Source organism: Geotrypetes seraphini, chromosome 3 (assembly GCF_902459505.1).
Source record: "Geotrypetes seraphini chromosome 3, aGeoSer1.1, whole genome shotgun sequence".
In the NCBI taxonomy this organism is placed as follows: domain Eukaryota; kingdom Metazoa; phylum Chordata; class Amphibia; order Gymnophiona; family Dermophiidae; genus Geotrypetes; species Geotrypetes seraphini.
The window spans coordinates 290,954,650-291,243,007 of NC_047086.1; the positions used below are offsets into that span (position 1 = coordinate 290,954,650).

Sequence of the window (288,358 nt, forward strand, 5' to 3'; positions counted from 1 at the left end):
GCCACCCAGGGATCAATATGATCATATCCCTTGGCTTTACACACCCTATCGTCATCGGGTCAATTGACCCGATGACGATAGGGTGTGTAAAGCCAAGGGATATGATCATATTGATCCCTGGGTGGCATCTCTGAGGGCCAAAAAGATTAATTGATACACCTTAGTTACAAGGTATAAAGGGTGATCTACAACATCACCTTGGGTGAATAATTAATAGCACCTTGTAAGAGTACATTGTTCAAGCCTATTGTCCTAATCACCTCTATTGTTGACAGTTTTTCTTCTTGGTCTCCATGGAAGATCACATTGGGTTCTGGTACACCGGATGTGTCCTCGCTTGTGAAGACTGACGAGAAAAATTTGTTTAACCTGTCGGCTACCTCTTTTTCCTCCTTTATCACTCCCTTTCTGTCTCCATCATCCAAAGGTCCTACTTCCTCCCTCGCTGGTTGCTTCCCTTTAACATATCTGAAGAACGATTTGAAGTTTTTTGCCTCCCTGGCCAGCCTCTCTTCGTATTCTCTTTTCGCTTTCCTAACCACTTGATGACACTCTTTTTGGCTTTTCCTGTGTTCTTTCCAGTTCTCCCCAGTTTGGTCCTTTTTCCATTTCCGGAATGATTTTTTTCTTGTCTCCTATCGCTTTCTTCACCTCATTGTTTATCCATGCGGGATTTTTTGCTCGGTTTTTTTGCACCCTTTTCTAAATCTGGGGATGTACATATGTTGTGCTTCTTGCACTGTGCACTTGAATAGAGACCAGGCTTGCTCTACGGTTTCTGTTTTTCTTGAGCTTTTTCTGAGTTTTTTCCTTACCATTGCTCTCATATCATCATAGTTCCCTTTCTTGAAGTTCAACGTTGTCGCTGTGGTTCTTTTCCCTTTTGCTGTACCTACTTCTAATTTGTACTGGATCATGTTGTGATCGCTGTTTCCTAGTGGTCCTACTATTTCCACTTCCTTTGCTGGTCCCCCTAGTCCGTTGAGGATTAGGTCAAGAGTGGCATTCCCTCTTATTTCTAAAGCGCTGGAGGGGAAAGGGATTTGTATACCATCTTTTTGTAGTTATACAACCACACTCGAAATGGTTTACATACAGGTAATTCAAGCATTTTCCCTATCTGTCCCGATGGGCTCACAATCTATCTAATGTACCTGGGGCAATGGGTCCCACGAGTGAATGATGCCTGATGCCTCCACCTGGGAAAAAAAGCATTAATGAGTAGATTTACCCTCTTCCCCCATCCCAATGATGAGGCTCTTTTGAACCTGGGAGTGGCAGCCTATTAAAAATGGACAGCTAAGTGGTGGAATGGGCAAGCATGAAAAATAAAATAGCCATTATTTTCCTTCCATTGCTCTGGATTTACTAGTCAGGGTTTGTTTATAAGATAAGGACCTATCCAAAGGCAAAGGAAGAGGGTTTAAATGGCTAGATAAAATTATAATTGGAGAAGCCAGAACACAAACCGGATAAAACAAACAGGGGATAATATATTGACCTAAATATGTGTTTTTGTGCTGAGGTCATTGGAAACAGGGAGAGAGCAGCATTCTCTTAGGACCCTAGAAATGAATTTGATAGCTCTGTTGGAAGACCAGAGAAGATACACACAGGCTGTAGCTTAGTTTTATGAAGTCCCATTGTTTCAATATATGTCCAGTCTCCAGAGACCTGCAGGAGAGATAAGGGTTGGCTTTTGACCTGGTTGCTATAGAGATGGACTTTTCTTCTTACTACAGAGATTACATTCCAGGGGAGGGGGTTTCCCTCTCCTTTTTTGCAGGGTAAAGTTAGAAATGCTAATTGGATATGCAAAATGATGAATTAAATTTTAGTAAACTAATAACGTAGGGACTTTCATATTTAAGGGTTCAGATTGAAATATAATTACCTCTAACTGGAGGAGTCATATAGGAAAAAGTAGGGTCTGTGGGGGTGGATTGGCCATTCCCCTTTTCTTTCACTGAGACACAGGATTTTCAGTGCATGCTCTTAAATAACTCAGTAATATGGGAGCAATAGTTTAACTCTTTTATAAGAAATGATTTAAAGCTGTATGAATGGATAATTTTTCCTCTGTAAGTATATTGTAATACTTTTTCCTGATTTCTTCTGTACTTTTCTCCTTTATTAGATAAGCTAGTATTAAAATGTAACTTTTAAGAATCTTTGTGTGAGGGGACGGACACTCCCCCAATATGCATACAAGCGCCTTATATGGTATCAAGTATTCATGACCAATTAGATGCAGGCAGTAAAATGTCATCATGTATTAGGTATATTTAAGTGAACCTAGCAGAACAGAATTTTGAGGGCGTTATGTCAGGGAAGTTGCATTTACACTCTCTGACTTGTAATGTTCCTCCATTGTACAAATACGACCACATTACCAATGCATACCTAGAATCCCACTGGCTACCAATAAAAGCAAGAACACAATTCAAACTCTACTGTCTCATTTTCAAAGTAACCCATGGCACGGCACCCAGTTACCTAAATAACCGTTTTCATTACTACCACCCACCAAGAAAAAGGAGAACACAGAACCTCTTCACCTATCCACCACTCAACGGTACCTGTCGTAAGAAACTCTATGACAACCTCCTGGGGACACAGGCAGCCAAAATAGACTCTGACATCTCTAAATTACTGACCAAAACAACAGACATAAAAGAGTTCCGCAAAGAAATAAAAACACTACTGTTCAAAAAATATCTCCCATCACTCTAACCACCGCCCAATGAGTTCCCATTCAACGACTTCGGAAACACTCATCCATATTATCTCTTTGTCTGTGATCAAGAATGTACTGTACCTCTCCTACACTACACCCGACTTAACTGATCGAGTTAACATATATTACCTCTGCAAAATGCATTATCTTCTGCTATATGTACTATCTTCTGTAATAAGTAATATCCTCTGCGAAATTGTAATATCATAACTCTTCACTGTTCCTGTAACTTACTCCTATCCTGAAATGTAATTCTACTGGAATGTCCCAGATACTTTCTATATTGTAATCCGCCTAGAACCGCAAGGCACAGGCGGAATAGAAATCCGTAATGTAATGTAATGTAAATGAATGCCTTGAAATAGGACTGTCTGTTGAATTTTAATAAAAACAAGATTTTATCTGGAATATTTGTACAATTATCATCATTTCAGTGCACCTATGGGCAGGGTAGAACCAAAACTCTGCTCACCAGGAAAACTTCAAAGAGACTGCTGTCAACAAGGCTGTCAAAAGATCAACAGATGTATATAAGGGGGTGCTGAAAAGTTTTCAGCCCAACCAACATCTTAAATTCTGAGTGTTATTTTGCCACTGTATCTGAAAAGAGTGTCATTTTGCAAAATGCTAATTTGCAGAATCATAATGCTATGTTTTGACATTGTTTCAGATCATTGATTGAACCATGTCAACGAAAAGTGTGGAATTTTCAAGTGTGGAACTCCGAGCCATCATGAAGTTCCTATTCCTGCAGAAGAAAACTCCAAAGGAAATCCATGAATATATGATGCAAACTTTGACTTAAGATGCAGCAAGGTCTGGGAGGCCTCAAACAGTGTCCTGAAATTGTTGACCATGACTTGATTTTGGCAGATCTGCGAATATTGGCTAAAACAATTGCTGAAACACTACAGATATCTAGGGAACTTCTTGGGTGTAAATTCCACGAGCAGCTGTATAAGCAGAAGCTGTCAGCCAAGTGGGTGCCCAAATGTTTGAATGACAAGAAACGATGTCAGGTGGACACTTCCAAGTTGATTTTGCAGCAGTTTCAGCAAGCTGGTGCCTACTTTTTGGAATGACTAGTTACTGTTGATGAAACATGGTTACATCACTATGATCCTGAGACAAAACAATAGTCCATGCAATGGTGGCACTCAGGTTCTCCAAGGCCAAGGTTTCAAGACCCAAAAGTCAGCAGGAAAGGTCATGGCCACAGTGTTTTGGGATCAGGAAGGTGTTATGACTATCTTCCAAGAGTGAAACAGTTAATGCAGAATACTACTGTAACTTGCCGTACCAATTAATGGAGACATTGAAAGAAAAAAGGATAGGGAAGGTGTAGAAATGAGTTCTCTTTTTGCAAGACAATGCACCTGCTCATAAGGCTGGCAAAATGATGGATGTTTTGACATAGCTAGGGTTTCAGTGCATAGACCATCCACCCTGCTCACCAGATCTTACTCCATCTGACTATGTTATTTTTCCAAACCTTAAAAAGAGTTTGAAAGGGCAACAATTTTTGAGTGATTCGGAGATAATTGCAGCAACGGAGTAGTATTTCAGTGACCAGATAGCAGAGTAGTTTTTGGAAGGGTTACAGAAACTTCAGATACAATGTGCCAACTGTGTTGAACTTAGGGGTGAATATGTGAAATAACTTCTAAGTTTCATGGTTCCGTGTCATTCCCTTCTTGGTTAGGCTTTTGACCCTAGCCAGATTTCTAGGCAGATTAGATGGACCATACTAGTCTCTATCTGCCATCTATTACAATGTTATAAGTCTGACCTGTATTTGCTCAGGGATCCACAAACTGCTGCTCATCATATTATTTTGTGCCAGAGCTTGAGGCTCTGCACTAGAAAAACAGATGTCCACAAGTTGGTCTTCTTCCCTGCTCCCAGTGGAAAAGCTATCATGACTAGTTTCCAGGAGCAAGGCAAGAGATCTGTTTAGACCTCTCCACAGATCTGACTTTTTACTGCTATCAAAGTTCAGTTAGGTGTAGGTATTATGGGAAGTGCATGGCTGAGATATAGCCATAGCATACAATATTCTAACTTTGCTGTAACAGGATTTAGAGACCCGTAGCCTGTGGCCCATGGTTGAGGACTGCAATTAACTACTGCTTTATTTGGAAAGATGTTAGGAATTTGTATTTTGTAACTTGTATTATAAATTGTGTTTAAATTGCTCTAAGCTTATTTGGGCAATCCAAAATGGAAAGGTGGATTATTAAGTACAAACAGAAACACCAAACAAAATAGATCACTTACTTATATAGTAGGATTCTCATTGCACCAGATACTCAACAGAGATAATGTTTACATTGTTGTCTTGGAAGACTACACAGTACATAATCTAGACTCTTCAAAGATTTGGTCTGTCTCTAAAGATTCTCAAAGAGGCCCCTTCTTATTGAGCATCTTTCCCATACAATCAAAATGGGAGAAAGCTTTTAGTAATAAACCCCAAAGTATTAAGCGCTAGCACTGGCCTTTCTGCATTCCAAATGAGTCATAGCTTAGAAAACAAAGTGCACTTTTTGCTACAGCTCTTTTTCCTTAGATATCAATTCCAAGTCTGATTCACTGGAGGATAATATGTCTTCAGGGTATCATTACACACACAGAAATCCTCCTGCTTTAAACTGCAGTCGACTGGTGTATCCTTCAGGAAGTGGTGGGATTTGCTCTCCCCCTCGGTGCAATTTCTTAGCTCAAATTCTTTGGTGAAACAGATTTCAATCTGTCCAAGAATTTGTGGGCTCTGCCCCTGAAAATGGAAAAAAAGATGAGCTTTTAATTAGGCTTCTAAGTTCTTTCACATGCATACCAGACCTAAAATATTATGGTAGATCCGAAATATATTTTCTATCTTAATAACTACAAGAAAGCTAGTGCAAAGCTCGGAAAGTACAAAGGAGTCAGAGATCTCCTATAGGTCAGCTGTAATACCTCTTTATAAAAAGACATTGCATTTCAATGGAGGAAAACTACCTATGATCTCCAAGAACATTAAGGACTAAATTCTATATATATGCTCAGCGCTTTTCTATAAATGTTGCTTAAAGTTAGGTAGTTTATAGAATTTTATTTCTTTCTTTTTAAAATTTCTATTCCGCTTAGAATAGAGCTTATGCCCAGGACTCATGCCTAAATTTAGGTTCAGCCACTTGCACCAACTGAAACATGGTGCAGATCCTCATGTCTCTCTAGTATGATGGCCATGCTGTGCAGGCTGTGGGTTCCCGGCAGGTGAGGGGGCGGCATGGGAGACCCTCATTCTTTCTTTTTTTTTAAGGATTTGTCTATAACTGTGTCTCATGACTAATGACTCATGACTTCAAGAAATCCCTGAAAAAGTCTTAACACCACGAATACCTTCCTCTTCCCATCTTCTTCCCAACTTACAGATACTACATGATCTATTCTTTACCGTTACTAGAAATGACCAATGCTCTTCTTTTGTAACCCACCTTCTTTAACTCTTTTGTAATCCGCCTTGAACCGTAAGGTAATGGCGGAATAAAAATCTCTAATGTAATGTAATGTAAATTAGACAGGGATCCTGCTTATTTTATAATTACACACATAAATTCAAGAAATGCCCCCGATCCACCCATGGTCCTGCTATTTCTGCACCCCCTTTTTGACTCGCATGTAAAATTTAGGCAAAGATCCTGTGCCTAAATTTATGTAAATTTTAACTAATTTGGTGCCAATAATTACTCGTTACTAGTGCTAATTGGTTTGCTATTCAATTAAATTGTGCACGCAAATTGGGTGCATACCCAAATTTGCACAAGCAATGTTTAGCGTTTGTTATAGAATTCAGGATTAAATAACAAATACAGAAATCATATGTACTATGTCTGGGAAAAGGTGACTAAATTAGTGGATCCAAATTATTGAGAATGGGTCCATAAGAAGTCTGAAAAAGTTTCCATGTTTCTAAGTTTACTAGAGATTTACTATCCCACCCATTGCATTGTTATCTGAGTGGTTTACAATCTAGCTAGAGGGGTTGAAATAGAGACTTGACATGACAGATTAGGGAGGATAGGAGAATTCAAACTAAAAAGAGAATAGGTTCTTGACTTGATAATATATTTTCCAGTAGATAGGGATGTTATACTGAGCCATAGGGTTGTCCATGCCTGCTCGCGAGCATTCTGCAGAAGATGGCAAGCATGACTTTTCAACTCCTCCTCCTTCTCCCCAGTCTCTGTTGCTCCTTCAGTTCATACCAAAGCCAGCAACAGCCCTACAGAAGAAGACATCAGAAGGAGAGGTATAGGGAATTCCCCGACACCAAGTGTCTGATCTGCTCAGATTAATTTTAAAACAATCACTGAGCAAACAGTAATGTAGTTAAAAAAATTAACAAGCCTCTGAGAGGAACAATGAATGGAAGAAAAATACAAGTTAAGTAAGAATATAACAGCTTGAATATTTATGGAGCTCAATCATTCCTCCCTTTTAAGTATATACACAGACTCTTCATAATCCAATAGTGTGACTGATGGGAAAAAATCTTAGCTGTGGAGCTGAAATCTTAGCTGCTTGAGACAGAAAGCAGCCACATCATATAACTGATGGGTGGGGGATTCAGCACACCATCCCTATCTACTAGAAAATATATTATCAAGGTAAGAACCTAATCTCTTTTTCCATTGCAATAGGGATGGTAAGCTGAACCATAGGGACATACGTATATAGTTGGGAAGTACACATTTATTGTTGGAAATTAATGATATAGACATGCCTAAGCAGTCTCACACTTTCTTGAATTCAGACAGTCTTTGTCTCTACCAAACATAAGAATTGCCGCTGCTGGGTTAGACCAGTGGTCCATTGTGCGCTCACGTGGTGGCCCCCAGGTCAAAGACCAGTGCTCTAAATGAGTCCAACCTCACTTGCGTACGTTCCAGTTTAGCAGGAACTTGTCCAACTTTGTCTTGAATCCCTGGAGGGAGTTTTCCCAGCGGAGGCAACTTCTTATGTTCTTAACAGACTCCGGAAGAGCGTTCCGGTTTTCTACCACTCTCGGAGAAGAACTTTATGTTTGTACGGAATCTATCCCCTTTCAACTTTAGAGAGTGCCCTCTCGTTCTCCCTACCAGGAAACTATTCCATGCATTACCACCCTTTCTGTTTAAAAGTATTTCCTTCGATTACACTTGAGCCTATCACCTCTTACTTTTATCCTATGCCTTCTCATTCCAGAGCTTCTTCTCAAATGAAAGACTCTCCTCAAGCACATTTCCGCCATATAGGTACTTACATCTCTATCATATCTCCCCTCTCCTGCCTTTCCTCCAAAGTATATATATTAAAATCTTTAAGTCTGTCTCCATATGCCTTATGATGAAGACCACCGACCATTTTAGTAGACTTCCTCTGGACCGACTCCATCCTGTTTATATCTTTTTAAAGGTGCAATCTCCAGAATTGTATATAATATTCTAAATGAGGTTTCACTAGAGTCTTATACAGTGGCATCAATACCTCCTTTTTCCTTCTTGCAATACCTCTCCCTATGCACCATAGCATCCTTCTAACTTTTGCTGTCACTTTTTCAACCTGTTTGGCCACCTTAAGGTCATCATTTGCTATCACTCCCAAGTCTCTCTCCTCTTTTGTGCATAAAAGTTCTTCACCCCCTAAACTGTACCATTCCCTCATTTTTTTTGAAGCCCAAATGCATGACCTTGCATTTCTTAGCATTGAATCTTAGCTGCCAAATTTCAGATCATTCTTCAAGTTTTGCTAGATCCTTCCTCATGTTATTCACACTATCAGAGGTGTCTACTCTATTGCAGATGCTGGTATCATCCGCAAAGAGACAAATCTTACCCGACAATCCTTTAACAACATCACTTACAAAAATGTTAAAAAGAACTGACACAAGAACTGTCAAATCTAAGCTGGCCAAAAACTCTCCTGGCTCCACCTCTGCAAAGATGGACTCAACGGCCTCCATTCGAAACAGAGGAACTCCCAGGGTGGCATTGACATGTTTGAGATCCTGGATGGGCCTCCACTCCTCTGAGCCTTTCTTTGGCATGACAAAGTATATCTTAGCTGTTGATCTTGTACACTATATTGTAAATACACAAAACAGTGCTGCTGCCAAAAATAATTACATAATATGTACATTTACTTGGCAAGCAAGCATTTGCCAGGACTACATTGGGAACAGAACCATCACTTGTTACAAAAATGAGCCTCAGTAACATCAAGCAGAGACACGTCCTGCTTAGTCAATAAGCCATAACTGGTTCCAAAATAGTTAAATCACAGGCTCCTCTAACTGGTGGCGAAAGCGCAATAAAAAAACTCAAGAAGCACAAAAGGCCCACTGAGAAAAACCTGTGCTTCCACCCTCCGGTAGAGAAATATTCTGTTCAAAAGACCCCAGTTTTTAGTCATGGCAAACACAGTGCAGTAGCAAAAAACTGGGTCACATAAAAATTAAAATTGTAGAAAGCAATCGTGTAGTCCGAAAGGATCCAAATGTGACTGAAAAAAACACTGTCTCACACACGTATTTGTAATCCACCTAATGCCAGGGAGCTGGTCACAATCTTCCCCCTTCAGCAAGAACCTTTTTTCACTAGATTCCACTGCTTCAGGAAAGAAGAAAGCAAAGAGCGACATGCAAACTGCTATTGTGAGAAAAAAAGTTTCAAACTGCTACACTAGCCATAAAATCATCCAGGCTCTTTCCAAACAGCATCTATCCCTTGAAAGGGAGCCTGCTCAGCGTCACTTTAAAGGTCGAATTACTCGCCCATTGCCTATTCCAAAGCATATGACTGCGGCAATCAAAAATACTGAGAATTTCCCCACGACTCTAATGTCATAGAACAGTGTTTATCAACTCAGTCCTGGAGTACTCCATTGCCAGTCAGGTTTTCAGGATATCCACAATGAATATGCATGAAAGAAATTTGAATACACTGCCTCCATTATAAGTAAATTTCTTTCATGCATATTCATTGTGGATATCCTGACTGGCAAGGGGGTACTCCAGGACTGAGTTCAGAACACTGTCAGAGTGCATCTGCTACATAGTCTATTTCTATCAACACAAACTGAAGCAGGGGCTCAGATTTCTTAGCCTAGAATGACAGGGGTTCAAAGTCTAGAAAGACAGGGACTCAGAGTCAGGCTCTAATTTCTTATTCTAGAATGACAGGTGTGTGCCACAAAAGAGGCCGTGGCTGCAGCCTTAACCCCTAGGGCTAAAGCCTCAAACTGCCTCCGGAGGACCAATCCACTCTGTGGTCCTGCAGATCTCTTAAAACCATTCTATCTTCATTTGGAAGGGAAGTGAATTTAGACAACTCTAATTCAGAACCCCCTGAACTGCCCTGTGGGCTGCGACAGCCCTACTCAGAGACCAGATGCTGGAAAGATGTGCTGCAGCCTGACACAGCTCCTCTCAGGCTAGCTGGAAATCTGAGAAGACCTCTATCACCAGGAAAGCTGCCTCCTCCGATTCTTCAGCTGCCAGTCTGGCTACAGCTGGACTGAGCCTCAACCTCCAGGACCAGAATCCAAACGCCATGAGGAAGGGAAAGGAAAGTGCAGCTGACACTGTGTGAGCTCCGAAGAAATGGAATTGATGCCCATACAGCCTGCCCTAACACTCCTGATCAAGTCAAGGAGTGAGCAAACAGAAGGGAAAACCCCCGAGTTCCACAGTTCAAGGCTGGCTGAGCAGGTCCCTGCAGGATCCACCTGCCAGCTGCAGACTAAAGTCTGCTCCTCTCACACAGGCTAGGCAGTCACTGGAATTGAACAAAAGCACAGAGTCCACAAAAATTACTTGAAAAACAAAAAAGAAGACTGAGCAGATCAAAGTTGCTCCTGCAGGCTCACTTGCAAAAGAAATAACTGACTGGGAACATCAGAGAGCAGGAGGTTCTGAAAACATAGATCAGTATTTCATGCAACAGACTTACAGAACGAATAGAAGACCCTTGGGCCTAGATTCACTAAACCTTCCGATCCTGTAAAGACGATCATAAAACCAATAAAACCTCCGTGCAAATCACTGGCATGCAAAAAAGATAGTGAATCAATCGCTATTTCAAAATTGGCCAGGAATTGGCCAACAGCGATTGAATCACTATCTTTAGTGAATCTGGCCCTTGGTTCAGCATACCATCCCTACTGCACTGGATAGAAGAATTATGACAAAAAATGAGAAAAATGATGGGAAGGCGCCACAAAACTGAAAAATTTGATGCACTGAAGAGAACACTGAAGACACAGCTTCTCAGCTCCACAGAAAACAAAGAACTGCAGGTCCCACAAGCCAACGTCAGAAGGAAGGCACATGTGTGGTACAGGTATTGCCTTAAAAAATTTAAAGTGACAGTGCACAGGTACAAGCGGAATAAAAATCACTAATGTAATGTAATGTAATGTAATGTATGTGTTCGTACTGGGTCCTGTGGATTATGTCATCCACATGTAAGAATATAAAGATAACTTGTCCTCAGAGAACTATTTGTGTTGTATTTGTTTTGAATTTATTTATAATTGTAGGTCCACAGATGAGAGATAACTGTTCTGTGATATGCATAGAATCCCTATCAAAATCTGCAGGCTATAAGAAACAGTACAGAATCACAGAATAGAATATTATTATGTTCTCTTAGGCTTCCGCGGCTGGTATCATGATTGTAGCAGGTTTCCAGGTCATGCTGCGCCTGTGTAGAAAGAACAGACATTTCAGCCATCATGCTATGGCTTTCTTCAGGGTATGCTATGAGGTCTGCAGTGTATCTTTATATATAGTGGGCTCATGGATCTGAGAACAGAGCAGTCTGAGGGTCAAGAAATTTGAATTTTTGGTGGGAAAGTTTATTGGGCTGACCTGATTGAGAACAGGGAAGGCTGTTGGTCATGAATTTGAATTTTGGCGGGAAAGTTCATTGGAGGTCCAAGTTTGAATTTTGGCGGGAAAGTTTGTTGGACATCCAAGTTTGAATGTTGAGTATTGGCTTGAGCATTTGGAACCCAATTTTTAATGTCTGGAGAGAGAGTCTGAGGTCCTACCTTTAAATTCTGTCAGAAAAGAGGCTAGGACTTTTGAGACGGAGGAAGAAGGCGTTTGTCCTCAGCCCCAGACCTTTTTGCACTAAGTTTCTTTTGGATGAGAGGTTGCCATGCTTTGTTTATGGAGAGCTCTTTATCTGCATTGAAGTTATTGGGGTGTCTTGCGATTTCTATTGCCGCTTTGATTCTTCTTTCTCCAGGACTTTTGTGTTTTCAAATCTAATTGTATGACCAGTTTTCCTGCCATGGAGGGCTACCGCTGATTTTTCTGTGTTGCATAGCTTGTGGTATCTCTTGTGCTCTTTCAGCCTTTCCTTTATAGTCTGTCCAGTCTCACCAATGTAAGATTGGCCACAACTGAATGGGATTTCATATACACCAGGGGTTTGGAGCAGAGGCAGCTGGTCTATCACATGTGTAAGTATGGATGCAAGTTTCTGTGGTGCATTGTAGTAGAGAGTTGCGCGGGGACAGAAATCCCACCCGTCCCCACCCGTCCCCGCCAAAGTCCTACCCGTCCCCACCCGTCCCCGTGAGGAATCCCACCCGTCCCCACCCGTCCCCGTGAGGAATCCCTCCGTCCCCACCCGTCCCCGCGAGGAATCCCCTCCGTCCCCACCCGTCCCCGCGAGGAATCCCCTCCGTCCCCGCCCGTCCCTATAAACTTCAGAAATAGTTATTTCATTTAATTATGCTACTGAATTAAAGGCTCTGGTAGAAACCCATTTACAAATAAGCAAAAAGACTTTATTAATTTGAAAATATTAATTGGGAAGAATACATACTTTGCAAACGGGTTTCTACCAGAGCCTCTAATGTTTATAAATTTTTATCAACACAGCTAATATACTATTTTATCCTGAAGCAAAATAAAAAAAAAGAAATATAATTCTTTTCCTACCTTTGTTGCCTGGTTTCTGCTTTCCTCATGTTCTCATTCAATTCCTTCCATCCACTGTCTCTCTTCCTTCTGCATCTTCCATTTGCTCTGTTACTGTGCCTCTCCCTTTCTTCCCCCTTCCAAATTGGTCTGGCACCCATCTTCTTCTCTCCGCTCCCCCCATAGTCTGGCATCTGTCTTCTTCCCTGCCAGCGTCTTCTCCCTACTCTCTCTTCCCCAATTCCTTTCAGCGTCCTTCTCCCCCTATCTTCCCCATGTCCTGTCAGCGTCCTTCTCCCCCCTCTGTCTTCCCCATGTCCTTTCAGCGTCCTTCTCCCTCTCTGTCTTCCCCATGGCCTTTCAGCGTCCTTCTCCACCCCCCCCCCGTCTTCCCCATGTCCTTTCAGCGTCCTTCTCCACCCCTTTGTCTTCCCCATGTGCTTTCTGCATCCTTCTCCCCCCTCTGTCTTCCACAAGTGCTTTCAGAGTCCTTCCCCCCCCCGCCCTTCCCATGGCCTTTCAGCGTCCTTCTCCACCCCTTTGTATTCCCCATGTGCTTTCAGCGTCCTTCTCCCTCCTCTGTCTTCAAGTGCTTTCAGAGTCCTTCCCCCCCTCCGTCTTCCTCATGGCCTTTCAGCGTCCTTCTCCCCCCTCCTTCTCTACCGCCCCGGGTGCAGCACAGCCGGCCAGGTCCCCTTACTTTTGTGGCACTTCCCCGACCGACCGACAACAGCCCCGGTCCGACAAACCTCCCTGCCCTTAACCGCGAATCTAAATTACCTTATTACAGCTGCTGTAAGAAGATAATTTAGATTCGCAGCTACAGGGCAGGGAGGATTGTCGGACCGGGGCTGTTGTCGGTCGGTCGGGGAAGTGCCACAAAAGTAAGGGGACCTAGCCGGCTGTGCTGCAACCGGGGCGGGGTGTGGTGTGGCGGGGCGGGGCGAGGCGGACCACCCCCTCCCTTGGTAGCCACTCGAACCGCGAGGCTACTCTCCTCCTTACCTGCACTGCCTGCAGCACAGAGCCAAACGAAAGTCTTCCCGACGTCAGCGCTGACGTCGGAGGGAGGGAGGGCTTTGTTTAAGCCCTCCCTTCCCTCGACGTCAGCGCTGACGTCGGGAAGACTTCCGTTCGGCTCTGTGCTGCAAGCAGAGAAGGTAGGGAGAAGAAGAGCCGCGCGACTGAGTACATCCAGCCCCGCAGGAACCCCGCGACCCTCGGAGGCGTCCCCACGGGATCCCCGCGACCCTAGGGGGCGTCCCCACGGGATCCCCGCGACCCTAGGGGCGTCTCCACGGGATCCCCGTGACCCGAAGGGGGAACCCGTCGTCCCCGTTCCCGTGCAGCTCTCTACATTGTAGGCTGTTTTGATGTTATTTTTCTTTAGCAGTCTCCCTAAGCGATCTGTTACTCCTTGGACATAAGGGAACACTACCATTTTTTGTTCTGATGCAGTATTGTTTAGTTTTTTTTAAAATCTCAGTAGGACAGGGGTGTCCAATGTCGGTCTTCGAGGGCCGCAGCCCAGTCGGGTTTTCTGGATTTCCCCAATGAATATGCATGAGATCTATTTGCATGCACTGCTTTCAATGCATATTCATTGAGGAAATCCTGAAAACCCGACTGGATTGCGGCCCTCAAGGACCGACATTGGACACCCCTGCAGTAGGAGATAAAAACAGGATCTGTGTTTTTTAATGAAGGGAAATTACTTAGAAATGGTGAATCCATCTTTTACCCACTCTCTCTAATCATTAAACTAAATATAAAATTCTCTTTCCTATATTTGTAGTCTGGAAATTTTATTTTTCTAAATTATGTTGGCCCTAGTCTCTGGTTTCTGTTTTCCTCTGTTTTAACTCTATTTCTATGATCTCTGTCAATTTACCTTTTTTTCTTCTTCTTCCCTACATCCATCTAACATTAGTCTTTCACTTTCAGCTTCATTTTTCTGCCGCTCTACCCATTCAGATTTCACCCATCCTTCAAGCTTCTTCTTTTTACTACATTATCTATACTTTTCCATCTCTAACTTTTCCTCTCTTTTTCTCTGTCCCATCCTGGCCCAGCACCTTCTCTTTCTCTCTTCCCCAACCTGTGCCCAGCAACTTTCTCTCTTAAGGTGCATAGGAAGCCGCCGCCCATGTTCCTATCATTGGAAGTGATGCAGCCTCTTCCTGCTGCCCTACCAAAATTTGCCACTTCATTGTGCCTAAATGTAGAGCTGCCCTTTTCAGGCAGCTTGAATAGTTTCCAAAGTTCTTCTACACTTGACCCGCCTAAAAGAGGGTACCATTTGCATGCCCACATTTATAAAATATTGTCATTTATGTAGATAAGCATGTTCAGGACTATTCTATGAAGTAGGGGTGCAATTTGCTTAGCACACAAATGCACACATTGAAAAATTTATGGGGTCGATGATGGAAAAAGGATGTCCTTGCAATTGGATCGTCCTAAGAGAGAGATTTTGCACTTTGTGCCTCTCTTTTCTTTTCTGCATGGGGAGCCTGCTATGTTGAGTGAGCCCACACTCTTTTGCTTCTGCACACAAATGCAAGGGGGTGTTTAGAGGGGAGCAGCATAGACAGGCCATTTATGCCTGTCATAGACCCGTCATAAGCGGGCTCACCTGAATTTAGGTAAGCTGATGCTAATTTATGCTACTATCCTATATTGGTATCTTGGTACACAGTGTGTAGCATCGTCTTGCCTAAATTGTGACTCCCAGTTCTAGAATTACCCCCTAACGCAGAGTATTGCAAACCGTGTGCTGTGGCACACTCGTGTGCCCTGACAGATCCCAGGCTTATGCAGTGCTGTACACCAAACATGGAAGAGACGGTGCCTGCTCCAAAGAGCTTACAATCTAGTTATGACAGACAAACTGGACAAAAAAAGATATATCTATACAAATTGCTCAGGTGAGGAATTACAGAGGGAATGATAAGACAGACAAGTGCTTAGCAGATGAGTTAGAGTTAGGAACTGAAAGCAGCTTCAAGGAAGTGGGCTTTGAGTATGGATATGTTAAATATGGCTTTAAACATTACTTATGCCTAAAATATGTTAAATATGAATTAAGTTTATCGCTAAAAATTATAACAGCGTTTTGAAACAAAGAAGCCGATGAGGATTCATCACCCAATAACTCCCAGCTAAAACAGTAATGTAGCGGAGGAGGGGGTGTAACTGAGGCTTCGTTCCAATAAAAAAACATATACATTAAGCTAATATATGATATAGTATCACTCATAGCAGTTATATATAACTAGTATTTTAGCCCATTACATTAACGGGTGCTAGAATATATGTCTGTTTGTCTTTATTTCTGTCTCTCTCTTTCTTGGAGCATGATATACCATAATAGGCAGTGTGTTCCAGGCATATGGTGCCGTAAAGTAGAAGGTACAGAGTCTGGAGTTGGCCGTAGAGGAGAAGGGTACAGATAAGAGAGACTTAATCAATGAGTGGAGTTCCCGGGAAGGAGTATAGGGAGAGAGGATTGACACTGAGAAGCTGTGGCATGAATACACTTGAAGGTCAGTAAAAAGAGTTTGAATTGTATGCAGAAATGGATAAGGAGCCAATGAAGTGACTTGAGGAGAGGGGTAGTGTGGGCATAGCAACACTGGCAGAATATGAGGCATGCAGCAGAGCTTTGAATAGATTGAAGGGGCGAGGGATGGTTTAGCAGAAGGCCACTGAGAAGCAGATTGCAGTAATCTAGGCAAGAAGTGATGAGGGTATGGATGAGGATCTTAGCAGTGCACTTAGAAAGGCAGGGCCGGATTTTAGTGATGTTGTAGAGAACGAAATGACAGGTTTTGGCTGTCTTTTGGATTTGTGAAGAGGAAGAGAGAGATGAGTCAAAGATTACCCTGCATTTCCATCTCCAGGTGTTTCTCCTTTGCTTTCTCTCTCTTCTTACTTTCAGGTCTCTCCTTTCCCAACCTTTTTGATCCCTTCTTCAGCCAATCCATCTTAATGTTCTTTTGACCTGGTGGCTGGAAGGAGGTAGCAGCAGGCCAGATCTTTAAAAGCAATGGCTTTGAGATATATCTATGGCAGTGGCCAACAGGTGGTAAGAATCAGCAGCAAGCCAGTAGCCCAGAACAGTAACAATGGCAGAAGGAATAAGTTTGACAGCTAATGCCAGTGGCACAGCACAAAACAAAGATAGTTGCTTTAATTCCTTGGCAAGATGCAAATTCTCCAATATCTGCACCACATTCAACTAAGCCCTGGCTATAATACAGACGATCCTAATTTCCAGAAACAAATTCAAACAAAAATAAAATCTCACACAGTCTGGTGGAAGGCACTGAATCTTGGGCATCACACCATATGTCTTCATAATAGCAGCCTTGATATCTTTCATCTGAAATTGGACAGAATACAAAAATTTTTTTTTTTTAAATGATCTAGTAAAAATTAATCTAAAAGTAAATTACTTTGTAGGCAAAAAGATTGTGTAATTTACATTCAATAAATTTTCTCAAAGGTTATAACTAGGATTGTACATTGATTACTTCAGTCATGTGATTAATCGCATAAAGGACCCCTCACATTTCTTCCTGTATAGTACAATATATACATAGACAAATTCTCAAAACTGACACATTTCAATTCAATTGTCCTATAAAAAGGCAATGTATCAAATCCCATTACCCTCTTTCTAATCATCTCATTCCGCATCTTTGGATCTGTTCCCTGTGCTCTGGTCTATTCCCTCTTTTGTTCTCCTCTTAATGTCCTATATCCATCTTTCATGATCAACTTTTCTTCCTCCCTTTCAAATCTGTCTAGTTTCCATCTTTTTCCTGCCATTCATGGGCACCATCATCTCCCTCTCCTCTTCCTGTCCTTTCCTTCCGTGAGTACCCTCTCTTCCCTCCCCTCCCTCTGCCTACCACTCTGTGCTCATCATTTCTCTCCTTCCCTCCTCTGTCACCATTCCCTTGTTTTTTCCATCCCTATTTCCAGAATCTAGCCTTCTCAAACATCACCCAGAATCTAGCCTTCTCAAACATCACCCTATCTCCCCTGTCTACACCTCTTTCTCCCAGCAAACCTTCCTGTGAGCCTACTCTCTCTCTCCTTCCTCCCTGGTTGGGTCTTCCTCTCTGTCTCACCTCCCTCCTTCTATGGTTGAGTCTCCCTCTCTCTCTCTCTCCCCTTCCTCCCTCCCTGATTGGGTCTCCCTCCCTTCCTGGTTGGATTTTCCTTTATCTCTCTCTCTTCTCGCCTTCCTCCCTCCCTTCATGGTTGGGTGTGTCTCTCTCCTTCCTCCCTCCCTCCATGGTTGGGTCTCCTTCTCTGTCTTTCTCCTTCTTCTATCCATGGTTGTGTCTTCCTTTCTCTCTCTATCTCTCTCCTTCCTCCCTCCATGGTTGTGTCTTTCTCTCTGTCTTTCCTCCCTTCTCTCTCCCTCCATGGTTGGGTATGTCTCTCTCCTTCCTCTCTCCTCCCTCCCTGTGGTCGGGTCTCTATCTCTCTTTCCTCCCTTCCAACTCTCAAGGGTCAGGCCAGTTGCTCTCCTTCCCTCCCTCTATCTATCTTTTTATAGCTTGCCAGCAGTGCTAGCAATTAAAGCAGAGCACTACCAGCAAGATCACCAGCTCCATAGCGGTCTCTTCAGTTCCTACTTACACTGGAACAGATGATGTAAGTTCCTGTTCCAGTGTAGTAGGGACTGAAGAAATTGAGAGAGACTGGAGCAGGCCAATTTATCCTGGTTTATAGTTGCATGCCCGCAAGCTGCACCCCCTGTCCTGGCTGTGTAAGAAAGGCTCCTCCCTATGAGATTTACAAATTCCGGGGAGAAGCCAGGTGCAGGGGAAATAAATAAAGCCTGCAAGTCCTCTGGCTGGACTCTTACGGGGTCTCTAGATGCCATGTGCCTCTACTTTGTAACATCATGAGAAAAAGGTCCCGGGTGATATTTTCTAACCATATCACGGACCCAAAAAGGTTCACCAGCCCTGGAGGACAAGGATGAGCCTAAGCCTGAGACTCCCGCACCTCCCTCACGTGCATTATGGTACACGGTAAAAGGATGCTCTTCCGCCGACAACTCGGCACAATTTCAACATGAATTTGCATCCGCACCCTCTGAGGAGTCCATCCCAGATGAATGGGAACAAAAATAGGGGGTTTTAGTCAGATAGAGGGGCTTTTGAGAAAAAGATTGGTTAAAATCCAAGGTGGCTGGAGGTGGGTGACCTGAATCCTAACCCCAGAAACTCTCAAAATTGGTATTTTCAGACCCACCCTAATTTTCCTAAAATTAAATAAACAAACAAAACAATATCAATAAACTGTCTCCCACCTGGTAATACGAGGTAGATGGCACTATCCCAAATTTCACCAAAGCACTGTAAAAGAAAAATGCTTCAAGTAAGATAACTGGTACAATCCAGATAAAGGCATCAATGGCCACCTCGTAACACTAACCACCTAAAAGTTATAATTAGAGAAGTATCTAAATAGTCTTAAGCAAGTTTAAGGATACATTATGAATTCTATCCACAAAATGAAAATTGTTTGGTTTTTTTTTTAATCTCATAAAGTACATTTATTCAAGCTTCCATACAAATTTCAGGCCCTCAGTAAAATCAGTGTGGTGGTGTGTCATTTTATTACACAAAAACGTACCACAGAATTCAGTAATCTACTGTACTTCAGTACCACAGGCCAGTAAATTCTTATGTTACTGCTGCAGATGGGAATATTGTAAATTTCCAGCTGCAGCTATGCAAGATAGTAGATCTAACTTGGAAATCCCACCCCTCAATCCCTTGTCAAGAACCTTCCAAGCCCCCGTTCCCCAAATTTGCTTTTAAAATACCCCTTGGACTCTCAAACCTCTGATCCCTCACTCATGATCCTTTTTCAAGTATCTCCTTGAACTCCCTACCTCTAATCCCTCTTTCAAAATAAACTTGCACTTCAAACTTCAAATCCTTTTTCAAAATAATCCCCAGACCCCCTATCCCCACACTCTACCAGCACCTACAGCAGTGGTCTCCAGCCTTTTTCAAGTAAAAAGCCAAAGTGAGCAGAGAGCTCCGGGGGCCTCCAAATGATTTTAGGCTTACATTTGTAATTTTAAATATTCATTTTGAATCTACAAGGATATATATATTTTAAACCCTCACTTTTATTGATTTTTGCAATTGTTAATAAGCCAAAATAATCTGACTTCTGAGTAACACAACAATTAAAGAGATTTCTTCCTACAGATAGGATACTGAATCATTTCATCATGGCGCTGGCCACACCCCCCCTCACTAATCCTCCCTTTTACAAAACCGTACAAGAGTTTTTTAGTGCCAGCCATTGCGCTGAATTCTCTGTGCTGCTCTGACGCTCATAGGAATCTCTTGTGCGGTTTTGTAAAAGGGAGGGGGGTAAGTTTTTTCAACAAATCAAGGGCACCACCAATCTCTTTGTGGATAATTTCAATCTACCTGTTCACATTAGGACTCAATTACTTAAGGTTTCTTAAAAATTTGAAAAATTTTTACATGACTTGTAATAATCATGGTAAGATGATATTTTAATTATTGATTGCTTTTGTATTCTCCCATAGATTTTATGGTTTCTTTGGATATAAATCGCCTTAAACATTTTTGGTATAATGAAAGCAATAAATTGTGTATTAGATTAGATTAGATTACATTTTTTTTAAATTATGTGACGGCAATGCTGTGCAGCTGGATCAGTTCCTACTGTGGCTGAACACGTGACACCAATCTGCAGTTTAAGATGCAATATAATGTATGTATTTCTTTCCTTGATATTCTCATTTGTAAGACTACATATGGTTTCAAGATCACTATTATCTTGAAAACTGACAGATACTTTCACTATACTAGTTTCCATCAGAAGGCACTTAAGCGCAATGTGCATTTCTCACAATTTTTACAACTGAAGAAACTGCACAGACATTGATTTCCAAATATACCAGGGTGTGTAACGAGGGCCACAATCCAGTCGGATTTTCAGGATTTCCCCAATGAATATGCATGAGATCTATTTGCATGTACTGCCTCCCATTGTATGCAAATGGATCTCATGCTATCACCTACGCTATTTAATATCTATGTTTCGTCACTAGGACAGTTACTGCAAAATTAAAATTTTATATATATGCGGATGACATTTCCATTTTAATTCCTTTAAATGATTTAACTAATGATATTTTAAAACAAATTTCTCATATCATGACTGAGATAGAGCAATGGACAATCGGTGGAAGGGACTATTTTTTTGGCGGAGGGCTATTTAGGCGGCCTTTCTGCAGGGGATAGCCAGCTCATTCGTAAGGGCTATATTGTGGGAATGAAATGTATTCTTACTCATTGGCTTCAGGACTCCCCGCCCACCATCTGGTATTGGCGCAATAAATTGCATCTTTTAATGGACTGGGAGTCCATGTCCGCTCGGTTCTCTGGATCTCGGAGCAAGCTTTTTCTGTCTGTTTGGGCTTCTTATTTGGATACTTTGCCCCCTGTGATAAAGAGCCAGGTGGTCAATCGCTTGCGGAAGCCAGTTGCCCCTGTCTTGCCAGTGGGTTGAGGGTGGGGTTTTGGGGGTGGGGGGTGTTGGGAGGGAGCGGTTGGGGGGTTGTGTCTAGTATGGATTTGGAGGGCTCCAGGCTATCAGAGTACAGGCCTGGACTCTCGCTGATATCTGGGATTTCTAGTTGGGTGTTACCATGTTAATCTGTATTGTGGCATTGTACTGAGAAAATGATTGTGTTCTCTCTGTTCTGTGTATATCTTTCATGTTGGTGAATAAAAAGTTTATACTAAAAAAAAAAAAAAAAAATTGAAACTTAATACAGAGAAAACTAAATTTTTCCTGGCTAGCCCTAAAGATAAAATAATCAGACCATCACTTTGTTTGAATGGTCATGACTACCTGATTTCAAAATCTATAAAAATATTGGGAGTCACACTTGATTCTCAGTTAACCATGGTAGAGCATACAAATTTAGTGGTAAAGAAGTGCTTTTTCACACTATGGAAATTAAAGACCATAAAAAAATACTTTGATCCACTATCCTTTAGACTATTGGTACAGGCATTGGTCTCGTCTATACTGGATTACTGTAATATTGTTTATTTGGGGGCACCAAAGAAAATCCTGAGAAAACTGAGAATAGTACAGAACACAGCTGTCCAATTGATATTTGGATTGAGGAAAAAAAGATCATATCAATCCCTTCTATCGTCTGTTACATTGGCTCCCGATAGAGGCACGAGTACTATTCAAATTTTCTTGTATCTGTTTTAAGTTGATTTGGGGAATTGCCCCAACTTACCTTTTAACTAATTTTGCGTTATATAGCCCAATGAGGACAACTAGAAGTTCTAATTTATTTGTCTATCCAAAAATTACTGGCTGCAGATACAAGACTTTTTTGGAAAGGACCCTTACATTCCAAGCAAGTAAGCAGCAATCTTGGTGGGGTAATTACATCAGTGGAGTCCTGATGTTTTATAGTGCATTTCGAAAAGTAATTAAATCAGCGTTGTTTGACAAATTCATTTCCTAAAAGTGGATATCAGGGTTAACAAAAATTTTATACTGAATATTGTTAAGTAACGTGTTGTATTTGTAACTATGTATATTTCGCTGATTGTCCAGCCTTCTTCTGTGTAAACCGCCTAGAAATTGTTTGATTATGGCGGTATAGAATAATAAAGTTATGTTATGTTATACTATGCTATTGGGAAAATTCTCAAAACCCGACTGGATTGCGGCCCTCGTTGCCCATCCCTGGGCTATACAAATGAGCAATCGGTTTGAAAACGGACAATATCCACAAAATGTGATTAAGGAATGTTACAAGAAAACGCTTGGCATGAATCGTCAAACTTAGCTTTTTAGTTTCAGTCGGTAAGGGGGCTGACTCCACCAAAATGTCACATGTTTCGCTTTCGCTGTCTAAAGGTAAATCAACCCCTAGAACATAAAATCAGAACCTTGAGACAACGAAAGATGTGACATTTCAGTGGAGTGAGCCCCCTTACCGACTGAAACTAAAAAGCTAAGTTTTGTACTTTAATTATTTATAGAATCCATAATGGAGATGTTTTTGATACTAGAAATTTATTGATAAAAAAAATCAAATAGAATAAAGAAAATGAGCACTTGAAATAAAGTTAATGGATCGGTGAAGATTTGATGTATTCATCTCTTAGCGGAATTGAAGTATTGATTGTAGCGGAGGTACATTGCCGAGATCCAAAGGCTACATATATAACAGAAGCTACTGAGGACAGTTTTTGTTTTCAGCATCAGTTTGTAGGTCTGATCACATCGTTTTGCAATTTCTTTTTTTCACTTCATCTTGTCATTTTATTTTATTTCATTTTTTGGGTTATTAGCCCCTTTTTCCATAAATATATCAAACATTTAGAAATACATGTTGAAATTGATTTTTCTTTTTTGAGCACATATCTTGCCAATAAAGTTAATTTTTTTTGAAGTCATTGAAAGGACATATTTGAAAGGATAAGTTTTCTGTCTCTGTCTATGCTGGAAGTAATCAAATGCAGAATGTTCGTGTTTACTCTCTTGATGGTTTGGGAAGAGGTCATTTAATCATGTTAACGAAGTTAGTTGTCTGAGACAATGAAGGCTCAACCCCCCACTGCCATGTACCGGTTGAGAGTGATAAGGGAAGCTCTTAACACCTTTAAGATTTAAACAATTAAGTACATATCCTGCTCATTCACTCACCCCTCCCCTTCTCTAGTGTTGATTACTTCTTTGAAGCCTATGTATCCTGTCACCAGATATGGTTTGTACTTACGTCATCTGCTAATACCACTGACCCATGTTAAAAAAGTATAAAAGCTGGATGTACTAATAAAAGATTAGGCAAACCTCTTTAGAACACTGTCTACGTATCTTTTCTTTCTAAGGAGAATGCCTCCGGATATCCGTACACAGATGACAGGGTGTTTTGCAGGGCAGTTTCGGGACCAAGAAATGGATCTTGTTCGTTTCAATTTGGGGGCTACGTCCGGGAAGGACTTGACATTACCAATATTTTGTGAGTATTTCTGAATTTTGAATTCTGTTCTTTAATACTCACTGGTATTGGTGTCCTGTTCCAACCCTTTATTTATATTGTAGGGTTTTTGGTAAACCTGCCGCGGTTACTGTTCTTTTGGCAAGGACAAATATTAATGTGGAGTTTTCGGTAAGCTCCCGCCGCGAAAATAAGCAGCTGCCATTCTTTCGGGAAGAATGAAATTAAGTGAAGACTTTTGGAAAGTCTCTATTGTGGATTTATACAAACGTCTGCTCATTCTGTCATCTGTACCATTCTTTGCATGTGCTTTTTTCTTCTATCGCTTAGATAAGATTTTATAGAGTATAAGATTATATTGTATACTAGTCTTTAAGCCCGTTACATTAACGGGTGCTAGAAAGCAGCCCCCTTTCCCTCTCCCCCTCCAGTTCCTCCCTAACTGTCTCTCCGTAGCCCCCCCTTCTGTCTTCCCCCCCTAAGCAAAATGATCTGCCTCCCAGCACACCCCTCCCCCCGAAGCAGCCCCCTTTCCCTCTACCCCTCCAATTCCTCCCTGACAGTGTCTCCGTGGTCCCCCTTCTGTCTCCCCTCCCAAGCAAAGCTGTCTGCCTCCCAGCACACCCCTCCCCCCCAAAGCAGCCCCCTTTCCCTCTACCCCTCCAATTCCTCCCTGACTGTCTCTCCGTGGCCCCCCATTTTGTCTTCCCCCCAAGGAAAGCTATCTACCTCCCAGCACACCCCTCCCCCAAAGCAGACCCCTTTCCCTCTGGCCCTCCAGTTCCTCCCTGATTGTGTCTCCGTGGCCCCCCCTTCTGTCTCCCCCCCAAGCAAAGCTGTCTGCCTCCAAGCACACCCCTCCCCCAAAGCAGGCCCCTTTCCCTCTCCCGCTCCAGTTCCTCCCTGTCTCTCTGTGGTCCCCCTTCTGTCTCCCCCCCAAGCAAAGCTGTCTGCCTCCAAGCACAGCCCTTCCCCAAAGCAGGCCCCTTTCCCTCTCCAGCTCCAGTTCCTCCCTGTCTCTCTGTGGCCCCCTCCTTCTGTCTCCCCCCCAAGCAAAGCTGTGTGCCTCCAAGCACACCCTTACCCCAAAGTAGGCCCCTTTCCCTCTCCAGATCCAGTTCCTCCCTGTCTCTCCGTGGCCCCCCTTCTGTCTCCCCCCCAAACAAAGTTGTGTGCCTCCAAGCACACCCTTACCCCAAAGCAGGCCCCTTTCCCTCTTCCTCTTCCTTCTTCCCAGTTCCTCCCTGTCTCTTCGTGGCTCACGCGATTTTCTCTTCTCGCGGTCTGGCAAGCTCCCCTAGTCCCTTGCCGCCGCCGCCACCCCCTTCCCTTCCCGCGGTCGACAAAACTCTTGCCTCCAGCAGCCTCTGCAGCACTGTAAACACGCTGCTTCGCGGCCTCTACTGCCCCGATTTGCTCTTCCGTGTCCTTGATGACGTCATCAGAGAAACGGAAGAGCAAATGAAGGCAGTAGAGGCCGCGAAACAGCGTGTTTACAGTGCTGCGGTGGCTGCTGGAGGCAAGAGTTTTGTCGACCGCGGGAAGGGAAGGGGTGGCGGCGGCGGCAAAGGACTAAGGTAGCCATCCAGACCGCGAGAAGGGTGGGCTGAGAGGGACCCGGGACCATTGCAGAGGCTCGTTGCACAGTGTAAATACAGTTGCTCAGTGTGAGGCTTCCTTCGCTCTTCCGGGTCTGCATTATGACTCCTCAACGCGCCATCTAGCGCATGCGCAGTCGTGCGGCCACATCCCGACAGAAAAGGGATCAGGGAACACGTTTCGCTACTGCGCATGCGCGGGCTAGCATTTTATTATTTAAGATTATTAATGTACCTCGTTTATAAGGTAAGGTAAGCAAAAATTTCTGCATTGTTATATTGTTTTTGTTATTGAAAAAATTCCTGCATTGTGATATTGTTTTTGTTATGGATCATAAAGGCACTTAGGATTCTTCCCCTCCTAGACAGATGAGACTTTGTTCGCTTCAGTAATAATAATGATAATGGTAGTAACTTTGTTCTTCTATACCGCCACAATCTTGCGACTTCTGGGCGGTTTGCATTCAAGAGAGCTGGACATTCAGCGATTTACAAAATATGGAGGGAGTACAGAGTACAGAGACTATTAGGAATCAAAATTACAAAATATAATGTTTGCTAAGAATTTCGGAGCGGACCTGTAAAGAAAAATCGCAGCTTTCCTGAAAAAAGGGAAAAAATTACAATGTAGTTTGTTTAGAGATTCAGAAACAGCAAGAATTAGGATTTCAGAGAGCATTGTAAAAAGAAACAGAGTACTTGGTGAGGTTCTGTTTAGGTGATGTATCTGTCGAATAGGGTAGTTTTTATGAGTTTTCTAAAGGCATTGTAGGTCAGTTCGGCTTTATTAATGTGACTGTCTAGCCAATGTTGTTGTTTATTTGCTTGGAGCATGAAGGTTCTGTCCAGAAAGGTTTTGTATTTACAATTGGTTATGCTTGGGTATGCAAAAAGATAGCTGTTTCTGGTTTGTCTTATTGGGTTGTAGAATACAAAGTGTGTTTGTAGATACGTAGGAGCTAGTCTCCAAACTAGCTTGAAACATATGCAGGAGAACTTGAATAATATTCTTGCCTCGACTGACAGCCAGTGCAGTGGTTTGTGGTGGGGGATGACATGGTCATTCTTTTTTAATCCATATATCAAGCAGACAGCTGAGTTCTGAATGATACCCAAATAAACGATATTACAATAGTCCAGGGTAGAAAGCACTAGTGATTGCACTAGTAATCTAAACGATAGTGGGTCGAAGTATTTTTTGATGGTCTTTAATCTCCATAACATCGTGAAACATTTTTTTGCCACTATATTCATGTGTTCAATCGTAGTGAGGTGTGTGTGTCCAATGTGACTCCCAATATTTTTATTGTGTTGGTAATTGGGTAATCATGATCTTTTATACGTAGCGTTGAATTGGTAATTTTATCCGTTGGGCTTGCAAGGAAGATTTTTGGTTTTTTCTGTGTTAAGTTTCAGTTTGAAGTTGCTTGTCCAGTGTTCTATTTTGGTCATTATATGAGTAATGTATTTTGAGGTTTCATTTGTTATGCTGTTCACTGGGATTAGGATGGAGATGTCATCTGCATATATGTACTAGATCAGGTTTGGTTTTTGTAGTAAGTGTCCTAGAGAGGATATGTAAATGTTGAATAGGGTAGGTGAAAGTGGTGCACCCTGTAAGGTTTAATATGAATTGAATGTGAGTGAACCGGGTTGTGGATGTGTGGTATGGGTGAATTTGTGGTGCTTGAGGTGAAGTGGTTGAGTTGGAGTCGGAGATCTGATTCTGTGGCAGTCTTTGGTGGGGAGAGGGGGAGGGCAGCCCCTCCTTCTCCTTTGTTGTAGTGACAGGCAGGCTGACTAGTTTTCAGCACTGTTTGTGGGTAGCATGGAGCAGATGGCAGGTAGGCTGAGAACCTTTCAGCAGCTTGTTTGATACATAGACAAATTGTCTGAAATAAGTTTTAAGAATGATAAAAGAATATTGGAAATGTTATAAAATGTTAATGTATATTCAGAAATAAATGTGGACAGAACGAATATGGTTTCTGAAACTTTCAAACGTAGAGAAACTTCTTTGTCTAACTTTTAAACACCTCCTTTGTTAAGTTTTATTGGCTGTCAGGCTGATGATGTCACGCTGAGCCAAAAGTATATGATAGGAGTGTTTCGAAATATTGAACTGAGCACGTTATCAGAAGGCCAGCTTTTTGGCAACGTTCTCCTGCTAATGCAACTATGCTTTATTCTTTTGGTATCATGATTAACAAAACCTTTGCATTTAGCGTCATTTAGCATGTTTTTTGTTATTTTTCACACCTTGAGTTTAAGAGTGCGCAGGCATCCAATTTCCGTGCTCAAGGGATGTCCTGACTTTCTGTATCTAAATACCAAGGTCACTCAAACCTTCACAGCCCTGCTGGACTCCTATCACTTTCCTGTGGACTCAATTTTGGAGACGCAGGATAAGGGAAAGAAGTCAGACTCTGAATTCAGCTTGAGGTATGTGGCACCTTTGATTTTGGGCACTTGCAGCTGCCCCAATGTTAATACTACCAAAGAGAGTCAGGATAAATTAACTTTAATTAATACAGGGGCCAGAATCAGTTTTACAGATAGAGCAAGAAAAAATATGGAAATTTGTGAGATTCAAGTTTCAAGTTTATTTTTAACTTATTGAATAGCTTAATTTAATTTGCTAAGCGATTTACAAATAAAAACAAAAGGTGTACACATAAGCTTATTTATAGTAAATTACATGAGTTTGACATATTGACATACAAACTAACAGATACATAAGGAAAAAAGGGCAGAACTACAATTGTATTAATAAAGCACAAAAGAAGACATGAATGGTGAAAACAATAGGAATGGGGAATAAATAAATTAAAGGCGTCTTTAAAAAGGAAGCTCTTCAGATTGCCTTTAAAATGGTTTAGGTCATTTTCCTCTCTTACATGCTGAGGTAAGGTGTTCCATAATTGTGGGGCCATTGCAGAGAAGATATCATGACAACGAGTTCCGATAACTTTCAGTGATGGAATTGTTAAGAGTTTTTGATTACCTTCATTCGCCTGTGCGCAGTTTTACTCGCACTACAGCACTGACACCGATATGATTGCCAATACGTTGTTACTTTTCATTTCAGAGAGTACTTTCATTTATTTTTGCTTCATAAATTCCCTTTATTTGGAAAGACTGCCAGTGATAATTTTAATTTCTATCCAATATAGATGAACTTTGTTTTTTTATTTGGTCTTTTGTTTATGAAATCTCATTTAAGAGCTCATGCTATTTCTTTGCCACAGTACTCATGTCTTTACTTTTCTTTATATATTAAGCACAATTCTCTCAGTAGCATGGTGCTTATAGTTTTTCCCACAATTATCATTTCTTTCTACTTCCTTTGATTGTTTGCCAACTGTTGGTTAGCATTCAATCTGATATAACCCAATGTTCATGATGTACTCTTTTGTGCCAGTTACCATATACATTTCTTGAGATCAACAGGAACTGATATAGACCATTTAGCTTGTGCTTAGATGTCATAGAGCAATGTCGTTTTGGTTGCTAATTGTGAGCATGATTAAATTTTCGGTGTTTTGCATTTTATTCGTATTCGTTATATTTTTATGTGATTTCTTGTAACCACTTTACAAATGTCAGTTATACAACTGCATTCATATTTTACAGCATCATACAGGTTTTGTGTAGCATCTTTATCAATCTGCTGTATTGCTTTTATTGTGTATTGATTTCTTAATGTGTATTTGCTGTTTTCCCAGTTTCAGTGAGCTCATGTGATTTTTCATAAGAACATAAGCAGTGCCTCCGCCGGGTCAGATCACAGGCCATCCTGCCCAGCAGTCCGCTCCCGCGGCGGCCCAAACAGGTCACAACCTGTCTGTATCACCAGAAGGGGCTCCCTTGCCACCTTGGTTTCTCATTTAAGTCCTGTCTTCCTATCGAAGTCCTAACCCTCCGGTCTTGCACATGCACGACCTGGTTTGGTTTCTATACTCATTACCTGGTTAGCTTTCTATACTTGTGTTACATCCCAGCTCCTTCCTCAGTATCCCATGATCCCTTTATCCTTCAGGAATCCGTCCAATCCCTGTTTGAATCCCTGAACCGTACTCTGCCTGATCACTTCCTCCGGTAGCGCATTCCAAGTATCCACGACCCTTTGGGTGAAAAAAAACTTCCTTGCGTTTGTTTTGAACCTATCTCCCTTCAGTTTCTCCGAATGCCCCCTCGTATTTGCTGTCCCCTTCAGTCTGAAGAATCTGTCCCTATCCACCCTCTCTATGCCCCTCATGATCTTGAAGGTCTCTATCATATCTCCCCTGAGCCTCCTTTTCTCCAGAGAGAAGAGCCCCAGCCTATCCAACCTCTCGTCGTATGGGCAGTGTTCCAGCCCTTTTACCATTTTCGTTGCTCTCCTTTGGACTCTCTCAAGTACCGCCATGTCCTTCTTGAGGTGCGGCGACCAATACTGAACGCAGTATTCCAGATGTGGACGCACCATCGCTCGATACAATGGCATGATGACTTCCCGTATTCTGGTTGTTATGCCCTTCTTTATGATGCCAAGCATCCTGTTGGCTTTTTTCGAGGCTGCTGCGCACTGTGCAGATGGCTTCAGTGAAGCATCCACCAGCACACCCAAGTCTCTCTCAAGTCTGCTGTCTCCCAACAATACCCCCCCCAATTTGTAGTTGAACAACGGGTTCTTTTTCCCTATATGCATGACCTTGCATTTGTCCACGTTAAAGCGCATTTGCCATTTGTTTGCCCAGTCTTCCAGCTTGTCCAGGTCTCTTTGTAGGTCCTCACACTCCTCCCTGGTCCTAACTCTGCCGCACAGTTTGGTATCGTCCGCAAATTTTATAACCTCGCACTTTGCCTCCTTTTCCAGGTCATTGATAAATATGTTAAAGAGTAACGGCCCCAGCACCGACCCCTGTGGCACACCGCTCGTGACTCCCCGCCAGTCAGAATATTGACCCTTTACTCCGACCCTCTGCAGTCTGCCCGACAACCAGTGCTTGACCCATCTGTGCACATCCCCTCCCACCCCGTGGTTCCACAGCTTCTTAAGCAGCCTTTCATGTGGCACCTTGTCGAAAGCCTTTTGAAAATCGAGGTAAATGATGTCTATGGGTTCCCCATTGTCCACCCGACTGCTTATTCCCTCAAAGAAGTACAAAGACTTCACTGACAACTGTTCAAAGTTGTATTCTGTACTGAAGGTATGTTATTTATTTATTTTTATATGGGGCTATTTTTTTAATTATTTATTCATATGATTTTTAAATTATTTATTGCATGATACATTTTTGTATAGATACATATGTATGTTTATGTAAGATATGTTTTGAATCTATGGATTCCTTTATATATATATATATATATATATATATGATTATTTGTTTCTATTTGTGTTTTTATAAGGTTTTATTGACTCCTGATGCAGGCTGACCAGCTGAAACATGGCTGCGTCAAGTGCCCCATTAATACCTTTGTTGCTTGACTGTACTATAAAGTCTATAGATTTGATTTTGCTGAATCCTGATTTTCTGCGTGTCCTGCATCTTGTTCACCAGCATACAGAAATGTGGTTCATAATTTGTCTTGCACAATTTTAACAGACTTAGGAGACTTTGCAATTAGCCTGTTCCTCATTTATTATTTCAAAATGTTCATGAAAAAGTCTGTTTGCACAGATAAGTGGAGCCAAAAATGAAGAAAAATTTCCCTGTAATCATCATATACACCACACAATTAGGGAACAGTCTTCCAACATCACAGAAGTTTCACAGATTCTAAGGCACTGCTTGAGGTTGATGCTTTCTACCAGCTACATGTAAATGTGACCATGCACGGCATGTGGGTACACACGATCCTGTGGAGCTTCGTGGGGCTTTTTCTCTACCTGCCTCCTGACAGTGCCGTATTTCTGGTGAGCAATTTTTCAGCTATCAGTTATGGGACCACTAAAATGGACTACTGGGGTCGGCATGCAGCCTGCGTGCTGGAGGCCACTGACCCTCCCTAGCAGCACTGGGTCACATATTTGCAACCCACTGCTCTCAGAGTAACAGCACCGCCTCCTGAGGTGTTATTTTTCCATGAATAAAGTAACTTTCAAGGTTTAAAGCACGCCGAGTTATTCATTTTGCATAATGATGAAATGCTAAGGTTAAGGACACTTCTGCATCATCTGCTGATCCCACCAACTATCATCCTAATGCAAATCTCTCATTCATGGCTAAGACTGTAGAGTCAGTGGTTCACAACTTAGATTTCACCACCAAGACTCAAGTACTCCTTCATCCAAATCAGACCATTTTCCGTCACCATCACAGCACAGAAATTTACTAGGAATCACATATTTCATCTATTATTCTAGAGAGTAAAGCAGTTCTTCTACTGTCCCTTGACCCTTGAGCGATGAATAAGTATAGTGTGATCTACTAGGTCAGGGGTAGGCAATTCCGGTCCTCGAGAGCCAGAGCCAGAGCCAGAGCCAGGTCAGGTTTTCAGGATATCCACAATGAATATGTACGAGATGGATTTGCATGCACTGCCTCCTTGAGATGCAAATCTATCTCATGCATATTTATTGTGGATATCCTAAAAACCTGACCTGGCTCCAGCTCTCGAGGACCGGATTTGCCTACCCCTGACCTAGTAGATCACACTATACTTATTCATCGCTTTCACGACATTGGATTATCCAATACTGTACTAGGCTGGTTTTCATCCTATCTGGAAAATCGCCATTACACAGTTCTCTTAATTGAATCTACTTCTTGTTCTTACTGTCCTAGATCTAGACTGCCACAGGGTTTTTATACTTTCTCCTTTGTTATTCAATATCTTTTTGGCACCTCTCCTCATGCCAGCACAATCTCTTGAGCTCAGCATGTATGTCTATGCTGCCGATATCCAGATTCTCTGCTGTTTAGACAATGACTTCTCTCGTGTGACTCTCTATAAATAAATTGAAAACTGGCTTCATAATAGCTTCCTTCTTGTGAATCCTAGCAAATCAAAATTTATGCTCTTTATTGAACAGAATGAAGAAACCTTGCTGCTACCCATCCTTCCTTGTAACATCCCAGTCCCCCTATCTGAGACTATTTGCATACTCGGACCTTACTAGAGAATGACACAGTGGCTGTTACCCGCGGGTAACCCGCTGAAACTGTGGAAGAAAAAAAGTGATCGCTGCAGGTACAGGGACAAGGCCATTCATTGCCCTGTGTAGTGGTGAATGGCCTTGTCTCCGTAGTTAAGGGAGGGAACGCGCGCGGTCACTGATCGCGTAGTCCAGCAGCCCCCTTCCTTCTTCGTAACGATCGCTGCTGTCTGGGCATCTCCCTCCCTTACCCTTACCTTCGCTGGCGATTTCTGACGATTTTTTATTTTCTCTGAACAAGGAGCTGGAGCCTTGAAGTCACGTGCAGCTGCCGGAAAGTTATTCTCTGATGCAACCAGAAACAGGAAGTTGTGTCAGAGAACTTTCTGGCAGCCGCATGCGACTTCAAGGCTCCAGCTGCTTTTTCAGAGAAAAAAAAAAAATAAAAAATAATCACCATCGAAGGTAAGGGGAAGGGAGGGAGATGCTCGGACTGCAGCGAGTGAGAGGGGGCTGCTGGACTGCGCAAAGGGGAGTGGAGATAGAGGATGGAGAGGACAGACACTGAAGGGAAATGGGGAAGAGAGAGGGGATAAGATGCTGAAGGGAAATGGGGAAGAGCGAGGAACAGATACTGAAGGAAATTGGATGGAAGGAGGAGATAAAAAAAAAAAAGGCACTTGCTGGATTGGGGAGACAGATACCAGATCTGAGAGGAGGAAAGGATGAGAGAAATGCTAAAAACCACCTGGGGGAGGGAAGGAAAGATGGAAGGGAAGAAGACAGACTGCCCACAAACGATCCTACAGCCACTTCATCCCACACCTCTGGAACCAACTCCCCCCCCAACTTAGACAACAGAACACATTATTAACATTCCGTAAATCGGTAAAGACCCTCCTCTTCAATTAAAGATCTCCTCTGTCTCTCCCCCCCTTAGGCCCCACCCTCCACTCTCCTATCACCTTCCCGAAATTCCAGTACGACCCTCTCTTACTCTATCCACTAACAAATTGCACCTATACGCTTATAACTTTCCTTAAACTAAACTACTGTATTTCCCCCTTCTCTCTCTCTGCTTAATCTCCCTGTATTTAATTCTCTCCAAAAACTATAAATCCAATCACTAAACCTGTTGTACCACTTATATGTCTAGCTACTCCGCACTGTGTATGTTCATTTGTAAACCGTTCTGAGCTATTGGGAGGACGGGATAAAAATCTAAATAAATAAATAAATAAATAAATAAAGATGCCAGACTATGGGGGGGAGTGGAGGGAAAAAGATGGGTGGAGGGAGAGATGGAAGGGAGAGGCACAGTAACAGAGCATATGGAAGAGGCAGAGAGAAGGCAGACAGTGGTTGGAAGGAACTGAATGAGAAGATGAGGAAAGCAGAAACCAGACAACAAAGCCCTGCCAGCTGAATCTCTCTTTTCTCTAGTTTGGCAGCCAGAATTCTGATTTATAAAATGACAAATGTACCGAATATTGTTTCTTTTTATACTTTAATAAAATAAGTTCAGTCTAAAACTATTTGAGGCTTGTGTGGATGGGATCAGATGGTTGTGGGGACCGAGCTCACGGGGACGGGAAGAGGACCGAGCTTGCGGGGATATGGCCAGCGGGGAGTCGGTCCAGCGAATGGCCACTAGGAAGGTCTCTGGACTCAAGGGTCTCTCATACGAGGAAAGACTGGGCAAATTGCAGCTCTACTCTCTAGAGGAGCGCAGGGAAAGGGGTGACATGATTGAGACTTTTAAGTACATCACAGGTCGTGTCGAGGTGGAAAACGATATATTCCTTCCCAAGGGACCCTCAGTCACAAGGGGGCACCCGCTCAAACTCAGAGGAGGGAAATTTAGTGGTGACATCAGGAAGTATTTCTTCACAGAAAGAGTGGTAGATCACTGGAACAAACTTCCGGTGCAGGTAATCAAGGCCACAAGCGTGCTCGACTTTAAGAATAAATGGGACATCCACGTAGGATCCCTACGTGGGTCGAGCAGCACTCAGACTTAATGGGGTGGGCAGGAGAGTGGGCAGACTTGATGGGCTGTAGCCCTTTTCTGCCGTCACCTTTCTATGTTTCTATGTTTCTATGGCAGAGATGGGGACATGGCAGAGATAGGGACAAATTTTTTCCCATGTCATTCTCTAAACCTTACTTTTCATGTTCAAATGTCCCAAGTCATTCAACATTCTTTATTCAATTTTCTATACCGCTCTCCCAGGGCAGCTCAGAATGGTTTACATGAATTCATTCAGGTACTCAAGCATTTTTCCCTGTCTGTTCCGGTGTTCCGGTGGGCTCACGATCTATCTAATGTACTTGTGGTAATGAGGGTATTAAATGACTTGCCCAGGGACAGAAGGAGCAGCATGGGTTTGAACCCACAACCTCAGGCTGATGAGGCTGTAGCTTTAACCATTGCACCATATTCTCTCCTATATATGGATAAAGGCAGCCAATTTTAGAAAGCAATAAATTCCCTGATGAGAGATGAAAAAATTAGAATCAAAGGATAGGAGGAAAAATAAAACAGTAGAATTAAATGGTAAGTTTTCCTAATAGGGAAAAGTAAATAGTGGAGTGTTGCATGGATTTATACCAGGAAGAGTGCTTTAACATATTTATAAATGATCTGGAAAAGGAATTGATAAACAAGGTGGCAGATGACAGTACACTAAAAACATGCCTACCCCAGAGATTCATCTTAATCTCTGTTGAAGCCTCTGGGTTTCCCTGAAGCAGAAGCAATCCCCAGGTACCCCATGCTTCCACCCCCCACCACCATCATTAAAAAGAATTTTGCTCAGGCAGATCCAGAGGACAATCTTTGGGTAGATAGGGGGCAGGTTTCCTGTGAAGTTAAATATCAGACATATTTTGGAGGAGTCTACTGGGAATAGAGATCTTTTGATTGCAAGTTTGGATCTTCTCAGTAAGAAGGAGGACATCTTATATTTCAGGGCTTCCTTCCCATTTAAGGATCATGTTTGTAATGGCAGAAATGCATGGTCTTTTTCAAGTACAGTGGATTGGGTTTCCAGATCCACTGTAGAATTTACTAGTGTCCAGTACTATCATCATCGTTTAGCAAATCCAATGGGATTAATATGGTGCAAAAACATGCCATTTTATAGCTAAGTGAAGAGATTAAAAGTAAAGCAAGACCTGAGGTTATTGTGGAGGTAGGGTTAAAGTTAACCAGACAGCACTGACATTCAGTGCCAGTCAGTTAACTAGTTAAGGCTACCCAGAAAAATAATTTAGCTTGGTACTTTCAAAAGTCAAAACTTCTCAAATTACCCTTCTGGATATCTGGATAACCAGTGACAATATTGATCTTATGCAGACTGAAATGATATACTGATAATTACCCATTGAGGTCATATTTCTTGTACAATTCAAGAGCTTTGCTGAAGTATTTGTGCTCAGAATTCATACAATCCAGCTTAGCTGCACAGGTACCATGTTTCAGCCATTCGTGTTTCCTGTGTGGAGAAAACAATGAAATATTTGACAAGAATTCAACATAGTTTAATGCAATGCATCTATAAAATGGGGGGCAAATATTCAGTCAGCAACAACTCAGTGATTTTTTCACTGCTCAAGTTTCAAGTTTATTTTTAATTTGATATACTGCCTATAATTACGTCTAAGCGGTTTACAATAGATTTAAAATAAATCTGTAAGAATTAAAAAGGGATAAAAACAATTACAAAATGAACCACGTAAAAACACAGACTTGATACAGAAAGGAAGGAGGAGGAGATAATTACAATTTTATTAAAAAAAAAAAATGGAAGACAGATGGGAAGGAGAATAATAAATGCTTCTTGTTTATCATCGTTGACTGAGTCTTCTTAAATATTATAAGCATCTTGAAACAAGAATGTTAAGATTTGATTTGAATTTTATTAAAGAGGTTTACCTTTCATCATTAGGTTCTTGTTTGAGCAATCTGGATATAAGATTGTTCAGTTACGCTGACGATATCACAATTGTTATACCTTGTAACTCAGTTCTGTCTCAGATCACTACCAAAATTGAATCTGAATTGAATCAGATGAATCTTTGGATGCAGCAATTTAAACTCAAACTCAATTCTTATAAAACAAAGTTCTTCATGGCGTCACCTTGTAAAATTTCTCATGAAACCTCTATCAGTATAAATTCAAAATCTAACACCTCCCGCTCTTTGGTACCCTGACCTTCTTTATCTTCCTAGCTCCTTTCCTATAACCCTTCATTGTAGCTCCTTTTCAACCTAACCCTGTAAAACCATGCCGAGCTCTACGCTTGTGGAGATGGTGCAGTATACAAACCTAAGGTTTAGTTTAGTTTAGTACGTAACCCATCCAACAATTAAAATACTAGGAGTCGTTCTGGATCAGCATCTCACCATGAAAAATTAGATAGATGCAGTGGTACACAAAAATTATTATACCCTATGGAAACTACGAACAATCAGACCATATTTTGAATTTTCTGCTTTTAGACTTTTGGCTCAATCATTACTACTGAGTCTTCTTGATTATTTCAATATTGTCTATTTGACAATCACTAAGAAAGAGTTGGCGAGATTACTGTTGATACAGAACATGGCGGTCAGACTGATCTACAGTCTGAAGAAGTATGACCATGTAACGCCGTTTTATTGTGAACTGCATTGGCTGCCAATAGAGGCCTGGGTAATGCTTAAGATGGGTTGCTTCTGTTATAAGGCTTTAGAAGGCACTGCTTCTCTCTATTTGGTTAATAGACTTTCCATAGCTTCATACAAACACAGCAGGAAATCTCATGCTCTGTTTACTTTCCCCCTCTACAGGGCTGCAAAAGTAAGAAATTTTTCAATCATACTTTAGCATTTCAGGTAGCTTTCCACGACAGAGAATCCCGACCATTGCTGCTTACAGCTTACTCTTATAAACATTTCAGTTAAAGACTTATCTCTTTTCTAAGTACCTGATCAATTAATTTATTCCTGTCTTTTAGTCTATATTTATTGTTTATAATCTTTTGTAAACTGCGTTGAACTTACGGTTATGTGGTTAATAAGCACAATATTATGTTATGCTTCTTGCCCGAGTTGATTGGGTACAGCATTCCATAAAATGGGTGCAGTAACTGTGAAGATGGTTTTACGTGTATTGTCATAGACAATATGAAGGATTGATGGGATCGAGAGGAGATTTTGTTGAGTAGAACGGAGTGCTCTAGAAGTAGTATAAGGAAGTAATAATCTATCGATAAATGCCGGAGTGTTCTATTTTTATTTTGAAAGTAAGATTTTGAATTTTATACAGTGGGTTATGGGAAGCCAATGAGCGTCTTTTAAAAGTGGAGTGACATGGTTTAATTTTTTTTTGCCTTATTAATCATTTTTACTGCTGTATTTTGTATAAGCTGAAGTCTTCAAATTTATTTTTGTTTAATACATTGATAGAGCGAATTCCAATAGTCAAAGTGCAAAATAACTAATGAGTGAATGAGAATGTTAAGAGATTTGGGTTTTAAAAGAGTTGAGATGGAACAGATCATTTTTAGTTTGTAGAAACATTTTTGGACCACAGAGCTAATTTGTTGATGGTAAAGAAGTTTTTGTCTAGTATTAATCCAGTTTTGTGACCGAATATTCAATGCCGGGCCTTGTCCAATCACTCTTATTGAATATCTGGGTATATACAGATGGCTGGCACTTAACCAGATAAGTTACACTGAAAAACAGCAGGACTGGGTTTTATGTGGTCTTATATATCTGGTTAAATGTTGAATATCAGAACTTTAACTGATTAGTGCTGACTTTGTACCCAGACTGGCCACAATATAGACAGTTTTGGTTTAGGTGGTTACAAAGGTGATTTAACAAGCCAGGAGCCTCTCCTGCCCAGTTAATCACTAAGCTGGGGCCTCGCAAGACTACCGATGGAAGTTGTTGAAGCCATTTTCACCGCAGAGAGTGGATATGGGCAGCAAGTGGGAATCGCTCCTGCCCTAACATGACACTAGACCTCCAGGGAAGCACGGTAGGCCTGGGGTTCCTTCCACTGGATCTAGGAGGGGAGTTAGTTGAGGAGATGAGCTATGCCTCTTAGGGGGGTGGAGTGGAAGAGGGAGGGGAGAACATTCAGCCAGTTTATTGGGGGAGGTATGTTTTGATGTTGAGAGAACTCTGCCGGTGTTGGGAAATAATGGTGATGGTGGCTGTGGCAGTGGCGGAGGAGGGTCACTACCAGGAGGGAGGTTGATAGAATTCCCAACAGCACAGGGGATGGAAGGGGCGATACGGTGGAATATAAACCTTCAGTTTATATTTGAGTTACCATTTTTCACCTAAAAAGGAAGCAAAAATGGTATCTCGGTTTATATTCAGATGGGTTTTTATTCAAGTATATACGGTAACTCCTATAAGTTTAGGCCGAGAATCATAATATCATCTCTATCTCTCTCCCTGTTTCTGTCCCACTCTTCCTTCCTATACCATTCTTCTGAAAGCTCTATTTACTAAAGTCGGGTAAAGCTATGCTGTTACTATATGTTAATGACCAAAGGTAACAAACAGTAACTGCAAAGCTTCTATGTTAACTGTTGGGAGCATGGCCATCATCCTCTGCAACTACCAAATGTTAAACTGAAGTAATGAGTTTTAATGCCATCTACTGAGGCCACATTATCTGCCACATTTATACTTAACACATAATAACCTCCTTTTTAACTTTAGGGAACAATCCTCACCCATCCTAGGTACATCTGTTACTGTAGAAATCAGCACACACTATTAGTACAGCATATAATAATTCACATGATAACTGCTTGGCAATTTAGTTTACGTGGAGGGGCATTTTCAACAGGACGTATAAGTCTGAATTTGGACATTTTGGGAAAGACATCCAGAAATATAGAAGAGAAAAATGTCCATTCTCAAAACAGCAAGATTTAAAAAAAATTTTTTAATGACTTATGTATACATATTGGTCCTCAGTACATCTATCTTTTTTGGCCAGTCTCAAATATACATACATCCACATGAAAAAAACGCACAAAATAAAAGTTTTTTAGATCTCAAAGCAGCCAGCATTCTGTTCACAGAAAGCCGAGAACAGCAGAAGAACACTAGTCTAGGGGGATACTGTGGTGACTGTCACATTTCAAAGTCCCAGGCACACATGTCACTATAAACTGCTTACATTGTATGGTGAGCCTTCCAAAACTTACTGTACCCACTTCTATACCACAACAATAGCCCTTATGCCTGCAGGTGTCATCTTAATGTAGGTACAGTAGGTTTTGGAGGACTCATTACACAATATAAACAAGATATGATGACATCTGTACCTGGAACTTTTTTTGTGAAATTCACTGCAGTAACCCTTAAGAGTGTCCCTCTGCTCTCTGAGCTCATATGTCTATATTAACATCTGAAGCTGCTTGGGCTGAGAACTTTTCAGCACCCCCTAGAATGTACTTTTTAGGGGGTTTTTTTGGTTTGTTTGTTTTTTTACATCTTTGGGTGGTGGTAGGGGGTCTGTGACCACTGGAGGAGTAAGGGGGGTGGGTCATACCTTAATCCATCCAGTGGTTATCTGGTCAGCTTCGGCACCTTTTTTAGCATTTAGACACTTTTAACAGGTCTAGCGACAAACATCTAAAAAAAGCCCAGGACCTTTTGTTAAAGGTTTGATTATTATGCCTGACAAGTGTTCAAGTCCTAAGCCCACCCAAAACACACCTCTAACATGCCCCTTAAGATTTGGACGCACCGGAGACAAAACAACCAGAAAGACATCTAGAAAGTCTGATTTGACAATGCCCACTTGGACGTTTTGACTAGTAAGACGGTCCAAGTGCTGGTTTATGCTGTCTTTTGGACGTCTGTCTTTTTAAAAAATGAGCCCAAAAGTGCTAACTGCAAAATTACCACAAAGCCTCTTAAAGCAGCTCTGCGCTAGCAGTTACCACATGGCAAACTGCGTGTTAAGTGTTTAATGCAGTTTAGTAAAACTGCCCCGATGGTATCTACAAATAGGATTTTAAAAATGCATCTGACTGGTTTCTCAATCTAGTTGACGCTTTCTAAATTACTCTCCCTAAAGGTAATTTTATTTTTTTTTTTAACATAACGTGTCTAGGTTAATTGGGCAAAAAAGCTCCGATTCTATAAATTGCACCTACTCTCGGCGAAAGGGAGAATTAGAAGTCCTTGAGCATGCACAGATGCATGCTCAAGGCAGGCAGAAGCCGGAAGATCTTCTAGGCACTGGCACGATCTGTGCCCGCGTGCCGGTGCCAGACCGGGGGGGGGGTAAGTTTAAGTTGTTCGGGCAGGGGGGCTGGTTCGTGCGGGGGTGGGGGGGTGTCTTTGCGAGCGGGGGTGGGGTTGGAGCAGCACTGCTGGCCTCGGGGGGGGGGGGGGGTGGGAACGCATCAAAGCGAATTTCCATTATTTCCTATGGGGAAACTCGCTTTGATAAACGAGCATTTTGGATTACGAGCATGCTTCTGGAACGGATTATGCTCGTAATCCAAGGTACCACTGTATATCATAATCTCAGCATAAACAGACAACATTTCGATTTTACTTAAATAACCACTATCCTGATTGAAATATCAGCTGATTAAGGTACAATTTACAACTCTGTTGCTGGCATCTATCATTCAATTCATTTATAATGATGTAGGATTAAGAGCTCATCTATGCAGTTATAAGAAATGAATGCCTATTTTGCTGGTCACATTTTTTTTATTTTACAGTATATGAAACAGGAAATAGTGGCTTTAATTTAAGCAAAAAACTGAAAACTCACCAAAGCTGAGAGGCATTTGGATGGAGAATATCAGGCCACAAGTGAATCATCTCAGGCAAAAGATCCTTTTAAAGAAAAGAAATGAGCAAGCTTGGAAATTAATATTTTGCATTAGTCCTAAAATCTGAATTGAGGGTTTGAACCTCTATTCTGAAAAATTCATGAGCTACATAAAGAACTAAGTTGGTTATTTTAGAAACACTCTAGAGGTCGACTGAATTTCGGTTTCTGTTTTGGCACCAAACCCAGCCTGAAAATGCATTCAGCAAAAACTGAAACTGTAGCACCCCAACCCCACAAATCTGCAAGCTCATCCTCCCTCAAGAACCAAACAAGTCAACACTCGGTTTGCGAGACAAGATTTACGAGAATGTTTTGCTCGTCTTGCAAAACACTTGCAAACCGCGGTTTAACTGTACTTGTATCTAAATGTAACATAGTAGCATAGTGAACGACAGCAGATAAAGAGTTGAATGGTCCATCCAATCTGCCCATTAGTTATTCTCATTAAAAATACATGATTAAATTAACTTGTCTCTTCTTTGATATTTCTGGACCATAGACTAAAGTCCACCTGGTACTTTCCTAGGTTCCAACTTGCAATACATTTAACTTACAGCATTCCTTCAATCTACGAGTAGGCAGGATTTCTGCAGGATCTGTGCTAGTATTTTATAAAGACACATGGAGGGGCACTTTTGAAAGGACAGCCAAGTCAGATTTGGGATGTTGTTTGCACCATCAATTTTGCTTTGTTTGTTGTGGTTTTGAAAAATTTAATAAAATATTTTTGAACTTAAGAATTGGGATGTTCTGCTTATAACATTTAAAAAAAAAAAAACAAAAACAAACCATCTCAGCCATTTTTGAAAAGGAAATAGGCCAGCGTTTCTTGTTCAAAAATACACAAGAACATCTAAAATGAACAGCCATTGTACAAACTGAAATGCCCAAATTATGAAAGCCAAAAATCCAGGGACAAGGACGGCTGACTGGTAACATGTTTACAGAAATGGCCACACTAACATCCTTGCAAAGCAGATGGGCAGCTTAGTAGTCAAGGCAGTGGACTATAAACCATAGCACCCACATTCATATTCCCCTACAACAGTGTTTCTCAATTTCTTCAAGCCAAGTACCCCCTAAGTCTAACAAATATCAACAGAGTACCACTGACCGCTCAAGCTCCACCCATGCTCCGCCCTATTACCAATTGTTATACAAATTCTTCCATTCATTTTTCATATATACACAATATACACAGCAGATATAAATTCTCAAAAACTGACATTTCAGTCACTAAATTGAAAATAAAATCATTTTTCCTACCTTTGTTATCTGGTGATTTTATTTTTCTAATCATCTTTTCCCAGTCTCTGGTTGCACTTCCTTCAATCTATGCTCTTAACAGTGTTTCCAGTGCTTTCTTATCCATTGACCGTTTTTCTCTCCGTCATTTTCTGCCCTGCATCCATCTTGGGCATTAACTTTTAACATTCAAGTTTTCCATTTCTCTGCTTTCGTCTCAAAATCTACGTTTCCATGGCTTCCCTTCCTAACTCTCTCCTCTCCCATGGTCTGGAATCTCTCTCTCCTTCCCTCCCCGTTTCTCTGGTCTGACATCTCTCTCTTTCCCTCCCTCACCTGTCAGTGATCTGACATTTCTCTTTTTCCTTCCCTCCTCCCAGTGGTCCTACATCTCTCTCCTTCCTTTCCCCTCTTCCCACAGTCTGGCATATCTCTTGCCTCTCCTTCCCACAGTCTGGCATATCTCTCTTCTCTGTCCTGCAGTCTGGCATCTAAATCTCCCATCCTCCCCTTCCATTCCCTGGACTGGCATCTCTCCCTTCCTTGAGTCACCTCCCCTCCCCCCTCCACCCCAGTATAACATTTCTCTCTCCCTTCTTCCTTTCTGGCTCCCTACCCAGTCCACCATTTCTCCCTCTTTTCCCTCCACCAGTTCAACATTTCTTTCTCTCTGCCTCCTGCATGCTTCCTCTCCTCCGGTACTCATTCCTTCCCCCAACCAATCTCTCTCTCTCTCTCCCTCCACAAGTCCAACTTTTCACTCTCTGTCCTTTCCCTTGTCCCCTGAGTGCGACATTTCTCCTTCCTTCTTTTCAACCCTCCCCATCCAACATCTCTCCCTCTTTACATGAGTCCAATACTTTCTCTCTTTCTCCTCATCCCTACTCTTGAGTGTGACATAGTTCATCTCTCCCCAGTCCTACTTACAACTAACAGGCTCTCTCACCATGCACCATTTCTCCATCCCCTCCATCCCATGTCCATTTCTCTCACACCACTCTCATCCCTCCTCCCCAGCCCCACTCACAATTAACATGCTCTCTCCATATATACCATTTATCCCTCCTCCTCCACGTCCATTTTTCCCTCTTTTGTAACTCACCCTTCCTGCAACAATTTTCCTTCCTTCCCTCCCCCCAACTCCACTCAGAACTAATATGCTCTCTGCCCATGCACCATCTCACCCTTCCCTCCAGCATGCAGCACCTCTCCCTTCTTTTCAAGTCCAGCAGCACCTTTTCCTTCCCCTTTTGCCAGGTCCAGCAACATCTCTTCTCCCTTCCCTTTCCCTCCTCCCATGTACAGCAGCACCTCTTCTCCCTTCCCTCTCCTTCCTCCCCTGGCCAACGGTACCTCTCCTCCCCCTAGCAGCAGCTCACTGTGTGCTTTTAACTTCCCAACATAGCTACCGCTAGCGTTAGTTTAGCAATTCCATCAGGCAGCCTCAGAGCCTTTGCTAAGCCGGCCTGTCTCCAAAGAAGCAACTTCCTCTTTCGTCGGAGGCAAGCCAGCCTAACAAAGGCCCTGAGGCTGCCTGATGGAATCGCCGGCTAAACTAATGCTAGCGGCAGCTATGTGAGGAAGTTAAAAGCACACAGTGAGCTGCTGCTGCTGCTGCTAGTCCATAGGGTAGGGGGGGGGGCTGGAGAGAGAAGATAAGGAAGGCGGAAGACATGCGACGTACAGCATGTTGAGAACCTCTGCCCTACAACTCTTGTTTTAATACAGAGTTCTATAGGAACAGTTAAGTACCTACTGTACACCATCCTCAATAACCTTCAAGCTTGCAGGTGGCAAATATTTAATTACAGTAGCTATATGTGTTTCTAGAGGTCTCACAATTTAAAAGGGGGGGGGGGAAGAGCCAAAGTGGTAATTAAACCTGGGTCCCATGGTTTACAGTACACTCACTGCCTACTTGGTGAGAGAGAGGACAGCAACCACTGGGGGATTCATGAGGCGTCATGCCTTAATCCCTCCAGGTTGTACCCTGGATACAACCAAAACAGGTCTAAATAAAAACGTCCTTCTTTAAAGACTTGAATGTTTTTTCCCATTTGATCATTATTGTTGGATGTCATGATTTTTAGCCCTCCCTAGTCCCATCCAAAAAAAGGTCCCCTTACTATTTGGATGAACTGCAGTATAGGACATTTACCGCACTTCAAAATTCATGCTGCAATGTTAATAGAGAAGCTCTTCATTAATTCTGCAGTTAATTAATCTCAAAGAAGGTAGATTCATTGTTACTGAAACAAGACAAAAGTTGTGTAAATGGAGTTTGAGTTAGACAGATAAATCCACACAATCCAAGGAGACAGCCATTCACTAATAAACAGAGTTTATAGAACCACATGCAAAGAAATATGAAAATATCTGTAAACAGTACCTGAATTTCGTTTATCTTGAAGGGCCATGACTTATTGCACATGTTTGCTTTACCAGGCCTGAAACAGAAAAAAATAATGAGACAATGAGAAGAACTGGAAGAACCAAAAAAGAAGCTTTGACATACAGATTCCTATGAAGTTTCACATCTGTGTCCTGTACTTTTATTCTTATTGTTTAACTGTACCAGCACAAACTATTTGAGCACAGCACAGAAATTTCTTCATCTGGCTAAAAAAATCTGATACGGTAGAGCATTGGCAAAATATGAGTTATAGGATCCTATTTATAGTTTTATTATTAGTGCTCAGAGCTTATTATCCAGGATGCCATTATATCTTGCCAACCATCTTTTGCCCCTTAAGATTTTGTTGGCCTAGTTGCTTTATCATGAAAGCGTTTGTCATAAATCTATTTTACTTCAGCCAACTAGCTCTTCCAGTTTATCTTTATTCAGAATCTGTCATAAATTTAAGAAACTGTCTTCTATTTTCACAGGATGTCACTTAAATGTTTATAATAATCTATTTCTACACATTTAATATATTATGTTAAGTGAAGTGCTCAGACCACCAACCTTTGTGCTCAATGAAAAACAAGCACAGGCTGCCACAGGGACCATCATAGTACTTCCCGGTCCCGGTTCCATTCCACCAAGAGAGATTGAAATTTCACACTACATATATGAAACAACTGTATTTAATAACTTATCTGCTTAGATTTCATCTTGGTGTATTGTTATCCATAACGCTATGCCTGTGCTTTTAAATCAGAGATCTTTCCAAAACCCAATGTTAATCCCTAACACCAAACAACGAGTCTGCCCCTCGACTCGAGTTTCGCTAAAAACAAGTTTCCCTAGGAGGGGACGCTGTGTGTGTTGTTCCAAAGGGAAGCCTCCCGTAAGGGCTCTATGGAGCAGTACTGAGACCTTGCAACACAATGTTAAGTTTCCAGGAAGGGAAAGAGGAACACACCGGAAGGCATGACGGCAGAGTCCCTTTAATGAACCAGGCAACATCTAGGTGAGAGGCCAAGGAGTCTTCCCCCCCCCCGAGCTTGGCAACAGGAAAGGCCTACTATCCACACTGTCAGAGAACCTACTGACAGCCCTTCTGAAGTCCTTCCTGCAAAAAGACCAGGACTACCAGATTGGAGTTCAAAAGGGCTCTATATCCTTCACCACACACCAGTGCTGAAAGGACTTCCAGACCTTAGCATAGTCTGCCATTGTGGACAGTTTCTGAGCAACGTGGGGATGACCATGTCTGAATAATCATTGCTTATCATGGCCACCAACTCAAGAGCCATGTCGTAAACCCCAAACATTCCGGAATGTCAAAGAATTGGTCCATGAGACAATCCACTTGGACCAGCAGTCTGAGATCTTCATCCCTCTGGAAACGAAGTAGGACCACATACCACTGTCTGCGAGGCCAATCAGATGTCACAAGGGCTACCAATCCAGGATGGATCGCAATCCTGTGAATACTCGACTGAGCATGGACCACAGGGAAAACATGTAAAAGAGCTTGTTCCCTGGCCATGGTTGAACTAACACATCCAATCCTTTGCTTCTGAGCTCATACTTGTGGCTGTAAACATAAGGCGCCTAGACGTTAACTGCCAACTGTGCAATAGCATCAAATGCCTGTGGAGACAGCAACCATTCACCCGGGTCAAGAATCTGCTGACTGAGAAAGCCAACCTGTATTTTTTCCACTCCTGCTACGTGAGTGGCTTAGAGAGAGCCTGCAAGTGGGCTCCCGCCCACCAGAAGATAAAAGGACATTTCTGGTGCCTCCTTGCCTGTTGACCTATGCTACCGCTGTTGCATTGTCCAAAAAGACTCTGAATTGCCTTGCCTTCCAGAGACTTCTCCAATGCCAGAAGCAGTAAATGAATGGCTCTGAGTTCCAGGTGATTTATAGACCACTTCTGCTGAACCAGAGTCCAATGTCCCTGGACAGGGCATCCGTTGCAATGACCTCCAACCCCCTAACTCTAAAGGCTGGCATCAGTTAATAGCATTGCCTAGGAGGAGATGCAAAAGAGGTATATCCCAGAAAGGACAGCTGTCTATAGCCACCACCGCAGGCTGATCTTTGCTGCAGGTAGCCAGGGAAGTGGCTCTTGCAGCTAGGCCGTCAGAGGGGACCACGAGAGAGGAGAGTATCATGGGAGGAATCATATGTACGCTTTGGCCCAAGGAACCTCTTCTATGGTTGCTGACATCGACCCCAGGACCTGTAGCAGCTCCAAAGTTTGCTTCTGTAGCTTCAGTCTGGTGGTTCAGGGAGAAACACTTGGCCTAAGGACATGTTGAACAAGATTCCCAGGTACTCCAGACACTGAAGGCCAGATTCTCAGAACTAAATTCTACCTTTAATGTGTTCGCTAAACAGTTCTAGCCGATTTAGTGTGCATGTATTTTAGTGGCAGATTATCAAAACAGCTTATGGCGGAAAGACAGGATAGGAAGAAAAGGAGAGGGAGTAGCATTATATATAAAAGACTAGTCTTTAAGCCCGTTACATTAACGGGTGCTAGAAAGCAGTCCCCTTTCCCTCTCTCCCTCCAGTTCCTCCCTAACTGTCTCTCCGTAGCCCCCCCTTCTGTCTTCCTCCCCTAAGCAAAATGATCTGCCTCCCAGCACACCCCTCCCCCCGAAGCAGCCCCCTTTCCCTCTACCCCTCCAATTCCTTCCTGACAGTGTCTCCGTGGTCCCCCTTCTGTCTCCCCTCCCAAGCAAAGCTGTCTGCCTCCCAGCACACCCCTCCCCCCCAAAGCAGACCCCTTTCCCTCTACCCCTCCAATTCCTCCCTGACTGTCTCTCCGTGGCCCCCCATTTTGTCTCCCCCCCAAGCAAAGCTATCTACCTCCCAGCACACCCCTCCCCCAAAGCAGACCCCTTTCCCTCTGGCCCTCCAGTTCCTCCCTGACTGTGTCTCTGTGGCCCCCCCTTCTGTCTCCCCCCCAAGCAAAGCTGTCTGCCTCCAAGCACACCCCTCCCCCAAAGCAGGCCCCTTTCCCTCTCCCGCACCAGTTCCTCCCGGTCTCTCTGTGGTCCCCCTTCTGTCTCCCCCCCAAGCAAAGCTGTCTGCCTCCAAGCACAGCCCTTCCCCAAAGCAGGCCCCTTTCCCTCTCCAGCTCCAGTTCCTCCCTGTCTCTCCGTGGCCCCCCTTGTCTCCCCCCCAAGCAAAGTTGTGTGCCTCCAAGCACACCCTTACCCCAAAGCAGGCCCCTTTCCCTCTTCCTCTTCCTTCTTCCCAGTTCCTCCCTGTCTCTTCGTGGCTCATGCGATTTTCTCTTCTCGCGGTCTGGCCAGCTCCCCTAGTCCCTTGCCGCCGCCGCCGCCACCCACTTCCCTTCCCGCGGTCGACAAAACTCTTGCCTCCAGCAGCCACCGCAGCACTGTAAACACGCTGCTTCGCGGCCTCTACTGCCCCGATTTGCTCTTCCGTGTCCTTGATGACGTCATCAGAGAAACGGAAGAGCAAATGAAGGCAGTAGAGGCCGCGAAAAGCGTGTTTACAGTGCTGCGGTGGCTGCTGGAGGCAAGAGTTTTGTCGACCGCGGGAAGGGAAGGGGGTGGCGGTGGCGGCAAAGGACTAAGGTAGCCAGCCAGACCGCGAGAAGGGTGGGCTGAGTGGAACCCGGTACCATTGCAGAGGCTCGTTGCACAGTGTAAATACAGTTGCTCAGTGTGAGGCTTCCTTCGCTCTTCCGGGTCTGCATTATGACTCCTCAACGCGCCATCTAGTGCATGCGCAGTCGTGCGGCCACATCCCGACAGAAAAGGGATCAGGGAACACGTTTCGCTACTGTGCATGCGCGGGCTAGCATTTTATTATTTAAGATTATATTAAAGCCACACAATTGCAGGATTTGCAGAGCAAGGAAGAGGCACTGTGGATCAATTTAGAAAGAGGGAATGGTAAATATATTTACATTAGTGTGATATGCACTGCAGGCTTCCTTCACAGACAGAAGAAGTGGACAAATTTAATAGCAGACATTCAGAATAAATCTAAAAAAGGGAAAGTTTTATTAATAGGTGATTTTAACATGCCAGATGTTGATTGGGGTATCCCTATTGTGGGGTCTTCTAGAAGTAGGAAGATCCTGGATTCTCTACAAGGAGAACTGTTCCAGCAGTTGGTAATGGAACCCACATGGGATGGGGTCATACTGGACTTAGTGCTTACAAACGGGGAAAGTGTTTCTGATGTTATAGTGGGTGATCATCTGGCATCCAGTGATCACTGCATGGTACGGTTTAATATTAAGAGGGGTATAGAGAGGCCTCATTCAAAAGCAAAGGTTCTAGACTTTTAAAAAAAAACTAACTTTGTTCGGATGGGGTTTTACATCAAGGAATAATTGTTTGGATGGGAACGTCTGGAAGGAGTGGAAATGCAATGGGCAAAACTGAAAGGAGTAATTGTAAGAGTAAAAAAACCTTTTTGTGAGGCAAGTAAGTACAAGAGGAAAAAAAGGCCGCTTTGGTTCTCAAAAGTAGTAGCTGAGACGATAAGGAATAAGAAGTTAGCTTTCATAAACTACAAAAGATCACAAAAAGAGGAAGACAGGCAAAAATATCTAGAAAAGTTAAGAGAGGCTGGTTGTGTAGTCAGGAAAGCAAAGATGCAAATGGAAGAAAAAATAGCCGGCACGGTAAAATGGGGAGACAAGAAATTTTTTAGATATATCAGTGATAGGAAGAAGTGCAAAAGTGGCATTGCAAGACTCAAAAGGTGAAGGGGAAAAATATGTAGAAGCTGATAAAGAAAAGGCTGAATTGTTTAACAAATATTTCTGTTCTGTGTTCACAGCCAAAGCACCAGGAGCAGGACCGCAGAAGACAAACATGAATAGGGATAGAGGAGTGGTAGATTTTCAGAGAGTTGTGTTCGTGAGGAGCTAGCTAAAATAAAAGTAGACAAAGTGATGGGGTCGGATAGTGTACATCCGAGGGTGCTGAAGGAACTGGTGGCTCCACTGACTGACCTTTTCAATGCTTCTCTAGAGTTGGGAGTAAGAAAGAAGCAGGGAATTACAGGCCAGTAAGCCTGACATCTGTGGTAAGCAAATTAATGGAAATGCTTTTAAAACAGAGAATGGTGAGGTTTCTGGAATCTGGTAGATTACAGAACCAGAGGCAATATGGATTCACTAGAGGTAGGTCTGGCAATATGGATTCACTAGAGGTAGGTCTTGTCAGACAAATATGATCAATTTCTTTGCCTGAGTGACCAGAGAATTGGATAAAGGGAGTACGCTACATGTGGTGTATTTAAATTTTAGCAAAGCCTTTGACAGTATACCACAGCTAATAAATAAACTGAGTGCTCTTGGGATGGGCTCCAAAGTGACGGGTTAAGTGGAAGACAACAGAGGGTAGTGGTCAATGGAGATCACTTTGAGGAAAGGGATGTTACCAGTGGTGTGCTTCAAAGTTCTGTTCTTGGGCTTATTCTTTTTTTACATTTTTATAAGCGATATTGCTGAAGGGCTGGCAGATAAGATTTGCCTCTTTGCGAATGATATCAAAATCTGCAATAGAGTGGACACCCCGGATGGAGTGAATGACATGAAGAAAGACCTAGCGAAGTTTTAAGAATGGTCTGAAATTTGGCAGCTAAAATTTAATGCTAAGAAATGCAAGATCATGCATTTGGGCTGCAAAACCCCGAAGAAACGGTACAGTTTAGAGGTTGAAGAACTTTTGTGCACAACAGAAGAGCGGGACTTGGATGTGATTGTAAGTGATGATCTTAAGGTGGTCAAACAAGTTGAAAAGGTGACGGTGAAAGCTAGAAGGATGCTAGGGTGCATAGGAAGAGGTATGGCCAGTAGGAAAAAGGAAGTATTGATGCCTCTGTGTAAGACTCTGGTGAGATCTCATTTAGAATATTGTGTACAATTCTGGAGACCACATCTTCAAAAAGATATAAAAAGGATGGAGTCGGTCCAAAGAAAGGCTACTAAAATGGTGCGTGGTCTTCATCATAAGGCGTATAAGGACACACTTAAAGATCTCAATATGTATATTTTAGAGTGGTGTATCTCAAACTGTGTGCCTCCTGAGATTCCAAGTGTGCCGCAGCACACTGAGGAGGAAGAGAGGTGCCTGCCAGCTGACTTCCCTACACGGTACAGCACCATGGCTGCCCCGATTTGACGAAGGCCTGCATGTTTCCCCTTCTCTCTAGAATCCTCCGGCTTTCCCCCTGACCTCCCAGTCTTCACCTTTAAAGCTAGTTACAGCAGCCTGAAGAGGATCACCGGTAGGTAAAATGATTTTATTTTCAATATAGTGATTGAAATGTGTCAGTTTTGAGAATTTATATCTGCTGTGTATATTGTGTGTACATGAAAAATGAATGGAAAAAATTGCATTATAATTAGTAAAGGGGATGGGATCTGGAGCAGAGCTTGGGTGGGCCTAGGGAGGTCTGTGGTTGGGGTACTCAGTTGATATTTGTTAGACTTAGGAGTACTTAGCTTGAAGTAGTTGAGAAACACTGATGTAGGAAATCAGCTGGCGCCAGTGCCTCTCCTCTCCGGCCCTCTTCCCTGCTGGCACCCCCTACTGGCATCTCAGGGCACATGTGTGGACGTCAACGTGATGATGTCACGCATATATGTGATGTAATCACGGTGACGTCCGCGCACTTCTGGGTGCCTCAAGCCATGGCCACTACCTTTAATGTGCCCCAGCTCGAGAAAGTTTGAGAGACACCGCTTTAGAGGAAAGGCGGGAGAGGGGAGATACGATAGAGATGTTTAAATACCTACATGGCATAAATGTGCATGAGTCAAATCTCTTTCAATTGAAAGGAAGCTCTGGAATGAGAGGGCATAGGATGAAGTTATGAGGTGATAGGCTCCAGAGTAATCAAAGGAATTACGTTTTTACAGAATGGGTGGTAGATGTGTGGAACAATCTCCTGGAAGAAGTGCTGGAAACAGAGACTGTCAATTCAAGGCGGCATGGGATAGGCATGTGGGATCTCTCAGAGAAAGAAAGAGATAATGGTTACTGAGGATGGGCAGACTAGATGAGCCATTTGGCCTTTATCTGCAATCATGTTTCTATGTTTTCTGCGCATGTGCCCATCACTATCACCAGCAATGGGCACATGCAAATTTAGCGAATCTTCACTACTCTCTGCCAACCTCATTTGCATGAGCATTTTTTGAACAATGACTAGCTTTTTTAAAATCACTACTATAACAGCCTGTTGGTTTTTCACTCAGATTTTTGAGACTCTAGCCCTGAGTTGGTTCCAGCTGACTCTTCTTGATGTTGACTCTCAATCCCAAGTCCTGGAGTAGTTGCACCACTCTCGAAACCACCAACTTACCAAATGAGAGCACTGGAATCCTGGTTTTGTGGGGGTGCGCTGCTACCACAACCACCATCTTGGTAAAGGTGCAAGGTGCTGTGGATAGTCTGAAGGGGAATGCATAAAATTGGAAATGCTGCTCCAGCACATGAAAGTACAAGTACTTTCTGTGGGCCAGGAAGATGAAAACGTGAAGATAGGCCTCTGTCAAATTAAATGAGACAAGAAATTCCCCTGACCCCACTGTCACTATGATCGACTGCACACACTCCATTTGGAAGTGTAGTATCTTTAGCGCCACACTGACTGACTTGAGGTCCAGAATCTGCCTCTAGTCTCCCTTTGGTCCAATGAAGTATATGGAGTATCTGCCCAAACCCAATTTAGGACAGGCTCTATGGCCCAAAGAGCCAGTAGCCTTTGCTCTGTAGAAGAACTTTGAGGGCTCTCTCCAGCTGACTGGCCGTAGAATTTACTAAGCGGTCTGGTAGCGGGGCACAGAATTTTGTATCCCTCCCGGACAACATCCAGAACCCAATGGTCTGTGCCAATCTGAGATCAGAACAAAAGGCAGACAGTCTGCCCCCTATCTAGGGGAGCTCAACCCTTTTCTTAGCATCATTGCGCTTACCTAGAGGTGCGAGAGCTTGAGGATTACTGTCTCCTGCCCCTGTGAATCTCAGACGCAGTCTCTGAAAGGGTCTCTATGTAGTTTGGCCTTCTATATACATATGGAATCTTTAGGAGCCTTTAGCAGCTCCCTGGGAAGGAGGTGGAGTTGAAAACATGACAGACAGTTTTCTGCAAGCAACTTGCTAGTTCAGATACAAGACCACTAGACATATTGCACTAGACCAGGGGTGCCCAATAGGTCGATCGCGATCGACCGATAGCTCGCCAAGGCAAAGTGAGTCGATCACCCAGGACTCACTTTGCCTTGGCGATCTATCGGGCCGATCAGTCTTCCTCTCCCCGACATCAATTCTGCCGTCGGAGAGGAAGTTCGGGCCAGCCAATCGCTGCCTGGCTGGGCGGAACTTCCTCTCCGACGGCAGAATTGACGTCGGGGAGAGGAATGCTGGTCGGCCCGAAGCAGGGAGAGCTTGGGGCGGCGTCGGCTTTGGGGCTTGTTATCCATTGGTGGCGGTTTGGGTCCTGTTCTCCGATGGCAGCGGCAGTGGCTTGGGTAGGGCAGGGAGAAAGAAAGAAAGGGGGCAGGCAGGGAGACAGAAGGAAAGAAGAGAAACAGAAAAAAAGAAAGGGGGCATGAAGAGAGAAAGAAAGAAAGGTCAGGGAGAGAGGAAGAAAAAGTTGGGGGAGGGAATGAGGTGTGGAGGAGAAGCATACAGGCTGAAAGAAGGGAAGAAAGATTGGATGCACAGTCAGAAGAAGAAAGTGCAACTAGAGACTCATGAAAATCACCAGACAAGGTAGGAAAAATGATTTTATTTTAAATTTAGCAAAGTGGAGGCAGTATTACCACAGTTTTCAAAGGAATTTGCCCAAATAACTTAATAGTTAACTGGGTAAATTCCCAGAGATGAAAACTTCCCTTCACTTACTATGCACAGTTCTGAATTTATATCTGCTGTCTATATTTTACAATATGGTCCCCTTTTACTAAACCGAAATAGTAGTTTTTAGCGCAGGGAGTCTATGAGCGTTGAGAGCAGCACTGGGCATTCAACGCAGCTCCCTGCGCTAAAAACTGCTATTGTGGTTTAGTAAAAAGGGAGGGGGGTGGGTATTTGTCTATTTTTGTATGGTTGTTACTGAGGTGACAGTGCATAGAGTCATCTGCTTTGACCTCTTTGAAAAAACCCCGGAATAGGAATGATAATTAACATTTTCTATGCATACAGTGTGCATTGTGTTTTTTTAAAATTTTATTGTTGGTAGATCATTTTGACTTGGTCATTTTAAAAGTAGCTCGCGAGTCAAAAAAGTGTGGGCACCCCTGCACTAGACTATGTATCTTTCTATTCATTGCAGCTATTGATGGATAACTAAAGAATTAGTCCCCGTCCACCACCAGCAACTGCTGCATGGTTGCATATACCAGACATATAGTAGGCTGAATTTCCTAACAAGGGGGGTGCTAAAATGCTATTTTATTATTACATTGCATTAACTTTTCCATAAATTCTACATTACTGTATAAACTGACTAGGTATGTACTGTATTTTTCACTCCATAAGATGCACTTTTTTCCACCCAAAATTTGTACCCCCCTTAGCATTGTAAAATACCCTCCCACCGCACCTTTTCAAAACATCCCTTCCCTCCACCTCTCAGCACCGCTGCCGCACCTTTTCAAAACACTCCCCCAGCACCGCCACCGCTGTCATCGTTGGTACCTTTTTTAAAACAGCCTGGTGATCCAGCAGTATCCCTCCCTCGCTAGACGGATCTACTATGTGAGGAGCAAGCATTACGCGCTCCCGCTTGGGCTCGCCGCTGCTTTCTGAATGGTGGCGTCATTTCTCGCAGGACTCATAAGAACTGACGCCAGCCATTCGGAATGCAAAGGCAGGCCCAAGCGGGAGCGCATAACGCTTGCTCCTCACATCCGCGCTCCTGACCCGAGTAGGAGAGCCATCTAGCGAGGACGGGAGGGATTTTAAAAGGTACAGGGTATTTTTTTTTTTTTTTAATGCTTCTGACGGTTATTGGTTGGTTTTTGTTTTTTTCTGTGCTGGGGCTCTTTGGGGGATCATGCACACTATTTAGCTTTTTCATTCTTTGTGTATCTCTTATTTGTATATTCTGACTTAATTTCTTGGATTCTTTGGCAGCCACACAATAGAGGTTGGGGAGGGTGGGATTGGGGGGTGCAAAAGGTACTGGGGGGGTGTTTAAAAGGGCAGACAACATCACCATACTCCTCCCCTTCGACCCATCAGAAACCACCACCACAGCAAAGCTGGAAACAACCCTAGATACAGTAGAAAAATGGATGATGGACCACAAATTGAAACTAAACTCAGAAAAAACAAAATTCCTTTTGCTAGAAAAGGCCCAAACTCCTACCATCACAGAACTGAAAATCAAAAATATCAAATACCCGATACAACCCGAACTCAAAATCCTAGGAGTAACGATAGACAGATGTTGCACAATGCAGTCCCAAATCAACAAGACAACCCAGAAAGCGTTTCTAACCATGAGAAATCTACGTAAAATCAGAAAATTTTTCAACCCAGCACAATTCAGACTAATTGTCCAATCCCTAGTCTTAGGTTTGCTGGACTATTGCAACTCCCTCTATCTACCTTGTCCAGCCTTTATGATAAAACAACTTCAAACCATACAAAACACCACCCTCAGACTGATATACTCCCTGAGAAAACATGATCACATTACAACTGCCTTTTTAGACTCTCACTGGCTACCCATACAAGTACGAATTCTACTGCCTATTATTCAAAGCGTTAAACGACTCTTCCCCCTCCTACCTAAATAACCGCTTAAACCAGATCTTCACCTCAAGACACAGAAGAACCCCGAACCCTTTTGCCTTCCCCCCACTCAAAGGCACACAGCGCAAGAAAATGTTTGACAACCTTCTGGCAACACAAGCAGCAAAACTCAAACCATATCATCTCCAATCTACTGACGACAACGGACGACTTCAAAACATTTTGAAAAGAAATCAAAACCCTGCTGTTCAAAAAATTCATCCAAACATCTTAACCCCCCCTTCACCTTACCTCCAGATAATTCTCCCCTACAAAATCCTCCCCAAAACACCAACTAAATAAACAGATCCCTGAAATGTTTTGTAACCTTACCTACTCTAACTGTAATCTATTTGTCTATATCACACAGTCCTGCAATGTCAATTTACTATCCAACTTGTAAGTTCCCCTCGGAATCTACCCAGCTATCTCTCCGCTGTTATAATTAAAAAAAAAAATAAATAAATTTATCTTCACTGGAAAATGTCCAGTCAAATCTTTTGTAATCCGCCTTGAACTGCAAGGTATAGGCGGAATAGAAAGCTGTAATGTAATGTAATGTAATTTAAAAAGGTACGGGAGTGTTTAAAAGGGTATAGGGGTATGGGGGATGATTTTAGGTACTGGGGAGCTATGTGGGGGCATGGGGGATTATTTAAGGTACTGAGGTGTACGGGGGGATGATTTAAGGTACTGGGGGGATATATGGGGGGTTTGTGACCTGCTGGCCTGCCTGTCACTAGGCTACTAGGCCTGCCTGCCCTGTGCCATGTCCCTGCCTGCCCTATGCCTTGTTTCGGCCTGCCCTATGCCCTGTCCCGGTCTACCACTAGACCACCAGACTGGGAACTGGGTACAGAGCCTGGTAAGGAGGGGGGACAGGGTGCAGAGCCTGGCAAGGAGTGTGGGGTTGGGTGCAGAGCCAGGGAGTATTTGGTTCAAAATGTTTTTTTTCTTGTTTTCCCCCTCTAAATCTAGAGTGTGTCTTATGGTCAGGTGTGTCTTATGGAGCGAAAAATACGGTAGGAATGGATAGTGGATTAGTAACTGGTTTGGATGCACAGAGTGAATTAGGCCATATGGTCTTATGTTCTATGTTAATTCTTATACAGTATATGAGTACAGTGGTGCCTCACACAACGAACTTAATTGGTTCCAGGAGCAAGTTTGTTATGTGAAACGTTCGTTATGTGAAACGCGTTTTCCCATAGGAATACATGTAAAAAAAAATAATTCGTTCTGCAGCATAAAATATGCTAAGATGACATAAAAAAAGATAAATTTTTGGTTATTATTTTTATTTAGATACATCTAAAAACATAATTGTTTTTTAAAACAACACACATTTTTTAAATTTAAAGACAGACTAAGTAGAGTCTAATTTTACAGTGAGAGAGGGCAGAGTCTCAGCAGCAAAAACTGGGACTTAACTGTTCATTTTTTTTTTTTTTCTACCGTGTTTCCCCGATGATAAGGCAGGGCCATCAAATAAGACAGCCCCCCCTTTTTAGAAAAAAATGTAAAATAAGGCACCCCCCCGCAAATAAGCCACCCACCGATACCTGCGCTTACCCGAATCGGGTGGTACGGTGGGTGACTCCGTGTGGTCCCTGGCACCCCCGACACGATCGGGGCAAGAGGGAGCTCAAGCCCTCTTGCCCCCCCGACTCCCCGACACGATCGGGGCAAGAGGGAGCCCAAGCCCTCTTGCCCCCCGACTCCCCGACACGATCGGGGCAAGAGGGAGCCCAAGCCCTCTTGCCCCCCCGACTCCCCGACACGATCGGGGCAAGAGGGAGCCCAAGCCCTCTTGCCCCCCCCCGACTCCCCGACACGATCGGGGCAAGAGGGAGCCCAAGCCCTCTTGCCCCCCGACTCCCCGACACGATCGGGGCAAGAGGGAGCCCAAGCCCTCTTGCCCCCCCGACTCCCCGACACGATCGGGGCAAGAGGGAGCCCAAGCCCTCTTGCCCCGCCGATTCCCCAACTCCCCGACAATATCGGGCCAGGAGGGAGCCCAAGTCCTCCTGGCCACGGCGACCCCCTAACCCCACCCTGCACTACATTACGGGCAGGAGGGATCCCAGGCCCTCCTGCCCTCGACGCAAACCCCCCCTCCCCCCAACGACCGCCCCCCCCAAGAACCTCCGACCGCCCCCCCAGCCGACCCGCGACCCCCCTGGCCGACCCCCACGACACCCCCAACCCCCTTCCCCGTACCTTTCTGTAGTTGGCCGGACAGACGGGAGCCAAACCCGCCTGTCCGGCAGGCAGCCAACGACGGAATGAGGCCGGATTGGCCCATCCGTCCCAAAGCTCCGCCTACTGGTGGGGCCTAAGGCGCCTGGGCCAATCAGAATAGGCCCGGGAGCCTTAGGTCCCTCCTGGGGGCAGGGCCTGAGGCACATGGTCGGGTTGGGCCCATGTGCCTCAGGCCCCGCCCCCAGGAGGGACCTAAGGCTCCCGGGCCTATTCTGATTGGCCCAGGCGCCTTAGGCCCCACCAGTAGGCGGAGCTTTGGGACGGATGGGCCAATCCGGCCTCATTCCGTCGTTGGCTGCCTGCCGGACAGGCGGGTTTGGCTCCCGTCTGTCCGGCCAACTACAGAAAGGTACGGGGAAGGGGGTTGGGGGTGTCGTGGGGGTCGGCCAGGGGGGTCGCGGGTCGGCTGGGGGGCGGTCGGAGGTTCTTGGGGGGGGGCGGTCGTTGGGGGGAGGGGGGGTTTGCGTCGAGGGCAGGAGGGCCTGGGATCCCTCCTGCCCGTAATGTAGTGCAGGGTGGGGTTAGGGGGTCGCCGTGGCCAGGAGGACTTGGGCTCCCTCCTGGCCCGATCGTGTCGGGGAGTCGGGGGGGCAAGAGGGCTTGGGCTCCCTCTTGCCCCGATCGTGTCGGGGAGTCGGGGGGGCAAGAGGGCTTGAGCTCCCTCTTGCCCCGATCGTGTCGGGGAGTCGGGGGGGCAAGAGGGCTTGGGCTCCCTCTTGCCCCGATCGTGTCGGGGAGTCGGGGGGGCAAGAGGGCTTGAGCTCCCTCTTGCCCCGATCGTGTCGGGGAGTCGGGGGGGCAAGAGGGCTTGGGCTCCCTCTTGCCCCGATCGTGTCGGGGAGTCGGGGGGGCAAGAGGGCTTGGGCTCCCTCTTGCCCCGATCGTGTCGGGGAGTCGGGGGGGCAAGAGGGCTTGGGCTCCCTCTTGCCCCGATCGTGTCGGGGAGTCGGGGGGGCAAGAGGGCTTGGGCTCCCTCTTGCCCCGATCGTGTCGGGGAGTCGGGGGGGCAAGAGGGCTTGGGCTCCCTCTTGCCCCGATCGTGTCGGGGAGTCGGGGGGGGCAAGAGGGCTTGGGCTCCCTCTTGCCCCGATCGTGTCGGGGAGTCGGGGGGGGCAAGAGGGCTTGGGCTCCCTCTTGCCCCGATCGTGTCGGGGAGTCGGGGGGGCAAGAGGGCTTGGGCTCCCTCTTGCCCCGATCGTGTCGGGGAGTCGGGGGGGCAAGAGGGCTTGGGCTCCCTCTTGCCCCGATCGTGTCGGGGAGTCGGGGGGGGCAAGAGGGAGCCAGGCGGAGAGAGGGCAGTTAAGCGCAGTGCCTGCGCGGAAGGATGCAGCTCGGGCGACTTCGTTGTGTGAAACGAAGTTCGTTGTACGAATCAAGACATAAAGTTCGTTGTGCGCAGCGTTCGCTGTGCGAGGCGTCCGTTATGCGAGGCACCACTGTATTTGGGTTACTTTTAAGGTAATGGTGCTGGATTGTGGAGATGATTTTGGAGTGAGAAGGAAGGGCCATAAACTCTGTTCAAAAGGTGACTTTGGTGGGGAAAAATGTATTTAATAGTAGGTATCTACTGATAATCCCTTTTTGGTAATGAAGGAACCAGCTAAACAGCCTCATGATGTGAGAAGCCAAAGTAAATCTCACTTTAAAGTGTAGACATTATTTTAGCTCATATATCCACTCTGTCTTTGAGAGTATGGAATTTCAATTTGAATAGATTCCATGTATAATAACTAGCAAGGACACATTGCAGTGGTAGGTTTGGGTCTATGTCACTTCTATTTGTTTGGGTGGATTTGGACAGAGGGGAAAGAGAGGAAGGGGAGGAGGTAGGTGATTATATAGAGGGAATAGGAGAATAACTGGACTGGGTGGGAGGGGGGTGCATAAAACAAGGCCACCTTCTCATCTTGAATAAGTTGTGATTTGATTATATATAGTTTGAAAAAAATATTAAACAATGCTAACCAGATTCTGTTATGTGACACTTATTTCAAGAAAAAAATAATAATTCTTCTATAAGAACTACCGTATTTTTCGCTCCATAAGCACACTCTAGATTTAGAGGGGAAAAACAAGAAAAAAAACCATTTTGAACCAAATTCTCCCTGCCAGGCTCTGCACCCAACCCCACACTCCTTGCCAGGCTCTGCACCTGTCCCCCCTCCCTACCAGGCTCTGTACCCAGTTCCCACTCTGGTGGTCTAGTGGTAGACCGGGACAGGGCATAGGGCAGGCCGAAACAAGGCATAAGGCAGGCAGGGACATGGCACAGGGCAGGCAGGCCTAGTAGCCTAGTGACAAGTAGGCCGGCAAGTCACAAACCCCCCATATATCCCCCCAGTACCTTAAACATCCCCCCGTACACCCCCAGTACCTTAAATCATCCCCCATGCCCCCAAATAGCTCCCCAGTACCTTAAATCATCCCCCATACCCTTTAAACATCCCCATACCTTTTTAAATCATAACCCATAGAGATTCTCTGTGGCTGTCCCATGCTTTAGTGAAATCAGATACAGATTTTGACTCTATCACTTGTACTGGGAGAGACTCACCCAAGGCAGTATATAACAGGTGAAGCTTGACAAAGACAACTCACGTTGTTTCACTAAAACAATAATGCTAGTGTAATGGAATACAGGCATATTAAATTACACTGGTAGCATCAATATATATAATTTCAGATTCTGAAGGCAATAGCATCCAGTTAACTGATGTGTATGCAAACAGGCACGCACACATTCATGTGTATGAATCTCTGATCCTGTCAAATTGCAAAAGACTTTATACAGTAATACAAACAATGCAGTCGTCGGCTGTTTCCAAGTGGCTAGCATGCTTGATCACTGAGATACAGTACATGTTTTCCCCTTCCCCCTACCATGAACTATAAAGATAGATATTTTGCAACTGCCTAACAGGTTCCACTCATCTCATGACCCATGATATTATCATTGTATTGCAACTTGTTTCACCACAGCTTGATTTCACATTTGTATTAAGCATTTTTCCTATAGATGTAACAAACCTTTCATTACATCTGGCTCGACTATCGATGTACTTTTATGAATGCGATACAGCCACAAGGAAATTTTGCTTGAGCATCGGATCAATAAACTACAACATATGCCTTTGGATAACGCTAGTTTTTTTTATCAGCAAATGGTGATTTTTTTCACAATGGACTCTGGTAATGTTTTTTAAAATTATGGGGGGAAGGGAAGGGCTTCCAATGTGATTGTGTATGTGGTTTGAAATGTACAAGAATATTTATTGAAATTTATTGAAGTTTAGAGCAGTGGTTCCCAACCCTGTCCTGGAGGACCACCAGACCAATCGGGTTTTCAGGCTAGCCCTAATGAATATGCATGAGAGAGATTTGCATATAATGGAAGTGAGAAGCATGCAAATCTGCTCTATGCTTATTCATTAGGGCTATCCTGAAAACCTATCCTGATTGGCCTGGTGGTCCTCCAGGACAGGGTTGGGAACCACTGGTTTAGAGCAGTGGTTCCCAAACCTGTCCTGGGGGACCCCCAGCCAGTTAGGTTTTCAAGATATCCCTAATGAATATGCATGAGAGAGATTTGCATATAATGGAAGTGACAGGTATGCAAATCTCTCTCATGCATATTCATTAGGGATATCTTGAAAACCTGACTGGCTGGGGGTCCCCCAGGACAGGTTTGGGAACCACTGGTTTAGAGTATAGAATGAGTTTAAAATAATTAAAGAAAATAGTTTATATTTGAATTTACAGCAGTTAATGTGTATGTGATGCATATTCATTAGGGATATCTTGAAAACCCAATTGGCTGGGAGTCCCCCCCTCCCCAGGATTAGGATTACTAGACGTCCGGATTTACTCAGACATGTCCTCTTTTTAGAGGTCTGTCCAGGTGTCTGGATGGGTTTTGAAAACCAGTGAGCTCGGGGCCACGTCTGGAGGGCATCTGCGCACGTCTGGAGGACATTACGCGCAAAACAATGACATTACGCGCATGCGCAACTGTGACATTGTCAAATCGCATCCACGCATACGCAGATGCTCTCCAGACGTGGCCCCAAAGAGATGGGGTTTATGGGGGGTTATGTGGGGCTGGGTTTAGGGGGAGGGGTGGAACAGGGCAGGGCTATGAGCAGAACGGGGCGAGGCCACATGTCCTCTTTTTTTGAGGACAAAATCCGGTAACCCTACCCAGGACAGGTTTAAGAACCACTGCTCTAAGCTTTAATAAGAGCCCCGCTGTTTCCAATTTGCAATTTATATGCACTTTTGAAAAAACAGATACCACACCGATATGAATATAATTCTTACCACAGTCCATGTAATGTCCAGACAGTAGGAGGATCCTTACAGAGACTGTTATTCATCTAAAATAGATAAAAACAAACTCACTTAAAGAAATATGGCTACTAGTTAGATAAATGTAGTTTTAGTGAAACGCAAGAAATATTGGCAAGGTAAGGGCTATTTGGTTGAACCCGTTCAGCCATTTGTATTAAACCTACAACTTGACTATGTCTGTGGACTGGGCTTGGGGAAACGGTGCTTCAGAATCGCATCAAAGGCAAGTGCCACTTACTGTAGATCAGGGGTGTCAAACTCAGTCGCATAAGGGGCCGAAATCTAAAACACAGGCTAAGTCATGGGCTGAATTTTTTATTAAGATACTTAGGGGTCCTTTTATTTAGGTACACTCACCGATTTAGTGCACGCTAAATGCGCACCTTAATAAAAGGACCCCTTAGTCTTAGTAGAAGTAAAGGGTTACAACCTCTCCAACCCCACGCTGGCTCCGTGATGTAAACAAAATAAATAAAAAAGACTTTTCCTCTCTCTTTTAGGTCCTAGTTAACGCTTGCTATCTAACACCAGATCTGGAGGGTTATAAATATATATTTTTTCCTTTTTGGTTTGCAGTGAGGATATATTCAAGCAATATCCTAGCTATTAATAATAATAAAAACTCAAATTCCACATGCTTTCCATGTCCTTCAAGTTTCACACTCTGCAAACTTCTGCGATCTGCTGCCTAGGTCCAGACACCACCCACAGGAGCCTCTTTATAAGCGCCATTGGAGAGCTGCATCCTGAGGTTTGCACACCCTGGTCTCCCAAAACGTACCTGCCAGCTGCATGCCAAGGTGTTCTCCACTCCTCTTCCAGTACCATCCGATCGAAAAGGCTTGCAAACAAGCCCGTTCTCGGGGCACTTAACGTTTTCCTGTATCGTGGGGCATGAGACGATCGCGGCGCTGGGGGAAGACAGTGCCCAGCAAAGGCTCTAGAGTCAGCCTCCGCAGCACGTTCCCTTTGCCGCGGTCCCGCCCTTCCTCTGATGTACGGGACCGCAGCAGATTGAACGTGCTGCTGAGGCTACAGCAGCCTGCAAGGATTGCTACGGCCGACCAGCGATCCTCTGCAGGCTGCTGATGCGGCACTTGTACAGGCGGGCCAGCTTAAGTTGAAAGTTGAAAGTGTCTGGTGGGCCAAATTTTACTACACCATGGGCCAGATTTGGCCCACAGGCCAGAGTTTGACATGTCTGCTGTAGATAATGCTATTAAGACACAGGGGTATAAGTTAGCAATATGGGCAACCGTTAAGGCCTGTTATTTTACCACTAACTCATGGAATTTTAGCATTGATCCTATTTTATACATTTTATAATGAGACCTAGTTACTAATAACTGGGATTAAGAGTAAGATAACACTTCTTAACAGCACCCCCTATTAACAAGGTTACCCTTTTAAGGCAAACTCTGCCAACTAAAAACAATTAAAGGCAATTAATGCACAGCATTATTTGATCTGGATTCCAGTTCAATGTTGAATGCTCTAGCGCAGTGTCCCGCAAACCTTTTTACTCGGCGGCACAGTACACTCCGGGCTGTGGCTGGGGGGCACCCAGAAATGTGCGGATGTCGATGTGATGACATCACATGCATGCGTGAGGTCATCATGTCGATATCTGAGTATGCACGAAGGCCCTCCAGACGGGGCCCTGAGCCACCAATGGGGGGCGCTGGAGTAGGAGAGGCACAGAGAAGAGGCGCAGGGGCCAGCTAACTGCCTACAGGACATGCCTCTCACCGCGAGAGGCTCGTCCTGTAGGCAGTCAGCTGCGCCAGCGCCTCTCCTCACCAGTGTCTCGTAGCACACCCAGAATTTCGCTGTGGCACACAGTTTCTGATACACTGTTTATAGTGGATCAGTTATTCAGTCAGCTTCCTACTTGTCATGCACCATCTTTCCAAAATCAAAACTTGACTAGTCACCCCCAAGCATTAATTATTATTCTTTTGGAATTTCAGTATTTCTGCTTTGGTCCAATCAGCTTAAGTTCTATAACTGAATTGTTTTTTTAGACAGAAAATCTCACCTTGCACACAGTTACTGGCCAGTGGTGTGTCAGAATCAGCTTATTCCATATATGCTTGCTGCTGTAAATAAAGAGAACATTTGTTTTGTAAACACAATATTCGCTAAAATGGCATAGTAAAATGCTAAATGATTCTAGTTTGGATTCCTTCACTTAATCTTGAGTGAAATATATACATATTCAGGTCTTTCAGTCTCTTCTTGTATATCTTTTGGTATAAGTCCCATACCATTTTCATCACCTTCCTCCATGAAGAGGGCCATCCTAGGTCTCTACTGCCAACTGTTGTGTGACATAAGACAAAATCTTGCAAAGAGACCTTCAAAAGCATAACATACCATGCCAGTACCAATGCTTAACAGAAAGCCATGTCTCTTTCACACATGCAGAACACAGACCCCAACCCAGTATAGAATAAGTAACCACAAACTAAAATAGAAATAAAAATTAAACTGAACCCCCAAGAAGCTAGACTCTTCATATAGTGCAACACTAGAGAAAGAGAAACTGTAATGAATGTCCCCTGTACTTTGTAAAATATAAAGACAGCCAATGTAAATTCCAAAAACTGACATATTCCAATCACTACTCTACAAATAAAATAAAAATGGAAAATACGAAGCCATTTTATTGGACTAAATATATTTTTCCAATTAGCTTTCAAAGGCCATAATCCCCTTCCTCGAGTCAGGGCAATTTACTGCTGTTATGGTATCCTGTTCTGACCCGAGATAGGTAGTTTTGGTTTCTGAAAGTTAGTCAAAAAGATATTAAAATTACTCCAATAAAAATAACACCTCATTTCCATTTTCTAATTTTTATTTATTAACATAGCTACCATACTACTTTTATCTAAATAGAAAATAACATTATTTTTTTGAACCTGGGTTGTTTTTTGTTTTTTTTCTAATTGTGGTCCCAGTTTCTGGTTTCTGCTTTCCTTGTTTCTCTTAACTCTTACCAAGATTTCCTGCCTGTTCATTTTCTCTCTCCTCCTTTCTCTGTGCAACATTTTATTCCTGCACCAAATCCATCTCTCCCTTTCTCTCCCCTCCGACATCTCTCCCTGACCCCCTTCCATCCCTCTCCCCTTCATGTCCATCTCTCCCTCTTCTGCTCCCTCTATCCTCCTCCATTTATCCCTGTCCCCCTTTTACCCCACTCTGCCACCTCTCCCTGTTCTTCTAACCCCTCTGCCTTCCCCCATGTCCATCTCTCCCTTTCAAATCAGACTTCCCTCCCAACCTCCCGCCCTCCTATCCTCTCTGGTAAGTTTAAAGATGTTCTCCTCGCGGAGCTGGGTTAGATGTTAAGAGATGTTGGATGTAGAGAACATCTAACCCAGCTCCGCGGGGAGAACATCTTTAAACCTACCAGAGACTTTTTCATTCACAACAAAACTCAAATTTCTGACCAACTGACTTTCCCGCCAAAATTCAAATTGGTGGACTGCCCTTTTCTCAATCAGGTCAGTGAACACACTAGTTCCATAGTCACACTGCAGACTTCAAAGAATGCCCTGAAGAAAGTCACAGCATGATGGCTGAAACATTAGTTTCTACCTGATAAAGACGCAGCGAGACCCGGAAACTTGCAACAAGCACAATGTCAACTGCATAAACCCTGAAAAAACATTTAGTCCGCATATAGTTAGGAAAATTCAGACAAGTGTGCTGCATTGGATCCTTTAGTGCCAGCAAGCTGTCATCCAATAGTCAACATTCCAATATTGACCAAATTGTTTCAAAACAACTTTCTGACTTTTTAGACAAATTTTCAATATTGCTTTAGGCCCTGTTATAGTACATGATTTTTTAAACTAATAGGAACATCATTCCAAAAATTTGTAAAAAGAAAATAAAGAAAACAAAAAGCTAATACTCCTTAGACTGAACACTTCTTTCAAAACAAAAATATTAAAAAAAACTTTTCCATTTCATGCTATTCTGGAAGATTATCACTTATAATATATTACACATAATTTTTGTAATTCATCATACTTAAAACTTACTGTAAACTGTATCGAGCCTATTTTGTAGGGATGATGTGGTATATAAAACGAAGGATTAGATTAGTTATTCCATCAAGTAGAGACAGAAAATATTTTTCCCTCCTCTGCCTGCATTAGTCAGTGTGGCTGATGGGTGTGTCAGTATTTATGTGTCAAAACTGAGACATGCATATTTATTGTACCTAGCCCCAATCATTTATTTTTACGCCTCATAACTTTTTTTTTTTTCAGTTGTTCCTAGCTGCTCAAAAAAAAAAAAAAAGGTTTATTCTATTTTTCAGCTCCTTGCCACATCTCTTCCTTCCCTTTCCCCTCTGGTATCAATCGTGTTACCTGGCATACCACTCCTTTCTTTTTACTAGGGTTGAAACCTGAACTGGTCTGGTAAGGCTCAAGAAAAGAAAATGAACAGGCAGCCATAAACAGGGCAGGATTAATTCTTCGAGGGCCCCTAAGCACACAAGTACACTGGGCCCCCTAGCTCTGCCCCGCCCAAACCCCGCCCCCATTTATTTACCTGTTTTATTATTTACTTCTTTATTTCTAGTCGTATTTATTTTTTTCTTTTATTATAAAATTCAAAACAAATAACAAATATTACCATACCAGTGCCAGTATACAGTTTTAGTTCTATGCAAGCCCCAAACATCTCTGAACAAATGCCCTCTTCCTTCCCTTCCCACCTACTTGCCCAGGGCTTTAACTCTGAACCCTTTCCATACGTATATAAAAGTGTTCAAATGCACTGTAAAGCAGTAATACTATCCAAAACATAAGTCTATATTAATAACCAAGTTTGCAACTCGTCTCAACTGCCTCACTCTGTCATCCAACTTTAACCCATATGTAAAAACAACCAAATCTGTAACTCCTCTGGTATGTTCCACTCCATGTATGCTAATTTGTAACAAAATAACAAGGCAAGCGGTCCACCAAAGAATCCAACGTGGAACAAAAGAAGATCAGCAGACAATAAGGAGATTCAAATCACTTTACAAATTAAAAAAAAAAAAAGGAAAATAAGATATCATTTTATTGGACTAATACATTTTTTAATTAGGTTTCAGAGGTCAACCCCTCTTTCCTTAAGTCAGTAAGTATACTGCTGTTACAGTATTCTGTCCTGACCTGAGGAAGGAGAATTTGGCCTCTAAAAGTTAGTCAAAAATGTATTAAAATTAGTCCAATAAAATGATCACCGTATTTCCATTTTCTATTTATAAACATTTATTAACACAGTTACAATACTACTTTATCCTATAACAAAAAAAACTTAAAAATATAATTTTTTTTCTACCTTTGTAGTCTTGATTTTCATATAGCTCTCTATCAGCTGAATTTGGGTATTCCCATTGCACTAGAGTTCTCCATAGTTTATTGTAATCCACACAGTCAATAGTTTTGCTGTAGTCGATGAAGCAAAGGTATAGAGGGTTTTGGTGTTTTTTGCTCTTCTCCAATATTCATCTAATAATGGAATAGGACTTGAGCACGAGTTGATGGGACCTAACAACCTTTGTCTCCCAGTTTCTGCTTTTCACTCATGTTGTCATTTTCTCCCTTCCATCCACTGTCTGCCCCTTCCAGAAACTGTCTGCCAACCCCCTTCCATCTTTCCTCCTTCCCTCCCCCTGCCCCTTTGGTCTGGCATCCATCTTCTTCCCTCTGTTCCCCTCATGGGCTGTCATCTGTCTCCTTCCATTTCCCTCTCTCTTCTCATTTCCTCCACTGAGATCAGATATTTCTGTCTCCTTCCCCCTTTCCCCACATGCTCTGGCATCTCTCTCTTCTCTTTTTTCTTCTTCTGTCTAAATTAAATTTTCTCTTACTATTCAGTCCTCAGTTTCCCTCTTTTCACTGTGCCTACCCACAAGATTGCCACCCCTTTCCTTCACCCCTCCACTATCTCACTAACTCTTTTCTACCCCCATCCAGCATATGTCTTTTTCTTTCTCCCTTCCATCCAGTATGTGTTCTCTTTCTCCACTTCCATTCAGCATCTGCTCTCCCCTCTCAACTGACATCCATCTGCCCTCTTCTCTCTCTCCCTTCTCCACAACTGCCCCTTTCTCTCTCTCTCACACTCTGAGCCTCCACCCCAGGCCCCTCACCCTCCCTTCCCCTCACCTTCGCGTGGGTCACCACTTACATTATTCATATTCTTTGGAAGGTTTGCGGCCTGTAACCCTCCCCACCATCACCTTCTCCTGTTCCTTCCGACCTCTGCTCTTTCCACTTCTTCCCCTCAGCTCCTCAGGGTGCTTGCAGCCCACTCTCCTCTCCAGCTCCTTCTTCCCCACTGCATCCAGGCCCTGCACCCCCTCGACAGACTTCTCAGAGGAGCTTCAGTTTGTAGAATCCTTCGTGCCACCAACTACTCTCTTCCTCCTTCCCCACTGCGCCCAATACCTGCAGCAACCCCCCCCCCCCCCAGAACTCCCTCTTCACGCATCCCGGAGCACCCTTCCCACAGCACTCACCTGCTACAGAGGCTCCCGCATATATCACATAGACGTGGCGAAGAGCGCTCTACAGCCAGCAGGTAGCAAGATCAGCCCCAGCACCTGCAAGCGGTGCTCAGCCCAATGCTTCCCTCGGACGCAAACTGCCCAGGTGGAAACAGGAAGCTGCGTCAGAGGGGAACTTTGGGCTGAGCACTTCTCGCAGGTACTGGGGCTGATCTTGCTGTCCGATGCCGTGGTGGGGCCCGATCTTGCTGTCATCAGGGGGAGGGGGCCCAATCTTGCTGTCATCGGGATGGGGGGGCTGATCTTGCTGTCATCGGGGGGAGGGGAGGCCCGATCTTGCTGTCATCGGAGGGGAGCCCAATCTTGCTGTCATGGCCGTTAAAAAAAAAAAATTGGAAAGGTGACGGTGAGTGGGCCCCCCTCATAATTTCGGGCACGTGCCTCTTAGGCCTATTCGTTAATCCGGCCCTGGCCATAAATTTGACCTTACTATTACTGCCAAAACCAGCAGGTACTTGACTTGTATCATCTCTTGTAAAGGTGAGCTGTGCATAGAGCTTCCGTGAATGTAGATTTCTGCCTAGCCTGCACATCTAACGTAGTGTAATGTAATGTAATTTATTTCTTATATACCGCTACATCCGTTAGGTTCTAAGCGGTTTACAGAAAATATACATTAAGATTAGAAATAAGAAAGGTACTTGAAAAATTCCCTTACTGTCCCGAAGGCTCACAATCTAACTAAAGTACCTGGAAGGTAATAGAGAAGTGAAAAGTAGAGTTAGAGGAAAAATAAAAATAAAATAAACATTTTAACAAGACAGCATTGATCTAAATACTTTGGAAGGTAGAAGAGAGGAGAGAAAGGAATAGAAGCATGATGAAGTGATGAAGTGGAGCAAATAAGTTTAGTAGGAGCGATTGACGTTTCCAGAAAGTGCTTAGTAAAGGAGTATTAAGATGCCTGGTGGTACTGCTCTTGCTTCTGCACGAGTCCGTTTTGGCTGCTATGTCCACCCTGTAAAACTTCTTGAATATGTGGAGAGATAACCATGTGGCTGCTCTACAGATTTCTTCTGGAGACACCATTGAAGAATCCGACCATGAGAAAGCTACGCTTCTAGTGGAATGCGCCTTTACAGATATAGGAGGACACTTTCCACTTCCAATGTAGGCTGAAGAAATAGTCAGTTTCAACTTGGTCAGCCTTTACGGGCACCACCCACTAATACAAAAAGATGATCCAACAATTGAAAATCATTCACAACCTCCAGATACTATTTTTTATTTATTTAAGTATTTATATATCACTTATAGCCTAAGTGGTTTACATTCAGATACTCAGGTACTACAGTAATACTATGCACACATCCAACAAATTTCTGCATTTTATCACTTTACCTCGATCCCAAGGGAGTGCAGGCAGGCATACTTAATATGAAAGCTGGGAACTACTTTTGGTAAGAAAGATGGAACTGTGTGCAAGAACATGCCTGAATCCAAAATTCTGAAGAAGGGATCTCTGCTTTACAATGGCTACAGTTTCAGACACTTGCTGGGATGAGGTAATCACTACCAAAAACATAGTTTTTATTTTAAGATCCATCAGAGAAACTTGCTCTAGTGTTTCAAAGGGTGTTCTGGCTAGCACCTGTAGGACTAGATTAAGACACCATACCACAAAAGACTCGCACCGAAGGACAAAACCTTGGCCACATCTGGATGTGCAGCTATGGTACTCTTATTAACCTTAGGCCCAAAACACGAGAGCCCCGCAATCTTCAGGAAGGTGAGCACCACAGAAATTGGTGCAGAGTTTGGGTCCTCACTCCTCTGAGCACACCAAGTTTGGAAACACTTCCAGGCTTTCACATACGCAGCTACAGTCGCTTTCTTTCTGCATCTTAGAAGGGTGGACACCACTTTGTCCAAATAGTCTTTCTGTGAAAGTGCTGTGTGTTCAAAAGCCATACCATAACACCAAAGCATTCTGGATTCTGCAGGGCAAGTGGACCCTGTGTGAGCAGTCACAGATGACATGAAGGTCTGAGACCTGGGTCACTTTGCAGACAGACCAGGTCTGCATGCCTCACAATCTGGTGCTACTAGAATCAATAGCCCTTGGTGCATCATGATCTTGTGCAGAAGTCTGTCTATCATGGGCCACTGAGGGAAAACGTAAAGAAGGCCTGCCTTTGGCCAAGGTTGCACCAGGACATCCAGACCTTCGCTTCCTGGCTTATAACTTAGAATGAAGAACCGAGCTGTCTTATTGATGTAATCAGATCAAATGTTGGGCGACCCCACCGACTCACAATGCAGATGAAGGCTTCCTGAGATAGTGACAACTCCCCAATATCTAGGATCTTCTGACTGAGGAAATCTGCTTGCACATTGTCCACTCCTGCCACATATGTTGTCGAGAGCACCAAGAGATGGGCCTCTGTCCATCAAAACAGCATCTGGGCTTCCAAGCATAGAGTAGCACTCGTGGTGCCCCTCCCCCCTTCCCTCGGCGATTGACATAGGCTACCACTGTTGCATTGTCTGAGAAAACTTGTAGTGCTTTGCTCTGTAGCATGCTCCCGAATGCCTGAAGCGCCAGGCGGATGGCTTGAAGTTCCAAGTCGTTGATTAACCACTTCCTCTGAGAAGGGAGACAGTGTCCCTGCACCAGTTGCCCTTCGCAATGTGCGCTCCAGCTGTATAGGCTGGCGTCCATCATCAGATTCACCTATACAGAAATGGGAAGGGGAATTCCTCTGGTTAGAGACTGAGGCTCCAACCATCAGGATAGACTGCGATGTGCTTCCCTAGTCCCTCGGGAGGTGTTAATGCCCAGATAGTGTGAAGGACAGGGATAAAATGTTTCAAGTTTGATTTGGGGAACAATACAAGTGCATCTACGGTGAAGCACAGCTGTGTAGCCGCTGCAAACCCCCCAAAAAGAGCTTGTGAGCATCTGGAGGGGCTGTCTAGATGTCCAGGACAGGGGCTCCCCCCATGAAATTCTTCAATTTGATGTTTGAAGCTTACATGATTAATAAGGGCTGCATAAAACCCTCTGGGATTGCAACTATGCTGGCCTAGAACTAGGGAAAGCTAAACCAGCAGCTTCTGCAGGCCCTCCCCCCCCAACCACATGCTGCACGGAACATGGGACACGGACAATCCTCAGACGGCTATTCAGCGCAAATCTGGCATGAATCCAAGGTATCCTGGCCTGAGGAGTCTATTACACCTGTTTTTGAGTAAAATAAAGGTGTTTTGAGGCAGATTGAGGCTTTATTTTCAAATCAGAAAATCCAAGATCGCTGCCACAGCGGACATTTTAGCACCAAAACCAGCCTGTGGGAGCTAAAGTGGGGTTCAAAAACCAGTGATATTTTTTTATTTTAGGAGGTGGAGGACCCTGGCTCTAAGCCCAGAACGCAAAATATTCCACTTTTAAAGACACCCCTCTCCTCATTACGTATTAAAGGCTGTCAGCTGTTTATTCACTTTGCCATGCTGTGTGCTGGGAGCTGCTTGTAGTGAAGCTGCAGACAGCTTACAAGGAGAGCCTCTGCCTCAAACAAGCCTGGAATCCAGACTGCTAGTCTCTTCAGATTGTCTCTTGGGCACAAGAACTGGCTAAAGTCCTCAACCCCCATTGGAACCTTGCATGCGCAGTCAGGGGGAGGAAAGCAGTTGGCTCCAATCCTGGAAAACCACCATGGATCCATTCAGCCTGCGCTCAAGCCCACTGTGGACAGGACCTGGGGCGAGCCTTACAAGGGACCAGTCCCTGAGCTCTCAGATTGTTAGTGCAGACTGTTCAAGTGGGTGCCCTGCAAAGCTGTCTGCCCCTTAGATAAAGACTTCCAACCTGAGAACCTGCACTCTCCCGCAGTCAGAGATGTCCCATGACAGGGATCCTCTGCACCACTGAAAAGCCTTGCAAACAGTAAAAACTGAATTTAAAAGAAAAAGTATCTTTTTGGGCGGCCTTGGTCCACTATCTGACAAGATTCTTACAATGCCTGATCCCTTTGTCAGCAGAGGGCCTGTTGCTGGATCAATATGAAGTCTTCCAGTTGGCCAATAAGGGGAACCGCATAAAAGCGCCTTAGTGGGCAAAAAACGTTATTTTGTCAGTATGGATGAGTGATGCTGCCCCCTCTTTTTGGGGATGGAGCAATAAGCTTCATGCTCTGATGTTATTGGAACTTCAATATGATAAATTCACTCTTTCTTCAAGTTTGGGAAGTTTATATTTTTATCTTTCTCCTAGAGCATGCAGTGAGGTTTTGAACTCTCTATCACTTTTGTGGGTAGGGAGGGGGGATTCTCCAGCATCTCCGCTCCAATACCAAACAAGGGGCGTGGGGGGCTCAGGGGGATTGGGATTCCGGGGCTGTATTTCCTTAGATGGGTAGGCCAGAAGAGATGGGCCACCAGTGTTCTTTTGGAGTTCAGTTTTGTATGAGTCAGCTTCTGAATCTAGGGATTATGTTTCTGGTACTGGTTCTTTATTTGATGTGGGGATTGTAGGACTTTCATGGGTTTCATTTGGATTGGGTTTTTTTTTGGGGGGGGTAGGGGGGTTGCAATGTTGTATAAGGTGGACGGGATGTACATAACATGTAGCATTGTTGCTTGTATTGATTTGGATCTCTTTTTATGCATTTGTTGTGTATGTTTTGTCTATCAGTAAAAACAGATTTTACAGTAAAAGAAAAATTAAGATGAACAGAAAAGACAGACTTCTACCATCTTGCTGTAGAGAGACAACGGAGGAACTGGAAGAGAGCTCAGAAGGATGGGAGGCAGAGCAAAAGAATTCTAATGAGGCTCTCTACAACAGTGTTTCTCAACCCGGTCCTGGAGCACCCCCTTGCCAGTCAGGTTTTCAAGATATCCACAATGAATATGCACGAAAGATATTTGCATATAAAAGAAGGCAGTGCATGCAAATCAAGTTTATGCAAATTCAATGTGGATATCCCGAAAACTTGACTGGCAACTCCAGGACAGAGTTGAGAAATACTGCTCTGCAAGAATTCTTGTGAGAAGGGACTGGCTACCTGAATGTTCAGGAATAAAGTGTCTGTCACACTAGAAATAGAGCTTAGAGATAATCCATGCTTTAAGCCCGCCCCCCTAAAAAAAAAGGGATCTAGGATATTGCAGCATTAAATAAATTTGTATGGTTGTCTGCACCGATGTTCAACCTTGAAATTCTCCCGTACTCTTGTGAAGTAGAACTATGTTTTGTCTGCCTTTTGTTCTTAGAAACTATCTCTCAATTGCCATACTATAAGCAAGAATGAAGTTGGGTCCTTCATCAAAATGGGACCCTACTTGGTTTGTGGTAGACATAGTGGCTGTTGATATCCTCTGTATCCTGGCCATGTGGGGGCAGAACACCAGGGCTAGAATCACCTAGCCAAGTCTGCACAGCATCCTGCCCTCTATAGGCCATGACAGAAACATATAGGAGCCCTTTCGTCAGCCATGGTTGACTTGGTGCATTAGTGCCTCTGGACCCTGGATTTCATTGTGGACTGCCATATACTGTCTTGGCATTCTCTTTTGAAGCCATCAAATCAACACTGGGTATCACCCAAGTATCCACAATTATGCTGAAAGCTTCATGGAAAGTTTCCATTCTCCTGGATCTAACCAGTTTTGACTCAAGTAGGGACTGCACATTATCTGAACTCACTATGTGTATTGCCATTTTTGTACCCATATTATCAGTTGCTTTGCCTTCTAAGATAAAAGCTGACTCTCGGTGCCTCCTTGTTTATTTGTGCTGCCATTGCTACATTGTCAGACAATAGCTTGACTATCTTGTCTCTGAACAGAGTAGAATATGCATACCCATTGCTTTTTTTAGTAGAAAAAAATGGTACCAGTACTCATCCTATGCAACCTTAGGGGCGGAGTCACCATCTATGGCTCCGCCCCATAGTAGCCACACCCTCTCCTCCCCCTCCCACCCGAGCCCATCTCACTCTTTGCCCTCCCCTAATCTGCCATCTCTCCCTCCTCCATATCTCTCCCTCCCTCCCTTCAAGCTCCCCACCCCCTTCTGCTTCCTGTTCTCACTCACATACTCGCCCTCACCCCTGGCCAAGGTCCAGCATCTCCCCCTTATATCCTCAACTCCCTTCCTCGAGTCTAACCTTTGTTTTAGTGTTTTAAAAATCAACACCATCAGCTTACCGTTCAAAGATTTCTTGGCTCACATATCCATAACTGAACACCAAACAAAGACAGCCAAACAGCAGAAGTGCAACCACACACTTCATTGTTTAGATTTATATTTTCTGACCTAAAAAAAACCAAACCAAAATTAAATCTGAAAAAAAATGAACATTTTGTAAGGATGGCAAAACATTTTCCAAATTTATTAAATTTATCACTAAGAGCCTAATACTATACTCAAGTATTTCAACGGTTGTAATCCAAGGGGAAATTTTTTTTTAAAAAAAGAGCCTAATATTCAGCTTGTGCCAATCAGTAATTGCTACTTCACCGAGTGCCATGGGCAGAATCAGATCTGGATATTCAAAGCTGGGCCTAACACAGACACCAGTACTGAATATCTAAGTCCTCCATTACTGTCAGAAGTTATCCAGTTGCTGGTTGATATTCAGAACAGCACTTGGATAAAGATAGGACAGCATTTTTGCTATCCTAACTTCATCTAGGCACTTACCTGGATAGCGGACTGAAAATTGTCTCTAACAGAGTAAATCCCAGCCATACCCATCGCTCAAAGTGAATAGTCCTGTGGCAGTCTTCCTGGATTTTCAGCGGCTCTATCCAAATATGTGACAATGAAAATCCGGAGATAACCCAGTCACTGCAATTTAACCAGGTCGAAGCCTCTCCTGCCTGGTTAAATAATTGGCCCTTAGAGCTCAGAGGTCAATATACTTATCCAAATAAAGGGGCCCTTTTACTAAAGCTTAGTACATGCTAACAGACATTAACATGGAGTATGTGGTCCACAGGTATAAAATAGGATATGCTGCATTTAGCGCACACTAACAGACATTAGTAAAAGGTTTTAGCAAAAGGGCCACAAATTTATCCTGTCTACTTTTCCTGGATGTTCATTGTTCAACAGAACCTTTTGGGCAAATATAGTCAGAAAGTTATAAACTATATATTATCTATCTATCTATCATAATAAAACCCTTAGCGCGCATGCGCACTTCAAACTCCGTAATCCCTGCGTCCGTAGCTCCGTGCCTCAGCATGCGCAGTAGAAAGAGCCTGTGGCGGTTTTCTTGCTCCTTCTACTGCGCATGTAGAGGCACAGAGTTTGAAGTGGCGAACACCATGGTGGTCCCTCCCGCCCTCACTCTGTCTAACATTAAAGGTATCCGCTGATAAGGAGGACTGTGCACTGAACCAAGGAGCCACAGAAAAAGAAGCCACAGGGAAGGAGGATGGCCAACCAGCCCATGATCCTCAACGTGTACGACATGGTGAGGAAAGCCGCTAAAACTTTAGGGGCCCCGCAGGCAACAGCGCTCCTTACTGGCATCAGGGCAATCAGCACCAGAGTGACTGAGTGGCAGAATAAAGTGTTTTTGTAATTTGAGATGGGGGAGAAGGAGGACAGTATGATAGGTTATTAAGGAGACAGACAGACAGGGGGCAGGGAGAGAGAGACAGACGGTGGCAGGGAGAGAGACAGAAAGAAAGACAGACAGACAGACAGAATGACAGACGGGGGCAGGGAGAGAGACAGAAAAAAAGACAGACAGACAGACGGGGGCAGGGAGAGAGACAGAAAAACAGGGGGGCAGGGAGAGAGACAGACATGGGGGCAGGGAGAGAGAGACAGAAAGAAAGACACACAAACGGGGCAGGGAGAGAGACAGAGACAGGGGGGTAGGGAGAGACAGAAAGAAAGACAGACAGACAGACATACGGGGCAGGGAGAGAGACAGAAAGACGGGGCAGGGAGAGAGACAGACAGAAAGATAGACAGACGGTGGCAGGGAGAGACAGAAATAAAGACAGACAGAGACGGGGGGCAGGGAGAGAGAGACAGAAAGACAGACAGACAGAGACGGGGGCAGGGAGAGAGAGACAGAAAGACAGACAGACAGAGACGGGGGGCAGGGAGAGAGAGACAGAAAGACAGACAGACAGAGACGGGGGCAGGGAGAGAGAGACAGAAAGACAGACAGACAGAGACGGGGGGCAGGGAGAGAGAGACAGAAAGACAGACAGACAGAGACGGGGGAAGGGAGAGAGAGACAGAAAGACAGACAGACAGAGATGGGGGCAGGGAGAGAGAGACAGACAGACAGAGACGGGGGCAGGGAGAGAGAGACAGAAAGACAGACAGACAGAGATGGGGGCAGGGAGAGAGAGACAGAAAGACAGACAGACAGAGACGGGGGCAGGGAGAGAGAGACAGAAAGACAGACAGAGACGGGGCAGGGAGAGAGAGACAGAAAGACAGACAGACAGAGATGGGGGCAGGGAGAGAGAGACAAAAAGACAGACGGGGCAGGGAGAGAGACAGATAGAAAGAAAGATAAACAGAGACGGGGGGCAGGGAGAGAGAGACAGAAAGAAAGACAGACAGATGGGGAAGGAGAGATACAAAAAGAAAGACAGACAGATGGGGACAGGGAGAGAGACAGAAAAACAGACAGACAGATGGGGCAGGGAAAGAGACAGAAAGACAGACAGAGACAGGGGGCAGGGAGAGAGACAGAAAGACAGACAGAGACAGGGGGCAGGGAGAGAGACAGAAAGACAGAGATGGGGGGCAGGGAGATAGACAGAAAGACAGACAGGGGGCAGGGAGAGAGACATAAAGAAAGACAGATAGATAGGGGGCAGGGAGAGAGAGACAGACAGACGGGGCAGGGAGAGAGAGAGAGAAAGAAAGACAGACAGACAGGGGGCAGGGAGAGAGATAGAAAGAAAGACAGATGGGGCAGAGAGACAGAAAGACAGACAGACAGGGGGGCAGGGAGAGAGACAGAAAGAAAGACGGGGGAAGGGAGAGAGAAAAACAGACAGGGGCAGGGAGAGAGAGACAGACAGGGGGCACGGAGAGAGAGACAGAAAGACAGACAGGGCAGGGAGAGAGACAGACAGATGGGGGCAGGGAGAGAGACAGACATAAAGACAGACAGATGGGGGGCAGGGAGAGAGACAGAAAGACAGACAGACAGACAGATGGGGGCAGGGAGAGAGACAGAAAGACAAACAGACAGATGGGGGCAGGGAGAGAGACAGAAAGACAGACAGACAGATGGGGGCAGGGAGAGAGACAGAAAGACAAACAGACAGATGGGGGCAGGGAGAGAGACAGAAAGACAGACAGACAGATTTATTCGATTTTATTTATTCTTTATTCTTATATACCGCCATACCCAGCGAGTTCTAGGCGGTTTACATCAATTAGCAAATGACCTGCATTGACAAGCAGATTTACAACAAAATTACAAGCAGATTTACAGCAAATTACAAGCAGATTTACGATAAATTACAACGATTTACGGCAGTCAGCAATGAAATTACAGCGATTTACAACAGTCTGCAATGAGGGGAAGATTTACAACAATTTAACAGAAATTGCAGCTTTGATCGAACTAGACAAGGGAAGTAGAGAGTGGGAAAAAAGGGAGGGTCTGGTGAAGGAGGAAGGGGGCAGGGGTGGGGCAAGTGTTATGTGGGGTGAAGGGAATATTAAGGGTCGTGTTTGCTGAATAGGTAAGTTTTTAGTAGTTTTCTGAAGGCAAGGTAAGTGGGGGCCTCGAGTATCATCTGGGCTAGCCATGGGTTCGACTTGGCTGCTTGGAAGGCGAAAGTTCTATCGAGTAATCTTTTGAGAGGACAGTGTTTTGGCGAAGGGAAGGCGAACAGATGAATTCTGCATGATGTCCTGTTGCAATAAAGGTTAAAGTGGGTATTTATGTAACTTGGAGAAGAACCGTTAACCGATTTGTAGCAGAAGCATGCAAATTTAAAAAGAACTCTAGATTCAAATGGTAGCCAGTGTAGTTGGTGGTAGAAAGGGGTGACATGTTCCCATTTCTTTAGGCCAAAGATGAGGCGCACTGCGGTATTTTGGATTATTTTTAGTCTCCTGGTAGTTTTCTTTGTGGCGTTAAGGAAGATGATATTGCAGTAGTCGAGAATGCTGAGGATGGAGGATTGTACAAGTAGGCGGAATGCAGTGTCATTGAAGTATTTTTTTATGGTGCGAAGATGACAGACAGATGGGGGCAGGGAGAGAGACAGAAAGAAAGACAGACAGACAGATGGGGGCAGGGAGAGAGACAGAAAGAAAGACAGACAGACAGATGGGAGCAGGGAGAGAGACAGAAAGAAAGACAGACAGACAGGGGCACAGGGAGAGAGACAGAAAGAATGACAGAAAGAAAGAAAGGGGGCAGGGAAAGAGAAAGACATACAGAAAGAAATGCCTAAGTCTACACATCTATTCTAGCACCCGTTAATGTAACGGGCTTAAACACTAATATATATTTCTTATTTGCTATTTGTGTGGACTCTGTAGTGATCTACACATTAGTGCTCCTTAAAAATGTAATAGCTACTAAGGGGCTCTTTTACTAAAGCTTAGCTTACTCTAGTGGAATTAGCACACTCCTTGACTCCAACCTATCACATTCCAACCACATCTCTCAGGTGGTATCTTCCTCATTTTACTACAAGCGACAACTCCAAAAAATAAGGAACTAATTTTCTGAGTTGACCTCACCCAGCTACTCCATACCTTAGTCCTCTCCCGCATGGACTACTGCAACAGGCTATTCAACAGTTTCATGGCAAAGAACATACGACGTCTCCAACGTGTACAAAATGCAGCGATCAGGCTTCTAAAACATCTCCATGCCTGCAACCCTGTCTCCCAGGCTCTAGCATCAGCTCACTGGCTGCCTATAGCCAAACGTTGCATCTTCAAGAGCCCAATGCTAGCATCCAAATCCTTGCATGACATGGTGCCGGACTATGCGACAGCTAAGTTTCCTCAGTACATGCCAAACTGGTCCCTCTGCTCTCAAGATGAAATACGCCTCAAAATGGCCCCTGGTCATGACCTTCAACTGCAAACTGTCAAATGACGTTCCTACTCCCACTTCATACCGAGCCCCGCAAATCAGATCCCTTGAAGGGCTCCTCAACTTTAGGAAAGCATTAAAAAAGCATTCCTCTTTCACCTAACTCCCCTGCCCATGACCAATGAATTACAAAGAAATTGTATACTGGTACCGGATCCCAGTATGTGTCATGTTAGGAAAACTTGTATTCAAACTATGTAACTTCTGTATTGTATTGTAACTATGGAAAATTTAACCTGTATACTGTCTAATTGTGTCAAATTAGGGCAAAACTTGAATTGGAAAACTCCTAATATGTGTCAAGTTAGGATGGAAACTTGTACTGTAATTATGGCAAATCTAGTGCAAATCATAACCTAATAACTAGGTATTATGTATGTTTAACCCTTTCAGGACCATAAGGATCGTAGGCCAATTTTTGTGGTTTTGACGACATTTTTATGGTAAAAAGGGCTTGCAGATGCCAAAAAATTGATTTTTTTTTGTGAAATATCATTATTTATTTTTTTTTAAATCACACTTCTGGCTTATGGACAGTGTGGCAAGTGAATCTTCTCGTCAATCTGGCAACGACGCTAATGAATGAATGTCGGAACCAGTTTGTTTACATAAAGGCAGTATCATATGGAATCCGTACATATCAAATTTAGAACTGTAGACTATCCCAATCAAAATTTATAGGATTTTAAAGTTATGGGACAAATATGTCCCTTGGTCCTGAAAGGGCTACCCAGTAACCTGCTCTGAGCTCTTTGGGGAAAATGGGATGGAAAATGAATTAAATAAATAAATGCATGCATGCTAAGAAGCCCATTTTATACCTATGAGCTTCTTAGCATCAAGCATATGCTAAACTCTAGTAAAAGAGCCTCTTCATGATTTAATGCATGTTAAACTATGAATTCATGTGTGGTCCAAAAAAAAATCAGGGAAAAAAAAGTTTGAAATTGACCCAAAAATATATTTCATGCACAACCTTATTGTCTAGATCAGGGGTCTCAAAGTCCCTTCTTGAGGGCCACAATCCAGTTGGGTTTTCAGGATTTCCCCAATGAATATGCATGAGATCTATGTGCATGCACTGCTTTCAATGCATATTCATTGGGGAAATCCTGAAAACCCGACTGGATTGCGGCCCTCAAGGAGGGACTTTGAGATCCCTGGTCTACATAGTACCTTATCATAAAAAGTAAAACTGTTTCCCAGAAACACCCCCAGAGCCACTTGTTTTTAGCAAGCTAAAAACTTGCTTGCATGGTATTAAGATGCTTGGGGAGGCTAAGGCCTTCTTAGCTACAAGTGCAACCAGCACAACTACCAACCACCAATTGATAACTTAAGAGACCTGAGAGGTTCTCTCTATAGCAGTTCCCCACCTTCCTGACTCTCACCTCGGAGCAGACATGGTCCTGGACTTCAGGTATTTCTTTCTCTCCCCTGATTGCTGCCGATAGTGACACTACAGCGATTACACTCAATGGCTTGGAGACTAAGCATTCCCTGCAACTTTATGACGTGTTCCTCCCCTGCGAAATAGAAGTATCAGAGAAGAGACGCTTCATAGCATCGCAGAGAAGGCCCTAGAATCATGTCTATTGCTTTTGTTGTACGCACAAGGGATGGGCTTACTAATGCTTTCTACCTTTGTTCAGTATCTCTGAGAAAAAGACCTTTATGATTCAGGCTCACGTACTAATACACAGCCTTGCACACGCAGCAAAAATATCTAACACAATTATATAAAATTTAGATTGAGACTTTTCCACCACACAGGAGAATAAAAACATTTTTTACACTTCTGCCTAAGCAAATGTAAATACAATGTTTCCTGGATTTCAACATTTCTGCTACTCTAGCTGAAATCACTTCCTTCTTAATAAGACTTCTCTTTATAGTGGCAAATCTTATCTTTGACAAGATGTCAGTTTTTTCAAGGTCCAAAAAGAAGATACTTCCAGAAAAGACAGACAATGAGCTCACATAGTTTGCATAATCTAATGCCTGAAAAAGCATAATAAACAGTATTTATAAACAGTGCATAAAAGTTAAGGAACAGCCTGAGCAGAAAGGTGACTGGGTGATGAAGACCTGGCTCGTAAACTCCTGGGTCAGGGAAAATTCAAGGGACTGAGGCACCCCGAGCATCACTGCCCCCCACCCACTCATAATCTAGTTATCTCCTCTTCTCTCTCAAATCTTCCCTCCTTCCACCCACGTACCTCCACACTCTAAGACACTGGCTGCAGCAGGGGCAATCCACACACGCAGTGCAGAGCCTTCCCTCTGCTGCATCCTGCCCCACTGAAAACAAATGTTGCATCACAGAGGGTAGGAAGAGGCAGAGGGGAGGATCCAGGCTAGGCGCAAGCAGCATTTGTGGATCTCGGCTTCTGCAGGTACCTTTCTTAGCCAGGGGTGTCAAGGTCCTTCCTCAAGGGCAGCAATCCAGTCAGGTTTTCCTGATTTCCCCAATGAATATGCATGAGATCCATTTGCATGCACTGCTTTCATTGTATGCTAATAGATCTCATGCATATTCATTGGGGAATTCCTGAAAACCCAACTGGATTGTGGCCCTCGAGGAGGGACTTTGACACCCCTGCTCTAAGGTGTGAAGGAAGGCAGGGAAGGGGGGGAGGAATTATGAAAGAGGAGATACTGGATCACAGGTGCAGGGGAGATGCAATGGAAGGAGAAATGCTGGACCAGGATTTTGGCATCCTTTATCACCCAATGCCTTGAGCCAGTACTCGCCTGGTCCATAGGTTGAGCCAGCCCTGACCTCGGTACTTTGTTTAAGGCTTCCTGGAAAAACTGTCCCATTCTATACCCCATTCATACACAAGTCCTCCGGGGCCCTGATACTAAGGGATTTCCCCAGTATATCACTTTAAAAAATAAGCAAGCTGACAAGCTAGACATATTCCAGCCAGTCTTATCCTGAGTCACTATTTGTCTTAAGCAGTGTTTGATGAAGTACTCATGCTGGTCTTTGCAAGAGGTGTCTCTAAAATCAGGTTCATAGACAAAATCGCGCGAGACAACAGCGCGCCGACAACTGAGCGCAGACAACTGAGCGCAAGGTTGATGGCGCGCCGAAGAAAAGCACTATTTTAAAGGGTTCCGATGGGGGGTGTTGGTGGGGAACCCCCCTATTTTACTTAACAGACATCGCGCTGGCGTTGTGGGGGGGGTTTGGGGGGTTGTAACCCCCCTCATTATACTTGAAACCAAACTTTTTGCCTGTTTTTTAGGGGAAAAAGTTCAGTTTTAAGTATAATGTGGGGGGTTCCACCCCCCAAACCCCCCACAACGCCAGCGCAATGTCTGCTAAGTAAAGTGAGGGGTTCCCCCCCCACATCCCCGTCGGAGCCCTTTAAAATAGTGCTTTTCTTCAGCGCGCCGTCAACCTTGCGCTCAGTTGTCGGCGCGCCATTGTCTCACGCGATTTAGTCCCATCACCCTAAAATCATACTGAACAAGCCGAATCCCATTCCTCGAGTCCACTCGGAAAATAAAAAATTGTGCTTTACTTTTTTTTTTTTTTAAATTCTTTATTGATTTTCCAAACTTCAATAGTGCAATACACAATATATCACATATAATAAGCAATATAAGCACATTTAACTTACAAATATACATAACCAACCATTTTCTCCCACCCACCCACCCAATGATTATTTAAAAAAACACAGAAGCATAGATTTCCCCAGTAACCTTACCATATTCAAATTAGTCATATCCTTTATCCTCCCCCATCCCAAGTATAAATATTCAAAGATCAACTTATGACAGAATTTTATTGCAAGAGGAGACGGCATCAAAAGGACTACATGATCTTCACTAGTTTCCTGCAACATTCCATATTTTTTTTATTTTTCAAAACATTTGCCCCATTTTGGGGGTGAAAGCATCATCAATGAGGGCATTCACAATTTGCTGTACACTGACCAGTGTATGCTAATTTTCATCTTTCTCTAGCACATTTGACAGAGGCTTCCACATCAGTCTAATCGATCCTTATAAAGTAACTGAACCCTTGAAGAGGTTCCATCCACATCTCCATAGTCCATGCACCTGGTATTACATTCTGCATCTAAATCCTCCTTGCCGTTTTGAGCCAGTATTCCCTCATCTTTCAGGGACATAAGGGGTTTTATGATCATCTTTTTTTTATTTATTTCTTTATTGAATTTTCATATAATCCACAAGATACTTCTTGTTTCAGAAACACAGAAGAAAATAACACTGCATTGCAACACTACAACTTTTCAGGAATCTTCCTTAGACCACAATTATAACCAGAAATAGATCCAGAATATAGTGAAGAGAAACTCAATTTAAGAGGAAAATAAAAAGAAAAGGAATAGGCTTAACAGCAGGATCCCAATATTAAATTAGCTGTTAACTACTAAACGCTCCCTGAAGACAATTTCTTCATATCAAGAAAAACCCATAATTGCTCTGGTTCAAAAAAATACATATTTAACTCCAAGGTATTTTACTAAGCATTTACAAGGATAAGCTAATAGGAAAGTTGCACCCAAAGTCACTGTTTCAGTTCTCATAGCTAAAAAAAAAGTTTTAATTATTCTTGGGTTTGCCTTGTGACATCCAGATAGATCCAAACTTTTTTCCCAAGAAATAGCAATTGTGGGTTTCGAAAATATAATCTTAAATGTGCATTTACATCTTGCTCATAAACGAAGGAAACCAATAAGGTAGCTCTGCAGGCATTGTCTAAGACTGTAGTTTCAAGTAATTCCATATGGTCAGACTTCTAACTTCTTCCTCAGGTGTAACTCCTGTCTTTTTTCATAGGAATATAGTACATACGATTAACAGGAAGAAAAAGTTCTGGGGAATATTTCAATACTTCAATCATATATTTTTTAAACATGTCCATAGGAGACACTCCCAACGATTTCGAAAAATTAAGGAGGCATACATTCAGCCTATGATTATGATTTTCTAATTGCTCTATTCTTCTATTAATTATAATTTTATATTTAACTATCTCTGAAGACAGAGTTTGTAGATCTTCCATCTTCTCCTTAACTTGCTTAATTTCTAAGTTAAATTGTTCCACAGTACCTTGGAGTTTTTCACCCAAGGCATTTACAGTACTCACAAGCGTTACGAGAACTTGTGAAGATTTGTGCACTGAAGCGTTGATCTTCTCGAGAGCCTCCTAAATGCTCTCTAAAGTCACCTCTACCAGTTTTTCCAAGTGAGAAGAAGCCTTCATGATTTCTCTCACCTCCCTTTGTTCCTTGACTCTCACAGTTTCAGTCCCTGCAGCCAGGGTCTCCTTTGTAAAAGAAACAGCAAGGGATTCCTCCAGTTCAGCCTTAATAGGCTCCGGGCGCAGTGTAGGGACAGCTACCGGGGGGAAGAGCGAAACCTCCCAATCCAAAGCCCCAGCCTCTCTTCCAACATAAGAACATAATAATTGCCACTGCTGGGTCAGACCAGTGGTCCATCGTGCCCAATCAGCTCATGCGGCGACCGTTGGTCAAAGACCAGTGCCCTAACTGAGACTAGCCTTACCTGCGTACGTTCTGGTTCAGCAGGAACTTGTCTAACTTTGTCTTGAATCCCTGAAGGGTGTTTTCCCCTATAACAGTCTACGGAAGAGCATTCCGGTTTTCTACCACTCTCTGGGTGAAGAAGAACTTCCTTATGTTTGTACAGAATCAAATGTTCGATGTCTCCTCTCAGTCTCCTCTTTTCAAGGGAGAAGAGGCCCAGTTTCTCTAATCTCTCACTGTACGGCAACTCCTCTAGCCCCTTAACCATTTTAGTCGCTCTTCTCTGGACCCTTTCGAGTAGTACTGTGTCCCTCTTCATGTACGGCGACCAGTGCTGGACACAGTATTCCAGGTGAGGGCATACCATGGCCCGGTACAGCGGCATGATAACCTTCTCCGATCTGTTCGTGATCCCCTTCTTAATCATTCCTAGCATTCTGTTTGCCCTTTTCGCTGCCGCTGCACATTGCGTGGACGGCTTCATTGATTTGTCGACCAGTACTCCCAAGTCTCTTTCCTGGAGGGTCTCTCCGAGTACCGCACCAGACATCCTGTATTCGTGTATAAGATTTTTGTTACCTTACACTTATCCACGTTAAACCTCATTTGCCATGTCATAGCCCATTTCTTGAGTGTGTTTATGTCCCGTTACAGGTCTTCGCAATCCTCCTGCATCTTCACTACTCTGAATAACTTAGTTTTGTCTACAAATTTAATCACCTCACTCGTCATACCAATTTCCAGGTTGTTTATAAATATGTTGAAGAGCACGGGTCCAAGCACCGAATCCCGCAACACTCCACTCATGACACTTTTCCAGTCCAAGTATTGTCTCCCACTCTCTGTTTCATATCCACCAGACAGTTTTTAATCCATGTGAGTATTTCACCCTTGATTCCATGGCTCGCAATTTTTTGAAGTAGTCGTTCATGCAGAACCTTGTCGAACGCCTTCTGAAAATCCAGAGATATAAGATGTCAACAGGGTCACCCTTGTCTATCTGCCTGTTTGTTCCCTCGAAGAAGCGCAGCAAGTTCATCAAGCAAGATCTTCCTTTGCTGAAGCCATGCTGGCTGGTCCTCATCAGATTGTGTCTGTCAAGGTGATCAATGATGCAGTACTTTATCATGGCCTCTACCATCTTTCCCGGTACCGAGGTCAGACTCACCGGTCTGTAGTTTCCTGGATCTCCCCTTGAACCTTTCTTGAAGATCGGCATAACATTCGCCACTTTCCAGTCTTCCGGAATCCTTCCTGATTTGATCAACAGATTGGCTAATAGTTGAAGCAGTTCAACTATAGCTCCTTTCAGTTCCCCGATTACCCTCGGATGGATGCCATCCGGTCCCAGGGATTTATCGTTTTAAGCCTATCACTCTGCTTGCATACCTCTTCTAGACTGACTGTCAACCCTGTCAGTTTTCTGTCTTCATTTCCTGTGTATAGCCTGTCGGATTCCGATATGTTGCGTATATCCTCTTTGGTAAATACAGACGCAAAAAATGTGTTCAGTTTGTCGGCGATGGCTTTGTCCTCCTTTAGCACTCCCTTTATTCCATGGTCATCCAACTGTCATTTCCCCTTAACATATCGAAAGAACAGCTTGAAGTTTTTTGCCTCCTTGGCTATTTTTTCCTCGTAGTCTCTTTTGGCCCCTCTTACCACCTTATGGCACCTGCTTTGATGTTTGTGCTTTTTCCAGTTTTCGTCCGTTTTTGACTTTTTCCATTCCTTAAAAGAAGTCTTCTTGTCTCTGATTGCTTCCTTCACTGCTACAGTGAGCCATGCTGGTTCCTTGTTTTTTTTCCTCTTTGATCCCTTGTTGATTTGTAGTATTTATAGATTTTGCGCCTCGGTGACTGTGTCCTTAAAATGGGACCATGCTTGCTCTAGCGTTTTTACAGTTCTTATCCTCTTCTTAATGTTCTTCCCCACCATGAGTCTCCCTTCGTAATTCCCTTTTCGGAAATTCAGTACCGTGGTCGTCGTTCTGGATCGATGTTTTGCCTCTGTGTCCAGGTTGAGTGGATCATATTGTAATCACTGCTTCCCAGCATCCCTTCTACTTCTATACCTTGCACCGATCCTCCTAGTCCATTTAGAATTAAGTCCTTTCCTCTCGTATTTTCCTTGACAAGTTGTTCCAGGAAGCAATCGCCTATAGCATCCAGGAATTTGGTCTCCCTACTGCAGCCAGAGGTGCCGATCTTCGTTTCCATTCCATTTGTTCCCAGAATTTTGACCCATAGAGACTCTACCTTATTTTTCGTTTCTTGCGTGTTCTCTCCAGTAGACTCAATTTCCTCTTTGACATATAGGGCAATACCCCCACCTTTTTGACCTACTCTGTCTCTGCAGTATAGCTTGTATCCCGGTAGCACAGAGTCCCAGACGTTTTCCTCATTCCACCATGTTTCCGTGATGCCGATGATGTAGAGGTTATCTTTTTGTGCCATAGCTTCCAATTCCCCCATCTTATTCCTTAGGCTCCTTGCGTTCGTGTACATACAATTGAGTTTCCGGCCTGTTACTTTCTTGCATTTCCTTCCCTCTTGTGTCCCTTTCAATCTGTCAGGATTTCTGTCTTGCCTATGATCCGATGAGACTTCCCCGCTATCTTCTTGCACGGTATACTCTGGGTACACCAGTTCTCGAACCATTGACTCTTGGTCGACTGTTGGCTTTCCCCTTCTTCCTCGTTTAAAAACTTTTCAATTTCTCTCTTGATGCTGCTTGCAAGTAGCCTCGTTCCGTCTCTGCTGAGATGGAGTCCATCCTTCCTGAATAGCTTGTTCTTCCCCCAGAACGTCGTCCAGTTGGAAGGCTCTGTGTGATTGGGTAGGTGCAGAGGTGGAATAACATCCTAGAAAAAACACTGGAGGGATAAAAATGGAGGGTGAAGGAGATGATAGTGTGGAAGAGGTTACATAGACTGACAGGGAGAGAACCTGAGAGACGGGAAATGGGTGCCAAAGAAATCAGGGGGCCAATTCAGCTCACTAAGGGGGCCAATCCAGGGCTCACTAAGGTTTTGATATTCTCATCGCCTCTTTCCTCAGCACAGTGCACCTAAGGTTGTGGTAGACACACTCTCCAATCCAGGTTTAGAGTAACATGGGCACACTGAAGTCATCTTTCAGGCTCCAACAACATCAAAGTCTGAGCTAGGCTATCCTTAGAGCTTGGGCCCCAGCACACTGAACAAATCTAGCTGTCTATCAGTCCAGTCAAAGGAATGACCACTGGATAAGAAGATCCATGGGGGCCCACTTCCCAATAGGTATCAGAAGGAAAGAAACAGCCTACAGTATTGCTAGGTTTCAGCATGCAGTTGCCATCTTGACATCAAAGACAGGAAATAGTTTTGAAAATGAATGAATAAGTTTCCAGAGGAAAATATGGGAAGCCTCGGAAAAGACGGGATAAAATCTACCAGCAAAATAATTTTGAAATTTTTGGGGATAGATTTACTGTGTAAGCTGGAAGGATGGGGGAATGGTAGAGACTGGAAGGTAAGCTTGGCCCTGTCTATATTGCAGTCACTGGGATTGTTTACTGGAATAACCATAGGGGAGGGTGGATAAATACTGTCATGTCATCAGATGAAATGTTTCCCTCTTAAAATGTACACCCTGTAGTTGCTTTAAATTTGAAAGCAAATTCAGTCTGGGCTTGAATTGAAATGGGATAGGGGGAACGCTTCATAAAAAGACAGTTAATAAATCCAAATAAATATTATATCATTTCCTGCAGGAAGAAGCAGTGCCAAGCCCAGCATGAACTTTAGGCTACCCAGCACTTATAGCATGACAGCAGCAGAGAAAAGATGACAGGGGAGAACAGAGGTTTGGGATGACTATGGAGCACACTGCCCTTCAAACTCTAGGGCTAACGTAATAAACGGCATTAGCTCAGCCCAGTTTGAGCTAACATTTTATAAAGCCTTGCGTAGACATAGTAATGAAGTTATTAGCTGTTCAACACAGATACAGAAAAGTGTACCAAACACCAAAAGGCCACACACAGGATTTTCTAATACTGAGGCTTTAGTGTAAGGTCAGACCCTTCCTTTCTGAGTCCATGTTAGAGCCAGCAACCTAAGCTATTTTGTCTAAGTTTCTTGATTTGTAATTTTTTTTGTGAAATAATTATTTTTTAAGTTTAGGGTTTGAATTTTTGAGTTATCCACCATGCTGCACTATTAGAAATTTTGAATTGATTACAATTTGTCCAGCAGGTATGAAGACACAACCTTGAATGGTCCAGCACCAAAGCTGAACCAAAGTTAAAACTGGTTTAGTGACGATCGTTGAACGCACGGTGAGTTTTCTGCACATGGGCCTCAGTGTTGCCACTCTAATTTTTAGGAACAACCTAGACCTCACTTCTAAAAACATAAATATTTATTACAAATATGCATAAGAACTAATAATTAACAAGCTCTGAACCACAAACTTTGCAGATAATTTCATACTTTTTATTCGGCTCACACTTAATACAGTCTTAAGTTCAGGATCCTTCCAGCACTTGTTTATTCAAATGACAGCAGGAGTGATGCTCACTGCCTCGGCAAAACAGGACCCCCTTACACCTTATTCAAATGACAGCAGAAGGAAACTACTGTACATTCCCTCCTGCTGGTAGGCCCGCCTCTTCAAAATGGTGGGGCTTCCACTTCCTGTTGCATCCTGGGATGCACTGGAAGGGGCCTAAGGCTTTGATTGGCCTAGGCGCCTAAAGCCATTCCCATAGGAGGGACCTTTTGTTTCTGAACCAATCAGGCCTCTTGCAGTGCATCACAGGATACACCGGGATGAGGCCTAAGGCCCCGATTGGCCCAGGTGCCTAAGGCCCCTCCTATGAGAGTGACCTTAGGCACCTGAGCCTTAGGCCCCTCAGGATGCATAAGAACATAAGAAGCGCCATCTCCGGATCAGACCTTCGATCCATCAAGTCCGGCGATCCACACACGCGGAGGCCCTGCCAGGTATACACCTGGCTTATTTTATAGCCAACCATATCTTTATATGCCTCTCTCAATGAGATATGCATCTAGTTTGCTTTTGAAGCCTAGGACTGTCGATTCCGCAATAATCTCCCCTGGGAGAGTACTCTCTGTGTGAAGCAGAACTTCCTGACATTAGTCCTGAACTTGTCCCCCCTTAGCTTCATTTCATGTCCTCTTGTCCGTGTCAAATTGGACAATGTAAATAATCTTCTCTGCTCTATTTTGTCGATTCCTTTCAGTATTTTGAAGGTCTCGATCATATCCCCACGCAGTCTCCTTTTCTCAAGGGAGAACAATCCCAGTGTTTTAAGTCGATCCTCATATTCCAGTTTCTCCATACCCTTCACTAGTTTAGTTGCTCGTCTCTGCACCCTCTCCAGCAGTTTTATATCCTTCTTTAGGTAGGGAGACCAATGTTGGACGCAGTATTCCAAGTGGGGTCTGACCATTGCCCTATAAAGCGGCATTATAACTTTCTCCGATCTACTCGAGATTCCTTTCTTTATCATGCCCAACATTCTATTTGCCTTCTTTGCCGCTGCTGCACATTGTGCCGACGGCTTCAGGGTCCTATCTATCAGTACACCCAGGTCCCTTTCTTGTTCACTTTTTCCCAGAGTTGCACCTGACATTCTGTACTCGTATTCCTTATTCTTACTGCCTAAATGCATTACCTTGCATTTCTGCACGTTGAACTTCATCTGCCATTTCTCCGCCCATTTTTCTAACCGACACAAATCGCTCTGGAGTTCCTCACTATCCTCCTGCGATCTGATTGCCCGGCAGAGTTTTGTGTCGTCTGCAAACTTGATGATCTCACTGGATGTTCCGTTTTCCAAGTCATTGATATAAATATTAAAAAGGATCGGCCCAAGTACCGAGCCCTGGGGTACACCACTAGTCGAGATCTCAATCACTGGCAACCGGCATGTGCTAACAGCACTGAATTCTTTTTTGTGTAATTTATATTTTTTTATCTCTTTTTTTCTTTTTGTAAATCGTTTTTGTTTTGTTTCTAATATATTTAAAATCTTATGTTTATTCTGAAAAAAATGACCATTTATTATGATAGTGCATAAATTCAAAGAGCACTTATCTGAAATTTCTGTCAGCACTGTTTAAAGCCCAACGGGGCCACCCGTTTCACCCTGTATGGCTTCTTCAGGGGAAAGTACTTGACAGTGCCTGGAACACAAAACGATTACCGTAGTTAGTTTCTACTGCATACTTTTTAAAGTGAAAATGCATTGAATAATCAAAGTTTAAAGCAGCAACTTACAGAACAGGAATAACCTTATTTCCTCCGCAAAAATTTCTCTAAAGAAATGGCGACGGGCTGAAAGACACCAAGCTATTTATAGAACCCAATACGGGCCTGCTAGTCTTTACGTCGTTTACGTAACTGACGTGATTGTAGTGGATGAACAAACGTATCCAATAAACATACAAATTTTTTTGTATGTTTATTGGATACGTTTGTTCATCCACTACAATCACGTCAGTTACATAAACGACGTAAAGACTAGCAGGCCCGTATTGGGTTCTATAAATAGCTTGGCGTCTTTCAGCCCGTCGCCATTTCTTTAGAGAAATTTTTGCGGAGGAAATAAGGTTATTCCTGTTCTGTAAGTTGCTGCTTTAAACTTTGATTATTCAATGCATTTTCACTTTAAAAAGTATGCAGTAGAAACTAACTAATCGTTTTGTGTTCCAGGCACTGTCAAGTACTTTCCCCTGAAGAAGCCATATAGGGTGAAACGGGTGGCCCCGTTGGGCTTTAAACAGTGCTGACAGAAATTTCAGATAAGTGCTCTTTGAATTTATGCACTATCATATTAAATGGTCATTTTTTTCAGAATAAACATAAGATTTTAAATATAATATATTAGAAACAAAACAAAAATGATTTACAAAAAGAAAAAAAGAGATAAAAAAATATAAATTACACAAAAAAGAATTCAGTGCTGTTAGCACATGCTGGTTGCCAGTGATTGAGATCTCGACTGAAGAAGAGCATAAAAGATTCTGCTTGATGACTCGGTCTCTGAGGCACGGCATTAGAAATAGCTAACATGTTGCATTAGCATTTTGTGCTATGTTACAAAGTTATTGGGAAGTAAATTTGGATGTACAATAGTGTGTGAATGCTTCCTTAGTAATTGTAATTGGGTACACCACTAGTCACTTTCTCCCAGTCGGAGAACTTCCCATTAATGCCCACTCTCTGCTTCCTGTTATCCAGCCATTTGCCTATCCATCTTTGTATATCTCCCTCTATGCCGTGGCTTTGTAGTTTCCTGAGAAGTCTTTCATGTGGAACTTTGTCGAACGCTTTCTGGAAGTCCAAGTATATTATGTCCACCGGCTTTCCACTATCAATTTGCTCGTTCACGGTCTCAAAGAATTGGAGTAAATTCGTCAAACACGATTTCCCTTTCCTGAATCCATGTTGACTGGGTTTCATCAAGTCGTGTGTGTCCAAGTGCTGAACTATGCTATCCTTGATCAGTGATTCAATCATCTTGCCGGGGACAGACGTAAGACTCACAGGTCTATAGTTGCCCGGTTCTCCTCTCGATCCTTTTTTGAAAATTGGCGTGACGTTCGCTTTCTTCCAGTCATCTGGTATCTGATCAGTTCTGATTGACAGATTTGCAAGTTTTTGCAATAACTCTCCGATTTCAACCTTCAATTCCTTCAAGACTCTCGGGTGAATTTCATCCGGTCCAGGGGATTTGTCACTTTTAAGTTTGTCGATCTGGTAGTATATCTGATCTAAGTTCACTTCAACTGTGGTGAAGCTGTCCTCTATTTCTCCTGTAAACAGTTTCTCCGCTTCAGGTATTGTTGAGGTGTCCTCCTTCGTAAAGACGGACACAAAGAAGGAATTTAGTTTGTCTGCGATTTGTTTATCTTCCTTGATGTACCCTTTTCTTCCCTTGTCGTCCAGGGGTCTCACTGCCTCTTTTGCAGGTTTTTTCCCTTTCACGTATCTAAAGAAGGGCTTGAAGTTTTTGGCCTCCCGGGCTATTTTTTCCTCATAGTCCTGTTTTGCATCCCTCACCGCCTTGTGACATTTCTTCTGTTCATCTTTATGTTTGTTCCAGGCTTCGGTTGTCTTCGTGCATTTCCATTTTTTGAAAGAGTCCTTCTTTTCTTTTATGGCTTCCTTCACCTGTATGGTAAGCCATGCCGGTTCTCCTTTGCCTTTAGTTCTCCGATCTTTAGAAATCCTCGGAATGTAGAGATCTTGTGCTTCTGCAATAGTATTTTTCAATAGGCACCATGCCTGATCTACTGTTTCAAGTTTGTCCACCATCTTCTTGAGTCGTTTTGTTACCATGGCTCTCATGCAATCGTATTTACCCTTTTTAAAGTTTAAGGTGGTGGTTAAGGTTTTGGCATGTTTCCCTTTCCCGATGTCAAGTTTAAGGTTGATTACATTGTGATCACTCGTTCCCAGTGGAACCATGACTTCTACTTCTGTTATCGGTCCCGTGAGACCATTTAGGACCAAGTCCAAGGTGGCGTCGCCTCTTGTCGGCTCTTTTACCATTTGCTCCAGGAAGCAATCCCCTAGCACCTCCAGGAACTTGGCCTCCTTGCCGCAGTTGGAGGCTCCTAGTTTCCAGTCTATTCCTGGGAGATTGAAGTCTCCCAATATAACTACATTGCCTGTCTTGCATACTTGTTTGATTTCCTCCATCATTTCTGAGTCAGTGTCCTCCGCCTGTCCTGGGGGACGATAGTAAAGGCCAATTTTTGTATCTGCGCCATTGTGACCAGGAATTTTGATCCAGAGGGACTCCAGCTTCTCTTTCCTATCTGTTGTAATCATTCCTACAGAATCTATTCCTTCCTTAACATATAGGGCAATACCTCCACCTTTCTGCCCTTCTCGATCCCTTCTATATAGTTTGTATCCCTGTAGTACTGTGTCCCATTTGTTTTCTTCATTCCACCATGTTTCTGTTATGCCAATGATATCCATGTTCTCATGTCTTGCTATCGTCTCTAGTGCTCCCATTTTGTTTCCTAGACTTCTAGCATTTGTATACATACATCTAAGTTCCCTTCGTGTTACCTTTTTGGACCTTCTACTCTTGGCTGTCCTTACAGTTTCATTTACGGTATCCTTTACTGCTCCTGTGTTATCTCCCATGTTTGCTGTGTGGTCATCCCCTCCTGTGTCTGAGTTGTCCCTTCCTGCTTGTTCTCCTTTGATGCGCTAGGAAGGGGAAGGCCTGACATTTTGAAAAGGCCTCCTGTTGTCATATGAATAAGATACGGGGAGGTCAGGTCGGGTCATTGGGTATGAGGGGGTCCCGTTATGCTGAGGCAGGAGGGAGTGGGCTTTCCTCCTGCCAATTTTTTTTCTAAAGTTCAGGGACCATCATCAGAAGGAGGAGGTTGTCATTGGGGAGGGAGGGATGCCGGCACAACTTTTTTTTAAATCAGGACAGACACTGTGGATAACACACGAACATCATCTGTGCCCATTAAAAAAAAAAGAAGAAAAAAAAAAGTCTTCCTGCCCCAAACAGCTGAGCAGAAGGAGGCTACTTTGGGGTTTCCCCTGCCAGCTCTGCGCAAGTCAGTTGCTTTTTCAACAACTGATCGGATGGGATTACAGCGGAGCTCAGCAAAAATCATTTGCATACAAAATTGTTTGAACACCGATATCCAATTTTCAAATAAGACATTTACTTTTCCCACAGCGACTCATAGGATTTTTAACATCGATTTTAGGGCATGTGAGACTCTGGAACTTTTCAGCACTTCCCTAGCTGTTCTTTTGGCCATAAATTTACCATCCATGCTACCTGCTGATGACTTGGGCATTCATGACAATTACCTGCTTGGCGGGGGGAAGTGGCAGAGGAGTAAATTGTGTGGCATTCAGCATCATTCCTCAATCATTTGAAACATTAGCTCCCATACCTCATTACCAGTGTTCCCGCTAAGCTGCGTTGGCCTGCGCTCACGCACAAAATATTACATCGCAGCGCAAAGTTTCTCTTCACAGCGCACACACGCGTCGGTAAGGTAAGGGGACGCATTGGGGGGATTGCACTTCCCCACAATTGCCATGCTTCGGTTCCTCTTCTTCCTTCCTTCCTCCCCCCCCCCCCCGCGGGACCCTGCGGCACCATCAACTCTTACTCCCTCTAATGTCGGCCCTGCAGCTCCAGACTTCCTCGCACCTTCTCCCCTCCCCCTTTGGATCGCTATTATTTTAAATGTTATAGCCGCGGAGCTGTATCCATCAGTGGAGATGTCTAACCTCGGCCTGCCCCGGAACTCTTACTGCAGCAGCCGCCCGTCTAGGCAGGAACAGGAAGTCACTGTTGCAGTAAGAGTTCCGGGGCAGGCCGAGGTTAGACATCTCCACTGATGGATACAGCTCCGCGGCTATAACATTTAAAATAATAGCGATCCAAAGGGGGAGGGGAGAAGGTGCGAGGAAGTCTGGAGCTGCAGGGCCGACATTAGAGGGAGTAAGAGTTGATGGTGCCGCAGGGTCCCGCGGGGGGGGGGGGGGGAGTAAGGAAGGAAGAAGAGGAACCGAAGCATGGCAATTGTGGGGAAGTGCAGAGCTGCAGGGAAGAGTGTTGCGGTACCCAGCTGGAGGGAGAAGGAAGATGAGGGAGGGAATTAAAGGAGATGCCAGGGCTTGGAGCGTAGGAGGAAGGTATGCCAGTCTAAGGGAAAAGGAAGGGGGAGATGTGAGAGCATGGAGGGGGAGCGAAAGATGGAAGAAAAGGAAAGGAGAGAGATGCCAGAGAATCAGGGAAGGGGAGATACCAGACTATGAGGAGAGGTGTGGGAGAGGGAAGGCGAGGAGAGAGATGCCAGACCAATGGGGTGAAAGGAGAGATGGAAGGGGGAGGCATACAGTTTCTGGAAGGGGCATAGAAGGAGAGAAGATGCCATATAGGGGAAGAGAGACGGCAGACAGTGGATGGAAGGAAGAGAGTTACAAGAAGATGAGGAAAGGAGAAACCACAGAAGACAAAGGTAGAAAAAAATTTCTATTTATTTATTGCTTTAGGAGACATGTGTCACTGTTTCTGTGAAGCATTGTATGCAGAGTCCAGCTTCTTGCTGGTTCAATTTAACCTTTGTCTATGTATTTTTATTTTATCCCCCCTTTTACAAAACTGTGAAGCGTTTTTAGCACCAGCCTTGGTGGTAGCAGCTCTGATGCTCAGAATTTTATGAGCATCAGAGCTGTTACCTCCGTAGCTAAAATCCACACTACAGTTTTGTAAAAGAGGGAGGGGTTAGTTTGTGATTACATATTCCTTACTAGGCGAAGGTGTTTTCTGTGTTCTGTGTGTTCGAAAGACATGGTTTTCTGTTAGGATTGACGGTGTAGGATTGATCTGTGCTGGTCTGGCTTGTTTAGTTTTACAATGGGTGTATTGATGTACTGCTCACTGCAATATGTAAGATGCTGCCTTTTCCTAGGTACTCATGTGTGACGTGTGGTTTGTTACTAAAAATCATGTTTTTCTTACAGATGGGGGGGGGGTGCCAAAAAATGATGGGCCCCGGATGTTACATATGCTAGGTACGCCACTGTATGTAAAGATACCAGAAAGCTGGCGTAGCAAAAACTTCTAAGTTTTGAGTATTTAACCCTCCCACAATCTCACGGGCACTCGTTTCAAGTTTATTGAGATTTTGATTTAAACGCAATATCAAATATTTTCAATGCGTATAACAAAAATAAATTTGGGGAAATAAATAAAACCATTTGAACCAGTGTTCCCGCTAAGCTGCGCTGGCGTGCGCTGGCGCACAAAATATTACATCGCAGCGCACACGTTTCTCGTCACAGCGCACGATCGGAAGAGGCGTACGGCAGATGGCAGGGCGGCGAGAGGAGAATCGGGCGAGTTGGCTCATAACTTGCTGGCGCCCGATATTTTTGGCTCACGGTGAAAAAAGTTTGCTCACAACACCCGCCCGCTTAGAGGGAACACTGCTCATTACCATCAGATTTATTTCTGAATCATCATATTTACAGTATGGGACAGAAACACACTTCCAGAGCTGATAGCCCTGGTAATAATAGAACCTCGGAAAATGCTGCAAGATAGCAATCTATAAGTCCAGCCTTTCACAGAGGATTCGGCATAAGACTGCATCCTCTAACTGTATTATCAGTTTAAACTGCTCCAGCACATAAAGCACAGTTACTTACCGTAACAGGTGTTATCCAGGGACAGCAGGCATATATTCTCACATGTGGGTGACGTCATTTACGGAGCCCCGATGCAGACAGCATTTCAAGCAAACTTGATTGAAGATTCAAGCTTGCTGTGCTGCACCACGCATGTGTGCCTCCTGCTCCACTAGAGGGCGCATCCCCGACTCGTGGTCTCCAGTTCACATATCCAGCAAAGAAGCCAACCCCGGGGAGGTGGGCGGGTTGTGAGAATATATGCCTGCTGTCCCTGGATAACACCTGTTACGGTAAGTAACTGTGCTTTATTCCAGGACAAGCAGGCATGATATTCTCACATGTGGGTGACCTCCAAGCTAATGAAAAAGGGCGGAGGGAAGTTGGCAATTTAAAAAAACAGATTACATAAAACCGATTGGCCAAACCGGCCATCGTTCCTGGACAGTGTATCCAGGCAGTAGTGTGAGGTGAAAGTATGAACCGAAGACCACGTGGCAGCCTTGCAGATATCCTCAATAGGCGTGGACCTGAGGAAAGCTACCGAAGCTGCCATCGCTCGGACTTTATGCCCCGTAACTCGACCATGCAGCGCGAGACCAGCCTGAGCGTAGCAGAAAGAAATACAAGCAGCCAACCAGTTGGACAAGGTGTGCTTGGAAACTGGGCGTCCCAACCTATTAGGGTCAAAGGACAAAAACAATTGTGGAACTGTCCGGTGAGACTGAGTGCGTTGAAGGTAAAAAGCCAACGCCCTCTTGCAGTCAAGAGTGTGGAGCGCCACCTCTCCAGGATGAGAATGGGGCTTGGGAAAGAACACAGGCAGAACAATGGACCTTAGGCAAAAACTTAGGGTGAGTGCGGAGAACCACCTTGTCATGATGGAATACTGTGAAAGGTGGGTCCGCCACCAAGGCCTGCAGCTCGCTAACCCTCCGAGCAGAAGTGAGAGCGAGTAGGCAGATCACTTTCCAAGTGAGAAACTTAAGATGACACTTATCCATAGGCTCAAATGGAGGTTTCATCAGTTGAGCTAGGACCACATTAAGATCCCAAACCACCGGAGGCGGTTTGAGGGGAGGATGAACATTCAAAAGACCCTTCATGAAACGGGAAACCAAGGGATGGAGTGAAAGAGCCTTCCCTTCCAGGGGCTGATGAAAGGCAGCAATGGCGCCGAGATGTACTCGAATGGAATTGGTCTTCAGGCCAGAGTGAGATAAATGGAGCAAATACTCCAGAACCAAAGACACAGGGACCGACACCGGGTCCTGGCGGTGAGAGGAGCACCAGGATGAGAATCTAGTCCACTTTTGAGAATAGCAGAGTCTAGTCGAGACTTTCCGAGAAGCCTCCAACACTTCCCTGACCGACTGAGATACAGGAAGGAAGTCAAGGGGAAAGAAACCAAGCAGTCAGATGAAGAGACTGAAGATTGGGATGTAACTGTGAACCCCGACTCTGAGATAGCAGAGAGGGAAAGACGGGCAGAAGTAGAGGTTCCCTGACACTGAGTTGAAGTAGAAGGGAAAACCAAGGCTGGCGGGGCCATCGAGTGGCCCTCAGAGATTTTAGATGAACCAGCATCCTCAGAATCAGAGGAAACGGCGGGAACGCATAGAGGAACTTTCCCTCCCAATCTAGGAGGAAGGCATCGGCCTCGAAACGGTCCGGGGAGTGTATCCTTGAACAGAAGAGAGGCAGTTTTTGATTGTCGGGGGAGGCGAACAGATCTATCTGGGGAGTCCCCCATGTGTCGAACACCTGTTGCAGCACCTGAGAATGCAGGGACCACTAGTGTGGCTGGAGGAGGCGGCTGAGCCTGTCCGCCAGGCAGTTTTGTTCTCCTTGGATGTAAACCGCTCGAAGGGAGATGTTTTGGGAGACTGCCCACTCCCAGAGCGGCAAAGCCTCCTGGCAGAGGGGTCAAGACCCCGTCCCTCCTTGCTTTTTTACGTAGTACATCGCCACCTGGTTGACGAGAACCACCCGGTCGTGGAGCAGGTGTTGAAAAGCCACCGCGGCGAGGTAAATGGCCCGAAGCTCCAGCACGTTGATGTGGCAGCGACAGTCCTCTGCGGACCACAGACCTTGAGTGCGGAGACCGTCTACATGAGCCCCCCAAGCGTACTCCGACGAGTCCGTGGTTAGGACCTTGTGGTGTGGAGGGGCGAGAAAGAGCAAACCCTTGGAAAGATTCGAAGAGTCGGTCCACCAACGGAGCGATCTTTGCAAGGAAGGAGTCACTGTCACGTGGCGGTTGATTGGGTCCCGATCCTGACGCTATTGTGATGCCAAAGTCCACTGTGGTAACCGCAGATGAAGGCGGGCAAGCGGGGTAACGTGGACTGTGGAGGCCATATGGCCGAGGAGCGTCATCATCTGTCGTGACGAAACCGAGGTCGATCTCGAGACTTGTCGGCTCAGATTTACCAATGCCTCCCGACGCTGAGGGGGGAGGAAGGAACGAAGACAGACCGTGTCCAGCACGGCCCCGATGAATTGCAAGGACTGAGAGGGGCATAGCTGGGATTTTGGGAAGTTTATCTCGAAACCCAGACACTGAAGAGTAGTAATAGTCTGTTGGGTCGCTGAGATAACCCCCTCCCTGGTCGGGGCTTTGATCAACCAATCGTCCAGGTAGGGGAACACTTGCAGACCCTGGGAGCGCAAGGCAGCCGCGACCACTACGAGGCACTTCGTGAAGACTCGGGGGGACGAGGACAGGCCGAAGGGGAGGACCCGGTATTGTAGGTGGAGGTCCCCCATCTGAAAGCGGAGGAATCTGTGACAAGCAGGGTGCACCGGAACATGGGTGTAGGCCTCCTTCAGATCGAGGGAGCAGAGCCAATCGCCCTCGTTGATCAGGGGGTAAAGAATCGGAAGGGAAAGCATCCGAAACTTTTCCCGCGTCATAAATTTGTTCAGGCGCCTCAAGTCCAGGATCGGGCGCAGGTCTCCAGTCTTCTTCGGTACCAGGAAGTATCGGGAGTAAAACCCTTGGCCCCTTTGATTTTGGGGGACCGGTTCCACCGCCCGCAGGCGAATGAGGTCCTGTGCCTCGGAGAGGAGGAGGGACAACTGCGCTCGATTGGGAGGACATGCACTCGGTGGGCTGTCGGGAGGAACCTCCCAAAAGTTGAGCGAGTACCCTGATGAGATCACGCCAAGGACCCATGAGTCCGACGTTATGGCTTCCTAGCGAGGGTAGTAGGCTCGTAGGCGGCCCCCGATGGGAAGGAGATCAGGTGGAGGTGCGGAGGGGGCCCGCCCCCGTCCGCTCATCCCGTCAAAAGGACGGAGACGGCTTCGCAGGCGCAGTGGGCTGTGATTTTGGTGGAATCCTAGAGTGAACCTGGGGGCATCGCGGCAGCGGTCTGGAAAAGGCCGGGTAAGACTTCTGGGGGTAGCGGCGAGGCAATCCCCGGAAGGGGCGAGAGGCTTGTGGTTTAGGTTTTTGCCGGACAAGAGACGCGAAGGAACATTCGTGTTCCGATAACCGTTTCGTAGCTGCCTCGATGGTGTCGTCAAACAGTTCCTTCCCGACGCAAGGGAGGTTAGCTAACCGATCTTGCAGGTTAGGGTCCATATCGACGAGGCCTAGCCACGCCAGATGGCGCATGGCCATCGCGAAGGCTGCGACCCTGGAATGTCTTTGGCATGTCGCGGCATGGAACAAGTGCAGTCTGAGGTTGGAAAAATCCTCGAGGAGGAGGCCAAATGCTGCCTGATGAGGGGCAGGTAGGTCCCCCGAGAAGGAGGCCAGCAGCCCAATGAGGTGTTTCAGGTAAGAGGAAAAGGTGAAAGTGTAGTTCAGGACCCTAGAGGCCATCATAGAGTTCTGATACAAACGGCGTCCGAATTTGTCTAGTGTCCAGGAGGAACCGCCGCGGACACCCTAGAGGGGTGAGCTTTCTTCAGAGAAGACTCCACCAGTAAGGATTGGTGGGACAACTGTGGTTGCTCAAACCCCGGGCAAGGCACCGTTCGGTACTTAGACTCCATTTTAGATGGGACCGCCGTCACCATGTAGGGAGTCTCGAGGTTCCTGAGGAGGGTCTGCCGGAGTACCGGGTTCAGCGGCAGCCGGAGGGACTCTCGGGGCAGGGAAGGCATATCCAGCTCCGCCAGATACTCCTTGGAGTACCTCGAGTCAGATTGTAAGTCCAAGTCAAGGGCATGTCCCATGTCCTGGACGAACCTCGTGAAGGAAGGTTGGTGGGATCCCGTGGTCCCTTGCGGGGACGGTGACCGAGACCTCCGTTTTGCCGAGAAGGAAGGGGAAGCCTCCCTCGAATAGCGAGGTTCTCGCTCGGACCCTCGATCCGACACCGGGGACGCGCTATGGAAACGCTCCCGGGTCGAGGACCTGCGTCACCTTGAGGAGCCCCTCGGGGACGCCGCTGGGGTACTGACCGATGTCGGGTCGGGGACCCCTCCCCGGACTCCCTCGGCGAAAGCCTAGAGCCTCGGACCGGAGCCCCGGACCGAGGGGGAGTCAGTAGAAGCTCTGGGTTAGTGAGAGACAGCTCGGTAACCCGTAGCGGTCCCCCCAATCGGGTCGAGGGGGAGCAGCCTCGAACCGGAGGTGAACTCTGGGCCTTTTTAGAGAGGGGCTTCGATCTTCGTTTCGCCTCGCAGTGCTCCGCCGGGGATGCGTGCCTCGAGTGCCTCGGCGAGGAATCCGAGGAAGAAGAGAGGTGGCAAAAATGGCGTGCTTTGCCCCGAGGGGTCTCGACGCGTTGCTCAGGCTGGTCCAGCGCACACGAGGTCGAGGTCGGTTGAAGGTGAGCCATGGCAGCGGAGAGCTCCGTTGTGATCATTGCTCGGAGCAGCTCCTGGAATACCGGCACGGACAGCATCGACGGCATGTCCGAGGCCGCGGTGCACTCCACCGGGGGCGATCTCGATTCAGAGCATTCACGAGTGGTGGAGGCACGTCCCGAGGTCTTCGGGGGTTTCGCCGGGCCGTGGGTAAGGAACTCCCCCCTTGTCCGGCCAGTGTCCCCGAGGTTGGCTTCTTTGGAGGTATGGAACCTGAGGAAGGAAGAGGGGACTTACCCGGGGCCGAAGACTTCTGAGAGCTCGGGGTCTTCGAAGTCGAGTCCCGAGGCGGGGCCGAGGTACCAGAGGCCGAGATCGAGGCCGGGGCCGAAGCCGGGACCAATCTCGAGGCCGAGGTCGAGGGTTGATCGGCAGCAAATAGGTCCGCCATGCGGGCCCGTCTTCGGCGGAGCGCCCGGTGTTGGAAGGTTGCACACCGGGGGCAAGTTTCTGTTGGATGATCGGCCCCCAGGCAGAGGATGCACCAGCGATGCGGGTCTGTGAGTGATAGAAGACACTCGCACCCGGTGCACTTTTTAAAGCCCGTAACGGGCCGGGACATAGGAAATCCAGGCGACCGCGGCCAATCAGGCCACGCGGCCGCGACGATCCGGGAGCCCCCGGATCGCGAGAAAAAAGCGCGAAAAGCGCGATGAGCAGGAAGAAGAAAAAGGTTTTATACGCACAGCGACTTTTAGCGAAGAAAAAATAATAAATTGCGGTGCAAAGAAGCACTGGGGCAGAGCTAAGAAAAAACGTGTCTTCTTGGCACAGCGGAAAAAAACGAACTGGAGACCACGAGGAGGTGATGCGCCCTCTAGTGGAGCAGGAGGCACACATGCGTGGTGCAGCACAGCAAGCTTGAATCTTCAATCAAGTTTGCTTGAAATGCTGTCCGCATCGGGGCTCCATAGATGACGTCACCCACATGTGAGAATATCATGCCTGCTTGTCCTGGGATAATGTTCCAACCAGTGTAATATTTCTTTACAAGATAACAAAAATGATACGGATAGCTTGAGGAAGAAAGAAAGCAATCAAGCAAATGAGCACGTGCCCAACTATTTGCTAAAACTCCAAAACTACCGTGTTTCCCCGAAAATAAGACCTAGCATGATTTTTAAAGATGCTCCTAATATAAGCCCTAACCCAAAAATAAGCCCTAGTAAGATCATCCCCTGAAGGCCCCCTCCTGAATGTCTCCGACACTCCCTGATCCCATCCCTGACACTAGTGCCACCCGATTTGCGAAAAAAAAAAATCCGACACGTCAATTCAGTGACCCCCACCCCCACCCCAGTGAGACATAACTCTGCTCCAAGGCCTCCTAAAGCAGCAGTGGCACTCTGAACGGGCTGCTTAGCGGCCTTCCCTCTGCCGCATCACTGATGACATCATCAGTGATGCAGCAGAGGGAAGGCCCCAGCGGGAAAGGCCATGAAGCAGCCCATTCAGATCGCTACCGACACTGCTGTTTTTCGAGGCCTCGGAGGTATAGTATGTCAGTTTCACAGTGGGAGGGTCGGTGGGGTTCTACTGCACAGGGGAATGGGAGGGAGGAATAGAAAGATGCTGCACATATGGAGAGGGGAGAGGAAGAATTGGGTTGGAGAGGAAGGGAGAGATGATTGTTGTACATGAAACAAAATAAGACATCCCCGAAAATAAGCCCTAATGCGTTATTTTGGAGCCAAAATTAATATACGATCCAGTCTCCTATGTAACAAACAATTAACTGGCATAAGTGCCAGCTCAGCGGTTGTGAGAATCTCCAATATTAAGCAATCACCCATGTCCAGTTTAGCCACAGGCATTGATTGAGGTGGGCATGGGGGGAGAAGGATCCCCAAATATTGCTGGTGCTATTATTGAATTAGTCCCCTTCCCCACTGTAAATACGTCGTCCTAAGAACATAAAAATAGCATCACTGGGTTAGACTAATGGTCCATCTAGCCCAATATCCCATCTTCACAGAGGCCAATCCAAATCACAAGTACCTGGCAAAATTCCAAATAGTAGCAGAATTCATGCACCGATCCAGGGGCAAGCAGTGGCTTCTCCCATGTCCTTACTCTTTTATTCCTCAAAAAATTAAGCAGGCAACCTACACCTATAACTTAGTATTCCCACTTGTTTTGTAAAAGGAGCCACAATCAGACCCCTCTACTCTCTGAAGTTTAGGGTCAATCTAAAGAAACAAAAAAGCTTAGCTCAGGTCTCAACGAAGTGATCTAAATAGACACATGTTTAAAAAAAAACGCATACAGCGAACCAGCATAGGACGAAAACTCTGCGCTATCTGACCGTACCTGGCGCAGGGATCCGGAAGACGCGGCAGAGGCACTGTGGTCTGCAAACTCTCTTTCTTTCTCCCTCTCTCTTCTGCCCTAGTTTTCTCTCTCAACCAGCTCAATTAGTCACGGAGGAGAAGGAACAAACAATAAGGAAGAGCACGACGTAAATTAGAGACACAAGGCCGCCCCGTCCCGCCCACTGCAAACATTCAACTCAGCCCATTGCAAGCTAATTGGTTGCCGCTTCTAAATGTTGTTTCTTTGTTCCTCCTCCTAATCCAGCATTCCGGCATGACTTTTCACCTCGCCAAAATTTCCTGTTTACATTTCATTGCCCTTTTCTAAACCCTTCTCCCATACTTATGCTGATCTGTGCTTTTGGTTTCTTTTTTAGAACCCTTATGAACTGCGATTTTGTAGCTGGAAGCTGTTTCCGATTATTATAAAGATTAACACAATCTTCCTCAGAAATGCCCATTCAGCCAAGCTTTATTCTGCCTTTTTTCCCCTGATATTTTTAACTCTTCCAGGCCAACTGGTGACTGTGGAAGTAAATTGTAAGCAATTGTAGAAAAATGCTCTTTGCATAAACAGAGCTCTCAGGGCATGAACCAGAGCTGAGGAATAACTTCAGACAGATCTATGCATTTATAGCACACGTCTCTAAAGTTACTTTAAATCCCACTCGACGTCTCCATCTCTGCATAGCGAATTCTCTATGGACAAACAGGATGAGTCAGCCACACCTGGTGACGTCATCCGACGCTCCCACATCGGATTTGGTCTCTTTGGAGAGCCCCCTCTGAGCATGTGCAGGTAGCACTATATAAGCCCGTGCTAGCCCCCTCCCACCTCAGTTTGCATTATCCCCTGCCCAAAGGTCCGATCCTTACTCCTCTCTTACACACACAAAAAGAAAGCAAAACCAACCAGGATTCAAGAAATGCTCAAGCTTCAGGAAGAAGATGGGCATCAAGCATTCCACCATCAAGATCTGGCTGATCCACAGACACTGCTTCCCCAATGTAGCCAGTGCTTTTGTGTTTTAGCAGCTGAGGTTCTCCCACTCCCACTGCCTGCTCTGTTGCTTCCCCAATGCAGCCGGTAGGCCAGTGCTTCAGCGGCCACGGGTCTCCTGTTCCCTGTGCCTGCTCTGCTGCTTCCCCGATGCAGCCGGTAGGCCAGTGTTTCAGCAGCCTTGGGTCTCCTATTCCCTGTGCCTGCTCTGCTGCTTACCTGATGCACCCAACACTTCGGGTATCAATGGCTAAGGACCTCCCAACCCCTCTACCAGTCAGCATGCTGGGCCTCAGCGGCTGAAGGTCTCCTACTGCCTGCACCATGGCGTCCTCGGTGAAGGGTCTCCCATCACTCCGCCGGCTCCGCTGGTAGCCCAACGTAGCCAGCATTTTGGGCTTCAGTGGCCGAGGGTCCTCCCACTCCCTCTGCCTCCTTCGGGGACAACATAGGTGCCTCAATGCGCCAATGCAGCTCGGCCCCATGATCTCCATGGCTTCAGAAGGAACTCTGAAGTTGATGCAGCAGCTGGCCACACCTGCCAATGATGTCATGCGGCTGGTTATGCCCTCCCTTAAAGGGGCGGTGCCCTGAAGAACACAGGGTTCCAGCACAGGGCCTCAGAACAAGGCAGCAGCTCTTGACTTGCCTCCTTAAAGGGCTAGCATTCAAAACCCTACCTAATCCACCTCTGCTTTACTCAGCTAGCCAGGGAAGTGAATGGAGCATAGGAGTGCATGACAGACTCTAGAGCCCTGCTAGAAAGCTAGACAGCTAAAAGCGCTGGCACAACTCCCTCCTCCTCAGACACCGGAGCATACCTATGTCTGAATGATGACTCCCGGCAAAACTCCATTCGTGCCAGGATCTAACTCCACCTACATACAACGTAGCAGCTCTCAGGACTAGCAGTGCAGCTACAACAACCCCTTGAACTTCTTGGATCAGAGGTTCCCACCCTCAACTTCGCCAGATCTTCCTTCACGGTCGTTCCCCTCTCAGTCAACCATGGCGGAGGACTACACTTCAGACCAGGGAACTCCAAAATTCCTCGGCAGCATTCCCAGTCCACAAGTGGCCAAGGTGAGATCTAGCAAACCCGCCACTCTCCATCTCTGTGGTCGCCAAAGACTTGACCTAAAATATCAGGCTGTCACCATTATCACCAATCCATCATCGTAGAATCGGCACTCAAGTAATCATGGAACCCCTGGCACATGCCAGTTACCCACCCGGAAAGGACTCAGTGCATAGACTTCACAGCCAAAGGTTCTACCAGGGTTTCAAGTTGAGTGCCAGAACAGACAACTATTTCTTCCATCTTATCCTCTACAACGACTCGCTACTAAGAAAAGCAGAGGACACACTGACCTTGCTTTCCAAAACAAAAAAAACACCCCACAGTAGGGCACTCATGACTCCCATCCCATGGGGCATAGAAGAATGTGAAAAACAAAGGATCAAATCTACCTTTGATACATTTGAAAGAGCTACCCACATCATGGGAGTAGCAATTGTGTCAGGACGATTGGCATGGTGGAAAACTTTGGGTCTCTGAGACACCTACCCACGTCACAGAAGTAGCAATTGCATTAGGACGATTGGCATGGTGGAAAACTTCGGACCTCTGAGAGGACACCCTTGCCCTGAAAAAAAAAAAATCTCTTTGGAGATAAAGTGAAGGAGACGGTAGACATGACATCAAGAAGACAACACTCCATCTAGTACTGCAGCCACCACAATGACATTTGCAAGGTGGCAACTTGGTCCACACACACCCAGGGCAAGATTAATTCTTCAGTGAGCCCTAGGCACCCAAGCACACTGGGCCCACTGGACCTGCCCCTCCATGGCCCTATCCCCTTCCTACCTCTGCCCTCCTATGTCCCCCCAGCTCCAGAAATCCAAGTAGCACCTTCTTCCTTATTCAGTGCAGCCGAATTTGCAGTCTTCAAAAGGCCATGGGCAGCGGCTCCTACACGCTGCCCACAGCTGATCCAGAAGCCTTCCCTCTAATGCAAAATCCCAGCATCAGAGGAATGGCTTCTGGGTCAGCTGCCTGCAGTGTGTAGGAGCCACTGCCCGTAACATTTTGAAGACTGCGAGTTTAGCTGTGCTGAATAATGAAGAAGGCAGGAGGAGGCAATACTTGGATGCCTGATGCCGGACACAGAGGCAGGTACACTGACATCATCAAAGCAGGTAGCAATGTGGGGCCCCCTGAACTCATTGGGCCCGAGGCACGTACCTACTTGGCCTACACTTTAATCCTGCCCTGCACACACCTTCCCCAAACATTACTGCTTTGGACTCTATAGCTTCCAAGCTTAAATCATGCCCCAGCCAGGGACTTTAGAAAGATGCTGAACTCAGAACCTCGGTCAGGTCAGCAGCATTAAAAACCCTTGAACTAACCACCATACAGACAGCACTCTTACTGCTTCCATGTGGACGTTATATATCCTTTTGCCCAGTTACCTAAAATCCACCCTCTCCCAAGTGAATACTGATCTGTCATAAACAAACAAACTTTCAAGTACATAAGTAGTCGCCTCCGCCGGGGCAGACCAGAGGTCCATCCAGCCCAGAGGTCCGCTCACGCGGCGGCCCATCAGGCATATTGCCTGAGCAGCGGTCCCTGACTAATTTTATACCTACCTCTACACTTATCTCTAAACCTTCCACTGCTCTTATCTGTACCCCTCAATCCCTTTGTCCTCCAGGAACCTATCCAGGTCTTCCTTGAAACCCTGTACTGTGCTATTTCTTATCACGGCCTCCGGAAGGGTGTTCCATGTGTCCACCACCCTCTGTGTGAAAAAGAATTTCCTTGCGTTTGTTCTAAACCTGTCCCCCTTCAATTTCATCGAGTGACCCCTTGTTCTTGTGGTTTCTTTCAAATTGAAAAATCTGTCCTTGTCAACCTTTTCGATGCCCCTCAGGATCTTGAAGGTCTCTATCATATCTCCTCTGAGTCTCCGCTTTTCCAGGGAGAACAGCCCCAGCTTCTTCAGTCTGTCAGTGTATGTAAGGTTTTCCATACCCTTAATCAGTTTAGTTGCTCTTCTCTGGACTCCCTCAAGCATTGCCATGTCCTTTTTGAGGTACGGTGACCAGTACTGTACACAGTATTCCAGATGCGGGCGCACCATAGCCTGGTACAGTGGCAGGATGACTTCCTTCATTCTGGTCGAGATACCCTTCTTAATGATACCTAACATTTGGTTTGCTTTCCTCGAGGCTGTGGCGCACTGTGCCGACGCCTTCAATGTCGTGTCTACCATCACTCCCAGGTCTCTTTCCAGCTTACTGACCCCTAGCATTGATCCCCCCATTTTGTAAGTGAACATCGGGTTCCCTTTGCCTGCCCTTCATGGCAACATGAAATGACTGGTCTCGTACCTAACAGTACTTATCTTAAGCACCTAAATGGCAGATTCACAAGATTTACCGTAGAAGGAGACATCCCTTTAAAGGGCACCCTCACTTGCCCCTCTGCACCCCACAGCTGGAGAGTCACCAGGTATGGCTGACTCATCCTGCTTGTCCATGGAGAAAGTGAAGTTACCTGTAACAGGGGTTCTCCGTGGACAGCAGGATACCATAAGTAAGCCACACAAACCCACCCTCCTCCCCTGTGGATGAACCAGCTGACTCTAGCTGGGAAGATCTGAGGTGGGAGAGGGCTAGCTGCACATGGAGCTACCTGCACATTCTCAGAGGGGGCTCTCCAAAACCTTCCTCTGAGCTCTGAGAGAGTAAATCTGATTTGGACGCGTTGGATGATATCACCAGGTGTGGCTGACTTATCCTGCTGTCCACGGAGAACCCCTGTTACAAGTAAGTAACTTCACTTTCTGCCAGGTACTGTGACCTGGATTGGCCACTTTTGGAAACAGGAAACTGGGCTAGATGGACCATTGGTCTGATCCAGTATGGCTATTCTTTTGTTCTTATATTTTTATCATCTTGACTTTAGAGCTACTATATGAGCAGAACTGGCACAGTGGCACACTGGGAGAAGTGTCAGAATGTACTGTGTTTGAGTTTCCGGTAGATATGGAAGCCAAAGAGAATATTCAGTGTCGAGAATGCTACCTGGTGGGCCCATCACAATCAAGCCACATCCTCACATGTATGCTCAGCTGGAAGCATTTCTTGGAGAGATACCATAGAAGTTGGTAATGACCTAAAGAGATTTGTCATCCTCTGCCCCTTTCTTGGGAGCGTTTGATGCAGTGGTTAGAGCTACAGCCTTAGCACCCTGAGGTTGTGGGTTCAAATCCCTCGCTGCTCCTTGTGACCCTGGGCATGTCACTTAATCCCCTCATTGCCCCAGATATACTAGTTAGAGTTTGAGCCCACCAGGACAGATAGTGAAATATGATAAAGTACCTGAATGTAAACCACATAGGATATAAATGGTATATAAACAATTAAATAAAATAAATAATAAATAAATACATATTTCTCTGTGCTTTTCTACAGATCTGACTGTGCCCCTGAAGAGCCTAAACTGAGATCATGATAGCATGGATTAATTTGTATTTGCTAATGTTCTGTTATTTTCAGGCTGCTTTGCTGTAGTACCATTAAATTGTCACTAGATGGCAATATTGAATTTGCTAATCTAATGAGTCTCCTCCTAAATGAAATTACTGTACTGTATTTAGTAAGTCATTTTTTAAACTAGATCAGAAGATTAATTGCCTGTAAAATCTACTGCCTCTGTTGTTATATAAGATGATACTCTGTTTTATATGCTATGACACATTAATCTGACATTTCACTTATGTCTGCAAAATCGATGCTATGAATTAACAGCATATCGAGTTATTTTATTTGTGCAATTTTATTCACCTTGAGGTAATGGGTGAAGTTGTATCACTTGATGTTTGTAATATCAGACCTGCCAAGTCTCCAGCTTTGGCGGTTCATCTCTTGCATTCCTGCCAAAGTGGGAAATTGTCCCCCTGAGCCGCCACCACCACTGCCAAACCAGCTGCTGCTGCTTCATAATAACATAAGAATAGCCTTACTGGGTCAGATCAATGGTCCATCAAGCCCAGTAGTCCGTTCTCACGGTGGCCAATGCAGGTCACTAGTATCTGGCCAAAACCCAAGGAGTAGTAATATTCCATGCTACCCATCCAGGGCAAGTAGTGGCTTCCCCCAAGTCAATAAGTACATAAGAATAGCCTTACTGGGTCAAACCAATAGTCCATCAAGCCCAGCAGCCTGAAACAAAAGTGGACTTATGCTAGTTTTCTGTCAGGCAGTTGTGCATGTCACTGCGCCTTTTGAGAATTATTTATTTATTCTTTACTGTATTCATTGAATTTTCTATACCGTTCTCCCAGGGGAGCTTAGAATGGTTTACATGAATTTATTCAGGTACTTAAGCATTTTTTGTCTGTCCCGGTAGGCTCACAATCTATCTAATGTACCTGGGGCAATGGGGGGATTAAGTGACTTGCCCAGGGTCACAAGGAGCACACTCTAAAATCTTGACTAGGGTGGCTCTCTCCATAACCTTTGTACTGCTACTCAAGAATGCACAAACTTTGGGCTTTAGCCAGAGTCTCCATGCAAGACAGTGCATTTGTTGTATCGTTCAACTAGCTTCTGCATTCCTGCAGAAAATAAGTTTTTGGGCTGTTCCAAAAGCCAGGTGAGTACTGTTTCCTTTACTTCATCATGCTTTACCTTTTGCTCTCCGAGTCATAGTGATGCACCAAAGTCTCGTCGCTGGTGACAATTCTCTTCTGAATACTTAGATCTTCTTCATACTGTCTCAGGAACTGGGTTGCAACCTCCACATACTGTTGCTGCCGCAGATCAATAAGTTATTTGGGAACCCATCGTACACAGACTTTCCTGTATCCCACGTCATCATGCATTATGGCAAATGCAGATCCATAGCTGATATCCAAATTTGTAGCTTATTGAGACACTGTTATCTATCTGTCTTCTCTAATCAAGGTATCTGCCCTGTTAATGTGCTCTTGTGTGTGCAATTTTGATGGGTGACCAGAACAACCTTTGTTGGGTACACCTGTTCTTCTTGCTTTAAACCTTTTTACCCACTCAAAAACCTTTTTATTGATTCATGATCCAATGTCCATACTGAGTCAACATCCAACAGCGAATTTCCACAGGTTTCACTCCCTCTGCCCAAAGAAAATGCATTACTGCATGTTGTTCTTCAATGGTGCAATCTTGCAATGGAGCATCCATGTTTGACCTCGTGGCTGCCACAAGACTAATGGTGAGCGCTGCACTGTGTGTGGACGAACTATCCAACAGGCAATGTATGAGTGCATGGGTTGCATTTTGCTAGCTATGTTCCAGTTATCACATAATTTAACAATTGCCTTTAATTTTTGATTTGCCCTTATAAAAGCTTGGGGCATTCCTCTGTAGCACGAACTCCTTTTCCCCAGCTTATCTGTCCTTCCCTTTATCCCTGCACATAGCCCAACTAAGCCAGGCCCTTTCCAGCCTGCTCTGAGGCTCCACTACCCTTAGCTCACAGCTCAACCTGGTCGGAGGCCCTTTCCATGGTACATATACTCCAACTTTCACTGACAGCTCTCTCTCCTGGTAATACATCTCCCCCAATTTGCTTGGGCCCCTCCCCCTAAAGGTGGCACATATTCACTTGCTTATCTTTCTTTCCCTTGATCACATGACAAGGTGGTGAGTGGCTGCACAAAAGTAAGTCTGTCTTCTCTGCTGTCCTTGGCCCTCTCGTCCTCATACCCTCTCAATAAGCATTCAGCAGTCCCCAACTCAGCATTTTTCAAAATGACCACAGTGTTTTTCTTCAATCCCATATAACTAACTCCTCTCTTCTCCACCAATCAGAGATCTGGTGATGTGGCAAGAGCTTTTCAGGTTTGACAATCAGAATAGAAAATGACACGGGGACATATTTGTCCCCACCTCGTCCCTACGAGTTTAGTCGCTGTCCTTGCCTCTACTCCATTCCTGTAAGCTCTGCCTTAACTGCACAAGCCTCAAAGTTTTTGAGGCTTGTGCAGATGAGGACAGAGCTTGCAGGAATGGGGTTGGGACTGGACAGGAAAATGATTTCCTGTGGGGACGGGGGAAAATTTATGCAGAAGCTGGATATCTTGGGAGCTGGATAGGTGGTAAGCAAGACACAAACAAGACAGACTTTCCAGAGTATTGGGAATACAAATTGCAGGAGGGCTATGGAAGAAATGTAGTGCAGGGATAAATTTGAATTATGCTTAACTGTAATTAAGCCTGTGCTAATGGAGTTAAGGATTAATTTGGCTGTGATAAGAAATTAAGCTGGGATAAAATATATGATCAGGCCCAGGGATGATATTAAAAAATATAAAGCAAAAGCTAGAAGCTGTTTCACAAGAAACCACTTCTGGGTTATAAGAAATCATATGACAAAGATTCTGTTATAAGTTTTGAGAAAAAAACAACAACCTGTTGACAGGAAGAGATTAATGACATTTAGTAAAAGTAACTAGCTAGAAGAGAGAGGTACGACCAATGGTAACTAGGTCAGCGGTAAACAGATAAATTCCACTTCCCAATACCTTCCCAATTCCCCAAAGCAACCTCATCTACTCTTTATCTCCTCTAGAAATTACCAGATACCTTCTTCTTGTAGTGCGTTTTTTGTAATTCTTTTGTAATCCGCCTTGAATCGCAAGGCAATGGCAGAATAGAAATCGCTAATGTAATGTAATAAGTTTAAAAAGACAATAAGAAACAGTAAAGCTTACTACTGCCATCTAATGTTAAAAGTATAACATACAGTTAGATTTGTAGACATCAAAGTAAAGGTAGAAATAGGATTAGTAAAGAGATATGACAGATTGAAAGCTGAAACAAGAAGTAACTTTGCTATATAAAGATATATAGAAAGTGTTTCTGATGCTACAGTGGGTAATCATCTGGCATCTAGTGATCACCGCATAGTACGGTTTAATATTAAGATGGGTTTAGAGAGGGCTCATTCAAAAATAAAGGTTCTAGACTTTTTTTAAAAACTAACTTTGTTTGGATGGGAGATTACATCAAGGAATTGTCTGGATGAGAATGTCTGGAAGGAGTGGAAATGCAGTGGGCAAAACTGAAAGGAGTTATTATAAGGGCGACAAATCTTTCTGTGAGGCAAGTAAGTAAAAATAAGAGGAAAAGAAGGCCTCTTTGGTTCTCAAAAGTAGTAGCTGAGAAGGTCACTGCACCTTCCCTTTGGAATTTGCTGCCTAATCACTTACAAATGGAATCGTCGATAAAGCAATTTAAAGCAAAACTCAAAACATTTTTATTTGAAGATGCTTTTGGATAAAACTGTCCTTCTCATGACTAAATCGACTATAGTCCCTATCCTTACCTATTGTTTTACCCTTAAGTGTGCTTAAGTTCAGTCCTTTTTTCCCAATTGTGTGCAGTTAGTTTATGTGTTTTGTAAATGTCTACTAATCTAACATTGGTTTGTATAATATTTTAAGTCTAATTTGTCTTGTTTCTTTTAAAGATATCATAAGTGCTGTACACTGCCTAGAAATTGGAATAAACGGTATAAAAATTTTTTAAATAAATTTGAAACTTGAAACTTGTAAGGAATAAGAGGTTAGCTTTCATAAACTTCAAAAGATCGCAGAAAGAGGAAGAAGGCAAAAATATCAGGAAAAGTTAAGAGAGGCTGTTCGAGTAGTCAGGAAAGCAAAGATACAAATGGAAGAAAAAAAATAGCAGACTGTAAAATTGGGAGACAAGCCAATTTTTTTTTTAGATATATCAGTGATAGGAAGAAGTGCAAAATTGGCATTGTGAGACTCAAAGGTGAAGGGGAGAAATATGTAGAAGCTGATAAAGAAAAGGCAGAATTACTTAACAAATATTTCTGTTCTGTGTTCATGGCTGAAGCGCCGAGAGTGGGACCGTAGAAGACAAACATGAATAGGGATAGAGGAGTAATAGACCTTGATCGATTTTCAGAGGGTTGTGTTCGTGAGGAGCTAGCTAAAATAAAGGTAGACAAAGCGATGGGGCAGGATGGTATACATCTGAGGGTGCTGAAGGAACTTAGGGAAGTTCTGGTGGCTCCACTGACTGACCTTTTCAATGAGTCTCTAGAGTCGGGAGTGGTACCGGAGGACTGGAGAAAGGCGGATGTGGTCCTTCTACAAAAGTGTAAGTAAGGAAGAAGTAGGGAATTACAGGCCGGTAAGTCTGACTTCTGTGGCAAGCAAATTAATGGAAACGCTTTTAAAACAGAGAATGTTCAAGTTTTTGGAATCCAATAGATTACAGGACCGGAGGCAACATGGATTCACTAGAGGTAGGTCTTGTCAGACAAATCTGATCAATTTCTTTGACTGGGTGACCAGAGAATTGGATAGAGGGAGTGCGCTTGTTGTGGTGTGTTTAGATTTTAGCAAAGCCTATGACAGTGTTCCACACAGAAGTCTAATAAATGAACTGAGTGCCCTCGGGATGGGCCTCAAAGTGACAGACTGGATCAGGACCTAGTTGAGTGGAAGACAACAAAGGGTAGTAGTCAATGGAGATTGTTCTGAGGAAAGGCATGTTACCAATGGTGTGCCTCGAGGTTCTTGGACCTGTACTTTTTAACATTTTTATAAGCGATATTGCTGAAGGGCTGTTGGGTAAGATATGCCTCTTTGCAGATGATACCAAAATTTGCAATAGACCCCCCTGGATGGTGTGAATAACATGAGGAAATACCTAGCAAAGCTTGAAGAATGGACTGAACTTTGACAGCTAAAATGTAATGCTAAGAAATGCAAAGTCATGCATTTGGGCTGCAAAAACACGAAGGAAATGTACCGTTTAGGGGGTGAAGAACTTATGTGTATAACAGAAGAGCAAGACTTGGGTGTGATTGTATGTGATAATCTTAAGGTAGCCAAACAGGTTGAAAAGGTGATGGTGAAAGCTAGAAGGATTCTAGGGTGCATAAGAAGAGTTATGGCCAATAGGAAAAAGGAGGTATTGATGCCCCTGTATAAGACTTTGGTGAGACCTCATTTAGACTATAGTGTACAATTCTGGAGGTTGCACCTTCAAAAAGATATGAAAAGGATGAAGTCAATCCAGGAGAAGACTACTAAAGTGGTGCGTGATCTTCGTCATAAGGCATATGGGGACAGACTTAAAGATTTCAATATGTGTACTTTGGAAGAAAGGCAGGAGACGGGAGATATGATAGAGATGTTTAAATACCTACATGGTGTAAATGCGCATGAGTCGAGTCTCCTTCATTTGAAAGGAACCTCTGGAATGAGAGTGCATAGGATGAAGTTAAGAAGTGATAGGCTCAGGAGTAATCTAAGGAAATACTTTTTTTACAGAAAGGGTGGTAGATGCGGGGATCAGTCTCCCAGAAGAACTGGTGGAGACAGAGACTGTGTCTGAATTCAAGAAGGCATGGGATAGGTCCGTGGGATCACTCAGAAAGAGATAATGGTTCCTGTGAATGGGCAGACTGGATGAGCCATTTGACCTTTATTTTCCATCATGCTTACTGACACTTATGGGGAATTTAGGAGACATCTAAAAACATCTGTTTTCGAAGTATTTAGGCAGCTAATTCGTAAAAAATTTATTATGCATTATTTTGATCATTTTAGTGTCTCTAATGATTGGCTTTTAACTTTTTAAGTTCTATTCAACTTCTTTTATTGTTTGTTTGTTTTTAACTATTGTAAACCGCATAAAACATTACAGCTTTGCGGTATATAAACTGATTATTATTATATTATCATGTTTCTATGTTTCTTTTACGAAGCTGCATTAAGCTTTTTTATCGCCGGCCGTGGCAGTATTAGCTCCCATGCCCATAGGAATTCTATGAATGTTGGAGCTAATACCACTGCAGCCAGAGATTTAAAAAAGCCTAACGTGGTTTCATAAAAGGGGGCCTTAGTGCATATTAAGGAAACATTATTTATAGCAAATTAAGTAGAGAAATTGTACTAATAGAAATTAACATTTTATTAGAAAAGTACAGTATTCTATTAACTTTGGGAAATATAGACCCCCTTTTATGAAGCCACGTTAGGCTTTTTTAATCGCTGGTCACAGCAATATTAGCGCCAACGTTCATAGAATTTCTATGAGTGTTGGAGCTAATACAATCGCGGCTTTTTAAAAGTGTGTGGGGGTGGGGGATAATGATACTGAAAGTAAAATTCACTGTAACTATGGCAAATTGTAACCTGTAAACTGTATATTATGTTTGTTGGTATTAGATCCCTAGTATGTGTCGAGTTAGGATAGAAATCTGTATTGCAAAAATTTATACTGTAACTATGGCAAATTGTAACCCATTACCGTAACTGTATATCATGAGGGGCATAATCAAAACTTTAAAACGTCCAAAAAACTGCCTAAGTCGGCACTTGGACATCCTAATAGCAAGGACATCCAAGAGCCGATCATTAAAACAAACTTTCTCAACATTCAGAAGCACTTCTAATCTGCTGTGCGTCCAGAGCTCAAAGGGCATATTGGGAGATGTGTTATGAGCAGGCATTGAGTGGGTTTAAACCTGGACATCCTGAAGCAATAATCAAAGCTTTCCTAGGCCATCCTAGGCGGAACTTAAGTGCCGGGACATAGACAAATGTAAAACAGGTCTAAGTGCCCCAAAGATGATCACTGGAGGGTTTAAGGCATTAATCCCCCCCCTTACTCCCTCAGTGGTCACAACCCCCTCCTACCATCCAAAGAATGGAACCCCCTCCCCCCAGGATTCTCATTAGCTGATCGCAGGGGAATCCCAATCAGCTGAGCTAGTTTTGGAGAATCCTGCTGGCTCAGCCGAGAGGGGATTCCCTTGCCAGGATCAGTTGAACCGATGGGGAGATCTGATTCCTCTCTCCCTTCCTCCCTCCCTCACACTCATCAATCCCACAGCCCGCTACACAGGGATCCCTGCCCTACACTCCTCCCCTCCAACATCCCCCAACAATCCCTTCATCTCCCTGTACCTTTCCTCAGCACAATTGGCAGGAGGGATGCCCACTCCTTCCTGCCGCTAGGCCCCATTGATGATCATAATCCTAGTTCTTATATGACAAATATTCACCAATATTTCCTCCTCTCCTCTTCGGTATGCTATAATAGGGGATTTGGTGGGGTTTAATCGCGGATGTCATTGGTGGGCTCCGAATGCACCTACCACAAAGCATTGTTGTTGTAAAAAATGTGCTTGCCTTCTTGTTTCTCTAGCTGTAGCCTCATCTTCCTCGGCATACCCGTGTTCCAAAAGAAGCAGATAGCGTAGCTGACAAGCGCCATCCATTTCTCTCAGGAAAAGAACTGTTAAGTTGCTAGAAGGCACAACAGTTAACAGCAGTTGAATGTGCTGGGATCACGCGCTGTTATAATCAGCTTACGAATCCCAGGAAGCTGTGTGGCTCTTTCTGCCATGAAGCACGAATCAAACAAAGGCGACCCCGTATTGTCAGATGCAAACGACAATCTAGCTGGAAGGAAGGGGGGAGGAATAGCTGGCCCTTAAAAGTTATTTTTGATTTATTTATTTATTTTAATTTGGCATTGATATATTAAATGTACAATGCGCAAGGAGAGCATGGGGTTAATCCATGATTTTCTCACCATGCGCATTACAAATCCGAGATTCACTCCCGCGCTCGCTATGCGCATTCCCAAAAAAATCCAAAAAATATTTCTAACGCTTTTTGTACATGAAAGTTTACATATATTTAAAGTTTAAATATATTTTGCATTTTTTGTGGGGTAGATATATATTTTTAATGGGGTTCTTAACATGCATGCGGCAGTTGCTAGGCAGGAATAATCGGCGAGGATGTAAAGCGACTGGTCCTCAGCAGTCGAGACTTTTTGGATTGGAAAGGCCAGTCAGTTTGGACGAAATGGTTTCATGAATCGACGCGTTAAGAAATTTACATGCCTTTTTACTCATTTGCATGGGTAGATCGGATCGGGTGCGGATGGGGTCTGGAGGAAGGTTAGTGAATCGAGCCTTAGTAAAAGACCCCCGTAGTTTGTGCTCCTGTATTTGCATAGGGTTCATTGTGTGATCAAGGCCAGGTATTCTGGTATGAATGAATGTCGAGAAGTGATATTGGCATCATGGCCCTAAGTAGGAAGATATTTGTTGGCTCTCCTTCAGCCCTTTGGGACCAAAAATGGCCATCGCTTGAAAATTAGCAAAGACCACTGATCTAACCAGTCTATCCCCATTCCTAAAGCAAAGGAGAATCAACTGATTCCAGGAAGGGAGAGTTACTGGTGTGAACAATTTTTCAGGAAAAAAATTAATAACAATCGTGGGGCTTGAGGGCCATTGGAGACTGAGAACTGAGACATGGAGGATCAGAATCACAAGATCAGAGAGGAGGGGGAGGAAAAAGAAGAAGATAGAGAGAAAAGGCCCCATATACTGTACTCTGTACCCACCTCCTCTTCCAAGGCTGTTAACTGGATCCAGATTCGCAGACTAGGGTTGATCCATTACTGGGTTTATCCCATTGCATACAGGAACTTTCTGATTTTCCTATTGCACTCCCTAAGAAAAGCAAGACTACAAGTCTCAACATGCACCCAGGACTCGATTAACCCTCTCTCCTGAAAATCTGAATCCAGTTGGCAGCCTCACCCTCTTCTTATCCCATTCCCTGCTCCCACCAGTGAGCAATTCCAAATCCATCTTTTGCTTTATGAAAATAAGAAGAGTGAGAGCATGGGGGAGGGGGGATGAAGTAATTCATTCACCTACTCATTTCCTATTCCCAGAGCTGGCAAGTTAACCATTCTAGGAGGGCAACTTTTTGGCTGGTCTTGGTTTTAAACTTATATCCCAAAGCAATGTAGTAATTGTAATCCATGATTCTATCCATTGAAATTAGTGCTCCAGGTCCCATAATATACAAGGATGAAGTTGGCAGAAATCTAGGACTGCCCCCCCCCCCTCCCCCAATCTCCTTCATGGACTGGATATGGCAGCTCTGCACTCCACAGTTCTACTTCCTTTTTTTTTTTTTGTCTACAAATTAAGTTCTACAAATTAAGCTGTGGCAAATGTCTTTGTAAAAACAAAGTATTCAACTTTGTCCCCAGTGTGAACAGTTTGAAAATTACCTCTTAAAAGTTCAAGAAATCAAATCTATTTTTTTCATATAACATCCCAAAAGCATGTAATATTTGTATTCCTTGAATCTGCTGATTGAAACCAGTATTGCAGGTCCCATGATGTATCAGAATAGGGTTGCCTGAATCCAGGACTAAAATCTCCCTCATGGAACTGGGTAACCTGGCAGCTCTGCAGCATAACAGGTATCAAAATGCATCTATAGGGACATTAAACAAGGCTAGGACTGTCTTAAGCCCCACCTTTTGATATTTGATACAGGGAAATTGAACAGTGTTCGATATGTGTGAACCAAAAAATCGTGTTTCTCTACATCTGGGCAGGTCCTATGGAATGCTTTGACTGGTACCTTGAGTTTTTGTAGTAACTTGATGCAATTTAGAAAACTGCTTAAAACCTATCTCTTTGCACAGGCGTTTTTCAGCTAGGTCAGGGGTAAGCAATTCCGGTCCTTGATAGCCGAAGCCAGGTCAGGTTTTCAGGATCTCCACCATGAATATGTATGAGATGGATTTGCATGCACTACCTCCTTGAGATGCAAATCTATCTCATGCATATTTATTACATAGAAACATAGAAATTGACGGCAGAAAAGGGCCACAGCCCATCGAGTCTGCCCATACCAATGACCCACTCCCTGACTTTTACTTCCCTATAGATCCCACGTGAATATCCTGAAAACCTGACCTGGCTCCGGCTCTTGAGGACCCCTGAGCTAGGTCCATGCTTTCAGTTATGATCATATACCCCTCTTTATGATGAATATGGTAAAGTGTTTGTAACCTTTGCCACAGCCTTTTGTCTGTTTTATATTTGGTTTATTACAACTGTATACGTTTAAATGTAAATTGTGAGCCGCTTTGGTTTAAAGCAGATTATAAATGCTTTAAATCAGGGGTAGGCAATTCCGGTCCTCGAGAGTCGGAGCCAGGCCAGGTTTTTAGGATATCCACAATAAATATGCATGAGATAGATTTGCATCTCAAGGAGGCAGTGCATGCAAATCCATCTCATACATATCCATTGTGGATATCCTGAAAACCTGGCCTGGCTCGGGCTCTCGAGGACCGGAATTGCCTACTCCTGCTTTAAATAAATAAGTAAACATTGCTCAGCAAATATTGTACATAAACCAGGGCTTTCCAAACCTATCTTGCCCCACAGTCTGTCAGTTTTTCAGAATATCCACAATAATATACATGAGATAAAGGTTACATATATTAAGCCTCCAGCATATGTAGATTTATCTCATGCATGTTCATTTTGGATATCCTGAAAAGAGGTTGCATGGTGAGGACCACAGGTTGTTTTGGGAAGTCTTGACTTACCGGTAACCACAGAGAAAAACAAATGACAGCCCAAATCATAAAGAACTGGACTGAGTAATAAACGCCCCTCCCCCCCCCCCCGGGTTACTGATGCATTAAAGATTCTCCAGGACTACAAGTATTACTATGCATTGACCCAATAAGTTCATACAAAACAAAAATGGCCAAAGGTCATCCCCTAGAAACAGAGTTGCTCGGGAATTCTGCGTGTGTTGACATTATGCAAGATATCAACACATTGAAGATCCTCCCCCTCTGGTAGCACCAAGATGGATTGCGCTAGACAAGACTGGTTTTAAACTCTCTTGGGGGTCATGGGCCTAAAAATTTTAACTATAGCGCCTGATTTAGTTATTCTTTTACCAAATTCTGGGTGTGCAACTGTTGCAGAACTATCTAGAAGTGTTTTGGTTTTTTTTGTTAGCTTGCCTTTTAAAGTAAAGCTACTAAACCACAGAGTACAAGCTGGCCAAAGCCAGGCCGTTCCATCCCCTGGCTGAAGAGGGGGGAGGGGAGGCATGAGCGCATGCACTATATAAGGTAGGCGGGCAGGAACCAGTTCAAACTGTGAAGACAGGTGTGGTGAGGGTTTGGAGGGAGGGCTGCAAAGACAAGAAAATGCAGCAGCAACAGCGTCCATTCAAACTGAGGAAAAACTTACGTAAGTTGTGGGATTCTTGTTTGGGTTCCACATACGTACTCTCTCACATGTGAATTTTAAATGTGTGCCTATCTCAATTGCTACAGATGCTAGAAAATCAGAAGTAGCTGGGATCAGGGCTAAATTCCCAAGAAAAATTCCAGTGAGTACTTAGTTTATTGGTATTGTCTTTTAAAATATGAGCTCTTTTTTTTTTTTTTAAATCTGACTTAAAACAAGCTATGGCTTGCAACTTTAATTCCCCAATTAACTTTTTCACTTCTTTTTCTTTACCTGCCTTCTCTTAAACTGTTTCATGCTTATAGGTAGGCTTTACTGGGTGCATATTATGGTACTGGTCCTACCCGGATTTACCACCTGGCATGTTCATAAAATAAAGTTGTTGCTGCTCAACTTACTCTAGCTGGCAGCAAAATGTGCTTAACTAGAGGCAGCTCGTGCTTACTAAATGTTTAAGTATTGCCTTTTTCCTGGAAACTCTTCAATTTTATGCCTGCTTAAAAGCACCCCCAAAACCGGCTGTATTGACTTTTTAAGAAACTGATTGACCTATCAAGGGTCTTGAAGAATAATCCCTATTTTATCAGGGCCGTTTGCCATTCTCAATAAACTATTAAAAAAAAAAAATTCAAGTGTGTATTTATAAGATTATATGAATTTTTCTGATACACTTGTTGTAATACGCAAAACTGAATAAAAAAACAAAAAACCTCTTACTTTTTCCTGACTTATCTCCTTCTTTGAGAGGCTTTTTTTCTGCCCTGACTTTTTTTTTTTTTTGTTAAAAAAAAAAGTCCAGTGTAATATTCTTTTAATGTGGTGTATAAGTATAACGCACAATATTTTAGACTAATAAAGGTAAAAAGTATGCAGCTAGCCTCTTAAAAAGGAGGGCGGGTGTGGATTGGTATAATCCACTTAAAGTAGGTGACTTGACGTGGGGGATGGTGATAGCCACTCTCAAGCCGGCTGAAATTCGCTTTTGTACTCCGGATTACTGAAGGGAATCTGACGTGCCTCTTTGTTAACAGGTAATCGTTGAAAGATACCAACGCGAAAAAAGCCTTCCCCTGCTGGACAAAACAAAATTTCTGGTTCCCCAAGACCTGTCCATGAGCCAGTTCGTAACTATCATTAGGTACGTGTGGAGTGTTTATTGATAGTCTGGGATTGTTCTTTTGTTCTGCTCTTAGTTTGTCCTATTAGAGTAGACTAACCATTTGCTGCTTTGTGTAGAGGCAGGAAGTCGTTTGTGCCACTGTAACCTGTTCAGTGCACAATAAAGCTCTACAAAACGAAGATACCTCCCCACCCCCCTTTTTTTTTATAGACTTTGATCTAGTGTAGTTTTCACCTTCCTTTTTTTTCTTTCTTGTCTAAAGCTATGTAGCCCTAAGCTTATGAGGGAGGAATCTGTCCATCTCATAGGTGCTATGACATAATTCATTATTTAAATTGGATGTTGTAAATGAGGATTACACACTTTGTGTGACAAACTTCTCTGCAAGCAAATTCGTGGCTAGAAGCCTATTGGACGCCCTGATTTTGTAGGCTTTGTTAACCCAGTCTTGGGGACACAGTTCATTGTCAAGTTTGCATACAGTACTGCCATTCATAGAGTGTGTATTCTGAATACCTGAGTGGTTGGGTGTCTGGTTGAGAACCTGGCTTTGAGGCTTTCCAACCCATAAGGCTTTTAACCCTTGGATAGACCTGTTTAAGAGACTATACTAGCATGGGTCTTGGTATCTAACTTAACTCTTTCTTTCTTTTGCTTTACCTGGTCACTCATCTTGCCAAATTTGGCCGGGCAACAGTGCTTAGGGCTCACAGTGGCCTTTTTTTCTGAATTTCCTGCATTTCCTATCACCTGCAGGGAGTGCCTGATAGTGCTATGCAGACAACCTCTAATAGCTTTATTTCTAACCCTTTCCTACCCTCCAAGTTGGTCTGTAGCTGTTGCTCACCCACAACTCCCCACCCCTCCATATTAGGAGGTGAGTGGTAGTTCTGAATGTCAGTTTGAAAGTGGCCCCCCACAATATTAGGTGGTAGGGGTTAAGTGAAAGGCGTACTGACAGACGCCAGGTCCCAGGTTCAGTTCCCTCACAGATGACTCACCAGGAAGTAGAATAATAGACACGACCAGAGGTGATTGCATAAAGAATATATTATAGAAATAGTCTTACAGAAAAGTAATATTTATAAGCATTACAATTAAGCAGAGAGCATTACACTTAAGCAGAGAGCAAGCAGTCTCACTGCCTTACAGAGGTCAGAGGCAGAGAGGGACATAGAAGCTTGTAGTTCTAGGAAGCTTCGTGTTAGATAAATAAAGGGAAGTATAGAAAAAGAGAGCGATATTGATAGCTGCATAGAAAAAGAGAGAGAGAGAGAGAGAGAGCTTGTGTGTTGCAGAGAGCAGGCTTTTATACCTTGGAATCTTATTCTGAATAGAGAAAATATTGTATCTCCCAGTATCTTTCTGTTTAGAACTTGCAAACTGTTTGAGACAATGGTTAATTTAATAGACAAAGGAGGGTGAGAAACCTGATGGGATTAAGTCTCTGGCTTGATCTGTGCACCATTATCCTAAGCACCCTCTTAATCAGGCATTAACACCTTTTAGCTAGCCATGATTCAATCGGGGCTACTTGAATCAATCAGGGCTACTGCACACAGAGTCTATCTGCATTCCCATGCCAGAGTTAGATTGATATAATCTCCCAGAGGCCTCTAGGCTGACATCTCCCATACTTTTTTTTTTTTTTTTTTTTTTTTTTTTAAATGAAGGCAAGCTTGTGGTACCCTTATTTAAACAGTCAATCTGCAATTAGCAGATGCTTCTTTTACCTCCAACATTATAGTCGCACGTCCCCTTTGCTGCAGAATCTCCAAGCTATGAAGATAGGTTGTTCCCATTATGAGTTCAAACCTCTGTCTTAGGTTGTATAGGCCATCAACTGGGCGGGGATCCCAGTATGCCTATATCTTACCTGTCGTTGAGCGAGTGAACGGTACATAAGGGATGCAGGAAGCTTTTTCAGGAGGTTCAGGTATAAAGGTACCAAGATGTCATAAGAGAGAGTATCTAAGTATGGGATATGGGATAATATTATATCTGACCCTGGTAATGGTAATGCAATAGGCCATGCCAAATTAAAACCAAATTAGGACCAAATTAGCAAGTGTCAGAAAAGATACTGGAAATACATGTATAACTGCCTTAAAAGTTAGAAGGAAGCTTGTATGATAAGCGTTGTAAAGAAATGTACATGTGTTTCACTTTACAGCAAAGAAAAAGCATAATAATACATAACAAAATTTGTACAATAATTAAGATAATGATAGGGTGAATTAAAACATTAAATACGTGGTTTGCAGTGGGCGAATACCCAAAGAAAAGTTCCCAAACTGAGACATGAGCGTCTTGTATTAAATTTTGTGCAATCTGTCCATTTTAAAAAGTGATAGTATGAATCACTTCTTTGGAAGTTTTCTTAAGTTGTTCAATGTAAGTATGGAGTTCAGTAAAGTTCAGCAGCTTGTGGAATGTCTCATTCCCCATTCCAAGAGGTAGTGGATGTACAGCATATGAAATAAAGTCTGGAATGTCCATAGAATAGGTTAAATAGGAGGAATTGTACAGCAAAGCGTTCTTAGGAAGGTGGCTATATCCGATGAACAGGAAACATTGTGTACAGCATGTGTGGAAAAGTCTTTGCAGTCAGGGTGCATGAAGATGAATTAGTCCAGCAGGAACCGGCAGTCTCTTTAAACTGATGAGGTTCACACTTGAAATGAAAGGATGTTTGCACAGGATCTGATGTTTGCACAGGATCAGTCAAGTCACTGGAAAGTCACTGGAAACTGGTGGTGTTCGCCCTTGATATGAAATGATGTCTGTGCATACAGGGAGGGATTTGAAAAGAGTCCCGATATCAATCAGCAGCTGTACTCCAGTGTCCAAATAAGATAGAAAATGGAGGAGAAACCATTTTGCCTGTACTGAATGTATAGAGAGAAAGAGAGAGAGAGACCAGGTTGCCTGTACTGAATGTGGCAACATGTAACAATATTTTACTTGTTTTAGTTATGGCAAAAGACAGACAATAATCAAGTACTTAAGGTTCTTAATCAGACATTCCAAAAATATATGTTTTTATGTGCTGCATATAACTATTATGGCACTTCAGAGAGACCATAATTCTGTACTGAATGTATATATAAAAAAAAAAAAATTTTGTCAGAAATGTGTACTGAATCTAATGAGAAGCATAGAATAAACACGGTATAAAGTGAAACCTTTACTTAAAAATATAACCCCTAACTAAGCTAAATTTAGGATATAAAAAGAACATTGCGCAATTGGGCTAGTTAAAAAAAAATTGGGGAAAAGAGCTCTAGAAATGGCCAATGTTATGTATCCTGGGGTACCCCCTAAACTAAAACAAATAGACAAAAGACAGACCACATAGCACAGACAACATAAAACACAAATTTTGAGGCGTCGGCATTATTCTTCCATCTGTCAAGTGTTCAGGGCTGAATTTAACTCTGCAAATAGTAGTACAAATAATGCATATCATAACCATCTCATATTCAGAAAAGGCATAAAGCTAATATCTTCTTTGGAACATCTTTATCTCTGCAGTGATAAAGAGGAACCTTGGAAAACACTAGAAATATCTTTGTGCCAAAATTGGTCTGGGATGGCTATATCCGAATTGCTGCTAGGAAAAAGAAAAAAAACATTTTAAATTAGCAGCAACCTCAAGGTCACTTAGAGCAAACTTTGTCCATGTTCCATTCAGGCCGACCTGGACCACATGTCTGCCACCTGGGTCCCACAGCACTCGGAGGAATGGGCACTGCGGTGCAGAAGTCAGGTGCAGGCTAGATTTGTCTTCTTTTGTCTGCACTGTTGTGTCCTGGCATTCAGAGGCAAGGGGCAAATTCCGAAAATCATTAATCATGTCTAGGACAGAGAAAAATGCACATTTAGGGTTAAATTTCACAGTAATGTCAGAGCAAGAGGCAGCCACTGGCACTACAGGCTTTGAAATCTTAGTTAGAGCCTGAGAGTGTAGAGTGAACCTAACAGAGCCCTCTGATTTAGCAAATGACCCGGTTGGAGAGCCACATGCTAAAGAGATAGGTCCACTCAGACCCCTCTCCTCCATCTTAGGCACCAGTTCTGTTGCTGGAGGAAGTACTGGTTGCTGTGTTTGTGGTGCTGTGTACCTTTTCCCACAATCTTGTGCCCAAACTGAAAGATCTGCAGCCTCTGAGTGAGTTACACTATGATCATGCTTCTGCACTGGCAGGCAGCATTGTGTGGTTAACTGCACAGGAATAACCTCATGAACCAAAGGTTTAGAAGCATTTAGAATTCCTGTACCTAATGCAAGACCAGTCACCTCAACTATTTCTTTGCCTGTATTCTCACTCGTGCTGGCAGTAGTTTCTACAATGTTTTTCATTAGTTTCTTTTGTGGGATAGACACACACTTTGAAGCTTTGTCATTTAGACCCTGAATCTCAAAAATTTCCATATTTTTCTGATCTCCAGTAGGAGGCGCTCTATCTGTAAAACTGATTCTAGCCCCTGTATCAATCAAAATTAATGTATCCTGACCCTCTATGGTAGTATTAACCTTGGGGCTGTCGGAAGTGTCCAAAATCAAAGGTGTAACATAACTCAAGCTGAATTCTGAGTCTGACTTCTTTCCCTTATCCTGCGTCTCCAAAAGTGAGTCCACAGGTAAGCGAAAGGAGTCTGGCTGGGCTGAGAAGGCCTGAGTCACCTTGGCATTCGGACACAGAGAGTCAGGACATCCCTATGGACTAGCACTGTTTTTCCTGGCTGTCAAATCACTTTTTACTCTGTCCAATTCTATCTGCATTGTGTGACGATCCTGTTCCCATTTCCTTTTCTCTTTCTCTAATGCTTCTGTCTGTGCTCTGAGCTCATGGAAAGGAATGTAAGTGGAGGAATTTCTGTAACTACCTCTGTCATGCCCTCTATTTCCTGTGTGTGGTGTGTTCTTGTATTGGGATGCTCCCTCAGCACGCCACCTTCTAGCTTCTGAGACTGAAATAATTTGAGCTGGTTGGGTCTTCCACACAGACCCAATCCTGAGCAGTAAAGTGTCAAAAGGTGTAGTTTTAGGGTCCTCCGAGAACAACAGAAGGTGTTTAGTAATCTCGGGAGATAATAATTCTAATAGGAATTCTTTATGTTCTCTCTGACCGTAATCTGAGGAAATGGGCCAATGTTCATGCTCTTTAAGTACCGCGTTGATTACCCACACTCTATATGCAAACTGCTCTGGTGTATCACTTGGCAGGGGTGAAAGAGTTCTAAGTACTTGCAAAGAGGTGCAGCGAAATAGTTTTTCGATGCCCATCTTTACAAATTGGTATGGATGAACAAGAGATCCAAATTTATAATAATGTGGACCCAGGGCTAGGTGCATAAGCTTATCAAAATCTGCATTGTTCCTTTTGTATTTCCCTAGACCCCAGTGAATCAGTATGTCAGTAGCCCATTTGCACCATTCATTTATGTTAAAAGGCATAGGGTCCACTTTCTCCACTATTCTTTCAATGTCACTATCTTTCATATGTCCCTGCAGCACTACAGTTACTGGAGCTGTGTCACTTATAGGGGTACTATTGGTATTGCTCTGGCCTGGTAATGAATTTTCCTCACTTTCGTTTGTCGGGTCTTCTTCCTGTTCTACATCTGTAGCTAGTTTACCTTTTCGCTGGCCTGCTACAAAAACAGTGTTTTGTTTTTCAATAAACTGACTACATGGATTATAGGGTGAATGATAGGGTGAATGTTGCACTGGTGCAGATGGCAGAATCTGTGAGGAGACAGCATTAACCTGTCCCGGTGAGGCACATTTTGACTTTAAATACTTTAATTCTGCCTTGGCCTCTTCTAATTGTTCATTTACAGTTAAAAAGGTATTTGTGGCCTGAACAATTTGGGTTCTTAGCATGGATATATTAATTTGTGCCTCATCTAAGTCTTTGGACAGCTGATGGCACTGAGTGTTCAAGTCAGTATTATCTTGTCTTAGGCTAATAAGTCCTCTACATAAGCCCTGAATGAAAAGGCATTTGCGTTTATCTGTTTTCTTTCTAAACTCCTGAGAATGAGAAACCATTTGTTTCTGAATATCGTGCCATGTGTTTTCTGGAAAATTACCCTCATATGGACCCCCTTTCTTGTCAAAATATTTGTGTACAATATCTAAGAGTTCTTGAAAATCAAAAGGGTTCATATTTGAGGCTGCAGAAGTCTGCCTTGGTTCGTGGGCCTTGCTCATATATTTCATGAGAGAGAATGGGCTTCTAAATGTCCCTGTCTGTGTGTAGCCTTTGAGATTGAAATGCTCCCACTTATGAAGGAGGGAGACTTTAGTTTATAGGTAGAAAAGCGAGGTAAAGCGTGTTAGGCAAGAGTCATTGGCATAAGTAATACACTTATGCCTACACTTGCCCCCACTGGTTACTACCTGAAATTTACAGGCAGAAGTTTAGCAGGAAAAAATATAGAAGAGCAGAGGTGTCAGCTGCCAGTTCCAGTCCAGTGTGCACTGGGCCTTTCACCAGGGCAGAGACTGACAAGAAATAGAATTAAAAGCACAAGGTAAAAAAGTTAAAGTTAGTACAGATGTGGCGTGTCTTAATTGAGTGACTGTTTTCACTTTGAACCCTGCTTTTCTTCAGAGCAGCTCAAATATTCTTACATGCAACACCCTAGCAAGCATATCAAATCATACAATGCAAACTGGCACAGGTAAACTACAAAGACTTTTGATAGTAAAATCTCACCAAATATAAAACCCAAAATATTACTGAAACTTTTCACAATTGTGTCATCCAGTCTAAAACAATTTAAGGGTTCCAAAAGGACTTTTGATTTCTATCTCACTCTGTCTATCAATCAAAAATTGAAATAAAATCTCACCAAGTATAAAACCCCACAATATTACTGGAACTTTTCAACAGTGTGTCATCCAGTCTAACGTACAATCAATCTAAGGGTTTTCCAAGGACTTTTGATTTCTATCTCACTCTGTAATCCTATTGCACAGTGCATAAAAAAAACTTAAATTCTACTTACCCAGATGAAATCATCAGGAAGGACCGAGACAGAGCCCCCAAAATGTCAGTTTGAAAGTGGCCCCCCACAATATTAGGTGGTAGGGGTTAAGTGAAAGGCGTACTGACAGACGCCAGGTCCCAGGTTCAGTTCCCTCACAGATGACTCACCAGGAAGTAGAATAATAGACACGACCAGAGGTGATTGCATAAAGAATATATTATAGAAATAGTCTTACAGAAAAGTAATATTTATAAGCATTACAATTAAGCAGAGAGCATTACACTTAAGCAGAGAGCAAGCAGTCTCACTGCCTTACAGAGGTCAGAGGCAGAGAGGGACATAGAAGCTTGTAGTTCTAGGAAGCTTCGTGTTAGATAAATAAAGGGAAGTATAGAAAAAGAGAGCGATATTGATAGCTGCATAGAAAAAGAGAGAGAGAGAGAGAGAGAGCTTGTGTGTTGCAGAGAGCAGGCTTTTATACCTTGGAATCTTATTCTGAATAGAGAAAATATTGTATCTCCCAGTATCTTTCTGTTTAGAACTTGCAAACTGTTTGAGACAATGGTTAATTTAATAGACAAAGGAGGGTGAGAAACCTGATGGGATTAAGTCTCTGGCTTGATCTGTGCACCATTATCCTAAGCACCCTCTTAATCAGGCATTAACACCTTTTAGCTAGCCATGATTCAATCGGGGCTACTTGAATCAATCAGGGCTACTGCACACAGAGTCTATCTGCATTCCCATGCCAGAGTTAGATTGATATAATCTCCCAGAGGCCTCTAGGCTGACACTGAATACTACTTTGTAGAGAAAAATCTCATGGGGACAGGGACAAAATTTGTCCCCGTGTCAATCTCCGTCCCTGCAAGTTCTGTCCTCATCTGCACAAGCCTTAAATATCTTAAAATCAGAAGTGGTTTGAGGCTTGTGGTGCTACTGCTGTGTTCTAGTGGCTGGGTCTGAAGGAAGGTGTAGAGCACACGCCTTGGCGTTAAACCCACATCTCTCTGCAGTATATGATGCTAAGGTTATTAATACCTAGCAAGGAGTGATGCCGATTGTCATTCATACCGTAGTATTGCCTGTTTAACATTTTATAAAGGCCAAATATATTCTCTGCATAATTCTGCTAACCTTCTATAAAGATAGCGGCACCAACAACCTCATTTACAGAATTGTTAGCTGTGTATAACTAGTAGTGTAGTAAGGGAGGATGGCCTGCTGTGGGCACAGTATTCCCGGTGTGCACTGGTGCCTCTCTGTGCCCCTCTGTGTACCTCTTGAAATGTTTGCCGGAGTGAGCAACATCTTTCACTTGCTGCTCGTGCTGACTTGGCTCCGTTCTGATGTCACTTCTGGTGTGAGCAGCAAGTGGAAGATGCTGCTTAATCCAGTGAACATTTCAAGATGTAGGAGGGGGGCACTGGAGTGACAGGGGTGCACAAACAGGGGAGAAGAGTAGAGGAGGCACACAGCATGGCAATGCAGGTGCCACCACCCTGGGAGCCAACCTGTCTTGCTAGGCTGCTGATTAGTCTTAATAATAATAATAAACTTATTTCTTATATACCGCTTAACCAGAAGTTTGGAGCGGTACACAACAAAAGTGCATGGGGAAGCAGCTAGTTCTGACATAAATTTTTCTTCCCTAACACCTAATCTACAGAAAACATTAAAAAAAAAACCCTATTGCATATCATCCTTTTCTTCTATTATCAATAACTCAACAGTAGAACTCATGCACAAATGAGGGTTTTGCAATCGCCTGAATTGCTCAGTATTTCTACAGTGTCATCATGGCATTAAATTCTAGGCCCACCAAAGTGATCTGTAGTAAACCTTAGCCATATGTCCTTCACCAGTTCCTTCACATAGAACCAGTTCATCTGCCTATCAAGAACTTGACTGCCTTTTGATATGGTGGTATCTTTGAAGCACAGTAGGCAGAAGTGCTGCTTTATATTAGAACTGAGCTTCAAAAACACACCTCTTAAAACAAATGGCAGTCCTTGAACTGGCTGAATTGTTTGACTTTGCCCCACTTAAATCTATGGATTTTTAAGCATGTAAGAGGCTTGTAGTTTTGCATAATCCTTGTATTTTTTGAATAGCTGACTCTGTAAATAGCACAAGACATACAAACTAGAAAAACAATGCAACCCATTATATCTGACTGAAAGGACCAGATAAGAGGGACTGATAACTGATTGTTTGAAAGGGCTAGACAAACAAATAAGCTGTGTATGTTCCCCTAAAAATAGTTATCCACTGCTTTTTGGGATTGGTGAAATATCAAGCCACATTGGTGACAATGTTGTATCTTTTAAACAAATCTAAGCATGAAAACGGTGATGTTGCAACACCTATGGAGGGGGATTAGCCATCAAGGTAGACACACTCATCCTCCCAAGCAACATGACTAAGCAGGATTTAAAGATATGTAGTAATGTCTTCAGAGCTGGTACAAGGGTAGTGGATGCCCTAGGCTAGGGGTAGGCAATTTGGTCCTCGAGAGCTGGAGCCAAGTCGGGTTTTCAGGATATCCACAATAAATATGTATGAGATGGATTTGCATGCACTGCCTCCTTGAGATGCAAATCTATCACGTGCATATTTATTGTGGATATCCTGAAAACCTGACCTGGCTGCGGCTCTCGAGGACTGGAATTGCCTACCCATGCACTAGGCCAGTGCATCGCAAACTGCCGCTGCATATTCCAGATGTGCCTTGATGAGACGCCAGTAAGGAGGAAAGGCGCTAGCATGGGCTGACTGCTTATAGGACATGCCTTTCTCAGCATGAGGCACATCCTGTAGGCAGACAGCCAGCACCTGCTTCTCTCCCCGCATCATCCCTTCTCCAGGATCCCACACTGAAGTACTGGGTTCAGGGTTACGGCCAGATTGGGCCTCTGCGCATGCACAGATGTTGACTTCGACTTCCAGGTGCCTTTTGGCCTGGGCACCAGGTTTAATGTGCCTTCTGTGCAAAAAGTTTGCGAGACTCTGCCTTAAGCAAAACATCCAGCCTTACCCTCTTAAGGTTCAGGCCCCTTGCCTGTCGTGCATCCCAGTGTATTCATAATTAAACTTGACAAATCATGGTCCATACTTCAGGAATAAATCATGTTTATTGAGCCAAAGATAAAACTGCAAACACAAGTAATACAACAATCCCATACACAGATCAGGACACTGAATATATTATCAGCTATTCAAAAGTCTATTCCACATGTGTCAAAACACAAGGACCGGACTTCACCCTTCACCTTTTCCAAACTTCACCCTTCTCACAGCCCAGCATGTCTTCCCTCCCACACTGGTCTGACTGTTGCCATCACGCTGAAAAATCTACCAGCCTCAGCAGTGATGTCCATGGCTCCCCTTCCTGCTTTCCGTCTGCCTTGGTCCACCCGGGCGGAAATGGGAAGCTATGCATCATTGGAAACAGCGGCAGATGGAAAGCAAGAAGGGGAGCCGCAGACAACATTGCTGAATCGCTGCCGAAGCTGGCAGATTTTTCAGCGTGATGGCGATATCGGACCAGCGTGGGAGGAAAGGTGAAGGGAGAAAGGTTGGACCTGGGGTGGTTTGGAGGAAGAGAGAAAGATACTGTACTTGAAGGGAGAACTGTTGGAAAGAGAGGGAAAAATGGTGGACCAGGGGGGGAGAAGTTGGATCTGGGGATTGAAGGGAGAGATGCAGGTTTGTTTGTTTGTTTTTTCCTATCTGATTGTTCAGCAGCAAGGGGGGAGGTAAGAGAAACAGAAGAGGGAGCAAAATGTTGGACCAAAGGGGGGGGGAGAGAGAAGGAAATAGGAGGCTGGGAAAGGAGGGAAATGGGAGAACTAGGGACTGAGGAGATAGAGAATGACAGGTAGCTGAAAAAAATTAAAAAGAAGGGTGAGGGCAAGATTTGAGTGGACGGAGGCAAAAAAAGCTGAATGGGAAAAATCAATATGTTGGAGACGGGCATAAGGAGGGAATGGAAGAAGAGAAGAGGAGAAAAAATGGACAGACGCTGGAAAGAAAATTTGTAGAAGATGGACAAAAAGCAGAAAGAGAAAACTGGGACTAAGATGATAGATATGCAAAATGACCAAACAACAAAAAGTAGAAAAATAATTTTCTATTGTGATTACAATGTCTGATTTGAAATGTGTATCCTGTCAGACCTGGTGTTAAGACGGCAAATGTAAACTAGGACCTAAAAGACAGAAAGTCGAGGGGTTTTAAATTTTATTTTGTTTATCGGTTCATAGTCAGTGGTGCACGAGACACCAGCGCGCCGACAATCCAGCGCTGACAGTTCGGCACAAGAAAGAAGCACGCTGCGGGAAAAACTAATTTTTTTAAGAGCTCCGGGGGTTTGGGTGGGTAAAAATAGTGTTCGCGCTGCTGTGTGTGTGTGTGGTGGGGGGGGGGGGGTGTTTGGAACCCTTGATTTTAGAGAAATGGAACTTTTTTCCAATTTTTTTTTTTTAAGTATAATTCTGTTTTCTCTAATGTGGGGGGTTGCACCTCCCCCCCCAAAAGGCAGCACGAATACTATGCAGTAAAGTGGATTCCCCACACACTCCCTGTTGGAGCTCTTTAAAAATTAGTTTTTCCGTGGCACGGTACGCTTCTTTCTTGCACCAAATTGTCAGCGCTGGATTGTCGGCGTGCTGGTGTCTGGCACGCGACTATCCCGTCACCATATATACCACAGAGCTGGCATGGGATTGGAGAGCTTGTATCCCTATACTTCTAAGGGGTTCTTTTACAAAGGCGCGGTAGCAGTTTTAACGCATGGAATACCGCACGTTAAACCGCCTGCCACACTAGTACCTAACGCCTCCATTGATGAGGCATTAGGATTTTAGGCAGCCGCGGGGGTTAGTGCATGATGAAATGTCAGATGCGCTAACCCCCGTAGCACACCTTTGTAAAAGGATTCCTAAGTATCTTAATAAAAATTCAGCCCACAACTTAGCCTGTGTGTTAGATTCGGCCCCTGGTCTACTCCTTGCTGAAGGAGAAAGTGTCCCAGAATTTATGCCAGGTTCATTGAAACTGCTGCCCTCATTGAGAGACAAAGTCTCTTATTTGTATTATCTTGACTTTCAGTAAAGTGATCTGTGCCTTCCAAAGTTAAAAAGGAGGCTTTACATCCAGCCAACTAAGAATGAACTCTTCCCCCCCCCCCCCCATAAAATATGGTAGCTTTATTCAGAAAATCTTCTAGTTCTTCTAGGAGTGGGAGTCTGAACACTGAAAACCCCAAACAGAAATGAGGAATCCATTTTGATTCATAGAAACTTTTTTAATATAATATTTTATTGATTTAGAATACAAATAAAAATGATTAGTTTGAACAATCAAGGGGCTGCAAAGTACTGTATGTGGGAGTTTTTACAAATATAAAGCTGAATGAGATACCCAAATCCTTTTCCATTGTATCTATTTCAAAATCTATGCATTCGGCAAGTATAATGCAGTCTTGTTTTTCTAATGAATAAAGTTTCAAGTTTTTATTAGGTTTTTATATACCGCCTATCAAGGTTATCTAAGCAGTTTTACAATCGGGTACTAGAGTATTTTTCTCCCTCTGTCCCGGTGGGTTCACAATCTATCTAAAGCTTTATGGAGTCCCTTGAAATTATCTAAAATAGATACTAATCAGCAGAATCTTTGCTGGTCTTTCAAGTCACTAGTTGGAACTTCAGAACATATGATTTTTCTCTTGTACTTGTAGCTGACACCCATAGAGTGGTAGAAAACTGGAACGCTCTTCCGGAGTCTGTCATGGGGAAAACACCCTCCAAGGATTCAAGACAAAGTTAGATAAGTTCCTGGTGAACAAGGATGTACGCTGGTAGGGCTAGCCTCAGTTAGGGCGCTGGTCTTTGACTAGAGGGCTGCTGCGAGAGCCAACTACTGGGCATGATGGACCACTGGTCTGATCCAGCAGCGGCAATTCTTATGTTATTATCTAGATCTCTTTTGGAACCTTTAACATTTCAAATAGTTGTTTTTATATGTTCATGGTTATCTTTTTGAGATAGAAATTTATAAGGACAATTGTTAAATTTAATAATTGTTAAATCTATATTATAACTGGAAAGACTTTTTTCATTTCAAAATTAGATTGTCAATTGGTGGAATAAGCTATGCTTATGTTAAATATAAAAAAAAGTTTGCTACTAGGTGGGAAACTTAAAAAATTCCATAATAACATGGGATCTTATGTAATCCAAGTGTTTAAGCCTGTTACATTAATGGGTGCTAGAGTAGATCGCTCTTTCGGTCTTTCTCTCCTGCCACAGAGCTAGATAACAAAGTTGTAAGTGCGCATGCGCCCTTGGGTTTTATTATGATAGATGGTTGAATATTAATCTCACAATGTATATGTAACTTTCTAAAATTGTCGTACAATATCCCAGGACCAATTGTATAATTATATTGACTCATAGAAACATGATGGCAGATAAAAGCCAGATAGCCCATCTTGTCTGCCCATCTGCAGTAACCATTCTTTCTCCCTCTGAGATCCTACACTTTCTTGAATTCAGTCTCTCCATCACTTCCGGGAGACTGTTCCACACATCTACCACCCTTTCTGTAAAGTCTCTCCCTACCACCTCTTAATTTAATCTATGCCCACTCATTTCAGTTTCCTTTCAAATTACTCAACTCGTGCACATTAACACCACGTAAGTATTTAAATGTCTATCTCCCTTCTCCTGCCTTTCCAAAATATAAATATTGGGATCTCTAAGTCTGTCCCCATATGCCTTATGACAGACCACACACCATTTTAGTAGCCTTCCTCTGGACCAACTCCGTCCTTTATCTTTTTGAAGATGCAGTCTCCAGAATTGCACACATTCTAAATGAGGCCTCACAAGAGTCTTATACACAGGGGCATCAATATCTCTTTTTCTTACTGGCCTTAACTCTCCAAATGCACCCTAGCATCCTTCTGCCTTTTCCAGTCACCTTTCCAACCTGTTGGCCACCACAAGGTCATAGCATTCAATCATACCTAAGCCCCACTCTTCTGTCATGCACACAAGTTCTTCACCCCTAAACTGTACTGTTCCCTCTGATTTTTGCAGCCCAAATGCATGATCTTATATATTTTAGCTGCCAACTTAAGACTATTCAAGCTTCGCTAGGTCTTTCTTCTATGTTCACACATCCAGATTTTGGTATCATCAGTAAAGAGGCAAATCTTACCCAACAGCCCTTCAGCAATATCGCTTATAAAAATGTAAAGAACAAGCCCAAGAATAGAACCTTGAGGCATACCACTGATAGCATCCCTTTCCTCAGAGTGATTTCCATTCACCTCTACCCTCTGTCACCTTCCACTCAACCAGTTCCTGGCCTAGCCTGTCACTCTGGAGTCTATCCTGAGGGTACTGTTTATTGGACGCCTGTGTGGAATACTTTCAAAAGCGTACATCTAGCGTACTCCCTCTATCAAGTTCTGGTTACCCAGTCAAAGAAATTGATCAGGTTTGTCTGACAAGAACTACTTCTAGTGAATCCATTGCATCCAGTCCTGTAAACCACTGGATTCCAGAAACTTCACCATTCTGTTTTAAAAGCATTTCCATTAATTTTGCTTACCACAGAAGTTGGACTTGCTTCATTTTTGATGATTTAAGTTCACAATAAAAATCAAAACAAGTCAGACTTATAAAAAAGCATTAATGAACAATTGTATTTTGAGGGGTTTTCTGAAAGTTCCTCTTATCGCTGATATATCTTAAATGTCTTGTCTCCCCATTTTATTGTTGGCTACTTCTTTTTTTTCCTTCCATTTGCATCTTTGCTTTCCTGACTACTCAACCAGTCTCTTAATATTTTTGCCTGTCTTCCTCTTTCTGATCTTTTGTAGCTTATAAAAGTTAACCTTATTCCTTATCTTCTCAACTACTACTTTTGAGAACCAAAGTGGCCTTTTCCTCTTGCTTAACAAAAAGTTCTGTTGCCCTTACATAGAGTGAAACTGAAAGGAGTTATTATATTTCTACTCCTTCCAGATGTTCCCATCCACAAGCCAACAAATTAGAATAGAAGAGACTGCTTTTTGGGAACACTTGCTTTGGTGTATCAACAGGAAAAAACAAGGAAGGCAACCAAGTCACATCAAGGTCTGCGTGGGGGAAGCTCACAGTACCAGACTTGCCTCACAACTTATAAGCCAAATACAGTGTAACATGTCAAGAAAGCATGTCACACTGTATAATGTTGTAGGGCGCTCTCAGTGTGAACCCTCAGTGATAGGAGCGCAGCTCCGACACTTCACTTCTGGGTCAAGGCAATAAGCCTCCACCCACACACCATCATCGAGCGCCCTGGTGTATCAACAGACAGGTCCAAAACATATGGCCCAAAGATGCAATTGGAGCATGACATTTCAAACAACCAGAGATGTAAAAGATCCATCCTGCAAGCTGTGCTTGGTGAACTATACAATCTCAAAGCAAACTTGTAACGCCCAGTGGACAGCATTGTCTGTGATTGTATGTATCCCTAAAACATATGCCTTGTATTGATCCACTGTGAGGAAAATGTAAGTCTTCATGCTGATTGATAATGCCAATCTAGCTCCATTGTGGTGCCCTACAGATCTCTATGGTGGAATTAGAGAATGACACAGTGACTGCTACCCACAGCTAGCAGCAGGAAGCTACGATAACCTGCAGGAATGTGGAGGGAAAATAACTGTTTGGCATGGGACAAGGCCGATCCCTGCCCATGGAGTGGTGAATGGCCTCTCCCCTCCCCCCCCCCCACACACACAAAAGTATCTGCTGCATTGCTCCATTTCCCATCCCTCCTGGTGATTGACACTCCGTCACAATCACCAGTGGCAAAAAAAATCTGGCCATCTCCCTCCCTTCCCTTAGCAGTGCTTTTCAGAGTTTTCTTTTGAGGTGTCCAGAAGGGGGCAATGGTCTCGCATGACAACCCTGAAACTTCTCCTCTGCACCTTCCTGTTTCCACCTGGGAAGGAGGCGGGCAGGCAGAGCACATGCTGGATTGGGGGAAGAGGATAGAGTTAAATACTGGAAGGGGTGAGGGAAAGATACTTGATAACCTTTTTTTGTAAATGGGAGATTAAAAAAATAAAGCAGCATGTCTGCCCAGGGGGAAAACAAAGGTTGCCACAAATAGCCAGGAAAGGAGTCACCTTAGGAGAAAAGTGATGTCTCCTACAGACCCACCTCCAGGCCGCTACTGCTATAGGTAACAAATGTGAGGCTTTTGAGCCTAGGAACAGAAAGGCCATAGTAATATAAACTAAAACAAATCCTACCTAACTGCTTCAATCCCAAGGATGGGATTGAAAAATCCTGGGCTTCCCTATACTGGTCATTAACAATACATAGCTGTTGCCACAGAAGTATCGAGTTTTAATGGACCCAACCCTCCATTTTACCTAGGAATATGAAAGTTGAATACAAAAGCCACGCTCATACCTTGCCAGAGATACGTCTGCTTCAGTCTGATCCAATTATGTCTAAAGTAAGTTCAAAGAATTAAAATACATTAAATTCCAACGCAAGTCACTGAGTAGTCCTTTCGGTAACTAATTTTCCAGAAAGTTTATTAGGTTCATCTCATCACCAACCCCTCTAACCGTTCAAGTAGGAGTAGAGCTTTCCAATTTATTCCCAATAGTGATGTATTGAGCTCTCAATATTGGTGGTAGGTTCAAGGTTTATTAAAAATTCGATTACTTGCCTATTAACATTCTAGGTGATATACAAAGCAATTAAATTGGGGGGGCTCAAAATTAAAATTAATGAGAACCAAAACACAGAACTAGACCCACTGACCCACAGAAAACAAGAGGGAGGGTGAAATACAGTAATTTTAGAAAAGACATCTAAGGATAATACAGAAGGGTAGTGGAAAGATAGTTGAAAGCTGCCTTTTCATAGATTGTAAGAGTCCTGGATTTAAGTTTTTCTGTAGAGGAAGCTTTTTTAATGCTCCTTAAATTTATCAATATTGGATTCTTCCTTAGATAAGAGGGCAGGGAGTTCCAGATTTGGGGTGATGTAACAGCAAATGAAGTGGTACATCACAGATGAAGTTTTGAGGGAGGGAACAAAGTAGATTTTGAGAAGATCTTAGAAAAGGAGTGGATTTCATAGCAGATGCGCTATATAATGGCATCAGTCATGATTTAACTTCTGCCTGGCTAGGTCAAAATACAGGATTTCTAGTTAAAGCAGAATTGGGATCAGTTGGTAATTTTTGGTGTGTCAAAATTGCTTTACAGTTTACAAGCTGTTTGCAAGCTATGATTGTTCTTGTACAGTATTATCTGACTTGAGCATAATAGATTTACTGGGTCTGACCAATGGTCCATCAAGCCCAGTAGTCCATTCTCACGGTGGCCAATCCAGGTCACTAGTACCTGGCCAAAACCCAAGGTGTAGCAATAATCTGTGCTACCAATACAGGGCAAGCAGTGGCGTCCCTCATGTCTTTCTCAATAACAGACTATGGACTTTTCCTCCAGGAACATGTCCAAACCTTTCTTAAAACAGCTATGCTATCTGCTCTTACCACATCCTCTGGCAATGCATTCCAGAGCTTAATTATTCTCAGAGTGAGAAAAAATTTCCTCCTATTGGTTTTGAGTATTTCCCTGTAACTTTGAATTTCCCCCTTGTCTTTGTATTTTTTTGACAGTGAAAAATCGATCCACTTGTACCCATTCTACTCCACTCAGGATTTTTGTAGACTTCAATGCTGTCTCCTTTTCCAAGCTGAAGAGCCCTAACCATTTTAGTCTTCCCTCATGAGAGGAGTTCTATCCCCTTATCTTGGTCGCTCTTCTTTGAACCTTTTCTAGCACCACTATCTTTCTTGAGATAAGGAGACCAGAATTGGAACACAATACTCCAAATGAGGTCGCACCATGGAGCGATACAGGGGCATTATGATAGTCTTAGTTTTGTTAACCATTCCTTTTTTAATAATTCCTAGTATCCTATTTGCTTTTTTGGCCGTCGCTACACATTGGGCAGAAGGTTTCATCATATTGTCTACAATGACACCCAGATCCTTTCCTTGGGCGTTAACCTCCAAGGTGGACCCTAGCATCCAGTAACACAATCTGCATGCGTTTTAACAACTTTGAACAGTTTAGTGTCATCTACAAATTTAATCGCCTCGCTCATTCCAATTTCTAGATCATTTTATAAATAAGTTAAATAGCACCGGTCCCAGTACAGACCCCTGCAGCACTCCACTGTTTACTCTCCTACATTGAGAAAAATGACCATTTAACCCTACCCTCTTTTTTTTTTTTTTTTTTTTCTATCAGTTAACCAATTCCTAATCTACAACTGAACTTAGCCACCATGAGTCTAATTTTCTCAGGAGCCTTTCATGAGGAACTTTATCAAAAGCTTTCTTTAAATCTACATAAACTATATCAGGGGTGCCCACACTTTTTGGGCTTGTGAGCTACTTTTGAAATGACCAAGTCAAAATGATCTACCAACAATAAAAAATTTTTAAAAAACCACACTGTACGCTGAGAAAATGTTAATTATCATTCTTATTCCGGGGTTTTTTCAAAGAGGTCAAGGCAGATGACTCTATGCACTGTCACCTCAGTAACAACCATACAAAAATAGACAAATATACCCCCCCACACCCTTTTTACTAAACCACAATAGCAGTTTTTAGCGCAGGGAGCTGCACTGAATGCCCAGCGCTGCTCTCAACACTCATAGGCTCCCTGCACTAAAAACCGCTATTGCGGTTTAGTAATAGGGGGCCATAGTGCAAAGTATAGACAGCAGATATAAATTCAGACACATTTTGATCACTAAATTTAAAATAAAATAAATTTTCCTACCTTGTTGTCTGGTGTTCATGAGTCTCTGGTTGCACTTTCTTCTTCTGACTGTGCATCCAATCTTTCTTCCCTTCTTTCAGCCTGTATGCTTCCTCTCCTCCAGACCTCATTCCCTCCCAACTTTTTCTTCCTCTCTCCCTTTCTTTTTTTCTCTCTTCATGCCCCCTTTCTTTCCTTCCGTCTCCCTTCTTTCCTTCTGTCTCCCTGCCTTCCCCCAAACCACTGCCGCTAGGCAGGGACAGGGCACGTGACAGGCAGGCCCCATACCCCTCTTGTACCCTAAACCATCCCCCATGCTCCCCAGTACCTTAAATCATCTCCCTATGTACCCCAGTACCTTTTTTAATCATACCCCCTGTACTTTTTAAAATTCCTCCTTCCCTCCCTAGACGGCTAACCTGGTATTTTAAACATATCCCCACCCTCGGTACCTTTTTAAAATCCCTCCCTCCCTCCCTAGATGGCTATCCTGATATTTTAAACATCCCCTCACCCCCCAGTACCTTGATGCAATCCTGGCGGTCCAGCGCTGCATCGGCAGCCTTCCCTGCTGGACAGCCATCCAAGTCCCCCATCTGCCACGGCGGTAATAGGCAGGTGTGAGCCCCGAGCGTGCCTGCCTGGTCTTGTGCTGCCCAAATGGTGTCATCTCGGCAGGCTCCCCCTTCTGCGCCGGAAGTGAAATCCAGACGCGAGTCCGGAGCACATCTGCCTGGTCCCGCACCGCTGCTCGAATGGTGCAGTCAACTCCTGCGAGTCTCACGAGAGCCAACAGCACCATTTGGGCAGCGGCACAGGACCAGGCAGGCACGAGCCCCGAGCGCGGACTGAGGGAAAGGAAGGGCAGGAGGACCCGGACCTGACCGGCTGTGCACCCGGGGCGGACCGCCCCCCCATTGGTACGCCACAGACGTTCACCCCGCCCTGCCAGCACTCTGATTGGCTGGCGTTCTTCAAGAGGCGGGCCAGTCAGGAGGGGAAAAAAGAGAAGGGGAAAAGGGAACCCGCTCTGCGATCGACTGGGGTTGCCTGAGCGAGCGACCTGTCGATCGCGATCGATGTATTGGGCACCCCTGAACTATATCAACGGGCTCACTTTATCCACATGTTTATTTGCACCTTCAAAGAAGTCAAAGCAAATTTGTGAGGCAAGATCTCCCTCGGCTGAACCCATGCTCACTCCATCTCATTAAATCTCATGTTTGTCTATATGTTGCACAATTTTGTATTTTTTTATAATTGTTTCTACCATTTAGCCCGGCACCGAAATGAGGCTTACTGGTCTGTAATTTCCCAGATCTCCCCTGGAGCCCTTTTTAAAAATCAACATAACATTGGCCACCCTCCAATCTTCAGGTACTACAGACTATTTTAGTGACAAGTTACAGATCATTAACAGCAGGTCATCAATTTCATGTTTTGAGTTCTTTTAATAACCTGGAATGTATACCATCTGGTCCTGGTGATTTATCACTTAACTTGTCAATTTGGCTCAGTACATCTTCCAGATTCACTGATATTTCTTTCAGTTCCTCTGCATCATCACCCTTGAAAACTATTTCCGTTTCAGGTAGATCTCTTATTACATCTTCTTCCATAAAGACCAAAGCAAAGAATTCATTCAGTCTTCCCGCTATGGCCTTATCCTCCCTGAGCACCCTTTTCACTCCTTGGTCATCCAACAGTCCCACAGGTTTTCTGCTTCAGATGTAACTAAAAAAAAAATGGCCTCTTTGCAAGTTTCTCTTCATATTCTTTCTTGGCTGTCTTTATCAGCGCTTGTGTTTCTTCTTTTCTTCATTTGGATCCTTTTTTCCATTCTTTAAAGGATGTTTTTGGCTACAATAGCCTCTTTCACTTCACCTTTAACCACGCCAGCTCTCATTTCTTCTTCTCTTCACCTTTGCTGATTCGTGGAATACATCTGGTCTGAGCTTCCATGAAGGTATTTTTAAATAACATCCATGCCTGGTTTACAGTACTAACCTTTTGCAACTGATCCTTTTAGCTTCTTTTTAACCATTTTCCTCATTTTATCAGTCGCCCTTTCAAAAATGAAACACCCCTGCAGTAGATTTCTTTTGCAACATTACTCCCGGTATCATAACAGATTTGATCGCTGTTTCCCAGTGGACCCAACGCAGTTAACTCCGTACTATGTCTTGCATTCCACTAACGACCAAATCTAAAATAGCACCCCCTCTTGCTGGTTCCCAGACCAGTTGCTCCAAGAAGCAGTCATTTATGACATCTAGGAATTTTATCTCCCTTGAAGCAATATGAGAAACCCGTTTCTGGATTTTTTTTTTTTTAATCCTACATGGGCAAGGCTGCTTTTCCACTAGTTTTGGCAATTTGGAGTTGACTTATTTACTGCGCCAGACTTCAATGAGCATATGCCTTGTTTTTTCCTCCTAGGTTTCATTTTACAAAATGTTCTTAGGAGGTGTTAACACCCTCCCCCCCCCCCCCCCCCCCCCAACACACAGGATTAAAAAGGCTTGCTAACACTGAAAGCAATTATACTTGTAGTTCATGCTTGTAACCTGCCTAAAATGCCTTGAAGGATTGTTTGGTAGAGCAGTGTCCTGCAAACCTTTTGAAGCCATGGCACATTAAACTCAAGGCTGCGGCTGGAGGACATCAGGAAATGCGTGGATGTTGACATTATGTCGCACGCATGTGTGATATCACATCAACGTCCAAGCATGTACAGAAGATCTCTAGACAGGGCCCCAAGCCTGCTATTACTATGCTGGGGGGGGGGTGTTTGAGGAGGAGAGGCACCAGAGCCAGCTGAATGCCTACAGAACATGCCTCTCTTCCTCACCAGTGTCTCATGGCACACATGGAATCTCACCATAGCACACTACACTGGCGTTGAAGATTAACTGAAGTCTGTTCATGTTGGTAATATTGTCTAAGAGGTTTGTTCTACTTTCTACTTAGGAATCGATTGATCTTGACTTCTACCCAAGCCTTTTACCTGCTGGTGAACAATAAAAGCTTGGCCAGTATGTCCCAAACTTTGGCAGAATTGTATGAAGATCACAAGGATGAAGATGGATTTCTATATATGACTTATGCTTCCCAGGAAATGTTTGGCTGCAATTTTCTCAGTATGGAAGAGGAACCTGTGGAATGTCTAAACATGGCATTGCTGCAGCTAATTGGAACTGTGGTACTGAAGACTTCTTGAAGACTGGTCTGGGCCTTTTAAATATTTTTGTTCAAGGAGTGGCATGACTTTCCAGGACTCCTTAGCTGTTGGCAGGACCAACATTCTCAAAGCATCAGCATGCCCTTCCTGGCTAAGCATTCTTTTTTTAATATATTTCAGAAAAGCATTTTTTAAAGCTCCTACAGTATTATGCACTAGAACTTTCCTAACTTATGATTTTTTTTTAAAGTTGTCTAAAACAAAATGTATTGTAATAAAGAAATGTACGATTGTGCCACTGCTTTGAGTGATTGATATGGAAGGGAGAGGGGGGTTTGTAGGTTTGTTTGTTTGTTTTTTCCCAGGTGCCCAAAGTTTTTTTTGACTAGTTTCTAGGATGGCACAACTTAAATGGTCAACAAGCTGTTCAATCATCAAAATGGCTGCTAACAATTGATTAGTACCAATTAAGACTAGCATGCAGCTGAATGTACACAAATATTTAATACAGAGTGCCTAAATACCATAGTGCACAGTACAGAATGGATGTGGCTATGGGAGGGGGGGTATGGGTGTTCCAAAGTTTTTGCACCAACACTGCAACTCAATAGGTATTGGAGATTTATGCCAGGCTTCAGCAGGAATTGTAAGTTGGGTGATGGAGTTAGTGCTAAGCACTTCCATAAGTGTTTCCCAAGTCAGTCTAGGACAGAGGTGGGCAATTCCAGTCCTCGAGAGCTGGAGCCAGGTCAGGTTTTCAGGATATCCACATTAAAATATACATGAGATAGATTTGCATCTCAAGGAGGTAGTGCATGCAAATCCATCTCATACATATTCATTGTGGATATCCTGAAGATCTGGCTCTGGCTTTCAAGGACTGGAATTGCCCTGGTCTAGGAGTTCCCTTCAAGGTTTTATTAAAATTTGATTTAATCACTTATCTAATTTCTTAGTGAGTTTACACTATATATTTTAATGATATAGAGATATCATCAATACTTACAAAAAGAAAACAATTACAAAAACATCAAATAATTGGCATATTAAAAAGGGATAAATGAGATAGACAGGAGACAAAAAATTTGGATAGGAATGAAAGACAAATAAGCAGCAACGAGCCCTTTCCTTTTTTTCCTTAATTCCTTAAGGGAGTTAAAGGATACTGTAAAATTTTAAATCAAATGTAAAATTTTCTTTAAATAAATGACTTGTGGGTAGGCTTTTGCAATGTTAGAGATTAGCTTCTTCTCTAACAAGAGCTGGTAGGGTATTCCAAAGTTGAGGGGCTACAACTGAGACAATATCGTGCCTTTTATATGAAGGGAGGGGACAATCAGCAATTTACAATTAGATGATCTAAGACTGCGGGGTGGGTCATGGGATAAGATATATCAATAAATTGGGACAGTTTAAAATGAATTGTTAAATGTTGAGAGATTAATTAAAATTCCTTGATTAATTGGCAGCCAATGGGCATTTTGAACTAGGGGGGTAACATGGTCATCATAATTTAGATTTTGTTAATTTTATTGCAGCATTTTGAATTATTTGTAAATGTTTTAATTCTTTCTGGGGTACTTCTGTAAACACGCTATTACAGGAATCTAGTTTTGCAATGGCAGTGGGGTTTTCCAGATCATACAAATCTTACCTATATGCATTGTGGATATCATGCAATTTCATTGTGGTTATTCTGAAAACTTGACTGGCAAAAGGGAACAGTTATGAACACGTGCATGCTTCATAAAAAGGCATTGGAAAAGATTACAGTAACTCCTTGAGTACTACACTTCTCCCTCTGTATTCACAGTTTCAGCAGTCATGGTTTTTAGCTTGCTGGCTCCTCCCCCCAAATTACATCAGCTTGAATAGAGAAATCACTAATTCCGAGCATTTACAGAGAAAAGCGCTGATTCCCAGCACTTCACCATGTTTTGCCTCACCTTCAGGAACAGGCCAGGTCTCTCACCATGTTTGCGGTTTCACCATATTCACAATTTTAAAAAATAGAAAACAGCAAATAACATATGAAAGTTATTTGCAGGTTTTTCTGTGTTTGGTTCTGTTAATCCTCCTATCACAGTGAAATACAGAGGGAGAAGTGTACTAGTGCTACTTTCTCAATATACAGTGTCTTGGAAAATGCTAATTTCAGTTGGCAGATAAAAGCTGTGGTAGTACTTTATCTTCAGCAGTTGTATATACCATGATACTTCTGGACCTGAAAAAGGATGACAATGTGGATAAAAGGCTGTTTTATAGCTGATGGGACAAAGCCCCCTGCTAATATAGAATATAAGATGACAATTGGATATAGGTAAGGGTATATGTCAGTTCTGTTGAGTGCCTAGAGCAGTGGTCTCAAAACTCAAACCCTGTGCAGGGCCACATTTTGGGTTTGTATGTACTTGAAGGACTCAGAAAAAATTATGTCTTATTTAAAGAATGACAATTTTATATGAGGTAAAACTCTTTATAGTTTAAATCTTTCCTTTTGGCTAAGTCTTAATTTAATTTATAGATAAAGAGCCAAGATTAAGAAACTTATTTTTGTGATTATGATAAACATACCGAGGGCCTCAAAATAGAACCTGGTGGCCTGCATTTGGTCCCCGGGCTGTGAGTTTGAGACCACTGGCTTAGAGGTACTGTCTACAAAATATTTTGGTGTTCTGGTAAAATACATGTGTACTCAGAGCTGGCATACTACAATTTAAGGGGGAAATCAACTTTTGTGATAGTTAATTGTTCCCATATCCCAAACAGAAAACCCAATTTCTGTAGGGGCAACTTTGTGCAAAACTTCAAATTGCAGGATGCATCACATTATATAGAGTGGACCATATAGGCCAGCTGGTAAGATGCTAAATGTTGGTCAATGTTCTAGTAACAAAGATGGATTGTATCTTTCTTCTCCTTTGTATTTCAGATGAATGCTCTGCCTTTAGAAGACTGATCTTGAAACAAGTTAACCAAAGGGATTTACAATATAGACACTTAAGCTTTTCAAATCTTACAACTGTGAATGTTTAGTTTGGATTTTGTTCCATCTTTTCAGTGGTACCTCTTAAGTGAGTTTCATTCTGGTACTTGAGGCTTTTCTTGCAAGTCCTCCCAGGATAATCTTAACTCTCCCATTGCTAAAAGTACAAAAATTTTAAGTTACTTGGCATAAGAAAATATTTGAATGGGTAACCTGTTCTATCAAGTCCATGCTCTAATAGCTAGGCTCTTTACCTTTTTTTTTAAATTTATTTTCCTAAAATCTAGACACTGCATTCCTTTTTAAAATGCAAAAAAGGGGTATGGTGAAATGAGCACAAATACACAACACTTTACTTTTCAGCCTGTTGAAACAGTGTTCAGTAGAGACAGAACCAACAGGAAAGTTTTTTTCTAAGATGTGCATAAAAAAAAAAGCTCCTGCAAAAAGAGGAGCGTAAATGTAGATTCCCCCCCCCCCCCAAAATGGTTTTTGTATTGATAAATGTAGCAGTACCTGCTATGGATAAGTACAGCTGCATATCTTCTGTCACTGAAGGCTAGGTTCTGTATAAATGGTGCCTAAATCTAGGTGAATAATAGATTAATGGTGGTATGAATTCTATAAAGGCAGATCTGTGGAGATCTGGTTTAGCACAAGCTTAACTCAATTTTTATGTACTTTGCAAGATTATGCCTGCCAAAAGCTGGGGTTGATGCTTGTTCCTAACTAGCAATGTGTACCTGGTGTGGAGTAGAGAATGACATGGGGACAAATTTGTCCCCTTCCCCACAGGAGCTCAACTTCCCCATCCTGTCCCAATGAGTTTTGTCACCATCACTGACCCATTCCTGTAAGCCAGTAGTCTCAAACTTGCAGCCCGCCAGCTACTATTATGAGACCCTCAGTATGTTTTATCATAATTGCAAAAGTAAAGTTTTTCTTGCGGCATATCCCATGCAGGAAAATTAGGGGCATCCATCTTCTTCAGGATCACTGAACTCGAACAGCTTTACTATCCCGCTTCGGAGTCTGACCTCCCTCCAACTCTTCTGAAAACATTTAAAAACATGGCTTTTCTCTAAAATGTGACAACCTCTCCCTCTTCAATATACTAAGTCTCTCTAAACTTCTCTGTACCAAGTTCTTCTACTTTTCTTTGGAGTTCCTTTCTGAGGTAGGCTTCAAAGGGTGGTGGTGAACAGCACACCCTCTGAAATGACAGAGGTGATCAGTGGAGTGCCACAGGGCTCGGTCTTGGGCCCAATCCTATTCAACATCTTTATAAGGGACTTGGCAGAAGGGCTTCGGGGTAAAATAACATTATTCGCCGATGACGCCAAACTAAGTAATGTAGTGGGCAAATGCACAATAGATGATGTTTCAATGCCTGACAACATGATGCACGATCTACTCCTACTGGAGCGCTGGTCTAGGTCCTGGCAACTCAGCTTCAAAGCCAAAAAATGCAAAGTTATGCACCTGGGCAGCCAAAATCCATGCAAGACTTACACCCTAAATGGTGAGATCCTAACAAGAACTGAAGCAGAACGTGACCTAGGGGTAATCGTCAGTGAGGACATGAAGGCTGCCAATCAAGTGGAGCAAGCTTCATCCAAAGCAAGACAAGTCATAGGTTGCATACGCAGGGGTTTCGTCAGCCGAAAGCCAGAAGTCATTATGCTATTGTATAGATCCATGGTGAGGCCCCATCTGGAATACTGTATGCAATTCTGGAGGCTGCATTATCGCAAGGATGTGCTGAGACTGGAGTCGGTTCAGAGAATGGCCACCCGGATGGTCTCGAGACTCAAGGATCTCCCATATGAGGAATGGCTAAACAAATTGCAACTATACTCGAGGAGCGTAGAGAGAGGGGGGACATGATCAAGACGTTCAAGTATCTCTCGGGCCGCATAGAGATGGAGGAAGATATCTTCCTTTTCAAGGGTCCCATGACAACAAGAGGGCATCCGTGGAAAATTAGGGGAGGGAAACTACGAGCTGACACCAGGAAATTCTTTTTCACAGAAAGGGTGGTTGATCGCTGGAATAGTCTTTAACTGCATGTGATCGAGGCCAGCAGCGTGCCTGATTTTAAGGCCAAATGGGATCATCACATGGGATCTATTCACAGGGCAAAGGTAGGGGAGGGACATTAGGGTGGGCAGACTAGATGGGCCTTGGCCCTTATCTGCCGTCTATTTCTATGTTTCTATCAATTCCTGTAAATCATGCCGAGCTCTACTTCTGTGGAGATGATGCAATATACAAACTTAAGGTTTAGTTTAGTTTAGCTATAAATTACAATATTATTAAGACTTAGCCAAAAGGAAAGATTTATATACTATAAAGTTTTTTTTTAGCTTGTGTAAATTTGTCATTTTTTAAATAAGACTAACTATTTTTTCTGAGGCCTTCCAAGTACCTACAAATCCAAAATGTGGCCCTGCAAAGGGTTTGAGTTTGAGACCACTGCTGTAAGCTCTGCCTTAAACTGCACAAGCCTTGAATACTTATGATGATTTGAGTATACTGTACAGGTTACAGAATAAGCATGGATCAGAGACCCATACAGAATTTGGGGTGGGGGTGAGGTACCATCTTCATCTTGTTCTATCTAGATGCTGCTACCCAAATAACATCAAGCACTTACCTCAGCATCCAAATATTCCAGCACAGCCATTTTGGTACTACTGCTGTTGAATATATGAACTTTTTTTCTTCTTCTATGGGTGTTTGGCATTTATTTAGTCTGTGGTTTTAAGTATGGGTGGTGGGAATGATGGTTTTGACCTTTTGAAAGCTTATTACCAAACTGTCTCTGAAGCATGAATAGATGTGAGTTCTGGTTTTTAAGGGTTTGGGATGACAATGAATTAATTGCCATCTACTTCTATTACATGGGTCTCCAATGTCCCTCCTCGAGGGCCGAATCAGTCAGGTTTTCAGGATTTCCCCAATGAATATGCATTGAAAGCAGTACATGCACATAGATCTCATGCATATTCATTGGGGAAAATCTGACTGGATTTGGCCCTTGAGAAGGGACTTTGGAGACCCCTGCTCCATTATATATAAAATGAGGTAGTAGGCCTTCTATTCTCATGCATATTCATTGTAGAGATCATGAAAACTTGATTGGCTGCTGGACCCCATTTGGCTAGGTTGGCTGGAGACCACCGAATTTAAATGAAGCATGGGTAGTGTGTGCTCACATTTTTCTCCGCTGGAGATTATAGTACAAAAGGCCATATGTTTAGAAAATTGCACATTCATTGTGGGTATTCTGAAATCTGGCTGCTGGATTCCCCCCACTTTCTACCATGATGTTAGAGCAGTAATTTTCAGAGCTGTCAATATCAAGCCCTTGCTGCTGTGTTGATATTTTTTTTTCTAGAAGAGATGCCTTTAGAACTCTTCACCGTTAAATATTTGCTGGAGAATTTTAAAATTAGGGAAAGGTAGGCTAGAAGAGTATAATAGCCAATTTTGGTGATTGGGGCTGATGGTGACTGACTGAGACTGCTACTGCAAGGCATTTTGAGGCACTTCATGCATGTTTGCTTTGTGATTGAGTGACCTAGAGCTTTGGGCTGACTTCAGTTATACTGGAACTGAGGTTGCAGGCCATTTTTGGGGTGGCACTTATGTCTCCAAAGCACATCTGAGTCTCAGCCTGCCTTGAGAAATTGATCACCTGGTCTGGCCTAGGCCATTGAGGCACCAGTGCTCTCCCTTTTCTGCTGGATTGTAGACTGACACTGTCCATATACCTAATGACTGATGCAGCTTTGGGAGCTATGGAGGCCAAAGCTTTTGGTACTGATAGAGACTGAAATTCTGTGCAAAAACAAAATATAATTCGTGCAGATTTCTCAACCATGGATTCTTGGTTTTTAATATTTATGCACTTAAGCAGTGGAATCGTGATCAGGTCCCAGACATTGCAGTTAACAACTGAGTGTTCATTTATGGATATGGTCTTGTTATACCTGAAATGTTTTTAAAGCCACTGGGAGGTTTTTTCTTCTCTAAAATATGTTTGGAAAAATGGCCACAGTGCCAAAAACCTCAAAATGAAAATGTTAAATGGCCCCCGGAACCTCAGGGACCCTTTTTTTTTTTTTTTAATTTTTTTTTTTTTAACAAAGCCACGCTTGAGTGGGCTGTGCTATTTTTTTTTTTTTTAGAACATGAATTTCAGGTGTGCTGAGGCCACTTTTTAATGTGGCTCTAAAATGGCCACATGCTAATTTTGGAATAAACATGTGTCTTTGAGGAGCCCTTAATGCCACCTCTTTTGTAGGCATTAAGGGCTTCTATGCTATTGGGTCGCTGTTTGTTGATGCCTGAAATTAGTGTGTGGTGTCTTAAGTGTACCCCACAGCAATGGGTTTTAGGTTAGGGGCCTTTTTACTAAACTGCAATAAACACTAAGGCCCTGATTCTATAAAGTGCGTCCCGATTTTAGGCAGCTGTAGGCGTCCTACAGCTGTCTAATCAGCCAATCGGGATGCACGTTTTTAAAAAAAATGCTCCCCAGGCAGGCCGCCTATATTGAAGGCACTTCCGGAAGCCTAGGGAGGCCCGCAAGACGCCTAAGCTCGCCTAAGGGCCTTATGCGAACCTAGGTGGCCCTATGCGTCTCCCTAGTAGAGGAAGAGACACTTAAAATGTAGGCCAGCAAAATGCTGGTCTACATTGTAAGTAGATGTGGCCGCTATACTGATTGCGGCAAGGGATCTCCCTGCTGCAATAAGTATAGCGGCCGCGGCCGCCTGTCCCATCACCGGCAGTAGGATGTCCAACTCCTCTTGCCGGAACCCCGGACCCCCCCTCCCCCCCAACTGGTAATCGCCGACAGGAGGATGCCCAACTCCTCCTGTCGGAACCCTGAACCCCGGACCCCCCAAACTGGTAATCGCCGGCAGGAGGATGCCCAACTCCTCCTGCTGGAACCCCACGAAATCCCCCGGAACCCCCCCAACTTGTAATCGCCCCCCCCCCCAACTAATCTCCCTTACCCAACTAGGCTAGGCACCTGGGCCAATCAGGCCTTAGGATTAGTGGGGATGGGCGGACCTGCTGTGCCTAAGGCCTGATTGGTCCAGGCTTCTAGAGCCTGGGCCAATCAGGCCTTAGATTTAGCGAGGATGGGCCGGGAAGGGGCGGGCCTGTCTCATTTCCATGAGGCGGGCCTATCGGCTGGACGGCAGCAAGACCCGTCCAGCCGACCAACATTTTAAAGGTTAATTGAGGGAGGGAGATTAGTTGGGGGGGTCATCAGGCTTTCCGGCAGGAGGAGTTGGGCATCCTTCTGCCGGCGATTACCAGTTTGAGGGGAGGGGAGGGGAGGGGGGGTCCGGGGTTCCAACAGGAGGAGTTGGGCATCCTCCTGTCGGCGATTACCAGTTTGGGCGGGAGAGGGGGTCCAGGGTTCGGGGTTCTGACAGGAGGAGTTGGGCATTCTCCTGTTGGCGATTACCAGTTTGGGGGGGGGGGGTTTGGGGTTCCGACAGGAGGAGTTGGGCATCCTCCTGTCGGCGATTACCAGTTTGGGAGGGAGGGGGGTTCGGGGTTCTGACAGGAAGAGTTGGGCATCTTCTTGCCGGCGATGGGACAGGCGGCCGCGGCCGCTATACTTATTGCAACAGGGAGAGATCCCTTGGAGCGATAAGTGTAGCGACTGTGTCTAATTTAACCCGATTCTCTAACCGGCGTCTGTACCATGGACGCCAGTTACAGAATCGGGGTTTAGTGTAGGACCGATTCTGTCTAGGACACCTCTCCTGGGCATCCTATACAGAATCAGGGCCTAAGAGGCTTGTAATTGATAACTTAATATGTTTTGAAAACCTGCCCAAATCGGTACTTGGATAATCAAAAAGACAGGTTGTCCAAATGCCAATAATCGAAATGGCTTTTTAGACTTATCCAGGAACATTTTAAGCCTCTGAATCCTGCTGTGCACCCAGAGCTGAAAGGGACTTTTTTTGGAGGAGTGGTTAGGGCAGAATGTGGGTCAACCTAGACTTAGTTGCCCTGCAGGGGTAATCGAATGTTTGACAAGACAGCCTAGACGATACTTATACATTGTGAGTTAGATAATGTAAAGACAGTTATATAAGTACCCAAAAGGTATCCAAAGTGACCAATTAACCACACACTTCCCCCCCCCATGTTCACTGACCCCCCCCTCGCACCACCACAAAGTTCAGAATAAAAATGTATATACCTGCCTCTGCAACATCGGCACCTGGTTTAGGAAAGCCTAGCAGATCTGCACAAAGGTGGCTTAAGTAGGCTGGGGGGTGGACTAGTGAACCATAGAGAGAAGGACCTAGGCCCTTAGGCCACTCTTAGCTACTACATTTATGGTGGAATATGTGAGCCCACCAACCCCCCTCCAAGAAAAAAAACCCCTCTACTGCCATATAGGTGTCACCTGTAGCCATAAGGGCTATTGGGGTTGTAGATTATTTAGTTATGCTGATGACATAACAATAGTCATACCTTTTATAATTTGATTCTATCTCAGATTTCTACCACAATTGAAACTGTAATAGAAAGAATGAATATTTGGATGCAGCAATTTAAATTAAAGCATAATTCTGACAAAACAAAATTTTTTTTTTAGCATCCCCTAGTAAAATTACTCATGAACTTTCTGTTGAAATTCATTCAACATCTTACAAAATTCACCCTACAATTAAAATATTAGGAATTGTTTTAGACCAACATCTCACGATGAAAAGTCAGATAGAAGCCGTTGTACATAAAAGTTATTTGTACATAAAAGTTATTTTACTTTATGGAGACTGCGAACAATTAAACCTTACTTTGAATTTTCTGCTTTTAAGCTACTGGTTCAATCACTTTTACTGAGTCTCCTTGACTACTGCAATATCATTTACTTATCAGTCACTAAGAAAGAGTTATCAAGACTATCATTAATTCAAAATACACCAGTTAGACTGATTTACAGACTTAAAAAAATAGGATCAAGTAATGCCGTTTTATTATGAACTTCATTGGTTGCCTATGGAAGCTCGGATTTTGTTCAAACTGGGCTGTTTTTGTTATAAGGTTCTTTATGGCTCAGCCCCAATTTATCTGATTCATAGCTTCATTATAGCTACCCATAACAATAGTAGAAAAATGCATACTTTGTTCAATGTCCCTCCTGTAAAAGGTTGTAAAAATAAGAAATTCCTCAATCATGTCCTAGCGTTCTAGGCAGCTTCTCATGAAAAGGAATTTCATTCATTGCTACTTTCCACTGATTCTTACAAACATTTTAGGAAGAAGTTGAAAACCTATTTTTTCCTTAAATATTTGACTAATTAATCCATTCTTTCTATGTAATATGTAATAATTAATTTTTTGTAAACCACATAGAACTTTTGGTAATGCGGTTAACGAATACATTGCAATGTAATGTGTTAAAGCTTGATGTCTAATAACCCTCCATTGTTCTGTTATGAACAGCACTAATGTACAGACCTTTTTTACTGCTCACCCAGTTTTTCTACTCCAACGGTTGTTTTCAAATCTGAAAATGGATTCCATTGCAGCACAAGTGACTTAAGTGATGCTGAAGGGTGCACAGGGTTCATAAAAGACAGTTTGAAGTGCTGGCTTTGGGTATCATAGTTGCTACAGCTGTCCCTTTCATGGAATGGGCCTTTCATCAAGATTGTGGACTAGTCCCTCAGAGCTGGGAGATGCCTATTGCCACCTGATTAAGGAAGGAGTGGATTACAGGGCCATTGCTCTTTATGACATCATCGGAGTCATGTCGGCTTACTCCAATTCTGCCTGATGAATTATCTGGATCAGACAGTGGGCGAACAACTTAGCCTCCAAGGCCACTCTCAACAGAATGCCCTGTAAGGGGCAGATGCTTTTTGGCAAAGGTTTAGACAACCTCATGGCCAGTGTGGCGGATCGCCATCCCAAATCCCTCTAGCAGGGGCTAGCAGAGACAATTTTTGTACCTCTGGGAGATCATGCCAATTTTTCTCTGGTTACTCTTAGCAAAGGCCTTTCCAGGAGTCCAGACAGAAATTTTGCATCCTTACATCGGTGGGCATCTGTCAGCTTTCTGGAGGTAATGGGAACAGATTTTGTCTGACTGTTAGATGCTGGATCATGTTTTTATTGGTCCCCTCCAGATCTGTTCCTTGACTCCCTAGCTGGAAAAGGAGGCCAGAGTTTGAGCAACAGTGCAATGACTCTTGGACATTCATGTCATAGAACCAGTTTCTGAAAAACAATCGGGCTTGGGAAGAGATACTCCTTAAACTTCAAGTCCAGGATCGGTCTCCAATATTCTGGGCCTTTTAGGCACTATGCAGTCAGTAAATGAGAACCTGAAGGTCCCCCACTTTTGCATAGAGATGGTTTGTTCCATTGTCCCATCTTTCCTGATCCAGAAAATATCTAAGATACCACGTTCTTCAGTGATACTCCCAGTTTGTGGCACTCCCTTTTGGTTTGGCCACTGCTCCATACACCTTTACCAAATTGATGGTGGGTGTAGCATCCCACCTATGCAGAATGGGTGTACAGATGTATCCTTACCTGAACAATTGTCTGATTGGAGCCCCCTCTCAAATGGAAGGTGAGCACATGGTGTAACAGGTGCTGAAGCTCCTCCAGAGCCTTGGTTGAATAGTCAACTTCCAAAAGAGTCACCTTTAGTTGACTCAGTGCTTGGAATATCTGTGAGTCTGCTTCAACATGGCGCAGGGCTATGTTTTTCTTCCCGAGCCATGGAAACGGAAGCTCAGGAAACAGATCTTAGAGAGCCTGGCTTTACTGAGCTCTACAGCCTTGTATTACCTTCAGGTATTGGGCTTGATATCAGCCTCCCTAGAAGTTCCTTGGGCAAGAGCTCATATGTGGCTGCTCCAGGATTCTCTTCTTTCCAGGTGGTCACTGCAAAGCCACTCCCTGCAGATACAGCTCCCCTGGACTTTAGGTGCAAAACATAGCTTAAGTTGGGTGGCACCAGGGGGATGCCTTATTGAGGGCTATGCTTCTCGGAATCAACTCATGGATGACCCTTATGACCAATGTCAGCTGGAGCAACTGAGGCCCACTGATGTGGTCGCCCACTTCAGGAAAAGTGGTTCCCCTTCACTTACTAAAAATGATGAAATCAAAATTCTAGAGTGGTAATTCTGAAAATATTTGTGAAATAGTGTTTAAAATTGCCTGAACCCTACTTAATGGCATTTTCTGTATCTGTGGCCCTTATGACCATGGGAAGTATAAAGTTCATTGATGGACTACAGGTTGCTTTACCTTTTTTCTCAGTGCTAGTACACTATAGTTTCAGCAACTCTAGTCTTTGATGGATATAAACTGGTAGTGGTTAGAGCTATAGCCTTAGCACTCTGCGGTTGTTAGTTTAAACCCTAAGCTGTTCTCTTTGAGCCTGGGCAAGTCACTTAATCCTCCAGTGCTCCAGTACATTAGATAGATAGGGAAAATGCTTGAAGTACCTGTATGTAAACCACTAAGTGTAGTTGTGCCAGAACTATAAAACGGTGGTAGACAAGTCACAATCCCTTTATTTCAAGACAGTTAAATCATATATGTTTAACTTACAATGTCTCACGTCTCTTGTATATTTTTTATGAATATCATGAAACCTGGCTAGGGGCTATTCTAGGACCTGCTTGTGAACCATTGCTCTAGAACTAAAATCGATACTTTATCTCCAATTTCAAACAATTACTTTGACTTCCATGAACAAGGGAATGCTTTCAAACATATATATTTGAACATCCTAAACTTAATATTAGCCTGGCCATGGCTAAGACCTCAACAAGGCTTAGAAAATGACCAACCCCCCCCCAAAAAAAAAAAAACAACAACAATCTTTACAAAGAACATTGTGTATGCATATTCTTTATTAGTTTGAACCTAAAGTGGGGTTCAGGGACATAAAGTATGAGTATTGTGAAATGCTCACAAATGTAGTCATGGAGGAGAAAATCTAAGGGAGAGAGAATAAGTAGCTAATATTTTTTTGATGGCGTCTCGCAGAGACCTCGTTGCATACAATCCAGATCAAATCTCTGCAGGAACACCACAATATAAATATGAAAAACAATACTAAACTGAGGGCAATTCATTCTGATAAGAAAAATGTCCACTTTTATCTACTATACTTGGACTAATAATGGCGGTAGGAGTAGTGCAGAATTGTCAGGGGAACACCCTGCTGCAGCTCTAACTCAAGGGAAGCTGCAAATGTAAAAGTTAAGAGCCCTGATTTCGGTCACATAGATCCTGAAGATCAACCTGGCTTTGGTGCATCTAATAAATCCCAATAAATAAAAATGTGCTCCTATTTTGTATGCAGTAAACTCTGGGTTTAAATCCAGAGAGTGCTTGCTAGAAGCTGAAAGAAAGAGCAATACTCTAAGAGGAAAACCTGCAAAAATTAATCGGTGCTCATTTAAAATCTCCTATTCTTAGAGTGGGGTTGTTACTTAATGATTAGAGAAGCGAGTTGTGAAGCAGGGAAGCCAGGGTCAAATTCCACTTCTCCCACTGATATGGTTTATGATCTTAAGCAGATCACTTTACCCTTCATTGCGTTAGGTACAAACTTGGGGCCCCTTTTACAAAGCCGCAGTAGTGAGTCCTGGTACAGCGAATGTGACAGCCCATAAGAACATAAGAATTGCCATACTGGGACAGACCGAAGGTCCGTCAAGCCCAGTAACCTGTTTCCACTAGTGGCCAACCCAGGTCTCAAGTACCTAGTTAGATCCCAAGTAATAAAATAGATTTTATGCTACTTATCCTAAGAATAAGCAGTGGATTTCCCCAAGCTATCTCAATAATGGCCTATGGACTTCCCTTTTAGGAATTTATCCAAACCTTCTTTAAACCTGGCTAAGCTGAGTCACATTTAATGCACAGGAATCACTACTGTGGCTTTGTAAAAGGGGCCATTAGGTGGCAATTCTATAAGTTAGCACTTCATTGTAAGTGCTACAAAGGGGCACACTTAGGGCTGGATTCAGTAAATGGTGCTCAAAATTAAGTACCAAAAAAAATTGTTGCTGAACAATATTTTATAATGAATGTTCTGGCATTGGCACTCTGTATAGAATAGCACATGGGATCTGTGCCCAATAGGTGGCATGAGGAGTTACCAAACAACAGAGATAGTGTAATCTGCACAAATCCCAAGGAGTCCAAAAAAAGGAGCAGTGTAAGCCAGGTCTTCAAACGAACCACACTTTAATGGCAACCAATGTTGATACAATGTGAAATAGACAAAAACATCATAACATATCTATAAAGATTCTTAAAGTAAATTGTGCAGTGAGAGAACTTTCACAACTAGGAATGGAAGGTAATGGTGATAAAAAGTACAAATGGTGTCTTTAGGGCATAGCCACCATTAGACAAAATTCACTTCCCATGAAAATTAAAAATAGAAACTATAAATGTCATGAAAAAAACACAGGTAATTTGTTTTGAAATGTTTGAGGGTAATCATTTTTAATTTTTTGATCCTAAACAAGAGGATGTCAATGTAATTGTATAAGAACCATATGATCGTTTAAGGGATGGCTTGGGGGGGGGGGAGGGGTTGATTCTGAAGACCTTTAAATTTTAGAATATTTCCTTTTTAATTTGATAAATCTTGGATCCATTATTTCACTTGTTGATAATTAAATCTTTTTCTGTTTTTTTCTTTTCTCAATTTTGGGATTGTTGTTATTTCCATGTTTATGTATATCTCTATGGATTGATGATATGTTAAACCCAAAATGCAATTAACCCCCCCCCCCCCGATAATTGGTTAAATAGAACCTAAAGGTCCAATACAATTGTAACAATGGACTAAATTTTTAAAAAAACGGTCCAGCAGTAAGAGCACCATATGGATTAAAAGTAATTTATACTAAGAATGACCTGGCAGAAGAATGCAAGAAATAACAATACTAAAATGGGGGGGGGGGGGAAATTGAAGGTAAAAAGACCCCCATGTCTGAAAAAGGCACTAATAAGAATATGCTACAAAAGCAAAGTCATAGAATTACAAAAAAAACATTGGCACTAAAATGGTGGTGCTAAAAGGATGGAACAGAACCGCTCATGTGAAAAAGAGACTCATAGGAGGACCCTGAGAAAGCAATAAGGCTAAAACAGTGCGGAAAATTGCTGACATTAAAACAAGCACACTAAAAAGAGAAAAATAACTCCATCTGTAGCCCAGTGGAGAGCTTTGCTCATTAACCATCTCCAGTTGGACTGTCTGGGGATCTCTGATATCGATTCTCCTTAAGGACGTAGACTGCAGAACACGTGGGAACCCTTTTGGAATTCTTTGACTCCCATTGCTAGAAGCTTTGGGTGGGATTCCCGGTATTGCTGCATACATGCTACAAAAGCTGCCATATTGAAGCAGAACCATAGGAATACCGACTCTGTAGAGTCACTTGGCTAGCTGAGTCCAGTTGTACAATTGCAAAATCTTCTAGTCACCTGCCTCCCTCACACTGGCTACTGCCACCAATACACAGTATACTGTAGGAAGAAAAGGGGATATTTTGTCCAGTAATATTTCTTTAAAGATCATGTGATTAGGGGGAGGACTGACACTCATGAGGTTGCCCCTCCAATAGGATTCCTGCAGCCTGTATGTTAGGCTATTTCAGCAATTCAAACTACATTCTGTGCCTGCAAAACCAGGGTCACTGGGTTATTCTCTCAGTCCTAATCTTGCTGCATGCTAACTTACCCTCCACAATGAATGGTGGCTGCATATGTATGTACTGTAGTTTGAGCACCAATAATGTATGTAAGTTTCAGCATGACAGCATATGAAGCCAGTGCATACTTTTCACAGAGACCCATTTTTAGTTCAGAAGTGAGAATTCTAGAAAAGAAGGCAATTGGACGATCAACTCTGCCTAGGCGCTGTGTTAATGCTGCCCCTACACTATTCTCCTCAGCAACAGGATAAAGGAACGCATTGCCAGAGGTTGTGGTAAGAGCGGATAGCGTAGCTGGTTTTAAGAAAGGTTTGGACAAGTTCCTGGAGGAAAAGCTCATAGTCTATTTTTGAGAAAGACATGGGGGGAAGCCACTGCTTGCCCTGAATCGGAAGCATAGAATACTGCTACTCCTTGGGATTTGGCCAGGTACTAGTGACCTGGATTGGCCACTGTGAGAACGGACTACTGGTCTTAATGGACCACCATTGGTCTGACCCATTAAGGCTATTCTTATGTTATTGGCAAGGACAGGTGCTGAAGTTAAAGTATGCTTTAGCTTGGTGACAGCATCTGTATGTTCCTCGTCCCAAACATAATCTTTACTTTTCAATAGAGAGTAGAGTGGGGCTGCCCCTCAGCATAGTTGTGCATAAATTCACGGTAGAATCCCGTGAGCCCTAGAAATGACTGGAGTGATTTCTGATCTGCAGGAAGTGGCAAGTTCTGTATCAGCTCTATCCTCTGAGAATCTACAGACTTACCATCCTGGCCAATGGTAACCTCTAGAAAGGAGACCTGTGATTTACACAGCTGAGCCCTGGCAGGATTAACCTTAAGACCAGCTTCTAAGAGAGCTGTTAAAATCTCTCTTACATGTGCCTAGTGTGCAGACTCATTTTCAGACTGAATTAAAATGTCATCAGCAATCCTGCAGGGTACACGTGTCAGGACATTGTACATCTATTTAAGAAAAATAGCTGATGAATTTTTACAACCTTGAGGTATTACAGTCCCTGCATATTGTTTATTCAGTCACTGAAAAGCTGTCTTGTACTGACACTCAGGAGCCAGGGGCAGACTGCAAAAGCCATTAGATATGTCTAAGACAGAAAAATTTACATTTGGTGTTCAATTTAGAAATCATTTCTGGGTAAGAGGCTACTACTGCCAATGCCACAGATTTAAAAACCTGAAAGTCTATAGTGAGCCTGAAGGAGCCCCCTGGTTTGGCAACTGGTCAGGCTGGAGAGTTGCATGTTGAAGAGATAGGTCTAATCAGGCCCTTCTCCTCCAGTACCTGTACAATCTTAGTTACTGGTTCTATTGCTTGATTAGGTACTAGGGATTGTTTTTGTGGTAGAGGATCTACTCCTTCTAACAGAATTTCAGTGTGCATTCTCCCATAATCTAGCTTGTCTCATGACCAAACTGGAATATAATAATAATAATAATAATAATAATAACAGCTTATATACCACAATACCGTGAAGTTCTATGCGGTTTACAAAGATTAAGCAAAGGTACAAATTGATTGACTTTAAGAGGGGAGGAAGAAAGAGGGTTAATAGGACAGGAAATCCATTTTTGAGGAGAGAGTGATCAATAGAACAAGTTAATCGCTATAGAGAGGAGAGAGAAGAAAGGATCAGTTGTCTAGATACTTTAGGAACAGGTGTGTTTTCAGACGTTTCCTAAATTCCTCATAAGTAGTGGGCGAAAGCAATTGTTCTAGATCTTTACCCCATGATGCTGCTTGGTGCGAGAGAAGATGTTCATGGTGTTTTTTCAGTTTGCAACCTCTGAGGAAATTGCAGTAAGATTATGCTATTGAGCTGTCATAGTGCATGGAGTGGCTAACTACATGGGAATGACATAACATAACATCATACTTATAAACCACGTAACCATAAGTTCAACGCGGTTAACAAAGATTAATAATAAAATGACATAAGAAACATATAAATTAATTCACCAGGTACTTTGACTTTATAAACTAAAGTTTTAGAATCATTTGGAAATCCTGTATCCTGTCACAATGTAAGATTAACCATATCCACGACCATGTCTAACTGGTTGAGGACATCAATTCCAATTATTTATTTGTGTATACTCACTATAGTGGGGGCAGTAGTTTCAAAAATCATTGCTTTGTTTACTTTGCACCGAGATACCCCATTTAACTGGGATAGCCACACACTTTGAAGCTGTGTCATTTATACTTTGCATGTCATACATTTCCACGTTTGTCTGGTCTGCAGTAGGAGAAGTTCTATTTGTAAAACTGATTCCAGTCCCTGTATCAATCAAAGCACATTTAATCTGACCCTCTGTTAACAGTTCTGTTAACCCTCTGTTAATAGTTCTGTTAACATTGGGGCATCCACCAGTGTCCAATATGAAAGGCATAAACTCAACAAAACCGGCAAAAATATGGGGAGAGAGGACACCTCTTCCCATATATTAAGGAAAAGGGAATGAATGAAAATGTCTGTGAAAAACCTTCTCTACTTAATAAACCTATCAGTGTAAGAGACTTCCGTATCAGGGAACTGTAACATAGAAACATAGAATATGACGGCAGAAAAGGGCTGGCGGCCCAACAAGTCTGCCCACTCAAGAACCCTCCCTCAGCTAATTTGCCTCCTTTAGAGTCCCTTCTCCCAAGAGTCCGTCCATTAAGCATGACTGTAGTGACCCCACTTGTCTGTCCCAACGTCTTTTGAAGTCGAGTTAAATAAATGTTCTCAATCAGTATCCCCTGGGCTGATAACTCTCATGAGGACTATTGAAGCCCGAGTGAATTCGCCCGATACATCACCAGGTCTCTATTGTGTGACATGCAATCATAAATTTAATCAAAATCAATGGAAAAAATGTGTGAAATTCATAATTCATTCATCTCCCTTTTCCAACAATAAGTCCTCAAAATTCAATAATTAATGTCCAATGAAGGAGTACCAGCACATGGTATAACAATAAATTTAATAAAAATTCAGCACTAGATATGTCCAACTTATCTGTGTTGAAAAAGTCTGTGATTCTCTAAGGTAAGTCTGTGGTATGCTCGACAGAGCTCTGTTTCGCTGTCTTCTTCAGGAGCCGAACTTCATCCAACTGAAGTCTTTCAAAGCATTGTGGGCTCTTAACGATAAACAAATCTGTTCAAGATGAAATATAGTATAAGAGGTGAGTACTCAAAGAGATTTTACCTCTACATCCCACACATTAGGTAACATTAATGGCGACTGAACAATGAGGTGCAGTTAAAGAGCCCCGCGAAAGGGCAATGCACTGTCTATAATGTGATGACATCATCAATGCAACTTTATTGAGACAAGCAAGAAGTCCCGCTGGAACACAACACTGATTTGAATATTTAAAATGATGGAGAAAAGGTATTTAAAGTTTGAATGTGATCATGTTAAAAAACACCGATCCACATTCTCATTATGTCCCAAGGGGGGGGGAGCTTTTAAATGAAAACTCCAATAGTTTTCACGTGTGAGTAAACTGGAGTTCTTATCACCATTAAAACTAGTGGGGATTTGTTCTAAGACACACCACTGAAGTTGAGAAAAGGAATGATTATGTGAATCACCAGGGGAGCATTTTCTGAGTGTTTAAACAACTCTGATGTTCAATTAATCTTTTCCTGATTTTTCTTGTCGTGCATCCCACATAAATTTGGCCACAAGGACATGTAATCACATAGAGTAGGGGTAGGGAACTCCGGGCCTCGAGGGCTGTATTCTAGTCAGGTTTTCAGGATTTCCCCAATGAATATGCATGAGATCTATTTGCATGCACTGCTTTCAATGCATATTCATTGGGGAAAACCTGACTGGAATACGGCTCTCGAGGACTGGAGTTCCCTACCCCTGACATAGAGGAACAAGATGTATTCATAAACATTACCCGTAATGGGATGAATCCATTGATTCCCCACATGGGAAGTGTCACATACTGAACAATGGCCACAAGGTTAAATGAGTGTCCATATTTTCCAGAAACTGGGTTCTTGTCCTGTAATCCCCATATTTATGCCGGTTTGTAAAGTTTATATTTTAAATTTCGGCAATTTTTGGTTTTTGTTTTCTTGTCAATATCAAATGTGCCACAAACCTTAATCTGATTTCTGAATCTCCTGAAATGAGTCCTCTGGTAAGTGAAAGGAGTCCAATTCCAACTGCATGGTACGGTCTGTCCTGCTCCCATTTAATTTTCACTTTTACTAATTCATCTTTCTGGACCTTGAGCTCACGGAAAGGAATGTAGCTGGAGGAGTTTCTGTAAGTATCTTGGCATGCCCTTTCCAGGGTGCCTGTCCTCTATTTTCTGTGTTAGAATTTTTTGTGTATTAGGGTGATCCCTTAGCTCTCCACCTCCTTGCTTCAGACACTGAAATAATTTGGGATGTCTGGGTCTTCAACACAGACTCAATCCTGAGCGTTAAAGTATCAAAAAGGGTTGCTTTAGAGTCCTCAGAAAACAACAGGAGGTGGTTACTGTGGATGGGCAGACTAGTTGGGCCATTTGGCCTTTATCTGCCGTCATGTTTCTCTGTTTCGTAATCTCAGGGGATAATAATTCTAATTGAAATTCTTTATGCTGTCTCCTGGCCATAATCTTCTGTACCGGGCCAATGCTCATGCTCTTTAAGTACTGCATCTAGCACCCCACACTTTGTATGCAAATTGCTCTAGGGCAGAGGTGTCAAAGTCCCTCCTCGAGGGCCGCAATCCAGTCGGATTTTCAGGATTTCCCCAATGAATATGCATGAGATCTATTGGCATTCGATGAAAGCAGTGCACGCAAATAGATCTCATGCATATTCATTGGGGAAATCCTGAAAACCCGACTGGATTGCGGCCCTCGAGGAGGGACTTTGACACCCCTGCTCTAGGGTATCATTTGGCAGAAGAGAAAAAGCTCTACATGTAAGTACTTGCAAGGGTGTGCAGTGAAATAGTTGTTCAACACCCCTCTTTACAAACTGGTATGGGTGAGTGAGAGAGCCAAATTTATAATAGTGCGGTCCCAAGGCTAGATGCGTAAGCTTAATAAAATCTGAATTGTTCCTCTTATTCTTCCCTAGACCCCAGTGAATCAGAATATCAGTAGCCCATTTGCACCATTCATTTATGTTAAAAGGCATAGGGCCAAATTTCTCCACTATCCTTTCAGTATCACCGTCTTTCATCGAGTCCTGCAGTGCAACTGTTACTGGTGCTAAATTCATTTACAGGAACTATAGTATCCTCCCTGTCACTCTGGCTATTGCTCTGGCATGGCTGTGAAATTTCCTCCTCTGTGTTGGTATGATTCTCCTCCTCTTATTCTGTGACCTGTTTACCTTTTTTTCTGCCCAGCTACAAACACTTCTGTATTGTTTTGCTTCTCTACAAATTTACTGCATGGCTTATATGGCGGAGGTGCAGAGGGAGAAATCTGAGATGCAGACCAGGGCACAGCGTTAACCTGTCACTGTGAGGCCAGTTTAGTCTTTAAATATTTAAAATCTGTCTTAGCCTCTTCTAATTGTTCATTAACATTTAAAAAAGGATTTGTAGCTTGAACTATTTGGGCTCGTAGCATTGAGATATTAATATGTACCTCATCCAAGTCATTGATTAATTGATTACACTAAGGCCCAGATTCTGTAACTGACGCTGTTGGAGGCCACCTTAAAAACGGCCACCAATCTTGTGTCAATCATGCAACTGCAATGGGTACAAAATTGCGCCTCCAGCAAAGGTAGGCGCCAGAAATGTAGGCCACGGTTTTCCAGGCCTACATCCTCTACATATGCCCTGGATGAAAAGGCACTTTCTTTTGTTTTCTTTCTGAATTCTTGAGAATGGTGTACCATTTGTATATAAAACAAACAAAGAAAATCACCAAACTGTGCCGAGCCGACCAGCCTTCCCCACCTGATGTCAATTTTGATGTCGGAGAGGAAGTTCCGGGCCAGCCAATCGCTGCCTGGCTAGCCCGGAACTTCCTCTCTGACATCAGAATTGACGTTGGGTGGTGAAGGCTGGTCGGCCAGGCGCTTCCTGCTTCGGGAAGCAGGGAGAGCTTGGGGCGGCAGTGGTTTGGGGGCCTGTTCCCCAATGGCAGCGGCAGTGGCTTGGGGGAAGGCAGGGAGAAAGAAAGAAAGGGTGCAGGCAGGGGGACAGAAAGAAAGGGGCATGGAGAGAGAAAGACAGGCAGAAAGAAAGGGGGGCAGAGAGACAGAAAGAAAGAAGGGAAACAGAAAGAAAGAAAGGGGGCAGGGAGACAGAAAGAAAGAAGGGAGAAAGAAAGAAAGGGGAGGGGGCAGGGAGAGAGGAAGAAAAAGTTGGCAGAAGGAATGAGGTCTGGAAGCATGCAGCAGGCTGAAAGAAGGGAAGAAATATTGAATGCACAGTCAGAAGAAGAAAGTGCAACCAGAGACTCATGAAATCACCAGACGACAAAGGTAGGAGAAATGATTTTATTTTCAATTTAGTGATCAAAATATGTCCGTTTTGAGAATTTATATCTGCTGTCTATATTTTGCACTATGACCTCCTTTTACTAAACCGTAATAGTGGTTTTTAGTGCAGGGAGCCTATGAGCGTCGAGAGCAGCGTGGGGTAAAAACCACTATCGTGGTTTAGTGAAAAGGGAGGGGGTATATTTGTCTATTTTTGTATAGTTGATACTGAGGTGACATTACATAGAGTCATCTGCCTTGACCTCTTTGAAAAAAAACCAGAATATAAATGATAATTAACATTTTCTCTGCGTACAGTGTGCTTTGTGTTTTTAAAATTTTTTTATTGTTGATAGATCATTTTGACTTGGTCATTTTTAGTTCAATCATCTTTATTAGTATTTAAAAATTTTACATACAACCATAGGCACGAATGACATTATCCATGACAGTGACTACGAAATGCATATGGATTGACATCCATGCCTCAGTACATAGTCATAGTAATAATGATGCAACAGGAACAAACAACAAAACCAGAACTAAAAGAACTGGTCAGACGTGGTAGTGAATTAAACAATGTAGATCAAAGTATAGTATTAAACAACTAACCTCAAAGGCTAGCTTGGTGAGTGAAAGTTAACATATTAATAATACAATCGTAGTATCACAGTAGCTACAGCAGTGGTATCATTGATAATAATGTAATCATTAGGGTCTTAGTATTGGTAGGATCATTAGGTCCACAGGGGCCACAGCAGCACAAGACTCACATCCCACACTCCGTAAATGTAAGAAGTGGCGCCCACATTTTTTCAAATCTAGATAGAAATCCCCTCTGAGTAGCTGCCACCCTTTCATATTTGGCGTAGAGGCATACAGTGTTCCACCATTCAGCGTGTGATACATTGGAAAAGTCTTTCCAGTTAGTAAATATGATGCGCAGTGCAACTAACAGGAGAAATTGAAGTAACGGAATTTTATCAAGAGGAATTGACAAGGTAGGTCGGGGCTAGTGGCCCCGACCTACCTTGACTTCAGAAAACTTCTCAAAACACACCTCTTCCGCGAACAGGACCCTTAACCCTTATTCCCTGCTACAATCCTACCCCCCCACCCCTTCCTTTCTCTCCCCCTCCCCTCTCTTGGCTCCCTCTCCCTCCCTTTTCTCTTCCAATCCAACTATGATAAACATCTGCTAAAACCCCAATACTTCCTTCCTCGTTGCTTGTAATTCCGACAAAATTTTGTAAATCCGTGTTCAGACCGGATCCTAATTTAATTGATGTGAACTGCCTAGAACTCTTTGGGTATGGCGGTATATAAGAACTTAATAATAATAATAATAATATAGGAACCAGTTAAACTAATGATTAATGTCGGATAAGACAATTGTTCCTCAATCTCTAGAAAAGAACAGATTTGTGTCCACACCGAATGCCAATAATCTTGTAACAGGGGGCAATCATAAATCATATGTTGTAATGACCCAATGGAGAGTTTACAGGACCAACAAAGACCATTGATCTGCTCTTTTTGTACTTTCAATAGCTTACTTGGCGTCCAAAAAGCTCGATAAATCAAAAAGAAAAAGGACTGGTATAATGCAGCCGAACTGGTCAATTTATAAATCATAGCCCACATTTGGTTCCAATCTGCTTCAACTAGGGGCAACCCTAATTCTTCTTGCCATTTAGTTTGAGTAGAGTGTTGAGTAGACAGTCTGCACGATTGAATTAATTTATACCAGTTAGAAGCTTCCTTTTTCTTAAAAGTAAATGTTGTACAATAGCTCAGGAGGTCAGGTTCTACCCACTTGTCTGTATTCTTATGTATAAGGTCACGAAAGGCATGCTTGAGTTGCAACCATTGAAAAAATGTAGATGGTGGAAAACAATAACGAGTTCTAAGGATATCATATGGTATCCAATTGCTTCCATCGTATAATTGACCTAATGTCTGTATACCTGTCGATTTCCAGTTTTTCCAATTTACCATAGTATGCTGGATTTGTATAATAGGATTATTCCAAATTGATATATGAAGGGAATCGTTCCATTTATGAGGTAAGAGTTTGTCCAATGTATGAATAGCAGCTATAGTAGCTTCCAAAACATAATCTTTATGTTTCAGAAAACCTGAAGATGAAATGAAGGCTAATGATTGTAGCGATGATCATCTATATGTCTCTACATCCAGTGTTATCCAAATATTGTCAGAAGTCCTATCGGTATCGTGTAAAATCCATTTAGCTCCCTGTCTGAGTAAAAAGGCGTAGTGATAGTCCAAAAAATTTGGGAAATTAGTGCCACCCTCACATTTGGGTAATTTTAATCTGTTCAGCGCTATTCTGGGAGTCTTATTATTCCAAAGAAACTTGGACAGTAATTGGTCTACTCTTTTATAGAATGATGGAGGAAATAGAACCGGTAGCATATTAAGGGGATATAAAATTTTTGGAGCTATCATCATCTTAATAGTTTCCATCCGTCCCCACCAGGTTAAATTTAAGGGACTCCATCTAGCAGTTAGTGTATTTATCATGTGTATAATATCATCTGTTGAAAACTTTATTGTATCTTCTATTGTAGCTCCAAAATGGATACCCAGATACTTAAGCTTCGTTTGAGTCCACTGAAATTTATAGACCGCAATAGTGTGTTGCAAAATGTGTTTATTAAGAGGAAGTAATTCTGTTTTAGAGGTATTGAGCTTGTATCCAGAATATTGGGAATAAGACTTAATCAATTGCAATAGGATTGGCAATGAAGTAGGATCAGTATATATTAACACGTCATCCGCATACGCAGAAAGTTTAAATTCAACTGATCCACAGCGAACACCTGTTATTTCAGGAGATTGTCATATGTAGATGAGAAGAGGCTCTAGTGCTAAATTAAATAGTAGCGGAGATAATGGACATCCCTGTCGGGTACCACGGGTGGGATAGAACATTTCGGAAATTAATCCATTAATCCTGACAGTAGTAGAAGGCCTAGTGTACAACAACCAGACCATTGATATGAATCTGTCAGAGAACCCAAACCAAGACATCGTCTGAAATAGGAAGTCCCACTCAACTTGATCGAATGCTTTTTCAGCATCTAAAGCTAATGCCAAGTAAGGATGAGATGAATGCTGGGCAATTTGGATAATTGAGGTGAACAGTCTAGTATTATCGCAGGCAAGCCTATCTTGCATAAAACCATTCTGTTCCTTACCTATCAATATAGGTAATACTTTTTGAATTCTGTTAGCAAATATCTTAGCATAAATTTTCGCATCTACATTAATTAGGGATAGGGGTCTATAATTCTGTATTTTCAACGGATCCTTACTCGGCTTAGGTAGAACGATTATGGACGCTTCGGTAAATGTTCCTCTAATGTCCCCTGTGGTGAAATAATATTTAAACAGTTGACATAATTGAGGAGCTAAGATATCTTGAAAGGTAGAATAAAATTCCACCGTGTATCCATCCGGTCCCGGGGATTTTTTCTTAGCCATTAATGACAGAGACTCTATAATGTCAGGAACCGTAATCTCATCTTCTAAAGGAGTGTTATCTTCTGGGTTTAATTGCGGTCTTTGATATAGGGGCTTTAAAAATTCTTTCGAATCAGAATGTGCCAATTCTGTAGAATATAACGAATCATAGAACACTTTAAAATGTTGGATAATTCCTTTTGGTTCAATATGCTTATTACCAGATTCATTTAAAATAGCATAAATGTAAGATTTTTCCTCACATATCTTCAAATATTGAGCTAATAGATGCCCGCTTCTGTTATTTGAACTATGATAGGATGCAGATTGCATGAATAACGTGTTTCCCGCTTGAGTACTTAATGTTAAATTATACTTTAGTCTTCGTTCCTTAAGTTGTTGCAATAGCTGCATATTTGTTGGATTTGATTGATGTGCTATCTCTAAATTTCTAATAACTGATATTATATCAATTAGAGATTGTTGGGTGTCTTTTTTAATTTTTGCTTGATAAGCAATTATACAGCCTCTGATATATGCTTTGCATGCATCCCATAATGTAACCTTATCTACTTGGTCGTTAGTGCTCAGCTCAAAATACTCTGTTAAGGCAGTTCTTATGTAAGGGATGAACTTTGGATCATCAAGCAGTGTATTATTAAATCTCCATGTACAGGGAGCACGTCTGGGCAAAAGGTTATCTAAATGTATTTCTATAGCGGCGTGGTCTGAAATCGATATCTCATTAATCAATGCATGTAATAAGCAAGGTACTAAGCATTTACTTATTAAGAAATAATCTATTCGGGAGTAGTAGGAGTTTTTGGGGGGGGGGTGAATAAAAAGAATATTGTAAGTCCATAGGGTGTAAGAATCTCCAAGAATCTATTAGATTCAATTGAGCCAGCATATTATGTAAACCATGCCATGCCCTTGTAATTCTGTAGATTTTCTATCAAGGGAGGGTTCCAAGGCCAGATTGAAATCTTCAGCTATAACGTATGCTTGTGCACTCTCAGCCAAAGCCACCGAGGTAAGAGTATCAAAGAATAGCGGGTCATCAATGTTAGGTGCATAGATATTGAATATAGCAATAGCACAATTTACCACTTGTACCTTTACCATATTCCATCTACCCTCCAAATCATTTTTATGAGCAAGAACTTTTAGATTCTGACAAGACCTAATTAACATTGCAGTACCATTCTTCTTGTTTATCGATGGTGAATAATAAACATCTTTGGCCCAAGGAACTTTTAATTTTTGACTTTCAATATCTGTTAAATGCGTTTCTTGGAATAAGAGGACATCAGGAGATTTGCGAGAAGTGTATGTATTTTCTTTCTCTTAATTGGATTATTAAAACCCTTTACATTTAGGGAAAGTAGCTTCAATGACATATGGGTGAGAATACAAGGTGGTTTAGACTGCTGTAGCCCCCGTGGTCCCAACCAAGCCCCAATACCAGGGCTTGGTTGGGTGAGGTGTTTATGTGTATCACATAAACACCTCACGTCTGTACCAAAATACCATATTTGCGTTCCCATAACCAAGGATCAGACGAAAATATGGTATGTATATCTATGGGAAGTGAACAGGTGAGAAGCAGCACAACCTTCACCAGCTGCTAATTGTAATATAAGAGCCTATCATTAACCTCTATATTAAATAATAACACAATGATAGCGGTGTCAATACTATAAGAAGCAATTGAAGACATATGGTGGAGAACGATCTACAGCATTTACCCTTTAGTTAGCTATATATTTTAAGGGCACTCAAGGAAAACATTTCAAACAACATGAGTCAAAACTATATAAGCAGTCAGATAGAGATGGTGCCAGCGTTCACATTAATGTATCATCCTTTAAATTGCCAAGTGATATGATGGTACTATATATCAATATGTGATAAAAACAATAGCATATTTATTATTTTCCAAGTGTCTTAAACTAATCCTAATGTTAGGAATGACGAAAGCATCTCCTAGTGCAACGTATAACAGGATGATCAAATAATAAAATGTGTGGTCATTATGTAGATGATACTGAGTATCAATAATTAGTAAAATATTATTATCTATTCTGTATAATCCAGTAAGATCTTGTCATTGCGACTGATTATAGAGTTGTGGGTATCAATAAATTGAATGAGCGGGTGATGTATAGCAAGTATAACCTTGCATATATTAAAATAAATCATAAAAATCCATAACAAGTTAGCAGGCTCATAATAAACCGATAGCTTCTATATCATGCGATTGTATGTGGCAATGTGTGTGTCAGTTATTGAACGGGTGAATGATGTATAGTATCATGTATAGCGATATGAACTACATCAGTCCTGACCTCCATAGCATGAACAAATTAATCCTAAAACACCCGTTCAATGCAATTGTTGATGATAGAATATATATCTGCGTGGGAAACATATGAGTCCTGTATAACATTATATGTAGTGAATGATCTATATTATACCAGGGCAATATATTATGATTAGAATAAACCAATAATATCCATGTATTATGACTGATTGTGCTAGAGTATATGTCAATATTTTTAAATGAATGCTTAATGTATAATGATACATGGATTGGAATGATCTGTAATAATCTAGAATAATATATTATGTGTAGGATGGACTAACAATATCAGCTCAAGGTAGTATATGTGGCAATGTGTATAGCAGTGATTTATACAAAGGAGTGATGTATAAAATTACATGTAATGAGCTAGTCTGTAATATTCCGGGCCACTAAAGCATGAACAAAATAAACTATTAACATCAATTCAAAGCAATTGTTTGTGGAAGTATGTGTGACAGTATAATAAACGAGAAATTGATGTAGAACATTATATATACTGAGATGAACTGTGATAGTCCAGATCTACATAGCATGAACCGAAGAAACCTATAACATCAGTTCAATGCCATTGTATGTGGTAGTGTGACTTTCAATGATTTAAATAAGGGAGTGATGTATGACATTTTATACTATGATATGTACTACAATATTCCATCACCATATAACATGAACATAACAAATTAATAAACAACTGTTCCCTGCAAATGTTTGTGGAAGTGTGTATGACCATACAGTAAACACAACAGTGATGTATAAACTTATATGTACTGAAATGAGCTGTAATATTATCGAACAGTATTGCATGAACAGAATAAGCCTATAACATCAGTTCTATGCAAGTGTATGTGTTAGTGTGTGTAACCATGATTTGAGGATTTAAACAGGAGAGTGATGTATATTATTATATGTAATGAAATGATCTGTGACATTCCAGGGCATCATAGTATGAACAGAATAAACCAATAACATCTGTTCAATGCATGTGCACATGGTAATGTGTAGATCAGTACAGTAACCAAAAGATTGATGCGTAACATTATACATAGAGAACTGTGCTGTATCCTTCCAGAACCATATAGTATGAACATACTAGATCTATAACTTCAGTGCAGTGTAATTGTATGTGGTATTATGTATCTCATGTAGTTAAAGAAAGAAGTGATGTATAATATGTTATGTAATGGTATGAACTGTAATATTCCATTACAGTACAGCATGAACAGAATAAACCAATAACAACTGTTCAATGCATAAGTATGTGGAAGTGTGTATGTCAAGATAATAACATAAGAGTGATGTATAACATTGTATGTATTGAGATGGACTGTAGTATACCAGAAGAGTATAGCATGAACTGAATAAACCCATAACATCAGTTCTATGCAAGTGTAGATGAGAGAGTGTATATCAATGATTTAAACAAGAGAGTGATATATAATATGATATGTAATTATATGTTCTACAACATTCCAGGCAATGTAGCATGAGCAGAATAAACCAATGACATCTGTTCAATGCGATTGCTCATGGTAATGAGTATAACAATACCTTAATCACTGAAGTGATGTATAACACTATGGATACAAAAATGTGCTGCAACATTCCAGAACAGTATAGCATGACCAAAATAAACTTATAACATCAGTCCATGTAATTGTATGTGGTAAGGTGCAGCACACTGATTGAATCAAGATAGTGGCATATAATATTGTATGGAATGAAATGGATTGCAACTATCTATTACAGTAGTACTAACAGAATAATCAATAACATTATACACTGCAAATGGTTGTGGTAGTGTGTATGTTTATGCAGTAAACACCATAGTAATTTGAGTCCTTGTATGGTCTGAAATGTCCTGAAACATCCCAGCCCATTGGAACACAATCAGAATACTTCCGTAGCATCAAATCTAGGCAATTATATATATAGTGTGTATGTCAATGATTTAAATGATGTATGTTATTATATTTACTGAAATGGACTGTGATATCTCAGGACAGTCCGTCACGAAAGAATAACCTAATATTATCTGTTTACTGCAATTGTTCATGATAGCGTGATCTTTAATGCAATAAACTAGAGAGTGATGTGTAATATTACAGGAATGAAGATGACTTATTAATTTCCAAAACAGTATATCATGAACAGAATAAACATACATCGTCAGTTCAATGCAAGTATATATGGTTGTATGTATAGCAGAAATCTAAACCAGGGATTGATGCATACTATGAAGTGTTGGTCTGTGATATTTCAGGACCGTATGGCAAGAACATAGTCCGATGGTGAAAATTGAGATATTCTAACCACCTATATAAGGTGAATGATACTGGGAAGACAGAATATCGTCAAAATCTGTATCGGCGCCAGATATCTGCACCCATGCAATGACACTGCTAGACTATATAACATTTAGTAAATAGTTAAGAAAATAATCCATGCGTAGTAGTATTGTCTATCCGAATGCTGAAGCAACAAACATAAGTAACTGTATTCGATATTGAACGTTAACAAAGTCAGCAATCACATAATATAATATAAGATCGTATCAGTATGTCAAATTAAATTCAGGACTTGCGTTCAAAGGATTACACAATGAAGAATGCTTCGCTTTACTGCAGACTCGTGTGATGCCATGATGACACGACCCCATCGAGGCGTGAAATTTTCGCGCTTGTTGACACGTGTTTCATCCACAGGAAGAAGGAGGTGACGCCATGTTGGTTGAAATGTATATTTGTAGTTATTTGGAGAAAATCTGTTTTTAGTGGAAAATGAAAACTTGTTCACCACATTTCAGAAATATGGTTATGCCACCAGCAGAATAATCTCCAAGATGTTGAAAGCAGTGTGTTGTATATCATGCTCCACCATTGTCTTAAGAACGACACTCGCTCCGTGAATAACCGTAAACGTGCAGGGAGAGAATAACTTCAGTTTTCCCAATCATACTGCATCTATAGAAGAGGGGCTCATTTCCTCGATGAAATCCGCTAGTGCAGTCGGTTCCGTAAAATCTTTGGTGTTGTTATTAAGGGTTACCTTCATCCTCGCTGGGTACATCATTCCATATCTTGCGTTCAGCTCCTTCAGTTTAGGTCGGTAGGCTAACATCTGCTTCCAAAGCTGTGCTGTTTTTTACTTAAATCCGGGACAAATAAGATGAAGTACCCGTCTAGTTTCAGAGGCGATTTCACCCTTGCACGTGCCATTATTTCCGGGATTTGACTGTAGCGTAGCAGACGGAACACAATCGGGCGTGGGTAGTGGGCGTTGGTTAGCTTGTGCGAGGGAACCCGATGCGCCCTATCAATTTCTAGCGGCTTGTCGAAAGTAAGATTCAGTATTTTTGGTATGAAACTTTCCAGATATTTAATCATATCCGTTGACTCCATCCCCTCCGGTACTCCCAAAATTCTCAGGTTGTGTCGCCGAGAGCGGAGATTCGCGTCTTCAAGCTCGCGCTCTAAATTGGCAATTTTTTTAACTTGAACCTGTAATTCCTTAATAGTAGCCTGCTGACCTGATTGTTTATCCTCGATAGCCTGTAAACGCTGTTGGAATTGAGTAACATCCTCTCGCATGTCTGCTAATTCAGATTTGATTTCAGTAACGTCAATTCCTACATCAGCCAGCATGGACCTCAGTGCTTTAAGCTCCGCCATGATGTTCTGGGAGCCTTCCTCGTCTTTGGTATCATCTGCCGATTTTTTGGGAGACGGTGGGTCAGGCTTGTGCCTTTTTCCTACTTTGGAAGTTGCCATATCGTTAGTAGAGATCAGTGCTAGAAGAATTCACCAAAATTTCTCACCAGGAAAATGGTTAATTATCGATTCTGTAATGGTGTAGCTGGAGCTCAAAAGTTATGCTGCCATCTCTTCACCAGCTCACTAGCGCCCCTCGACTTGGTCATTTTAAAAGTATCTCGCAAGCCCAAAAAGTGTGGGTACCCCTGCTAAATATACTTTTGTGCCGTCGAGACTTGGATTCTTAACTTACAGTTCTCCGGATACTCTTCAGCATATTTTATTATTGTGGTATAATCTGATTGAACCCCAGAAGAAGGTTGCTCATTACTGAAACATGGACCGTGTCGGGTCCATGCCACAATTTTTTACTGTGTCTTATGGATTCATTATTCACTTACATCGCATTTATTTGTGAAGACTTTTATTAAACTTTTTCATCAAAACCATCGGTTCCACAGTTCTTGTTTGGTACCATTTGGTTTTGAATATCATACTATGAGCCCTGTAGAAACTCACCCTCATACGATCCTCCCCTTTCTCAAAATATTGTTGCACAATTGCTGTAAGTTCTTTAAAATCAAATGTATCCATATTTGAGGCTGCAGCAGTGGCGTACCTAGCATATGTGACACCCGGGGTCCATCATTTTTTGACACCCCCCCCCATCTATATGAAAAATATGATTTTTAGTAACAATCCACATATCGCACAACAAGAGTGTACCTAGGAAAAGGCAGCATCTTAAACACTGCAGTGAGCACTAGAACACCAACACATACATTGTAAAACTAAACAAGCCAGATTCCGCAGTCAATTGATCCTGCAGTCAATGCCAACTGAAAACTATGTTCTTTTCATACACACAGAACATACACCCTCGTCCAATATGGAATAATCACAAACTAAAAATAGAAATATGTAGACAAAAGTTAAACTGAACCGCCAAGAAACCAGACCCTGGATACAATGCAACACCACAAAAACAGTAACGCATGTCCTCTAATACAGTGCAAAATATAAAGACAGTAGATGTAAATTTGAAAAAACTGATACATAGCAATCACCACTTTACAAATTAACAAATAAAAATAAAGCAAATAATGAGAAATTAAAAAATACCATTTTATTGGACTAATCCCCGTAAGCTCGGTCCCCATCCCCGCAAACCACCTGATTCCATCCACACAAGCCTTGAATTGTTTATATTAAAGTATAAAAAGAAACAATATTCTGTACAATTGTCAATTTATAAATCAGCGTCTTCTCCCCACTCTCTCTTCCCCATTTCCCTTCAGCGTCCTCAGCCCACTCTCTCTCCACTTTCCTTCAGCGCACGCACATAAAAACAAGCAAGTAATTTTATATCATTTTCATTCTATTCATTCATAGAAATTAAAGTATAAATAATGCCAGTCACATAACAAAACATGATTTTACAAAAATAATTCCCTGCACAGTCAAGCCTGCAAGGATTACTAGATGTCTTTCAGCAGCTCCCCTCCCTCCCCCCACTTACCTTCGTGGCCAAGTCAAAATAATCTACCAACAATAAAATTTTAAAAACACAAAGCACACTGTACGCAGAAAAAATGTTAATTATCATTTATATTCTGGGGGTTTTCAAAGAGTTAAGGCAGATGACTTTATGCAATGTCATCTCAGTAACAACTATACAAAAATAGACAAATATACCCCCTCCCTTTTTACTAAACCGCGATAGTGGTTTTTAGCGCAGGTAGCTGCGCTGAATGCCCCATGCTGCTCTCGACGCTCATAGGTTCCCTGCGCCAAAAACCGCTATTGCGGTTTAGTAAAAGGGGGCCATAGTGCAAAATTAGACAGCATATATAAATTCTCAAAAAGGACACATTTTGATCACTAAATTGAAAATAAAATCATTTTTCTTACCTTTGGTAATTTCATCAGTCTCTGGTTGCACTTTATTCTTCTGACTGTGCATCCAATATTTCTTCCCTTCAGCCTCCTGTATGCTTCCTCTCCTCCAGATCTCATTCCCTCCCCAAACTTTTTCTTTGTTTCACCCTGCCCCCTTCTTTCTTTTTCTCTCTCTCCATACCCCCTTTCTTTCTGTATGTCTGTCTTTCTCTCTCTCTTCATGCCCCATTTCTTTCTTTCACTCTGCCCCCTTCTTTCTTTCTCTCTCCATGCCCTCTTTCGTTCTGTATGTCTGTCTTTCTCTCTCTCTCTCTTTCTCCGTGCCCCATTTTTCTTTGTTTCACCCTGCCCCCTTTCTTTCTTTCTGGCTCCCTGTCCCCCCCTTTCTTTCTTTCTCCCTGCCCTCCCCTTCCTTCCCCCATGCCACCACCATTGGGAAAACGCTGCCACTGCCGCCATTCGGAACAGGCCGGCGCTGAGTTCGCCCTGCTTCTCTTCCCCGCGGGGCTGACCAATTCTCACCGCTCGATGTCAATTCTAACGTCGGAGAGGACAATCTGGGCCAGCCAGGCAGCGATTGGCTGGCCCAGAACGTCCTCTCCAAAGTCAGAATTGACGCGGGCGGCTAGAGTTGGTCAGCCCCAAAAGGAAAAGCAGGGAGAACTCGGCGCCGGCCTGTTCCCGATGGTGGTGGTGGCACTCAAGTGGCTAAAGAGCCGCAGTTTACCGGCCTAGGGAGAACACTAGAGGGTGGCCAGCTATGCTCCCCCTTGAGGCGTAAACCCGGGGTGGACCCCCCCCACCTTGGTATGCCACTGTCTGTACCTCACTCCCTCCCTATGACCAAAAATTCTCTTTTCTTGCATTCCCCGTGTACACAACCATCTCTTTCCCTCCCTTCCTCTCTCCCAAGTCCATGCCTTCTGTGTCCAAAAACACATTCCCTCCCCCAACTCAGCATCTCTTTCCCTCCCTTCCTCTCTCCCAAGTCCATGCCTTCTGTGTCCAAAAATGAACTCCCTCTCCCACCTCTTTCCCTCCCTTCCTCCATCCTCTCTCCCAAGTTCATGCCTTGTGTCCAAAAATGCACTCCCTCCCCCCTTTTGTGTTCCGCGTTTGCCTCCTAGCCCTCATCTTAGCAACTTTCTCAGCCATCCGGACCGTCCCTCCTCCTTCTCCTTCAGCCTCCGTCGCACCACCTTATCTGGGGCACAGCCTTAGCTTCCACTGGGGTGGCGTGACCTGCACCCTCTCTGGCAGAGACCGGGAGCACGACTTGAACTCGCGTCCTGGGACCGGCAGTTTGTGAAATGCCTGGGCTGTATTTATCCCCTGTTTGTTTTTATTGCAACCCACTAGGGCAGAGCTTCTTAAACTCTATGGGGGGGGGGGGGGGGTTTCTCTACAGCCAGAATATCCACAATGAATAGCTATATAAATCATCTGCATATAAATAATAATTTAATTTTATATACCGCCATACCCAAAAAGTTCTAGGCGGTTCACAACAATCAATTAGAATACAAACAATGCAAAACATTGAAAATAACAAGTTATATGCATATAATATAAGAAAACTACATACATGCAATCAAAAGTTATCTTGTACCGATTCGTTGTGGACATCCTAAAGTCTTGACCGGTTGAGGGCAGGATTGGGAAAAAAAAACCCAACAACCCATGTATTGCCTTATTTTCGGGTTTGGGTGGAACTCGAGCCGCGAGGCTTGTCTTCTGTTCTTACCTGCCCTGCCGCGCACACAGACCCGACCGGAAGTTTTCCCCGATGTCAGCGCTGACATCTGGGAAGACTTCCGGTCGGTCTGTGTGCGCGGCAGGGCAAGTAAGAACAGAAGACGAGCCTCGCGGCTCGAGTTGTATTTAACCCTGTGGGTCCCCCGTCATCCCCGTTCAGCTCTGTCTTGTGCACACCCTTGGGGCGTGCACCCAGGGCGGATCTCCCCCCCCTAGGTACGCCACTGGGCTGCAGCAAACTGTATTGGTACTCGGGTCTGACTTTTATTTACATTGCTTTATATATGGATCCGTTGAAAATCAGGGGTGGGAAATTTCATGGCGACACCAGAAAATATTTCTTCACCTAAAGGGTGGTTGATCACTGGAATAATAATAATAATAATAATAACAGTTTATATACCGCAATACCGTTAAGTTCTATGCGGTTTACAGAAGATTAGTGGGGTACAAGTTGAGTTGACGTACAAGTTGAGTTAACTTAAGGGATGTGGGAACAATGGGGAGAAAGGGCAAGAGAGGGGAAGGAGGGAAGTGGGTCAGCTGTCTAGGTATTTCAGGAATAGGTGAGTTTTGAGGCGTTTCCTGAATACCTCATAAGTGGTGGGCAATAGGAGTTGTTCTAGGTCTTTACCCCATAGAGCAGCCTGATGTGAGAGAAGATGCTCATGGTGTTTTTTTAGTTTGCATCCTCTAACCGGGGGAGAAACGAAGTGCGAGTGGGAGCTTCTCTTGTGTTTGTTGGCTGAGAAGGAGAATAGGTCAGTGATGTATTTAGGGGTTACACCGTAGAAAACTTTAAAACAGAGGCAGGCGAACTTAAACTTTACACGAGCTTCCATCGGCAGCCAGTGTAGCTGTTTGAATTATGGCGTCACATGATCGAACTTCTTTAGACCGAAGATTAGTCTGACCGCAGTGTTTTGCATTAGTTGTAATCGTCGCATATTCTTTGGGGGGGATTGCTAAGTAGGCGATGTTACAGTAGTCGAGTTGACTTAATACGAGGGATTGTACCAAGATTCTGAAGGCAGAGTTATCAAAGTATGCTTTAATGGATTTAAGTTTCCAGAGGGCGAAAAAACTCTTTTTGATTAGGGAGTCCACCTGATCTTTCATGGTGAGGCATTGGTCCAGAGTTACACCCAGTATTTTAATGGTGGGCTGTATGGGGTAGTTATGTTTGTTGATGTCTAGTGGGGTTTTGGTGTCAAGAGGGTGCGGTGAAGCGACAAAGAATTTTGTCTTCTCAGTATTGAGCTTGAGTTTGAAGTCTGTCATCCAATGTTCCATCAAGTTTATGGCTTCTGATGCTTTTGAAATTGTTTCCGAGATGGAGTTGGCAAATGGGATTATAATTGTAAAGTCATCAGCGTAACTGAATAATTTTATCCCCAGCTGGGTTAATTGAACGCTCAGTGAGGTCATGTAGATATTGAAAAGCAGAGGGGATAGTGGGGACCTTTGCGGAACGCCGGATGGGTTGCTCCAGGTGTTGGAGAGATCATTGTTGAAGCGAACCTGATAGGTTCGGGACGAAAGGAAACCATGAAACCAGTTTAGCACTTCGCCTCTGATGCCAATAGCATCTAGACACTGTAGCAAATTCGCATGGTCTACAAGGTCAAAGGCAGAGCTCATGTCGAATTGCATGATCAGGGCACTGAGGCCTTTGCTTAAAAATAGGTGCAAGTAATCTAAGATGGCCACAATTACCGTTTCTGTGCTGAAAAGCGGTCTAAAGCCGGATTGAGTCTCATGAAGGAGTGAGAACTGGTCTAGATATTCCATTAATTGGGAGTGTACCAGCCCCTCCATGATCTTTACAAAGAGTGGTATGGAAGCAATTGGTCTGTAGTTGGAAACTAGGGCTGACGATTCTTTGCTATTTTTGGGTGACCAGAGAGCTGGATCAAGGACATATGCTAGATGTAATTTACTTGGATTTCAGCAAAGCCTTTGATACAGTTCCTCATAGGAGGCTGTTGAACAAACTTGAAGGGCTGAAGTTAGGACCCAAAGTGGTGAACTGGGTCAGAAACTGGCTATCGGACAGACGCCAGAGGGTGGTGGTTAATGGAAGTCGCTCGAAGGAAGGAAAGGTGACTAGTGGAGTCCCTCAGGGTTCGGTGCTGGGGCCAATCCTGTTCAATATGTATGTAAGTGACATTGCTGAAGGGCTAGAAGGAAAAGTGTGCCTTTTTGCAGATGATACCAAGATTTGTAACAGAGTAGACACCGAAGAGGGAGTGGAAAATATGAAAAAGGATCTGCAAAAGTTAGAGGAATGGTCTAATGCTTGGCAACTAAAATTCAATGCAAAGAAATGCAGAGTAATGCATTTGGGGATTAATAATAGGAAGGAACCGTATATGCTGGGAGGAGAGAAGCTGATATGCACGGACGGAGAGAGGGACCTTGGGGTGATAGTGTCCGAAGATCTAAAGGCGAAAAAACAGTGTGATAAGGCAGTGGCTGCTGCCAGAAGGATTCTGGGCTGTATAAAGAGAGGCGTAGTCAGTAGAAGGAAGAAGGTGTTGATGCCCCTGTACAGGTCATTGGTGAGGCCCCACTTGGAGTATTGTGTTCAGTTTTGGAGACCGTATCTGGCGAAAGACGTAAGAAGACTTGAGGCGGTCCAGAGGAGGGCGACGAAAATGATAGGAGGCTTGCGCCAGAAGACGTATGAGGAGAGACTGGAAGACCTGAATATGTATACCCTAGAGGAAAGGAGAGACAGGGGAGATATGATTCAGACGTTCAAATACTTAAAGGGTATTAACGTAGAACAAAATCTTTTCCAGAGAAAGGAAAATGGTAAAACCAGAGGACATAATTTGAGGTTGAGGGGTGGTAGATTCAGGGGCAATGTTAGGAAATTCTACTTTACGGAGAGGGTGGTGGATGCCTGGAATGCGCTCCCGAGAGAGGTGGTGGAGAGTAAAACTGTGACTGAGTTCAAAGAAGCGTGGGATGAACACAGAGGATTTAGAATCAGAAAATAATATTAAATATTGAACTAGGCCAGTAACTGGGCAGACTTGCACGGTCTGTGTCTGTGTATGGCCGTTTGGTGGAGGATGGGCTGGGGAGGGCTTCAATGGCTGGGAGGGTGTAGATGGGCTGGAGTGGGTCTTGACGGAGATTTTGGCAGTTGGAACTCAGGCACAGTACCGGGTAGAGCTTTGGATTCTCGCCCAGAAATAGCTAAGAAGGAAAAAAAAAAAAAAAAATTTAAATTGAATCAGGTTGGGCAGACTGGATGGACCATTCGGGTCTTTATCTGCCGTCATCTACTATGTTACTATGTATTTTTTAGGATAGGGGTTATTATTATGTGGCCTTTGTTGGTGAGGAATTTTCTGTTTTTCAGGTTATGGGCTAAGTAGTGCAGTAGTGATAGTTTAAATTCAAGTGGTGCTGCTTTCATGATTTCCGGGGGACATGAGTCCAGGAAGCAGTATGATTTGGAGTATTTGTTGTATAATTTGGTATAGTTATTCCAATCTATGTCGTGAAATGAATCCCAGAACATGTCTGCAGGGTTTCATTTCCTTGTGTGTTAGCTATATGGTGTTCATTAGGTTCTTCTGTTGGGCAATTGTTTCTTAGTTTTTTAATTTTTGAGTCAAAGTGCAGGGCTAGGTCATTCGCCGAGGGTAATTTAAAGTTGTGTGTGGGTAGAGTGTAGCGGGTGGTGTCAAATAGGTTAGTAACCAGATTGAACAGCTCTTTTGTATTAACTCCTCGTGAGCTGTTGCAGGATAAATTGATTTTGTTTGAGTATCGGTGGACCTCCCCTTGCACCCCGTGTTTCCACAGCTTTTTAAGCAGTCTTTCGTGCGGTACCTTGTCAAAGGCTTTTTGAAAGTCAAGGTAAATGATGTCAATGGATTCCCCTTTATCCACCTGTCTGTTTACCCCCTCAAAGAAGTACAATAATCTTGTGAGGCATGACCTACCCTTGCAGAAGCCGTGCTGGCTCGACTTTAGCTGTCCATTGTTTTCTATGTATTCACAGATATTGTCCTTAATCAGTGCTTCCATCATTTTTCCCGGGACCGAGGTCAAGCTCACCAGCCTGTAGTTCCCCGGGTCCCCCCTTGAACCCTTCTTGAAGATTGGCGTGACATTTGCAATTTTCCAATCCTCTGGGATCTCTCCAGTTTTTAAGGATAGGTTACATATTTGACGAAGTGGCTCTGCTATTTCGTTCCTTAGTTCCTTGAGTACCCTTGGGTGAATGCCGTCCGGACCTGGCGATTTGTCGCTCTTTAGTCTGTCTATCTGCCTGAGGACATCCTCTTGGCTTACCTCTAGTTGGACCAGCTTTTCATCCCAATCCCCACTTACGATGTCCTCCGGTTCCGGAATATTGGATGTGTCCTCCCTCGTGAAGACTGACGTGAAGAACTTATTTAACCTGTCTGCTATCTCTTTTTCCTCTTTTACCACTCCTTTTTTGTCTCCATCATCCAATGGCCCCACTTCTTCCCTTGCCGGTTGCTTCCCCTTCACAAATCTGAAGAACGATTTGTTATATTTATTTGCATTACTTTTACTGGTATGTTTAGGTGCAATGTTGTCTAAAATGCAGGTGCTGGTAGTGGTCCAGTGATCCCAAAAATCAGCTACTTCCTTTACCTCTGCTTGTAGTTTATATTGCGCCCAGTAGTTATCTGGGTTGATGTGGCCTCTCGTGAAATGTTCTTTTTTTATTTTTGGTTGGGTAATTTGTTTTCGTTGGAACCAGATTAGCTTGAAGTAGAAAGTGAAGTGATCGGACCAGATGTCGTGGCACCAGGTGCTTCCTGGTAATGAGATGGTGGGGTCTGGGAGTTCCTTTGTGGACATGGCTACTACGTCTAGATGGTGGCCTTTTTCGTGAGTTTGTGCGGAGGGAGGTTGTAGTTAAGTAGGGATAGGAAGTTTTTGAATTCTTTTGTGTCTGTGTTGTCCTCTTCATCGAGATGTATGTTTATGTCTCCTGCGATAATATTGTAGGAGGAACTAAGAGAGTTCTGTAGGACGAATTCGCAAAAGTCTTCTTTGGCTTTTGACCAACTTTTCGGTGGGACGTAGAATAGTATGCATGAGAGGGAATCTTCCACAACAGGTAATTGAGGCAAGCAGGGGACCAGATTTTAAGAAAAGATGGGATTGGCATGTGGGATCTCTTCATGTAGGTAGTTAGGGGGTGGGCCATTAGTGTGGGCATAGATGGGCCGTGGTCCTTTTCTGTCGTCATGTTCTATGTTTCTATGTTTCTAAGGGCTCCTTTTACAAAGGTGCGCTAGTGTTTTTAGCGCATGCACTGGATTAGCACGTGCTACCCAAAAAACTACCACCTGCTCAAGAGGAGGCAGTAGCGGCTAGCGTGCGCTATTCCGCGCGTTAAAGCCCTAATGCACCTTTGTAAAAGGAGCCCTAAATTTGTAATCTTGGATGTAGTAATGCTCCCTTTTATGAAGAAGGGAGACTGGTGTGATAGGCAGAAAAAGTGGAGGTTAAGCATATTTGGCAAGGTACTAGCATAAAAACCATGCCTAGACTCACCTGTACCTGGAACAGGCAGAAGTTTAGCATGAAAAATATAAGACGGTGTTAGAAGATCAGAGTTGTCAGCTGTCAGTTCCAGCCCAGCCTGAACTGGTGCTTTCATCAAGGCAGATACTGGCAAGAAAGAGAGAACTAAAAGGACCAAGTTACAAAAAGTAAAATTATTACCAAGAACAGATGTGGGATATGAAATCAGGGACTGCGCTGAGGCACTCACCGGAAAGTAAGGCTACGAGAGCTCAGAACCTGCCGGAAAATTTAGCATGCAAATGCTGTGCAATGAAGTTAGAGACTTGCACGGACAGTTTAGGGAATCACCCGGAGTGTTTGTTTTAATATTAATGACATTTTTTTGGGGGGGCGGGGATATTTGATTTGAATTAGTTTCTGATAGAATATTAAGTGATCTTAAAGTGTACATTGTTTTTATCTTATATTGCACTTATTGAAAGTTTTAAAATGAACAAAGAATTATATAAAAAAAAATATTAATGACCTCATTGTACTACATTTGCATGGCAGTCAGAGGCTGCAAGAAAGCATGGAAGAGAGTATGGTTAGCTATTCTAAGAATCGGCTGGTATAATACTTGGAGATAGATGCACTGAACAGATCGTTAAGGCCGTATGGGTCTGCTCCAAGCCGATTTTTGGCCAATTCTAAAAAGAGCTATTGATGCGCTAAAAATTTTTGCATGCAAGTGATTCGCGCGGAGGTTCGTCGTAATCCTCGTATCTCCCGTCCGATTGATCGCTGTGAGAGCGACTCTCACACAGGTGCAGAGCCAGCAGGGGAAGCTCGAACAGCTGAGAGGCAGGGGAAGCCTCCTGTCACTCAGCTGTTCGGGACAGGAAACCTTTTTTTTTTTTTTTTATGAACAAATGTGGGTGTTAAACCCCTCACCTACAGGCTAAAAACTGCCTAGCAAGTACAACAACACTCTGCAGAGCCTCCTGCTCAAGCACTTCCAGGCATTGTTAGGTTATGACTACACAACAAGAGGAAGTGCAAAATAAAGTGTGTGTGTGGGGGGGGGGGGGCTGAGAATGACTCATCAATGCCTGGAAAGCGTCTGAGCAGGAGGCTCCAATGAGCACTTCTGAGCCTGCAGAGAGGGAGATCCCAGGAGGAAGGGGGCAGGAAAGGGATAGGCAGAGATCCCACACTGTGTGCTAGGGGGAAGGGACAGAAGGGAGGCAGTGAGGCACTCTGTTTTAGCACCCCTGCCTCTCTTGAGCCCCGTTCGACTGCACTCCCCGCACATATTTATTTATTTAAAAGATTTTTAATCTGCCTTTATCCAAGGAGGCTCACAAGTTTCCATACATAATAAAATGAACATTTTAAAAGGAGACATATACATCAGGTAGAGTAAAATACAAAGTCACAATATTATATCATCACATCTTCAGCAGGACTATGGGCTCCTTTTACTAAGGTGCGATAGCGTTTTTAGCGCACGCACAAAATTACCGCACACTAAACTGCGCGGTACGCTTCTATAATAACACCAGCTCAATGCTGGCATTAAGGTCTAGCACGCTCGGCAATTTAGCGCACGCTATTCTGCGCGCTAAGGCCCTAACGCACCTTTGTAAAAGGAGCCCTATGTCTGAGCAATTGTCAAGTACCATCATTCTTCAATTTATTACACAGCTTTCCAACAAAAACATAACTCAAAAAAGTTTTATATTCACTTAAAGAAAGCCTGGACAGACAGATGGGTTTTAAGCAACTTCCTGAGATGCAAAAGGTTTCCACAAAAACGTAACGTTCTGGGCAAAGCACAAAAACGAACTTTTTATTTGTACATAATGAGTATTATTCTCTCTTTTTGTGTCCAACAACCTGAGATTCTCAGATCTCAGAATCCACAGTGGAATGTATGACGTCAAGCATTTTTTTCAAATAGTATGGCAGACAGTCATAAGCACCCTGGTGTATGAGTTGCAGGACTTTAAATTTAATACGAAATGCAATGGGCAACCAATGCAAACTCTTCAAAATAGGAGAGATATGCTCATAACGAGCCACTCCCATATCATGCAGCAGGCAATGGTTTTGGAGGAAAAGGACAAATGGTGAGGGAGGGACAGAAAGATACAAACATGGAGGGAGAGGGTAGACACACAGCTGCTTTCTCTACAGTGAGATGGTCAAATTCTGCTAAAAAGAAATTGAAAGCTCTGTTTTCCTCTTTTCTGGTGGGGTTGTTTTAAAAAAAATTTGTGACTCATTACTGTAGGGTTTTAACAAAAATAATAGCTTGTGGTTTCTATTCTGTTACATGTGACCGGTTCATCATTTCAGCTGCTCTTCCACAATGTCTCTACGTAAACTAATGGAGAAGTGAAACTCTCCTCTCTCCTCCACCTTTTAATGCTTCTAAAACATTTTTGGATCTGTGCATCCTTATTCCATGTGGTTAAGTCAACTGCATCCCAGCTTACATTGTGGTCCAGAAAGATAGTGAGACGTGAATCATACCACATCTTTTCAGCAAATTAATTTTTTTTTTCATTAGCACCTGGATTCTGGAGATTCATGTAATTTATAGTACAGTATTTATAAGTTATATGCTAGGATGGTAAAAGAAAAATCACGTTCATAGGACATGACCTCTACAAGCCTATTTTGTTCTATGTCTGGCCACTGTTAATTGTGCCAAATGATAAGCTTTTTGGTGAACATTTAGGGCTCCTTTTATGAAGCCTCGTTAGCGGTTTAATGCGCATAATAGCGCACACTAAACTGCTGGCCGTGCTAGCCGCCACTGCCTCCTCTTGAGCAGGCAGTAGTTTTTCGGCTAGCGCGTGATAAAAAGTCATGTGCGATAAAGCTGCTAACGCGGCTTCGTAAAAGGAGCCTCTAGAGGTCATTCGATGATTTTTAATTTAATACATAAAATGCAAGTACAGAATTCATATTAATTGTCCATCTAAATCTGAAGTGTGAGCAAATGCACATGGAAAGAAGTTAAAATACATACTATGGCCCTCTTAGACATAGACATAGAAACATGATGGCAGATAAAGGCCAAATGGCCTATCCAGTCTGCCCATCTGCAGTGACCATTATCTCTTCCTCTCTCTAAGAGATCCCACGTGACTATCCCAGGCTTTCTTGAAATCAGACACAGTCTCTGTCTCCACCACCTCTACCGGGAGACTGTTCCACGCATCTACCACCTTTTCTGTACTGTACTAAGCCACGGTAGAGGTTTCTACCGTGGCCCATAGCGCTAAATTCTCTGACACTGCTCTGGCACTCATTGGAATTCTGTGATTGTCAGAGTAGCATCGGAGCATTTAGCACTTAGGACTACGGTAGAAACCTCTACCATGGCTTAGAAAAAAAAGGGGGTATGTTACTTACTGCTGAAAGTAGGCTAATTGGCTTAATGATTTCTTATGCATTGTTCAATGTTCAGTGATGACTGGTAACTAATGTCATTATTCCGTAGTAAATACAAACTGTTTATTATGTGGCATTAATGTGCATGAGTCGAGTCTCATTTGAAAGGAAGCTCTAGAATGAGAGGGCATAAGATAAAGTTAAGAGATGATAGGCTCAGGAGTAATCTAAGGAAATACATTTTTACAGAAAGTGCAGTAGATGCATAAAACAGTCTCCTGAAAGAAGTGATGGAGACAGACTGTGTCTGAATTCAAGACAGTGTGGGATAGGCACGTAGGATCTCTTAGAGAGAGGAAGAGATAATGGTTACTGCGGATGGGCAAACTGGATGGGCCATTTGGCCTTTATCTGCCATCATGTTTCTATGAATGGTAATCCTATATTCAGTCAGTATTCATCAGCGTGACTTTGAGCAAGATGGATAGGTCTTTCTGCGTTGAGCAACAAGGCGAAGGAAGAGCTGCTTCTGCTTCTCATTCTTTGTGAGACTTGAATTATGCTGCTATATTAAAGCAATTGCTCTTTCAGCGGAGTCGTTGACTACTGTCATTAATCATGCTGACTGCTTCCAATACCAGTAATTTGGATCATCTATCCAGTTTGCAGGATCTTTAACCAGAAATTGTTGAGCCTTATCTTGTCCATTTGTGTCAAGAACGACAAAGAAGCCATAAGTTATCTTTGTTATACATGATGCCAGGTCGATGGGACTGAATGACGCAGGAGGGCAGTCAAGACATTTCACCAAACTTGTGGTTTGTGGAAGCTGAAGATTTGACACCATCTTGGATTTTATGTCATTGCTTAGAGTAATCAAAAAAGGCCAGACTGGCCAAAATTTCTGACAGGTATCATAGATGTCTGGTGAATGTTGTTGACATAGCCTTGTTTGGATATTTCTAGAGTTGTGAACGTAGAAGCAAGTCATTGAATGGTGCTTTTACAGGAAGAGGTGCTTCATGCCAATAATGGATGTAGACGAGGCTAACAAAGAGAACCAGTTCTCTGATGCCCTGCCTTTCTTTGGCTTGTTGCTGGAACAGACATATCTTAACACTGTAGATGACCTTTTCCATCCACCGTGCATGGTAGAAAGCCCCAGGTGCTTGAAATGATGGCTTTACTTTATCTGCATTCAGGCAGCTGCCAAGAAAAATTAAACAGAGTTCAAGAAGCTCCTTGTAGACTTCCATTGGATGTGATGCATTCAAGGCTGTTCTGCAGAAAGTTGTAATTTCTTTCCAAAGGACTGATATGTCCGCATCATTCACTGCAACCTCTCTGTTTGACAATTTTGCTGAAATCTTTTGAATACCGCAACATCTGGTCCTCCACTAACTCCAAACAGCTGAGTGAAAATGCTATCAAACACCAGTCCATGGACTTGTCACTGAAGACTCCACTCATCTAATACTGTGAGACAGGTTTTAGCTTGCTGTTTGTCAGTTCCAAGGCCAATAACCTCTCTTCTTTCTTACCAGTGACATGGTTGACAGAATTTCAGTAGTTTTCTTTACTTCCAGTTTTCTATCCCAATGCAACCTTAATGGAGTTTCTGTTGTTTTTTGAGGAATTTATACTTCAGTGTAGCTGCCTCTTCGCTATTACATCAGAGTAAACTTCTTCATGTTTAAATCTTTATTGATTTTCAAACTTTGATAGTGCAATACAATTGGTAAATCATAAATACTGCATAAAACGCACTAATAACTATACAATTATTACATAACTATACAATTATTACATTAAACAATCCTCGTCTTAATTATTAATACAATAATACATATGATGTGATTTCAATATTATAATTAAAAAATTTAACTCTTCAATGTACATTTTCCTCCTCCCACCCACCCACCCTCCCTGGATGTGTAAAGAAATCTAATGAAAAGGGGAGAAACATGACCCTTACTGTAATGCAACAAAAGTAGTCAATGGACTCCATACATCATTAAAGGACTTACTAGTTCCCAAACGTTCCGCCATCATTCTTTCATACTTATATGTGGTACACACAATTACCCACCAAAAAGTATAATTAATCCTGTCATGGTTCTTCCAATTATGTGTGATCAGTTGAACACCTTTTCCTGTCATGATCAGGAAAAGGCGACTTTTATACTTGTCTAAACTTCTTAAACTTCTTGAAAATGTCCTTTCATGGCCTTCTGTGAGAGGGACCTTAGGTATCTGGGCCAATCAGAGTTTTAGGCCCCCTCCCACTGCATCCCAGGATGCACCAGGAAGACTTTGATTGGCCTGGGTGCCTAAAGCTCCTTCCATGGGAGGGGTCTTATGTAACTGGGCCAATCAGAGTCTTAGGCTCCTCCTAGTGCATCCCAGGATGCACCAGGAAGGGGAGAGCTCGCCATTTTGCAGAGGTGGGGCCATGCGGCATCCCTGCTGCTGGATTTCAATGATGACATGCCTACAAGGTACAGGAAGAGCTGAGGAGTCTCCTTGTGCTGGGGGGTGGGGGTCTGCCCTGACCCCCCCAAGCCCATCAGACCACAAGGACCCTCTTTTGGGGACTTTGGTAGTGTGGTGGGAGGGTCGAAAGGGAGGGCCTTTGTGTCAGGGGGAGGGGGCAGATACACTAAAATGTGCCGAGGCAGGAGAGACTGGACATCCCTACTGCCAAGGATCTTCACAGGGGGCTGCAATCTTTGTGGAGGGGGTGTCGGGGGTGTGTGGATGCAGTAAAATGTTCTAAGGCAGGAGGAAGTGGGCATCCTTCCTGTTAAGGATCTTCACCGGGGAGAGGGGGCACAATCTTTTGGAGGAAGGTCTAGAGTGGGGGTCCCGATGGTGCAATGTGGAGGTAGGGGCTGTCATTGGGAGGCAGCATGGCACACCACTTTGGCACAACTTTTTTTGTGATTGTGACAGATATTGTGCATCTGTAACACACACACATCAGTGGCCATTAAAAAATTTAAAAAATAGGGCAGACCTATTGGTAATTTCAGGCCCTTACAGCCATCCCTAGATGCCGTAGAGATGTAAGGGCATCTATTGGAGGGTTTGTTTTAATATTAATGACCTCATTTTAATACTAATGAGGTCATTTGCGTGGTAGAGTCGGAGAATGAACAAACACACGGAAAAGCATGCGGCGTGCCATTTTGTACACTGGGTCAGTCAGAAAATTAGGTCCATCGCTAAACCAGCCAAACTGGTTTAGCAACCATCTTTAGACGGTCGGAGAGTTTTGTGCATCCGTACCCGTGTCAGCTTTTTGTTTTATTTTAATTCATTTATTGAATCTTTACAAGTTACAACACTCGTTCTAGAAATTCAGTGTCCTTTTCCAAACCAGAACCCCCCCAAAAAAATAATTATATCACATTACATCAAGAAACTATAATGTTGGATTTGGACTCCTCCTTAGAACACAATATTAAATCGGAGGGAGGAGAACAAAAGTATAAGGAATACTTTAAATTAGACAACTCAAGAAAATAAACTTAAACGGATAACCATGGTCTTCTATCCTTTTACTTCATCCCTCCCCACTGGTTAACTTCTTAAGGTCCAAAAAAGATCTCAGATGTTCAGGGAGGAAAAGCACATATCTCAAACCTAAGGGCTCCTTTTACTAAGGTGCGCTAGCGCAGGGGTGTCCATCCTGCGGCCCCATGAAATATTTTGTGCAGCCCCAGTCGAGGCTGCCCCCGGGTGTTTACCGTCTTGCCGGCTCCCTCCTCTGTCTTGCTGCAGCATTTGCGCGGCCCCAGAAACATTTTTTTCGGCCAATGCGGCCCAGGGAAGCCAAAAGGTTGGACACCCCTGCGCTAGCGTTTTTAGCGCATGCAGCAAATTAGCACGCGCTAACCCTGCGCTACATGGCTAGAACTAACGCCAGATCAATGCTGGCGTTAGCGTCTAGCACGTGGGGCATTGTAGCACGCACTGTTCTGGGCGTTAAAGCCCTAACGCAGCTTAGTAAAAGGAGCCCTAAATATTTTACTGCACACTTGCAAACGTATACTAACAAAATGTAGCTCCCAATTCCCTCATTTCCTCTCTCATTACAAGAACATCTCTCCGTCTCTCATGAGTTGATTTAGTCACATCCAGGTATATCCATATTCTCGGGCCACAAAAGGGAGCTACACCTTTTTGTGAAGTAAATCCTCATGACAGAAGTGAGGTCTTGTTCGAAGTAAACTCCCGCCTTAACTTCAGTAAGGGAGTCTTCAAGGATTGGTGCAACATCCTGTAAATTTTTCTCATCAATCCCATTTTCCATTAAAGGTACGCCTCCTGTTTCAGCCCTTTTGACTTTAGTGCCCTTGCCAGCTTTTGAAGAGACTACAGTATTGCAATTCTGCTTGCATACCATACCAGTTTGTGGCTTTTCCCTCACTTGTAGCTCTGTTCTTATCATTAGCACATTTGGGCAAAATCCTACAGAAGTTCTGGCTTGCAAAAATGATTTCTGTAACTTGTTCTGCAAAATGATACCACTTCAAACCTGAAAAAAAGCAATCTGTATTGCAGGTTGCTTGTGCTCCTTTTTTATGTCAGCAAGGTATATTTGTCCCTTTTAATGTTGTTTTGCCAGTGTAGCATCAGTGCTGGACTATGACACCTCCTCCAGCCCCTCCTCCTGCCCACACGTACAGCAAGCAGTGGGGCAGCAGTAGAAAACCAGAAGCAGGCAGTGAATGCGTGTGGGAGACAGAACATCTGAGTTCTCATTCTGATGAACAGGAAAACCCTGTTGCATTCAGTCATGGATACCGCCGAACTTCAGGAGATCAAAATAGCTATTATTGGAGGAGGCTTGGTAAGACACCCCAAAAAAATGAAACTTTTCATCTTAAATGTGCCTTTTGGTGCTGCTGCTGCTGCCTCTGGCCTTGAAACTAATTCTTCTTGTTAAAGATAGTCATTTTCTGATATGGGGCAGTCCCACAAAGGTTAACACTAGAGTGGCTTTTAAGGACTTAATCCTGCAAATGTTAGGAGCCATCGAAGCTGAAAATCAGCAATGCAAAAGAAACCGGTCATAAAATTGCATTTCTTCCCCCCCCCATATCATGTGTTTTGCTTGCAGGCGAAAAATATACAATGATGGCTCAACCCTGTTCTGTGCTGGTAGGTAGAAACCTAAAGCAAACAGTAGGTGACACTTTTAAATTGTTTTGCTGCGTAAAATATAGCTACAACGTGCAAAATCTGTGGATACTTTTAACCTAAAGACTTGGCATCAATTTTCAGAATGAAGGTACACATTTGTTTTGAAATTCACCAACAGAAAACGTGCCTTAGTCATGAGCGCCTTCTTTTCTGTGGGTCTTTCTCTTAGCACCGGGAGTGCCTCCATGGACACAACTTAATTGAGTTTAAAATTTTCAGCCAAGGGGTTGGCTGGGTTTATGTATATTGTGGCTCCTAAGCTGTAGCATTTAAATGACTCCTCGATTAAGTAGGAAGTAAATTTTAGTTTTAATAATTTTCTGTGCTAGTAAAGTTTGATGCCCCTTAAAATGTAGGGCCCTAAGCAGTACCTTGTCTAGTTTATACCTAAATCCAGCCCTGTTGTTCTAAAATAGGGTTAATTTCAGCAAATATGTGCTACCTGATTCCAAGAACCATTCCAACATTACTAGGTTTTGTTGCTCTGTATTGCTTATGCAAAAACCAGGGAAATGCAAACATTACACACAGGAGTAAAGATCTGCAGGGCAGAGAGTCTAAGTCAAAGTCTTTTCTTATTCTTTCCAACCCAATGGAGTTGGAAAGAATTGTACAAAAGGGGTCAAGAATTTCTGTCTTTCTGGGACAAAATAATGTGTTGAAAATGTAGTGTTCTCTGCACCTCTGCGCCTTCCCCGCCGCATGCACCTTCTCTTTCTCTTCACCTCTGACTCTTCGCCGGTGCAAGCAGCATCTCCAACCTGCTACCAGCCTCAGCTTTCCCTCTGATGTCACTTTCTAATCCCGTGACCAAGAAGTGACATCAGAGAGAGCCAAGACTGGCACAGGAAGCACGTTGGAGATGCTGCTCGTGCCAGGGAAGTTAAAGAGGTATGGGGGAAGGGAACATGTGGCTGTGGCGGGAGGAGTGGGGAAGTGGCAGGGGCAAAGAAAAAGGTAGGAGGTGCCACCGCCCTGGGGGGCCTCCCACTCTCGCTATGCCACTGTGGCTATCTTTTTTTGACCATTTTTGAAAAACAAAACCTCCAAATTCAAGACACATAAAATAAGCCATTGGGAGGTAAGAGGGGCCAGCATTTTTAGTAGACTGGCCACACAGATATCCCAGCAGAGCATTGGGATACTTTCGGGGACACTGCAGTGAACTTCACATAAAAAGTCCCAGGTACATACATCACCATAATCTTCTTACATTGAACGGAGAGTTCTTCAAAACCCACCCAAAACCTACTGTACCACCTGTCTACTAGTGCTGCCCAATTCAGGGAAAACCAAAAAAACTCTGTGGAGTGACAATGTTTTATGCTTGTTATATTTCGGGGTCAATTCCTTTTGTTTTTTGCCCGATTCAGGGAAAAATATTTTGATTCGAATCACCCTGTTGAATCGATTTTTTTTAATTTGATTTGATTCAATTTCAATGACACATTTTTTTAAAGTTTAAACATTTTATTTAACCAAGCAATATCATGTCAAAAATAGGAACATCCAATTTATAACATAGCTTTAAAATTAGTTAGAAATAGAGAATGACACGGTGGTAGTTACCCGTGGCTAACCCACTGAAACAGTGAGGGGGAAAAAGTGCGGTGAATGGCCTTGTCCCCGCAGTTAAGGGAGGGATGGCGCGTGGTCACCGCTCTACTTCCGGCCAAATCTATCTACTTCCCTCTCCCTTCGTGGCTCTTTAGAAAATAAACTGAAGCTGGTGAAGCCTGTCTGTGCCACCCTGCAGTCGCATGTGCGTGGGCGGAAGCTTCTCTGATGCAATGACAAATCAGAGTCATTATGGAAACAGGATACTGGGCCGAAACCCAAATGGTAGCAACATATTATGTTACCTATCCCAGGGCAAGCAGCGGCTTCTCCTATGTCCATCTCAATATCAGACTCTGGACTTGTCCTGCAGGAACTTGTCCAAACCTTTTTTAAATCCAGATATGCTAACTACTGTTACCACATTTTCTGGTAACAAGTTCCAGAGCTTAATTATTCATTGAGTAAAAAAAAAAAAAAAAAAAATCCTATTTGTTTCAAAAGTATTTCCAAGTAACTTTATTGAGTGTCCCCTAGTCTTTGTACTTTTTGAAAGAGTAAAGAACTGATTAACTTTTACCTGTTTACAGCATTCAGGATTTTATAAACCTCAAACATACTCGTATCTCCCCCTCAACTGTTTCTTTTCCAAGCTTAAGAGCTCTAACCTCTGTAGCCTTTCATTATATGAGAGTTCTTTCTCCTTTATTTTTTTTTGGTTACTCTTCTTTGAACCTTTTCTAATTCTGCTATATCTTTTCTTGAGATATAGTGACCAGAATTGAACACAGTACTCAAGGTGCCCTCACCATGGAGTGATTCTTGATCTTATTAGCCATCCCTTTCCTAATAATTCCTAGCATCCGGTTTGCATTTTGGCTGCTGCTGCTACCACAGCCACACACTGGGCAGAAGATTTCAGTGTATTGTCTACAATGACACCTAGATCTTTTTCTGGGGTTCTGACTCCCAAGGTGAACCCTAACATCAGATAGCTATGGTATGGAAGAGTAGTCTAGAGGTTAGAGCTACTGTCTCAGCACCCTGAGGTTGTGAGTTCAATCCCAGTGCTGCTCCATGTGACCTTGGGCAAGTTATTTAACCCTCCATTGCCCCAGGTACCATAATTAGACTGTGACCCCCAACAGAACAGATTGGGAAAAATAATCCTAAATTTTTAATTTTATTTAGACTGCCTATATTCTAAGTGGTTTATAGTGAAGAATAATCAGGTATTTTAAGTATTTTCCCTATGTGCATCACTTTGCATTTGTCCATGTTAAATTTCATCTGCCTTTTGGATACCTAGTCTTCCAATATCTTAAAGTCTTCCTGCAATTTTTCACAGTCCGTATGTGTTTTAACAACTTAAAAAATTTTGTATCATCTGCAAATTTAATCACCTCACTTGTTCTGATTTCCATATCATTTATAAATATGTTAAATAGCCCTGATCCCAGTACAGAACCCCGTGGCACTCCACTATTCACCCTCCTCTATTGAAAAGAATGATCTTTTTACTCCTACCCTGTTTTCTATCCAATAGCCAATTTCTAATCCACAACAGACATTGCCTCCATACCTTTTTAATTATCTCAGGAGTCTCTCATGAGGAACTTTGTTAAAAGTTTTCTGAAAATCTATATACAGTATACTACATCGACCAGCTCACCTTTATCCACATGTTTATTCATGCCTTCAAAGAAATGAAGCAAATTGGTGAGACAAGGCTTCTCTTGGCTGAGTCCATGCTGACTCTGGATCCCATTAAACCATATTTGTCTACTTGTTCTGTAATTTTATTCTTTATAATAGTTTCATTGTTTTGCCCAGCACTGACCTAAAGCTTACTGGTTTGTAATTTCCCGGATCACTCTGGAACCCTTTTTAAAAATTGGTGTTACATTGGCCACTCTCCAATCTTCAGTTACAATAAGTGATTTTAACAACAGGTTGCAGATCACTAACAGCAGATCAGCAATTTCATGTTTGAGTTCTTTCAATTCCCTGGCGTGTTTACTATCCAGTTCAGTGTTATTTTATTTAACAAAATGCCAATCTGCAGAATCATAATGCTATGTTGTGACATTGTTTCAGATCATTGACTGAACCATGTGAACAAAAAGTGTGGCATTTTCAAGTGTGGAAATCTGAGCCATCATGCAGTTCCTAATCCTGCAGAAGAAAACTCCAAAAGAAATCCATGAATGTATGATGCAGACATTGAGTGACAAATGCATATCATACTCCACAGTGAAGAAGCAATGTGCAAACTTTCAGCATGGAGATTTTGAGACCGAGATTCAGCAAGGTCTGGGAGGCCTCAAACGGTATCTTCTCCTGAAATTGTTGACCATGTCCATGACCTGATTGCTGAGACACTACAAATATCTTGGGAATGTGTTGGGTGTATAATCCACAAGTAGTTAGGTATGCAGAAGCTGCCATCTGATGAGAAACGACACTGAGTGGACACTTCCAAGTTGATCTTGTTTTGGGATCAGGAAAGTGTTGTAATGACTGACTATCTTCCAAGGGGGCCAAACAATTAATGCAGGATACTATTGTAACTTGAAGTGCTGATTAAAGGAGGCATTGAAAGAGAAAAGAGGAAAGCTACGGAAAGGAGTTCTCGTTTTGCAAGACAATGCACCTGCTCACAAAGCTAGCAAAATGATGGATGTTTTGATGCAGTAGGGGTTTCAGTGCATAGATATCCACCCTACTCAGCAGATCTTGTTCCATCTGACTATTTTCTGTTTACAAACCTTAAAAAGTGTTTGAAAGAATGAAAATTTTCAAGTGATTCAGAGGTGATTGCAGCAGTATTTCAGTGACCAGACATCAGAGTATTTTTTGGAAGGGTTACAGAAACTTCAGACATGATGTGTTGCACTTAGGGGTGAATATGTAGAATAACTTGTAGATTTCATGGCTCCTCGTCATTCCCACCTTGTTTGGGCTGAGAACTTTTCAGCAACCCTTTGTAATTCTACCATTTCCAGTATCTTCCTACCCCCCTTGTAGTCCGACTATTCTGTTGCTTCCACTTCCCCCCAGCATCTTCCTGACCCTTCCATCTTCCCTCCTGTCACCTCTCCCATAGTCCAGCATTTCTCCCTCTCTCTTCTCTCCATCCAATTGACCAGCACTTCTCCCTGGATCCATCATCTCCCCTTTTCTTCATTCTCCCTCCTGTGCATATCTCTCCCTCCTTCTCCTTTACCCCCCTGTCCAACTTCCCTTCCCTCCTTCCTTTATCCCACTATCCACAATGATTAGGTTCTGTTAATTTGAACTATTGTTATTCTTTTATTGTACACCACTAAACACTTATGTCAATAGTGATAAATCAAATAATAAATCCAATCCATTCCTTATACCCCAGGCCCAATATCTTTTCCCCTCCCTCCTACCCCATGTAGCATCTCTCCCTCCTTCATTCCTACCCATCCCATGTCCAACATTTCTCACTCTCCTTGTGCATCTTTCCATCCCCTCCACCCTATGTCCAACAGTTCTCCCTCTATCATCCCTCTCCCCCCCTGTGCAGCATCTCTCCTTCCCACCTCACCTCACTTCACCATACCTAACCTCCCCTTACTTCCAACAATCATTCCTCCAACACATGCTGCATCCCTCTTTCCCTCCCATATCCAACAATTAACCCTCTGTCTCCCTACCCTATGTGTACAGTAGCGCCTTTTACCTTCCCTCCACCCCATGCATTTCTTTGCCAGTGTGAATCTCCCCTCCCTCCACCTCCAGAAATCCTCCCTCTCCCCTCCCTATGCAGCATTTTTCCCTCCCAACCTACCCCATGTCCAGCAGTTCTCCTTCTCTCTTTCCTCATATCCCATACAGCATCTCCCCCGTCCTCCATCCATCAATCCACTTCCAACAATTAACCCTCTCTCCCCCATGTGCAGCACTTCTTTCCTTCCCATTCCCTTCTTCCCCATGCTTTTCTCTGCCAGAGTGACTCTTCCCTTCCCCTATCTTCACATACAAGTATGTGCAAGGGTTGCTGTCAGTGATTCCCCCATGCCATGTTCTGCCCAGGCAAAAAAAAAAAAAAACCCAAAACAAAACAGGAAGTAATAATAATAATAACTTTATTCTTGTATACCACATTACCATGGAAGTTCTATGTGGTTAACAGATGAAGAGACTGTACATTTACAGCGAAGATACAATTTCGTTAATGTTACATTTACATTTTAGACGATAAATTTACGGAGAAGTTAATTTTTTGCAGCTAGGTTATATATTCAGAGTAGTTATATTTGCTATAAGTTACATACAGCGGTGTTACAAATAGCAGTGTTACATACGGCGGGCGGTAAAGAGTCTGGGGGAGAGTCGAGGTCAGAGGAGGAGGAGGGAGGAGAGAGGAAAAATCAAAGGAATTTGTCAAAAAGGTAGGTTTTAGTTAACTTCCTGAAAGTTTGATAGGGGGGGGGGGGAATTGAAGATGAGAGTGGAGAGGCATTTGTTCCATTTGCCCGCTTGGAATGCTAGGGATCGGTCGAGGAATTTTTTGTAGAGGCAGCCCTTCGGGGAGGGAAAGGAAAACAGGTAGGTATTTCGAGTACGAGAGGGGCCTGCAATTTCAAGGTGCTCAGATAGGTAAATCGGTGAAGAGCCTGCTAAGGTTTTGAAGCATCGGGTACATAGCAGAGGTGCATTGGCTACTTAGCAGAGATGTTCTGCCCAGACAAAAAAAAAAGAAGAAGTTTATGAAGGAAGGGAAGGAGGGAGATGCAGGACTGCGAGAGCTTCTGGGGACCAGCTTGCTCCTGTTATGTGAAAGGGTTGCTGGAAGCAGTTCCCACATGCTTCCCACAGCAAAACCGAAAACTTTACCTCTGACTGAGCTACTGGGTGGGGGTGTCTATGCCCCTGAACCCCTACTATGATTCATCAGATATTTGGGTTGAATCCTTGTAAGAACTTCAGTTGAAATTTAGAAGTAATGCTTGTGAGACATTGTTGCAACACTCGACCCTTCGTCAGTCCCCCACACAGTGCTTAAATTCTCTAGTGCCTGCAAAACAGTTAGCACCTCTGACAAACTTGGTAAACTAACCAGTGTGCTAGCAGTAAACATAGACAAGATGCAAGTAACATGTTACTCTATCTAAGCCTTTCTAAATCCCCTAGCATTTTCCTAGCCTTCTCCTGAACTCTTTCCCTCCAAGACAAGACACCTTCAGATTCTCCCTCCTTCCCCCCAATTAACTTTCAGGCCCCTAGTCTGCAGTTCACCTATGAATTTGATCATTAAACTCAACAATCATGAGCATCACACGAACATCCTGTAAAAATGCAGGATAAAGTTGATGGTTCCTTGAGTTTATGTGACTGGCAGAGCCTATTGTTTTGCTTTGATCTCAGCTGCTTTCTGCTACCCCTCCCCCCCCCCCCCCCGAAAGCCACTGATCTGGGTGACAACTAGTCTTGCCTAATGGTTGGGGGAACCAGAGCAAAAATCCACAAACACAACACTTATATCCTCCAGTTCAAACGCTGAAGCTAAAGCTCAAGGCTTAACTATTTTATACCTAAAGCATACAGTTGAAGCACATATGCAGGGGAATTTGCCTGAGAAGCTACCGGGCAGTCATTGCTCCAGAGCTAGGAAGGAGAACCCGAATTCCTCATTGGTTGGCCTTCAATATTCTATCATAGGCAACCCCACTGTGCCAACTATAACGGTAAGGTGATTAATCTAACAAAGTGCAAGCTACACTTTCTTCAACTGTATGCTTTAGGTATAAAATAGTTAAGCCTTGAGTTTTAGCTTCAGCGTTTGAACTGGAGGATATAAGTGTTGTGTTTGTGACTTGGAAACCGCATAGTTGTATGCGTTTATATAAATTTTTTAATAAATAAATAAAGTGAGCATGATTAACATGTTATGTTTCTAAACGTATTCATCCAGTACAACAGTGAAAAGAGATGGAAGACTAGTGGTGTCCAAATCATACTGGAATCAGAGCCTCCATATTTTGGGGCTTGATGGGGGGGGGATTCTTATTCCCACAGCGAAAATACATTACTCGGAGGCACTGCAGAGTTGCGACTGTATCTAGAACACTAGAAATCGGGCCATAAAAAGTTTATTAAGAGATTGAAATTCTACCTCTATTCCATTGGAGTGGTTGATGTTTATGAGAGTTTGAAACACTCTTGACTCTTCATGGCTCAGTGTACCAAATGTGAATTTGTCTCAGAAGAAGTTGGCTTTCCACAGTAGAGCAGGAGCATGCATTGGAAAATGTTTTCTGTTTCACTTGTGGTGGTGGTTTCCTTATTTTCTCGTTTGTTTTGTTTCATATTGTTAAGTCCTCAGTAATGCATGTCATTCTTCATATGCTACACAGTTGTACTACTGATGACACAACATAGAGGGGAATAAAACAGCATTTTGAGTGTGGGTGTGGGGGGGGGGTGTTCAGTTCTTTCAGTTTTACTTGATTATCTACATCAGGCCTCAAGGACTGTAAACAGGCCAGATTTTCAAATATCCCTAATGAATATGTATGAGAAAGATTTGCATGCCCTCCTCATCCACTGTATGCAGATCTCTCTCATGCATATTCATTATGGATATCCTAAAAACCTGGTTGTCTTGTAGCTCTTGAATTTCGACAAGTGGGATCCCCTGAAGTGTATATTCCCTTGTCAGTAAAGATCCCCTCTGAACTCCCTGATCCTCTTTCCAGTGGGTACATTAGATGAAGTGCTATATTCATAATCAAACACTTTTGTTTATATTCTAGGTTGGTGCTTTAAATGCTTGTTTCTTTGCCCAGAAAGGATTTCAAGTTCATCTTTATGAAGCAAGAGAAGGTAACTATAAATTGATGTTTAACATACTTATAACAGGATGTGACAGAAATGTATTTAGCACCTCATTCATGTCTCTTTCATCAGACAAGCAGGTAGGATGTATTGTACAGATGACAATATATTCAGCTAACACAAATTAAATATAATACCATTCGAAAGGGCTCCACAGTTATTACCATCAGCTTATGGACTGTAGCAAGTGTTGTGTTTCTGCTTACATATTTTTCAGGTACACAATTAGAAATCAGACACATGTCTTTTCAATGCTGGAAAAATTATGCGTAGCCAGTCCTTAGGACTGTTAACCAGGTGTGGAAGCCCAGACCAGATGTATTCCACATTATTAGCAAAGGTGGAAAGAAGAAGGAACGATAGCCGGCATGGTTAAAAGATGATGTGAAAGGGGCTATTAGAGCCAAAAAAACATCCTTTAAAGAATGGAAAAAGGATCCAAATGAAGAAAATAAGAAGAGTCATAAGTACTGGAAAGTTAGATACAAAGCATTGATAAAGAAAGCTAAGAAAAAAAATATAAAGAGAAACTTTCCAAAGAGAGAAAAACTCATAACAATTTCTTACATCAGAAGCAGAAAACCAGTGAAGGAATCTGTGGGACCATTGGATGATCAAGGAGCAAAAGGGGCACTCAGGGAGGATAAGGCCATAGCGGAGAGACTGAATAAATTCTTTGCTTTGGTCTTTACGGAAGAAGATGTAAGAGATCTACCAGGACTGGAAATGGTATTCAAGGATGATGATGCAGAGGAACTGAAAGAAATCTCTGTGACTCTTGAAGATGTACTAAGCCAAATCGACAAGTTAAAAAGTGATAAATCACTTGGACCGGATGGTATACATCCCATGGTACTAAAAGAACACAAACATGAAATTGCTGACCTGATTTTAGTGATCTGTAACCTGTCGCTAAAATTGTATGTGGTACCTGAAGATTGGAGGGTGGCCAGTGTTACGCAGATTTTTAAAAGGGGAGATCCAGGAAATTACAGATTGGTAAGCCTGATTTCAGTGCCGGGCAAAATAGTGGAAACAATTATAAAAAATAAAATTGTGGAACACATAGACAAACATGACTTAATGTGACAGAGTCAGCATGGGTTCGGCCAAGGGAGATCTTGCCTCACCAATTTCTTTGATTTCTTTGAAGGTGTGAATAAACATGTAGATAAAGGTGAGCTGCTTGATGTAGTGTATCTAGATTTTCAGAAAGCTTTTAATAAAGTTTCTCATGAGAGGCTCCTGAGAAAATTAAAGTGTCATGGGATAGGTGGCAAAGTTCAGTTGTGAATTAAGAATTAGTTATCAGATAGAAAACAGAGGGTAGGGTAAAATGGTCATTTTTCTCAGTGGAGGAGAGTAAACAGTGGAGTGCCACAGGGATCTGTACTGGGACCAGTGCTATTTAACTTGTTAATAAATGATCTGGAAATTGGAATGACAAGTAATGTGATTAAATTTGCAGATGATACTAAACTGTTCAAAGTTATTAAAACACATGCAGATTGTGAAAAATTGCAAGCAGACCTTAGGAAATTGAAAGACTGGGCATACAAGTGGCAGATGAAATTCAGTGTGGACAAATGCAAACTAATGAACAGGCGGTAGTTTTTCGGCTAGCGCGCACTATAGCGTGTGCTAATCAGGTGTGTACACTAAAATCGCTAACGCGCCTTCGTAAAAGGACCCCTAAGAATGTTATAATGCCCCTGTATTGCTCCATGGTACGACCTTACATGGAGTATTGTGTTCATTTCTGGTCTCCTTATCTCAAGAAAGATATAGTGGCACTAGAAAAGGTTCAAAGAAGAGCGACCAAGATGATAAAGGGGATGAAACTCCTCTCATATGAGGAAAGCCTAAAAAGGTTAAGGCTCTTCAGCTTGGAAAAGAGACGGTTGAGGGGGAGATATGATTGAAGTCTACAAAATCCTGAGTGGAGTAGAACGAGTACAAGTGGATTGATTTTTCACTATGTCAAAATTTACAAAGACTAGGGGGCACTCGATGAAGTTACAGAGAAATACTTTTAAAACCAGTAGGAGGAAAAAAATTTTCACTCGGAGAATAGTTAAGCTCTGGAACGCATTGCCAGAAGTTGTGGTAAGAGCAGATAGCATAGCTGATTTTAAGAAAGGTTTGGACAATTCCTGGAGGAAAAGCCATAGTCTGTTATTGAGAAAGACATGGGTCAAGCCACTGCTTTCCCTGGATTGGTAGCATGGAATTTTGCTACTCTCCCCTTACTTGAAGTCCAGGATCCATGTCCCCTTCTCTCCTTCCCCCCACTTGCAGTCCAGGATCCATGTCCCCTCCCCCTCCCCCTCCTTTTGCAGTCCAGGATCCATTTTCCATCCTCCTCCACCCCTTACCCACACTTACAGTCCAGGATCCATGTCCCATCCTCCCCCCCCAATTGCAGTCCAGGATCCATGTTCCCTCCTCTCCTTTCCCCTACCTGCAGTCAAGATCCATGTCCCCTCCCCCCACTTGCAGTCCAGGATCCATATTCCATCCTCCTCCACCCCCTACCCACACTTACAGTCCAGGATCCATGTCCCATCCTCCTCCCCCCCCCCCAATTGCAGTCCAGGATCCATGTTCCCTCCTCTCCTTCGTCCTACCTGCATTCAAGATCCATGTCCCCTGCTCTCCTTCCCCCCAATTGCAGTCCAGGATCCATGCCCATCCTCCTTCCCCCCACCTGCAGTCAAGGATCTATGTCCCCTCCTCTCTCCCCCCCCCCTCCACGACCTATGCGAGGAGAAGGAGGGGACAGGGACAAATGGGCTTGTGCAGAAATCTGCACAGCATGTTCTGAATTCTGCTCAGATGAGTAATTCTGCACAATTTCTGCACTGTGCAGTTGCGTAGAATTCCAACAGATTTAACTATCTGGGGATTATGGTATATGTTTGGCTTAAGGGTCCAGGCTCAAGGTCAGGACATGATGCCCTCAGGCCCAAATTCTCTAAACGGCACTGTAATTTAGGCGGTGGTAGGCGCCCTACCACCACCTAACTTAATTGTTTTAATTGGTTCAGTCGGTGCAGTAAGTGACTGTGCTGATTAAAAACCACCTGGCAGCGCCTAAGGGTCAAAGCAGACATGGTTTGCACTGGAAATAACAGGCACCATTAGGCACCTCAGATGTGATTCACATCAAAGATAGGCACCGGTAATGTAGGCCTTCAGCAACCTGGCCTACATTTCCAATGCCTACCTTTGACATTAGTTATGATTCTACAAACAGCAGTGCAACTTGATTGACATGTGATCAGCGCTGTTTATGCAGATGGCCACTGATTATGGCGCCATTTGCAGAATCTGCCTCTAAGAGCACTTAAAGTTAGGCAACGGGATGCTGCACATTAATAGCTAGATTCTATATATCTATCAAAATCAGAAACTAAAGCTACTACAATACTCAAAAAAAATCAATAAAATAATATAAATATGAACAGGTGCCCTCAGATATATTTGAGATTTTTGAACTTTCCTAGGTCTCCAGTAATATCAGAGGTAGAAATCGTACAGAAATACCTCCATGAGGTATTATTGATTCAATCGGAGAATATGCCACCAATAATGAAATATTTCTTCATACCCAGAGCCAGGACTCTAGGCCAAAATGCCAAAAAGTCCTTCCTCTTTCTCTGTGACACTTATGAAATTGCTCATTTATATATCTGAAATAAGTATGAAGAATAAGATTGGAGAACAGTAGATGTCAAAAGCGAAGAAAGAGAAGAGATGAGAAACTAACAATAGCCTGATTAGCCTTACTGCGATGGTTGAAAAAGCAATGGAAGCATTACTCAAAAAAAGGATAGTCAGTTTCCTGGAATCCAATGACAACCTCCCCCGTATCCAGAGATTTATTATACAAATCTTTAAAAGGACCTGCCAGAACTCAAGATTCTGGACTTTGTCCACTTTCAAGTTTTTCATTAACACTTTCTTCTGTAAATGGTGTAGTATCAACTTCAATTTCAGATGCACGTTTAACAGCCAAAGGAGGTCCTACTCCTGGATTTTCCTTGGTGTGGTGAAGACGGAACAGAAATATTTGTTAAACACCTCTGCTTTTTCCTCTTTGCTGTCCACATAGCAGTTCATAATTTTCAATCTCACAATTCCATTTCTAGCCTTCCTCCTTTCGCTAATATACCTGAAAAAAGTCCTGTCACCCTTCTTTATGTTTCTAGACATTAGTTCTTCCACCAGAGCCTTCGCCAGCCTTATTTCTCTCTTCACTTCTTTGAACAGTATTCTAAGTTACGCATCTGTGTCCCACTCAAGCTCCTCCCCTGTGTATGCCCCCTTGCAAATACATGCAAATAAAATGGCTATTTGCAGACTAACACTTGTGCATATGAATGACAGCATTCTAAACAGGGCTATGAAGTCAGAGTCAGAAACAATTTTGGCGGTCAAAGTCGATAAAAATGTACCAACTTCAGCTTGAAATAAAAATGTATGTTATGATATATGGTAAATTTATCATGACACACACACACGGTGCCCACAAAAACACTCCTTGATTTTAAATGGCTACAAAATCAATACTTATTGGAATATATTTATAAATAAGATGACAACAAATACTGTGTTTCCCCGAAAATAAGACCTACCCCAAAAATAAACCCTAGCATGATTTTCGGGGTAATATATGTCCTACCCCTGAAAATAAGCCCTAGTCGCCGGCAGCAGCACTTCCCCCTGTGCGCCCCCCGCGTGCCCCCCACAACCCATCTCTCCTTCCCATCTGAACCATGACCGCGAGACCGAAATACCTGGTAACAAATGGCAGCGTAGGCAGCACAGGCTGCACCATGGCCTGCCCTTCTCACGCCCGGCCGTTCCATGCTGCATTGATGATGACATCATCAGTGATGTGGCAGAGGGATGCTGCCGTGTTTCCAGGTATTTCAGCTCACAGTCGGATTCAGATGGGAGGGATAGATGAAAGGGTCGGGAGGGAGGGGTGCACAGCAGCGGCAGAGGGATGGGAGGGATAGAAAGATGCTGTATAGGGGGATGGTAGGAAGGGAAGGATAGAAGCTTCAATGGTTCTGCTGCACAAGGGATGGGAGGGAGGGATAGAAGCTGCAAGGGTTCTGCTGCACAAGGGGAGGGATAGAAGCTGCAAGGGTTCTGCTGTACAGGGGGATGGGAGGGAGGGATAGAAAGATACTGCAGAAGGGGATGGGTGAGAGGGGAGGAAAGATGCTACACATGTGGGGGATAGAAAGGAAATAGGAAGAATTGGGGTGGAGGAGAGGAAGGGGAGATGATCATTGTACATGAAAAAAATAAGACCTACTCGAAAATAAGACCTAGTGCCTTTTTTTGGGCCCAAGATTAATATAAGACAGTGTTTTATTTTAGGGGAAACACAGTACAAGTCCCAAAAAGCACGGTTAGCAAAATCTTACACAATCACTTGCACTTTCACCCTTATAAGCTGCAATTGGTGCAAAAGTTACAACTTTCATACCATGAAATGTGACAAAATGTCCAGGTGTTCGTCAAGTGGCCCCTGAGATCACTGGACATTACTGTTTGTGACTTTTTCCTTTGGGGGTAAGTGAAAAACAGAGTATATGTACCTCCACTACCCGCAACTGTGGAACGCATCACTGAAGCTATAAATGTGATCACGCCAGATATGCCTTGGAGAGTCTGGTCCCAGTTCGATTATCGCATCGATGTTTTCTGAGGAACATGTGGGGGAGTAGACGATGTTCAGACCATGGGAGGCAGCTGGCTAACTCCTGCAGTCAGTGCTGAATCCAAATAATCAATGCCAGGCTATTTCCAGTGACCTGCATTTGAATATCTGGTTACTTTTTAGCTGGCAATAACTTAGCCAGTCAACCCTCAATATTGGTAGACATCATGCAATATAGCTGACTAAATTATAGCTGCTAACTGCAAATATTCAGCAGAGATAGCTAACTATCTCCAACTGAACATTAGTGATTACCCGGCCAAATTCTATTTAACTGACCAAGAGCTATTCCTGGCTGATTAAATAACACTGAATATTGAGTGGATCCTTACCAGTACTTTAGGTTCAGAACAACGTTTTTTAAAGCCTAATACCAATAGGAGTCAGAGTTGGAGCTGGGGTTGGAAACAGATCCAGAGTCGAAGTTAGACAGTAGAAAAATAGAAGATTTGGAGTCAGAAATTTGGTGTACTGATTCTATAGCCCTGAGTCTAAATATTTAACATGTAAGACAGTAAATGTAAGTGTCTAGGTTATAGATTTGCTTCATTTGTACAACTGCACCAGATGCCAGTATTTGTAAACTAGAGAGAGGATTTCACCCACCCGAGAGGAAACATGATGAATGCAAATTGATTTGTCATTAGCACTTAAGCAGAGTGGAAAGAAAAGCCATTCCTGCTGGCAATGTAGTGCTAATTAAAGGCATTATGACTCCAGTCATATGGATAAATCCAAGAGAGTAAAATTGTACTTCTGGACGTTTAACTGGTAAGCAAAATATGCTTCTTTGGGTTTTTTTTGTAGATATTCGTACAGCCAAAAGAGTCAGCGGTAGAAGTATCAATCTGGCTCTCTCTTATCGAGGACTCCAGGCCCTTAAAGCTGTTGGAATGGAGGATAAGGTAAGAGAAGGCGAATTATGTGGAAGAATAACAGTGCATTTCTAGTAAAGAACATGTTCAGTGACTGAGCACTGACTAGTTTATATTCAAGGGAGAACAAGATTGATTCTGTGTACAGTAGAACTTTTAAAGATTTCTGTAGTTCATTTGCAATTTTTTTTATGACTCCCCTTGCACACCAGATGACCATCCCAAGTAAAAAATAAAATCTCGCATTAGCGGGGTGATTAAATTGCAATCCATTTAAAACCTAGAAGTCATTAAAAAGTATGAAATAAAAATTGTTTTTATTGTTTCTTGCTTATCGAGTACTGGATTAGGAGGGGACTATCAAAGCAGTTTACAGACTAATCAATTAGAAAAAGAAAAGGATAAAGAGACATGATACCCTTTCTATAGGCATACCATGCCTAGGCAAAATTTTTGCCCCTTTACTCCCTATCAGTGGCTTAGTGAGGGGGGATCAAAGGAGCAGACCAGCCTGGGTACCGTTTTAGTGGGGGCACCGGCACCTCTCCGCCTCCTGTCCTTCCCTGCCCCTCTCCTGCCGCATACGTGCCTTCCCTGCCCCCCCCCCCCCTATGCCTCTAACTCTACACTGGCGTGATCAGCATCTCAAACCTGCACTCATGCTGGCCTCAGCTCTCCCTCTGAATAAAGTGTACTAATACCTGCATAAATTTAGATCTGCAATTTCATACACTCAACAGTTTCTCAATAATGTAGGAGTGTCAAGTTTCAAGTTTCTTTAAAATTTCTTATACCGTCTAATCAGACTTCTAGGCAATGTACAATATCAATAAAAACATATATTGACTATAATACAGACTTAAAATTGGAAGACATCTTTAGGGGTAGTTAATACATCCAAGGGCGCTTTAACAGGGACATAGAAACATAGAAACATAGAAAGATGACGGTAGAAAAGGGCTATAGCCCATCAACTCTGCCCACTCTACTGTCCCACCCCATTAAGTCAGAGTGCTGCTCGACCCACGTAGAGATCCCACGTGGATGTCCCATTTATTCTTAAAGTCGAGTACGCAAGTGGCCTTGATCACCTGCACCGGTAGTTTGTTCCAGTGATCCACCACCCTTTCTGTAAAGAAATACTTCCTGGTGTCACCACCAAATCTCCCTCCTCTGAGTTTGAGCGGGTGCCCCCTTGTGACTTAGGAAAGAATATGTCGTTTTCCACCTCGACACGACCTGTGACGTACTTAAATGTCTCAATCATGTCACCCCTCTCCCTGCGCTCCTCTAGAGAGTAGAGCTGCAACTTGCCCAGTCTTTCCTCATATGAGAGACCCTTGAGTCCGGAGACCATCCTAGTGGCCATTCGCTGGACTGACTCAGCTCGAAGAACATGGAACAGGAACAAAAGGAAAAAAGGTTAGAACTACAATATTATAGAAAAAAAGAGAACAATTAAGGAAAGGGTTGCTGCGGTGAAAGACAGCAAGTTTTCGTCCTTACAAGGACAGTTAGGTTTCAAAGGCATCGACGAATAAAAATGTTTTTAACCTTGTTTTAAATTGATTTAGAGATGATTCTACACGTAAATACTTGATCTCATTGTGTTTATAAGCTTAAGGGATGGAACCAAGAGCAGATTCTGGGTCATGGAGCGAAGAGTTCTAGAAGAGTTATGGGGCATAAGGAGTCTGTCTATAAATTTGGATTTTAAATGTTAATAGCAGGATTTTGTAACTAATTCTATGTTCTACTGGACGCCAATGCGTGTGATTTTGAAAAGCAAAAATTATTCACATAAGCCCAAAAGACATCAGTGGCATAATGAGACAGTCGATTTAGGGTGGACCGGAGCCCAAATAGTGTAGGCCAGATAATTCATCACTTTCCTTACCCTCATCCCTCTCTCCTCCCCCTCCTGGTGCCCCCCTTCAACCAAAAGAAATTCCAGAGCTGGCAGAGATCCACAAGCCCTACTAGCCAAAAATCTCCTCCCAGTAGAAGGAACGCAACCCCTGTGCAGCTGGCAGCACTGCCCTTGAGCCGCTGCCACAGCCAGCCTCTGTGCATGTGCGCAAATTGAGCATGCACAGCATCAGCTCAGGGATATTGACACTGGCTGCATTGCGTGTAAATGTTCTTTCTGCCATGAGGAGGTCTTTGGCTGGCAAAGTTTGTGGATCCCCACCTGCCACACCAACAGAAGAGCACTTTTTTTTTTTTTTTCTAGGCCCTGGTCACGCCACTGTGGTGGACATCTCTGCACACGTGTGAAGTGGCCTCCTATCCTAAGTTCAGAGCAGGCTTAAAGACTTCACTATTCGACAAAGCCTATGGGCAACCACTTGACCTTGTGGGTGGATTTGTACATACTGCTCATCACTGGTTGCTCTACCTGGCCAGCCTGAATCAACTCTCCTGCCCTAGTCAGCTGTCGCTCCCTAGCCTTTCATTTGTAAATTATTTTATATAAACTGCTTTGTTTAGCTTGCGTGAAAGCTAGAATAAACATTGTATGTAACAATAGTACTCAAAAACAATCTGAATAAATAATATTAGACTATGGGGCTCAAGTCAAAACTTAAACACGTCTAAAAGACAGGTCGTCCAAGTGCCGATAATCAACCAATTTTCTGGATGTGTCGCAGGACTTTTTAGGCCTCTGAATCCCGCTGTGCGCCCAGAGCTAAAAGGGGCATATCTGGAGGAGTGGTTAGGGGGCAGGATGTGGGCAGGATGGGGGCCGACCTAGACTTAGTTGTCCTGAAGGGATAATCAAATGTTTTATTAGACAACCTAGACAAAACCTAAACATTGTGAGTTAGACCAGTGTTCTTCAACCACTGGTCCATGGACCAGTGCCGGTCCACAGAAATTTCCTGCCGGTCCACAGGGTCGGCATGTGCATCAGGCTCAAACCTGTGTTCTTCAACTGCCGGTCCGCGGTGCGATCGATGTGTTGTTAATAAGATTATATTGTGTGTATATATGAAAAATGAATGGAAAAAATAGTGTTACAATTAGGACTATGGGGGCGGGATCTGGGGTGGAGATTGGGTAGAGATGGGCGGGGTCTGGCCCACGACTTAGCCCAGTGTTCTTCAACCACCGGACTGCGGGCCGATGCCAGTCCACAAAATAATTCTTTTATTTCTGCCGGTCCACGGGTGTAAAAAGGTTGAAGAACACTGAGTTAGACGATATAAAAAAAAGGTATAAGTGCCAAAAAGGTATCCAAAGTGACCAGATAACCACTGCAGAGACAAGGTAAAGACCCACACACACTCCCCCAGTGTTCACTGACCCCCCTCACACGTCCATAAAGATCAGAATAAAAAAAGTACATGCCTGTCTCCAGAACCTCAGCACCTGTCATAGGAAAGCATAGTAGAGCTGCACACAATTGTCTTAAATAGCCGGGGGGAGGGGGGAGGGGGCAGGGGGGGGCTAGTGAACCATAGACAGGAGGATCCAGGCCCATAAGCCATCCTAACCACTACATTTATGGTACAAAATATGCACCCACCAAAACCCCCCCAAACCCTAACTCTACTGCCATATAGGTGCCACCTGCAGCCATAAGAGCTATTGGGGTTATAGACAGCTGTGTTTTGGGGGTGTTTGGGGGGGGCTCACCATAACCTATAAGGGAGTTCTGGTGAGATGTTTATGTGGCACCCTTTTTGTGATGTTCACAGCAGTGCCTTCTAAGGTGCCCCACTACTCTGTTGCCATGTCTGGGTGGTCAGTCCATTATAAGATTGGCCCCTCACACATCCAAATGGTCTTGTTCTGGGCGTTTGGAACTTGGACAAAATTTTGGTTGAAGATGTGGTGTAAAGGTGGACGTTCTGGCAGTCTGGATGAACAATAGCCTGGATATCCAGATAGACGATTTTTATTAAAAAAAAATATATATATATATTCTAGACGTATTTTTCAAAAGTGGACATTTTCCCACTGCCAACTTTGGGCATCTAGCACCATATGTCCGAATTGGACTTAGACGTATGTTTTGATTATGCCTCTCTATGTGTGTTGACAATGTATATGGCCTATTGATTTTGCAAGCTCATTTGCTAGTCTGCTTATAGCTTGTAGCAGCTTCTGAGCTCTTTTCTTTCTTTATATTATTTGATATTTTATCTGTGAACATTTTCAAAACACATAGCCCAGTATCAATTTCTGCTGTTTGGGGTCATTTTGTTTATTTTAAGAGGTTGCCTAACTTAGGAAGATAAAAAAAGGCACCTTGTTATAAAGATACATAAATGCCTATTTGCCTTTAAAAAGTTAATGGGCAAAAATTTTGCCTAGGTTAAGGGCCAGATTCTGAAACTGGTGCCAGTATTGACCAACGCCTCCAAAACAAGCGCCAGTCGCATATCAATCAAGCACTGGCACTGGTTGTAGAACTGCAGCCAGGTTAAACATAGGCGCTGAAAATGTAGGCCAGGGTTTTGAAGGCCTACATTTCCGGTGCCTGTGTTTGACATGAATTGCGCTTAAAATCATTTCCAGCATTAACCACACACCTCTGTTGAGCCTAGGGCACACAATGAAAAAGGAGAGAAAGAGTAACAGGTATAAAGCAATTAGTGCATAAAAGAACATTATGTTAGATGATATATATATATATATGAAAGATATGATATGTATACATGTAGAAAAATGAAGTTAACTAATATACCGTATTTTTCGCTCTATAAGACGTACCTGACCATAAGACGCACCCACCTGTAGTGGAGGAAAAACCAAGAAAAAAACTTCTGAACCAAATGGTGTGCTGTGTACCCTGTCCCCCCTCTAGTGGTCTAGTGGTAGGCTGGGACAGGGTACAGGGCACATCTAGTGGTGGGCACGGTCTAATGTTAGGCACATGTAGTGCCAGCCAGCCAGCTCCCAGCCCCCAGCCAGTCCCAAGCCAGCCAGCCCCAAGGCAGCCAGCCAATCCACTCCAAGCTAGCCAGCCAGCCCCCAGCCAGTCCCAAGCCAGCCAGCCAGTCCCAAACCAGCTAACCCACCCCAAGCCAGTCAGCCAGTCCCCAACCAACCGCCAGCCAGCCAGTCCCAATCCATTCAACCAGTCCAAAGGCAGCTAGCCAACCAACCAACCCACTCCAAGTCATCCAGTCCCCAAACAACCGCCAGCCAGCCAGTACCAACCCACCCCAAGCTAGCCAACCCACTCTAAGCCAGCCAGCCAACCCCAAGCCAGCCAGCCCAAAGGCAAAGGCTGGCACCCCCCCCCCAGTACCTTTTTTCCCATCCTGGAAGTCCAGCACGCTTTCTGCATTCCTGCCTCAGTTCCCCTGCTCTCTTCTGGCAACGACACAGCGGTGCACGAGGCAGGTGCACGCTTTTTGCCTGCTTGCTTGGTCCCGCGCTGCACTCCGAATGGCTGCCTGTCATTTTTTGTCCTGTGGAAACTGACAGGCAGCCATTCGGAGTGCAGCGAGGGCAAGAAGGCACGCAGAAAGCATTCACCAGCCTCGTGCACCGTTGTGCCGCTGCTGGAAGAGAGCAGGGGAATCGAGGCAGGAGCGCGGAAAGTGCGCTGGACCACCGGGATGATGAAAAGAGTACAGGGGTTATGGGGGGTTCCATTCGCTCCTTAAGATGCACCCTTATTTCCACCCCCTTTCACTCTTTAAGACGCACCTGTTTCCTGATGAATTGGGTCAAATTTTGGTTACCCCTATTCTTAAAGATCACGAAATCCAATTATAGACCCATAGCAAGCATTCCTTTACCAAATTATTGGAAGGTTTAGTTAATTTAGAATTAGTAAGTTATTTGGATAAATTTAATATCCTTAATGACCATCAGTCAGGATTTAGAATAGGATATAGTACGGAGACCATCCTAACTTCAATGCTTGATTATCTTGATTCATCTTCACTAGTGCCTTAATTCTTCAGCTAGATTTTAGTAGTGCCTTTGATCTAGTAGATCATGAAATATTGTTGTTGTTTAGACCCAAGAGGACTTTCAGGAAGGATCTGGAACTGGTTTCAAAGTTTTTTGAAGAAAAGATCTTGTCAAGTGATTTGTGACGGTAACTATTCTTATTTATGGAGCAACCCATCTGGTGTGCTCCAAGGTTCTCCGCTATCGCCTACCTTATTCAACATCTACATTTCCCCTTTAGGACATTTATTAGAGTTTAAATGTAAAATTTTATATATACGCAGATGACATTTCTATTTTAATCCCTCTAAATAATTTTACCACTGAAATTTTAAACCAGATATCTTCTATTATGATTCAGATAGAACAGTGGACAATTAATTTCAAACTTAAACTCAATACGGAAAAGACCAAACTTTTCTTGGCTAGTCCCAACGACAAAATAACAAACTCATTGCTTCATCTTAATGGTCATGACTACCCGATTATTAAATCTATCAAAATTCTGGGAGTCACATTAGACCGACATTTAACACTAGCAGAACACACGAACTTAGTGGTACAGAAATGCTTTTTTACATTGTGGAAATTAAGAACCATAAAAAAATATTTTGATCCTTTATCGTTCAGACTATTGGTGCAGGCATTAGTTTTATCTATTTTACCCTATTGTAACATCATTTATTTAGGAGCGCCCCAAAAAATTCTAAGGAATTTAAGGATAATTCAGAATACAGCTATTCGATTGATTTTTGGTTTAAAAAAGAATGACCATATTAGTCCATATTATTGTTTACTTCATTGGCTGCCTTTGAAGGCAAGAGTATTATTCAAATTTTCCTGTATCTGCTTTAAGCTGATATCAGGATTGTCTCCAGCTTACCTTTTTCCTCATTTTGTGTTGCATAGACTATCAAGAGAAACGAGAAACTTCTACTTATTTGCTTATCCAAAAATTAATGGGTGTAGATATAACCTTCTTAGATAGGGACCCTAGCATTTCAAGCTAGTAGGCAAAAATCTTGGTTAGGTAAATGTATTTAGCAAACTATGTTATCCTATTGCAGTTTTCGGAAATTAATTAAGACCACTTTGTTCGATAAGTTTATTACTTAGTGAGATTTATTATTGAAATTCTATTTTACAAGTATTTGTATTTTTTACTGTATTGTATTTCGCTGATTGTCCAGCTCTTTTTAGTGTAAATCACCTAGAACTTTTGGTTATGGTGGTATAAAAGAATAAAGTTGTTGTTATTATTATTTTGGGGGGTGGAAAAAGTGCATCTTATGAGGCGAGAAATCCGGTAAATTGAAAAATTAGTACTGCACAGAGTAAAGAATGTGCATAGAACATAGATTACAAAAAAGATGACCCAGTAATCTAATAATGCATGTGGAACTGACACATTGCTTGTGCATACGGACCTACCCATACAATCTGTCATGTAAATACATACTTATAAAAGCTCATCAAAGACTGATATGTCAAATGAAAAGATGACAGAGCACTATAGATGCCTTCTACACAGTTGTGCCCCTTTTTGCAGTTTTTAGAAATAATCACACAATTTTTTTATCTTTTTCTCTTTTCATTTTCAACACTGTTATGTTGGTTTATAATTCTTAGCATGCTTTGCTTTCTCTTTTCCTTATATTTGGGTGTGCACTTCCCCCTCCCGATTTGCAATTTTAGGACTTGCGATTTCGATTATTCGTGATTTCCTAAAACCGGAATCACCCCCACTTCCCTCCCGCCTCCCGGATCTCCCCAGACCTTACCTGGTGGTCTAGCAGTCTTTTGGGGCAGGAGCGATCTTCCTACGCTCCTGGCCCGTGCAAATTACTCACACAAAATGGCTGCCGTGAGTTCCCGTTGTAGGCATCTTTGCACTAAAACATACTATCCTTTGGTGACTACTATTATTTATTAGGCCTTGGGTCTTTATTTACTCTTCTATGAAGGGCCACTGAAACTTCTCATCCCGACCAACAAAGTTGGATCAGTCTTAATCGAGGGCTATACGCTTAGGAGTAAATTCTCTATTACTGCGTTTAACTTAGATGTGCTTTCGACGTCCGAAGTAAGTGAATAATTACGGAGTTAAGGATCTTAATTAATGTTAATTGGGAAATAAACGGCACATAGACGTCCCTAAGAGGTAGTTGACGGACTGACGTCTATAGAAAGCATAGTCGCGTCTCCTGCTCTGGACGTGGGCGTTCCGTGGGCGTGCCATGGGCGTGACAAATGGAGACGCTAGATAGGCGCTACCTGAGCGGACACCTACGTCTAAATATCGTGTATTATGTAGGCGTAAGAAACCCTGGTCTAACTTGGATTTCAATGCCGTTTCAACTTTCGTAATTGCGGCTCTTTGTTTGACGCGAGGCAGACGTCCGCTGTGTTTTTTCATCAATAATTCCAATAGTGAGTTTGAATAGGTAATTTTCATCTTTTCTCTGTCCTAATAAATATAATGACACCATATCAATGGAACACATTATATTGCATGGATAACAAACCACATTTCTGCCCAAACAATAATATAATTTACACATGGCTTTTACAACCCCCTTTTTCTTCTCAACAAACAGCACTGCAATCGGCTCTCTTTTGAAAGCAAAGAAAAAACAGCACACATTATCAGCACTTAAAAAGAGAATAAACAGATACACACCTTAACATTCAGCTTCCCTCATTGCAAAATGGAGGTCTTCAGTTGCACAAAACTGACCTCATTGTGACCTCATCAATCTGCACCTTCAAAGTAGTATGCCACAATTAAAAGATGTGCTGGGTGTAGAACTCACAACCTCTGGATGTTAGGAGCACAGGCTCCTAACACATAGGCTCCTAACACATAGAGCTACAGCTGCTTCTACTTAGGTCTATTTTACCACCCTTTCATATCATACTTTACTGAGCTGCTTATGCTCATTAGCTATCATATCAGGATGAACTCAAATAAGTTTAAGCAAAGGAATGCCTAAAGATTTGGAAGGTTTTCAAGTAGAAAACAAATATCAAATATGTATTAAAGAATTGCAGCACAAATGACGCTGATCGGTAAGGGCAAAAAAACACCACTTTTCCGGGTATGACGCCTAAACGGAACAGATTACTTACAGTCATATATCCATTAGTACAGTGCTTAGAATGAAGATTAGCGTGTGAGAAAAATGGAGCTCCACCTCACATGTATTCAAGCACACTTGGGAATATGGGTTTGGGTCTCAGTGAAAGCAGCACTTTTAACCATTGAGCTACCACTCTTTTGTCTCAGCCTACTATGAGATTATAGCTAAACACCTTTTCCCTTAGCACTTCACTAAGATATGATATGACAAGGGAGCCAGAGACATTGGAGCAAAAGGTGCTGTAGCTCAGTGAGTAAAGGCACTCTACCAATCTTCCAGGCTTTGAGGGTTCAAATCCCAGCCTGTATTTTACTTGTGGCATATCTACCTTCCAGGTGCACCTTGATGATGCTTTCCACTTCTTATAGGAGTTGAATATAACATTACTGTACAACTTTGCTGTATAGCAGAAAAATAAACTTTTCCCCCTTCCATGCTAAGAATTTGAGTTCAACTCATCTTATATTTCTCCTTTTAAACATGGCATACTTTGTTAGTTTTTATCATGGTAAAGTATACATTTCTGAAATCGTGAAGAAACAATAATATACAACTGCAGTGTTTTGTCTCCTAGCAGAATTAACTGCCTATAAGAAGCGGTATAAGCAAATCAAAACTGCTATAAGCACAAGAAAGCATTTCTAGCTCAACACGGTAGCTCTGACCTCTGAAACTCCCCGGTTTAACTCCCACCTTTGCTCATTTTAATAAGGTCGAAGTTTTTTCCTATTAGCTCTTATAACAGGGTCAACATGGTGGACTTTGCCATTTGTAAGGTGCACATTTCCCTTTCCAGGCAAACCTATTTTCAACTTACCATGGCTCGGACATCCTAAGCAGTGATGAGAGGAAACCTTTCCTCTGACAGCGAGATGACATTTGTGGATCGCCTGGTTAATGTGGTCTATTATGCCTTGTCCATCTTCTCAAGCACCCTGGTTCAAATCCCATTCTCACCTTCACTTTTGTTTCCTTGCATCCTAACAGTTCTCAGAAGTGGTGGAATTTGCTGTTTCTCCTCAGCAATCTGCAGCCACAGGTGCATGAGATACTTTCATTTGCTCCTAACTGCAAGCCATTCTAGTAGGAATGTGTTTCTTTTGATGCAATATAGGCATTGGCCAACAGCTATGAGTTAAATCAAACTTCAGAGGGCTTGGACAGGTGTTGAAGAATGATCCAGTTAGGGGGGGATGTTTTTGGTGGGGGGAGAGTGTTCAGCATGAGAGAGAACAGGTTGCATTAAATATTAGACAATGGGCTGCACATAATAAAAGCTGAAGCAAAATATTGATATGTAAAGGCAAGGCTAAAGAGTTACCAGGTGTCCTGGCTGAGAAATGAATATAAACTATTTGCTAACCTTACTCAAGACTTGAACCCCCTGATGTATGGAAGATGAAAAGCAATGCCTTAAGGCATAGAGCTATAGAGGTAACTTTGTTTAGAACATAGAGCTTCGTATCAAAGCTTAGAGATGTGAAGGAAATGACTACAACGTCACTACAGCTGTATATGGCAATACGACATCCAATGCACATCCAATTAGATTTGAATCCTAACGGTTCCTATGACGTCAGCCGCTAATTAGGCGTGCTTAGTATATAGAAAGCTTTGGCACAGCCATTTTTCCTATGTAAGACCCCCTCATGTGAGTTGGTGTTTGTGGTGTTCCGTTTCCTCAATGATGAAACTTTGTGCTATGACTTGGCTGTTCTCCTTTATACTCCCTTCTGCCTTTGACACTCCTCCCCACCCCCATTATCTGTATTTCTTTAGTTTATGGATTTTTCTGGGTGTTGGTGTGAGGGATTGTTGAGGACATAGGTTTTGTGTTAAGTGTGGAGGGGAATCAATTGTTAGGGAAAAGAAGGGGCCAGGCCAGGTTATACACAGATGCCCACACCCACCACTCTCCCTGCTTTCATAATGTCATGGTCTGCCCCACCTCCATTTTCCATATCTGCAACTCTCCATGCAAGAAATTCGATTTACGTTTTGGAGCCATGTTGCAAGGTGAAGACATCTTTTCAGGCTACTTGTAGAACACGTTCAAACACACCCCCATAGGACAGCCAATGAGGTGTGATGGGCGTGGTTAGGAAGCGGGACAAGCAACCGCACCCGAACGGCGCCCAATAGGCATAGAGAAAGTTTTCCCGTCCTGCTGACGTCAGATGCTACATAGGCGTGCATGGGTATAAGAAGGTCCAGGTGAGCAGTGTTTCCTTTCTATTCTGTCCTATTGCTTATGCAGATGTTTGAGACTTTACTCTGTCTTAGTCTTTTACATTTTTTTTCCTATCTCTGCCTCCCATTTCTCTCTATTCCACAGAGCCATTAACAAGCTACATGTCATTCTAATATGTTGTTTTATCTTTTCTAGAAGCAGCTCAGATAGTAAGTCCAGGTGAGAATGATATTTTGTAAGCTACTTAGGTGTCCTTATGATAGAACTAAAGAAACCAACCAGAAAAACTGACTTCTCTTTATGGGCTTTCATTGTGTGCTATTGTTTATAATAGTTATTTTATTTCTGATATCTCCTACTCTCCATTCCACAGGGCTGACAAAATTGACTGAGAAGACTGATAAAGACCATGCTGGTAGAAATTTTGCTGGTAGAAAAATGGATATGTAAGTAAAATGGATGTGTTCACACATCTGAGAGGGTTTACTCATAGAGCTAAAGTTAATTCTTTGTAGAATCAAATTACAGGCAAGTTAAAATCAGGTGAGGAATGGTTCTGTGTACTAACTCATTGATAAAAATAGGTTGGGTGTGTTGGGGGGGGGGAAACACTGCCATTCAGTGGACATCCAATCAGTGTACATAGTTCAGGTGGAAAACTCCTAATGAGTGCCTAATGGCTGCCATTTTTAATAAGGAGTCTAAAGGTATGTTAGCACCTCTGTTACTTCTAGATGTGTGTTCTGCCACAACTTCAGTGTTTAATTTTGGAGACATAGGTCTTTGTTAACAGTTTCTCTCTATTCTTCATTTCAGGTTAACTATGCTCATCACCTATGTGTTTGCCAGAGAGAGACCAGATGAGCAGCTCAGCACACCAGCTTGCACCTAGCCAAACAGTTGTAGGTGAGAATGATATATGGTAACCTTTATTTGCTTACTCTACTATTCTTCACTTGAGTCACTCTTCTGATGAGTGAAATAAATGTTCACAAAGCTAACATGTTTCACACTTCTATTGTTCTCTTCACACAGGTATCCTTGATGACTTTCAGGAACAATAGTAAATTGATAATGTTGGCCTCATAGAACACCATGGCACGCATTCCTGCTGTTATATGCACACAAACTTTTTGTTTTCAGTTAGTCTATTCCCTCACATGAGTTCTAAACAGTAGCAGTGGAGGATTGCAGGTGATATGAACCCACACCATCAGCGAGTTAAGGCTATTGCTTTAACAACTATACCACAGTGACATCTAAGCAGCTCAACATAAATGAGGTTAACACTTTGCTTCAGGGAAGGGAGGACAGATATGGACCTTGGGGGTTGAACCCCCTGTTTGTGAACCTTTTGTAAACCAGCTTCTTCTCTTTTCTGTTTTCAGGCAACTGTAGTTGTTCCTGCAGTATTGTCAGATGGGGTTTTGTATTACTGAGAGCAGTGCAGCTGTGAGCATCTTTGTGGTTTCCACACCTGCTTAACCAAAATAGTGCAGCTCAAGAACCACGAGGATAGATTGAGGTATCTGGCCTTTACTTCCATCACCTTCAGTGAAAGGAAGAAAAACCCACATGTCTCATTTGGATTCTCCTGGTGTGGAGCCACCTCTTACTAGCAGTAACCCTATTCCTCAACAACAAATCTACCACAGTGACTTATATTCTCTTCCTTATGTAGCCATTTACTTTGGAACAGGGACTGGCTTACTTTGCACATCATAGCTGAGATGTCATCATCTACCTACAGTTGCATATACCCTTGCATTCACTTGCTTCTTTCCTAGATTCTGCAATGATTTGACATCAGAGTGGCTAGCAGGTAATAGAATGAATGACAGACCCCAATAAAGATTGTCAAACTTTCTATATGTCACCTTGTTGTTATATTGAAAAGGGCCCATTCAGCAGTCCCTCCTGAACCCCTATCTACCTTGGACTCTGTCCACTAAGCTGATGATGCTACAAGGCTAAAACCACAAAGGAAAGTTTAAAGTAAATATAAACCAATATTTTTATTAAATTATTAAAACTTTTAAAAACGTAAACTTTTTTTAAAAACTATTTACATATATAACAACATATAACGCAGGGAAAGAGGGTGGGTGCCCCCCAAGAGCAGCTTGAGCTACCTCAGGCGAGGGGGGTGGAAGAGGTGCAGTCATTGAGAGGGTGTATGGCTGCTGGCACCATGCCCTCTTTCGGCTACCAGCCGCAAGAGGGCATATTCCATCCTCTCCACACACCCTCTCAATACCTGCACCTCTTCCAAGAGGGCAGAGTAGGGCTCTATCTCCATGACCGCCCCCTCCTGAGGCTGGTCGGGCTGCTCCTGGGGGGGAACAGCAAGGAAAGGGGGTGGTATGGGAACAGGAAGGGCAGGAGATTGAGGGGAAGGGCTATGGGTGGGGGAAGGGGACGGTCCAACATGGGATGGTGGTGGGGGTCCTGGAGGTAGTGGTGGGGCAGGCGGTGGGGGTCCAGGGGGCAGTGGTGGGGCAGGCGGTCCAGGGGGCAGTGGTGGGGCAGGCGGTGGAGGTCCAGGGGGCAGTGGTGGTGTGGGTGGCTCAGCGAGCTGCCATGGGGAATCTTCCTCTTCTTCCCCCTCCTCTTCTTCCCCCTCCTCCGCCGATGACCATGGCGGAGCCCCCTCCCTCACTTCTGGGGCCCAGGGTGGGGTCATGGGTGCCACCTCCTGAGGGGGTGCCTGCGCTGCTGCTTGACAAGAGAGAAATAGGATACAGTCAGATATGTCCACAACACTTTTGAACATGACATTCTTTACTACGTTATTTTCTTCAAATGCTAATAACAGGATGCAAAGCACCTACTCCACTGTAAACATCAAAATGTAGCGTAAGTAAGTGAGGCAAGTAGAACACCATAACGCCATTGTGACATGATATCACAATAGCAGCTTTACTGCAGATTTTATGATTAAGAATGGTTTACAGCTACTCAAGCATTTTCATCTATTTATTCTGGTAGGCTGATCACAAAGAAACACACGCTGGACTCATTACTCACCGGCTTCAGCGCACAATTCCTCCCTCACCCCCTCAAAGAAGGCCCGCTCCTGGTGCCTCAGCAGCCGCCCCCTTTTCCTGAGATCCTCAACCTGGATAATAGAGAGAGAGAGAAAGAACAGAGAGGGAGGGATATGATGAGTGCCATCTAGCACTGTGGCATAACATGTTTACAAGTATTGACCTCTATAAGCACATAAAAATGGAGTACGCTGCCCTCCAAGAGCCCCTATCCGCTTTTCTGCCTGCCTCCACCCCCTTCTGCCACATGTTTTACATGAATGTATTCACGTACTCCAGCATTTTCCCCTTTCTGTGCTGGAGGCATCGTTATCTCTCTACTGTACCTGGGACAGTGGGGGGGGGGGGGGGGGGTGAGGTGACATGGCCAGCATCACAAGGAGGAGTGTGGGATTGAACTCACAACTCCAGGGTGCTGAGGCTGTAGCCTATCAGCACTGCCCCACATTACAGCATGTCCTGGTGAGCTTACAATCATGCAGCAGGGGCAATAAAATAGTTTGGTCAGAAGGAGCAGCGTGGCTTGAAACCCCTGACGTCAGGGTACTGACGCTGTCACTTTAAACGTCATGCCACTATCTCCCTAGACCAGCAGATTGATACAGGAAAGTTGTAGGTATTTAAAATGACATAGCAGCACTTTAATATATTTGTTTTCCTTTGGCAAAGTTGATTTAAAAATGTTTCTATTACAAATGTGATGTTCATGACCCAAAAATTAGTTGTGTGCATGTTGTGAATGGAATAGATGCCTTATAGGAGCTGAATTTGTCATTTAAAATCCTACTACTGCTCCTTTGGGATGTGCTTTAATTTCAGTATTCAATGTAAAAGATTTATTATGCACAATTGTAGTTTTTAAAAGGAATCAAGATTTACCCACAATAACATGACCAATTTGATTGAGACAGGTTTCCATCATCATTACTTTTTACATGATTATTTGTGAGGGCCTGACTTGGAATACTTACTTCCCTGGGACATGAGGCTCTTCTGTTATACCGCCGGGTCAGGCGGGTCCAGGAGTTCCTGAACTGCAGGTATGACCTGCGATGGCCTGCCACTCTAAAATAGTGGTGCTCATGCACCAAGAAGAGCCTGGCCAGCAGCCTGGAGTCTTCAGTGCTAAAATTTGGCTGTCTCCTGGCAGCCATTTTAGGAGAAATAACTGCTTATGAAGAACGGGTGATTCTATGACATCACAACGCAAAAAAACGCGATGACATTTTTGTGCCGCTTGGGCGTGCTTGCAGCGGGCACTCTGCGCTACATCAACACTGTTGATTACATCCTAAACCACGCCGATATCGCTGTTATACAAAAAAGTATAGCAGAACGCTTAGAAGCTTACCATGTAAACCTAATGAAACTTCACCTCCCCCAAACACAATGACAAGTTATAAATTAAATAAATGAAGATTGGGAAGTGAGGTTCACATATTTTAGCTTAGCTATGCATGTTTGGGTGGGTGGTAAAAAAAAAGAATATTATGTCTTTGGTAACTTTAGTCAGGACTTGAACCCCTGACCTTTGGAAGATACATGCAGTGCTTTTAAGCACTGAGCTATGTTGGGGACTTGGGAATGGGAGTCTCCAGAAATGGCTTTAGGTACAAGCTTTGACAAGGGGTAATCATTGCAAGTATCTACAGGTGTATTTGATCTGAGAACACCCAATGAACGTCCAAAACGATTTCAAAATTCTAACGGCTTCTATGACGTCAGACACTACTTTATGGTTTGGGTTAGGGCTAGAGTTAAGTAGCTCAGTAGCTCAGTGAGTAAACGCGTTATACCAATCATCCATAGGTTGTGAGTTCAACTCCCAAGGCTTGTCTTTTACTTGATTATAACATGAGGGATTTATGCTGCAGGAGTATGTTGTTGGGGTGTTGCAGGGGTGTCTAGGATGACAGAGAATAGTCACTTGCATTTTCAACAATGCATTTGAATTTCTTAAGATGAAACCTTAGTGAGCCGGGGGAGGAAGGTCACTGCAGCCTCGCGCCTCAGATGAAAAGGTTAATTTTTTAGGGACTGTGTAAGCTGATCTGGGACAGTCTTCAGCGACTCGGAGCCCTCCTCCCGGCTGGGCAGAAGGAGGAGGCTTTGGCGGTGGTGGTTTTGTTGGTGAGTGAGGGCGGGAGGGGGGAGTCACCTGGCTGCTGCATCTGCACTCCTGCTGGCCACAGACCTACTGATCACAGAGCAGAGATCACAGAAGCACGCAGGTATGTGCGCATGCGCGGCTAGGGTTTTATTATTTAGGATATACACCTATCGCATCTCATTTTCATCACAAACACATTAGCGAGACTATACACAATACATTACAAAGTTGAGCTTGGGTTTGATAAAATAAACAGCATAATTTTAACTCTGTATTATATTTATTGAACCATACTTAAGAATATGGGTGTTGCATCCGTGACAACGGTGCTTTACACCATTGAGCTACTAGTCTTTTGCCTCAACTGACTGTGATATGATAGCTAAGTAGAGTATACTTTAGCACATCACTAAGGTATGCTATGACAGGGGAACCAGAGACACAGGTGTAGGTTAGTGAGTAAAAGCACTATATCAATCATCTGTAGGTTGTGAGTTCAACTCCCGGCTTGTCTTTTACTTGTGGCATATCTACCTTCCAGGTGCACCTTGATGATGTCACAATGAGGTCAGCATTGTGCTGCTGGCTACTTCCTCTTCCTGTGAACTAGAAGCCACATTCAGGTCTGATCTGTTTCTAAGTTGGGCCAGTGTAAGTTATGGGATTTACCTTTGTTCTGAAGAATGAGCTGATTGTAGCAATGTTTTAAGACCAGGAGAGTGTTCTTTCGAGCAAGATATCACTTCTAAACTATCCTCTCTGAAATAATGTCTCTGGGAAATCCAGAGAAAGCTTATTGGATGACTTAGGGTGCCTTTCCTGCCAGTCTTTGTGGAACTTAAACGAAGTTTATAAGAAGTCTATATGGTGTTCAAAGTCCTATCCTTTCCACTTCTAATAGGAGGTGAGTATGACATTCCTGTACAGCTTTCTGTGTAGCATACATCTACCGGTTCCCACCTTCCATACTGATAATGTAAGTTCAACACCCACTCGGTACGTTTCATCTTCTAGTTCTCCTTTGAAACATAACATATTTTTTTTCCTTTTATTAATGGTAAACTGTACAATTCTGATATCCTAGAGGAAAAAGATACAACACAGCAGTGTTCTCTGTCTGCCATTCCCTACCTCACTGATATTGCCAGATCAACTAATATATAGTTTACAAAATGGTATACTGTGTTTTGGTTATCCTTTTCATCATCCTATACTTACAATGCTGAATGACTGATAATAAAGAGTATAAAAAAAGTATAATCTAAAAAAATAAAATAAAACATCGTACCGAAGTCTATCACGGGTCCATTGGAGACGTCTTAATGACGTTTCAGAAACCTGCGTCTATCTTGCGCCAAGAGGTTGTAGGGACGTCTACCGCACGCCTAAGTACCGTTTGATTGACACTTGCCGGACGTCTAAAGCACGCCGAAGTTAGACGTACTAATAGAGAATTTACCCCTGACTATCCATTCCTATGGCCATTTTAGAAAACAATTGAAGACCTATCTTTTTTCTAAATATTTGACTGTTTAATGAATCATCTTATTTCATGTAACATGTTTACTTTTATAACTTTTTGTAAACTGTGTTGAACTTCTGGTTACGCTGTCAATAAGCACAATGTTATGTTATGAATTTCCACTTTTTTCATTCCATATTTTTCCAATAGAACAAAAAAAAGTGGAAAATCACCAGACTTAGTGGGCTGAGAACTACTACTACAGCTATTAATTATTTCTATAGTGCTACCAGATGCACGCAGCGCTGTACAGAGTCACAAAGAGTAAGAAAACAGTCCCTGCTCGAAGGAGCTTACAATCTAAACAGGCAAGACAGACAAACAAGATGTCATGGATACAGTTAAGGGAAAATAGTTAATCAGCTGGCTGGGTTGGAGGGCAGAGGCATAGGCTTAAGGATTGAAAGCTATATCAAAAATGTGGGTTTTCAGTCTGCTTTTAAACAAGGGAAGGGGCTTGACAGACAAACTCAGGTAGTTTATTCCAGGCATAGGGGGCAGCTAGATGAAAGGAACGAAGTCTGGAATTGGCAGTGGAGGAGAAGGGTAACGTTAAAAGTGATTTATCTGAGGAACGGAGTTCTCTGGGAGGTCTATAAGAAGAGAGAAGCGAGGAGAGATATTGAGGGGCAGCAGAATGAACACAATTGTAGACTTGTTGGTTGGGCTGAGAACTTTTCAGTGGCCCCTCATATCCATTGCTTAATTAAAGGCTTTGGATTTCATTCTCCAGTGCTCGTGTTTGTGGAAGGTTCATGGTCCACCCCTACTCTGAAGGACTTTACGATGTGCATCAGCATAAGGTTTTTGTCTCTGTTTTTGGATTTGGACTCTTATTCCATATTGCTTCTTTTATTGTACACTATCATACAATAAAAGTGTGGACTAGATTTTTCAACCTTGATTGTGATGTAGTATGTGCTTTGAGCCAACTGTAACAAATTGAATGCAATTTAGTGGTAAGACATGATATTTTATCTTAGTTCGCTCTTTATTAGTCTTCCAATGCTTGAGGTATAAGGAACTCAGTACATATAAGGTTGTTTGGTTGTTGTTTTTTTCAGATTTCATCCAAAGGCATTCCTATGCATGCAAGGATGATCCACTCACTCTCAGGAAAAAAGTCTGCTATTCCATATGGAAAGAGTAACCAGGTATGAGTGGGGGTTGGGTAGGTGGTGATGGAGAAATCGAAGTGAGGAGGGTATTTTAGAATGGGAGAGGGTGGCTTGGTGGTGGTGGTAATGTGTCATTTGTATGAAGATCTCTGGTTGTAAGGCAGTCTTTTGGGGGCTTTTCCTATGACACTCTCCTTGCCTGGGGGTCCTGGGAAACAGTTTCTCTTATTCCCAGATCATTTGGGACTGGGCCAAATAACTTCCAATGCAATGGTTAGACAAATTACTTAAACTTAATTGACCTCTCTGATTATTAATTTTACTTCAAGTTGAATGCCTTATTTTACTTATAATTTAATGTATAATTTTAACTATTGAGCACTGTTCATCTATTTATTACATTGGAAATAAAATATAAAAAGAAGGTGTAAAAAGTTTGGCACAGATCTTCAGAACATAAGAACTGCCGCTGCTGGGTCAGACCAGCGATCCATCCTGCCCAGCAGTCTGCTCATGTGGCGGCCCCCAGGTCAAAGACCAGTGCTCTAAATGAGTCCAGCCTCACCTGCGCACGTTCCAGTTCAGCAGGACCTGTCCAGCTTTGTCTTGAATCTCTGGAGGGTGTTTTCCCCTATAACAGACTCCGGAAGAGCGTTCCAGTTGTCTACCACTCTCTGGGTGAAGAAGAACTTCCTTACGTTTGTACGGAATCTATCCCCTTTCAGCTTTAGAGAGTGCCCTCTCGTTCTCCCTACCTTGGAGAGGGTGAACAATCTGTCTTTATCTACTAAGTCTATTCCCTTCAATATCTTGAACGTTTCGATCATGTTCCCTCTCAGTCTCCTCTTTCAAGGGAGAAGAGGCCCAATTTCTCCAATCTCTCATTGTACGGCAACTCTTCCAGCCCCTAAACCATTTTAGTTGCTCTTTTCTGGACCCTACTTCCACCAGTTAGAATGCAGCTTGTACTCTGTCGCTTTACAGCTTTCTACTAGGACTCGGCTGCAGTGCTGACTTATAATTCGATTTCCCTGAGAAACATTCACTGTGCCTCAAGCGTATCAGTTCCTATTCTGTCTTCCATATCCTCAGCTTTCACAGCTTTTCTTTCAAACAAATGATTGATTGATTTATATTCAGTTTTTTTATATTCTCCCAAGCGAGCTCAGAACAGTTTACATGAATGTACTCAAGTACTCAAGCATTTTTCCCTGGTTGTCCCAGTGGGCTCATAATCTATCTAATGTACCTGGGGCAATGGGAGGATTCGGAGACTTGCCCAGGGTCACAAGGAGCAGCATGGGTTTCAACCCACAACTTCAGGGTGTTGAGGCTGTAGCTTTAACCACTGCGACTTAGAAGTGTTGGCGCTGCCATTGGGGGGTTTGGGTGGAGGAACCTCTCCCCCCCATTAGAAAGGAAAGTGTAATTTTTCCCAGCATTTTAGTGGAAAAATTACAGTTTCCTCTGTAAAAGGGGAGGTTCCCCCTACCCCCCAACGGTAGAAGCAACACTGCTAAGTAACCCCCCCCCCCCCCCCCCGAGTGCTTTAAAGTTACCTTTTAATCCGTCACTGACATCCTACACACATTTGTCTTAGTGTTTTTGTCTGTGCGCAATTGTCTGGCATGCTTTAGTCTCGTTGCCCTTTTACACACAACTTACAGAATACTGTAAGCTACACACACCCTTGCTGCATTTATGTGCATACAGCTACTCCGGGTCTATGGCTGGTGTTACTGAACTCATAGGGGGTAATTGTATAACTGTGTACCTGATAGACGCAGGGGATGCCTGAATAGAAAGAGAATGGAAGCTCAACATGGCAACATGGGCAAGAATAGAGAGAACTAAGGCCGAAGCGGGGCAGACTTTAATAGTCTGTTCCGCAAATAGTAAAAGACTTAAGAAGCCTGGCCAAATCCAGCTTGGGGGAGCTGAGGCCGATGCCGGACAGACTTCTACAGTTTGTATCCTGCAAAACGCACTTTACTCCCACGTGCAGTGAGTGAGGGAAATGGAAGTCATCTTGACTGGTAAGCTGAATACTGTGAAAAAAACAAAACAAAACTGCAGAACATGTACAAGGTGCAGGAATTTATTCAATTAAAAGTCATGAGCATCAATCAAAGTAATAAAAATAATAATTATATCCAAAAGCTGGTTCTTGTTGTAAGCCGTGCTGGACCCGACATGGTCCGTGTTTCGGAAAACACTTCTTCCTCAAGGGTCCAGAATGTTCAATACAGAAAGTTTGCAAAGAACCAATATGGTGGAAATAGTTATTCAAAAATGCAGAGGAATCAGTCGAGGAACTCTCCTGAATGTAAAGCTGCACTGAGTAACACTGAGTGCTAGAATACTGTCACCAGTACTTAGGGGATAATGTGTGCTTATAACCAAGACTCCATCATTTTTAGCTGCCTATATCATGGGCATCAGAGAAGGCCTGCGAGTTCACGTTCAGAACATGAGCTCGCAGGCCTTGAGCATGCGCAGATGCTCAAGGCCCAGCAGAAGAGGAGGCCGATCTTCGGGCATCGGCACCAAGCACAGGATATGCTGGTGTCGGTGCCCAGATGAGGGTAAGAAGCGGCGGGGGGGGTGCCCAATCACGTCAGGGGGGGGGTTGCCCAATTGCGTCGGGGGGGTGCCCAATCGCGTCAGGGGGGTGCCGGATGGTGGCGGGGGTGTGTGCCGAATATCGGGGGGGGGGGGACGGATTGCAGGGGGGCCTTTGGGGGAGCAATGCCGGTTCTCGGGGGGGGGGAGGGGAACACATCAAAGCGAGTTTCCATTATTTCCTATGGGGAAACTCGCTTTGATAAACGAGCATTTTGGATTAAGAGCATGCTCCTGGAACGGATTATGCTCGTAATCCAAGGTACCACTGTATTTTGTGTTCAATTAATTGTATTGCACTGTCAAAGTTTGGAAATCAATAAAGATTTAAAAAAAAAAAATCCCTTCTTTAATTAACTAAGTGTCAGGTTACAATTTAATCTAGAAAAGGCCCAGAAAATTCAAAAGTTAACTGGATAAATTGGACATCAAAGCTATATTTTCATGACTGTTAACAGTTAGTTAGATGCCATCGACTCACGCTTGAATTCTAGCAACTTGATGAATTACAGATCTAAAAAGAGATCGGTTCTGTGCTAGTCCGGTAAGGCCCTTCAGCGTCATCCTCATTATTGTTTTCAGTATGTCCAGCCATCTGATTGCAAGTCACCCTCTTCGCCTGGTTTGTTCAATCTTCCCAAACATAATTTTATTCTCCAATGATCGTTCTCCTCTGACAGTGTGACCAAAATAAGACCCGGTACAGAAACGGAAAAATTATTATTATTATTATTTTTTATTTTTTTTTAAATCTTTATTCATTTTTAAACTTCCAATAAGTGTAATATAAGATACAGTTATTTTCTATTTTAACATCACTTAATATATCATCAAATTCAAACTCACATCCAGTATCCCCCCTCCCATATACCCAACATTTATTCTTAAACATAAGAGATCATAGAGTGTTCCCTCCCCCCTCCCCACCCTGAACATGTATGCAAAAAAGGGAAACAAAAATTATACTCATTCTGTACAGTGTTTTGTTAATGGCTCCCATACATCCCTAAATTTATTAAAATGACCCTGTTGTATAGCTATTGGCCGCTCCATTTTAAAGATTTGGCACAACGAATTCCACCAAAAATTGTAGTTCAGCCGATTCCAATTTTTCATTATTTGCTGTATGGCAACCCCTGTCATAATGAGCAAAAATTTATTATTAGTAGTAGAGACTTGACTCTTAGCTCTCAACAGAAAAATTATTTAGAAATCCTATATTAATTATTTGATATTTTCTTTCTGCAGTACATTCTGTCTGTTGACAGGGCAGGCTTAAATAAGGAGCTGTTAACTGGTAAGTGGAGCTATTATTCACTACTATATGATTATGGTTAAAACAATGCAATTCCAAATCTTTACATAGCATAAAAATTTATTTCTATACCGCAATACCATTAAGTTCTATGGGGTTTACAAAATAGAATTAAAAAAAAAAAACTGCACATATATAGTTGAATGTAATACATCAAATACATTTTTAATTGTCTCCTAAAATGATGATATGAGCAAGAGGCCGCTATTAGAGAATTCAGATCTTTATCCCATATTGCAGCTTGAAACGACGGGAGACGACAATGATATTTAGGACCAAAATGTGCAATGAATAGCACACTTTGTCCAGATGATCTTTATTATCAGAAACCTTGATTGCAGCTGTCGATATATGCATAAAATCAACAAAGGTAGAAACAATGATGTGTAAAGAACCCGACATGGTCCATGTTTCGGCACACAGGCCTAGATTCTTTTAATGGCGCCTGAAGTTAGGAGCCTAGATAGGCGCTCATAGCTGATCTAGGTGCCTAACTCTCCCCCCTCCCACACATACACTTTTACAAAACCGTGCTAGTGTTTTTATTGCTGGCCATGGCGGTAACAACTCCAACGCTCATAGAATTCCTATGAGTGTCAGAGATGTTACCGCCGTGGTCAGTGCTAAGAACGTGCGGTTTTGTAAAGGGGGGGGTTAATTGTAGTTTATTATTTCTATTCTGCTTGTATTGAAAGCAGATTACAAGTAATATATACATATTAAAATACTTGGCCGCTGTGCACTAATAACAGCCAGTGTAGCACAAGATTTTTATTGCACTGTGGCCCTTTTACTAAGCAGCGGTAAGCACTAATGTATGCTTATTGCCGCTTAAAAGCAGCGCTAGCAGGCCCAGGCTCAGGACTCAGGAATCAAGTGCTAAATGCAGTCTCGGCATGTGCCACTCACATGCTAAAAAAATACAGTTTATTTTTTAGCGTGGGGGGGGGGTAGGCGGAGAGTAGGCATATCTCCATTTGAATATCGACCTGTCTTTTATTTTTCCTCCCGGAATAAAAACAGAGAAGATTTTGAGTTATCGCAGTGGCCACATTAATTAAAGTTCTAGTCCTAGCAGTACGGGCTAGATTCCGTAAATAGCACTGAAAAATAGGCACCAGGGCGCTTCAGGGTGAGCACCTGGCAGGGATTCCTGTGCTCACCTTTGGGTGCGAGGACTTACAGCAGCTGAAACATGGTGTAAATCCTGGCACCCCACAAGTTGGATGCGGATCCCTGGAATTCTGTAACACTGTAAGCTTATTTTCAGAATGACCATGACCTTTCCCCTCCCGTTGCCACACCCTCTATTGGGTTGCATGCTATGGGAATTTGGCGCCCAGGCTAATAGAATAACACACCCTAATTGGTGCTAGTTAACATTAATAATTGTTAGCATCCAATTATTGATGTTAATCGGCTCGTTAATCATTTCATTCCATTTTCTTCTGTTGCTCGTCATCACCAGACTTGATTATTGTAACATCATATATTCTGGCTCTTCCCAATCCTTTTTATTTTTTTATTTTTTATTTATAATTTCCAACAATTTTACAAGAAAATAAACTTCTTGTCAAAGAAATACAGCATGAATTTTGTTACTTGTACAATCAAAATAACAGTGGTATAAATGATTATCCTCCTTGGACCACAGTTACAGGGGAAGTTAAGCTGAAAAAAAACCCAAAAGGCTATAAAAAAGAAAAATATTCCAAAGAAAGGCTATAACGCAGTTTACTTGCTATCTCTTTAACACTGGGACTTCAAGCCATCTTTTTCAGCTCCAGGAAGGATTTTAACTGATCAGGAAGAAAGAATACATATTTAAGTTGTGCATATTTTATAATGCACTTACAGGGGAGTACGTTAATAAGAAGGAGGCACCCAAAGCTGTTGTTTCCTGCCTCAATGACAAAAACTCTTTCCTTCTCTCCTGGGCGATCTTCGTGACATCCATATATGCTCATATTCTTTTCCCATAAAACAAAGATTTTGAAAACCTAAACTACAACTTCATAAATGAGTCCAAGTCTTGTTGAAAAACAAAGGAAATCAGTAGTGTAGTTCGCTCCACCACATCAGAAATAGATTCTTTTTTTTTAGGATTGCAGATATATTATTTAAACATGTCTGAGGGACCTGTATCTTCTCTCCTTCCATAACTTCCTGGTCAGACTTTTTAGGCAATGGAAGATAATAAATTTTGTTCAATGGAAGAATATATTCAGAAGAATAGGCCAAAATTTCCACTGTGTAAGCTCAGAGCTCAGAACTGTGTAAGCTTAAGCTCAGAACGGTTTATATGAGTTTATTCAGGTACTCAAGCATTTTTCCCTGTCTGTCCTGATGGGCTCACAATATATCTAATGTACCTGGGGCAATGGGGGGATTAAGTGACTTGCCCAGGGTCACAAGGTACAGCGTGGGTTTGAGCCCACAACTTCAGTGTGCTGAGGCTGTGGCTTTAACCACTGCGCCACACTCTCCCCATTTCATATGAAGAAATAACCGCAGTTATAAGGAAGTTAAAAATCCACACATTTATCCATTGGTTGAAATTTTCTGTTTTCTATTTTCCGATGTAGCAAAACACTATTTTTTATTGCAACAGTCTTGTAGGTTAGCAAGCATTGTACTTCATTTTGTATTTTAGTTAAAGTATTCTTAGTTTCAGTGTTAGTTTATTCAGATATTTTTATAAAGTTATCTACATCCCCAAAGCTTTTACCTCCTCTGAAGTCTTCCTGGTCGCAACATCCACTCTCTGGAGCGTCTTCAAAATGGCTGTCAAAGTGTTCTCTCTGTCAGGGACTAGCTCCCCAAAGCTAGTAAACATCGTCAGAAGCTCATCTGCTGTGGATCTTTCCTCTGCTAGAACCTCGGGTGCATCTTCAGCCACCGTGTTCACGGCTTCCAGGGCAGCAGCATCAGCCAGATAGAGAGGCGGGACATCCGGTGCATGTGAGAGCGAGATCTCCAGCCCCAGAAGGATTGATTGCCCCTGTATCTCTCCCAGAGCAGGGCTTAGCTCACCCTGGTCTCCGAGCAAGTGTCGTTAGGCACTGCTCAAACGTTCGCTGGTTATGTGCCGCCGTGGGTGTGGAGGAGGTAGGTACCCTAATGCTGCCTTTTCTTTTAGTATGCGGCATAACAAGGAAGAAAATTTTCTACACAAACGAGAGCATTCTCAGCGTGCCTAGCTTAGCGCCGCCATCTTGGCCACTCCCCTTCCCAATCCTCTCTACAAAATACTGCTGTTCATCTGTGTCACGCCAAAAAATCCGATAGAGTTTCACTCTTGTTGAAAGAAATTGGCTGTCAGTAGCATACTGTATTCAGTATAAAATCTTTTTATTGGTTTTTAAGGCCTTTCACATGGACTGCCTCTTTACCTTTCATCTCTCATGGTGCTCTATGCACCTTTCCAAATTTTCTGATCCTTAAATGATCACAGGATGATCCTTAAAAATCCAAGGCAGGCCCAACATGAGCACACATGACGATGTGCCCTTTTCTTTACAGCTCCAGCCCTATGGAACAGCCTCCCCTCTCAAATTCAAAGTGAACTTTTCTTAGCCCAGTTTAAATCAGCTATTAAAACCTGACTATTTAGACAAGCTTTTGATGCACCATTATAACCTTTGTGGTTTTATTTGCCCTATTTCTTCCCCTATCTTACCTTTCCCTCTTATCCCTTTTGGTCTATTCCCTCTTCCTTCTTCCTAGTATGATTAGCGTACTTATCCTTTTTTGATACGGTATTTTGTATTTCCTTTTTAGTTGCTTTAGTCTGTGCTGCCCGATTTCTGATTTGAATTGATAAACCGATTCACTTCGGGTGAATCGATTCATTAAAAAAAAAAAAACCAAAGGGCCTCCCGATTTGGTAACCAACCCTCCTTCCCGTGCCTTTAGGTCTCCTAAAGCAGGAGTGGCAGTGCTGCCTCTTGCTAGCCATCTGCTGTCGCTCCTCCTTTAGGGGGTGAGGGGGGAGGGCCTGGAGCTGATAGTGGATCTCCGGTTTTACCCTTGCCTCTGATCCAAGTTGAAGTCACACAGGCGAAGCGCTGCATTGTGGGCACAGATTCACCTTAGTGTAACAGGACTGAGGGGAGCCAGGAACTAGCTCCAGAGAATCTGAACCTGGGTTCTTCCCCATAAAAAAAACTGGGCAGCACAGAAACTCCTTTTCCTGGCCCTGCTAGAGCGCTACTCTTTCCATCTCGCAGCCTGGATCCCTTCCTCCGCTACTACATTTGCTCGGTCACTTCTTCACTTTGCACCCGGAGCTACACGCAGCAACTTCAGCATTGTATTATTAAAAATACTCGGCAAACCCGCCCCTCCGTCGTGGCCGGCCGATAGGGAGGGGGAGGGAGGCGGGGCAAAGCGACAGGAAGAATCCTCCGGAGGGTGACTCGTTGGTCTGTTGCTTACAATTGAGCTGAGAGTGATTGGTAGAGGGAGGACTCAGCTGGCTCGGGATAGGCAGACAAGTGGCAGCGGGGATTAAGGATGATCTTTGTGAGGGGTCTGGGTTTCTTTTTGGTTTTCTGGTCTAGCGGTGTTTTGCCATGTTTTTGTTTTTTTGGGGTTTTTTTTCAGTAATCTATTGGTTATTGGACCTGTGTTTCTAGCTGTTTCAATAGGAAATAATTTCTTAGTATGCCCCTTATTCTTTTTTTAAGTATTTAAAAAGACTTATGCCAGACCTTTATTTTTGTGGGTCCATAAGCCAAAAGTAGGTTCACAGAAAATTATGCTGTGGCTTCTTCCCTGATCTCTATATATGGTCCACAGGGTAATTAAATTTGGCCTGTGAGAAAATACCCTGTTCCTTTCCTCCCTCCATCTCATTGTCCACCATCTCTCTTCTGGCTTCCCGGTATCACCTTCAAAGCAGCCTGCAGAGGATCGCCGGTCGGCTGTAACGATTCTAGCAGGCTGCCTTAGCCTCCATAGCATGTTCCCTCTGCTGCGGTCCCATACGTCAGAGGAGGGGCGGAACCTAGGCATAGGTAACGTGTTTCGGAGGCTGACGGCAATCTGCTAGGATCACTACAGCCAACTGGCGATCCTCTGCAGGCTGCTTTGAAGGTGAGACCAGGCAGCCAGAGGACGCTAGAAAGAAAGTTGAAAACATGCAGGCCTTCAGGGGGGTGGGCCCTGGTGTAGAAGTACATGGAGAGAGGAAAGGACAGGTCCAAGAGACATGCATATGCTGGACTGAGAGTGGGGGGAGGGGAAGAAATAATGGATCTAAAAACAGGAGAGAGAGAGATGGTCAATAGTATGGAGGGAGGGAAGAAACAGAAAGGGAGAGAAGTTGGACACAAGGGATGGTGTGGAGGGGGGATAGAGATACTGGATAGGAGGGTAGTTGGGAAGAGAAATGGAGAGATGGTGGACCCTGGGGTGGTGGGGAAGGAGGGAGAGATGCTGGATGAAAGGGTAGTTGAAAAAGGAGAGATGGTGGATCTGGGGATGGTGGGATCCATCGCTGCAGCTGTGGAAATGGAGATGAAAAAAAGGAAAGATGCCAGACCTCCGGGGGAGAAAAGGGAAACAGAAGGTGAGGACAGAGATGACAGATGGATGGTTAGCACGGAGAAAGAAGAAAGAAGAAGACCCAGGCAAACAAGTTATGAGAAGACAACCAATGCCTGGGTCCAACATGATTTGAATAATGGCCAGACAACAAAGGTAGAAAAAATAATTTTATTTTCTGTTTTGTTATTACAATATGGCAGATTTGAAATGTGTATTCTGCCAGAGATAGTGTTAGATTGCGAATGTGAGCTAGGATTTAACAGAGAGAGGAAAAGTATTTTTTGTTTGTTTATTTTGTTTACACCACAGCGCAAGTGTGGGTAGGAGAGGGCAAAGGGGGTGAAGAGGCTATAAAATAAACCCACCTGGATATTTGGAAAAAAACACCCAATTGGGCAGGAAAATCAAATCGAATTGAAAAATCGATTCAGTTTGCTGAATCAAAATTTTTTTTTTTTTCTGAATCGGGCAGCACTGATTATTGCTTGGATCTGCCTGTCAGTTGTAGTGATATAACAAAACCAAATAAAGAATTAGATTGCCTGCACATTTCTGGATCACACCCAAATTTAGATGTACTTGTGTGGGCACTCTGTGTAGAATCTGGGAGTATCTGTATAGGTATAAGCTCTGCAGTCATTGTGCAAGGTCTAAACTAAACTAAACCTTAAGTTTATATACCGCATCATCTCTACAGATGTGGAGCTCGGCATGGTTTACAAGAACTTAAAATATAGGAAGAGAAGGAAAAAAAAAGGTTTACATGAACTTATATAGAGAAGAGAAGTGTAAGGGGGGATAGAATTACATTTTAGTGAAAAGCCTGGTTTTCAGTTGCTTGCGGAATAATTGGAGGGAGCCCATTTAGTCTATCCATTTAGTTTAAATATTCTATTTGGCAAGCCTAAACTAAACATAAATATCCTGATAACGACAGGATATCATAACATAACATAACATAACATTGTGCTTATTGACCGCGTAACCAGAAGTTCAACGCAGTTTACAAAAAGTTATAAAAGTAAACATGTTACATGAAATAAGATGATTCATTAAATAGTCAAATATTTAGAAAAAAGATAGGTCTTCAATTGTTTTCTAAAATGGCCATAGGAACAGGTAGTAAGCAACAATATTCGGAATTCGTTGTCATGAAGAGCTGCCTGAGATGCCAAAGTATGATTTAGAAATTTCTTACTCCTGCAACCCTGGACAGATGGAAAATTAAACAAAGGATAAGTTCTTCTACTATGTCTGTATGATGCTAAAGAAAATCTATTGTATCTAAGTAAGAAGGAGCTGTACCATAAACAGCCTTGTAACAGAAACAGCCTAGTTTAAACAATACCCGGGCCTCCATTGGCAGCCAATGCAATTCGCAACAAAAGGGTGTAACATGATCAAATTTCTTCAGGCCATAAATCATTCTGACCGCTGTATTCTCAAAACTATATTCTCAAAACTGGCTTGGATAACATCGGACCATTCAGACAGATAGTCAGCCCAATACTATCTGTGTAAATCTTGAAAATACCAACTAAAGGGGAATGTATAAAATTGTGTAAATATTGACATGAATGTTTGTTTCTTGAGAGACTAGTGTTCCATGTACTTAAGTAGGCAGTAAGTTCCCCATGAGAGCTTAAAATCCCCTTAAGCCTATAGCATGAGACTTTCTAATCCTGATCTTTGAGCTGTAGACTTTTCCAGGCTCCTTACCAAACCATGCCCAACTAGAGTGATAGGCAGACACATGGATGTACCTTCTTGTCCTTCTGAATGCTGGATGCCCATTTCCAAGTTTCCAAGTTTTATTAAAAATTTGATTAATTGCCTAGACAAAGTTTCAAGGCGATTGAACAATAAAAAAACAACCAATAGGTTTAATATTTGCTCTTACAAAGACCAACACTTAGGACTTAAAGAACAGAGACTGAAGACGTACCGATACAATAGGATAGAAAGGGGAAGAACCACAATATAAAAAATAGGAAAGAACATAAACGGGAAGAACATAAGGAAGGGGAGCAATAGTGTCCAAAGTTCAGCTAAGAAAGGATTAAAAATTACTAGTCGTACGACGTCCTGAAAAGGATGCTCAAACATTAAGAGCTCATTTTACTAAACCGCATTAATGCACGGAATAGCGTATGCTAAATTGCCGCCTGCGCTAGACCTTAACACCAGCATTGAGCATCGAGCTGGCATTAGTTCTAGCTGCGTAGCGCGGGTTTAGCGTGCGCTAAAAACGCTAACGCGGCTTAGTAAAAGGAGCCCCAAATGCATCTCTTAATAAAAAAGTTTTTCATTTAGATTTGAACCAATCCAGTGACGGTTCTTCTCTTAGATCCAAGGGAGCAGCATTCCAAAGAAACGGGGCAGTGACTGAGAAGATAGATGTAGTTCATAGACAAAAGTGCGCAACGACAAAGGCGTGCTGACAACCCAGCGCAGACAACTGAGCGCAAGACGGAAGCGTACCGAAGAAAAACAATATTTTAAGGGGCTCCGATGGGGGGTGTTGGTGGGGAACCCCCCACTTTACTTAACAGAGATTGCGGTGGCGTTGTGGGGGGGTTTGGGGGGTTGTAACCCCCCCTCATTTACTGGAAACTTAACTTTTTCCCTTTTTTTTAGGGAAAAAGTGAAGTTTTCAGTATAATGTGGGTGGTTACAACCCCCCAAACCCCCCACAATGCCAGTGCGATCTCTGTTAAGTAAAGGGGGGGGATTCCCCCCACGCCCCCCGTCGGAGCCCTTTAAAATACTATTTTTCTTCGGCGCGCTTCCGCCTTGCGCTCAGTTGTCTGCACTGGGTTGTCGGTGTGCCTTTGTCGGCGCGCGCTTTTCACCTGTCACCGCGTAATGTGTATATATGGTTAAGAGAGGGAATGGATAGAAGATGAGTTGAAGATAAACGCAGGGCTCTTGAGGGATTGTAGGGGGATCAGAAGTCTATTTATGAATTTGGGACAGTTAGTGGTACACGTTTTAAATGTCAAAAGAAGAATTTTCTATGCTATCCTGTGTCCGATTGGTAACCAGTGCTCTCTTTTCAATAATGGGGTAACATGATCGTATTTATTTAAGTTGGTTCCAGGTTTACTAAGGGGTTTTCGGTGCTGCTGCAATTGTCTGTCTCTTATCTTAGGTCTTCATATCTCTCTTTATCACCTCTTGTCAGCTTTTGATCTGTGTGAGTTTGCTTAGGTAACTGTGTATTTTATGCTATATTTGCAAATTTGCTGCTTGTTTTTCCTAGTTTTCTGGTCCAAATCGTTATACAGTGTTTGCCCCTTTGTTTGCAAATTCTGTCTCAATACATCCTGGAGGATTCATGCTGAGTTCTTCAAGAATGCTTGTCCAGGTTTGTGGATGGAAATTGCTTGTGGTTGCTTGTTTTTTGTCCTTGAGGACTTTTTGAGGGTTTAGGTCTGCTGATGCTGTTAATACAGTGTATGCTTGGAGATCTGTAATAGTAGGTGAGTCACATTCACGTACAGTATATATTTTCCAGTTCCCAGAAGGCTTACAATCAGTGACGTAGCGAAGGTGAAAGGTGCCCGGGGCGGTGGCGCCCCTCCGTCGCTCTCTTCACCCAACCCCCAACTTCCCTGCCCCCTCCTGCCACATACTTCCTCTGACATCACTTCTTAGATACATAATTTGGGGCTAGATTAACAAAAGTGTGCTACTGCATTAGCACATGCAAATGTCGTTAATGCACGGTCGTCCACATTCTATACATGGCGCCTAAGAATAGGTGTGCAATTGGACACTGAGGGGAAGATTCTCTAATGTTCTCAGTAAAATTTGACGTGCCACTGTCACGGCCATTATTGTAACGATTTTAAAAAGACGAGACATTCTCAAAATCCCATGCATGCAAATGAGGTTTGTGGAGTCTCGCAAAATTTACATGTGATGAGTCGCTGGTGATAGCAATCAGCACATGCGCAGAATATACCACAAAAAGAGGCTTAAATGTGCGCATGTGCCAGGAAAAGCAACGCCGTCATCATCATCTCATCGTATATCTTCTCATCAGGACAACATGGAAAGCTTGAGGATAAGAGCCACCATCCATAAAGCCATCCGCTATGGTAGCACAAAACACGCACGGCTCACAAACGCCTATGATTCAAGGGCTTTTGAATTTTGTAATTTTATTTTTATGTCAAATTTTATCATGAGCCATATGAAACGTGCATATAATACATGCACTCAAGAAGCGTGCTTTTGTCCGTCCCCCCAAAAAATAAAAAATAAACTACTATAATTCATGTGAATCTTGTAATTTTTTTAATGTCAGATTTTATCGTGCGACACAGCCAAAACACATGCTTGCGATGCAATTTTCACAGTACTGGTACCTTCGGAGCAGTCAGTGATTTTTGGTCGCAAAAATTTGGCACCACGCTCGGGGAATCACACAGTGATGATAGAGAATTACCCGGAGTGCTCCTTTGAATATTTATGAATCCATTCTACTACCATTTTAATATTAATGACCTCGTTGTACTATATTTGCATGGCAGAGTCAGAAACTGCTAGAAAGCTCAGAAAGGACTGTAGTGAGCTGTTTTGATAATCGGCTGCTAAACTACATGCACGGTAAACCAGCTGGAACAGGTTTAGTGACCATCATTAAGAACATGGTAAATTTTGAGAATCTTCCTCTGAGTTATAGAATATGGTCATAAACTAATTGGCTTAATTGTTGATAACTGTGAATAATTGGCATTAACAAGTGGGGAGAGTGTGGTGCAGTGGTTAAAGCGACAGCCTCAGCACCCTGAAGTTGTGGGTTCAAACCACGCTACTCCTTGTGACCCTGGGCAAGTCACTTAATCCCCCTCAGGTACATTAGATAGATTGTGAGCCCACTGGGACAGACAGGGAAAATGCTTGAGTACCTGAATAAATTCATATAAACCGTTCTGAGCTCCCTTGGGAAAATGGTATAGGAAAAATAAATAAATAAAATGCAAATTGACACAAATTAGCAATTTTTGCATAACTGATCTATGCTGTATTCTATGACAGAGTGCCTGTTTTCTATAGTGCATAGCTCCACAGGGAGTATAGACAGAGCAGAAGCATGGGCCGGCCAAGGTCTTACTCAGCATTTAGCCATGGTTCTATAGAGTACTTGTATATACATTTCTAAATGCCAGTAGCTAGGGGCAATAATTTTTACACCAACCTTTGGCTGGTGTGAGTGCTCGTACCCAAAGTTAGGTGCGAAAATATGCACTTATGCTAGTATTCTATAATGGCAGCTCTTCGTGGAACTACGGTTATAAAATTCACGTTTAGTGCGCCTCATCTCGTCACTTAACTTTAGGCAAACTTTACTGAATTCCCCTCATTATTAGTAAATATGCCCCATTGCATAAAATTTTATTTATTTTTAATATTTTTTTTTATCTTGTTCTTTATATTTTATAATTGTGCTCCATTTCATGTATGTTTTCTTACCTATTTAAATTAATTGGATAATAAGGGATTGATAGATAATTAAATAAAAATAGATCTGCAGTAAATAGCACACCGTTAATGCCTTGTATTAAATCTAGCCTTTAGTTAGTTATACACACCTCTTTTATTTTGATTGTTTTTTTCTGTTATCTTGTTTCACATTTTTATTCTGTGGTTAGGCTATTTGCCTCTGTACATTTTTGTTTTTGAAGAAAAATGTCAAAAAAATGCCATGTATGAGGATTTGATTGGTTCATGGACATCATGAGATGGTAACTGGGCCTGGGATGGTCTATATTCAATGTGCTCGTTTGAGGATTTGATTGGTTCATGGACGTCATGTGATGGTAACTGGGACTGTGATGGTCTATATTCAATGTGCTCGTTTGAGGATTTGATTGGTTCATGGACGTCATGTGATGGTAACTGGGACTGTGATGGTCTATATTCAATGTGCTCGTTTGAGGATTTGATTGGTTCATGGACGTCATGTGATGGTAACTGGGACTGTGATGGTCTATATTCAATGTGCTCGTTTGAGGATTTGATTGGTTCATGGACGTCATGTGATGGTAACTGGGATTGTGATGGTCTATATTCAATGTGCTCGCATGAGCATGATGTAATCTGTAATTCTATAGCATATATGGGTGCCCTCAAAGGTTATGCGATATGGCATGAAGCTGCTTAAAGAACTTAAAATAGTGATTTCATTAATATGTTATAGGCACTTTTAATAGGTATATAAGGTTGTTGTATTTTTTTCAGTTAAAGGGGTCTTATACTAAGCTGTTCTAAAAAGTAGCCTGCACTATTTTTAGCATGTGGCAACTCACACATTGAGGCCACTTTTTATTGTGGCTCTAAAATAGCTGCAATTTAGCTTTCCCTATTAATGGCCACATGCTAATTTCGAAATTAGCACAAGGCCATTAACACGTGAGTCTTTACTGGCATCTATTTTGTAGGTGATAAGGGCTCCCCTGCTAATCCTATGCTAACCAATTAGCACAGGGCACATCTTCTCTCTGCCCCCAAACACGCCCCCTATGCAAAAAAATAAAATGTATTTTTTAGTATATGGGTGGGTGCACCATGGCCGCAGTTACTGCATGCTGAGTGCAGCCTACTAGTGCTACTTTTTTAGTGGCAGTAAGCATTTTGCAGGCCTACATTTCAGGCATCTGTCGCAGCTCTAGGGAGACCTGTAGGGACACTTAAAGTCACCCAAAGTCACTTCCGGGTGAAACCATACCCATGCCTCTCCTTGGGTGAGCTTAAGTGTCCCTACGCATCTCCATAGACCTTCAACAGATGCCTACAGTGTAGGCATCCTTCCTGGCCTAAGTTTTTTAAAAAAACGTGCGTCCCGATTGACTGCCAGACAGCGGGGGTTCAGAAATGTTGGGGGTTGGGGGGGATGCAGGGGGGATCCGGAGATGTCGAGAATGTTGTAGGATATCAGCGGGAGGGGTGTAGGGTTCCATGTAGGGGTCCTGGCAGGGGGAATCCCTATCAGCTGAGCCGGCAGGAATCCCCCAAACCAGCTCAGCTGATGGGGATTCTTCTGCCATGATTAGCTAATAGCAAGCTCTCAATGTGCTGTTTTTTTCTGCCCTTCTGAGTGATAGGAGGGGGTCATGACCAGTGGGGGCATAAGGGGTGTCATGCCTTAAACTCTCCAGTTTGGTCACCTTTGGGGCACTTAGACGTAATTTACTATGGTCCAAATCCCGGCGTGTAAGTTCTGCCTAGAATGTCCTGGAAAAGCTTTGATTATCGCTTCAGGACATCCAGGTGAAAGTCCACCTGACTCCCACCCATAACACACTTCCCAACACATCTCTTTGAGCTCTGGACACACAGCAGCTTAGAAGTGCTACTGGACGTCCCTGCTATTAGGACATTCAAATGCCAACTTAGGCAGGTTTTTGGACATTTTAAAGTTTTGATTATGCCCCTCATATTATATCTAGTTGAAAATAACTCCAGTAATTAGACAGGAAAATCTAACCCACACATTCTTATAAGACATATAAAAATAGACACCCATAGACACATTCAACCTAAGAGAAAATCGGTATGCCTAAGTCATATTAATCACACTTATTGAAAATCATGTTCAGTCCTCCAAGTCCTGCTTAAAATAATTTGTTTTCAACAAAATTTTGAATTGTTTTATAGCTCATTTCTGACAAATTTCATTTGGGAGATTATCCCAAAGAGTCGCAGCAAGCCAGAAAAATGCTCTATCTCTGGTAATGGCCCAATAGGCCATTTTGAAGTCTTCTGCATTCACAGTGTACTGTATCACACCATGTGTTACGTCTAATCTCAGCCCCAGGGGGGGGGCAGAATTCTATAAATGGCTCTTGAAAATGGGCACCAGAAAAGATTGATGCTAAGCGCTAGTCTATTAAGGATGTACGTCCTATACAGAACAGCACTTAGATTCTCTAGGTGCGGGAACTATGTCTGCTGAAACCTAGGGTAAATCCTGGCACCGAGGTTGGTCGCACGGACCCATTATTCTGTTTGGAACACTCCTGACCAGCCGATGCCCTTCCCTTAGCCACGCCCCCTTTTGGATTGCAAGACAGAATATCATACAGCCTGATTTGTGTGCAAATTCTAATTGGTGCCAATTAACATCAGTAATTGGTTGTTAGAATACAGTTATTGATGGTTAACAGCTCAATAGCTAATTAAGTTGCTTGTGCTGCATCTTGGCAGCATACACAAATTTGGCCATATGTACCTGTTTCCCCGAAAATAAGACAGTGTCTTATATTAATTTTGGGTCCAAAAAACGCATTAGGGCTTATATTCAGGGGATGTCTTATTTTTTTTCATGTACAACAATCATCTCTCCCTTACTCTCCTCCACTCCAGTTCTTCCTTTTTCCTTTCTCTACCCCCCCTTGTGCAGTATCTTTTCTCCCCTGCCACCCATTCCCTGGTGAGGCATCTTTCTATCCCTCCCTCCCATCCCCCTGTGCAGCAGAACCCCACTAACCCTCCCACCGTGAGACTTGCATACCTCCGCTCTGAAGCCTCCAAAAACAGCAGCAACAGCAGCTCTTTTTGGAGGACTCAGACTGGAGGTATGTCAAGTCTCACCAGGGTGGGGATCACTGAATTGACGAGTCCAAATTTTATGGGTGAATCGGGCAGCACTAGTGTCAGGGATGGAGTCGGGGAGTGTTGGGGACAGTCGGGAGAGGGGCTACGGGGTTGATCTTAACTAGGGCTTATATTAGGAGCATCTTTAAAAATCATGCTACAGCTTATTTTCAGGATAGGTCTTATTTTCAGGGCAACAGGGTAGAATCGGGAGATATTCCCTATCCTATTCCACATTTGTTAGTTAATATGGGAATTAGCTGGATTATCCCCTTATTTCCTATTTGATTCACACATCCAGGGAGGGGGTATTATATTTTCTTGTATTCATTGACCAAATGAAAGTGCTGTTTATCATTTTTACTGTATATATCCACTTTGTTTTTGTTCTTGAATTAGGTTGGGGGGAAATTTTTGTAATATTTCTTTGATCGATTGTAAGTGCTGTCTTGAAGTCAATTGTATGTATATTTTAATGCACTGTTTTTGATCGAAAATTAATAAGAGTTAAAAAAAAGGGAATTAGCACATGCTTCTTCATTAATGGTTATCATGGCCATGCATTAGTTCCACATTAAGGGGAAGTTCTGTAAGGGGCCTAGTTTTAGGTGGTGAAATTCTTGTCATTTACACGGGCAAGTGCCCTTTTATAGAGTGCAGATTAATGGAAAAGTACATGCCATGATTTGATGGCATGTACTTTATGAATGGGCATGCACATCGGTGGAGTTTGGGTCGAGCATGGGCAAAGCCAATGGCATAGTAAGGGGGGGCATACAGCCTCGGGTGCCATATTGGTAGAGGCACTGGCACCTCTCCGCCATGCTCGCTCCCTCCCTTCCCTGCCCCCCATAAATCTTTAAATCTTCACCAGCATGAGCAACTTCTCTGGACCGCTATTCACGCCGACCTGATTCCCCCTCTGAAACCACTTCCAGGTCATGGGTCCAGGAAGCGACGTCTGAAGGTAAGCCAATGCCGGTGTGAGCAGCAGGCCGGAGAAACTGCTTGCGCTGGCGAAGATTTAAAGAGGTATTGAGGGGAAGGGAGAATGTAAGTGTGGTGGGTGGGCAGAGAGAAGGTCATGGGGGGGCCACAACCTCCGGCGCTTCATACCCTCGCAACACCACTGGGCAGACCACACAACTACACGTATAAATTATCAAATTTTATCATCTAGGTGCATTTGTGTTCACATCTAGAAGGCGGTATTTACATCAGCTATAGGTCTGGTGAAAGTGATTGCACCTTAAGTTATGAGAATATTTGGCCATTTACCTACTTTTTCTTTATAGAAACCAGTATCTTCAATAGGTGGCAACCTGATATAGAATTACCCTCCAACTGGTTAGTAAAAGAACCCCTATATAAACTGAAGGTGAATAGTATTGTTTCATGTGTGCACTTTTGAAATATCTTGCAGTAAGCCCGAGGGTATTGATCTCTTTTAATATCTTCTATATTAGCATATGATGAATGCAGGGTCTTGTGTTTTTTTTATGCTTATGAATAATTGCAAGCTATGAATCCCTGGTAAGCAGTACATCAAATCAATAAATCTTAAACCTTAAGTGGAGTGTTTGCTGAGACCTTGCTTAAGTCTAGCTCCTAGCCCTCTGGTAACTTAAAGATCCTTTTATCAAAGTGTGGCAAACGTTTGCATTTATATATACTTATGGCACATCATAATAAATGCTCCATCATTTAAAAACCATACAAATCTAATCTATTTGTGTGTCGTGCATACCTAAGCAGGCTCAAGGCGACTTACAGAGAAGAAGGTAAAAAAAGAGCGGTATGGGAAAAGAGGAGAAATAAGGAGAAAGTAACAGACTAGCAGCACTAGCTGGAAGGGGATTGCCAAGAGAATCGTGTAAAGCTCAGGTATCAAAGGGGGATTTTCAGTCTCTTCCAGAATGCGGTGTGGCTAGGCTCTGTTTGATTGTTTCTGCGAGGTCATTCCAAGTTTTCACTCCTAGGAAGATTAGCATGGAGTGAACATACACTTGTAAGGGAGATTTTTTGTAGTTGGGAGATTTACCCCCTCTTCTATTAAACTGCGCTAGCAGTTTTTAGCGCAGAGAGCCGTGATGAATGGCCCGCACTGCTCCCGACGCTCTTAGGAATTCTATGAGCGTCGGGAGCAGCGCGGGCCATTCAGTGTGGCTCCCTGTGCTAGAAACTGCTAGCGCAGTTTAATAGAAGAGGCCCTTAGTTGTATCCTGTTGAGGGTTCTGCGAGAAGTTGACCTTGCCATTGAGAAAAGTTGGATAAACGGAGCCGCTGAATTTCCATGGAGTATACACACTACTAAACTCTGCAAAATGTATTTTTGTAAAATCCTCTGCATACACAACTTTTTGCTTACTAACAATCTTATCCTTATTTAACCCCTATATTGGGACACCACAATCTTATGTCACAAAATGGGACTATACATAATATTCAGCCTTGCTAGACTCAATCTGACAAGTCCAAGAGCAAAATAGCAAGGGATATATGATCGAAAAGTCCACTTCTCTGGTCAATATCCTTTGATCTGTAGTCCTTTATAGTGATTTTCTTTTAGCACACAAGTGCAGTGTCATGGAAACCTTCTGAAAACCCTAATCCTATGAAAATGAATCTGGTTGTATCGTCCATTAAGTTTCCATGGGTGCAATAAACGTATTCCACCTTCCTTAACTCAAATTCAGTTAAAATGTTTTCACCTATACATTGTTGCTTTAAACCTATTATAATCACTTTAATCAAATAGCACACATTTTTTAAATTAAAATTTCATAACATCTTTGCTGGAGGGCAAAAACACCCTTTTGCATTTACCACATGGCAAGTGCAGGAAAAAACTGACGTTGATATTATCAGCAGTCGGTGCTGACTGCAGGAAGTAGCTGGCCTCCCTACAGCCGTCTACTACTACTATTAATTATTTCTAAAGCGCTACCAGATGTATTCAGCGCTGTGCAGAGTCACAAAGAAAACAGTCCCTGCTCGAAAGAGCTTACAATCTAAATTGACAAGACAGACAAACAGGATATCACGGATACACTTAAGGGGAACGGTTAATCTGCTGGCAGGGTTGGTGGGCAGGGGGTAGTAGGGTTATGGATTAAAGGCTATATCAAAAAGGTGGTTTTTCGGTCTGCTTTTAAACAAGGTGAGGGAAGGGGCTTGGCAGGTAACTCGGGTAATTTATTCCAGGCATAGGGGGCAGCTAGATGAAAGGAACGAAGGGCTAGATTGACTAAGCAAACCGATCGTGTATCAATTGGTTTGTGAGCCCTTTGTGACCTGATTTCTCTTCGACCCGATTCACTAACCTGTGTCCCGATTATCCTCTGATCCGTGCATGCAAATGAGGGGAATTGGCATGCAAAGCAAGAAGGACGCGATTCACTACACTTTCCAACTGGCTGGCCGATCAAAAAACAAGCGACTGGTGAGGACCAGTCGCTTGTGCTAAAACTGTGCTCTCTGCCCTGATTCTCCTACTCCTACTCTGCCCTGCTATCTGCCCTCCTTCTCTGTTCCAATCTCTTGCTCTCAGCCCCGACTCTCCCCCCCCCCCCTTCCCCGCAGTGCAAGCCCATGGTTTTAACCCGCAGGCTTAAAGTGGGTTAAAACCAAGGGCTTGCAAAAAAAAAAAAGCTAAAACTAACACCAAACGCATACGCAGACCATCTACAGGGAAAGCAGATGGTCTGCGCATTTGTCAGGATCGCACACTAGCAATCCGTGTCGGCAGATGGGGACGTTCCTCCGATCGCCCCCATTTGAATATTAGTAGTTGCAGAATCCATTGGACCTGCCCGGATCAGACACGGATCGATCTAGCCCCAAGTCTGGAATTGGCAGTATCAATATCGGCCCCCTCAGTTTATGTTTAGCTGCAGCTGCTAAACTTGCTGTTTTATCGGTTGCGTCTGATTCGATCCATTTCTATGTTTTTGGAACCAAAATCATTAAATATTTTACTACAGTCTCTTGTCATCGCCAAACTTGATAATTGTAATTCCTTACTATTAAATATTACTCAAAAGGAAAAAAAATGGTTACAGATAATCCAAAATACCGCTGTGAAACTCATTCACAATGGAAAAAAATATGACCACGTAACTCCTTTTTTGATTGACTCACATTGGCTCCCTATTAGCCATCGTATAACCTTCAAAATTTTGCTTTTAGCATTTAAAATATTATCCTCTAATGAACCGCAATTTATAAATCGCATGCTTATTCCATACAACACATCTCGCTCCCTCCGTTCTACAGCCCAAAGGCTGCTCATTGTTCCTTCATTAAAAATTATTGGCACTAAACGTCACGATATATACTCGGTGATGGCTCCTCAGACCTGGAATACCCTACCGCAATATATAAGGGATGAAAATGACCTCAATCGATTTAAAAATAACTTAAAAACATTTCTTTTTAAAGACGCATTTAACCTTTGAATCTTAAATAATGTAGAAAACATCTCTGAAAACAAAAAGGTAAAAAAACAACAACATTTTTTTATATAGGAAAATTAATTTTATTACCTTCCCTCATGTTCTTTCCATTTACGGTTTTTTCGTTAATCTAGCTTAACACCAATTTTGTAATCTTTACCCCTTTTTTCCTCCTGTATCCAAGTTTGTCAGTACGTTTGTTCGTCTCGCCCATTTTAAATAGTATGTTAATTTTATGACTTACTTTTATATTTTGGTTGTAACTCGCTTAGTAAATTATGGCTAAGCGATTTATCAAATACAAATAAACTTGAACTTGGTTTATAAGTTCAAGTTCAAGTTTATTTGTATTTGATAAATCGCTTAGCCATAATTTACTAAGCGAGTTACAACCAAAATATAAAAGTAAGTCATAAAATTAACATACTATTTAAAATGGGCGAGACGAACAAACGTACTGACAAACTTGGATACAGGAGGAAAAAAGGGGTAAAGATTACAAAATTGGTGTTAAGCTAGATTAACGAAAAAACCATAAATGGAAAGAACATGAGGGAAGGTAATAAAATTAATTTTCCTATATAAAAAAATGTTGTTGTTTTTTTACCTTTTTGTTTTTACTAAGGGCCTTTTTACTAGATATAAATGGATTCTTAGTATTTAGCATGCACTGTACTTTAGTAAGTAAGCCCCTATGTAAACTGAGTTCATACTTTTATTAAAGATGTACATGTAACTACTCAAGTGAAGAGGAATTCTGTGTTCCCCCGGTCGTTCGCTGTTCAAGGTCCCGGTCATTCGCGGATTTTCTGACAGTGAATGACCGGACAGGAAAGGGCAGCCGGAACGGCAGGATAGAGCAGTCGGAGCACCGGCGAGTGAAGGAAATCACTCGCGGTATGCTCCAACCGCCTCTCCTGCACTAACGTCGGTCCTCACCAATCAGGAGCTGCGTGTCAAAGCAGCTCCTGCTTGGTGAGGCCCGACTTTAGTGCAGGAAGAGGCGGTCGGAGCATACCACAAGTAATTTCCTTCACTCGCTGGTGCTCTGGCTGCTCTCTCCTGCTTCTTCGGCTGCCATCTCCTATCTCACCCGCTAAAAACCATATTCGTGTTTTTTCAGCATTCGCGGAGTTCCTGGAACGGAACCCCCGCGAGTATTGGGGGAGTACTGTACTATAATTATAATATAGTCTTCATGACAAAAAATTTACAGGCGAAATACAGTCCTCTAGAGCAGTGTTTCCCAAGTTGGTCTTGGAGTACCCCCTTGCCAGTCAGGTTTTCAGGAGAAATGTGCATGAAATCGATTAGCATATAGGGGCTGATTCTATAAATGGCACCTAATTTGGCCGGCGTCTAAAAATATGGCGCTTAGGCACCATTTACAGGATCACAGCTATGTAAAAACTTAGGCACCTGAAATGTAGGCGAGGATTTTAAAGGCCTACATTTCAGGCACCCTACATTTTTGGAGCATTGCACTTAGTGGCGCTTAACTCACGCTCCACCCATAGAAACACCCGCTTAGGCATTAGGCGCCGTTAAGCGCATTACAATAGGCGCCTATCTTTTATGGAATCAAGCTCCCAATGACATTTTTTTAACCAATTATTGAGGCTGTTGAGAGTATTTTGCCAATTAAGTTAGGTGCCCTTTAGAATCAACCCCATAATGCCTCCATTATATGTAGATTTCGTCCATGTATATTCATTGTGGATATCCTGAAATCCTGACTGGCAAGGGGGCACACAACAAAGGAGTCGTGAGGGCAGGATGTCAATAGATCAGCCAAGGGTGTATAGTTCAAAATAACCACTTTATTAATGAAAATGCAGCAATGGCTCAATAGACTCGACACTGGCAGTGTTTTGGCATCTGTGCCTTTATCAAAGTTTCCAAGTTTTATTAAAATTTGATGAAACGCTAATCATACATTCTAAGCATTTTACAGTTAAAAAATTAAGAAGTTAAGAAGGGGAACAATTAACCAACTTATTAATGACATGACAATACCTACATGGGAACAACGGGATGGTAGGGAGAAATACAATTTTCAAAGAAAAGAGAACAATTAAAGTAAAAACAATAGGGAAAAGAGAGGGATCATATCAGTGTTAAATAAAAATAAGCAATACTACTGCACTCTTCTCCAGACTAGATAAGCATTCATTCATAAGTAACTTCCATCGAAACTCGTTCCTCTTTAGAAACCAGCCACCTGAATGCTAACTTGATCCTCAGATGTACCGCTTCACGTTCAAACTATTATCAACTTTTTAATTTTTTCTGTTCTGTTCTGTTATCTATATAGATATTAGTGTTATGACTGAATGCAATAATATACTGTTCTTTTATTTATATAATACTGTTCTTGTTTAAAAATCAATAAAGAATTATAAAAAAAAAATTTTTTTAAATTATGTTCATACTTAAATATTATCATTTATAAATGCTTTAAATGCTTAATAAATATATAAATTAGTTCTTAAGACTTAGCTTTAATGTTGTGGTCTCTGTTAGGGACTTTCTTTGCCAATATGTTTCTTCAGGTATATTAGTGACAGAAAGAACCGCAAGGCACAGGCGGAATAGAAATCCCTAATGTAATGTAATGTAAAAAGAAACACAGATGGGATAGTACGCCTTAGGAAACCAGACAGGAATTATGTAGAATAGGATTCCGATAAAGCCGAACTACTAAATGAATACTTCTGCTCAGTCTTTACCTGCGAGGCGCTGGGATCCGGTCCACAGTTGCAGGCAAGGGAAAGCTCGGAAGACCCGTTTCGAAATTTCGAGTTTACGCCCAGCAGCGTCTACTGTGAACTATCAAGACTCAAAGTGAACAAAGCCATGGGACCAGACAATCTACACCTCAGGGTGCTTAGGGAGTTGAGTGATGTCCTGGAAGTACCGTTATCCGCACTCTTCAATTTTTCCCTAAGTAGAGGAAGAGTCCTGTTGGACTGGAAAACAGCTAACGTCATTCCACTCCACAAAAAGGGATGCAGGACGGAGGCTGCGAATTACAGACCAGTGAGTCTCACATCAATAGTGAGTAAACTTATGGAAACACTAATCAAACATAAATTAGATACGATCCTGAACGAGGAGAATCTACGTGATCCCCATCAACATGGATTTACAAAGGGAAGGTCCTGCCAATCCAATCTAATCAGCTTCTTTGACTGGGTAACAAGAAAACTGGATATGGGGGAGTCCCTGGACGTCGTGTACTTGGACTTCAGTAAAGCTTTTGATAGCGTCCCACACCGCAGGTTACTGAGCAAGATGAGTTTGATGGGATTAGGTGAAACATTAACTGCATGGGTTAAAGACTGGCTTAGGGGTAGACTTCAGAGGGTGGTGGTTAATGGTACCCTCTCCGAAACGTCGGAGGTGATCAGTGGAGTGCCGCAGGGCTCGGTCTTGGGCTCGATCCTATTAACATTTTCGTAAGAGACCTGGCTCAGGGGCTTCAAGGTAAAATAACATTATTCGCCGATGACGGCAAACTATGCAACATAGTAGGCAAAAGCACATTGCCCGACAGTATGAAGCAGGACCTACTCTTACTAGAACATTGGTCCTTGACTTGGCAACTAAGCTTCAATGCCAAAAAGTGTAAGGTCATGCACCTTGGCAGCAAAAATCCATGCAGAACTTTCACCCTATATGGTGAGACCTTAGCTAGGACTGCAGCAGAACGAGACTTAGGAGTGATCATTAGTGAAGACATGAAAACTGCCAATCAAGTGGAGAAAGCTTCATCCAAGGCTAGACAAATGATGGGTTGTATCCGTAGAAGTTTCGTCAGCCAGAAGCCCGAAGTCATAATGCCGTTGTACAGATCCATGATGAGACCTCATCTGGAATATTGTGTACAATTCTGGAGGCCACATTACCAAAAAGATGTGCTGAGAGCTGAATCAGTTCAGCGAATGGCCACCAGGATGGTCTCAGGACAAAATTAGGGGTGGGAAACTGCACGGTGACACTAGGAAGTTCTTCTTCACTGAAAGGGTAGTTGATCGCTGGATTAGTCTTCCAATCCAGGTTATTGAGGCCAGCAGCGTGCCAGATTTTAAGGCCAGATGGGATAGACATGTGGGATCTATCCGCAAAGATAAATAGGGAGAATCATTAGAGTGGGCAGATTTGATGGGCCGTGGCCCTTATCTGCCGTCTATTTCTATGTTTCTATGTTTCAAGGATCTCCCGTATGAGGAACGGCTGAGTAAATTGCAGCTATACTCACTCGAGGAATGCAGAGAGAGGGGAGACATGATTGAGACGTTCAAATATATCACGGGCCGTATCGAGGTGGAAGATGATATCTTTTTTCTTAAAGGACCCACGGCCACAAGAGGGCATCCACTGAAAATCAGGGGCAGGAAATTTCATGGGGACACCAGGAAGTATTTCTTCACCGAAAGGGTGGTTGATCATTGGAATGATCTTCCACTGCAAGTAATTGAGGCCAGCAGCGTGCCAGATTTTAAGAAAAAATGGGATAGGCATGTGGGATCTCTTGGTGGAAGAAGTTAGGGGGGTGGGTCATTAGAGTGGGCAGACTTGATGGGCCGTGGCCCTTTTCTGTCGTCATTTTCTATATTTCTAACAAAGGCTTTTTGAAGGCTGGGTCCCTAATAGTAACATGCCATCAGTCTCGACCGCAGTTTTCAATAGATGAAGCTAAGTCTTAAGAACTAATTTATATATTTGTTAAGTATTTAAAGCATTTATAAATGATAATATTTAAGTATGAACATAATTAAATAGTTGATCCAGTGAAGCTTAACGTAATGAAATAGTTTGAACGTGGAGTGGTGCATCTGAGGATCAAGTTAGCATTCAGGTGGCTGGTTTCTAAAGAGGAACGAATTTCGGTGGAAATAAAAATAGGCAGTATTTGGCTGAGATATTGACATCCTGCCCTCACGACTCCCTCGTTATGTGCTTTCGTCCTTTCATCGAGGCCTGGCCCTGGCTTCCGATTCAGTGGCAAGGGGGTACTCCAGGACCGACTTGGGAAACGCTGCTGTAGAGGGTAAGCCTCTAGAGAGGGCTCGCAAATGACCAGAATATCAGTATCTATGCACTGATGATAATTCCAATATTGAGGTTGTGAGCTATGCTATAAAATGGCATCTAAATGCAATATTGCATGCTTTGAAAGTGGGCACAGACATGGGTGGGTCATGGGTGGGGCAAAGGGTTAACGTGTAAATTATAGGCTATTACACAACTTGTGTGCATTTGTTTTAGCAATCTAGGTGTGAGCATTTATACCAACTCTGGCTGGTGTAAGTAAGTGGCCTTGCCTAAAATATAGGCACATATTTGACCTGTTATGCCGGTATTCTATAAAGGAAAATAGGTGCCTACTTTCCTTCATATAATTGACTTCAGGTAGGTGCATTCTTGGTACTAATGTACAGGCACCACATTGCAGAAATACCTCCTTCGTATGTAGAGGGAGCCCTAGAATGATACAGCACAATGGCCATATACAAGGCCAGTGCAGAGCAAGAATTGTAGGGAACTTTAGCACTCTATTTTCAAAATATTTTCTCTCATTTCTGCCCATGTCATAGCTGCTTTGAAAATGGAGCCCGTGCAGGTTGGACTGTACTGTATTATTAGTCCCAGGTCTCTGGTCCCCTGCCCTAATGCCTAGAGAGCTAGACAGGTCCGTTCATTAATGAATGTTTGTTTCTGTGCTAAGGTAATGTAATCTGTTAGCCCAGACAAATGGAAAAGAAGCATCAGCAAACAACATGGTAATATGTTTTTGTTGGACTAACCAAGCATATTTGTGACAAGCTTTTGAGAGATACATTCCATTCATCCCGACTCAGCACAACTGATACCAACCTCATGTTTTCTTAACTTGTTTCATTACTTCAGTATCGAGCATTGCATCTCACTCCATCGCTGAAAACATTTTTCTCGTTACCACTGACGGAGCTTGTGTTAATCAATTTCAATAAGCTACTCATTTCACAGAGCAGAAAAGGCTGGCTTGATTAGATATTGTTTGTAATTATTGGCTTGTGCATGTGTCATATTTTTGTCTCTGCTCTTTCTCTCTTTTTATCTCCCAGCTGCAGAAAAATATCCTAACACCAGAATGCACTTTGAACACAGGCTGCACAACTGCAATGTTGAATTGGGTGCGATGACCTTTCTTAGGTAATGGGATGGGGAGTCGTATTTCAAATGTGTTGCAGCTGTCACTCTTAATGATTAATAGATCCTCAAATAACGAAAGGGGAAGGACAAGTCACTTCTAATTCTTTTCTTAAAAAGACAATGATCAAAGACATAGGCCTAAATGCACTAAAGTCAGCGATCCTCAAACGATTGTCGCTAGACCGGTTTTGACTTGTTTAGCAACGATCGGATTTGCCGACCCGATGCAGAAAACAGCTCAACCTGTGTTTTTTTTGCAGGATCGCTCATTCTCTGATCCGGCCATTCAAATAAGGTCATTAATATTGAAATACCATGTAAACTAGCAGAGCGTTTGATGCTTTAACATGGCTTCCCGATGCACAAAAAAAAGTGAGCACTTATAGTGATCTGAGAAAAGCGACTAATCTAGACCAGTCGTTTACCTGTCATACTGATACAAAAATATTTATAAGATGCCATACCTTTCTTTTTTAATGGGCACAGATGGGGGTGGGTCATTAGAGTGGGCAGACTTGGTGGGCCGTGGCCCTTTTCTGCCATCATTTTCTATGTTTCTATGATGCTGTGTGTGTGTTATGCACAATATCTGCCCCCCCCTCAAAAAGAAGAAAAAAGCCCTCCCGCTGATGATTACCCTCCCCGACATCCCCGACGAACCGGCACCGGGTACCGACCCCCCTGTGCCAGTGAAAATCAGCAGGAGGGATGCCCACTCCTTCCGGCCATGCCAACCACCCCCTCCCCCCGCATGAGAAAAAATCGGCAGGAGGGAAGCCCACTGCCTCCTAACATGCCAATACCCCCCCATGAAAAAAATTGGCAGGAGAGATGCCCACTCCCTCATGCCAATGGAGGCCCCCCACACCAGGCACCACCCCAGAACCATCCCCTCTCCTCCCCCTTTCCCCCTCAAAAAAAACAGGAGGAAAGTCCACTCTCTCTCTCTTGCCACCGTATACTCCTCTGAACCTCCCTCCCCAGTACCTTTATCTGAAGAGAGCAGGAGGGAGACTCCAAAATACGGGTCTTTCCCTCCTCGGTGCATCATGTGATGCATGGAGAGGGGCCTAAGGCCCTGATTGTCTCAGTCCTTGGGAGGGGCCTTAGGTGTCTGAGTCAATCGGGGCCTTAGGCCCCTTCCCTTGCATCACATGATGCACCAAGGAAGAGAAGGCTAGCCATTTTGGATTGGTGGGCCTCAGAGCTGGAGGGACTGGGCCTCCCTCCTGCTCTCTTCAGACAAAGGTATGGTGGGGGTAGGTTCGGGGGAGCGTCCGGTGGCAGGAGGGAGTGGCCATCCCTCCTGCCTTTTTTTTTTAATGAGACAGATATTGTGTGTGTGTGTGTGTGTGTAACACACCCACAGCATCTGTGTCCATGAAAATAAAGGTTTCTTGCCCCAAACAGCTAAGTTGCAGGAGTCTTCCCTTACCTCCCAGCTGTTCGGCCTTCCCCTGCCGGCTCTGTGCATGTATAAAAGTTGCTCTCACAGCAATCAGTTGGTCAGGAGAGATGGAGATTAAGATGAACCTCTGCACAAATCATTTGCATGCAAAATTTTTTTATGCATCAATAGCTCTTTTAGAATCAGCCAAAAATTGGATCGGAGTGGACCCACGCGGTCTTACCAATTCTGTTTAGTGCATCTAAACCAGGGGTAGGGAACTCCGGTCCTCGAGAGCCGTATTCCAGTTGGGTTTTCAGGATTTCCCCAATGAATATACATGAGATCTATTTGCATGCATAATGAAAATGGGCAAAATACCTGTTTATGAGCTGAAGGCAGTAAAACCCTATGCAAGATTATCTTACCCATCAAATTATTTTGTACTTTAGAAAAATTGATCATCATTTGCAAAAGAGTGACATTTTCAAGTTTAAAGTTTATTATGGATTTGATTAATCGCTTATTCAAAATTCTAAGCGATGTACAAAGGAGTAAAATAATGAATTACAATTATCCAGGGGAAACAAACCAGATAAATACGACTGACTTGTCAAAACATATGGTACAAAAGAAAAAAATAGGGAAAGAAATACAAGTTAATATATTTTAGAAGAATTTATTTCTTTTCAGTTGGAAAATATACTTTGATCAACATTATCAAGTAATTTCCTAAATTTATATTTTTTATTGGTAAAATATAGAAATAAAATAAAAAAACAAAAGAAATAAGGTAATACCTTTTTTATTGGATTAATTCAATACAGTTTTTATTAAATTTGGGGATGAAGGAATCAACATTAGACAAGGAGTGTGAGTGCTTATGCAGCAAAACCAGCATTTGAATAACATCAGTCACAATTAATTAAAATTTAAACTTATTAAAATTTAATATACCACCTAGCCCAGATGCATTTAGGCATTTTACAGTTACACAGATATAAAATAAATAAGATAACAAATAAAAAAATCTTCATCAAAATGAAAGGAAAGATCTAATTCATTCATATACACCTACAATTATAAAACAAACTCCTCCAAAATATTCAGTGCACTAATAGACCTAAACATCCCCATCGAGATGACAATCAAATGTCAATTTAAAACAGTGAGTTTTGAGTATCATTTTAATTTTTTTTCACAGACATTTCTACTTATGAGAGGCATAAAGTGACATGGTTAAGGATAATCTAGATACACTTCTCCTTATGAGAAGCTCAGAGTGATATGGGGACTAAAACTATGCCAGGGTACACCTGGCGGGGCCTCCGCGTGTGCGGATCGCTGGTCTTGATGGACCTAGGGTCTGTTCCGGGGATGGCACTTCTTATGTTCTTATGTAAAAGCCTGAGGTAGACTGTTCCAGAGAGTATGAGGTGCTATCCAAGCAAATACACTATAATGCATTTCAACCCATTGGGCACTAGACACTGGTAAACCGGTCATATAATATTCGTGAGCTGATCTTAAAGTTCTCACAGGATTATATGGTTTCACTAACGTACTTAAATACAAAAGTTGTTTATCATAAAACGCACAATGTGACAATAAAAGAATTTTAAATTGGATTCTGTAAAACATAGGCAACCCATGATAATGCACAAATAGAGGAGTAATGTGCTCGTACTTCTTTACTAAACTAAACTAAACTAAACCTTGGGTTTATATACCGCACCATCTCCACGAATGCGGAGCTCGGCACGGTTTACAGGAAGAAAGATGAGAGAGGAACTACAGTGGAGAGATTAAAGAGTTAGGTGTAAAGGGGGAAGGTGAGAGGCCTAAGAGGGGGGAAGTGTTACAGTTTTGAGAATAGCCAGGTTTTTAGGTGTTTGTGGAAGAGTTGGAGGGAGCTTGAGGTTCGGAGAGGGGAGGGGAGGTTATTCCAGATCTCAGTGATTCTAAAGGGGAGGGATGACCCACGTTTGCCTACATGGGAAATACCTTTTATGGAAGGGAAGGATAGTTTAAAAATTTGGGAGGATCTGGAGGAAGTAGGGGTTGGGGAGTTCCAGGATAGAGGGATAACGGCAGGAAGGATGCCATGTAGGATCTTGTAGGCCAGACACGCACATTTGAAGTGGATCCTGGGGATTACTGGGAGCCAATGGAGCTTAGACAGGAGTGGTGAGACGTGATCAAATTTACCCCCTCTAAGCAATCTAAGTGCTGTATTTTGAATCGTCTACAAGCATTTTAAACCAACAACTGGCAGACCAACATAGATCATATTAGCATAATCTGATTGAGAGATTAATAAAGAAAGTAACAATATTTGAAATCTGTTACTCTGCCGGTGCAAATTGATTTCTTACCTATGGAAGATAGAAGCATCTGTACCTTAACAGGGAAACTAAAAAGGTATGTTCAGAAATGACATAGCAATTTTGATAAAGACTTGAGAACAGCTGTAAATATACTCATGGTCAATATGGCAATTGTGTAAATTTTATATTCTTTTAAACCTTTTTTTTGCTTTATAGAAAAAATGAAGAAACTGTCGAAGCTACTTGTGATCTCATAGTGGGCTGTGATGGAGCTTTTTCTGCGGTTAGAAAACAGTTTATGAGGCAGCCTCGTTTTAACTATAGTCAAGTGTACATACCCCATGGATACAAAGAACTGACTATTCCACCCAAGAATGGAGATGTATGTTTGTTATACAACACTCTTACCTATTATTGTCTCGTTCTCTCGGCTTAGCATTACAATATTTATATTCACATTATAGCAAGCTTATACAGTAGAATGCTTCTCAAAGATGGTAAAAAAAAAAAAAAAGAGTGATGAAATGAATAAAGCACTTTAGACAAATCATTTTAATAAGACTGGAGTGGAGGATACCTTGATTTTATATTTTAATGGGTTTATTTTCGAGTACATAAGATAAAAAGGGTGCAAAATGGGATAGAACCATGCCCCTATTAGTTGAGCTCTATTGGCTCTCAGTGGAGTTAAGAATTAAATTTTAAACTGCTTATTATGATGCATAAATGTGCTTGGGGGTTAGGGCCAGAGTAAATCTGTAATATGATTTCTGTTTATAGGACCATATGTTAGGGATTGCAAATTATTGGTCACTAGACACTGGATCTTGAAAGGCTGAGCCTATGTAAACAGAATGCATTGCCAAGGACATTTACATTATGAGAGAAGTCATCTTTTGGAAACCATTAAATATTTTCAGGCTCATAATCAAAAAACATAGACATCCAAAAAGCATCCTAAATCAGCACTTGGACGTCCTAATTGCCGATAATTGAAACTATCTTTCTGTATGTCTAGCGAGGTGTCCCAGCCTTTGTGCGTTCAGAGCACAAGATGGGTATGATGGAGGCATTCTATGGGCGGGCTTTAGGTGGTCTCAAGGGTGGGTTAGACATTTTGCAGCGGTAAACATTTTGCAAGATATCCCGGATGGAACTTATATATTTGGCAGTAGTAGACCTGTTTTAGAAGGGCCTAAGTGCCACAAAAGGTGACCAGATGACCACTGCATACATTAAAATAAGATAACCCCCACACTCCTCCAGTGCCCACTGACCCCCTTCCACAGCACAAAAATAGAACAAAAAGGTACATACCTGTCTCTAAAACAGTAGCATATGAGTTGGGGAAGCCTAGTAGAGCTGCAAACAGGTGTCTTAAGTAGCCTGGTGGGTGGGCTAGTGAACCATAGAGGAGGACCCAGGCCCATAAACCACTCTAACCACTACATTTATGATAGAACGTGTGAGCCCAACCAAACCCTTCTATACTGCCTTAAAGGTGCCACCTGCAGCCATAAGTGCTATTGAGGTAGTACACAGGAAGGTATAGTAGGTTTTGGGAGGCTATGGTTATGGTTGAGATATACAGTAGAGAATAGCATGGGGACTGTTTCCCGTGGGTAGCCATTAGTGCTGCCTGATTCGTGATTTGAATCAATTCTCCGATTCACTTTGAGTGAATCGATTCGAATCAGTTTTTTCTATTGAAGAAAATCGGACTTACCAATTCATTGGTCCCCTTGCTACCACCGCTTTTGCCTGGCCAAGGAGGAGAGGAAAGAGCCTTCCTGCCAGGAAGGAGAGAGCCTTGCTGCCCCGATCTGCACCAGAGACCCGTTCGGGCTTTTTCTCTGCCACCAGAGTCCTTGCTTCTGATGTAACTTCTGGTTTTGCAAAACTGGAAGTTATATCGAAGCAAGGACTCTGGTGGCAGAGGGAAATCCTGAATGGATCTCTGGTGCAGATCGGAGCAGCAAGGCTCTCTCCTTCCTGGCAGCAAGGCTCTCTCCTCTTCTCCCTGGCCAGGCAAAAACGACGATAGCGAATGCAATTCACTACCCTGCCGTTACTCCGGGCGTCTTCTCTCTATTCGGCCGCCCAAGCGGAAACAGGAAGTTTTCACTGAGGGCGGGCTGCAGTGGAGAGAAGATGCAAGGAGTGCTGGCAGGAGTAGATCATTACTGCCACCGGCAGACCTCTTTGGGAAAGGTGCGGACTCTCTTTGGGAAAGGTGCGGGGGTGTGGTGGTGGTGGGGGCTTAGGAGTGCCATAAAAAAAATTAAAAAAGGGAGATGGAGGGAGAGGGGAGATGGGGAGTTGGTGGACTGGAGCAGAGATGGGGAGAAAATAGATAGGAGAAATGAACTTGGTGGAGGGGGGAGATGGACTTGGGGGAAGATCATGGAGAGGGGAGATGGAGGAAGGATAGAAGAAATAAGGATCTAAAAACAGGAGAGGGAGAGAGATGGACAATGGGATTTAGGGAGAGAAGGAACAGAAAGGGAGAGAAGTTGGACACAAGGGATGGTGTGAAGGGGGAGATAGAGATGCTGGAGAGGAGGGTGGTTGGGAAGAGAAAGGGAAACATGGTGGACCCTGGGGTGGTGGGGAAGGAGAGAGAGATGAAGGATGAAAGGGTAATTCAAAAAAGGTGGATCTGTGGATGGAGACCAAAAAAAGGAAAGATACCAGATCTTCGGGGGAGGAAAAGGGAGGACAGAGATGGCAGATGGATGGTTAGCATGGAGAAAGAAGAAAGAAGGAGACCCTGGCAAGCAAGTTATCAGAAGACAACCGGAGCCGGGGACCGATAAGATCTGAATAATGATCAGACAACAAAAGGTAGAAAAAATAATTTTATTTTCTGTTTTGTTGTGTTAGACCACGAACGTGAGCTAGGATTTAAGAGAGAGAGAGGAAAAGTATTTTTTGTTTATTTTCTTTACACCACAGTGCCAGTGTGGGTAGGAGAGGGCAAAGTGGGTGAAAAGGCTATAAAAGGTGAAGAGGCTATAAAATAAACGCACCAGGATATTTGAAAAAAACATCTACTTGGGCAGGAAAATCGAATCGAATCGAAAAATCGATTCAACAGGCTGATTAGAATCAAATCAAATTTTTTTTTTCCTGAATCAGGCAGCACTCGTAGCCATGCCTAACATGTAAGAATGGGAGGAAAAAAATGGGTACGTGGATAAGGCTTTTCACGGCACGTGGAGCTGTGAATGGCCTTGTCCCCATAGTAAATGATTTGCTGAGAATTGCCACCTTTCTCACCCCTCCCAGCCAGCAGCCCACCTCCCTCCTTATCATGGGTCCAACAGCCCCCTCCCTCCCTCCTGATTGGGTGTCAAAACCAGCAAAAAAAGACACCCCCCCCCCCAAATCAAACCTGTGATTCACCTGGGTTGGCCCCTTTGTTCCTCCCAGGACAGACCTATCAGGCTCTTAGAAGCTTCATAGAACAAAGTTTCCAAGTTTATTAAATAGTTTGATTTATCGCCTATTCAAAATTCTAGGCGATGTACAAATAGTTCAAAAATTTAGATAACATATCATTCAGACATACAATAAATTTGGGTAAAAAAAGTAAACTTATTTAAACAGTTATCAATACAAAGAGGCAACATCGCACACAGGGCTACTCTGGAACCACCTTCCCGCCAAGTCCCTTCTTCTGATGTAACTTCCGGCAAAACCTTTCCTGGCTGAATACTTAGAAGTCTGACTTACTTGGCTGAAGAAAGACTGTTGTACGAGTAAGACTGTGTTTGGGGTGTGGCAGTCACAAGCCACAGCCTATATTGGATCCTGTCAGCCATAGGCTCATCTCAGGACTTTTTGAACAAAGAAACTGTCCCTCAGTCATACACCTAGCCCCTGTGAAGTAATAGGGCTCAGTGTTTTCTGTAAAGAGCTTTCTTTTCTACTTGTGCTTGTGTCTGGCTGTTGTGTACCGGCCCAGACTCTTTCCTGCTTACACTGTTACAGTTATAAATTAAATTGTTTCCACTTTGATTTCTTTTCCAGTTTGCCATGGAGCCTAATTACCTCCATATTTGGCCCAGGAATACTTTCATGATGATTGCTTTACCTAATCTGGTAAGGATTATCACGTTTTGTACATCTTTATTATCATCACAATGAAGACTGATATAGTTACCACCACTTTACTGATTCTAAATGTGTGTTATTTTTCTCTTCTTTTGTCTTAGTACATAGGAAGGATTTCATTCTCTCTTTATTTTAACACATTTCTAACTTGTATTGTCTACAATTCTGAGTGAGGTATAACAAACCATTTATTAAAATAATACAGCAAATACTATGGGCTCCTTTTACAAAGGTACACTAACGGTTTTAGCTCGCGCTAAAATACCCCGCGCGCTAGCCGCTACCACCTCCTTTTAAGCAGGCAGTAATTTTTTGGCTAGTGCACTAATCTTGTGCATGCGCTAAAAACGCTAGTGCACCTTTGTAAAAGGAGTTCTATGTTTGTAGGTAAACTGCCCCTTAGAGGTATCCCCAAAGCATTTGCTAAGTAGTTACTTAAATTTAACTCAGATCCATCTCTTCCAGTCCATTTGTCTTTTGCTCTGTCTCCCAGCCTGGCAGGGCCGGTGTTAGACCCAGGGCCCAAGGCAGAAAATAAGGAGGGGCCCCCATTTCTTCTTTTCCCTGCCCGCTCCTTTCCTATTTAATAGGCAGCTCAGAAGAACTTCCTGGTGCTTCTCTTCTCTGTCCCCCTCCCTTGGATTTTATGCTGTACTTTATTCTATCCTGTGAGAACTCAGACTCATTTTCTTCAACGTGTATATTTGTGCAATGGCGGCTCCTGCTGCAAAGGCTGACAAAAACACATACACTCCAGCAGGTATTTTAGAAAAGGCTCTGTACCAGCAAATTCTTTTCCAAAATACAATTGAGCACATCTCAGACTGAACGTGCTCGATTCTGATCTCTGCATTCTCTGTAAAGGTGGAGAGTGTGGCACAGTGGTTAAAGTTGTAGCCTCAGCACCCTGAGGTTGTGAGTTCAAACCCACACTGTTCCTTGTGACCCTGGGCAAGTCACTTAATCCCCCTATTGCCCCAGGTACATTAGATAGAGTGTAAGCCCACCAGGACAGACAGGGAAAAATGCTTGAGTTCCTGAATAAATTGATATAAACTGTTCTGAGCTCCTCTGGTAGAATGGTATGGAAAATTGAATAAAAAATAAAATAGGGCTTCAGACATTTTTCTTTTTGAGGAAGTGCATTTTTTCCAAATTTCTATGATATAACAGACTCTGAAATGTAAGTAAACCAGAACTCCCAAAATATTGCCACAGTTATAAAATTCTAACATAAAAATGCTCTTTTCACTTGCAAATATTGCAAATCAATGCTGAGAAGATATGTTGGTATGAGGAAATAAAATATTGCTGTCTTATGTTAAAAATTAAAGGCATCTATAAATAAAAAGTACAAACTAGTCCCCCTTAGGAAATCAGACATTGGAAAAAGAATAAAAAGACTATCCCCTAATATTCAGCCATGGTGGCAAGGCTGCGGAGTCAGTATACCAAACCTTTGACTTGACTCCAGAGCCCTGGTCAGCATTTGATTTAAGTGCTGGCTACTACAGTTTATTTATACCTAGGTATTCAACGCTGATATTCAGATACCAGATGACACTGGTACCTGGATAACTACCCACATAAACATAGTAAGATAGTAGATGACGGCAGATAAAGACCCGAATGGTCCATCCAGTCTGCCCAACCTGATTCAATTTAAATTTTTTTTTTTTAAATTTTTTCTTCTTAGCTATTTCTGGGCAAGAATCCAAAGCTTTACCCGGTACTGTGCTTGGGTTCCAACTGCCGAAATCTCTGTTAAGACTTACTCCAGCCCATCTACACCCTCCCAGCCATTGAAGCCCTCCCCAGCCCATCCTCCACCAAATGGCCATACACAGACACAGACCGTGCAAATCTGCCCAGTACTGGCCTAGTTCAATATTTAATATTATTTTCTGATTCTAAATCTTCTGTGTTCATCCCACGCTTCTTTGAACTCAGTCACAGTTTTACTCTCCACCACCTCTCTCGGGAGCGCATTCCAGGCATCCACTACCCTCTCCGTAAAGTAGAATTTCCTAACATTGCCCCTGAATCTACCACCCCTCAACCTCAAATTATGTCCTCTGGTTTTACTATTTTCCTTTCTCTGGAAAAGATTTTGTTCTTCGTTAATACCCTTCAAGTATTTGAACGTCTGAATCATATCTCCCCTGTCTCTCCTTTCCTCTAGGTCTAGGGTATACATATTCAGGGCTTCCAGTCTCTCCTCATACGTCTTCTGGCGCAAGCCTCCTATCATTTTCGTCGCCCTCCTCTGGACCGCCTCAAGTCTTCTTACGTCTTTCGCCAGATACGGTCTCCAAAACTGAACACAATACTCCAAGTGGGGCCTTACCAATGATCTGTACAGGGGCATCAACACCTTCTTCCTTCTACTGACTACGCCTCTCTTTATACAGCCCAGCATCCTTCTGGCAGCAGCCACTGCCTTGTCACACTGTTTTTTCACCTTTAGATCTTCGGACACTATAACCCCAAGGTCCCTGTCCCCGTCCGTGCATATCAGCTTCTCTCCTCCCAACATATACGGTTCCTTCCTATTATTAATCCCCAAATGCATTATTCTGCATTTCTTTGCATTGAATTTTAGTTGCCAGGCATTAGACCATTCCTCTAATTTTTGCAGATTTTTTTTCATATTTTCCACTCCCTCTTCGGTGTCTACTCTGTTACAAATCTTGGTATCATCTGCAAAAAGGCACACTTTTCCTTCTAACCCTTCAGCAATGCCACTCACAAACATATTGAACAGGATTGGCCCCAGCACCGAACCCTGAGGGACTCCACTAGTCACCTTTCCTTCCTTCGAGTGACTTCCATTAACCACCACCCTCTGGCGTCTGTCCGACAGCCAGTTTCTGACCCAGTTCACCACTTTGGGTCCTAACTTCAGCCCTTCAAGTTTGTTCAACATCCTCCTATGAGGAACTGTATCAAAGGCTTTGCTGAAATCCAAGTAAATTACATCTAGCATATGTCCTCGATCCAGCTCTCTGGTCACCCAATCAAAAAATTCAATCAGGTTCGTTTGGCACGATTTACCTTTTGTAAAGCCATGTTGCCTCGGATCCTGTAACCCATTAGATTCAAGGAAGTACACTATCCTTTCTTTCAGCAACACTTCCATTATTTTTCCAGCAACTGAAGTGAGGCTCACCGGCCTGTAGTTTCCTGCTTCATCCCTGTGACCACTTTTATAAATAGGGACCACATCCGCTCTCCTCCAATCCCCAGGAATCACTCCCGTCTCCAGAGATTTGTTGAACAAGTCTTTAATAGGACTCGCCAGAACCTCTCTGAGCTCCCTTAGTATCCTGGGATGGATCCCGTCTGGTCCCATCGCTTTGTCCACCTTCAGTTTTTCAAGTTGCTCATAAACACCCTCCTCCGTGAACGGTGCAGAATCTACTCCATTTTCTCGTGTAACTTTGCCAGACAATCTCGGTCCTTCTCCAGGATTTTCTTCTGTGAACACAGAACAGAAGTATTTGTTTAGCACATTTGCTTTCTCCTCATCACTCTCTACATATTGGATCCCAGCATCTTTTAGCCTAGCAATTCCATTTTTTATCTTCCTCCTTTCACTAAGATATCTGAAAAAATTTTTATCTCCCTTTTTTACATTTTTAGCCATTTGTTCTTCCGCCTGTGCCTTCGTCAAATGTATCTCTCTCTCTTGGCTTCTTTCAGTTTCATCCTGTAGTCCTTTCTGCTCTCCTCTTCTTGGGTTTTTTTATATTTCATGAACGCCAACTCTTTCGCCTTTATTTTCTCAGCCACTAGGTTGGAGAACCATATCGGCTTCCTTTTTCTCTTGTTTTTATTGATTTTCTTCACATAAAGGTCCGTAGCCATTTTTATCGCTCCTTTCAGCTTAGACCACTGTCTTTCCACTTCTCTTATGTCCTCCCATCCTAACAGCTCTTTCTTCAGGTACTTTCCCATTGCATTAAAGTCTGTACGTTTGAAATCTAGGACTTTAAGTATTGTGCGGCCGCTCTCCACTTTAGCCGTTATATCAAACCAAACCGTTTGATGATCGCTACTTCCCAGGTGAGCACCCACTCGAACATTAGAGATACTCTCTCCATAGAGATCCAATATCGCTTTTTCCCTTGTGGGTTCCGTCACCATTTGTCTGAGCAGAGCCTCTTGAAAGGCATCCACTATCTCCCTACTTCTTTCCGATTCCGCAGATGAAACATTCCAGTCCGCATCCAGCAGGTTGAAATCTCCCAACAGCAGAACCTCCTCTTTCCTTCCAAACTTTTGGATATCCACAATCAGATCCTTATCTAATTGCAATTGAGTCGGAGGTCTGTAGACTACACCCACGTAGATAGAAGTTCCATCTTCTCTTTTCAGAGCAATCCATATCACTTCTTCCTCTCCCCAGGTCCCTTGCATTTCAGTCGCTTGGATATTGATCTTTACATAGAGAGCTACTCCTCCACCTTTATGACCATCTCTGTCCTTCCTAAAAAGATTATATCCCGGTATGTTTGCATCCCATCCATGTGATTCACTGAACCATGTCTCTGTGATAGTGACAATATCTAGATCTGCCTCTAACATCAGGGCTTGCAGATCATGAACTTTGTTGCTTAGATTGTGAGCATTTGTGGTCATCGCTTTCCAGCTATTTTTCAGCGATAATCTCCTTTTTCGTATGGATTTTTGTGTCATTTCACTTTCCGTTGCAATACTAAGAAATGAGTTGCTGATATTGCTTATGTTGCAGTCTTTATTACTATCACATCTTTTCTTTTGCCGGGGGTGGTCTCTATAATTGTCCTTCATACATACACCACCCCCACCTTCTAGTTTAAGTGCCTAGAAAAATATTGTCTAAATTTCTCTGCAAGGTTTCTTTTTCCTGATGTAGTAATATGTAGCCCATCAGTGCAATATAGCTTCTTGTCCTTCCATGTATTTCCCCATCCTCCTATGTACCTGAAGCCTTCTTGATGACACCAGGCTTTGAGCCATCTATTAAAGTCCTCTGTGTTTTTCACTCTTTGCTCTCCCTTTCCATATGCAGGCAGTATTTCAGAAAAAGCTAAAGTCTTTACAAAAGGTTTCACGCCCTCACCAAGCTCCCGAAAAGCTTTCTGTGCTGCAAGTGTGGAGTTGTTGGCCAGGTCATTTGTTCCCAGATGGATAACAACATCACTGTTAAAATCCTTAGTTTCTTCCTTAATTATAATCATTATTTGCTTGGAACTCCTGGTAGCTGAGGATCCTGGAAGACATTTCACTATTTTGGTCTCCTCACCCTGTGTTCCAAGGTTAATGCCTCTAATGATGGAATCCCCCAACAGTAATAGTTTTCTGTTTTTGGCTTTTTTATTTGTGCTTAGGGTGCGCTTGTTCTCTTGAGTTACCTTAATTGGTTCCAGTCCCACCTCCCTTCTGTTTTCTTGAGTATCGCAGTGCACTAGTGGAGCGAAGGAATTCTGTAGAGGTAATATTAGTGAAGGTGGATGTTTCTGTGTTACATGTCGCAGTCTTCCTGAGCCTACTGTGATCCATTTATTCCTGGGCTGTTTTATTCTTTGAGGTAGAGGTGGTAAGTTGGTATGATTTTGTGGAGTGATGGAAGCTGCTTTAATTGTATTCAATTCCTGTTTAAGTTTGCAGAGCTCCTTCTTAATACTTAATACAAGTTGAAGACAGATGGGGCAAGCCTTAAGCCTCCAAATAGTATGTCTTGGAATTAAAGCACCACAGTGATTGCATAGAATAAAGGTCATCTTGATTGGTTGTGAAGTGACTTGATTTGAGTAGTCCTGATTATATGGGTCTCTATATATGAATAGTGGTCCCTGGGGTTGGTGGGACTATAAGTCTTACCCTTATTCCTATGAAGGGAAAGGGAAAGAGGAAATTAGATTTAACAGAGGAAAGAGAAGGGTTTATTTTTTGTGCTTTTTTTTTAGTAAGAAACAGGGGTGAGAAGAGAAATTAAGCAGATATAATGCTGAAAACCAGTGAAAAGAGCAGAATATGAAATGCAGAGCAACTTATCTTATTGAAGTTCACAGGGCAGCCTTGTTCACAGCCTTGTTCAGGCCCTTTAAACAGCTAGCATGTTTTTACTACAGATTAAAATAGTGCATCACAGGGCGTGCTGAGGAATTTTACAGTAATTTATGCATATGTGCTCTCAAATTGCGCACTAAAAAGTTTTTAAAATTTTCTCACATATTTATAATTTTTTTTCAAATTGTATTATATTTTATTATATTTTAATTAATAATTGTATTTATTTAATAACAATAAAAATAATAAAAAGTTTAAATTTTCTCACAGAAGATGCATGCCTAGAGGTGGAGAGGAGGTTGTCTATACAAATCAGTTAGCGCATTGGCATTGCCATTCGTTAACCGATTAGCGCAGGTTTAGCTCATGAGTCATTATCACCTACAAAACAGGTGGCGGCAGGGGCTCACATGTAATGGGAAAATTAGCATGTGTCCATTAATGGAAAAATCTGATATTTGCCCATTTTCCCTCTGTGGTAAAAATGACCATAGTGTACGGGAAAGACCGTGTAAGGGTGCACTAAGGTCACCTTTTACCACAGTTTGGTAAAAGGGCTTCAAAGTTAGAAGCTTATTTTGCCATTTTGACTTTATCCAGTGAGCGGGTGTTTTCCTGGTAGGAGTGGGTCCTACCTAGACAAGTTCCACTGAATATCGACCCATATATTAATTCTGTTTCAAGAGCTTGTTGCATTTTGGTGATAACTCTTAATGTACAGTATACAAGTCAGATTTTTTTGTATAAATTATTTGACAATTTGACCCTATACTATAAATCAGTGACTACATGTCTGTGCAACTAACTCTCTGCTTGTCTGACCAATTGCTCCAAATGTTTATATCTTTTTTTCCCAGTCTTCGAAATATTCTTTTTCTAATCCCACAGGACAAATCTTTTACCTGTACTCTTTTCATGCCCTTTGAAGACTTCGAGAAGCTCAGAAGTGGTGATGAAGTGCTGGATTTCTTCAAAACACACTTCCCAGATTCCATTCCTTTGATTGGAGAGTACGTCTTATTTTTGTTCCCGACATAGATTCTGGCAGAGTTATTCCTGGTCCCAAAGTTTGATTTCCATGTTAATAATATCTAACTTGTGGGACTGTGTTCAAGGTTAATATATATTGTGTTCTCTACACAAATAAATATTATAGGGATCAAAAATACATTTTAGATGTAACTATGTAACATAGTAACATAGTAGATGACAGCAGATAAAGACCATCCAGGCTGCCCAATCTGATTCAATTTAAATTTTTTAATTTTTTTTCATAGCTATTTCTGGGCAAGAATCCAAAGCTCTACACGGTACTGTGCTTGGGTTCCAACTGCCAAAATCTTCGTTAAAACCTACTCCAGCCCATCTACACCCTCCAAGCCACTGAAGCCCTCCCCATCCCATCCCCCACCAAACGGCCATACACAGACACAGTCACAAGAACTTTCTGAGAATTTGACAAGAAACTCTCCTTTAGTAAAAATATCATTACCAAACAGTAGCACAGTTTCCCATTGTGAAATATTAAAAAATTAAATAGTCAAACTTTGGATAGCGAGTAACGTGGTTTATGAGGGTTTTGTAAGACGAGCAAAACATTTTCTTAAATTTTAACTCAATAAATCAGCGTTGTCTTGCAGTACGAGCACATATAAGTGCGTCATATCAAATTCGCACAATATAAGTGTGTCGCATCACTGATCGCGGCTGAATGTAATATATGCACCTGCAGTTCAAGCGTGCACAGCATACACGTATCTCCCGCTGAGTGCGGCTGAAAGTAAAAAAGCATCATGCCCAATTCATCCACAGTGTAGTGACTGTTTGAAATGAGTGAGATCTTGCAATACAAGTGCGTACAGTACTTGTATTAAAGTTTTTGGGATGTGGAACAAATCGTCCGAGTTTCCATTATTTGCTATGGGGAAATTCACTTTGATATACGAGTGCTTTGGATTACATGCTTCTGGAATGAATTATGCTCGCAAACCAAGGTTTTACTGTATAGACTCCTCGGTTCTGTACACAAGGCACAGTTTCTTAAAACTGGTTTCCATACATCATGCCTTCTTGAAAACTTCATTGTGAACAATTTGTTAACAATTTTTTTTTCCATTATTAGGAAACCCAGACAATGCAATGTTTCTGTTGACCTTGAAGCAACCTTGCTGTCAACAGACTTCCTAACTGCCTAAATACTGGCATGAATGGAATTATGGAAAAATTACTTTATGTAGCAGACTGATCCTGCCCAGTGAATCATTAGGATGCACCACATAAGCCAGGATGCTATCAGAAGCGTTTCTGCCCTGCTCTTTTATTATTTTGGGGTATATTTTTCTCAATGTTCAGTTGGAGGCTCGGTGCCCAGAGGTTCCCACATGTTGGAACCTCTGCCTGGGAGAAGACGCAGATTCGTGCTGTGGAAGTCTGCTGCTAGCAGGATTAGCCATTGAGTACACCTAACTGGCCAGTCTGCTTTTATATTTTTTTGAGCTTAGGGGTCGTCCCTGCCCATCTGATTGCATCCCTGATTTATCAGAGGATTGAGCTCAGGCTAGATCCTTCCCGGCTTAGTCAGGATTAATATTGGGCCGGCTGCATGGGCCTCTCCCCCTTTGTGTCGTGAGGTTTTCTGGGGGTTGAGGATCAGTCTGACCTCAGTCCGACTGGTAGCCCAAACACCAAGTTCATCTGCCGAACCTGTGAAGCAGAGTTCTTCTCTATTTATCATAGCTGCATTCCTGAGTTGAAGCAGGCAGGCACATGGCTCATTGAGTAAGGCTATATTATAGCCTAAGGAAAGAATGGGGGGTCTCCAAAAGTGAATTTTGAAAGTTTCTGCAGCCAGAGCCAAGGTCCCCCCACCTCTAAAACCCTTTTCCCTGCATTTTCTATTCTTCAGGGAAGACCCCATAAGTTTACTGGTGGTGGCCATCTTGAATTTTAAATTATCTTTTTCTTCTAAAGCTTCCATCTGCCTCAAAACCCCTCAGTTTTACTTAAAATCAACAGGGATGGACCCCCTCAGGCCTTCCTACCCCTATATCATGCCAGGTTTATGCTGGATGGCCAGCCAAGGAACGTCTATGTTCCACATGCGATGGAGCACATTGGGGAGGGGAAGGGCAGGAGCCTTGGTCTCAGCCTCCGAGCCCTCCAGAACTGAGGACCAGCAGGAGGTACATTCCCAAGGGAAGATACCCTTTCCAGAGCCCTCTGAAGGTGCATTGGCCAAGTTCAGACATGCGGTGGTCACAGAACCGATGAGAACCAGCAAGGGGGTCCTTGCTGGGGTCCTTGAGACCCCCAGTACAAGGCTTCACCATGGATTTTGTGAGCCTTATGTGGCATACCTGTTTGAACTGCCGAGGGTCCTCAGCATATGCATTCAGCGCAATGGAGACAGTGGCGCAAGGGATCTCCCCTCAGCATATGCCTACTGAATTTTAGTGGTTAACTAGCTTAGAACTATTTAGCCAGCCAGGAGCTGTTCCTGGCCGGCTAAAACTATTGAGATAGACATGGAGGAAGCCATTGCTTGCCCTGAGATAGGTAGCATGGAATGTTGTTACTATTTGGGTTTCTGCCAGGTACTTGTGACCTGGATTGGCCATTGTTGGAAACAGGATACTGGACTAGATGGACCATTGGTCTGTTCCAGTATGGCTATTCTTATGTTCTTACACACATAGTCGACCATGTGGTTTTATTAAAACCCTTTTCTACAGGTAAAATGGGTGACTTTTTATGTACAGAGGAAGGTTTCTAAATTCATCCCCTATAAAATAGACAGGGAAGGAGTGGGACGTTCTGTCAGTGTTCTGCTTCAAATACAAAGTAAAATTATCAGTATTACATTTGAACACATTGATTGAAATCTTTTTGTTTTTTTTAGGCAAGCATTAAAGCAAGATTATTTCCTATTGCCAGCCCAAGCCATGATCTCAGTGAAGTGTTCTTCATTTTACATGAGCTCAAAATGTGTACTAATGGGAGATGCTGCCCATGCTGTTGTGCCATTCTACGGACAAGGCATGAACGCCGTGAGTCACTCTTGGTTAAAACTACTGTTGAGATATTCAGAATTTTCAAAGTGAAAGAGGACTACTGGTAATTTACCTTAAATAAAACTTGGATCCAAATTATGTAAGGTAGTCTTGGCATGCAGAGTGGAGATTAGCTGATTGGGTTGATGTGACAGGTAAAACCCACCTTGTGTTTTTCCTTTTTATTTATCAGTTTATCACATAACAGTGCAAGAAAACTACTCATACAGCAACTAAGGAAAAATGAAAAAATAATGGAGGCACCTCTTTATTTAGCAGCTGCTGTTAACCAGATAAGAGCTAGTGGGAGGGTATTAAGCGGCACTAACCAGATAATGATACTAAACCAGATATTCAGACTGCGAGAGGCAGCGAACCTGGAAATTCAATCCCAGGATCGTATCCGGCCACTGACATTGAATTTCTGGGCTATGTTCAGCTGTGTTTGACATAGCTAGTCAAGCCAGAATTCATTGGCTGGCTGACTAAGTCATAGCAGCCAAAGATAGATCTGCTTTTTAGGCATATCTAATTGGTCGCTAGACTTAGCTGAGGGGCCTGCTTGGCATGGGGAGTGAGGGGTGGGGGGGGTAAGGGCAATCCATGGGGGATTGGGTAATCAAAGGGAGTCTGAATATCGGCCTCCTTCAGTAGCAAAGACATATGATTCTGTACAATAATTATTTCCCATTAGTTGCAAATCTGCAGAAGTGTATCACTTTAAGACTTTGAACACCTCCCATTCTGCAGTGGAGAACAAACATCTCCCTCTTCAGTTTTTCCTTGTGCAAGCAAACTCAGAAGGTGTGATCTGATCTGATTCTTTTTTGTTGTTTTGGGGTATTTTTGCTGTCAGTCTTCGGATTTTTCTGCATGACTTTGATGCTCGGAGGTCCCCTTTTTGGGCTTACTCTGCCAGGGATAGGACACAGTCCTGCTCCCAGGCCAATCTTCTGAGTACCTGTGGAGCCAGCGTGCCTTGTGTCTCCCTTCAGGAGCTTGGGGTCATTCCCCTGGGAACTGCTTCACGTTATGGGGCCCCTGTGTAACAACCCTCTGGGTATCAGGGAGCCAGCTGTGAAGTTTCTCCCACCGGGGTGTTGTGAGGACTTGGGTGGGAGTCCATAGTTGATGGCACCAATACTTCCTTTTTCCTATTGGCCATACCTCTCCCTATTTACCCTATTACTCTTCTAGCTTTCGCCATCACCTTTTCAACCTGTTTGGCCACCCTTAAAATATTCACATACTATCACACCCATGTTCCACTCCTCTTTCATACACAAAAGTTCTTTACCCCCTAAACTGTACTGTTCCCTTGTGTTTTTGCAGCCCAAATGCATAACTTTTCATTTCGTAGTTTTAAATCTTAGCTGCCAAATTTTAGATTATTCTTCAAGTTTCGCTAGGCCCTTCCTCATGTTATTCACACCATCAGGGGTTAATAAGTGCAAAATATAAAGATAGATGTAAATTTGAAAAAAAAAGATAAATAATAATCACCACTTTACAAATTAACAAATAGAAATAAAAAAGAAGATGGAAATTAAGATAATACCATTTTATTGGACTATTACATGTTTCATTTAGCTTTCAGATGTCAAAACCACCTTCTTCAGGTCAGTGCAGTATATTGCAGTTAAGGTATCCTGTTCTGACCTGAGGAAGGGGGTGTGGGTCTCCAAAGGTTAGTCAAAATATATTTAAAAAGATCACCTTATTTCCATTTTTTATTTATAAATGTTTATCAACACAGCTGGACTATTACTTTATCCTAAAGGAACAAAAAGAAAAAATTATTTTTCCTATCTTTGTTTTCTCTGGTTTCTGCTTTCCTCATTTTCTCATCACTCACTTACTTCCATCCAGTGTCGGCCCTTTTTCACTGCCCCTTTTGTTCATTGTCTGCCCTCTTTCCCCTTCCATAAACTGTCTACCCTCTCCCCTTTCCATCCATTCTGTGCCCCTCTCTCTTTTTTATATGATTCATTCCAGCTTCATAATCTCTCCATTTTTATCTCCTTTCTCTGTTTCCCTCCTCCTCCCATACTTTGGCATGTCTCTCCTTTCCTTTCCTTCTTTCCTTCCTTCCTCACCCCACCCTATCCCATGGTCTGGCATCTCTGTCTCCTTCCCTTCCATCTCTCTCCCCCTGTGGTTTGGCCTCTCCTATTTTCTGTTTCCATTCCCTCCCTCCCCCATAGTCTAGCATCTCTCTCTCCTCTCCCTTCCCTTCCCTTCCCTGGTGGTCCTTCTTTCTTCCCTCAATCCTCCCTTTCAATTTGGTGGCTTTCTTCTTTGCCCCTCCCTGCAACTGGGTTCAACATTTGTATCTCTTTCTCAGTTGCTTGTAAGCTTTGGGCCACTGGCAGCATTAATAAGCTAAACATGCTGCCTCCGGCAGCCCCAGAAGGCAGGACGTTGCAGCAGAGGGAAAGCCTCCAGGCTGCCAAAGGCAGCGTGTTCAGCTCAATTAACATTGCCAGCGGCCTGAAGCTTTCAGGCAGCAACATGGAAGGACCGGACTCTAGACTTGAACAACCCCTGATGAACTGCACCTGGGGCAGACTGCACCCTATCCCTCCTAGTTTGGCACACCACTGGTTAAGAGCAAGTTCTAAGCTGCTCTCTTATTTGATTACTTAAATATAAACCCATCCATATATAAACCAAGGTAACTCTTTTTACCCCCAAAAAGGGGAAAGATAGGTGACTCGAATCTAAACGGACTCGTCAGTCTTGCAAAGTTACTGGGGGAGTGAGTGGCCTAGGGGGTTAGAGCTGCTGCCTCAGCACCCTGAGGTTATGAGTTCAATCCCAGCCTGCTCCTTGTGACTCTGGGCAAGTCATGCAATCCCTCCATTGCCCCAGGTACCACCATTAGATTGTGAATCTGGAGGGATAGATAGGGAAAATACCCAAGATCACTATTCAATGTATTGTAACCACTTTGGGTGAATCTCTTAAATAAAAGGCAGTAAAACATAGCAACCACTGTGGGAACTCGCATCAGCCATTTTGAGTAGTGAGACTGCATGGGGCAGGGGCAGGAGCATAGGAGGATCACTCTTGCCCTGCCTTACTAGTGGACCAGGGCTTAAGGTAGGCCCAGAAAGAGGTCTGAGAGGGGGAAGACTCGAATATAAACAAAGACCCCCATTTTGGGGGCCCAAAAATCTAGGTTTATTTTTGAGTGTGTAGTAATGGTTTGCCTATCTAGAGGTTGCGTATGATAAGCATCTGTGCTTGTGTTCCAGGGCTTTGAAGACTGCCTTGTCTTTGCTGATTTGATGGACCAGTACCACAGTGATCTCCGTAAGCAAATCAATATCTTGTACCTTGTTTTAGCCCCACCATTCCTTAGTGGCATGACCTCGGTTTGTTAGCATACCTTAAAACTTGTTGGATGCCTTAAATTGATTTAACGCATGTTAAATAATGAATGGGCACCCTTTAGGTTGATTAGTGCAGATAACAAAGTTAATAGACCCAATATTCAGACTGTGGGAGGCTGCCTGGTTATCTAATCTAATCTAATCCTTTGTTTTATAAAAGAGCATCATCCCTGCAAAAGACACCTTGATGTGGTTTACATTAAGACTTTGCACAGTATATTAATTTAAAAATATGCATGAAGTATATAAAATAACTTAATCTGAAATAGCAGAAAGCAAGAAAGTCTTTAATGTTTTTCGAAAGATTTGATAGGTAGTGCATGACCACAGACTGATGGGTAATTCATTCCATAGAGGGGTAAATAGAAGAGAGCAAGAACGGAAGAATTGACTCCTTGACTGAACACTTTAAATGATGGAAAAGATAAATGTATTTGTATTGTGTTTAAGATCCTATATGGTATTTTTATTACCCTTGTTCCTTTAGATTGGAATGTATGTAGATCACATCTTGCGAGACACTCTCAAATGCTGAAACTCTCTTTTCATCATTGAAGGGTAAATCCAAATCACTCAGAAAATTTGGTCAATCTTTTTCTTTCAAACTAACTGAGCTTTGGAATAATTTGCCAAATCCATTAAGAACCTCTAATTCTTATCCTTCATTCCGAAAAGCTTTGAAGACATTCTTGTTCTCTAAACATTTTGGAAATTAGTTTCTTTTAATTTAACTCATTTTTATATCACTGTTAACCAAGTCAAGCTCCTATTGGTGATGACCCGGTCTACAAATCTAAGTTTTAGTTTAGTTCAGTTTAGCTTATAAGCTATCTCCCACAGTTGGCAGGCCGAGATGTATCCAGTTTGAGATCAGCATTGAGTTTCCAGGATTTTCTTGGGCTTATGGCCCGGATTCTAGTAACGGCATCTCGAAGTTAGGCATATACAGGGAATCAATTTTCAGTTTGTTTTCAGTTCGTTTGAGTTTTTTCTTCTCATATTTTCAAGTTTTCTTTGTTATCTTTCATAAATTCATTTTAATAACGTGGCCTGGATTCTAGTAATGACATCCCGACGTTAGGTGGCGGTAGGCATCCTACCAGAATCTAACCAATTGGTAAGCATGCTTTATTAAAAAAAAAAAAAAAAAAATAGCATTGATATAGCGAACGGTGCCTATATTGAAGGCACCGTTTGTGCACCTACCTAAGTGTCTAAGCATGCCTAAGGACGCCTGAGGCTGGTGTGGACATGGTTTATGCCAGAAGTGGCCTTAGGTGTTCTTAGGCAACCCTAGGCGCTTCCATAGGCGCAAGACAGGCCTACATTTAAGACACATGTTTTTAGGCGTCCACTGATACCGACCCTGTTTATATAATCTGGGCCTATAGATATAGCCAGCCTGCTAATCAATATTGGCTTAACTGGCTAAGTTATAGTGGCCGAAGGGTCTATCTGGCCGCTTAACTTAGCTGGTCAGCCAGTAAATGTTGGCGCCATCTGCTGGTAAACAAGCTAACTGCTAAGCACTAAGATCCAGCAGCCATCTCATGCTGCATTTAGCCAGCTAACTGACTAGGAGCCGTTCCTGGCCGGTTAAATAGTGCTGAATATGAGGCAAAATGTGTATGTAAAAATGTTGCCCCAGGTACATTAAATAGATTGTGAGCCTGCCAGGACTGATAGGGAAAATGCTTGAGTACCTGATTTAACCTTTTCTGAGCTCCTTTGGGAGGATGGACTAAAAATTCAAATAAATAAAATTCTGTGTGGTATAGAACAAGTGAATCAATTTTTTACCTCATCAAAAATTACAAAGACCAGGAGACACTCAATGAAGTTATAGGGAAATACTTTTAAAACAAATAGGAATAAATATTTTTTTCGCTCAAAGAATAGTTAAACTTTGGAATTCAGTGCCTGAGGATGTGGTAACAGCGGTTAGCATGTTTGGGTTTAAAAATGGTTTGGACAAGTTCATGGAGGAAACGTCCATAGTCTGCTTTTGAGACAGACATAGGAGAAGCTACTGCTTGCCTTGGGATCAGTAGCATGAAATGTTGCTACTAATTGGGTTTCTGCCAGATACTTGTGACCTGGATTGGCCACTAAGGAATCAGGATACTGGGCTAGATGGACCATTTGTCTGACTCAGAATGGTTATTTTTTGTGCTAAGTACATACATGGGTTATAAAATAGCGTACATGTTGTACTTTAGTAATATGCATTTGCTTCTGCCCCTGAGCAGGTGTAGATATATACAGGCTCATTTTAGCTGTGACTATGCAGCTTTATAGAATAGCCTCAAAATAGGTGTCCTGTTAAATAAATACCATGTCACGTATACTCATACAATGACTGGAAACACATTTTGAATGTGTCTGGTATATAACTAATATATTTACATTCCAGGGATCTGCCTTCCTGAATTTTCAAGACTTAGGGTACCAGATGCTCATGCTATTTCAGACCTGGCCATGTACAATTATAAAGAGGTAAGAAAGCAGGGGTTTGATGATATGCAAACTCCTATTTTGCACAGGTCATTGAGTTAGGAATTGAAATGACAGGTCATCAATTTCCCCTTTATTGTACAAAAGGCTCTGCCAAACCCAAAGTATTTGGTAAATACTGAATGGATACTGGTAAATATATGAGCATTTGTTGGAATTTCACATGGAGCAGCAATTTATAAGTCTACATATGCAGAAAAAGAGCAGCATCTCTGGAAACTTCATGCACGTACAATATACGCAGGGCAGGCCTGGAATGTAAATAGGGGAGAGGGGGTCAAACAGGGCAGCTGCCCTAGGCCCCAAGGCTCTGAAGGGCCCCCATTGGCCGGCATGTCCTCCCCCTTCTAACTTCGCCGGTCGGACATCCCTTTCACCTCTGTTCTCATCCATTTTTGTTGTAGGGAACTGGTAGGTGCGGCAGCAACTCTGAAACGCAGCCTGCAGCCTCCCTCTGTGCTTTCATTCTGCTACAGTCTTCCCCCAATGATGCAGCTTCTTTTTTTCGCCTGGGCAGACCATGGCAGAAGGAAAATACAGAGGGAGGCTGCAGGCTGCACTTCAGAGTTGCTGCCGCAGCCGCAAGTTCCTGCAACAGAAATGGATGAGAACAAAGGTGAAGGAGACATCGGACCTGCAGGTTAGAATGGGGAGGAAGGCCCCAAGACCAACTGTTTTTTAAGTAGAATGGGGTGAGGTTTCAAAGACGTTCCAGACTGGCGGTGGGGGGTGAAGAGGAAGAACTGTGGAGGAAAAGGGATGAGATACTTGAAGGGAAGAGAAAGACAGAGATGGTGGACCTGGTGATGGTGTAAAGGGAGGGAGAGATATATGATAGGAGGGTAGGGTAGTTGGAAAGAGAAAGGGAGAGATGGTGGACCTGGGGGAAACGGAGAAATATGAGATGGGAGGGCATTTGGGAAGAGAAAGGGAGAAAAATTGGACCTAGGTATGGAAGTAGGGGAGGGAGGAAGAAATGTCAGGTCTGAGGATTTAAGGGAAAGAGATATGCAGCATCTCTTTTTAAGAACATAAGAACTGCTATCCTGGAACAGACTGAAGGGCCATCAAGCCCAGTATCCTGTTTACAACCCAGGTCCCGAGTACCCAGCTATATCCCAAGTAGAAAAACAGATTTTATGCTGCTTATCCTAGGAATAAGCAGCAGATTTTCCCAAGCTTTCTCAATAATGGCCTATGGACTTCTTTTAGGAAATTATCCAAACCTTTTTTAAACCCTGCTAAGCTAACTGATTTCACCACATTCTCCGACAACGAATTCCAGAATTTAATTGCACATTGTGTGAAGAAATATTTTCTCTGGTTTGTTTTAAATCTACTACTTTGTAGCTTCATCACATGCCCCCTAGTCCTAGTATTTTTGGAAAGAGTGAACAAGCGTTTCACATCTATCCTTTCCACTCCACTCGGTATTTTATAAACCTCTATCATATCCCCCCTAAGCTGTCTCTTCTCCAAGCTGAAGAGATCTAGTCACTTTAGCCTCCCTTATAGGGAAGTTGTTCCAAACCTTCTATCATTTTCTTCACCCTTCTCTGTACCTTTTCTAATTCTACTATATAATTTTTGATATTCAGTGACCAAACCTGCACATAATATTGAAGTTGCGGCCACACCATAGAACTATACAGAACATTAAAACATTTTCATCTTTGTTTCCATTCCTTTCCTGATAATTCCAAACATTCTATTTGCTTTCTTAGCCACTGCCGCACACTTAGCTGACGGTTTCAATTTATCTTCAACAATGACACCTAGATCCTTTTTCTGGGCAGTGACTCCTAACACAGAACCCAGCATCACATAGCTATAGTTTGGGTTCCCCTTTTTCACATGCATCACTTTGCACTTGTTCACCTTAAACATCATCTGTCATTTTGATGCCCAGTCTTCCAGTCTCACAAGGTCCTCTTGCAATTGAACAACTTTGTGTCATCAGCAAATTTAATGATCTCACTAGTTATTCCCATCTCCCTCCCATTGTTCAGCATCAAGGAGGGAGAAAAGAAGAACAATAGAAAAGAGAGGGAGATATGTTGGACCAGGATGAAAGATGCGCTCTTAGGAAGGAAGAGAGGTGGGATAAAAAGATGCTAGGGAATGGAGATAAAGGGGCAGGGAGATATAGCCTGATGAGAGAGGGAGGAGGCTTCTGGAAATGGTGAACCATGTGAAAGAGGTCAAAAGGGGGTTGACAATTTGAAGAGAGAGAACACTGAGTACAGTGGTAGAAATGTGGTAATAGGGAGTAGATAGCAGAAAATAGGAGGCTGGAAAAGGAGGGAAATGTAAGAGCCAGAGAATGAGAGGAGATGGAATGTTGATAGATAGCTGAAAAATTAAAAAAAGGAGAAGGGTGAGATTTGAGTGGGCAGAAGCAGAAAAGAAAAAAAGGAGGAAAGCTGAAAGGGAAAAATCAATATGTTGGAAATAAGCATAGTGAGGGAATGGAGTAAGAGAGGAGAAAAAATGGTCAGCAGACACTGGAAAAAGAGAGTTAGTAGAAGATAGACAAAAAACTGAAAGAGAAACTGGGACCAAGATGATAGAAAAACAAAATGTCCAGACAACAAGGTAGAAAAAAGTGTTGTATTTTGAATTTATTAACTGGAATATGTTAGCTTTGGGATATGTGCATCACAAATATATTTGTATTATATTCAGTGGCATAGCCACACGGCTAATTTTTTTGGGGGGTGGAGGAGGCAGAGGCTGAAGTCCAAAATATAAATACTTGAGCTGTTGGGGATCCCCAAGCCCTGCCAACTGAAGACCACCTCCTCCAGTCTGGCAACCAGAAATCTCCAAGCTTCGCAGTTAGTGGCCATATCCTTAAGCTAATGAAGAAATAAGGGACGCTGTGGGGTGGTCTACGCCCAAAAGGTGGTCCTACTCCTCACAGCAAAGGACCTTGGTACCACAAAAAAACAGTACATGAGAAAGCAAAAAGTGGAACCAGGTCCTGGACTTTCAGGAGTTAAAATATCAACATTTATTGGTGTTGCAAAACAAATCAATAATACAATTTCATAAAAATCAAACAAATGCCAACAGTTATAGGACATAAAAATTGTGCTGTGTGTAAAGTAAACAGACATACAGCACAATTTTTATGTTCTATAACTGTTGGTATTTGTTTGATTTTTATGATATTATGTTATGACATTGTATTCTTGATTTATTTTGCAACACCAATAAACGTTGACATTTTAACTCCTGAAAATCCAAGACCTGGTTCCACTTTTTGCTTTTCTCATATCCTCAAGCTGCCACTGCCTTCATGCGTGCATTAAAAGCCAAGGATGGGGGAGGGGAAAGCAGTAGCAGCTCTGAAATACTGTTGCAAGCTGCAGAACTTAGAAAGTTCTGGTCGCTAGACCTGAAGAGGGGGAAGAGTTGGTCATAAGCTGGTGAGCCTTGGGGATCCCCACCAGCAAGGGAGATGTTAATTTTGAGAGAGCCTAAGCTCAAAGAGGAAGGCCCAGCCACCTCTCATAGTTATGCCATTGATTGTGTTTAGTACAAAATGAAGTACTTGCTGAGTTTAACATTTTGGGGTTTCCAGTTCAGTTTTGGTATTCATATTTCTATTTCTAATTTGTGATCTATTGTTCTGTATTTGGTGAAGGTCTGCCTGTGTTTTGTGTGAAGAAGTCATTTAAATTAGTAGTAATGGTGGGTGGGGAAATTGGGAGAGGGGTCTCCTCCTTATGATTTAATGGTTTTTATTGAATTTTCAAAGATACATAAACTTACATTACAATAGAAAACCACCAAAACACAATATACAACCATACTAGCCAAATCCTCCATCCCCCCCCCCCTATCCAACTTCCTGCTGGAAACAAGGAACAGAGCTTCCCTAGAGGACTTGGTCTCTTATAGCCTTTAGGGGTACCTTGAAGAGAGATGAAGAAGGAGTAAGATGAGAGAGAAAAGAAAGAGGGGAAAAAAATCCTACATACCCAATGTCCCGTGCCACCCAACCATCAATGCCAAGGGAATTACTCCAAGGAGTTTAGAATGCCACTACGGGTTTGAGAAAGTAAAAGCTGTATATATGAGTCCAAAATTTTGAAAAAGTGTCATTTACGCTAGGAATATGACTAGCCTCTCTCCGTTAAAGTTGTATAATAAAGTGTGTAATCGATTCCGCCAATCCCAGTAGGAGGGCGTGGCAACAGTTACTCAGACTGAGAGGAGAGAGGGCCCCTTCCTTAATACCGGCCTTGAGTATATACTAGCATGTACAAGCATATGTGCCAATTTTGCAACAAATGCCTACTTCTGTATTTGGTGGATTTAAAAAAATCTGCTTATATAAGAGGAGGCAATTACAGAGAGAAGCAAAATAACTATTTTCTCAGAGTTTCTGAGATATGGGTAGACACCATAGAGTACTATTCTTCAGTACAAGTCCTGCAAGTCAGTGGTGGCCCCACAGACCTCTATGGTTACCCCCTATCAGCCCCCCCCTCAGATACTCTACTGATGCCTCTCAGATGCTCCTCTGACTCCCAACTCCCTGGACACTTCTCTAATCCACTGGACATTCCCCTACCCACACAAACCCTCTTCTGACTCCCCTACTGGCATTTCTTGATCACTCTAACCTTCTCCTCCTACCTCTAGCAGCAAGAATAATGCCTGATTGCTACTGCCATCATCCCCTAGCTCTCCCATTTTCCATCTCCTTTTCTAGCCTTTCTATTTTTCATCTACTCCTCATTATTGCATTTCTACATTCTCTACTCACTATGTTTCTCTCGTTCATCTCCTTGACACCCCCCACCATGGTTTCTCCATTCTAGCATCTTCCCTCCCTCTCTTTCCCTTTCCCTTTGTAGCCCAGCATTTTCTCCCTATCCCTCCTTTCTCCCCCTCCCACCCTTAAAGCCTAGCATGTTCCTGTCCCTTTGCCTCCACCTTCCATCGTCATCTCCATGCCTCTTCTCTCCTCCCTCTTGCCCTCCTCCCATGGTCCAGCATCTCTTCACTCCCTCCCTACCCTCGTGATCCAACCTCTTTCCCTCTCCTTTCTCTCCCTCCTTCCATCTTCAGGTCCAAAATACCTTCCTCTATGTTATCTCTCTCCCTTTTACCCCCAAACCTGAGTCCAATATCTCTCTCTCTCTCTCTCTCTCTCTCTCTCTCTCTCTCTCTCTGTTCCTTCCTTCCCTCACTCGCATTGTCCAAAATCTCTCTCTCCCTCTGCTTCATTCTGGGTCCTACATTGCTCCCCCTTCAGCTTTCCCTTCCTCCCTCATCTGATCTAGAACCCCTCTCTTCTTTCCCTCTGCCCCTGAATTTGGCATCTCCCCCTCTTTCTCAACCCTCCCCCCCCATCTTTCAATCCAATATTCCTCCTCTCTCTCAAACATCTACCCACCCCCACCCCTGGCCTATCTTAAAATTGATCTCTTTCTTTAGAGGTTGTTGGCGGTAGCAGCAGCGAATACATATACACTGCTTCCAGTCTGATCCAGAGTCTTTCCTTTGGTGCATCCCACCCCCTCTGATACAACTTCTTCTTTAAATGTGAGTGAGACACATCAGAGGAATGGCTCCAGATCAGACCACAGGCAGTGAATGTGTATCACTGCTACTGCCAGTGACTTTTCAAAAGAGAGAATTTTTAAGTTAGACTGGGGTGAAAAAGAGATGAGGTTTGAGAGAGGGGGGATGCTGGATCGTGGGGAGGTAGAAGAGAGGGGAAGGCAGGGAATGGGGGTTGCTTGTTATGTGAGAGCATAGCGGTGAGAACAAATGTATGGTACAACTGAAAATGCACTTAAAGATAACCAGTTAACTTATTTGGTTATGTCTATGCAGTAACACCCAATGATTACTGACTTTCCTGTTTAAAATATAACATGTGTTCACTGGCATTTTACTGACTGGACTATCCTTTTTGTTGTGGCACTTTTTCTAGATGCGCGCACATGTCAATTCTAGGTGGTTCCTTTTCCGGAAATATTTAGATACCTTCCTGCATGCGATCCTGCCTTCCACCATTATTCCACTTTATACTATGGTGAGATTCCATTTTAGTTTTGTCCTCAGAGATATTCTTTATCCTCCAGAAATGTCTTATGCCTTTTCCTAATGTTATTCAGGTCACCTTTAGCAGAAGACGATATCATGAAGTGGTACAGCAGTGGAAATGGCAAAATAAGGTTAGTTTAAAATGTGTTTATGGCTGAATGATGGAAGCCTTGAAGACAGGTGTTGCTGCTCACTGCTAGTTCAAATACTTTGAGATTAATTTCAAACACTATTTCTACATATAAAACTGTGATTTTTGTGCATGGAAATAGCGTGAAATACAATTTCTGGATGGGGGGGGATACTTCTATAACAGTACCCATGTATAGGCTTCCTGAGGGAGTCTGATGGGTACATATTCCATAAAGGAAACAAGGCATCTACTTTTCTTTCAAGAATGCTAACATAACCACTTCTGGTGTGGTCTAATCATCAGTGTTCAAAGCAAAAGTGCAGTGAGGAACACATTAAAAAATTACTCAAGTGAAAGTAAAAAAGTTATTGCCTAATATAATACTTTTAGAGTAGAAAGTAAATGAATGCAACTATCTTTAACGTTTTTATCACAAGTTAATTACTCTACAGTTCAATCCACATTGCTTTAAGTAAAACTAACGGCCTCTTTTACAAAGCCAAACTAGCGGCTGCACTGCGCTAATGGCCCCGAAGCCCATAGCGATTTAAAGGGCTTCGGGGCTGTTGCCGCGTGGCAGCTGCTAGCACGGCTTTGTAAAAGAGGCCGTAAATTTGGAAAATAACTGCCACTCATGAAAATGTCCTTCTGAGTCGTCATTAAACCAGCACAGCTAAAAAGGTGTTCAGCAATTGCACTGGTGGGAAGTAGATTGCTCAGTCTGATTAAAATGTTCCTTCATATCAAGCCTGGCTGCAATATTACTGATGTTT

General features: G+C 42.9%; 3 protein-coding genes across 10 annotated transcripts in view; 2 read left to right on the forward strand and 1 right to left on the reverse strand.

The window, feature by feature from the left end:
* Positions 1–4,957: 4,957 nt before the first annotated feature.
* RNASET2 (ribonuclease T2) lies at positions 4,958–105,619 on the reverse strand. 6 transcript variants are annotated; one of them, XM_033935654.1, is made up of 11 exons: positions 104,843–105,062; positions 81,372–81,506; positions 75,080–75,188; positions 64,391–64,448; positions 62,323–62,378; positions 44,935–44,992; positions 41,238–41,302; positions 35,811–35,924; positions 19,027–19,072; positions 17,002–17,076; positions 4,958–5,513 (listed from the first exon to the last, which is right to left on the reverse strand). In XM_033935654.1, exons 3-11 carry the CDS (start codon positions 75,163–75,165, stop codon positions 5,310–5,312), a joined length of 762 nt encoding a protein of 253 aa, XP_033791545.1. In that variant the 5' UTR covers positions 75,166–75,188; positions 81,372–81,506; positions 104,843–105,062; the 3' UTR covers positions 4,958–5,309. The 6 variants fall into 6 exon arrangements, with proteins under 6 accessions (XP_033791545.1, XP_033791542.1, XP_033791547.1 ...); XM_033935651.1 differs by having other exon boundaries at positions 64,391–64,451; positions 104,843–105,056; XM_033935656.1 differs by lacking the exons at positions 81,372–81,506; positions 104,843–105,062 and adding an exon at positions 105,501–105,619.
* A 16,259-nt stretch (positions 105,620–121,878) lies between these two features.
* MAP1LC3C (microtubule associated protein 1 light chain 3 gamma) lies at positions 121,879–145,446 on the forward strand. The gene is made up of 4 exons (XM_033935726.1): positions 121,879–121,988; positions 122,075–122,130; positions 123,020–123,126; positions 144,941–145,446. Exons 1-4 carry the CDS (start codon positions 121,946–121,948, stop codon positions 145,188–145,190), a joined length of 456 nt encoding a protein of 151 aa, XP_033791617.1. The 5' UTR covers positions 121,879–121,945; the 3' UTR covers positions 145,191–145,446.
* A 48,790-nt stretch (positions 145,447–194,236) lies between these two features.
* The window catches only part of KMO (kynurenine 3-monooxygenase), a 102,304-nt gene continuing 8,182 nt past the window's right edge, over positions 194,237–288,358 (forward strand). The window contains exons 1-15 of one of the 3 annotated variants that reach the window (XM_033938354.1): positions 194,247–194,371; positions 194,642–194,682; positions 203,067–203,136; positions 209,693–209,790; positions 228,748–228,837; positions 232,672–232,720; positions 257,457–257,544; positions 261,475–261,640; positions 265,291–265,362; positions 272,317–272,438; positions 275,327–275,474; positions 278,735–278,792; positions 281,286–281,368; positions 287,340–287,441; positions 287,524–287,583. In XM_033938354.1, the coding sequence (XP_033794245.1) occupies positions 194,656–194,682; positions 203,067–203,136; positions 209,693–209,790; positions 228,748–228,837; positions 232,672–232,720; positions 257,457–257,544; positions 261,475–261,640; positions 265,291–265,362; positions 272,317–272,438; positions 275,327–275,474; positions 278,735–278,792; positions 281,286–281,368; positions 287,340–287,441; positions 287,524–287,583 (1,233 nt within the window). In that variant the 5' untranslated portion in view covers positions 194,247–194,371; positions 194,642–194,655. Of the gene's footprint in view, positions 194,372–194,641; positions 194,683–203,066; positions 203,137–209,692; positions 209,791–227,036; positions 227,066–228,747; positions 228,838–232,671; positions 232,721–257,456; positions 257,545–261,474; positions 261,641–265,290; positions 265,363–272,316; positions 272,439–275,326; positions 275,475–278,734; positions 278,793–281,285; positions 281,369–287,339; positions 287,442–287,523; positions 287,584–288,358 lie in introns of those variants that run through there. The other 2 variants (XM_033938353.1, XM_033938355.1) reach the window with 2 other exon arrangements.

Coding starts and splice junctions, on each gene's coding strand:
- MAP1LC3C (XM_033935726.1), top strand. CDS start 121,946: ATGCAGCAGCAACAGCGTCCATTCAAACTGAGGAAAAACTTAC. Junction 121,989..122,074: donor CAAACTGAGGAAAAACTTAC/GTAAGTTGTGGG, acceptor CAATTGCTACAG/ATGCTAGAAAATCAGAAGTA. Junction 123,127..144,940: donor CAGTTCGTAACTATCATTAG/GTACGTGTGGAG, acceptor CTTTCTACTTAG/GAATCGATTGATCTTGACTT.
- RNASET2 (XM_033935652.1), bottom strand. CDS start 75,165: ATGAAGTGTGTGGTTGCACTTCTGCTGTTTGGCTGTCTTTGTTTGGTG. Junction 19,073..35,810: donor AAGAAATATGACCTCAATGG/GTAATTATCAGT, acceptor TTTCTTTTACAG/TGCTTTGGTGAAATTTGGGA. Junction 17,077..19,026: donor CATCTACCTCGTATTACCAG/GTGGGAGACAGT, acceptor GTCCAATTTCAG/ATGAAAGATATCAAGGCTGC.